Source organism: Trachypithecus francoisi, unplaced genomic scaffold (genome assembly GCF_009764315.1).
Source record: "Trachypithecus francoisi isolate TF-2019V2 unplaced genomic scaffold, Tfra_2.0 Lachesis_group2, whole genome shotgun sequence".
In the NCBI taxonomy this organism is placed as follows: domain Eukaryota; kingdom Metazoa; phylum Chordata; class Mammalia; order Primates; family Cercopithecidae; genus Trachypithecus; species Trachypithecus francoisi.
The window spans coordinates 87,795,182-88,083,539 of record NW_022681465.1 but is presented as its reverse complement, the minus strand read 5'-3'; the positions used below and the strand labels follow the sequence as shown (position 1 = coordinate 88,083,539).

The 288,358-nt window shown below is 41.5% G+C and overlaps 2 long non-coding RNA genes across 3 annotated transcripts; both read left to right on the top strand.

Annotated features, from left to right (window-relative positions):
- The first annotated feature begins 67,367 nt into the window (after positions 1 to 67,367).
- Positions 67,368 to 224,448, top strand: LOC117065146. The gene is made up of 4 exons (XR_004429836.1): positions 67,368 to 67,615; positions 148,344 to 148,493; positions 221,352 to 221,508; positions 224,004 to 224,448. It is a non-coding gene; the product is annotated as an uncharacterized LOC117065146 (long non-coding RNA).
- Positions 224,449 to 259,314: 34,866 nt separating this feature from the next.
- Positions 259,315 to 276,925, top strand: LOC117065145. 2 transcript variants are annotated; one of them, XR_004429835.1, is made up of 7 exons: positions 259,315 to 259,648; positions 261,400 to 263,575; positions 264,370 to 264,490; positions 267,481 to 267,541; positions 267,921 to 268,022; positions 272,276 to 275,308; positions 276,709 to 276,925. It is a non-coding gene; the product is annotated as an uncharacterized LOC117065145 (long non-coding RNA). The 2 variants fall into 2 exon arrangements; XR_004429834.1 differs by lacking the exon at positions 276,709 to 276,925 and having other exon boundaries at positions 272,276 to 275,877.
- The last annotated feature ends 11,433 nt before the right edge of the window (positions 276,926 to 288,358 follow it).

Here is a 288,358-nt window from a genome sequence, read left to right as displayed (position 1 = left end):
TGGCCAAGGGTCAAAACTGACTTATGTATCTGTAATGCCCAGTCCCTCAGCACTGAGAGAGAAAACAAAAGCCTCATACCCCTTGTCTTTTCTGCAAAGTGGCAGGATTGTTTCCTGTGATTCCAGGTCAAACCTCAACTAGGAGTATCTAATCAACTCTCTGTTTCCCCTCCCCTCTTTGCAAAGCCCACTATCTCTGGATCTTTCTTCGCCACACTAGCTTTCTGTTCAAAATCTGAGGATAGTACTTCTGAGGATAAGGTTTTCCAGAGAAACAGAACCAATAGGAATTATATATGTATATGTGTACACACACACACACACACACACACACACACACACACACAAAGTAAAGAATTGGCCCACATGGTTATGGAGGCCAGGAAGTTCCAGGATCTGCAGTGGGTACGCTGGAGACCCAGGAGAGCTGATGGTATAGTTTCAGTCCAAAGCTGAAGGCCTGAGAACCAAGAGAGTTTATAGTATAACTTCCAGTCTGAGTCAGAAGACAGGACAAAACTAATGTCCCAGTTAAAAGTCAAGCAGAGTGAATTCTCTCTTACCACATCTTTTTGTTCTATTCAGGCCTTTGATGGATTGGATGAGACCCACTCATCCTGGGGAGGGCAATCTGCTTTACTCTGTCTACTGATTTGAAAGTTAATCTTATCCAGAAATGCCCTCACAGACACACCCAGAATAACATTTGACTAAGTATCTGGGCACCTGTCATTCAGTCAGGTTGACACACAATTAGCCATTGCAGTGGAGTTTAGGCCATATGCCCAAATTCTAGCTGCAAGGGAAGCTGGGAGAAATAAGTATCTGGCCATTTAAGCTTATACAATGAAAGATGGATTCTATGTTTTAAGATGAGGGATTCTTCAAACCAGTAAAGAAAGGGTCAGATGCTGGGATACTAAAGTGAATAACAAATGTTTCTTACAGACTAGGATCCAGTTTTCCTGGTTCCAAGTTTAATGCTTTCTTCATTACATTGCAGTTGCCACATTATTGGAAAACATTTTTTTTGTTGTTTACTTTCAGAAAACAGGCTGATGGGGTGAGAGAGCACTGAGAATTCCATTCTTCAGTGTGTATTTAATTATTTCTACACTGGAGCAAATGCCGTGGACTGATTTTTTTTTTCATGGGAATTCAAGCCCCACTCTCTTTGGCAGAGAGTCCTAACTATTTTTGGAAGTTGGAAAAAAATTCAGAGAATCTGGTTCACTTTTGGTCATGTACAGTAATGTTATTTTTGTGTATCTAGGACAGTGACATGGTCAATGCTTATTTTTAATTGGCTTTCTGGGGACACAAGGTCAGGAACAAGGCAGAAGAGTCACTCACAATTGATTAGGATCCTGTCCTGTTGGTCTGTATTCACTGGCAGGAGCCCTCCTCTCCCTGAGTGCCTGAAGTGACTTCTCCTCAGAGCCTGCCAGGCCTCTTTCTGGTCTTATTACTGTCTTTTTATTGCAGCTAGAATATTCTATAAGGGTTGGTGGAAAGTGCTTCAGTGCAAGAATCAGGACACTAGCATTTGAGTTGTAGCTCTGATACTTAATCAGTGTAGAGCAAGTTATTTACTCTGTATCTGTGAAACACAGATACTAGATTAGATAATCCCTAAGATAGCAGCTTTTGGCTGCAAATCAGAATATCCATATAAAAAGTGACTTTAAAAGTAAGGGAATGTTATATAAAAAAAAAAAATTCTGGACTGATGGTTGTTTGAGAGATTAGTTCAGAAACAGCTCAATGATGTAACAAAGGACACAGACCCTTTTGTTTTACTGTGTAGTATCATGTTCATGATGTCTCTCTTCATGGTTGCATGTGGCTACCATAGTTCTAGGTATCAAGAATAGACAATGTGACATCAAAAAGATCACAGAAGATGAGGGGTTACTTTCTTGTGAATCTTTTTATTGGGGAGGAAACCTTTCTGGAAAAGGTCCCATGCCATAATCCCAGAGGAAGGCAGGAAAACAATGATCAAGCATTTGAAGGCTCCACTGTGTGCATCAAACTCTACCAGTGAGAGCAAAGACCTGCAAAGTCTTTCCCATGTCCAATATGCTATGATTCTATGGTTCCTTGATGATCTTCATCAGTGAATATAAAAATCAGGCTTTGGCACTGGTACTTGAGTGTTGAGTCTTACCTGACTTTGGAAAGGTAAAGAACAGTGGCTTCCTCCTATGAAAAGCACATGGAGTGGATATTGACAGTATACTTCAGAACATTTTTCACGGGGAGATAATGAGTAGCCTGCTAGTGAGGGTAATTGCCCTTCTTAAAATAACATCATGTAGATAGACCCAATGTATGCTTCCTATCAAGTTTTTATTTTTACCCAATTTCTTTCTGTATTGCATTTTAGTCATGTGCAATGTTGGAAGAATTCCATGTACCCCAATCACAGGTTGGGTTGTCTGGAGGTAGACACTGAGACAGAGGGATTAACACCTGTAGTGCTCTGTAGTGTAATTCTTCCGCTGAGACTTGCCGTAAATTCTACATGGCATCTTTTCCCATTACTGATGGCTATGGTTTAAATATATCCCTTCCAAAATTCAAGTGTTGAAACTCAATGACTTGTGTGATGGTATTAAGAGGTAGGGCCTTTAAGGGATGATTATGTAGGCTCCTCCCTCAGGAATGGGATTACAGACTTTATAAAAGAGGCTTCTTTATGTGGTGTTTGGCCAGCTTGCCCTTCTACCATGTGAGGAAACGATATTCCTCCCCTTCAGTGGATGCGGCAACAAGGCACCATCTTGAAAGGAGAGAGCAGCCTTCACCAGACAACTGAACCTGCTGGCACCTTGATCTTAGATTCCCAGCCACCAGAACTGTGAGAAAATAAACTTCTGCTCTTTATGAATTACCAAGCCTGTGTTATTCTATTATAGCAGCACAAATGGCCTGAGACGCTGATACTTCAACACCATCGTGACTGCCAGATAATACGGCCCAAGTGGCAGGGATACTTATACTATAGTCTGAATATGCTGTAGAGTCCTTTTATTTTCTGGACCACACAAAAGTCTTGTAACCTTTTTAATCACCCAGTATATGGGCTGGCAGAGTAACCCTAGATGTGGGATATGCTGTCACTAGAACTTCAAGAGACTCACCAGGTATTGCGCTTTCTTCTTAATGGTGTAGCATGGTCCTTACTCCTGGGGACTCATCACATCTTCAATGAGTGGGTTCTGGATCTGAAAACTGACTCAGGTCCAGAAACTGGGCAAGAAGTGTTCCTCTTTACTGGGATGAGTGCCCTTAGCCTCTTAACCATCTGTCTTGACTTTTTCTGTCTGTACAGAAAAAGTAATATTTTTTTTTCCTGTAGTGCACTTCTCTGCTATCTATTATTTTCAACCTTTTGGATGCTGTTTTCTGAGCTAGACACTCTAGATTCTCACTCAGCCTTGCTGGTTCCTGTATTAATTGTAAACCTCTGGCTTCTGGCAGTTAAAAGCTACAACCTGGACTTTATGGTTTGGAGTCCTATTATTCCCTTTGCTATCAGTAAGCCCAGTTCTATGATGGTATCTCCTGCCATCAGTCCTGGCCCACAGAGGGGAGCCACCACCAAGTATTTTATTCTTCTTGGTAGTGCATTCCTTATGGCTTGAAAAATGGTGTGTCCTCTGGGCTTTGCTATAGAACAATTATCTTCTGGTCATATATATCATAGTAGATCCATTCAAGCATTCCTACTTCCCCGAGACTCTTAATCCCTTTGTCCAACATCTATCATGGAAATGCTGGCATGTCTACTTCATACTTAGTATGCCCAGTGTATTTTCCATACTTTTGGGAGCCATGATAGTAGTCAGTTTGCACATCCTCCCCTGGATCCTGCTGGTACATGCCAGGTTGGTCTTGGTGCTCCTCTGTGGTATAGCCTCTTTCCTCCTTTTGAACTTAGCATCAAAGGGTACTTGGGTGGCAAATCTCTGTGTCTCCCACAGTCCCAGGTGCTTATTATTCTAAGTGTCAAAGACAGACAATGGAAAAAAAATGGTTGCTGAAATTTGCTAAGAGTCCTGGAGCTTCTACTAAGGGACCTTATCAGTCAGGATGGGTGGGACTCCCGCTCTTTTAATGTCTAGTTCTAACTCTTTATGTTCCATCAAGTCTCAGTGAGGTGCCTCCTGAGGTCTATCGCCCATAGAGTGATTTGCAAGCTCATATGAAACTGCCTCCCTTTATGGATTCTCAAAATGACTGGAAAGGGGTGCACACTTCAGAGGGAGACACCTTATGGGTGCAGGTAAAACAAAAACAGGATTTGTGCATTACTATGTTTCTGTGACTTTTCTTGTATTAATGTACTGGGAAAGCGTAAGAACTTTTGAATATATTAATTTTTATCTTTTTTGTTTTACCATTTTTTTTTTTTTTTTTTTTTTTTGAGGCGGAGTCTCGCTCTGTCGCCCAGGCTGGAGTGCAATGGCCGGATCTCAGCTCACTGCAAGCTCTGCCTCCCGGGTTTACGCCATTCTCCTGCCTCAGCCTCCCGAGTAGCTGGGACTACAGGCGCCCGCCATCTCGCCCGGCTAATTTTTTATATTTTTTTAGTAGAGACGGGGTTTCACTGTATTAGCCAGGAGGGTCTCGATCTCCTGACCTCGTGATCCGCCCGTCTCGGCCTCCCAAAGTGCTGGGATTACAGGCTTGAGCCACCGCGCCCGGCCATGTTTTACCATTTTAAGTCTTTATAGAAATTCAGTGAAGTGTTAACATGTTTAGAGTCAAAGGCATGAATTTGAGTCATAGCGTAAATATCTTTTGATAAATTAGTCCCTTTTGGTAAATAATTTACTCTTCTTCAGCTTGTTTCTTTGTTAGTAAAATGGAGATAATATAATAATAATGTTTTAGAGAAAATAAGACAATATAACAATATCTTTAACATAATAAGGCTCAGTAATGTCATACACATTATAATTATTATTATCTTCCCACCTCTATTTTAGGCGTCCATGAGGTAGAGACAGGGCCATATTCATTTGTATATCCCCCACAGTGGTGAGCACAATGTCATGAGCGTTATAGGCACTGAATAAATGTTGGTTAAGATAATTTAAGATAGCTTTAGTAGTACTTGAATTTCTTTCTTTCTTTTTTTTTTTTTTGAGGCAGAATCTCACTCTGTCGCCCAGGCTGGAGTGCAGTGGCATGATCTCCGCTCACTGCAAGCTCCGCCTCCCGAGTTCACGCCATTCTCCTGCCTCAGCCTCCCGAGTAGCTGGGACTACAAGCACCTGCCACCACACCTGGCTAATTTTTTTTTGTATTTTTTTAGTAGAGACAGGGTTTCATCGTGTTAGTCAGGATGGTCTCGATCTTCCAACCCGTGATCTGCCTGCCTCGGCCTCCCAAAGTGCTGGGATTACAGGCGTGAGTTTAGTGAAAACACCCTGTACAAATTCAGGACATAATAAGAATTACATGCACTTTAGATCATACTTTTGATTTTTCTATCAATAGTAAATGTTTTGGGAGTTGGCAAAGCAGGGTTGGATTCTTATCAAGTCAATTTTGCTTGCTGAGGACTCTGTGAGTCTGTGGAAAGCTTAATGCAAGATGGTAAGCTGGGGCTGGTGATTAGTGGAGTGAAACCAATGAGATGTCAGCCATACATCTGAAATCTTGACCTCATTATCACAATGCTGTGATGAGGGGCTCATCAGTTATCAATAATTCAAATATACATAATGAGGTAAACACCTGGACAAGAAATGGAGGGTTCAGTAACAATGATGGCAGTAAGCAATGGCAGAAATATTAGTGTTCCAATAAAACATTTCACCCAACAGAAATGTTCTCTGCACTACAAGAAGCTTCTTAATATCATTTATACCTTTAATTGAATTAGGCCTTAAGAACATTGGGGCTTGGGCTATGGTTCTGTCAGAGTATATTTAGTACTGTAAATCAGGAGCCAAGAGAAACTCTTCTTACAGAACAAAGACAGGGAAAAGAAGGCAACTGAGGTCACAGACCAATTCAAAATAGCAATTCTTTTCTATAAGTATTAAATTAGAGAGTAGTTTCTGTAATACTAATGTAGGGTCAACAATCAAATTGGAAGAAATTAGAAGCTGTGCTTCCAGGCATTTATTAAAGGTGGTATCTACAGACTGCTGTGTAGGGTAGGATGAGTCAACTAATACTTAATATTTATAAAAAGAACACGGTGCATATTTAGAATATACTCCTGTAACTAAAAGGCACCATGGAAAAGCTTTCCTGGTAAACTTTCACTTATTTTCTTTCTTTTTTGTTGCTGACTGATAATTTATTCATCATTCACTGTCACGATCACTCCTTAACTAACATCCCAGATGTTATCAGCAATATGACTAAAAAAATTAGACTGATTTTTATTTGTGGGGGCTGTGGCGGGAGGTGGCGTTAGATAGGAAGGTAGGATATGAGCCTCGGTCCTCAAATTCCCCAGACTTGCTGGCCTAGGAAAAAACACATTGGGCAGAGAGTATTAAAATCTTATATTTGTCCACTGATTTTAGCTGTTACCTAAACCTTAGGTGCCTCAATTTCTTCATCTATAAAGTGGAATTACTTACAAATATGAATAATATTACATTACAGATAAAATCATGTAGGGTATGCAGGAGAATTTTTTCACAGAGTCCCTTAAGTATTTTTTGTACACAACACAAAAGACTTTGGATAACCCCTACCCCAGCTGTTGCTTCTTGTTACCAAAATAGCAACAAAGATCTCATCAGAATCAATGGAAAGAGAGATGTCACTTCTCAATAATAAGAGTTATGAAAAATATAAAATAAGTGATTCACACCAAAAATAAAGATTGTAAGGTTATACTATGAACATGAATTCTTGGAGCCAAATTATGAGATGTTTCTTTGAGATCTGGGAGTCCGATTTTGGGATGGAAAGGGATGAGCTGCTACTTTGTGCCTCTCTTGAAACCCCATGGTCAGTATGGGACTGGGGCATGGAGGTATGTGCTGAAAGGGATCTGGGGGAAAGAGAAAGATGCTGACAAAGAAGTCCTGCCAACTAAGCCACAGAGACAGGGAGGGGCCTTCAGTGGCCTCTGGCATAACAATGTCCTCATTGGAAATACCCAACTCACAGATGCCAACAACCTCTGCTTAAGCTCCCTCTTGCCTCAGGCCACCTAAAATGCCAGATACCAGGCCCTTCTTTCCTCCCAGTGGCTCCTGGCATTTCTAATGCCTGCCAGGTATAGGGATTGGGCACTGGCTCCCAATCAACTAAGTCAGTTCTGTCATGGAAACTTGCTGGGTCCTTCCAATCATATCTGCCTGAGCTCCTGCTGCAGCTCCCCTCTCCTCACACCAATGGTTAGTATCATCTACCATGTGATGACATACATGAGGAACAATACAATTTTTCAAGTGAAAATGGCATTTCAACACATAACATTTGATCCTTAGTCAAGAGTCTTCCTTCTTGTAGGCCATCTGCTCGGCTACATCATACTACAGAATTACAGAGTTATTGTCTCAAAAAGAACTCATTTTAGATGCAATCAGTTTTATGTGAACTATAACCTGTTCCAATGGTTCTCAAAGTGTGACCCACTAACCCCGGGCCATCTCTAAATCTCTGAGACCACTTCCAGGAGTCTACAACATGAAAGACCATGTTTCTAATAATACTGAGACTCAACTCACCTTTTAAACTGTATAGTCATTTGCACTACTGATACAAAAGCAATGATGAGTATGACTGCTAATGCTTTCATACAGATCAAGGCGGGGTGCCAAACTGTCCTAGTTGTCATTGTATTTTTCACCATCACACAGTTGGTGCAATTTTTAAATATTCTGTGCAATGATATGGGAAGTCTGCTTCATGAAGCACTTCTGCTGTCAATCAAAGTATATTGTCTTGAAAAAAAGAATGTAAGCAAATTGTTTGAATTAGAACTTTATTTTTGGAACAGCACTTGTATTTGAAGGAATAACTGACAAAGCATAGATATTCAAATTTGGGTATTGGCAGACATTTCTCCAAAATGAACAAAGGAAGGCTGTCACTTTAGGAAAAACAACTCACAGTGTTCTTATTAGTGTTAAAACCTGAGATTTCAAGCAAAAATTAGAATTTTAAAAACCTCACATCCATCACCATGAGTTCGACAGCTTCCCAATATTTAAAGGTTTTTCTGAGGTCAACGTTATATTAACAAGTTTTATATGGTAGCATTATTTTTATATATCAACAAATGTAACTTTTTGTAATTGTTAATGTATCAACATTTGGAAGATTTTCGTAACTAGTGAACTAAACACTTTCCAAATGACAGGGTGTATAGCATTACATGGACAACATGGGTAAAAGATTCATTAGAAGTGCATAAGACTGATGGATTTTAATGGGACCATAAAAAGTTCGTCAATACGGTTTTAGATTCCACATTGCAGCTAATCTTAAGGAAACTACTATCTATTGAGTTTTGCTATAGTATCAAAAAAGCTCACTTTTCTGTACCTTTAGGAAGCCTCTGATCATCTTTCTCAAGTTAAATCTATCTTTAGTGCCTTCAGGTCCTGATGGAAATGTGCTATGCAAATCCAGAGGTACAAGATAGCAATTTGGCCTTTGGCAAGCAAATTGTGTCTGAATTACAGTTTATTGAGAAATGTCTTTTTGAAATAGAGACGTTGTCAGTAAAAATTGTAATTTAAGACTGCAGATGGGATTGAAATAAACTGGGCTGTTTCCTGACTCAATATGGTCAATATCCTTCAGCCTCTTCCTCCTTTGACCCACCCAGAGTATGAGCTCTCCCAACATTGCCACAGCAAATTGATAGATGAGTCTTGAGTCCATGTGAAAATAGCTCCTTTTGGGCTGTTAATATTTTGTACATACATAGAGCCTTTTTACTCGTTAATGAAGTATCAGGCCTAGAAGGAGCCTAATTTTCATTGAGGGATGTAAGTAATTTGGAAGGGAATTCAACAGCCTTGGAAATAAAAAATGAGCCGATATTATTCAAGTCCTAGCTTTTTATAATCAAGCCTGCATTCCAACGAGCTAATCTTCAGAAAGAAACCTCAGCATAGCCCTAGATTGTAGTCCTCCTGATATAAACTCCCCTAAGTAGCTAAAATGAACTGAAGGATTCAATAGAGGCATTAGTGTTCTTCCACTTGAATATTGCAGATTCTCTGCCAAATATAAAGTCTTTTTTCTTGACAGTAATTAACTAGCTGGCTCATATGTTTCTAATGACTACTCCAAGTGAGAGTGAATAAAGACATATTATAGAGGAGGATGCTTGCTAAGAAAAGGACATGCTTCCTAATTTACTGTAGCTCTATCAAGCAGTTAAGAGTAGCCCTGTTTGACCCCATTTATGACTGGAATTAGCAATTATAATTAAAATTAGCAATTGAGCTTCATGGCAAAGAACAGGGCACTAGAGTCAGAAACTGCCACTTTGTGGCTTTGGATGTGTTTAATTTTCTGAGTCTTCATTTTTTTTTTTTTTACTGTGAGTTGGAGATGATAATACTACCTATCTCACAGGGCTGTTGTAAGGATTCGATGAGATAATCCATTTAAAATGTGTAGGACAGGGCTTAGCACAGAGTTAGGGCACCATAAGGTTTAGTTGTATGTATTATTATAACTATGATTCTGTTTGGAAAAACAGGGTACAGATTCCAAAGAACCATTGACCTGGGACATATGTCAAAATTTTCTTTCTTTTTTTTTTTGTTATACTTTAAGTTCTGGGATACATGTGTGGACATGCAGGTTTGTTACATAGGTATACATGTACCATGGTGGTTTGCTGGACCCGTCAACCGTCATCTACCTTAGGTATTTCTCCTAATGCTATCCCTCCCCCAGGCCCCTACTCACCGACAGGCCCTGGTGTGTGATGATCCCCTCCCTGTGTCCATGTGTTCTCATTGTTCATCTCCCACTTATGAGTGAGAACATGCGGTGTTTGGTTTTCTGTTTCTGTGTTAGTTTGCTGAGAATGATTGTTTCTAGCTTCATCCATGTCCCTGCAAAGGACATGAACTCATCCTTTTTTATGGCTGCATAGTATTCCACGGTGTATATGTGTCACATTTTTTAATCGAGTCTGTCATTGATGGGCATTTGGGTCAGCTCTAGGTCTTTGCTATTGTGAACAGTGCCGCAATAAACATACCTGTCCATATGTCTTTATAGTAGAATGATTTATAATCCTTTGGGTATATATCCAGTAACGGGATTGTTGGGTCAAATGGTATTTCTGGTTCTAGATCCTTGAGGAATAGCCACACTCTCTTCCACAATGGTTGAACTAATTTACACTCCCACAAACAGTGCAAAAGCATTCCTATTTCTCCACATCCTCTCCAGCATCTGTTGTTTCCTGACTTTTTAATGATCACCATTCGAACTGGCATGAGATGGTATCTCATTGGGGTTTTGATTTGCATTTGTCTAATGACCAGTGATGATGAGCTTTTTTTCATATAAAATTTCAGTTTGGCTTAAAGACAATTCATGCCTCTGAAATCAAAGGCTGATGAAAGATTAATGAATGTTACAAATAGCCTCATGCTGTTTAAAACTTTCATGGATGTTGGAGTAAAACAAGTTCAGCAGTGGAATAATTATGGGGTTGAAATCCGCTTACTCTTAATCAACTATAGTCATTTGGAGAACTCTACCGTTCAATTCTGAAGAGAGGTCTGGTGGACTGGTGGCTAACTGGGGGATACAAAAGATTTCTCCTTTTGTGGCAATTAGGTGAGTCATATTTAGCTAATTATATGAACATTAGACCTCCTGAAATCTTTAATTCAGGGAACTAGATTGGCACTTTGGGGGCCCATCAGACAGAACAGATTCTAAACAATTCTGACAAGAAATCTTCTCCCAGGAGCTTTTTCAATTTTAAGCAATTAATCAGTCACATTACAGTAGATGAAATTATTAGCTCCCGAGCTCGGATTATTCTAGAATTAAGGAGGGGGTGAGGGGGAGGGGTGGGGGAGAGAGAAAAAGAGAAAGAAAGGAAGAAGCAGAAGCAGAAGCAGAAGCAGAAGCAGAAGGAGAAGGAGAAGGAGAAGGAGAAGGAGAAGAAGAAGAGGAGGAGGAGGAGAAAGAGCAGGAGGAGGAGGAGAAGAAGAAGGGGGAGAGGAGGAGAAAGGGGGAGGGGAGGCGAGGGGAGGGGAGGGGAGTGGAGATCCTGTTCAAGGACCATATAATTAATTAAATAAAGTAACTTTTCCTCAGCGGAAATTTGTGCTATGGCAATTCTTATATCAAAATTCATTTGGGGGAGTGGAATTAGTATGTCCCAAACTGTGCATTTATTATGGATTATTATGGACAGCTGAATCCAAAGTTTCCATTAGAATTTTTAAAAGAGATGCAGTCATTGTGAAATATTTTCAACAATCATTAGGGATTGTTTGTAATTTTGCCTTGTAGTCTTCATCAAACAAGTTATAAAATGATAGATTTTTCATTGGAGGGTAATCAAGGCTGGTTTCAGCCCTTTATCATCCAGTGATACGTAACTGAGAAGAAATTTCAGATGAAAGATGATATATGTGGATCTTTAGCTCCTCGATACTCACAGTGCATCTGTGAGCCAGTAGCATCTGCATCACCTAGGTTTCAGAGAACCTCAGGCCCCTCCCCAGACCAACGAAATCAGAATCTTCATTTTAGCAAGATGTGAGAAGCACTGTTTTAGGCCACAAGAAATGAATCTTTTCATTAAAGAGACAACCTTCAGCCTTCAGTACCTTATCCCATGTTCTTACCATTCTACCTGACAGAGAAGGTCTGATGATTTTAAGAAAAACTTTCCTTCAAACCTTGTAACAATTAATAAAGAGTGTGCGGAGACATGTCAAACACAGAAAAGTATAGAACTGATAAACCATCAGTAAACCTACTACTGAGTTTAAAAACATTTTAATTTTAACATTTTATCATATTTGATATATTTGATTATCTTTCCCTTTACTGATTGAAAAAATATTTTTATTGTAAAAAATACATAACAAAAATGACCATTTTTAGTCTCTTTGAGTATACAATTCAGTACTATCAAGTATATTGAGATTGTTGTGCAACATCATCACTATTTTTTTTTTTTTTTGAAACGGAGTCTTACTCTGTCACCCAGGCTGGAGTGCAATGGTCTGATCTTGGCTCATTGCAACCTCTGCCTCCTAAATTCAAGCGATTCTCATGCCTCAGCCTCCCTAGTAGCTGGAATTACAGGCATCTGCCACCATGCCCAGCTAATTTTTATATTTTTAGTAGAGATGGGATTTCACCATGTTAGCCAGGCTGGTCTCGAACTCCTGACCTCAAATGGTTCACCCACCTCGACTTCCCAAAGTTCTAGGATTACAGGCATGAGCCACTGCACCCAGCCACCACTATTTATTTCCACAGTATTTAAAATCATCCCAGACTGAAACTCTGTAGCTGTTAGACAATTGCTTTTCATCCTCCTTCCAGCAACCCTTGGTAACCACTATTTTACTTTCTTGATAAATTTGTCTGTTCTAGGTACCCCATATAAGTGGAATAATGCAATATTTGTTCTTTTGTGTCTCAGTTATTTCACTTAGCATAATGTTTTCAAGGTTTATCTGTGATATAGCATGCATCAAAATATTTCCTTCCTTTTAAAGGCTGAATACAATTCTAAAGCATGCATGCATATACCACATTTTGTTTATCCATTCATCCATTGATGGGCATTTGTGTTGTCTTCACACTTTGGCTGTCGTCAGTAATGTTGCTATGAACGCTGGTGTACAAACATCTGTTTGAGTCCTTGATTTCAACTTTTGGGTATAAACCTAGAACTGGAGTTGCAGAATCGTACAGCAATCATGTGCTTAACTTTTTGAGGAAACATCATACTGGCTTCCATAGTGGGGCACCATTTTACATTCCTACCAGCAATTCACAAGATTTCTAATTTTTCTACATCATCATCAACATTTGTTTTCTTCTCTCTCTCTCTTGTTCTTTCTCTCTCAGAACCTAGTGGGTGTGAAATGGTATCTGATTTGTATTTCCTGAATTATTAGTGATGTTGAGCATCTTTTTCTGTGCTTCTTGCTCATATGTAAATCTTCTTTGGAGGATATGTATTCAAATTGTTTGCCCTGTTTTAAATTATGGAGTTATTTTGGTTTATTTATTTATTTATTTTTTATTTTTGCTGTTGAGCCGTAATAGTTCTTTATATATTCTGGATAGTAATCCTTTATCAGATATATGATTTACAAATATTCTCCCATTCTGAGGCGTGTTTTTTTTAATATGCTGATTCACAGTATTCAAATCCATTTCTCCAATGAGGGGCAGTTAGGTTGTCTACTTAAGAAGTTAATTGTTTCTAAGGTTTAAAAAATAAACAGCATGGCCACAAGTGTTTTTGTGCATGTCTCTCTCTCACACACACATTTTTCTAGGATAGAAAACTAGAGGTGGAATTGCTGGTGTCATAGAATGGATTGGAAAATGATAATGTTTAACAGTGTAACCTAGACATGACTGAGGTGTATAAGCAGCAAGGAGCTTACTATTGGAACTATCACTAGTTACTTGGTTACACTGTATGTCTCATTTCCACTAGATAAATTCTAAGGGCTGCTGTTTTTATTGTAAAAAAATATTGTGATGATGAATGAGTTTGACTGTCTAGTGTCATCATTTGGTCACATGACTGAATTTCTAGGAAACAGGCCTTCTGATGGATCATTGCCAGCTTTAGCCTTAAAATGTTCTCCAATTGTTTTGCCAGTGAAACTATTACATTCTGGAGCCAATCAAATTGGTTTCAGGTACCTACAATGACAAATAGGAAGGTATTTTTAATTTTTAAAAATAGTTTTTCATTTTTATTCAGGAATCTGAATTAGGATTGAGAGAGATAGGTTGTTATAGAAGCAGATATCTCAGAGGCTATTATTAACTGAAATCAGTTAATGTCTTATTTCTCCAAAATGTATGTGACAGAGCACTGCATGAATAAGGACCTTATTCTTAGCCTCTAACGTGCAAGTTATTGATCTAGAAGGGGAGCCAACACACTAGGCTGTCCTGTCACCTAGATGTTGGTGCTCAAACAAGTAAGAACTGATCAACTATAGATGCACCTTTAGAACTGGCCTAGACCATAAGTACTCTGCAAGATCTGCTTCAAACTTAAGTGTTTTCACATTAAAATGAACATCATACTTTCTAACATTCCTAAATCAGCCAAAGACAACCAAAATAAAATCACAAAAAAACCTGTTCTGTTTAAAACATAATTTTTAGGGAACACTTACACACTGTTGATGAGAATGTAAATTAGCTCCACTCCTATGGAAAATAGTATGGAGATTTCTGAAAGAACTGAAAATAGAACTGAATAGTAATTCAACCCAGCAATCCCATTACTAGGTACCTAGCCAGAGGAAAAGAAATCATTTCTTCAAAAAGACACCTGCGTTCTTATGTTTATCATAGCACTATTCAAAATATCAAAGGCTTGGAATCAATGTAAGTGTTCACCAGTGGTGGATTGGATTTTAAAAATGTGGTACATAGACCAAGTGTAGTGGCTCATGTCTGTAATCCCAGCACTTTGGGAGGCTGAGGCGGGCGGATCTCTGAGGTCAGGAGTTTGAGACCAGCCTGCCCAACACGGTAAAAACCCCATCTCTTCTAAAATACAAAAATTAGCCAGGCATGGTGATGGGCTCCTATAATCCCAGCTACTCAGGAGGCTGAGGCAGGTGAATCACTTGAACCTGGGAGGCTGAGGTTGCAGTGAGCTGAGATAGTGCCACGGCACTCCAGCCTGGGCGACAGAGTGAGACTCCCTCTCAAAAAGAAAAAAAAGTGGTATATATACATCGTGGAATACTATGCAGCCATAAAAAAGAGTGAAATCATGTCCTTTGCAGCAACATAGGTACAAATGGAGGACATTATCCTAAGTGAATTAATGCAGAAATAGAAAACCAAGTATTATGTGTTCTCGCTAATAAGTGGGAGCTAAACAATGAGTACACATGGCCATAAAGAGGTAAACAATAAACACTGGGGACTCCAAAAGGGGAGAGTGAGGAAGGGGAGAAGGGCTGGGGAAACTACCTATTTGGTACTAGGTTTACTATTTGTGTTCACCAGAGCCCAACCCCAGAACTATGCAATACACCTATGTAACAAACCTGTACATAGAACCCCTGAATCTATCATTTAAATAAAACATGATTTTTGATACTGTTGCTATTGGCTTTTATAATTCCATGAACTTGATCAAATTTTTAAGATTATTATTATGCTCTGGGTCAATTGCAACAGAGAGTATAGTTTTATAGACCAAAATCTTTAGAGTGGTAAACTAGATATTCAAAAGCTAAGTCATTGAGGTTGTCAGAATAGGTCATTGCTCATCCTCTCACCAGTCTGGGTGAATACTTGTCATCCCAGAAGCAGATAAACCTGTCTCTGATGCAAAAGGCTCTGAGATGTCTCCGTTTGAACCAGAGGGCTATTATATTAGCAAGATCACTGATTTGAGCCAGAAGGCCTGGGATGAAGTTCTCGTTCTGTCACCCACTGCTTGGACAGTCTCAGATGATCTCTGAGCTTGTCTAAATTCTCAATTTCCTCTTCTACCATAGGGTGATGACAAAACCATACTTACTTCAAAGGGCAATTCTGAGAATGTAATGAAACGGTCCACGTCACAGTTGTTGAGGAACTGTAAAATCTGTAAATTGTCACGTAAACAGTGATAGAATGAAGGCCCACACCCTGAGCAAGAGCATGGTTAATAACGACAGCCACTGGCAGAGCCAGTGTGGGGAGATTTAGTTAAAACAAACAAACAAACAAACAAAAAACCCCAAACAAACTTCAGAGTACTTAGTGGGGTTTTCTATTCAGCCATTACCAGAGAACTTCCAATTTAATATGCAATAAAAGGTACTTAACACACAATTAATATTTCATCACCTTTAGTTTTGCCAGGGGAAGTTTTAACCCCAAATAGTTTTAATATTTGCATGCCACAAATTTAATATATATGTGTTGTTTGCATATCAATTTTGCCAACCGTGATATGAATCATAGACCTAACCTGAATAGATCGGTAAGGGTTTATAGTACAATTGAAGCTATGACCTTGGAAAAACAACCTGTCTCAATGATGGGGGTTATTATCTTTTTTCTTTTGGCTAAAGTTTAACCAGTTGTTTCAGTAAAACATTCAAGAATTTTGAGATAAAAGCAGTTAAGAATCTCCAACTGTTCATCATATGAAGCTCAGATGTTCTTGTGTCTTAGTCAAGGGCTGCACCCAGAGTATAATGAGTCAGAGCAGTTTGTATCTAGGCACAGATCTTGATCCCGACAAATAAATATAAATTGTAATAATCCTGAGAGTTATTCATTGGATATTAATATGATTAACATACAGTTCTTTTGAAATGAGCATTACATTCATCCTATGAAATATGACAAAGATAAACTGCTCAACTGGATAGCTACTTTGGAGAAACCAATTTTGCTAACTATCCTGCCCCGCCCCCCATCCACTAGCAAAGCTCTGTGATTCAAACAGGATTTCCTGTATGCTACCAGAAGCATCCGTGACTTTTTTTTTTTTTTTTCTCCTGCCAGTACTTCTAAAGTTCCCCATTTGGGCCTTTCAATATCTTACCCACATTTTTTCCTGGGCCCCCACATATGGTATCATGCAGGTTGTGCCTTCTAGAAGATTACCTGGCTGAAGGGAAGAGCACAGGCTGAAATCTAGCCATGCACTCTTGCATGGGTTTGTGTGTGCTCAGAGGAAGTGGTGCCTTTTTCTAACTTGTACGAAGGTGCTGTATGGGCTGGAAGAGGCCCTGCCCTGTCTTCCTCAATGTCTTTCTTATCTCCTTTATCCTTCGTCTCCTCTTTTCCATTATTTGGACCTCAAATTGCCTCATCACCACCCATCAACTGGTCCCTTTCCTGTAACCCTTCTTGCCCTCTGCCCCTCTCTAGCCACCCCATAGGCCATTCCAAAGGTCTATCACCCTTTTGTTTCCAAAGAACCTGTCCTAACTTGGACATATCCAAATGCATGTTTTTGTAGCGTCATTTAAGGCACACGAGATAAAATAAACTTTATTGGTTTGTCGCAGTTTCCTGAGTATTGAAAAAGGGATGAAGGCTAGGTTGGGTTGAAACATAAAATTATTAAAAGCAAAACAGGAAATGAATGTTTTCTCAGTCGATCATTTCCTATCGAGGGTTCTCTGTGCAATGTGGTCTATGAAGAGTTCACTGTTCAGCTTTAAACAGATTGAAATGATCCGTGGGGAGAAATAACACTAAACCCAAGGACTGTGTGGAAGCGATGCTCAATGCCGGCCCTCAGGCTGCTGTGGAAAGGCCGGCTGTGCAGGCGTACGTGTTCATGTTGAAGGAAGCCTTTGAAAGCTATCTTTTTAACAGGATGAATGTGAAAAACTACTGGGGAGGAAGAAAAAGGCAGCACAGAACTGCCACTTGAGCATTGTTTCCTGTCCATGTGGCTCTAGCTCTTTGCTGACAGTTATTCTTAGGCCTTCTTTGGCTTCAAAGGTTTCCTCTTTTCTATTTTTGGTAGCAGAATATGGATTTAGATCTGCATAACCCCTCTTGACTACTAATCTGTGCCCCAAAGAGAGTAGGGCTGTTGTTTTCTGTAGCTATCAGTTCTCTGTCTTTTCAGCACCTCCAAATGATTTTTAATATTAAGGACACAGATTTATGGGAAGGAGTCATTGAGTTTTCAAACTGATTTGTAGTCTCTTAATTTGCACATTCCTTTCTCCAGCCGGGGCATCTCAGAGATCATCTCAAGTACTGGGGTCTGACTTGTGTGATGAGTGAAAGAATCCAGGTTGGTAAAACAGATGGCCGTCAAATGACCAAAAAGTAAGCAAGGAAGATTTGCATTGGAGTAACATGTAATTGATTAAGCACAATTATATTTCGGAAAGAAATAATTGATGCCTATGTCATCTAAAATTAGCTTAATCTATACAAATTGCATCACAAAGCTACAAGCCAGTCCAGACTGGAATGCTGAGGACCCAGGCCCTAGCAGAGGAAAACACACTGCCCAAAGTGAAGTGTCTGTGAAGGCTGTTTCATTCCATGTCTTCTAATTCTAGTTTTTAAATCACTTCTGTTTTTTCTGATCTCATGGCCTGACTTTACTGGACCATTAGTAACAATAACCTTTCACAGATTCTTTTTCATCCAGGTACCTTAACCCTTTTTTTTTTTTTTTTTTTAAAGAAATGCAAAGCCCTTGAGTCCTGTCAAAAAAATATGGGGCCGCCTACTTGGCTGACTGCAGAAACAGGGATCAGGAATGCTGCCCGCTCAGCTCAGCTGCCTCTGCCACGTGGTCTTAATCAGGGTCTCCCTCTGTGGCTTTAAAAGGGTGACAATCTTATTCTTGAGAAGGCTTACTGTGGGAATGTGTAAGCTGAAGCATCAAGACTTGTGCCATCTTCCCAAGGCCACTCAGCCAATTTCTGTCTGCCATAGCATCTGGGTTGACCTTCACAATCCTCTAGAAACCATGAGCCCATACTCCATAAATATTCCACGTGTGCCATATTTTATTTTATTTGGCAAAGAACAAAATGAACAGAAGCATATTGGGAGAGGAACTTTGAGCATTAATCTAGGCAGTTTGCAAATGGATGATTGATTGGCAAGAAGAAACTCAAACTAGGTCATATATTGGGTTTCCGACACTGAGAAGGTGTCTTTTAATATATTTTACATAATGGTTTTAAGCAGCAGGCTGCATTATCTGTTCAGTGTTGACAGTGAGCTAAAAAGCTGCATAATCAAGTTCAAAAGAAAGCCCCCCTTAAGTCTTCTCAGGAGCATTTTGACCCTGCTGAATTTTTCAGAGGTTGTTTTAAATGTGTCCCAATGTCAGACTTGTTCAGAAAGAGAGCATTGTGTCTCCCAAGAGAATGATAATTTGCTCTTTCTTTTTAAAGTGGAGCAAAATGCTAACTTTTAATAGACGATCTAGCCTTTTCTGCACTGAAAAAGTCCTCCTTCAGAATTCCTATGCAAATATTCAAACTCCCGGGTTGGGAAAAGGTTAAAAGGAACTGAAAAAGTCTATAGTGGCTCTTTCTGAGATGCACTGCAACACTTGGCAGGATGAGGTGTTCATAGCAGGTGCTGGATTTGCTATAAATGGACAATTTATAAACAGAGCTGACAACTGGGAAAACAGAGCAGTGGGGAATGCTGGCATTCCAGGGGCCAGTGGTTGATTTCCTATCAGATGGTCCTCAGCATGGAATTATTGATAGCTGCTGCTCTGAAAGAAAGCCAGTTGGCTGACGCATAAAAGGGCTGTACCTCAATTCATGCATGATCTGCTGCTAGATATTTTAAATAGGTCAGTGCAAATTAGCTTCTTCAGGTTGGTACTTCCTTAATTAGCAATTTAATTGCAAAGTCTTTTCCTCCCTCCTCAACCTTGACTGAATTTAACACTCTTCCCTCCATGTAATGCCAGAGGAATGGGACCTGGGAGAAATCTAGCTTAATAAACAAATGAGGACCTTGTGGGAGTGGGGGAGGAATCAGAGCAGCCTTCAGTGACTAAAGCCAATACAGAACCTGGCCCATAAGACAAGTCGTGTGTGAGCAAGGGCAGCATTTTTGGCTGTGTCCTGGGGGAGAAAGGAGCAGGGCCTTTGTGCATGGAGCCCAGGGGAGAAACAGAAATGTGTGGCAAAGGCATCTCATTTCTCTTTTGTTGTTTGTCAGGAGCTGCCAGTACACTAAGACATTCCTGAGGTCCCCTCAGGAAGGTTCTGTTTTCAGAGTATTCCCATGGGTGCACTCTAATGATCACATTCAAAGTTTCCATCGTTTTTATTTATTTTTGGACAAGTTTTTCTCCTGTAGAGATGTTCGATGGTGGTCCCTGGATGGACGGCATTGGATAGCATTCCAATGTCTCTATCTGCAGCCTTGAGTCAGTGCAGAGTTCTGCCCAGAGCTAGTGGAGTGACCATACCTGTTTGTTCTAGATGCATGAGTGGTTTTTCCAGGACACATTTGTTTGGCTGTGACTCTATTTTTCTCCTGACCACACCCTATTGTTTTTCTCTTCAGAGGAACAGACTGAAAACCTGATTCTGGAAGGACTTTGACTTCCTTACAGGAAGTGAAAATTGCACAGGTCTGAAGACTAGGGTGTTGAATTATATGCACGTTCAGCACAAGGGATTGTCTAGGCATGAGGGCTGTTGGAGGCAAAAACATAGGACTTTGAGGGAATCCAGAACGGGGACTTCTGGGTGCCACATAAGGGCAAAACACACCCAGAGTAGAGAGGGACCTAAGGCTTTGAGGGGGTGGGGACATTTTGGTGAGAAGTCACGTCTGTGAGTACAAACTCCTAAGAACCTCTCTTTCCTATGGTAATCTCAGGTTCATTAATTGTGGTGAGCTCTTTGATAAATATGTGACAAATCTTACTGAGCATCTGTTATGTGCAAAGAACCACACTAGGTATAGGAGATACAAGGAAGTATAAGTTACAGTTCTACCACCAGAAGTTTATGATGGGATTAGGGAGAGACACCATATTCTCATGAAAAGGTGCTAAGTTGGGAGAAACATGGCATGTTGAAGCCATAGACAATGAGGAAATGCCCTAGAAGTGCCCAGGAAGAATGGCAGCAGGTGGGCCAGGAATGGCTTGAGGGAAAAGACCAGACTGGAGCTGAGCCTGGGAGGATGGGAGAATTTCAGTAATTGGAAATGTGAACGACAGACTATTCCAGACAAGGGGATGCTGGGCTGAAGGCCCTGGTGAGGAGCTGACCCTGGTGCTTCGGAGGAGAGAAAAGAGGGTCCTGGAAGGTAAAGCTGAGGGATCACACAGATCCACAGATCTGATGGCCGCACAGAGTGTAGAGTTCATCTTGCAGGACATCTCTGATCAGGGCAGGGAGATGAGGAAAGCAACATCTCAAGAAGATAAAAGAAAACAAGAGTGGCAGTCACTGCAGGAGGACCTCACAGTCCAATATCAAAGCGGCCAAGGCTTTAGGTCTGAAAAGGTTTTATTTAGAGCGAAGGGTGTGTTCTGCACCAGTCTGCGTGTAAGGAGCCTTCCTTCCCCAGCCTCCCTCTTCCTCACTCACAGCCCCTATTTACTCTAGAAAACAGGGCTGTCTACTCGTTGGAGTTTCCCCACAAACACAGAGCCAAAGCAAAACAAACACTGATTTAAAAAAAAAAAAAAAAAGAACTTCATTGCTTGACTCTTACTCACTCACTCTTGTATTCCCATTGGTGTCACCCTGATTTATGTGAGGCCTTACTGGACTATTTGGACTATTGCTTATTTCCATAGCTAACTCGTAAGGCCATCTTTGAGCTCTGGAAGTATCTGCTCAACTTGATGGAAGGCTAAGGCAGAGCCACAGCTCTGGGGTGGGTGGGGTCTCCCCTGGCAAGGGAGGGCTCACCTTCTGAGAGTTCTGACACTTGTCCCATTCCCTAATACCTCGACATACGGCCTGCAGACAAATAACTTGGGTATCATCTGGAGCTAGTTTAAAATACAAAAAATCTCCACCCAGACCTACTAGATCAGGATCTGCATGTTATGCCAGATTTGGAGGGATTCATATGCATGTTAGAGTTTGAGAGGCATTGCTTTTAACCTACCTGGATGGAAGAATGACCTGTGGAGCAATAAAAACATTTTCCGACATATTCCTCACTCCAGACAAGTTAAGCCAGAATCTCTAAGGGTGGAGCCCTGGCACTAGTATTTTTTAAAATTATTATTATTATACTTTGAGTTCTAGGGTACATGTGCACAACATTCAGGTTTGTTACATGGGTATACGTGTGCCATGTTGGTTTGCTGTACCCATCAACTCATCATTTACATTGGGTATTTCTCCGAATGCTATCCCTCCCCCAGCCCCCCAGCCCCCGACAGGCCCCAGTGTGTGATGTTCCCCGCCCTGTGTCCAAGTGTTCTCACTGTTCAATTCCCACTTATGAGTGAGAACATGCAGTGTCTGGTTTTCTGTCCTTGTGATAGTTTGCTGAGAATGATGGTTTCCAGTTTCATCCATGTCCCTGCAAAGAATATGAACTCATCCTTTTTTATGGCTGCATAGTATTCCATGGTATAAATGTGCCACATTTTCTTAATCCAGTCTATCATTGATGGACATTTGGGTTGATTCCAAGTCTTTGCTATGGTAAATAGTGCTGCAGTAAACATACGTGTGCATGTGTCTGTATAGTAGCATGATTTATCATCCTTTGGGTATATACCCAGTAATGGAATTGTTGGGTCAAATGGTAATTCTAGTTCTAGGTCCTTGAGGAATAGCCACACTGTCTTCCACAATGGTTGAACTAATTTACATTACCACCAACCATGTAAAAGCATTTCTATTTCTCCACATCCTCTCCAACATCAGTTGCTTCCTGACTTTTTAATGATTGCCATTCTAACTGGCATGAAATGGAATCTCATTGTGGTTTTGATTTGCATTTCTCTGATGACCAGTGATGATGAGCATTTTTTCATGTGTCTGTTGGCTGCATAAATGTCTTCTTTGAGAAAAATTCTCTCCCATTCTGTAGGTTGCCTGTTCGCTCTGATGGTAGTTTCTTTTGCTGAGGCACTGGTATTTTTATAAAGAGTTTCCAGATGATTCTATGTGCAGACTGAGTTGAAAACCACTGACCTATGGTCTGGATTAGCCACTTAGTTTCCAAGGCACTGAATTCCCCTCACATTGTAAAACAGAACACCATGAACCATTTAGCCACAGACTCAGATGGAGTTGGAGTAATGTTAATTAAGCATTTATCCAGGAACTGGTTAGGAAACTCCTGGTCAGAAGCAGATGCAACCACTGGCTTCACCTGAAAGTGTCAAGATGGCCACTTGCTACAATTTCTAGTCTTGAGTATTCTCTTCTGGCTTTGGAAGGCACCTTCACATAGAACCAGGCCCCTAATATTCTTTATGCCTAAGGAGACAATATCTAGTCCTGGCCCCCAGGAAGTTATGTTCTCTACCTATTGACAGCAAAGACATACTGAGGGATTGAGTGTTGATTTTCACACAAGTGCTCACTTTCAGAAAACACAAAAGTGTTTAAAAGCAGTTTTCAACTGGTCCTTGGGCTGGGATAGATGCCAAGGTTCAATAACTCTCATAGTTATTTCAATACATTTTCTTTCCCACTGGGCCTTTCAGTTACTGAATGTCAGCATACTGAGATTCTTCCCCAATCAATACATCTCAAGCCAGTCCCTGATTTCTCTCAGTATCTCCAGCTCTACGAAAATATTGAGGAGATTTCCACCAATAGACTGGGTGCCTGAACCGATCTTGGTCAAGGCTTGGAGGTATTAGCAACTCTGTTTCTTCTTCCTGCCTTAGACCTGGCTTTCCAGGTCTATTGCTGTGGCCCTGAGCATGGCTGCATGAGCCATGGTCTTTCTACTCTTTCCTTGTTATTTATTATCCTCTTTGAATTAGATTTAAAGCATACCTGAGACTCCTGCTTACCTGGAGTCTACGTGAGCTCCTTAATTCTTCCTAGATACTTTTATTTTTTAGGTTATGATCCTGCTTAGACCCCAGACCTCCTAGAAGTAGTGTGCTGAACCTCATCTATTTGGGGTCCCCAGATGTTCTGTGCACTCAGCAAATCAGACCACAATATACACTGGACTGCATTGAGGTTAGGCCACACTGTAGTTTGGACTGCTGGTCTCTCCTCTTAGGCGCTGCCTTCTTATGCAGCCACCTTGGCTCCTTCCTGTCTTGTTTTCTCTCCTTTTTCCTTGGCTTGGCATTAAGGTCTCAGATCACTGCTCCTACCCCCACCCAAAATAATACAGTGGCAGCATCTGCTCAAATGTAACCATGGGGACTATGCCATCATGACTGCTTTTCTCGATAACAATGGTATCACTAGTTTTTGCTGATGAGGAAACAGATTTGGAGATAAACCAGACAGTGGTGGTGAGAAGACCCCAACTTTCTCACTTCTGGTTTAGAATACCCAAGGCTTCTTCAGTTCCATGTCATCACATTGCAAGAAGACCATTAAGAAGAAATCTGAAAACCCAGATTGAAATCCAGAAATGAGGCTAAACCAAAGTGACATTTGTGTTTGGCATATACTGAAAATGTAACCAGGGTGTTTCTGTAATAAGCACCCAGTCCAGAAATAAAGAGCCTTCCTTTCACAGAAGGTGAGATTGTCCTAGGAGGTTTCTGGGCTGCTGGTCATGGTGGCTCCTTCAGGAATAACAGAACACTCACTACTCTGTGGAAGCAGATTCATGAGGAAGATCAGAGGATTTCAGTTGTTGTTGCTGTCTGTAAAAGAATTTATAATTTGCATCTTCCTGTGCCCAACTTGCTCCTGGGCACCTTCCTCTGGTGCTTGAAGTTGGTATGCCTTCTGTCCAGACAAGTAGCTTCTTGGCCTATTAATTATGTAATTGAAAGTCTAAACCTTCTCATTTTAAATGATAATAAAATGTTTAAAGGTGTGTTGCTTGTAAACCTATTTTTTTTTTTTTTTTTTGCCTTTCCATTTATTGCCATTCATTGCTTTTTATCATGGGCTGGCTGGCTGGCCAAGCCAAGCTAATTACTGCCCTATTGTTTTTGGAAGACTAGGTGATACCCAAGACTATTAATGAGTCTATAAATTAGGGCTACAGAGGAGCCTGGCTGCTTTCCTCTTACCCCTTCTCTCATTAGGCATGTTGTTCTGCTTTAGACAAATCTGAGAAGATGGGCAAAGTGGAATTGGCTGCTGATAAGACTGAGAGCATGGGTTGATCAAGAAAACAGCAATAAGTGGCAGAGACTCCAGGGTCCAGGAGAATGAGAGAACCAGGGGGACCAATATAATGGGAAAAAGGAAAGGAGAATTCTAAACTGAGAATTGCCACCCTGTATTACTAGAAAAGTGTCTACCATGTGATCAAGACCCATGGCTTACATGTTAATAATGTTATGTTGATTCTTACATGAATACACTCCCCTGAACTGGAATGAAACCCAGCAGTTATATGATGTCTATGGGGACAAGATACATGTTAAAGTGTCAGAGCAGGTGGCTATGTATCTCTTCTTTGTATGTTACCATTAAATCTAATCCATTCTTATAGTGACATAAAATCTAACAAAACTTTTTATTCAGGACTCCCACTGTTTTTAAACTTTATAAAATAAAGATTATTATCTTTTTTGGAGGAATAATGCCTATCACATAATGTAACGTAATAAACTATGGAACAAATGAACTGTTACTTTCTCGATAAAACTCTATTTGCCCTAAAAGTTATATGGAGTATACCTTTATTTTGTTTTTAAACATTTTTTTAAGACAAAGTGTATTTTTTTTCCATTGCAAAAGTATTATGGTAACTACAAAAGAGTAAAAAGAAAAAAAATCATCCCTGATTCCAAAGACCACCTCTATTAGTATTTTTGTGTATTTTCATGCAGACTTTTCTATCAGTTCTTTTGTTTGTCTATTTTTGTCAGGGGGATGAAGTGGAATGTGGAATATAAATAGTTATTTAAAATTTTTAATTCAATTAAAATTGGTTTGGAGGCTTCTGCCATTCTTTAGAGTCATTGGGGATTTTTTGGCATATTAGAAATATCTGCTGTAAGAACTTAGAACAGAGCTGGCACATTACTGATAAAGAAGCTGAGATGTAGAACAATGCAACAGCATTGTTCTTAGTTACCCAGTTAGCTGGGTTTAGAACTACATCTACGACTTCCACCCCAGGCATCCTTTTTGTGTCTTTCAAGTAAGCATCCTCGTAATGTAATCACAGCAAGGAAAATAACCAGAGAAATTAAGGATAGCCTGGAATTCCTGCAAAATATCTTAATGTGAAATAAGCCAATTTCTTAGAAAGAGAAAATGAATAGCCTAAGTGCAATGGACTGAAGTTTTTGTGTCTCCCCCAAATGTATATGTTGAAGTCCTAGCCCCCAAAGTGCTAGTATTAGTAAGTGGAGCATTTGGAGGTACATAGGCCATGAGGGTAGAGCCCTTATGAATGGGACTAGTGCTTATAACAGAGGCCCCAGAGAGACTGCTCATCCCTTCTATCATCAAGAAGCAAGAAGACACCATCTATGAACCAGAAAGGAGGCCCTCATTAGTCACCTGATCTGCCACTGCCTTGATCATGGACTTTCCAGCTTCCAGAACTGTAAGAAGTAAATGTCTGTTGTTTATAAGTCACCCAGTCCATGGTATCTTGTATAGCAACCCAAATGGACTAAGACGCTAAGTGACCTCACGTAACCAAAATGTCTGGTTTGAGGGCAACAGTCCAGCTGCAAATACTGTGTCCACCAATTACAAGCTGGCCTTGGGCAAGTTTCTTTAATAATTTCTTTATTCAGCAAATATTTACTGAGCACCAACTATATGCCAGGTACTCTCTGTGCTGGGAAAATAGCAGTGGGCAAAGCAAAATCAGTTTCCCCATGAAGCTTATATGCTAGAAGGGTGAGATAACAATATAAAAGTGAATATATGTGTGTCAAATAGAAACTAGTGGCAAGAAGAAAAACAAAGCCAGATGAGAGGAAGAGGGAGTGCCAGGGTGGTGCTGCTATTTCATAAAGGGAATACTTCCCAGATAAGGTTACATTTGAGTAGACATTCAGAGAAATTTCTTAATATGTTCCAGCCTCAGTTTCCTCATCTCTAAATGGGATAATGATAGTACCTCCCTCACAAAGTAGCACTAAGAATTCAATGAGAAAATACATTAAAGCAAAATGCTCCATTGATGGTTACTATAGTTGTTATCATTTATTTTCTCTTCTGTCAAATGGAAAAATTCAGCAGATTTATAAAAACCTTTGCAGCAATAACATCCCAGTTATTCTTACTCTTTGACTTGTATGATGACACGTGGTCTTAATGGAATGCTGGACCTAATTCTCAATCCTTGTTTATGCTTAGTCTTACCTGCGAAAACTGCCAACCCATCTGGCATCGGGTGGAGCTATTAATGCACAGCTGAAAACAACTAAGCTATATTGAATAAATGAGAACTCAAGGTTTAACTCCCTATGCAATGCAACTTTTCACTGCAACTTTTAAACCAAGATTTTACCCAGTAGGGGAAAGTAAATGAGTCTCCTATGCTTAGATTCATAAGGATGTTTCTATGGATATAAGACACTCCCTTGCTTGAAGGGATAATATTAAAACTCATTAAACTTTGAGTAGACAAATGTACAATGGTGCTATTATAAGGAAGCTCAAAAACAGCTAAGGGCTCCACCCAGTTGGCATTTCTAAAGTTAATGTATCTTACCTAAAAAACAGCTCTCATTTCCACAATCCTACAAGGTTCTGGAGTCTTTGTATTTTTCACCCAATGTCTGAGAAATGACTTGCTGTATTTGCAAATTGAATAAAATGATGAAATCTGTATGCAAATGTTCATGTACCAGGAAATGTGTTTTTGAAAAAGTGATGGGAAATTGATTTCTAAAGTAAGCATTTGGAGAATTCCTCTCCTGAGTTCTGATGGTGTTTCTTCTTTTTAAATAAAAAGTGCCTACTTTAAACCCTGTGTTTTTGTTTTGGAATCTCCCTCAGCAACATGGGTCTGGACCTCACTGACCAGGCACTGATAGCCATGAGTGTTTTGACTTCCTCATTGCCATTATGATACAATTATTTTGTTTTGTTTTACTTTTTAGATGATTTGATTCAAAATGAGAAGTGGTTCTCCATGACATTTTGTCTGACAGACGAGACTCTTGCATACCCCTGAGGCCTCTTGATACTCTGAAGAGAATGCCGGTTTGAGGAACATTCCTGAGAGTCAAGTTGTCTCAATTCCTTTGGCTTAGCATTGTAGAACTCCTTTTTTTTCTGGCTAATTCCAGATCTATGAATGGGTTCTTGCTTATGGAAGAATGTGATCTCTCTATTTTAAAGACATTTCCTTTTTTTTTTCTTTTTTAAGTATACTTTAAGTTTTTAAATTTTTTTAAGTTATACTTTAAGTTTTAAAATTATACTTAAGAACATTTGCACACAGATTTCATCATTTTATTCAATTTGCAAATACAGCAAGTCATTTCTCAGACATTGGGTGAAAAATACAAAGACTCCAGAACCTTGTAGAATTGTGGAAATGTGAGAGCTGTTTTTGGTAAGATACATTAACTTTAGAAATGTCAACTGGGTGGAACCCTTAGCTGTTTTTGAGCTTTTCTGCACATACATGTGCAGAAAGTGCAAGTTTGTTACATAGGTATACATGTGCCATGGTGGTTTGCTGCACCCATCAACCTGTCACCCACATTAGGTATTTCTCCTAATGCTATCCCTCCCCTACCACCCTACCCACCGACAGGCCCTGGTGTGTGATGTTCCCCTCCCTGTGTCCATGTGTTCTCATTGTTCAACTCCCACTTATGAGTGAGAACATGCGGTGTTTGGTTTTCTGTTCCTGTGTTAGTTTGCTGAGAGTGATGGTTTCCAGCTTCATCCACGTCCCTGCAAAGGACATGAACTCATCCTTTTTTTATGGCTGCATAGTATTCCATGGTATATATGTGCCACATTTTCTTTATTTTGATATTTTCCAAGTCTGGATTAAAGACTTAAACGTAAGACCTAAAACTATAAAAACCCTAGAAGGAAACCTAGGCAATACCATTCAGGACACAGGCATGGGCAAAGACTTCATGACTAAAACACCAAAAGCAATGGCAACAAAAGTCAGAATTGACAAGTGAGATCTAATTAAACTAAAGAACATCTGTACAGCAAAATAAATGATCATCAGAGTGAACAGGCAACCTACAGAATGGGAGAAAATTTTTGCAATCTATCCATCTGACAAAGGGCTGATATCCAGAATCTACAAGGAACTTAAATAAATTTACAAGAAAAAAAACAACCCCATCAAAATGTGGGCGAAGGATATGAACAGACATTTCTCAAAAGAAGACATGTATGTGGCCAACAAACATATGAAAAAAGTTCATCATCAGTTCATGTCCTTTGCAGGGACATGGATGAAGCTGGAAACCATCATTCTCAGCAAACTATCACAAGGACAGAAAACCAAACACTGCATGTTCTCACTCATAGGTGGGAATTGAATAATGAGATCACTTGGACACAGCGGGGGGAACATCACACACCAGGGCCTGTCAGGTGGTGGGGGCCTAGGGGAGGGATAGCATTAGAAGAAATACCCTAATGTGAATGATGAGTTGATGGGTGCAGCAAACCAATATGGTACATATATACCTATGTATCAAACCTGCACGTTGTGCACATGTATCCTAGAACTTAAGTATAATTAAGAAAAAAAAGAAAGAAAAGCTCATCATCACTGGTCATTAGACAAATGCAAATCAAAACTACAATGAGATACTATCTCACGCCAGTTAGAATGGTGATCATTAAAAAGTCAGGAAACAACAGATGCTGGAGAGGATGTGGAGAAATAGGAACACTTTTATACTATTTGTGGGAGTGTAAATTAGTTCAACCATTGTGGAAGACAGTGTGGCGATACCTCAAGGATCTAGAACCAGAAATACCATTTGACCCAGCAATCCCATTACTGGTTATATACCCAAAGAGTTATAAATCATTCTACTATAAAGACACATGTACACGTATGTTTATTGCAGCACTGTTCACAATGACATTTCCCGTTTTAAAGGTACACGTTGGCTGTTGTTCCTTTTCCACTTCTGGCAAAGCTGCATTCTTGGTGATGTAAAGGATGAGTTGGATTGAAGGGGGCTGAGCCACTTAGCAGCAGTGTGTATAGGCTGTTCCATGGTCATCTTGCAGTTCACATATGATTGTTTTAAGCTGCTAATTCTCCTTATTATCTCTTCTTGAGCCTCTTCACCATAAAAATAAGCCTTCCTAGAACACCACAGGGTCTAAGGTAGGTAGCTAAAATGTTTTAAATCTAAAAGTCCTTCACTCTATATTTGTAGAAATTCCTACCAGGAGATGTAGGTCTCAATATGTTTGGATTAACTTTTTTTAAAAAAAACAAAAATCAGAGAATCTAAGAGGGAAACAAGATAAGCATTAAATTTTAGTGGTAATAGGAATATCCAGCACGCCGCTGTGTAAGTGTACCACATACTAAGTAAGAATCTCCAAAGACAGGCAATCCTGTGTGACAGATATCAAAGAAAGAGGTAAGGTGGCTTTTCTTGGTTATTTGATCTTTCCATTTGGTCCATTTTATAGATCAAAGTGCAGGTAAAGTAGCTTTCACAGTGAGGGCCTCTGAAATGTTGTCTTTCTTACATTCACTTTTGTGGCAGCACCAGGTCCATAAGATACTTTCCTACTCAATATACCTTAGTGTGGTCTCCTAGCCTTGGTCATGGTCTTCATACATACTGGATTTACAGATTCATAATAATGCGAGATTATTTTTCTAGCCCCACAAGCATAGCCATTAATTGCATAAACAGGCACGTGGCCAAGGACAGCGATCATTAGGAATGTCATTGTGAGGCCCATTGTGCCTCAACAATTTTCATGAATTCACATGACTTTTTAGTATTTGTTGATTGAGAAATTACATAAGGTGAAAAAGAAGCTAGTGTGAATTCAGTTACATGACCTCTGTTTAAATATAACCATTGACTTTTAGTTATATAACTAATATACATCTACATTTTCATTGACTAAATTAGATGCAATCCATAAAGCTGTAGCCTCTTCTCATTTCTTGACCTGAGTTCCAATTCTAAGCTCAACCTATAGTACTACTACTATAGCATGTATCTATCCATACCTTTTCTCTGCTCTCATATATGTATATATGCATCTATAAAAATATTTGGTACTGCTTCTTATACGTATATATACACGTATACATCATACTATATGTATTCTGCTGCAACTTCAAACTATGTCTTGGAAGTCATTATTATTTTTTAACCCCTGTGTAATATAACATGGTTTATTGACCATTCTCCTACTGTATTTACTTCCATAAATGCAAAACCCAGAGCCAGGAATGCCTGCTCCTTCAGTAAAAGAGAAATTTGAAAACTGCCCACTGGCCCAGGGAAGCTCTCAGGAAATGCATGACTACCCTGGGTTTCAATGGAAAAAATACTTCCCATTATAAATGGAAACTTCACAAGTGTGCCATGCATGGGTGTTGAATTCACATTTACCCTACAGGTATGTTGCGGAATCCCAAGCTGAGAAATTAATGTAGAAACTGACTATGGCCTGATGAAAACATGGGGGCTTCCTTTATATGAAGTCTCAAAATCACTCTCTAAGTCCTTTTTTACAATTCCCAACATGCAAAATATACCCCACCCCATGCCATAGAACAAAATGATAGAAAAGGCAGAAAAGTTTATACCACAAAACTTAAGCAATATGAAATGTAGAATGCTATAAAATAAACATGTTTAAAGTAAGAAAATAAGGGAAAATCATAATAATGGAACAGAACGCTAAAAAAGAGAACAGGTTCAGGTGTAAAATATTAACATAAAACTTTAGCGGCTGGGCATGGTGGCTCACGCCTATAATCCTGGCACTTTAGGCGGCTGAGGTGGGCAGATCATGAGGTCAGGAGATTAAGACCATTCTGGCCAACATGGTGAAACCCTGTCTCTACTAAAATGCATACAATTAGCTGGGGGTAGTGGTGCACACCTATAGTCCCAGCTACTGGGGAGGCTAAGGCAGGGGAATCGCTTGAACCTGGGAGGCAGAGGTTGCAGTGAGCCGAGATTGCACCACTGCACTCCAGCCTGGTGACAGAGCAAGACTCCATCTCAAAACAACAACAACAACAACAACAACAAATTGCTTTAGAAAGGAAAACTACAGCTATTGAAAATAATTGTGCCTTGTAAATAAACACTGATGAAAGGTAAAGGTTTATCATTTCAAGATCTAATTATTAGTGATTAAATAGTGAAAGTGAAGCAATAGTGCATATTCCATGCCAGTATTCTATAAATGTATTGATTTGTCAAGATTTCCCATTCATCTAATTTTAAGCACAAGTCCTCTTTATCCAAAATAGCATAAGCCACATAAATAATTACCCAAGGCAGAGAAAATATAAATGAAATCCAAGGTCTTCAGACGTCTCTGGACTGAAGTCTTTTAGTCTTCTTTGACTTTTGACTTCTGTTTTAGGAATTAAATTGCCTGTGGAAATTGAAGGACCGTACCATGTAAGTATAAAATAGTTCTGAAGGCAAAAGGAAAGTGCCTGTAAAAGTCAAACTTTAAACCTCAGGAACATCTTGCATCCCATCAGAGTAATGAAGAAAATCTTGTTTTGCTTCTGGGATTTGGCATTGCAATAGCCTGGGGAAATGGACACTGCTTCCCTTCAGCAATAAAGTTGTCCAATATGTTTAGACTGCAAAGAACTTCTAATTGATGGTAGTGCTAATGAAGCAGTTGTGTATATGCTATGCTGAGGGGACAACTGAGCACAGGAAGAGGCCCAAATAATTTTTGCTTTATAAGTAGGTGAGGTGTTTTTGTTTTTGTTTTGTTTTTTGCTGCCTTTGCTGCTGTTAGGAAATGCATCCTCCTCCCAATTCACTGTTGAGAGTCTGGATCTTTCGTGTACAGTTGTCAAGGGTTTTCTTACGCTTTCAAAATAACACTATCCCAAGAATACTCATATTTTTGTTTCTACAACATTTGGGATGCCAGCTTATAAACTGAGCAATAAAATGTAATCTGCTAAATATGAAGGAATCTTTATTAAGATACCAATTCTTGTCTGAACTTCTAATCCACCTCTTCTGCTTAGGAATTTTTTTAAATGAATATTCTTTGTCAAAGAGAATATCAAGTGCTAAATGATTTATTAAAATAAGACAGTACAACTCTTAAGTTAATCGCCATAGAAAATACAACTTTTCAAGAGATCAGCGTCTACAACTTAGATTTATTGGAAGGCTTTAGAGTACATAAACTTGAACCATTTGAAAAACTGATATAAACAGCTAAAGGAAAAAGAAAGAAGCTATGAAATTTACAATTGGGTGATCCTGAAAGAAGAACAAAAAAATTCCTGTTAAGTTTACATAAAAACAACAGAAAGTAAGACATGGCACTATTCCTTTTGGGAATAATAGGATTCATGTTGAAATCCTGACTTGTTTCTAGACTGTAGGCTTCAGTGGGATCCTGGAACCAAATTCAGAGCTTTACAGTGAAGTCTGGAGAAGGAGTGGCTGCCTGGTTGGAAAGATTTAGTTATAAAGACCTTCTTCTGAGCTTCTTTTGTTTTGGTAAAAACTAAAACATGCCCTGGTGGTGTGTGTATGATGCCAAAACATCTGAATAAAAATCAAATCTCAGCCCCGATTTACAGATGCATGCCTTACATCCATTCCAAATGCAGGGGCAGTCTTTGGAACGGAAGCTTATTTTACTCAGGATCAGGGACGGGCAGTCAGGAAACAGGGCTACACTCCCCTCGCAGCTGACACTCTTTGGGACTTCCTTCTGTCCTCCAATTGGTTATTGGCTTTGTTCCTGCGAAGAATGGCATCCTCGCACTGCTCCACTTTTGTCCTTGTTTCTTACTTAACCTCCCTGAGTCCCATTTTCTCTTTTATAAGAGCTCAATTCCTGATCCATGACAAGAACTTGGGAAATGTTCATTCCCTTCTTAATGTACCTTCATTTTCATCCAGATGGTGGTGGCGATTATAATAGCAAAAGGGAGGAAAAGAAGACAGGAAGTTGATTCTTCCATTGGTTTTCTCCCTTTGCTACCTGTGAGGTACTTAGGAGAAATTCCTAGTCTCTGTCTTTAGGGTCTGGCTCTTCTTTCCTTTTTTTCTGGGGCTCCATGTTCAGAGGGGTCATTGACATGGAATGTTCCTCTGAAATGCAGATGCATGTTTTTCTTTAGACCTCTGTGTGCTGTAAGACCTGCCTTATTTCCTACTGTCATCCTTGTCTTTCCCTGCAGAATATTACAATTATGAATTGACTCAGGAGGGAGCTTTGAATTTTCTTTTCCCAGTTTCCTAGCAAGGTGCTTTTTTGAAAGCCTAAAAAAATATTTTGAACTTGCTTTAAGAAAAAGATGGCTTAAGAGAATTGGGAAGTGCGTCAGGGTAGAGTGTGAAGCATGAGGCATGTGAAAAGGTGATGATGGCAGAAAGTCGAAGCAAGTAGAGCCACCCTGAGGTGCTCAGAGAACAGTGTCTGGAAGCTGATGGACACCAAGAGGGTCCCGAGGAGGAGGCAGATTTCCCTGGAACCTTCCTTTCCTAATTCTGCTTCTAGAGTTTTTCAAGATTGTCCTCTGGAATCCTCATTCCTGCTGCTAGCCAGCTGGGGTGAAAGGTGAGAAAGAGTCATTGATCCTATCAAAGTGTTCAGAATTCATTTTCTTCCAGTGTCATCACTGCACTGTTGGATGGAACCCCTTGCATGGCATGTGATGCCTCAAGGTCCTTGTCAGCTGCCCACCTCTTAGAGCTCGTTTCTTTAGGAGAAAGTTTCCTGAGACCTCCAAACAAGCTTGAAAGCAGATATTGGGAATAGTACCTGTTCAAAAGTTAAGTCCTACTGATAATGCAGTCAATTATCTAGATTTTTCTAAATGGCAAATGGTCTAATATTAAACGCCATCTGTTGGGTTAAAAGGTTTCTGAATGTTTGGGAAGACACAGTGCCATCACCAGAAAATGAAACCAGCCTACTGTAGCACCTAAAATCATAAGAAACAAGCAATCTCTTATTTATAGGAGGTGGACTTTGACTGTAGATAGATACACCTGTTTTGCGAAATAACAGCTGGCTTATGTTTCTTTAGTGGCTTATACCATCGGTAAATCTTTCCTGATGTGCTTAGTGTTTTCAGTTTAATTGGTTGCACTTAAAAGTGTCTAAACTTGCAAAAACAATAGAGAAATACATTAAATGAATACAATCAAACACAAATGGCTCAAAGTTACATTAAAATGGAAAATATCCATATATTATTTAATGTACTGCACTCAGACTGTTAAAGCTTGAAAAAGAATAGTAATTGTGTAGTCATTTAAAAAAGGGGGTTTTCAAAGAATATTTAATGGCTTGAGAATGTTTCCATTATAGTAAGTAGAAAAAAGCAGATCACAAAATGATATTTTGGAAAATCCCAATTTTGTAAAATAACGATAAATATATATATGTGTGTGTGCGTGTGTGCATACACACACATATGAACATATACAAACATAATGAAAACTTAAAGGACTTGAAAATAATAAAGAAAACTTAAAATATTAACAGTGATCATCCAAATGGTAGAATTAAGTGTGATTTGAATTCTCTTTTTTGTATTTTTCTATGTTTTCTATAATGAGCAACTGTTAATTTTCATATGTTTTTAAAAACAAAAAACACGGAAGAAAAAATTAAAGTGAACATAACCTAACTTTAAAATCAAAATCCCACTGCAAAGGAAACATTTCTTTCAAGTAAGGAAAGAGATACACTCCTGAACCAGCAGGAAAAAAGAGAAAGGAAGATTGTAACTGGGTCAAGTACATGTCCAGCTTTCTCTGCAAAGCTCAGGCATTTTTCTTTTTACAGCTGCATCCAAGCTCTCCAAAGCTGCTTTCTTTTAATCTCTGGAAGGCAAGTTTCTGAACTAATTGCAAGAAGAATCACATTTACTCCTGGCTAAGGAGTCCAATTGGCATTGCATTGGCGAGGAGCGTTTGTTTCAGGGTTGCTGACTGTACAAGCTGCTTTCTGTGCTGCTGCTCGGACCGCCCTCCTGAGCTGGGTTGGTGTGGAGCTGCTGTTGGCTCTCCTGGTTTTCCCTGGTGCACCAACAGGCACCCAGAAAACCCAGGTCTAACTCTGTCATGACCCATGGCTGTCATATTAGGAGGATGGGTCTGTCTCCAGCCTGAACGGGCTTCCAAAGCTGACAATTGCTCCGCATTAACCAGTTGTCAGAGTCTCCATTTTTTTTTTTTTTTTTGTTCTCATATTGTCTGATTCAACTTACTCAGAACCTCAGCTTTCTTCCTGAGATCCAGGACTCCAGCCACATGGTGACAGTGCTCTAAGTTTGCCCCAAATGCTGATTCCCAAACAGAAATGTTTACATCTCCTGTCTGGGCATGCCAGCCACACCCAGTGAGGTCCGTGTCTTATGTAAAGGCTGGGTTTGCAAACAACAGTGTAAAATTGAGACAAGGACAACTTTAAGGTTGGGTTTAGAGGACTGTGTTGTGTTCTTTTGGCTTGTTTCTGAGCCAAGAATTTTTTCTTTTTTTAATCAGGGCTTACGAAGTAGCTGGTGAAGTAGCTATAATTATTTCAGTGAAATAGTTTCTCCAAAAATAATAATCTCTATCATGGATTCTGTGCTGTAGGCATGAAAGTAACAAATCTTTGTTCCAAAAAGCTTTTCAAAAGAGATAATGTGCATAAGTGCTCAGTCTGCACCGGCAAACACTCAGCAAAGGTTAACTCCTGGTGGTTGTGTCAAGTCCTAGGGCTGTAAGCTGGGGGCGCTGGGCCGGTGTCCCCTGTGGTAGAGAACAATTTTCATTATGATGGTGGCGCTTTTGTTTCCAAACTAGAAATTTGTCTCAACTCTAGTGTTTTTCTTTCACTCACATTTTGAACTTTCTACAAAGCACATTTTCTCTTGGAGCAATGGGGGATGGGAAAGGATAGGAAGCAAGTTGTAGTACATAAAGATCTCTCATCCTGCTATTTCTGCATTTTTTTTTAACTTCAAAGAATGAATCAACTATACAACTACCTGGAGAAAATTTCTCTTAATTAAGAGATGGGCTTGGCCCGGCACGGTGGCTCACCCCTGTAATCCCATCACCTTGGGAGCTGAGGCGGGCGGATCACGAGGTCAGGAGATCGAGACCATCCTGACCAACATGGTGTAACCCCATCTCTACTAAAAATACAAAAATTAGCCGGGTGTGGTGGCAGGTGCCTGTAATCCCAGCTACTCAGGAGGCTGAGGCAGGAGAATCACTTGAACCCGGGAGTCGGAGGTTGCAGTGAGCTGAGACCACACCATTGCACTCCAGCCTGGCGACAGAGCGAGACTCCTTCTCAAAAAAAAAAAAAAAAAAAAAAAAAAAAAGAGATTGGGCTTACTTAAGAGATCTTTTCTAGATGGCCAGAGGAGTGTGGCCAGTGGCCTGAGGAGACGGACGTTTTGTTCCAAAAACAATCCTCTTTCCCACTCAGTAGGTTCTTTAGTTTTCTGTGTTTGTTTTTTGCATATGAGACTTGGAGATGATCCACTGCAGACAAGAATCTGAGCACTGGAAGGACTGGAGGATGCCTGTCTTTCTTGGAAAGAAGACACTTATTCCATTCTGGGTGGAGGGGATTAGTATGATTAAGTTGGTAAACTCCTTCATTCATGAGGCTGTTATCTAGCAGTTTAAAAGCCAAATTCAAAAACCCTTACATGTTGGCCAACTTGCTTCTCTGAGGCGCTCCACAAAGGCAGGAGGAACCTGCTTGGGGAGGCTCTTCCAAATCCCTGAGATGTGAAGAAATGAACAGACTCTCTTAAAGCTCTACCGTGATATCCTGCTTGGTCTTGAAATCCATTCCTTTTCCTCCTTTCCTCTCTCACAACAGTTTCTTCCAACTAATGGAATTAGGGGCTCCTTCCTCCCTTTCTCTCCTCTTCCTTTTGTTCCTTTCTCCATACCTTTTTTGTTTTGTTTTTTTCTTTTGAAGGAACACATTTTGCATTCATTCGTTCTTTGCCTTTTTTGTTTGTTTGTTTGTTTCAACATCTACTCTGTGATAGCAGCATATTTCTAATCACACAGAACAAAAAAATTCTGTCCTTTAAATCCCTTTAGTTCTGTGAATCAGAACATGCCCACCCACTGCTGGAAAAGGCACATGCAGAGCAGTGACTCTTCCACAGTGAACCTTTCTTTGGGGAAGATCTTCCCATAAGATTCTTTCACAGTTCACTGAGGCCTCCCGTGCTCTCTCTGTCATTGGAACAGGATATTCTCCAGGAAAATAATCCATTGTACCTGAATGGCACCATTATTATGATAGCCACAATATTTTTTGTTTTCAGCAAAAAGCTTACTTTCACCAATAACTCAGAGCATTTGTGTGATCACTGGTCACTCATCCTTTTTTTTGAGACAGACTCTTGCTCTGTTGCCCAGCCTGGGGTGCAGTGGCACAATCTCGGCTCACTACAACCTCCGCCTCCTGGGTTCAAGCGATTCTTGTGCCTCAGCCTCCTGAGTAGCTGGCATTACAGGTGTGCACCACCACGCCCATGTAATTTTTGTATTTTTAGTAGAGACAGGGTTTCACCATGTTGGCGAGGCTGGTCTCAAACTCCTGACCTCAAGTGATCCACCTGTCTCGGCCTCCTAAAGTGTTGGAATTACAGGTATGAACCACTGCGCCCACCCTCAAAAATCTTTAAAAACACTCATGTTTTCAGATTGTACACATATTGTAATTATAGTCAGCAAATGTTAGATAAGTGCCCAAGGGTCTTATCCTCCATATTATCAAAGCATAGCTTTTAGTAATAGTTGCCTGATTGCTTCCTGTGAATTTCTAGAATGATGATGATTTTGATAATTTTCTTACAGCAATAGCATTCAAAATTTGGATTGAGGATTTGACATCAATCTATTCATTTCAAAGCCTCAATCCTGGGCCCTTGCTGGGTTAGTATCTGACTTTGCATTCATGTCAAGTGGTAGGAGACAGAAAGAAACTCTCCCTGCTAATTACAGAACAATGGGATGCAATTAGTATCATAATAGGAGGAGCTGTAAAGAGCATGGGAAACGAGGTGAGGGAGCAAGTTTTTTGACCTGACAAGAACCTTAAGAGACAATTTTCTAGTCTATCAAAAACTTGTCTCACAAGGAGAAAGTTGGGACTCAGAAATAGGAAGACTTCATTATCTTTATTTTCATGAAATGCCTTAAAAATCTACATTATGATTTCTGTCACCAACACAAGGACTTTGCAAATGATACTCTTTTTGTGTTGTTGTTGTTTTTGTGTATATATGTGTTTGTGTGTATTTTGGTATTCGAATGAAAAAAAACTGTAAACATTATGACATTGTTTTATTTAATTGTTCATTTTACACAGTTCTTTAGTTCATCTGAAATACCTTGGCCACTAGGACAATCCTTCATCTTGTGTTAACTTGGTGAGTTGTTTACACAGTTGTGTTGATGAGCACACATGCTTCTCAAAAACACAATTTCTCAGCCACTGGGGACCAGCCTGGCAGAGCTATTGATTGAGTATAATAACTCAGATATATGGTTTTACTTTCTGCAACCTCACTCCTTGCAGGAAAATAAATGCATTTTGGGAAAGAATTTGGTCAGAGTTTGGCCCATGGTATGTTTAAAATCTAGGTACCTAAAGCCAAGCAACGATAGCAAATAAACAAAATAAAGAATGGACACAAGAAAGAAATGTCTCTTCACACCTTCCACTTCTAAGTGTCTAGCAGTGCTGGCAACAGGCAAGAAAAAAATGTCTCTCCATGCACACACTTCTAAGTCTCTAGCAGTGCTGAATACAAGAAGGAAAGATTTTTTTGAACGGCATTATTCCTACAGACAGGTCTCAGTTGATTTCTGAGTAGGAGGCTACAAGAACAAGGCTACACAAGAGAGATAAGCAGGAATGGAAGCCTTCCTTCAGGGATAACGTTTAAACAGTTACCAGTTATTAAATTGCTCTCCTGGCAAGCTCTAATCTAGGACTGACAGAAAATAAAAGGTTTTAATGGTTTATAGTAGAGCCCTTGGCCATATGATTTCTAAAACACAGACCAGGTAACAAAATTTAGCCTGGGTATGATGGACAACTACATGATTTTGCTTAATCCATGTGTTAATGTTTAATTTGTGGTCAAAAATAAGGCAACTCAATCTAATAATTTTTATATGTTATTATAAGTCATTCTATTATATTCGGGTAGTCTAACATAGTGATAAAGAGCACAGATGATGGAACCATACGCCTAGACATAAATGCCAACTCTTTAAATATTATCTCTGAGACACTGGACAAGTTAACATCTTTGTGCCTCCATTTCCTCAGATGTAAAATAGATGATTATCATCGTCATCATCATTCTCTTAGGATTGTTGTGAAGACTGAATGAACCAGTCCACGTGAAGCACTTGGAAAGCTCTCAGCACACAATACAAACTATAAGTGCTATTCTTTACTTCTTTTACCAGGGTTAACTTGTAATTAACAGTGGCTTAAGCCATAAGAACACATGCTGGTCTTAAATTCATTTACCTTTTTTTCTGAGCTGATGAGGTGGGGATAGAATCACTGAGAAATGGATAATCAGGGTCTATCAACAAAGAAATGGGAGAGGGGTTGTTGACTGAAAATGAATAGTGCCAGTACAATTGTGTTTAATGTTCTTGGGAAGTAAACCTTTTAAAATGCTTTATTGATTGAGGTATATTGACTGTCTTAGGTCTATGGAAACCAATAAGACTAGTAGGAAATTAACTTAAGGTGCTGACCCACCTCCCAAAACTGGAAGTATCAGAGAGCTCAGAAGGACTATGAATCCATGGTCAGAAGAGTAGCTGGTGGGAAACAACACGCCCTTTTATTTTATTGTTTATTTATTTTGAGACAGAGCCTCCCTACGTGGCCCAGGTTGGAGTGCAGTGGCACGATCTTGGCTCACTGCAACCTCTGTCTTCCAGGTTAAAGTAATTCTCCTGCCTTAGCCCCCAGAGTAACCAGGATTACAGGTGTGCACCAACACATTTGGCTAATTGTTGTGTTTTTAGTAGAGATGGGGTTTCACCATGTTGGCCAGGCTGGTCTCGAACTCCTGACCTCAGGTGATCCACCCACCTCGGCCTCCCAAAGTGCTAGGATTACAGGCGTGAGCCACCATGCTCGGCCTGAGAACATGCCCTTTTATAGTCACATATTAGGCTCTGCTCCTTTCTTTCTCTTGGTTGCAACTACCAGGGCAAGTCTAAAGCTGTATGGGGTAAGTAAGTGGGTGGAGAAAACTCACCATTCAAAACACCCACCTTTCTTTAAAAAAATAATTTTGACTTTTATTTTAGATTCAGGGGGTACATGTGCAGATTTATTACATAGGTATATTGCATGATGCTGAGGTTTGGGATACAAATGACCCTGCCGTTCAGGTAGTGAGCATAGTACCCAAGTGTTAGGTTTTCAACCCTTGCCCTCTTCCGTCTTCCCCGCTCTGTATTAATCCCTAGTATCTATTGTTTCAAACATTATATCCATGAGTAATCAATGTTTGGCTCCCACTTATAAGTGAGAACATGTGGCATTTGGTTTTCTGTTCCTGTGTTAATTTGCTTATTATGATAATGGCCTCCAGCTGTATCCATGTTGCTGCAAAGGATATGATTTTGTTCTTTTTTATAGCTGAGTGGTACATAGTGTATATGTACCACATTTTCTTTATCCAATCCACTGTTGATGGAAACCTAGGTTGATTCCATGTCTCTGCTATTGTGAATAGTGCTGCGAGGAACATACAAGTGCATGTTTTTTGTTTGTTTGTTTGTGTGTTTTTTGTTTGTTTGTTTGTTTTGGTAGAAAAACATATTTTCTTTTGGATATTATACCCAGTAATGGAATTGCTAGGTTGAATGGCAGTTCTGTTTTAAGTTCTTTGGGAAATCTCCAGATCTCACTGCTTTCCACAGTGACTGAACTAAATTACATTCCCACCAACATTGTATAAAAATTCCCTTTTCCCTGCAGCTTCACCAGCATCTGTTCTTTTCTGAGTTTTCAATAACAGCCATTCTGACTGGTGTGAGGTGGTATCTCATGTGGTTTTGATTTGCATTTCTCTGATGATTCATGATGTGGAGCATTTTTTCATACAAGCAAGTCTTCTTTTGAGAAGGGTCTGTTCATGTCCTTTGCCCACTTTTTAATGAGGTTTTTTTTTGCTTGTTGAGTTATTTAAGTTTCTTATAAATTCTGCATATTAGGTCTTCATTGGATGCATAGTTTGAGAATATTTTCTTTCCTTCTATGGGTTGGTTGTCTGTTTACTCTATTGATGGGTTCTTTGGCAGTGCAGAAGCTCTTTGGTTTAATTAGATCCCACTTGTCAATTTTTGTTTTTATTGCATTAGCTTTTGAGGACTTAGTTATAAATTCTTTCCTAAGACTGATGTCCAGAATGGTGTTTCCTAGATTTTCTTCTAGGATCCTTATAGTTTGAGGTCTTACATTAAAATCTTTAATTCATGTTGATTTACTTTTTGTATATGGTGAAAGGTAGGGATCCAGTTTCATCCTTCTGCATGTAGCTAGCCAGTTTTCCCAGCACCATTAATTGAATAGGGAGTTATTGCCCCATTTTTTATGTTTGTTGACTTTGTTAAGAACAGACAGTTGTAGGCATGCAGCTGTATTTCTGGGTTCTCTATTCTGTCCCATTGGCCTATGTGTCTGTTTTTGTACTGGTACCATGCTGTTTTGGTTACTGTAGCTTTATAGTATAGTTTGATGTCCGGTACTGTGATACCTTGGGCTTTGTTCTTTTTGCTTAGGATTGCTTTGGCTAGTCGAGCTCTTTTTTGGTTCCATATGAATTTTAAAATAGTTTTTCCTAAATCTGTGAAAAATGACATTGGCAGTTTGATAAGAATAGTGTTGAACCTGTCGATTGCTTTAGACAGTATAGCCATTTTAACAATGTTGATTCTTCTAATCCATGAGCACAGAGTGATTTTCCATTTGTTTGTGTCATCTATGATTTATTTCAGCAGTGTTTTATAGTTCTTTTTATAGACATCTTTCACCTCCCTGGTTGGACATATTCCTAGGTATTTTCTTTTTAGTGTGGCTATTGTAAATGGGATTGTGTTCTTGATTTGTCTGTCAGCTTGAATATTATCGGTGTATAGAAATGCTACTAATTTGTGTGCATTGATTTTGTATCCTGCAACATTACTGAAGTTATTTACTGGTTCCAGGAGTCTTTTGCCAGAGTCCTTAGTTTTCTAGGTATAGAATCATATTGCCAGCAAAGAAAGGTAGTTTGACTACTTATTTTCCTATTTGGATGATTTTTATTTCTTTCTCTTGCCCAACTGCTTTGGTTAGGACTTCCAGTACTATCTTGAATAGGAGTGGTGACAGTGGGTATCCTTTTCTTGTTTCAGTTTTCAAGAGGAATGCTTCCAATATTTGCCCATTCAGTATGATGTTGTCTGTGGTCATAGATGGCTCTTATTATTTTGAGGTGTTTTACTTCGATGCCTACTTTGGTGAGGGCTTTTTATCATGAAGAGATGTTGGATTTTAGTGAAGGCTTTTTCTGCATCCATTGAGATGATCATATGCTTTTTGTTTTTAATTCTGTTTATGTAATGAATCACATTTATTGATTTGCATATGTTGAATCAATTTTTCATCTCAGGAATGAAGCCTATTTGATTGTGGTGAATTATCTTTTTGATATGCTGTGGAGTTTGGTTTGCTAGTATTTTGTTGAGGATTTTTGCATCTGTGTTTATCAGAGATATTGGCCTGTAGTTTTCTTTTTTCATTATGTGTTTCCCAGGTTTTCATATCAGGGTATGCTGGCTTCATAGAATGACTTAGGGAAGAGTCCCTCCTCGATTTTCTTGGGATAATTTCAGTTGACTTGGTACCAGCTCTTCTTGTATGTCTAGTAGAATTTGACTGTGAATCCATCTTTTTTTTGGTTGGTAGGTTTTATTTATTTATTTTTTTTCATTACTGATTCAATTTTGGAACTTGATATTGGACTGTTCAGGGTTTCAATTTCTTTATGATTAAATCTTGGGAGCTTGTGTGTTTTCAGAAATTAATTCATTTTCTCTAGATTTTTTAGTTTGTATGCATAGAGGTTTTCATAATAGTCTTTGAGGATCTTTTGTATTTCTGTGGGATTGGTTGTAACGTCACCTTTGTCATTTCCAACTATGCTTATTTGAGTCTTCTCTTTTTTTTCTTTGCTAATCTAGCTAGTGGTCTATTGATTTTGATTATCATTTCAGTGAACCAACTTTTTGTTTCATTGGTTCTTTGTATGGATTTGGGGGTCTCAATTTCATTTAGTTCTGCTCTGATTATAGTTATTTCTTTACTCCTGCTAACTTTGGGGTTAGTTTGTTATTGTTTTTCTAGTTCCTCTAGGCGGGATAGTAGATCATTACTTTGAGATCTTTCTAACTTTTTGAGGTAGGCATTTAGCACTATAAACTTTCCTCTTAACATAGCTTTTGCTGCATCCTAGAGATTTCGCTGCGTTGTGTTCGTTATTTGTGGTTGTTTAAAAGAATTTGCTGATTTCTACCTTAATTTTATTGTTACCCAAAAGTCATTCAGGAGCAAGTTGTTTAATTTCCATGTAACTGTGTGGTTTTGGGAGATATTGGTATTAATTTCTACTTTTATTCCACTGGTCAGATAATATGATTGATGATTGATGTGACTTTGATTTTTTAAAATTTATTGAGACTTGCTTTGTGGCTGAGCATGTGGATCTTGGAGTATGTTCTATGTGCAGATGAAAAAGAATGTATATTCTGTGACTTATGGGTGGAGTATTGTGTAGATGTTTGTTAGGTTCAATTGGTCAGGTATCAAATTTAAGCCAGAATTTCTTTGTTAGTTTTTGGCCTCAGTGATCTGTCTAATGTCATCCGTGGGGTGTTGAAGTCCACCACTATTATTATGTGGCTAAGTCTTTTCATAGGTCTAGAAGTAGTAGCTTTATGAATCTGGGTGCTCCAATGTTGGGTGTATAATACTTGGGATAGTTAAAGTCTTCTTGTTGAACCCTTTATCGTTATGTAATGCTTTTCTTTGTCCTTCTTCACTGTTAAAGTCTGTTTTCTCTGTTATAAGAATAGTAACCCGTGTTCCTTTTTGTTTTCTGTTAATGTGATAGATCTTTCTTCAACTCTACTTTGAGCCTGTGGGTATAATTCCATGTGAGATGAGTCTCTTGAAGACAGCAGACAGCAGATGGGCCTCTTGAAGACTGTCAGACATTTCTACTATCAAGGGCCTGCTTCTAAACTTGCTAAAGGACTTAGAGAGGACTATCGGCCTCTTTACCCCATACAACATTCTCCAACCACAACTGCTTTTTGGCTAAACTTAGTCTCCTACTTCATTCATGCTGATTCAGTTCTTCATGCTAATTCCAATGGCCATTCTTATTATTCCATTATCTGACATCCATTTAAAAAAAGTAGTTGTTTAGCTTAGTAGCAACAAGAGGGAAGAGTCTTCTATTCAGGACTTTTGGTTATAGGAAGAGATACATACTTAAACTAGCCCAAGTAAATGTGTTAAGGGATATTACTTTAAAAATACAAATAAGCGACTGGGCACAGTTGCTGACGTCTGTAATCCCAGCACTTTGGGAGGCTGAGGTGGGCAGATCACGAGGTTAGGAGATCGAGACCATCCTGGCTAACACGATGAAACCCCATCTCCATTAAAAATACAAAAAATTAGCCGGACTTGGTGGCAGGTGCCTGTGGTCCCAGCTACTTGGGAGGCTGAGGCAGGAGAATGATGTGAACCTGGGAGGCAGATCTTGCAGTGAGCCAAGATCATGCCACTGTACTCCAGTCTGGGAGACAGAGCGAGACTCCGTCTCAAAACAAACAAACAAACAAACAAATAAGCTTCATGAAGTATAAATATTAACATGTCTCAGAACTGGTCTGGGAAAGTGAGGCTCAGGCTATTCTCTGTTTCTTGGGGGCTCTGTGATGTCACTTACATTGATTTTATTGCATAGACCCGATATGGTACCCAAAATTTACTATTTAGTATGACATCTCAATTCAAGCACCATCCACTGGCTCGGTCCCTCATTGGTTCAGTTCCTCATTGTCCTTAATTCTAAATTTCTGTGACATACATTTAATTAGTTTCATGTATTACTTCAAACCAGGTATTGGTCATCATGGGAGATGAATTAGTGACTTGGTATGCAAAGATACTCTATTGTCATTGGAATGAAAAATGAATTATTCAGAATTTGTAACAGGTTGTAGTAAGTGGACTAAGCACTTAATTAAGAGCTAAGAAATCTGGGTTCTATTTCTGATTATGTCACTACCTAGTTGTAAGATCTTGAATTCTGTAAAAGATGAAATTGAAATAGTTCTCAAGAGTTTCACTTGCCATAATATTCTTTTTTTTTTTTTTTTTTTTTTTTTTTGAGACTGAGTCTCTCTCTGTCGCCCAGACTGGTGTGCAGTGGTGCAATCTTGGCTCGCTGCAACCTATACCTCCCAGGTTCAAGTGATTCTCCTGCCTCAACCTCCTGAGTATCTGAGATTACAGGCGTGTGCCCCCACACCCGGCTAATTCTTGTATTTTTAGTAGAAATGGATTTTCCCCATGTTGGCCAGGCTGGTTGCAAACTCCTGACCTCAAGTGATCCACCCTTGATCGGCCTTCCAAAGTGCTGAGATTACAGGCATGAGCCACCATGCCCGGCCTCTTGCCATAACATTCTGTGACTCTTCATCTTAGGATCTGTTTATGACATGTTACAATTCCTAAATTTATTATTTTACTTTGACTATGTTGTATGTAGACTGATTCCAGATAGCAGTTCAAGAACCTTGAATTCATCAACAATATGTTTTGTTCATCCCACTGTGGTGCTTACTTCTGGGAATGCTTTCTATATACAGCTAATCTATGATGCCTGACTTTTTGTTTATGGCTGACATAGATGATAGAGAAGGAAGCAAGACAAAGATAAATTCAGGACCTCTGGATGAGGGTGCAATTCACTAAAATACACGGAAGACATCAGAGTGTTGGTTGTTGCTGTTAATAAATACATAATAAATACATCAATATTCATATCTTGCTACATGTATAAGACCTTATTAATGTAAGCATTACTTATATTAGTAAGATTCATTGTAACCAATTCAACATTTTATTTGCATGGATGCTATTTTGAACATAGAACTAGTTCTAGGAATCTTTTTTTTTGTATTAAAATAGGATTAAAATTGAATAGTCTACCATACCATATTGTGGATTCTGTACTTCTTTAATGGCACAGGAATAAAAAACAAATGGATGAAATATGTAAGATAAAAAGCAGAAAAAAATTCATGTGTTTAATTTTAAGTAGAAAATTTGTACAGGGGAGAGGTTGCCTCACGAGGGGATGATTGGTATGGAAACCATGTTTATAACAATCATGGCAGAAGGAATCGGAGAGTCTTCAGCTGTCTTCACATATTTGGGCATAGAGGAAGGAAATGATGGCTGTTTGTTTTTATAGCGGGAAAACCTGGATGAGTTAGCAGTACAGGGTAGTGGATACGAGTGTGGGCCCTAGAGTGAGACATCATCTTGGGCAAGTCCCTGGATCTTTTCTGTGCCTTGGCCCCATTATCTTTGTTAGGTTCCTCCAGAAGTAGATCTAGACACCAGGTTTCAAAATGCAAATACTGGGAGATATTCCAGGAAACATTGGTAAGAGAGAGGGTAAGTGAGCAGGAGGAGGTAAGGCAGCCAATAACAGGTGAATTATCAAGCGTGATACCATTGCAGACAACCAGAGCTTAACCCCCCTAGGGAACTCTGAGAGCCAGTGTAGACCACTTAACTCAGAGCCAACCCACTTGAGGAGCAATCCTCTCAGTCATTGACTGAGGGATGCTTCTAGGAGGTGTTAATTCTCTGGTACTTCTGGCCAAACATACTGCAGGAAAGTGGGCTCTTCTACTAGAGAATGATCTCTGGCCAAGAGATGCAGGTGCAGGCACTGGAGAGTTCTGCTTACCTACACTAAAATGGGGAGGCTTGAGGGGAGATGGATAGGACACAGGCAGCATATGCTACACTCTACCTAGAAAATGGGGGTGATAATGAATGTATTTACCACATATGGTGCTTATGAAAATCAAATGGTACATGCAAAGCTCTTAGGACAGTACTTGGCATAAAATAAGCACTTGATATTATTATTATTATTAAGATAAATTAATTATGTTTGGCAAAAATGCCCATCAATGAGCTGTCTGGTAATACGATTTGCTCATGTCAAAGGAGGGAGAACAGTGGAAGCTCCCCATTGAAGCAATCTGTAAAAGCATTCCTATGCTGCATGGGCAGCTGGGTTGGGGGCCTGTGACATGCCCTCCTACCCTGCGTTTCCATGCTTATTCAAATCAACATGCCTGTGGCAGACATATTTTGTGCTAATGCCTTCTGCTCACCTGATTTCAGCTGCAGCTATGGTGAACAGGTCCAGTTTTGCCACCAGGAGCCTAACTCAAGCACCTGCTGCAGCATCTCTCAGCTTCTTTCCTTGAGATTTTTTTTCAAAGCAGGGCAGATTGGATGTTCATAGGAGTCACTGCCCCTGGGGGGCATTATAGATAATGAAAACCTAGTCCTTATCCTCTGAGAGCAGGTGGGGCTGAGTAGAGATGGTAAAAGAAAATTAGTAAAATATATATGCTAAATGAGAAATGTATTGGAGGTATCCTGAGTGGAGCTGGGAAACCTTGAGAGAAGAAGACATATGAGCTAAATCCTGGAGGTTGAGTAGAAGTCAAACCAGCGGACAAAAGGGAAAGGCTTTTCATTCTGAGAGGCCAACAGGCAAAAGGGTACGGCACCAAAGGGAGAGCAGATGAGCAGTCTACTGAGGCTGGGCCAGGACTACATGGGGCATGGAGCTCCTGAGACGAGGGAGAAAGGTGAGCGGGGTGGAACAGGAAGGACTTTGTGTGTTACGTTAGTGCATGTGGACTTTCCCTGCAGGCAGTGGGAGCCTCTGAGACTTTTAATCACAAGAGGGACATGACCAGATCTGTCCTTTACCAAGTTTTCTCTGGGGCAGTGGGAAGGGTAGACTGGGGTGGGGAGAAGGCAGAGGTGGGCAGATGAATAAGGAGGCCATTCCAGCAAGGGAGGAGAACAATAATGACAGCCTAAACTAGGACAACTGGGCAAGTGGGGACTGTAGCGATTTGCACAATCAAGTTTTTTAAAGAACATGAATTAGAAGATGGAAAAAGAGATGGGAGGGAAACGGAGCTTTTCTCTTGTTAGAGGCCAAAGCAAAGCATTTGGAGAGAACTGCCCATCAGTTTTTTTCTCAAATGGCTTACAAATAGTCTTTTTTTCCCCTCTCTTGAAATAGGCCCCAGAAGGACAATGCCCCCTGCCTTTTTTAAATCCACTACTGACTCATATCCAGATTCATTTCTAGAAGGCTTGATTCAAATGACCCAATATCAGCATCTCCTTCACAGGTCTTGGGCAGAATATTAGATTCCTTGGCTGCTTTTTGTTTCTTGATGTATGGAGCTCTTGCCTAAATGGTACATCAAAAGATGCCTTAAAAACATGCATTGGAATGCGGGGGAAATAATGTGGACTCATGCCAGCCATTTGCAAGCGTGATAAATGAAGAAAGATGCTTGCCAGGTTCATCTTCCTACTCAGAGGTTGGGTAAAATATCAGGTGTAATATAAATATAGCCCTTTAGGGGAAAGTCGGAAAGAAGAGTATCTCTGTTAGAGATGGGCCAAAAACTAAGTTAAAAAAAAAAAACAAAACTTGCGATTATAAAAGAATGAGAGATAGGGCAAGGGAGAATGATTTTCATCCTGTGACCTACAAAACTCTGGAAATCCATCTGTAACAGTTTATGATTAGAAGAGTGCAGAGATACCAATATCTAGTTGATACATTCCAGAACAGTAATGTTATACTTTTCCCTTAATGAAGAATGAGTTATTATACAGTAAAGGAAAATTGTCTCAGAAAAGCACTTATTTGCACTCAATGACAATGACTTTATTCTTGGATTTTTACCACCTCCAGCTTTCTTGGACTGTGTTATTTTATTTCCAGACATACCCAACATCTTACAAATTAAATTACAAGAAAGAAACAAAGGTTTGACACTTGAATACCATTTGTTCATACATGCTTGCTTATACTTGAAGTGTAGAGACTATTTTATTCAATTTGATACATCTTAATAATTATGCATTTGATAGAGAATATTATGTTCTGTAGCATTTCTGGGTCAATTCCCTATTGGCTCTTGTTCTGCTAGTCTGCTTGTGACATTCTGTAGACCCTTAGCACCATTTTCAAAACTGAGGTCCTGAGTGCATTTGGGGGATTGGCAAGCAAAGTTGGGTAGTAAACATGGTACACCTTCCTGTAATGTGTTTCTTTATTTGATTGAAATGAACAAGTATAGATATATTATGGAATAAATGCAAAATGTAGATGCATTTCCAAGATCATATGAAATCGTGAAGAAATTCCATATCTAGAGCTGGTTGCTCTGAAGCACTTCCTGGACCTCTCTGCATCTGTCCTCCTTACCTCCTCTCCCTAGGTTTGCTGTCACTGTATTCTTGTTCTGGTGCTTTGGAGGAAGTTATTGAAGCATAACCTTGGAAAGATGCTGGACTGGAGTGAGGATAATCTTGTCTCTACTACTTAGTAACCACGTTATTGCAAGCAGAGACATTGGACGATCTGATCTGAGCCTTATTTCTCCATCTGAAGCATGGAGATGTTCTTACCTATCTCACACAGTCACAAAGATTGAAATGTAATTAGATTGCTAATATTAAACTTGACTTTGGTCTCCCATGCAGTAAAATGACTATACAAATTCAAACTTTTTTTTTTTTTTTTTTTATTGCAAAAGCAGGATTCTTGAAGATGGGACCCCAATCTTTCTGTGTGCTATTCCATGGTTTTTTTTTAAACCTTAATTTATTTACTAATAGCCTTAAATTCTTTTGACTCAAATGCTCGTTGCATCTTAGATACATTGCAATTTTTTTTTCTTCTACAAGGAAATAAACCTGTCAGCACTCACCCATCTAGTCACTCAGGTTTCTGTTCAGACATCACTTGTCAGAGAGGCCTTCCCTGACCAATGAAACATCTGCCCCTTTCACCCAATCCTAACTAATCCTCTTCTCTCACCCTACCCCTACCTTTTCCTCTCATATTTCATACCACTGCCTGAGAATATGTGATGTATTTGTTTATTGTCTATCTCTCACAAATAAAAAATAGCTCTTCAAGTGGGGGGTAGAGGAGAGCATTGTCTTTTTTTTCCTCATTGCTATATTCCCAGTGTTTAAAACAGTACCTGACTCATAGTAGGCCCTCAATAAATATTTGTAAAATGAAGGAAATAATGATTTTTGCTTCTTGAAAGATATGCCATCCCTCAGGACTTTTATGTCCCCATATTTGATAGCAACAGGGGAAAAGGATATTTCTTTACACTAAAATACCAACATTGTAATTTTCATGAGAAATGGCAACTGACGGTTGACTTCAGAGTAGGGCAGACCTATGGGAGTTGTGGGGACCGGGTGTGTGGGTGCATGGCCCATCTACCCAGGAGGGTGGGGTCAGTGGAGACTTCTGCTCTGGCCTCCTCTGACACTGCAGTAGTGTGGGCCCAGTGTTGCCATAGCTTCTGATCTCTATTAAACATGCTGGAAAGCTGCGTTACAAAACAGAAATCTTTTGATTTTTAAATATTGGCTCAAAAATTTTTTTTTCAAATAATTTGCATGCTGAACAAAATACTTCTTTGATGGCTTTGTAACCTCTTCAGTACACAATTTTCAGCCCCCAAGAAGCCTGAAGGATAGGGAGGGACACATACACATGCTTAAAATGTCCCGCTAACCCTTATGCCCTACCTCTAGCCACTTGGGCTACAGAATGGGTGGGCTCCGAAGCCCCATGAATGGCCTGATTAGGTCCAGCAGAAATTTACAGGTTGTGGCAAGGGACATGGAGTGAAGAGCCCTAAACTCCAAATTCAAAGTTAGCCCAGTCCAGATCCCTCTCCCTGTGTGGGCCTCACTTTACCATGCTCCCTTCTGCAGCTCCTCCCAGCTTCTGATAATTTGGTTTTGCTCTTTCATGTGTATTAGGCTCAGAGCACTTCCTACCCATACACACCCTTCTTTGAGCCCTGACAGTGTCCTGTATAAGATCTTAAAATGGCATTGGTATCTCCCTCATAAGCTTGTAAGAAATCTGAGGATTTCTGATGGTTGTGCATTACTGATTTTTGTACCCTAACCATGCCTAGTACAGAAATTTGCCTGTACATCTTGCACAAGAAACATTGGTTGAACTTGAGCTTCACAAGGGCAGAGATCTGGTCTGTCTAGTTCCTAGAATGATGACTAACACTAGAATAGGGTCAAACAGTGGTATACAGCTGGCACTCAATAAGTACTTGTTGAATGAACGAATGACTGCTTTCCTCACTTCACCTTTTCTATGTCTTCTATTCACTGAGCCGCCTGGACTGGGACTGAATTTCTACCATTCACTGCCTCTTCCACACAGTTCTGACCCCGCTATGGTGATGCGGAGGGAGTCATTACTGTGAATAGATCAGAACCATGCCCTTGAAATCCTTCCACTGGCAGATGCTCAGCTTGAAGAATGATTTTCCTTTAGGATTTTTTAAAATTGATATCTATTAGATAGAATATCATTATATGCAAGGCTCATGTGTTATGAAAAAAAATTAAAAGAACGTCTTCAGAGCTGAAAACAGTTCCTGATTTACTAATATTCATTCTTATCACAGGAAAGCACAAGTGATGGTGATCAGCAGCTTCTAAACTCTGTTGATGCGGTGACTTGATCAAGATAGCCAAACACCTGAGTTTCTGTCTGCTCCAGCAAGTCACATGCAGCATCTAAAGGAATTGCAGAACAGTTTCATTCCCGACGTGGTTCACCCAACACTTTACTCTGCCTGTGGACACTGTCCCCTGACCCCTACAAGATTTCCTCCTTCGCCGCCCATCCCCGATACATCCTCACACAAATCACTTTGCAGTGACTTTCAATATCAGTTGAACTGGGGGTGGAGAAAAAAGAAAAAAAGGAAAAAAAGAACCTTAAAGAAAAAAAATCTACTTTGCACAGGTGCAATGACACCCCTTGATGAAGAAGGGCTCCCTGGATGCCTACAACAGAACCCAGTTTTGCACAATAACCCCGGCTGCAATGTGAGGCTTTGGAGTAATGTGATCTGTTTTCACACAGCCTAGTGTTAGGGTGCTGCTGCCACTCACTCTAAAGGTTACTATCTCTCTTTTATTGTAATTACAAAAGCTAACTGCAAAACCCAAACCCTTGCTGGGAAATTGCCTGCCTACACAAAGAACACAGAGACCCTATCGTTTCAGAGTTTAGTTCTGTCCGAGCTTCTTTATAAAGGAGTTTTTGTCTGCCTCCGAGGCTCCAACCATGGAGGAGCTGCGGATCCAGGTTAGCTGATGGCTTGGAGCGTTTCAATGGAGAAGGCTCTCTTTGGAGGTTGGCATATAGGTGCTTTACAATTTAGCTTGCAAAAGTTAAGTAAAACTGCAGCTGTGATACAGTGTAGATGGTGGGAAGAGGGAAGACAGAAAGAGAGAGAGATTCCTACTAAATGATGTCTTCTGTTATTTCAGATCCCATCAGCTTTCCTTGAAGGAGGTGTTATAGTGTGTTCATTCTCCCACTGTTTGCTTTCATCACCCTCTTGCTCAAGGTTTGAATACTATAATCACAATGCAGAGAGTGTTGGGAGGTATTTATTTTTATCCCAACTGCCAGCATCATCACAGTGTGTGTGATCCAAATTTACACTCTGCATATACACAGCATGTGGTCCTGCTGCCGAGCCAACTGCTTTCCCTAAGGCTGAGGCATGGTTAAATTTCAAGTTTTGCCTTATCAAAAATGTGATAGCAAAAATGTGCGAGTGAAACTCACACTCATGGCAGCTTACTTAGCAAATATTGAAACGTGTGATTTGTTGTTCATTGGGAGTCAAGAAAGATGACTCTGTGTGTGTGTGTGTGTGTGTGTGTGTGTGTGTGTATGCTAGTTATTGCAGACTGGGCAAATTCTCTAAACCAAAATCCATTATCCCCAGTCTCCTTACTAACAGAAGCTTGATTTCTCTGGCCAGCAACGTGCTCAGTTCAAAGATCGCCTTTCCCTTGAGATAGGGTGTGACTGTGTGGCCAGGCTCTGGCTGACTAGATTTATTCTGTGAGACTTACAGGAAGGCTTCTTAAAAGGGAGGGAGGAGGCTTTTGCCCTGAATCCTTTCCTTTTCCTCCTGGCTGGAAAGCTGATAGGAAGCTAATGCCCTTTTCAGCCATCCTGGACTCTGAGGTGAATTCGAAGAAAGGCTGTGCGTGTCAGTGGCTGGAGCAGAAAGACAGAAGGTCTCAGTCCTTGGAGACTCTGCTGCGCCATTGCACGGCCCTGACCTGCCTACCTTAAAATGTATTTCTATGTGAGAGAAAACACCTTTGCGTGTTTGAGCCACTATTTTGGGGTCCTCTGTAGCCAAATGCAATTTCTAACTGATAGATCAACTTGAGGTTTAACACTAACTGAGGCCAGATTCTATGGGTTAATTTGCCCAGAGTGCAGAGAACAATGCTGGCACTGAGTGCCTAAAGGCTAGCTGTTAATACCTGCTTGGGGAATTATTACATTTACTAATCATCTCTGAGTTTACACTTTAATGCAGAAATATCCATTTTAATTGGCTTTATGCTATGACTAAAAGGTCTCTATAAAAATGTAGACTGAACTTGGTTGTCCCTATTCAACATTCAATCCATGAAATTTGAGGGTGTATTAGTTTGTTTCTTTAATTATTCACTCAGGAAGTATTTATTTAGTGTTTGCTTTGTGTGAGGCAGAGCTTTAGATATTGGCGGGGCTCCTAAGGGGTAGTTACACAAAGAAAAACTAGAGGTAGACCCTGACTTCAAACTAACGGACTAGGAAAGGAGAGAATTAAAAACAATAATAACCATGTTTACTTAGCACTAACTATACCAGATGCAGTATTTTTATATATATTTTCTCACTGAATATTAATAACAATCCTTTGAAATACATGAGTTCTATTATTTTCTTCATTATGCAGGTAAAGAGAGATGTACAAAGAGATTAAATAGTTTGTGCAAAGATAGAGTAAGCAGTGAAATGGGAATTTACCGAAGGCATTTGTGCACCCTTAATCTCTGCAATACCTATAACAATTTGACAATTTATTTGCAAGGCCCTGCACTGTGTTGTAGGGGAGAAAATTTCCAAGTGTTGTCCTAGGGCCTGCAGCATTGCCTGGAAAATGCCAGAAATGCATATCATTGGCCTCCCCAAGTCCTACTGAATCAGAAACTCTGGGGTGGACCCAACCATCTGGTTGTTTTGTTTTGGTTTTGTTTTTTCGAGATGGAGTCTTGCTTTGTCACCCAGACTGGAGTGCAGTGGCATGATCTCTACTCACTGCAACCTCTGCCTCCCAGATTCAAGCAGTTCTCCTCCCTCAGCCTTCTGAGTAGCTGGGACTACAGGCACTTGCCACCATGCCCAGCTAATATTTTTGTGTGTGTGTGTATTTTAAGTAGAGATGGGGGTGTCACCATGTTGGTTAGGCTGGTCTCGAACTCCTGAACTCAGGTGATCTGCCTGCCTTGGCCTCCCAAAGTGCTGGGATTACAGGCATGAGCCACCACACCTGGCCCCATCTGGGTTTTAACAAGTCCTCCAGGTGATTCCGATGCCCCTGGAAGTTTGAGAACCACTATAGTAGGGAATAAGTAGATAAGTGAAACTTATTTAAGTTAGTAAGAGGGAAGAGCAAGTATAAAAATAACTATAACTCAAGGCAGATGAGGTCATGTGCACAAAGGAGGCCTGGAATCCTGCCAAGTTTGAGTTTGCTGCCAGATTTTCTGACTTTTCAAGAGAAACTGGGAGTCCAGATTTTAAGAGGGAATTTCCCAACTTTAAATGTGAAGATGAAATCAAGTTTTCTAAAAATAAAAAAAAAAACAGCCAAATAAAACCTGTCTTCAAGGCCAGTGCCAGCCTGAGAGCCCCTGCTGAGGACAGTGGAGAGGCAGTCAAGGTAAATTTCGGCACACACAAGCAGGAAAGAGTCTACTTCTCTGTGTAATGTGTATCCAAAAACTAGTAGGAAAATCAGACAGAAGGGTCAAAAGATACGTTTGTATGTTCTGAGACAGTTCCTATTCATTCCTCAAGAGCTAGAAAATTTTAATTTTACCTCCCTTTTAAGATATAATCTTCAATCGTATATATCTAGATTTTCCCATGTTTTTTCTCATCTTTTTTCTTTTTATGTTTTGTATAATTGAATCCAAAGTCAACCAGCTTAATCTGATGTCTGAATTGGGATTAAGGGTTCATTGCTTATGGCTTTTCTGAGGATTCCAATTTTTCTTTTAATTGTATTAAATTTAGCAACCTGTACTTTTTTTTTCTTTTTTCTTTTTTTATTATACTTTAAGTTCTAGGGCACATGTGCACAACGTGCAGGTTTGTTACATATGCATACATGTGCCATGTTGGTGTGCTGCACCCATTAACTTCTCATTTACATTAGGTATATCTCCTAATGCTATCCCTACCCCCTCCCCCCTCCCCACAATACGACCCGGTGTGTGATGTTCCCCTTCCTGTGTCCAAGAGATCTCATTGTTCAGTTCCCACCTATGAGTGAGAACATGCGGTATTTGGTTTTCTGTTCTTGCGATAGTTTGCTGAGAATGATGGTTTCCAGCTGCATCCATGTCCCTACAAAGGACACAAACTCATCCTTTTTTATGGCTGCATAGTATTCCATGGTGTATATGTGCCACATTTTCTTAATCCAGTCTGTCATTGATGGACATTTGGGTTGATTCCAAGTCTTTGCTATTGTAAATAGTACCGCAATAAACATACATGTACATGTGTCTTTATAGCAGCATGACTTACAATCCTTTGGGTATATCCCCAGTAATGGGACGGCTGGGTTAAATGGTATTTCTAGTTCTAGATCCTTGAGGAATCGCCACACTGTTTTCCACAATGGTTGAACTAGTTTACAGTCCCACCAACAGTGTAAAAGTGTTCCTATTTCTCCATATCCTCTCCAGCACCTGTTGTTTCCTGATTTTTTAATGATTGCCATTCTAACTGGTGTGAGATGGTATCTCATTGTGGTTTTGATTTGCATTTCTCTGATGGCCAGTGATGATGAGCATTTTTTCATGTGTCTGTTGGCTGTATGAATGTCCTCTTTTAAGAAATGTCTGTTCTTATCCTTTGTCCACTTTTTGATGGGGTTGTTTTTTTCTTGTAAATTTGATTGAGTTCTTTGTGGATTCTGGATATTAGCCCTTTGTCAGATGAGTAGGTTGCAAAAATTTTCTCCCATTCTGTAGGTTGCCTGTTCACTCTGATGGTAGCTTCTTTTGTGGTGCAGATGCTCTTTAGTTTAATTAGATCCCATTTGTCAATTTTGGCTTTTGTTGCCATTGCTTTTGGTGTTTTAGACATGAAGTCCTTGCCCATGCCTATGTCCTGAATGGTATTACTGAGGTTTTCTTCTAGGGTTTTTATGGTTTTAGGCCTAACATTTAAGTCTCTAATCCATCTTGAATTAATTTTTGTATAAGGAGTAAGGAAAGAATCCAGTTTCAGCTTTCTACTTATGGCTAGCCAATTTTCCCAGCACCATTTATTAAATAGGGAATCCTTTCCCCATTTCTTGTTTTTGTCAGGTTTGTCAAAGATCAGATGGCTGTAGATGTGTGATATTATTTCTGAGGGCTCTGTTCTGTTCCATTGGTCTATATCTCTGTTTTGGTACCAGTACCACACTGTTTTGGTTACTGTAGCCTTGTAGTATAGTTTGAAGTCAGGTAGCGTGATGCCTCCAGCTTTGCTCTTTTGGCTGAGGATGGTCTTGGCAATGCAGGGTCTTTTTGGTTCCATATGAACTTTAAAGCAGTTTTTTCCAATTCTGTGAAGAAAGTCATTGGTAGCTTAATGGGGATGGCATTGAATCTATAAATTACCTTGGGCAGTATGGCCATTTTCACAATATTGATTCTTCCTATCCATGAGCATGGAATGTTCTTCCATTTGTTTGTGTCTTCTTCTATTTCACTGAGCAGTGGTTTGTAGTTCTCATTGAAGAGGTCTTTTACATCCCTTGTAAGTTGGATTCCTAGGTATTTTATTCTCTTTGAAGCAATTGTGAATGGGAGTTCATTCATGATTTGGCTCTCTGTTTGTCTGTTACTGGTGTATAAGAATGCTTGTGATTTTTGCATATTGATTTTATATCCTGAGACTTTGCTGAAGTTGCTTCTCAGCTTAAGGAGATTTTGGGCTGAAACAATGGGGTTTTCTAAATATACAATCATGTCATCTGCAAAGAGGGACAGTTTGACTTCTTCTTTTCCTAACTGAACACCCCTTATTTCTTTCTCTTGCCTGATTGCCCTGGCCAGAACTTCCAACACTATGTTGAATAGGCATGGTGAGAGAGGGCATCCCTGTCTTGTGCCAGTTTTCAAAGGGAATGCTTCCAGTTTTTGCCCATTCAGTATGATATTAGCTGTGGGTTTCTCATAAATAGCTCTTATTATTTTGAGATACGTTCCATCAATACCAAATTTATTGAGAGTTTTTAGCATGAAGGACTGTTGAATTTTGTCAAAGGCCTTTTCTGCATCTATTGAGGTAATCATGTGGTTTTTGTCTTTGATTCTGTTTATATGCTGGATTACGTTTATTGATTTGCATATGTTGAACCAGCCTTGCATCCCAGGGATGAAGCCCACTTGATCATGTTGGATAAGCTTTTTGATGTGCTGCTGGATCTGGTTTGCCAGTATTTTATTGAGGATTTTTGCATCGATGTTCATCAGGGATATTGGTCTAAAATTCTCTTTGTTTGTTGTATCTCTGCCAGGCTTTGGTATCAGGATGATGTTGGCCTCATAAAATGAGTTAGGGAGGATTCCCTCTTTTTCTATTGATTGGAATAGTTTCAGAAGGAATGGTACCAACTCCTCCTTGTACCTCTGGTAGAATTCGGCTGTGAATCCATCTGGTCCTGGACTTTTTTTGGTTGGTAGGCTATTAATTATTGCCTCAATTTCAGAGCCTGCTATTGGTCTATTCAGGGATTCAACTTCTTCCTGGTTTAGTCTTGGGAGAGTGTAAGTGTCTGGGAAATTATCCATTTCTTCTAGGTTTTCTAGTTTATTTGCATAGAGGTGTTTATAGTATTCTCTGATGGTAGTTTGTATTTCTGTGGGGTCGGTGGTGATATCCCCTTTATCATTTTTTATTGCGTCTATTTGATTCTTCTCTCTTTTCTTCTTTATTAGTCTTGCTAGCATTCTATCAATTTTGTTGATCTTATCAAAAAACCAGCTACTGGATTCATTGATTTTTTTGGAGGGTTTTTTGTGTCTCTATCTCCTTCAGTTCTGCGCTGATCTTAGTTTTTTCTTGCCTTCTGCTAACTTTTGAATGTGTTTGCTCTTGCTTCTCTAGTTCTTTTAATTGTGATGTTAGGGTGTAAATTTTAGATCTTTCCTGCTCTCTCTTGTGTGTATTTAGTGCTATAAATTTCCCTCTACACACTGCTTTAAATATGTCCCAGAGATTCTGGTATGTTGTATCTTTGTTCTCATCGGTTTCAAAGAACATCTTTATTTCTGCCTTCTTTTCGTTATGTACCCAGTAGTCGTTCAGGAGCAGGTTCTTCAGTTTCCATATAGTTGAGCAGTTTTGATTGAGTTTCTTAGTCCTGAGTTCTAATTTGATTGCACTGTGGTCTGAGAGACAGTTTGTTATAATTTCTATTCTTTTGCATTTGCTGAGGAGTGCTTTACTTCCAACTATGTGGTTAATTTTGCAATAAGTGCAATGTGGTGCTGAGAATAATGTATATTCTGTTGCTTTGGGGTGGAGAGTTCTGTAGATGTCTATTAGGTCCACTTGGTGCAGAGTTGAATTCAATTCCTCGATATCCTTATTAACTTTCTGTCTCGTTGATCTGTCTAACGTTGACAGTGGGGCGTTAAAGTCTCCCATTATTATTGTAAGGGAGTCTAAATCTCTTTGTAAGTCTCTAAGGACATGCTTTATGAATCTGGGTGCTCCTGTATTGGGTGCATATATATTTATGATAGTTAGCTCTTCCTGATGAATTGATCCCTTTACCATTATGTAATGGCCTTCTTTGTCTCTTTTGATCTTTGATGGTTTAAAGTCTGTTTTGTCAGAGACTAGGATTGCAACCCCTGCTTTTTTTTGTTTTCCATTTGTTTGGTAGGTCTTCCTCCATCCCTTTATTTTGAGCCTATGTGTGTCTCTGCATGTGAGATGGGTCTCCTGAATACAGCAAACTGATGGGTCTTGACTCTTTATCCAGTTTGCCAGTGTGTGTCTTTTAATTGGACCATTTAGTCCATTTACATTTAAGTGTGAACTTGATCCTGTCATTATGATATTAGCTGGTTATTTTGCTCGTTAGTTGATGCAGTGTTTTCCTAGCCTCGATGGACTTTACATTTTGGCATGTTTTTGCAATGGCTGGTACCTGTTGTTCCTTTCCATGTTTAGTGCTTCCTTCAGGAGCTCTTGTAGGGCAGGCCTGGTGGTGACAAAATCTCTAAGCATTTGCTTGTCTGTAAAGGATTTTATTTCTCCTTCACTTACGAAACTTAGTTTGGCTGGATATGAAATTCTGGGTTGAAAATTCTTTTCTTTAAGAATGTTGAATATTGGCCCCCACTCTCTTCTGGCTTGTAGAGTTTCTGCCAAGAGATCTGCTGTTAGTCTGATGAGTTTCCCTTTGTGGGTAACCCAACCTTTCTCTCTGGCTGCCCTTAACATTTTTTCCTTCATTTCAACTTTGGTGAATCTGACAATTATGTGTCTTGGAGTTGCTCTTCTCAAGGAGTATCTTTGTGGTGTTCTTTGTATTTCCTGAATTTGAATGTTGGCCTGCCTTACTAGGTTGGGGAAGTTCTCCTGGAGGATATCCTGCAGAGTGTTTTCCAAGTTGGTTCCGTTTTCCCCATCACTTTCAGGCACACCAATCAGATGTAGATTTGGTCTTTTCACATAGTCCCATATTTCTTGGAGACTTTATTCATTTCTTTTTACTCTTTTTTCTCTACACTTCTCTTCTCGCTTCATTTCATTCATTTGATCTTCAATCGCTGATACTCTTTCTTCCAATTGATCGAGTCCGTTACTGAAGCTTGTACATTTGTCACGTAGTTCTCGTGTTATGGTTTTCATCTCTATCAGTTCTTTTAAGGACTTCTCTACATTGGTTATTCTAGTTAGCCATTTGTTGAATCTTTTTTCCAGGTTTTTAGTTTCTTTGCACTGGTTACATAGTTCCTCCTTTGGCTCTCGGAAGTTTGATCAACTGAAGCCTTCTTCTCTCAACTCGTCAAAGTCTTTCTCCATCCAGCTTTGTTCCGTTGCTGGTGATGAGCTGCGTTCCTTTGGAGGGAGAGATGCACTCTGATTTTTTTAATTTCCAGCTTTTCTGCACTGCTTTTTCCCCATCTTTGTGGTTTTATCTGCCTTTGGTCTTTGATGATGGTGGCGTACTGATGGGTTTTTGTTGTGGGTGTCCTTTCTGCTTGTTAGTTTTCCTTCTAACAGTCAGGACCCTCAGCTGCAGGTCTATTGGAGTTTGCTTGAGGTCCACTCCAGACCCTGTTTGCCTGGGTATCAGCAGCAGAGGCTGCGAAAGATAGAATATTGCTGAACAGTGAGTGTTGTCTGATTCTTGCTCTGGAAGCTTCATCTCAGGGGTGTACCCAGCCATTTGAGGTGTGAGGTGTCAGTCTGCACCTAGTGGGGGATGTCTCCCAGTTAGGCTACTCAGGGGTCAGGGACCCACTTGAGCAGGCAGTCTGTCCATTCTCAGTTCTCAACCTCCGTGCTGGGAGATCCACTGCTCTCTTCAAAGCTGTCAGACAGGGACATTTACCTCTGCCGAGGTTTCTGATGCTTTTTGTTTAGCTATGCCCTGTACCCAGAGGAGGAGTCTACAGAGGTAGGCAGGCCTCCTTGAGTTGTGGTGGGCTCCACCCAATTCGAGCTTTCCAGCAGCATTATTTACCTACTTAAGCCTCAGCAATGGCAGGTGCCCCTCCCCCAGCCTCAGTGCCTCCTTGCAGTTAGATCTCAGATTGCTGTGCTAGCAATGAGGGAGGCTCCGTGGGCGTGGGACCCTCCAGGCCAGGTGTGGGATATAATCTCCTGGTGTGCCGTTTGCTAAGACCCTTGGTAAAGCGCAGTATTAGGGTGGGAGTTATCTGATTTTCCAGGTGTTGTATGTCTCACTTTCCTTTGGCTAGGAAAAGGAATTCCCTTCCTCTTTGTGCTTCCCAGGTGAGGCGATGCCTTGCCCTGCTTCAGCTCTTGCTGGTCGGGCTGCACCTGCAGACCAGCATCAACTGTCCGACATGCCCCAGTGAGATGAACCCGGTACCTCAGTTGAAAATGCAAAAATCACCTGTCTTCTGTGTTGCTCACGCTGGGAGCTAGAAGCTGGAACTGTTCCTACTTGGCCATCATGGGCATGCCCCAACCTGTACGTTTTAACACTATCCACAGTTTTCATTTATTTATTTTCTCATGTTTTCATTTAAAATAGCATAGGCAAATGCAATAAGAAAGTTTCAATTAATTTTTTTTTGCAAAAGAATTGTTTTTTCTTTTTTTTTTAAGGGAATCCCAATATATAAAAATAGATGTCAGAGGAGTTTCTCTGACTCAACCAGGAAGAAGTGAAGCGATACCTACTGGGGGCTCCACTTGGGACATGTTGGAGCTATGTTTGAAAATCACTCTAACAAAATATCCAAATATTAGGCTGGTGCAAAAGTAATTGCGGTTTTTGCTATTATGTTTATGGCAAAAACCACAGTTACTTTTGCACCAACTGACAATTGCAGAAAGAAAAGCTGGAAACCTAATAAAATAGTTATGCTGCCAACTTTTTGCTGGAAGATAGCAGCCTGGCACAATGGTTTGAAATATTCGTTCTTCAACTTCTTTATTTGATAAATATTTATCAAGTGCCCTTGGCACTGTAGCTACGTTAAAGTTTCATAAAGGCATATGAAATAAAAGTTAGAGGGTTGATGTCTGGCAGATGTTGCCAGTTGCCTTCTGTGGTGTCTGGACTCCAAGACAGCTCCAGAGATGCCCAACTCTTGGTATTCACACCCTTATGTAATGGGGTCCGGGTGCCCAACAGAATACAGCAGAAGTGATGGAGTGTCACATCAGAGATTAGGTTATAAAGGCTGTGACATCCATCCAAAAGTCTTTTCTTCCCTTCATCCTTGCTAATAAGTCTCTAATTTCTTTAAAAGCAACAATGTGCCCAAAAACAAAAACCAGAAAGACAACTGCAACAAAATCACATCTCCTCTCCTTTTTTGAGGCCCAGGGTATGCGTGTAACACAGTTTCTGGTCAGTGTTGTACTTGGAAGGTTTCTAGGAAAGCTTTGGTTTCCCTGCTACAGGCACCACCCTCTTCCTGTGTGTCTTGTATCCTGTCATATAAATGTGATGGTGGTGGTGGAGCAGCCATCTTGTGACCATGAAGCAACTATGAGAATGAAAGCCACATGGTTAGGAGAATGCAGCAAGAAGCCAGAAGAAATCTCCATCCCTAATGACTCTGTGAATCTGTTATACCTTCTCTCCACTATCTACCTCTAGAGCAGAGCTGCTTTGTATGTATATTGTAGCATGAATGGTGTCTCCTGGCGCTGTGAGTGCCAAACTTTGCCTGAGGCAAAACTGGATGATGTCTCCCTAAGAGGAACGAACTTCTCAGTTTGATTGTTGATACTTCTCACTTTTGGGAATGTGCTCACATGCTAAGAACTACAGAAAATTGTGTTCTGATGGATGGTAGATGGGAGGGTAGGGTGAGAGAGAGCATGAGAAAATAAATAAGCACTTCACTCGAAGTGTTGTGTTTTCACGGCAGTGTGCCATTTTGTAAGGTCGTGTCCTCTCCGTAAACACCTCTGATTATCTTCCCAGGTTGGTTTTTGTGTCTGCCTCTGTGCTATACTTTATTCCAGTCCTACCCACCTTGAAACTGTTCTTTAAGGGCAGGGGTCATATACTGTTTTATTTCATATTTTTTATAAATTTTTCCAGCTTGGTGTTTCACAAACAAATATGTAAAATAATTTTTAATGGTTATGTGTTTGCTTTATTTAATCTAATTAGGGAGAGTAATGTAAGTTTCTGTCCATAGTAGGGATAAGCTTTCTTTTAAAAATACGTTTCTTTACTTTTTAAGAGATGAATTGATTTAAATACAAATAGTGATAGCCCAGATCATGTGTAGAAAAGGTACAATGTAAAAATTGTGAAGGTGGCACTAGAGATTGCCAAGCACTGACGCAGATGCTCAGTTAATGTCGTTGGAACTGAACTGTGAGGAGAAAGCAGATGTGCTTGGGTCTGTTTTGGTAGGGTGAGGGAGGAGAAGCCTGTACTGGGTGTTTTATATACATTATTTAATTTTGACACACATTATTAAATTTTACACATTATTTAATTTTTCCCTATTTGATATAGGGTAAAAAGATTGGGGACCATGTGGGGAGTATAAAAGATAATGAGCCCTAAAACTGGAGACAGGAGATGAAAAATGTAGGAGATGCCTTACATTTATCTAGAGGGAATCTTATTTAGGGTATGGGTGGATGGATGGTGTGTATGGAAGTGTTTTGTTGTGCAGCTGCAGGACAGGCACTTTGCCCTGAGATTTATGAAGAACATTCCCCTTGTTTTCCCACAATGCACTCCTCATAAAGGGGCTTCCTTCCCAGAGGATGTGTAAACTGAGGTCAGAGTGTTGATTAACCATTGAGGTGTCCACTGTCAATCCTGTGTTGTATGTGGCAGTGCAGGGGACAAAAGGAAAGATTGCTCATTTATTTATTTGTTTATTTTATTCATTTATTTTTTTGAGACAAGATCTCGCTCTGTCACCCAGGCTGAAGTACAGTGGCACGATCATGGCTTACTGCAACCTCAACCTCCTAGGCTCAAGTGATCTTGCTGCCTCAGCTTCCTGAGTGGCTGGGACCACAGGCATGTACTACCATGCCTGGCTAATTTTTTTTTAAGTGTTTTGTAGAGATGAGGTCTCACTATATTGACCAAGCTGGTCTCAAACTCCTGGGCTCCACCTCCCAAAGTGTTGGGATTACAGTCATGAGCCGCTGTCCCCAGCCTAGATTTTTCGTTATAGTTTAGATTTTCCCTCTGATAATTCTTCACTTGCTGTTTTTCCAATGTAATGGCAGCCTGGGGACTGGTGGGCGAGCAGTGGGGGTGCAGGATGACTCATCCAGGAGTCAAACCGAAGATCTCAGAATGTCTTTCTTATTTGTACTCTGATAAAGGTAAGTTCAGTTCATATTTATGAGAGAGTACCATAATAAAAGCAAAAACAAAACAAAACAAAACAAAAACCCCAAAGCCAAAAAAACATTAAATGAACCTTTAAGTTCCTGCGTGGTGCAGCAGTTCTAATTTGCCCTTTGTGATTTCTTTTATGTCGTGCTTCCAAATGGCAATGAACATGTCTTTCCACCACTATGGGGAGGACACTTGACTTCAATAAGTTACTCCCAAAGAAAGGTGGGGCTCAATCTGCAGAGCCAGGACACCTTGGACCTTGGCTGTTAAAACACAAAATACTTTTTTAGTTGTGTTTTAGATCTATACTTGTTTAAAAGTTGTTTTTATCTCATTCTCTGGGGAGCTTGGGTGATGAGGAAATCACTATTTCAACAGTTTGACCCTCTCCCATGCCCGTCTTGGGAACCAGACTGCTGAGCTTGGCCAAGAATAAATGGAACTTGAGTTTCAAAACCTTCCTACCCAGTAAAGTTTCAAATTTGTAGCTTTTGAAGACAGAGAAGATGTGAAATGTAGCAAACTGCATTGGACATTAACCAACAATTGTTTGGAGAATTCTCTTGCTTTTTTGGGCAAGAAACTCTTCACAGGCATGATTTAAAGATAACCCTTCTTTATAATCTTCTCGGTAACTGGGACTGTACAACCTCTGAAGCCCTCTTATCTGCCTAAACATTCTTTGATCCACCCACCTTAAGCAGAACAGGAAACGGTTTTGTTTGGTTTTGTTTTTAGGCATTGTCACACCCTAATGGAAACTTTTTAGGTTGTGTATTAGACCGGCCAAATTAAAAACATCTAAATATAACACCTCACAAAGTATTGTTTATAATTAAATGTGGAAATGAATGAAAAGTAAATTCAGCTTTGGGTTAAAAAAAAGTTTTAACAAAAGTTATCTGGAGTGAGGAAACTCCTTTCTGGTAATTTGATGTTCTTGTCCTTTCCAATCTCCTCACTCCCTTTTTGCTGTCATTTGAAATCATAATCCATTGAAATCAACTAAATCTATTAAAATCTATCAAATCAACTTCTGGTAACTGTTAAAAGTCTTTTGTCATGTTAGGACTTCAAAAATGGCATCAGTTCAGTTACTTTGCTATTATAACACCTTTGCGGGTAGGGAGATTAAGAAGTAATGTGTAGAACAAAAGAAAAAACTACACAAGAGATTATGAAACTTAATTTCCAGCTGTGTTGCAATCTTACGAGAAAGCAAAATATACCTCCTAAATGAGTATCTATCTATGTATTCTGTATATATATATACACACATACACACACACACACTCAATTTCCTTGGAATAGAAAATTATCAAGGGAATCTGAACTTTTAGTCAATTTGTTATCATTTCCGCAACATATGGACATCTTGTGATATATTCTTAAATAGAGATGCTATTAGAATTTTTGGAGCTAAATTATACTGAAAATATGACCAGGCCAGGCGCGGTGGCTCAAGCCTGTAATCCCAGCACTTTGGGAAGCCGAGGCAGGTGGATCACGAGGTCAGGAGATCAAGACCATCCTGGCTAACACGGTGAAACCCCGTCTCTACTAAAAATACAAAAAATTAGCCAGGTGTGGTGGCAGGCGCCTGTAGTCCCAGCTACTCGGAGGCTGAGGCAGGAGAATGGCATGAACCCGGGAGGTGGAGCTTGCAGTGAGCCGAGATCGCGCCACTGCACTCCAGCCTGGGCGACACAGCAAGACTCCGTCTCAAAAAAAAAAAAAAAAAAAAAAAAAAAAAAGAAAATATGACCAAACTTAAAAAAATACATAAGAATGAAGGAATTGAAACTGAATGCTTACTAGGACTTCTGAAGCCTACTCTGTATTGAAATGAGGTGGAAAAAATACACTCTACTTGCCAGGTGAGGACTCACATTGTCTCACTTGGAAATGTGGACATGAGCCCTTGGTACAATCATCTTTTTATCACTGGAAGAAGTAAAGGACTTCCCACATCAGTTACTCTTTGATTGTTCCAAAACCCAATTCCAAGTTCCTGTAATGCCTGGCAGTAACTTCTTCTGACCCAAAGTAAAGGTTAGTAGAACATAGCATTTCCAGGCTGTGATGTTAGAGGCACAAATATGACATGCTAATGTTACTTTTTTAATGTTGCTCAAAGAAAAGATTTAATCTCTGCACTATTACTTGTGTTATGATTTACTGATGTAAAGAAAGCCATGACTTCTAGATAGGTGGATGGATTTTGGTGTCAATCTTGAATTAGAATCTTGGCTTTACTACATTTTCATTTTGTGACCATAGGCGAGTTAACTTTTCCGAGACATAGTTTCTTGTCTGTAAAATAGGTATGATAATAACCTCTAGTTAACCCTCTAGGGGTTTTGTGAGGATTGAGTGAGAAAATAGGTAAATCACCTGCTTAGTAGAGGTCATTCCCCCATTGTCCTTTTCTGTGACTCACAGGTTTTTAAATCGCTAACATTAAGGATTCTCACGCTTTACCATTGAAAGTACTTTTTAGATTTCTTGGAAGTGTTTTTATCTCTCCTGATCTTTAATATCCTTCCTCTGTATGTTTCATTTTTCATTCCTATGTTTCCCTCCTCGATCTGATATTCACCCCAATACTTATTTAAACCTCCCATCTTGGTTTTCTCTATCCAACTTTACTTTCTTCCTTTTTTCTTCCCTGCAACCAAATAACTTCTTTGATCCTTAGTACTTTATCACTCTCCAAGAACAATTCAGCTATGCATATTGCCTGTAAAAACATTATGGCATTACAAATAATTTTCAAGGAAAAAATTCTACCAATGTATCCTCTTTCTGTCTCTGATCATATGCTTATATTTTAAAAATGCGTTTTGTAAATAGTGTTTATAAATAGTGTGGTGCAATGGAAAAAGTACAGAAAGAGGGAGGTCAGTTCCTGTCCAGCTCTTGTGAGCCTTGGTGGTTCCATTTATTTCTTAAAACCTCAGTTTCTTCATCTGCTTAAAAAAAAAAAAAAAAAAAGCAGTTGGGGAGATTATCCCTGGGTTCCCTTTCAGCTTTAAAAATGGTCTATGAATTGGTATCTCTATAAAAAGGCAATGTTCTTCCTATACTGGCTAACCCAGTAATACAACTGATCACATATCATTATTTGTTTTTTTCACTTGGTTCCTTTGTGTGAGTGCAGAGAATAAGCAGAAGACAACATTCTGTAGCACAGGTAGTAGGTAGGACATGCTGCCTGATGAGTCAGTACCCTCTTGGCCACCTTCTACCACTTGGGCCTGTTGATCTTTAGCCACACCGATGCTCTCGAATGGTTCTCTTGCTTGGTCCCCTGTAGGACAGGTCTATTACCAAGTTTGTGAAATGGCTGGACGAAATTAGAAGTTCAAGCTTTGGCCATGGAAAACAACACATCTATTGGTCTGTGCCAGAAACAGATCACAAATATCTCTGCTCTCATGAGCAGCAGCAGCAGCAACATTTCACCAAGAGTGCAGGTCCAATCTGATGGGGGCATCAGCTTCATGGGAGGCTGGCGGAGGACAGCAAGGAAGATCAGAAACAAACATATTTAGAAAAATGTCCCCATTTTTCCACCTCAGGAATTGGTTCTCAGAGTGTGGTAAAATGCTTCCCTCCCCCTGAATGACAGTGAACCAAAAAGCCAGGACAGAGGTTTCTGTGTTAAAATGTTAATGTGAAGTCTTACTGTATTTTCAGTGCTTAAGGGAAAGCTAATGGGAACTTTCCAGGGAAGATGGTGGGTGTTGCTAACATGAAAATATGTATGAGAATTCCTAAATGGAGGCTTTATATGGTTCAGTTGGAGGATAATGAGATCCTAGCTTGTCAGGGATGGGTGGGTAGGGCAGAGGATGGGTCTGGGTGAGAGTGGGGAGAAAGGATAGAGAAGAAAGCCTGCTTTTGGACTCTGTGGGCTGGGGAGCTGCCTGTGTGAAGGGTCTAGAATGAAGGCTGATGGGGAACAGAGCAAAACAGGGGCAGTGCCAGAAGGAGAAATTCAAATGGCTGCAGAGCTAGACAGAAGGGAGACCCCTGCCCAGAACATGGACATGGAAAATACTAGGGGTTAGTTGAAAAAAGAAAAAAAGAAATAATTCTTAAAGGACCACACTGGGAAGGACCTGTGGATTAAAAGGCAAGTGACCTTTCAAAATCTCAGGGAGTGATCACCAGCTTTGAACCTGTGCCAAGACAGTCAGGGTAATGGTTGCTTGGCTCTTTCTAACCTTTGTAGCTAAGGCCACGGCTGCCCAATTTGTCCAGAACTTGGGGGACAATCTTGTTTTTGCAAAGAAACTGGAACCCAAAGTTCTAGTCTACAGTCATCATGGTGACCTGGGTTTTCAACTCCACTGCAGGGCCTGCTCCATCTTGTAACTGGCCTTTTGCTTTATTTCCTTTTGACTAAAACTCCGTCTTGGGCCTTAGGAACTGTCCCTCTGTTTTATAGTTATATTTGATTGAGTACCGGCTACTGTGCTGGCACTCACCCTTTACTATCTCATCTATTCCTCATAATAACCCTATGAGTAAAGCAATTATTCCCACTTGATAGATAAGAAAACTGAGGCTTACAGAGTTTTTGTTTTCTTGCTTGCCACAAATTATGGGTCAGAGCCAGGGTTCAATCCAGGCATTTTACCACCAGAGCCCAGTGCTCTGGTCAGTGTCTCTCCAGCCTGCATCCACTTCAACATTCAATTTCCGCCCTAGTTCTTTGCAGCCCTGATTACACTGGGATGATCCTCTTGTATGTTCTGCTTTCAGTCCAGCCATTTAATATTTTCTACATTGTCTGCCTCCCTCATCTTTTGATGATGATACTCAGGGGTCTACCTGCTCCCTGGGTCATGGTCATCTCACATGGACTGGTCCTGCTGCTTAGAGAGAACTCTGCTGGTGGCCCCTGAGCTCTCCTGTAGAGCCCCAGCCATAGTAAGGTTCTCTCTGACTTACTCTGCAGTGAAGTGGAGTTATGTGGGCTTAGTCATAGGACAGGCTGGAAGCAGTGTTCAGCCAGATAAGATGTGCACACAGGATGTGACGTTGGCTGGAGTATAAGATTAGGCCTTCAGTGACCCCAGGTAGAAATGAGTCCTGTAGGTTTTATTTCTAGATGAGCTGAGGAAGGACATTTTCCCCTTTAATGGTGTATTGGGGTCACTTCTTATGGGAATTTTGGTATGCCTTGAAGGATTCTGCAGCAATTCATCTTGTAAATGGCCTGCCCTTGGAGTGCGGGGCCTGGGGCTGTACACTGACATCCTGTTTTGGTGGGACAGAGGTTCTCAGCCCTCGCCATTCATCACAATCACCCGGGTAGTTCCTAGGAACAGCTGAACCCTGCATGGCATCCTCAGAGTTTCAGCTTCAGATGGCCTGAAGTGATGTCTAGACATCCATAGTTTTATAGAGAAGTGCTCCAGGTGATTTTAATGCCCAGCCTGTGTTGCTAACCCCTCATGTGCTGAGTGGTTCTTGGGCAGGAACAGGAGCAAGGCAGAGTGACCTGATATTTTGCACTCTTTTATGAGATGCTTCATTAGCTGTGGCCACAAAAGGAGACAGAGGAGAAGCTCAGGAAAACCAAGTTTATGCTCACAGGTCCTAGCAACAGGTGGCATGGTCATGCCATGCAGGGGCACATGGAAAAACAATAGGGTGGTAGGAAGCAGAAGATAGGAACTGGGGGAAAGTTTGACCAGAGCCCCCAGTAAATGGGTTTTCATGAGAAAGGCAGGGCAGAGTAGACAGTTTAGGATTGGCTAGTTCGAATTATTTGGGTCAGGCTCTAAGATATAGGGGTGGCCCCTAGTTGCCTGATACCTGGCCCTGGGTTAATTGATGCAGAGGAATATTGCCTCCTTGGGTGCACAGGCAAGATTAGGTAGTTTTCATATGAAAGGCTGGATTGGGTAGTTTTCATGTGAAAGGCTGAGCCGTTCTCCATCTCTAAGAACTGACTAGGCTCAAGAGAAACAGCCTCTTTCCAGCTAGAAAATAAAATAAAATTACACACACATGCGCGTGCACACACACACACACGCACAATATCTGAGAAGAAAATAAATCGTTAATGTTGCTTTGCATTGTGAACCTTGAATACTGAAGAATGTAAATCTGATCAAAAAAAGAAGGCTAGGCTCAGTGGCTCATGCCTATAATCCCAATACTTTGGGAGGCTAAGGCAGGAGGATTGCTTGAACCCAGAAGTTTGAGGCTGCAATGAGCTGTGATCCTGCCACTGCACCCCAGCCTGGATGACAGAGTGAGACCCTGGCTTAAAAAATAACAATAGTAATAAATAATAATTTTTTAAAAATTTAAAAATGAAAAAGAAGAGCCAGGTAGATTTCTTAAATTGTCCCAGAATGCTAGAGGAAGCTCACTATGTACTTGAAAGGTACTATGAGCCAGAGATTTAGAGAGGACTCTGGAGCTGGGAGGCTATTTTATGGGACTGGGAGTTGCTCAGCAGCAGCGTGCATGAGGGAGCATGCTTGGCTGGCAGGCTGCAAACTCTGAATTCTATGGGAATGTGGCCCCCAAGTTGCCCTGAAGCTTTGGACTGTTGTCTAACGAATTGCCCAAATGTGTTCAACTCTAGTAAATCAGAGCTGCAAAGGCAGAAATGTGCAGGAGGTAGGGGGGCAGCGGGGAGAGAAATTTGGTAATTTGGTCCAGCCTGTGGAAAGGCCAAGTAAAAGCGTGGATCATTATTTAAAGTGCATTGGTCTTTGGATGATGGTTATGATGGTCCACATTGGATGCAAAAGAAAGCCAAATGTGTTTTAAACAGGATTTAAGAAATACAAAGTTAAAGATTTTCTTAGCAGAAAAGTAAAAAAGTGTGCATGCTGTTTACTTACTTTTGCTCATATTTTTTTTTTAAACTTTTTCAGTTCCTGTTTTTTAGCTTTTGTTTTTAAACCCGTGGGCTCTCAGGATCAAACTTAGGTTAATTGATGTGTTTTTTTAATCAAAGTTTTGAGATAAACCAAACTTTCATAGCTAAATAGTAAAGGGTTTTAAAATCAAACAGGGAGTCTTTGCGCACACGGAGCTCTGTGGCTTTGTGTCTGCATATGCATATGGCTATGTGTGAAGGCAGGAGTAAATGTTCCTTCAACTTGCTGAGCCTCATCTGTAAATCGAGGGATTTGGAATGGTGACCTGTAACTACAGAATACGGGCTAACAGTTGCTGGGTGCTTACTGTATGCCAGACACTAAATTCTTAATATGGATTATTTTATTTACTCCTCACCATGTTCCTAGATGTTCATACTATTACGATCACTGCCTCTGTTTAGAGATTAGGAATTGAGGTTTAGGGAGGTCAAGTAACTTTCTCAAGGTCACACAGCTGGTGAGGGCTGGAGCGGGGATTTTGATCCCAGATCTCACAATGATAATCACTCTGCTTACATGACTTCCCAAAATAACTTTCCACTTTGTTTCCACTTTGTTAAGATGAGTTCTCCAAGAGCAGCCCTCCACTGAGCCTATTTCCTCCTAGGTACATTGCATTTTTTCATCTGTGCTGAGACATGAGTGGCTACACTGGGTCATGACTGTTAGGCCAACAGGTTAAGCTAATTCTAAATGTAGATAACTGAGTAAGAAGGACTTTAAGTTAGCTTTTCTTGACAACAGGAATGTAAGACTGTGAGCTTGAAGGAACACTACAGAATGTAATCATTTTCATTAAAAGCAACTTGCTGGTGCACCCATGTTCATAGCAGCGCTATTCACAGTAGTCAAGAAGTGGAAGCCACACAAAGTGTATATGGATGGATGACTGAATAAACAAAATGCGGTATTTGCATGGAGTGGAATTATTCAGCCTTAAAAAGGAAGTTACTACATGGATGAACTTCAAGGACATTGTGCTAAGTGAAACAAGCCAGTCACAGAAGGACAAATACTGTATGACTTCACTTCTATGAAATATCTACAGTATTTAAAGTCATAAAAATAGAAGGTAGAAGGTAATTGCCAAGGGCTGGGGAGGGGAGAAACAGGGAGTTGTTTAGTGGATAGAGAATTTTAGTTTTGCAAGATGAAAAGGTTCTGGGGACTCATTGTACAACAATGCAAATATACTTAACACTATTGAACTGTACAGTGAAAATGGCTAACATGACTAATTTTATGTATATTTCACCACAATTAAAACACAAACAAACAAAAGAATAAGTAACATTCTTGATCTGTGCACTGAAAATTGGTCTTAAGCCAAAATAGCATTACTGTCACGTAACTTTAAGGAGATGCTTACAGTCTTTCTTTATGGGGGAAATTGTGAACATGAATTTTATTATTTGTCTTGAATGTTAATTTATTACTTTGAGTTTATTGTACATCTATAGTGGTTAAAGGGCATGATAATTGTGCCTACAGTATAGGGAATGTACAATGCATTTGGATCATTCAGCATAGTGAAAAATAAAATATTTGGAGGAATGAAAAATTTTAAAAAGCAATTTTCCAGTTTTAAAATAGAAATATATAGTTTCTCCAAATTAATGCACTGGCAGATTGCTTTTTCACCTTACAGAATCTCTAAACACATCCACATGATTATATGAGGACCAGAGCTGTCTTTCTGGATAACTGAGTACAGAACTATGTCAAGCCTTCTGTATAGACTAGTGAGCAGAACAAGTCTTCCTGGATGAATAGCCACTTCTCTGCAAACTAGGTGGAAATGCAGATTCAGCAACTCACAGCCTGGAATCTTTAGGTAAATTTTAACACATGAGAATTGTCTCATGTACTGGCAGTAGCACCTTCTGGCATGTATGCCCTGATGGACTTCATTCAGCGCTAACTAATGGCAGGCAGGTTGCTGAAAATTTGTGTAGGATGTAAAAGTCTGAATAACAGATTAGGAAGCAGCCACAAGAAACTGTGTGGTTCATCAAGCTGCAAACGCAGGATATCTAAGTTTGGTTCCCCAAAACCAAGCCCGAGAGTAGATCTCAGGTGCAGGTAGTTTATTTAGGAGTCGAACCCAAGAAGCAGGAATGAGGGGATGGAGAGAATGTGGCAGAAAGGAAAATATTAGGGTATGTTGTCAAGGCTGATGCTGTGGACAACAGGAACATGGTTACACTGGCGTTCTGAGAAGTGCATGGAAAGTCTCCAGATTGTCCTTTGTTATGCTGGAGCCTGGGGCACTTCTCCACCGTTCTCACGCCCCATTGCTTGAGGATTTCCAAGCTGACTTGCATGTGGCCTGCCTGGGCTCCTGCACCTTCACAGGAGGTCCTGAGGGAGAAAGCAAGAAATCAACCTGAGATTTCTAGAACTCAATGCCAAAACTGGGGCTGAAATCAGAGGTGGGCTGAGGAGATGTGATGTGAGCACAAAAAGGTGGGTTGAGGGGATGTGATGTGAACACAAAGTGTTGACTGGGAAGTCACTTAATATGAGTCCTTGTAAGCCACTCATATTAAGTCCTTGTGGCATACATGGAGAAAGGCAGTGTGGTATAATGCTTAAGCCTGTGGGCCTGTATCAGACAGCCTAGGTTTGAATCCTGATTTCATCAACTTTATCAGGCACATGTTCTTGAGCAAGCCACTTTTCTTAGTCCATTTGAGCTGCTGTAATGAAGTACCTTAGACTCAGTAATTTGTAAACAAATTTATTGCTTACAGTTCTGGAGGCTGCAAAGTCCAAGATCAAGGAACCAGCTGATTCAGTGTCTGGTGAGGGCTGCTCTCTCTGCTTCAAAATGGTTCCTTCTTGCTGTGTCTTCACATGGCAGAAGGGGCAAGGGAGCTTCCTTTAGTCTCTTTTGTAGGGGCACAAATCCCATTCATAGGGCAGAACCTCATAACTTAGCACTTTCCAAAATGCTCCACCTCTTAATACCATCACACTGGATATTAGATTCCAGTATAAGAATTTTGGGGGTACACAAACATTCAGATCATAGCAATACTTAACCTCCCTATGCCTTGGTTTTCTCTTCTGTGAGATGGTGCTATAAAAGTCTCCTGGAAATGTCACATAGATGGTCTAGATCATCCAGGTGGCACAACTTAGCATTGTGGCAATTATAATGATACAGCAGGTTGACTTTCCCAGGGCCTCAGAATTACTTAGAATGACTCAATCAGAAAACCTGCTGTGTAAGCTTTTTAGTCAAAATCCTGAATAAGCCCAGACCAATATGTCAGTGCTGGAAAGGATTAATGGCCTTAATTGATGCCATGGAAATAAGACTTTTCATCCACTCATCCAGGATGGATTTGGCAAATTCTGTAGAAGACGAATGAGATGCCTTGTTTTTTAAACTAGATTTCCACTCTCACCTTTTTAAGGGCCCTGCTAGTTTTCCCTCTTGACAATATTCCTTTAAAACACCAAATCCCCATGATCCATGTGACATAAGAATTGCCCTGAAGGTACAGCCACAGGCACCTTCAGCCTTACCCCTAGAATCATTCTTTCTCTGGAGGGTGCCTATACCTTAGGGAGACGCCTCTGGTCCTTTCTACTAGGTTTTATGTTTTTAAAAAATTGTAAAATGAACATTTTCCTGCATCTTGGAGGGAAACAATCTGGAGAGGCTGCTCAGGAATGGGCAAGACTAATATCTCTATGGCCGTAGACTCCTGATGGAAACATCGCTGATGTGGCCCCAGGAAGTCAGTGACTGTTACAAAAATCCCAAATTGAATTTTAAGCCTGGAGTTTAGCCATTTTCCCTCTATTGGGAGTTTTCATAATGGAAAATAATACTAGTTATTCTATTAATTCAGGAGCATTTTTGCATTATACAACTTCTCTTGGTTATAATGGGTGACTGAGGAACTGGAACCCCAAGCGGGAGGAGAAAATTAGGGCCCTGCAAAGCCTAGCAAGATACTCTTGCGTGTTTCCTTGTGAGCTGCTCTGAAGTTTTGCTTGTATTCTTCTCTCTTTGGTTTAAGATTGGGGGTTCAAATCAGCAGAATCACAAAATAAAAGCCAAAGAAGATGGAGAAGATTGTTATTACTGTGTGTGTGTGGTTTGAAACATTTGTGTTTATTCTGTCAACCTTGACCAATGGAGTATGTACATTTTAGGTTATGATAGTAACATATAACTATGAAAATCCTCTATTGTTATCATGTCTGAAACTCTCCAGTCCTAACCCTAATCATCTTCCCCTTCCACTGAAACAACTATCTTAATATCCCAATTTTTGATAAAACATAATATTTAAGAATCTACTATCACATTACAGCAGAAAGAATGGTCCTGTTGGATGCTTTAGGAACCTAGTTCCAAATACTGTGAAAACTTCTACCTGTCCCCTGCAATTGTTTGGTCTTCAGTGATCCTGACATTGTTTTTTGCTCAGGGTGGTTATGACCTTTGTTACCATCATGCTATGGTAACATTCACTGGTGACCTGACCTGTATTCTAGTGTTGAGAGCCACCGTTTTGCGTTAAATGGACACTCATTGACCTGCAGGTGTTTTTAGTTTCTGTCCACTGTTTGTCTAAAAAGCAAACCAGAGAAAGGGAAGACACTGAAGCAATAGAAGGGAAGCTGCGACCACCCTGATGGTGGTGCCTTCGCGCTGTAAGGGTATTTATTTCTGGGTGATGATCCAGAGCGGTGGTGGGGAAGGCAGCATGGAGCATAGTAGGTCTGAGCATCTACTATGAGCTCAGCACTGTGGTAGGGGATGGATAAGGAAGTAGAAGGAAGGTCTCTGTTTTCCGTGATCTTAGAATCTGGTTGGGGAAACAAACCACCAACTCTTGGAGGAGGGGGACGCTCTTCGGTCCCTAAGCAGTGCTCCATGCGTTGGGTCAGAATGAGTGATGTGCACAGCTAATGCCTTAAGAATCCAAAGGCAAGGGAGGCACTGTGTGGGCTGCTGGGCTCAAGCAGTGCTGGGAAGGATGGGTAGAGGACAGCAAGGTACAGAAAAGAGAACCAGAGAGCAAAGTCCCTAGGGATGATTTTTTAAAGAAGTGATATGATCTGGAATTTTAACTACATGAGTTCATCTCGTTGAAGGTGCACAGCAGGAGGCAAATCAAATCTTTGCACATGGGGTTGTTTTGAAGAGAAAAATAAATAATCACCCCTCTTGTTTTGCTTTATCTGGTACTGGCATCGTGCCCACATGACAAATAGAGGATTTTGGCTTCTTCAGATGTTTTTGGTTGCATTAGCCTTCTGCGGAGAAGGTGGGAGATTGGAAATTTTGCTGTTCTTCTGACAATAACATTTTGTCTCATGGCCAGCTCTTCTTGAAATGACACTTCTTTCTTGTTTGTCCATGGCTGGAAAACTTCTGCATGCATATGAGCTTCTTTGAGAGTGACAGCAAGTTTATTTGGAGAGAGTTGTTCATGGAGCTAAAGAATCTATCGCTTTATTTGGATTTTCATACATAATATTTTTCTTTCACTGCCTACATTTTTATTTGCCATTTTCTTTTGTGTTTTTGCTGTGCTTGGTGGTGTGGACTACACTGGATTTTGAGGTTCCCTCTGTAATTCCATTTTTCAGAGACTTATCATAGAGTTTCTCACTTATGGGACATAGCTTTACTTTTCTACCTTTACTTTGTCAAGTCTGAAATTTCTGGTCCTGGAATGAAGATTCCTTGAAGATTTTTGTAATCAAGCCACCATGCTTCAGGACAATGACATGAATACTGAGAGGCAGCAGAAATTCCATTACTCTGAACTCTCAGGGATGATACAGTTTCTTTAAGTCCAAATGTGCTAACTGTAATGAGTATTGCTCTGGCAGCGAGAACATACACTGGGCTTGGTGATCTTCCTAGTGGCCTGTGTAGAGATTTCTGTTGGAGGGTCAAGCTCCGCCCTGCGATTTCTTGCTTGTGTAACTGCCTAAAACAGACAAACACAATTACCAGCACTTCTAAATTTTTGTTGTTACCATTTCATTTACTTCTCTAGGTTCTGTCTTCTGTTTTTCTTAAATTTCTTTTAGATTCTTAAAATCCAAGAATGCCACTGACTTGGAGAAATCTAGTAAATAGAGTCCTGTATAAGCTGTGAAAATCGTGTTATTATTTATATCATGTTATTATTTACAAATGCCTCATGTGGAAGTTCTTAACACACAATTTTACCTCTAAACAATGTTCTGGCTAGATGTTACCTCAGCAACTGATTTTTTTTAGAGGAAGGAGATAATGAAATATTTTTAAAACCTTACTATAAAGGCAATATATGCTGGACAGCTCAAGCAGTAGGAGTTTAGAATGAGACCCCTCCAGTGACCAAAGTACATGTCTGTAACTTACCCTGCTGCTTTCAATTGTTTATTTGAAGGATGATTGAAAAGTATCTAAAGAAGCATTGAGTTTAACATGTAGGGCTAACATTTTAGTTTTAAACATCCGTGAAATGCAAAGTATAGGTTTTAGGGTATACTTTATGCATTCAATATGGTCTACATAGGACTGTACGTCAGGGAGACATGGAATCAAGACAGGGTCTGAGTGGTGGTATGCATGTATATGAGGATGCTTGTGTAGTACCTGTGTCTGTCCAGTTTGGATCCACAGAGTTGAGAGAGGTTGAGGGCTGCCTGCGAGGAAGAGGGGCTGTGGAGGAGGAAGAGGAGTGGGGCAGTTTCCATGCTGGATGGAAGAGCCCAGTGGGATAATGACAGGTCTTTGACCCCCTAAAACCCACTGGAGAAGAAAGGTTATCCATTAACAACTCCTTTCCAAGTAGAAAAAATCCTTACTTTGAAGGGAGAGAAAGGAAAGGCAAAGAAGCTTGGGCTGGGCAAAGTGCTTGGGGAACCAGCAGAGTAAAATATTGGGAAGGACATTAATTCCAGATGGCCTGGCCTCTCCAGGTCCCCAGGTTCTGAGAAGAGAAGAGGCTCCATAACAAGCCCCACATCTGAGAGCCCACATCAGGGCAACAGGAGAAATGGCAACTGACTTAATCTTCCTGGCCTCCAGTTCCTTATTGAACATGAAGAAATTGAACTGAAACAGTGATTTTTTCAAACTTTTTTTCTTTAGGTGGTGCTTTTCATGTTTGTTAATTTTTGCAGTTGTGAGGTAAATGATAAAATATTCACATGGAAAGATTTTATTTTTAAGGGTGAGAAATAAGACATTGCCAGCACCCCAGAAGTCTCCCCTACTTCTCATCCTGAGTCTGAATCACAACTTCCTCTCACCTGCTTTCCCTCCAAAGAAAATCTTCTTTAGACTTTTATGATAATCATTTCCTTGCTTTTCTTCCTGGCTTTATGACTCATATATGCATCTCTACACAATGTAGGTTAGTATTTGCCTCCTTTCCGACTTTATATAGGTGGAATGATTCTATGTTTTCTTTCACGTCTTGCCTTTTTTAATTCAACATTGTGTTTGTAAGATTCATTCATGTTGTGGCACAAACCTCTGGTTATTACTTTTCCTGCTGTATAGTTTTCTATTGTACAACTTCACTACAATGTATTTATCCATTGTACTATGGGATGATTCTGGTTTGCAGCCATCATGAACAACAATGCTGTGAGCATTCACATACATGCATTCTAGGGCACATATGTACTAACTACTCCAGGACACATACCTAGAAGTGGAATTGCTGGTTGCAGGATTTGCACACCTCAAACTGTTTTCTAAAATGGTTGTAGTGGCTCTTTACTTCCTAAACATAAACCTGATACATAAGGCCAGGAAATAAAATAGATGACAGCAGAGTTGCTGTGTTTAGAGCTGAGATGACATTCTCAGGGCTTTGTTTTCTTTATACTGTGTTCTGTTGATGTTTTCTTGTGGTCCTTAGACATCTTGTTCTCCCACATTCTATATTCTCTGTGATGCTTTGGAGGACAATGGATTTCTCATGCTAAGGGCAAGAGGAGATCCTGGCCTTCAGACCCTCAAAGAGCATCCCTACTCAGGATTATTTTAATTTGGAAACCCAAGATTCTACTTTTAAAAACAGACCCTTTCTAAGGAAATTCCTACTATGTAAAGAACTAGAAGATTTTTTTTTTTTTTTTTTTAAATGTGCAAGCCACTGCCTCTTGGACCTGTCTGTCCTTTTCATGATCTTTAATTAGCTTGACTTGGTTCTTGGTTGGAAGCAGAAAAATTGTATTCAACAGTTATGTAAGAGAGTAGCTGGAAGCAATTGGATTAAAATATCCAAGCGGCTTAAGCCCAGAGAGGATGAATCAAAATATTGAGTACTGTTTGAGGTGCAAGGAGAATATTTGTACAGCATCTGATGTGCTTAGACATTGATTGTCTTGTGGTCATGAAGCCATGGTGGTAGTTTAAGGTTCAGAGGGAAATTCATGCTTTAGGAGTGATCCCTCTCAAAATGGCAAAACATCACAATGAAGACTTTTCCCAATGCTGTTCTTTGCCAAAAGCATAAGACTAAAGCAGGATTGATGCTGGAACAGTCTGGGCAGTAGACAGGCCAATGCATGTAATGCATATCATTAAAAATAGTTAGCACAAAGAAATGGTTGTTATTGTGCTTCGTCCAAGTTGGACTTAGTAGCTAATTAAGTACAAGCTCCTTTTTTTTTTTTTCCATGGCCATATGCAGTTTTTGAATTCTTATAACACAAATTGTTTTAAAGAAGTTAAATACAGAATGCATTGAGTTTGGTAGAGAAAGTTTAAAGGTCTGCATTTTCCCACCAGAGCTATTTAATATCAGCTGCAGAGTGGGTGTGTGTGTGTGTGGAAGGGTTGTGACCTCCCTTATTTTTACAACCATTGCCATGATTTCATAATACTGGCAGCAGTCACCCAGAGTGCAGAAGTAGACTTTATTACAGTAATTATATGCCAGAATGTGGGTATTAAAACAGAAAAACTTTTCTACTGATAATAAATGTCAAGGGAAAAATGACTTTACCCAACAAATAGCCCTTCATGCATGTTTTAAATGTGTTAATGGCCTCAATGAAGACTGAGATGCGTACATTGGTTAGAAGTTCAGACTCCATATAGACTTTTTGCCTTATTTGTAGATAGTAAGCAGGGAAGTTGAAGGGTAGAGGCATGTCTTGGCAAGTTAGATTTATTTTTCTCCATGGCATAAAGTCGGGTGTATAGTCACTTGGGCAGATATAGCTATTGTTTTTTTGCAAATGGGTCAGGACCATAATTGAATTAAGCTATGATTTCTGGATTACCACATTGATTTTCTCAAATGTATTTTGATGGGTTTCTGAGAGCTGGGAGAAGTAATGTGGCATGGAAATTTATCTTGAAATGTAGTTTTCTGACTACCAAAAGGCTCAAATAAGAACAATAAAAGGCCTGAATAAGTACCAAGAAGTGTATCTTTTTGAAAATAGCCACATTCTGAAAAATAAGCTTGTGGTTGCTAAATTATACTTATTAAGCATTAATTGTGCCATTCATTAATATATCGCTGAAATAATAAATATGGTCTAAATGTAGAAAGTCTACCCCAGGAAACATTTTTTGTACTCTGTAATTGAATTTGGTGACAGGTTGATTAGTCCCAAGAAATTCTAAAATTATAGTCCTTTTATCTCTGATTTCAATGGACTTTGAAGTGGGTAGTTGGACCTTTCTCTGAAGTACTCTATTAGTTTGAATATACAGAATAGATGCAGAAACTCAGTGGCAAAACTCAGAGCAGGATGTAGGTTTCCAGCCTCCATTGTATAAGAGTCTAGACATCACATCTTTCTTAGATTTCTGGTCAATTGCTGAAGCCATGCAGACTATTTGAAGGTGCCAGCAGACTTTTCTCTGAATAGCAATGTTTAATCCTGCATAGTTTGTACTTAACAAATACTTGAGGATGATGATTTTCATTTTGGGCCCTGCTTTAGTAGCCCTCTGCTTAGGACTTGGGTTAGAAACCTCCAGATGTGAGTTGATTATTGATTATGAACTTAGCTGTATCTCAGGGGAGTCCTGGGCTGGGAGGCATTGATAGCTGTGACTCATAGCAACCTTAGATGATGGCCATAGCCGTGTAGTTTCATTACTCAAAGTCCAGATCAGTCTGCAGAACATGATACTAATTCCTCTTCTGTGTCTTCTCTGTTCTCTGCAGTGGGTTTGTCTTGAACAATGAGCCATTCACAGGCACCCAGGGAGCTACCCAGGACCAGGGAGATGACTGCAGGCCCTGCAGGCAGTTGGCCACACTCCAGTCTAGATATTCTTGGGAATGTGGAATTATTTGAATCAAAGGGAAATAAATCTTTTGCAAATGTTAATACAAATGACTGTGGGAAGGACTTGGTGCTAAAAGAGAAGCTGTGAATTCTTGGTGCCTACTGAGTTAGATTTTGACGGAATAATACTAGGTTGCTATGGGAATGATGAAGACAAAATAATAGTCATATTTTAATGGTTGCTCTTACTGTGTCATCTTCAACTGCTCTAGGCTGAAAAAAACTTGCTATTTGAATGGTTTTATTACTCTTACTTCATGTTTTGTTTCTTTTTCTCCTGTATTTGAGCTTGCAAAATGTGTCTCTAAATAAGTTCATGAGTCCAGCTTACCACGTTTTCTTTAAGCCTAAAGGAATCAGCACATTTGATGTTGATCCCACTGATTATATGCTTTCTGTGTCATAAGTTTAAATTAGAAAAGGGCTACCCTGGGGATCTGAAATTCCGTGTACTTTTCTGATCGGATGGAGAAAGAAGGAGAGAGAAACTGTGCAGTGTGGGACAAAGGCCAGCTGACCTGGGCCAAGCCTTCCCTTTGGCGCTTCTAGTTGTGTCACTGGGCAGAGGTTAGTACACCTCTCTGACCTGGGTCTCTGCATCAGTAAAATGGGGCTAATTATATCACGACTCTGGTGTTGTGAGCTCCTTAGATGATATACATGAAATCTTAGTACAATGTCCACAAACACGTGGCAATAGTGATGCCAATTCCTTATGGTATACATAGCAGATATCACAGTTCAATCCTTTTCCTTTGAGCAAAGAGGCGGCCTCAGAATCCCTCTCAGCACAATGCTCCAGGTAGCCACTACCAACCCATCACCGTTGACATGTGATATTTACTGAAGCACAATCCTTGGGGCATGATAGACATTCAACAGATGATAGTTATTTATTCTTACTATTCCTTTTTTTTGAGATGAAACTTTGCTCTTGTTGCCCAGGCTGGAGTGCAGCGGCACGATCTCAGCTCACTGCAACCTCTGCCTCCCGGGTTCAAGCAATTCTCCTGCCTTAGCCTCCTAAGTAGCTGGGATTACAGGTGCCCGCCGCCACACTTGGCTAAATTTGTTTTTGTATTTTTAGTAGAGACAGGGTTTCACCATGTTGGCCAGGCTTGTCTCGAACTCCTGACCTCAAGCGATCTGCCCACCTTGGCCTCCCAAAGTGCTAGGATTACAGGCGTGAGCCACCACGCCCGGCCTATTCTTACTGTTCTTGCTATTATTGTTGTAACAGGAGGCTGTAGATATGATAGCAGGAGATGCAGGTGGCTATTTTTTGCTTTTCCCCTTATAATTCAGCTGGCCTCTAGAATCAGCAGAATTAGGCACAGCTGACCACACCTGACTCGTGAATACTGCTCTCTTATCTTTGTCTGCCTCCCTAGTACCTTCCTCTGCCTTCTTTGCTGCTTTTTCCTCATCTCAATGACCTGCAAATAATTGTGTACTTGGTCCTTCCTTGTCTTTTTTATCCACCCTCACTAGGTGATCTCATTTGGTCTCAGGGGTCTCGATATTATCCCTATGCTAATGACACCAACATTTATGTCTCTAGGCTAGAGATAAATCTCCATTGTGTTTCTAACTGCATTCTTGAGATATATCTCTAATAAAATGTGCCATTACTTGTATCAGTCAGTTCTGTTAATTGGATATCTAACAGGCATCTCCAGCCTAGCATTCGTGTTGAAGTCCTGATTCATAACCCATGAGCACTCCTCTCCCCTCTGGCAACCCGAATCTACTCCAGCCTTCCTCTTTCTAGCAAAAGGCAATTCTGTCCAAGAGTTGCTCCATATTATTCTGTTCTCGGACCGCTATAAAGAAATACCTGAGACTGGTTAATTTATGAAGAAAAGAGGTTTAATTGGCTCATGGTTCTGCAGGCTATGCAGAAAGCATAGTGACTTCTGCTTCTGGGGAGGCCTCAGGAAACGTCCTATCATGTTGGAAGACAAAGGGGAAATCAGCACATCTTCCACGGCTGGAACCAGAGAAAGAAGGAGAGAGGGTGGGAAGTGCTACACACTTTCTTTTTCTTTCTTTCTTTCTTTTTTTTTTTTTTTGAGATGGAGTTTCACTCTTGTTGGCCAGGCTGGAGTGCAATGGCACCATCTCAACTCACCTCAACCTCCGTCTCCCAGGTTCAAGCAATTCTCTTGCTTCAGCCTCCCAACTAGCTGTGATTACAGGCATCCGTCACCATGCCTGGCTAATTTTGTATTTTTAGTCGAGACGGGGTTTCTCCTTGTTGGTCAGGCTGGTCTTGAACTCCCAACCTCAGGTGATCTGCCCACCTCAGCCTCCCAAAGTGCTGGGATTACAGGTGTGAGCCACCATGCCCGGCCAGTGCTATATACTTTTTGATTTTTTTTTTTTTTTTTTTGAGACGGAGTCTTTTTTTTTTTCTTTTTTTTGAGACGGAGTCTTGCTCTGCCGCCCAGGCTGGAGTGCAGTGGCCGGCTCTCAGCTCACTGCAAGCTCCGCCTCCCGGGTTCACGCCATTCTCCTGTCTCAGCCTCCCAAGTAGCTGGGACTACAGGCGCCTGCCTCGTCGCCCGGCTAGTTTTTTGTATTTTTTAGTAGAGACGGGGTTTCACCGTATTAGCCAGGATGGTCTCGATCTCCTGACCTCGTGATCCGCCTGTCTCGGCCTCCCAAAGTGCTGGGATTACAGGCTTGAGCCACCGCGCCCGGCCACTTTTTGATTTTTTAAATTTTTAAATTTTATTTATCTATCTATCTATCTATCTATCTATCTATCTATCTATCTTTTTGAGATGGAGTCTCACTCTGTCACCCAGGCTGGAGTGCAGTTGTGTGATCTCGGCTCACTGCAAGCTCCGCCTCTCGGGTTCACGCCATTCTCCTGCCTCAGCCTCCCAAGTAGCTGGGACTGACTACAGGCGCCCGTCACTATGCCCAGCTAATTTTTTGTATTTTTAGCAGAGACAGGGTTTCACCGTGTTAGCCAGGATGGTCTTGATCTACTGACTTCGTGATCCGCCCACCTCAACCTCCCCAAGTGCTGGATTATAGGCGTGAGCCACTGCGCCCGGCCTTTACACGCTATTAAACAACCAGATGTCATGGGAACTCTACCACTATACAATACCCAAGGGGGGATGGTACTAAACCATTCATGAGAATTCTGCCTCATGATCCAATCACCTCCCACCCAGCCCTGCCTCCAACACTGGGGATTAAATTCAATGAGAGATTTGGGTGAGATCCAAACTATATCATTGCTCCAGTGTAAAACCTTGAAAGTCATTCTTGATTCTCTTTTCCTCATTCTTCTAATCCACCAATAAATCCTGTCAACTCTACCTCCAAGAATCTTACTACTTCTCACCACCTCCACTGCTACCATCACTGGTCCAAGCCACCATTATCCCTGGATTCTTGTAGTGGCCAACAATAGCTGCAGTTGTTTCTCAATACACAGGCAAACTGATTCTTTTAAATGGAAATCAGATCATGTCACTCCAGGGTTCCACAGTTTTTAATGCCTTTCCATCTCACTTTGAGAACAAACTGAAGCCCTTGCAATGCCCTACAAGGCCCCACACAATTGGGCCTCAAGACAGCATCTCCTTCCACTGTCCCCTCGCTCACTCTGCTCCGGACACCCTGGCCTTCTCACTGTTCCAAGAATATGCTACTCCTACTTCAGGCCTTTACTTTTGTTCCCCCTCTGCTTGGAAACGGCTTCCTCCAGATGTACACAACACTTGCTTCCTCCTTTCTTTCAAGTCTGTTTATCAGTGAGTCCATCTTATATATGACACTAGCAACCACCCTTCCCTGCTGCTGCAGCCTGGTACCCACTCACCTACTTCCTCACTTTTTTTTCTCCATGGCGCATATCAACATCTGACATATTATGACTATACTTGTTTATTGCTTGTCTGTTTCTTGCACTAGATATGAGATCCAAGAGTGCAGGAACTTTGCTCCCTGCTGCATCTCCATCACCTAGAAAGTACCGGACACGTAGTAGGCATTCACATTTTGTCAGACTATTAAGTGAATGAAATGAATGGCTCAGCATAATCACTGCTAAGAACAAGAGCTCTTGCAAAGCCTCTGTAATCACAAGGAAAAATATTTGTGTTTACTAAAGTCTTTCAGTACCCTTAATTTGTTTGCTTTGGTAAATAGAGACAGAATTTAACATGGAAAAACTCTGAACTCTTCCAGTTGATTTCCTTGGGGCTGACCAGCTTTGAGTGGTAATAAAACACAGACAGGTATTTAAAATTGCCTGGATGTAGCTGGATGCAGTGGCTCACGCCTGTAATCCCAACACTTTGGGAGGCTGAGGCGGGCAGATCACTTGAGGTCAGGAGTTCGAGACCAGCCTGGCCAACATGGTGAAACCCTGTCTCTACTAAAAATACAAAAGTTAGCCGGGCGTGGTGGTGCACGCCTGTAATCCCAGCTACTCGGGAGGCTGAGGCAGGAGAATCACTGGAACCCGGGAGGCAGAGGTTGTAGTGAGCTGAGATTGTGCACTCCAGCCTGAGCGACAGAGGGAGACTTGGTGCCTGAATTTCCGTAAGGGATACTAACCTGCTTGGAAAGGAGATGTCAGTCTCTAAGCCGAATTAAGGTGGTTGTTTGTATAAGAACATGAGAAAAATATCTACTGCTCATTTTAAAGAATGAAAGAGTGATAAAGGCTGCCAGTAGGATTTGGACAGGAAAGGAAGGTACTGAAGCTGTCTGCCTCGGAAGCGTAAACATATATGGGAGTTAGTCCTACTGAGTAACAGTGTGGACTCAAAGTCATCACTGAAATTTCTTTGAACCTCAGTTACCTCATCAGTGAACTGAGGGGCTTAGAATATATTATTTATAAGGTCAATTCCAACCCTGTTTTCTGGTGGTGAGATCAGATCTCAGATTCTCAGATATAATTTCATTAAATTGGAAACTTCAGATCCAGTTTCTTTTTCTGCAAAATGAAAAGTTTGACTACAATGTACTCTAAGGTTTTTATTTATTTTTTTAACAGGTCTAACATTCTTTGTTTTCATTGTGTTTTTGGAATTTTTTTTCCTCTGCACAATTGGCTCTGGTAAAATTTAACCTCTTTATTATGATGATTGCTTGCTTCTTTTGTTTGTTTCTTTGAAGCTGTGGTCACAAACATACACACACACTTTGCCTTGAGACAGGGTGTGGAGCAGAGATACATCCTTGAGGTTTGTTTTATTCTCTAAACTTGACAGTGAGAGGACAGGAAATGGTCCATTGAGAAACTGGTGACCAAAAATTGCTGAAATTCTTCTTTAACTTCAGTTCCAGTCAATTCACACTGGAAACCGTAGTACTTTTGAACTATGCGTTCCTAAGTCTCTGATTTCTCAGCCCTGTGGCTTGTTTTAGGGTCTCTAGGTATATATTCAGTCAGATGAACCACTCAAAAGGCCTGGTCACACCTGTGTCTTACCTTGGTGCCTCCATTTGTACAAGTGCAAAGAAATGGAGGAAACAGAAATTTTGCTACCTCCTTTCAGTGTTAAGTTTGACATATCCTGAGAAAAACCTTCACAAAGGGGACTGAATATTATTAATATTTTAAAAAATAAAGACAAGAGATTTATGTCTTACAGTTCTGGAGTCTGGGAAGTCCGAGGTTGAGGGTGCTGCATCTCTGAATGTTAATTTTTAACAAATATGTTGGGGCTGGAGGGTTGGGGTGAGTTGGAATGGGGACAGGGCTCTTGAAAGATGCGTATCAAACCTGCAGTCCTTTCTAACAGACTTTTACAGGTAGGAACTCTTTCTTTGAGAAAGATGCCCTGAGCTTGTCCTCTTCCCTTGAAAGCCATGGGCAATGAATGATAAAGTAGTTAGTCATCACAGAGCACTGGTGACTTAACTGCTCAAATCAATAAATATTCCCATTTCCATTGACTCATTTAATGGGAAAAGAAGATTACATGTCAAGAAAGAGGGAGGGAATGGAGGAAAGCAGGGAATGAATGAGACAGGAATTTTGAAATGTATTACAATGTGTTTCTTCTAACATTTTAGTATGAAGATTCCCAAATTACAGGAAAGTTGAAGGAATTAAACAGTGTACACCCATTTACTCACAACTTGGATCCTGCAATTAAAATTTTGCTATCATTGCTTTATTACCTCTATTGATCCTCTCAAGAGTAGCAGTCTATGAGTTTTGACAAAGGCTTACTTGTGTGACCCAGTCCTAACCAGACATAAAATATAACCTTCATCTCAGAAAATTCTTTCTTGCCCCTTCCCAGGTAATCCCTGCTCCTACATCACTGCCAGAGGCAACCACTATTCTAATTTTTTAAAACCGTAAATTAGTTTTGCCTATTTTTAATTCCATGTTACTAATACCATACAGTATGAGCTCTTTTGTATATAAGCTTCTTTCATTTACCATAATATTTTTGAGATACATTCAGGTTGTTGTGTGTAGCCATTTATTTTTTAAACCAAAATAATCTCTATTCATTTTTAGAGATTCTCAGGTTAAGAGTTTCTTTTAAAAGCACCAGGAAAAATAAACTTTTTTTTTTTTTTTTCAAGGTAGGGGAGAGAGAGTTGAAAGTAACCTGAGTGAAAGGTACTTTGGCCTCTTAATTTTCACGATAAAGAAGTTGAGTCCGTCATTGCTCCGGGGCATGCAGACTGGGCTGAAACTGGAACCCAGGTCTCCTGATTCACAGCTTGAAAGGGTTAGGAAGGTAGCTGAGTGGGGTGGTTGTCTGAGCCGAAGTCATGTGAGAATAGAGAGTTTCGACAGAGCTTTGCTTTAGCGGATGTGAAACTACACTAACCTCATGTGACAAAATATCCTCGGAGGCCTTGGTATGGAGCCAGAGGAGGAAGTTTGACATGGCCTCTGGTTACCAGCTCCACCTCTGAACCCACTGGCCCAGGATGACTTATGGTGAGCTTTTTGGTTTGCAATAAAACTAGACATGGGGCAGAGAAAGCTTTTCTACACCATGCACAAGGCAGGGCAATGCTAAAGGAGGGAAAACAACAACAACAACAACAACAACAACAACAACCACCAAGAAAGACACCTTCAGCCACATGGCCCTCCCATAGCAGGGGACCTAGAGCTGAAAATAAAACACCCAGGGAGGGAGGGATGCTGTGGTTACAGACAGAGCCTTTGTCTCCCGAGTGCACGTTCCAATTCAGCCCAGGATGACAATGACCTGGAGGTTCCTGCCTGCCAGCTGTTGGCTGGCCTTTGTGAAAGTCCCCGAGCTCCGGGCCAATGCTTAGCGGGCAGGTATCCATATCGTGAAGCCAACTGGCACTGCTGGTACCTTTGTTGATGAAGTGAGCACAGCCACTGGGAACCAAGGCTGCTGGTGCAGTGTTGCTACCAGCTGGCAGGTGCAAACCCATGGGCAGGTGCCCTGGGGAGAGACAGTTTGTGCTGCCATGGTAACCGATAAAAAAAAGGAGGTTTCTTCAAGGTCAGTTTGCCCTCTTTTCTGCTAGAGGATATTGTGAGAGGAAGAAATGAATTTGTGGCAGCCCTGACTTGTGTGTAAATGTGTCCTTCATCTGTTTTGAATTGACACTTCTAATCGGATCTAATATTAGTGTCACCACTGGGCAAATCTGGGTATTGGTGGGTCTCCTGGGGTATGTCATTGTGGACAAAGATCAAGTCACCAGAGAAGTCCCAGAAGAGACGTTCCAGTGTAAACCAAGCAGGGTTGAACAAAGAATTCCAAAGGTGATTTTGAAAAGGCTGACAGTCAGGTTGGACAGGTTCTTTGGGCTATTCCGGGATGTGAAATTAATGCGGACTGTCTGAGGCATGTCACCCTAGATGTCCTTTGGCCAAAGTGTCTGGGGTGCAAGGACGAAGGGACACTTGTCAGCTTGCTTGGCGGCCTCACAAGTTTGCCACGATGCATTCATTGTAAAGAAGCAAGCTTTCCTTATTACCATTGTCCTTCTCTCTGTAAACCTGCTCATGCCTTTACTTTGGGCAAATACATTTTCTGGCTTTGATTTAAAAGTTCAGCTTCTTGATATTAATATTTCTGTACTTCACTCTGATAAAAGCTGTTCTGACTCAGGTCATTGGCTTGGGTGTCAGTAATTTTCCCACTTACCTCTCTTGCGTGCTTTTCTTATTCTGAGATTTCCGTTGGCAGAAATAATTGCATCATATTAATTAATTAGTAGCATTGTATTATTGCAGGGCCTTCGTGAACCCCTGGGAGAATTTTACTCTGTTCTGCTTACTGGGATGCTACCAAAATTATTTAGTACCTTGACAATCAGAAATATTAATTTTTTTGGATAAACTCTAAGCAAGTTGCCTGCAAGTGTAACCATGGAGGTTGGCCTCAGCTTCCCAGTGTACAAAATGAAAAGATCAGATTAAATGATGTCTTCAGGTCCTTGCCAGCTAGTTTTCTAAGATGTTTGATTTTAACATAAAAAGCAAACCTTTGAATATATTCAACAAATAGCAGATGGAATTTACAAAGCTCTGCACTGGATCCTTGTATTCAGTAAATATTTATAATTCATCTACCAAGGCTGAGTGCTGAGGCTATGCAAGCAGATGCAGCATCATCTTCTATTCTGAAGGATCTCATAGCCTAACGAGGGAGGGATCACAAGAAACAAATTCTTCTCAAAATTGGCAGGAGTTTGAAGACAAAATTCTGCTTGGGAAAAGAACTTATCTTTTGGTTTGGAAGAGCATCTAAACTGACATATTTAATGTAGAAAGATAAGTCTTTTTCCCTGAGCCCCCTCAACTGGCAGGGCCAGAACTAAGGTGATACTGAGTGAGGCACTTGCCTGGGATACAAAAAAAAAAAAAAAAAAAATGGTCGAGGGGTGATGTCAAAAAACCTAGTGATTAAGATAAACAGCACCATAAAGTAGTCTTTTAAAAGTCAAAATTAATGAAAACAAAATCCCTAATGAACAAAGGATGAAAATTTAAAATAAAGAGAGGAGCTGATCCTGCATGTGTATATGCCCTTGCCTCACTTTCCTCCCCCGATCTTGGCCCTGGTTCTAGTAAAACTTTATACAGCTTGTAATTTGATTTTTAAAAGCATAGCATTAAAATATTAGAATATTTTAATATTAATATAATTTAGCATTTTATATTAAAATATAAAATATTAAAATAATAATAATTAGTATCATAATTAATATTAATTAATAATATTTTATTACAAATCTGGAGGCATCACATTACCTGACTTCAAACTGTACTATAAGGCCATTGTCACCAAAGGATGGGGGGGTGGCAAAAGATAAAAGACTCACATTGGGTACACTGTACACTGCTCGGGTGATGGGTGTACCGAAATCTCAGAAATCACTGCTAAAGAACTTATTCATGTAACCAAACACCACCTATTCTCCAAAAACCTATTGAAATAAAGAAGTTTTTAAAAAAGAACATTAAAAAAAACTTACCAATTTGATTTTAAAAACAATTGCATTAAAATAGTAAACTATTTTAACATTAATATTAATTTAATATCTTATATTAAAATATAAATATTAAAATAATATTAAGGTTTAGACAAAAAACAGTAGAACAGAATTTAGAGTTTTAGAAGGCTGTCAATAGAGAGAAAAAAGAAGGTCCTGGAAGGGGCCTGGGTTTCTGGAAGATGATGGTGCATAGCTGAGAAATTCTTCATAGTGGAGAATGGTTTGTGATTATTTATGAAAGAGATATCTAATAAGGGTTTTGAAGTTGTTCCTCACTCTGTGTTGTCTTTTATCCCTCTTTACCCACTATCCTTCAGCTAGAAATCTGATACATACAATAACCCTTGAATTTATGCTGATTTGAGAAATAGGACGGAAGAAGGGTGTTGTCCAGGAAGTGGGCTAATGAGAGAGTAGGAAAGATGTAGAAACCAGGAAGGACTGCCTCAGGAGAAGGGAGAGGACTGTGAGGGTGGGTGGCTCTGGATGTTCTGAAGTACAGAGGATGCAGCCTTGAGCTCTAGCGTTTTGTAAAATTAAAGGGAATCTCTTAGGCAGCAGACACTTGGCATGCCTGTGAATCAATCATGACAATATGTTGTTGTGGCCCATCTTTGGTTTGTCCCTCCAGGTCCACTTTCTTCCCTTGAAGGCTGCCCTGTATGGACCACAGGAAAGGGCTCCCTTGACCCTGGATTCTAGCTGGAGTTCCCTCCAGCACCAGCAGATAATTGGAAGGAGGGAGGAAGAGCCAAACTCAGGGCTTTTTTAGTGGCTCCTTTCCTGAGGGTTTGCTCCAGACCTGCTGCATTCCTCTACTCAAGGTTGCAGTTCCTGCGAAGCATCCCTCTCCTTCTCCCTCCAGGCTCTGAGAACTACTTCTTCCTCTTACCTTTCCAGGCTAGGGATAGTAACAGAGCTCCTCTTAATTTGCCCAGGGGTGTGCACTAACTTTGGTGGTCTCCTTATACTCTGCTTCTTTGTAAAGAGTCTCTGTTTTAAACACTCTTCAGTATGAGGTTGCTGAGACCTGACTGATACAGATGTGAGAAGGACTAAAAAGGTTTGTACAAAGCATTATAGGCTGGAGGTGGAGAACGCAATCAACAGCACAGTGGGAGGGGAACATGGGGTAGGGGCATAGAGGGTTACATGAATGAGGTTTGAGGTGAATCATGTGCAAGGGGATATTTCCCTGGGATTAGGGTAAACCCCAGCCTGAAAATAGACTTGCATCAGCCAGGCCAGTGTCTATGTAAGTAAATCTTAATGATTTGCATGGTCATAAAAGACAATGATTACCCAGTGGGCTTTAAAAGACAGAGGCAAATACTATCCAAAGCAATCTACAGATTCAATGCTATTCCTATCACACTACCAATGTCATTTTCACAAAACTAGACAAAACTATTCTAAAACTCATATGGAACCAAAAAAGAGCCCAAACAGCCAAAGCAATCCTAAACCCCCAAAACAACAAAGCCAGAGGCATCACATTCCCCAACTTTCAGCTATACTATAAGGTTACATTAATCAAAATAGCATGGTACTGGGTACAAAAACAGACAAAAAGACCAATGGAACAGAATAGAGAACCCAGAAATAAAGGCATACACCTATAACCTTCTGATCTTTGACAAAGTCAACAAAAATAAACAAGGACTCCTTATTCAATAATTGGTACTGGAATAGCTTCATATGCAAAAAATTGAAACTGGACTCCTATATGCAAAAATTAATTTGTGATGGGTTAAAGATTTAAATATAAGACCTCAAACTACAAAAATCCCAGAAGAAATCCCAGGAAACACCATTCTAGACATCAGTCTTGGGAAATAATTTATGACTAAGTCATAAGCAATTGCGACCAAAACAAAATTGACAAGTGAGACCTAGTTAAACTAAAGAGCTTCTGCACAGCAAAAGAAACTATCAGAAGAGTAAACTGGCACCCTAAAGAATGGAAGAAAGTGTTTGTAAACGATGTATCTGACAAAGGTCTGATATACAGAATTTATAAGGAACTTAAACAACTCAACAAGCAAAAGAAAAACCCATAAAAAAGTGGGCAAAGGACATGAACAGACACTTCTCAAAAGAAGACATACAAGCAGCCAACAAACATATGCAAAGATGCTCCACATCATGAATCATCAGAGAAATGCAAATCAAAACCACAATGAAATACCATCTCACAACAGTCAGAATGGCCGTTATTGAAAAGTCAAAAAACAGATGTTAGTGAGCCTGCAGAGAAAAGGGAATGCTTATAGGTTGTTGGTGGAAATGTAAATTAGTTCAGTCACTGGGGAAAGCAGTGTGGACGTTTCACAAAGAACTTAAAACGGAAGTACCATTCAACCCAGCAATTGTATTATGGGTATACACCCAAAGGAAAATAAATTATACTACAAAAAAGGCACATGTACTCACATATTCATTGCACTACTCACAATTCCAAAGACATGGAATCAACCCAGGTGCCCATCAATAGTGAACTGGATAAAGAAAATATGGTACATATATGCCATGAAATAGTACACAGCCATGAAAAAGAGTGAAATCATGTCTTTTGCCACAACATGGATGCAACTGGAAGCCATTATACTAAGAGAATTAGCATAGGAACAGAAAACCAAATACTGCATGTTCTTACTTACAAGTGGGAGCTAAACATTGGATACTCATGCACATAAAGATGGGAACAATAGACACTGGGAACTACTAGAGGGGAGAGACAGGAAGCAGGGCAAGGGCTGAAAAAAATACTTATGGGTAGCATGCTCACTACTTGGGTGACAGGATCATTTCTATCCCAAACCTCAGCATCATGCCATAAATGTATGTAACAAACCTGCACAAGTAACCCCTGAATCTAAAATAAAAGTTGGAATTATTTTTTAAAAATTAAAAAAAAAACAAACCAGGGAAACTCAAACAATAAAATAGCCATCACCCCTACTCCTTTAATCCTGTTGATAATCTGGCATGCTTTCCTCCAGATTTTTTATGGAGTTGAAGTCACACTTCATACAATTTCGGATCCTAATTTTCCTAAGCATTATATAATAAGTAATTTTCCTGCCATTGAAAGAAACTGCAAATAACTGCTTGGAGGCTGCACCTTATACAGGAAGCCAAATAACCTTAAATAACCAAATGCTATTACATCATGTAGATGTACTATGAGTTTTTAAAATGCTGTAGTGACTTTGCACATTTATATCATAAATTTTTTTGCTTGTTAAATTTTTTGCTTGCTAGCTAAACATTTTTAATTGCTACTAAAAAAAAAAAACCCACAAAAACAAAACCTGACTATAGACATATCTGTATTTCAGGATTGCTGGGTTATTAAAGATTTTGGTCATTTGTTTATTTCGTTTTCTTTCTTCTTCTTCTTTCTTATTGTTAAAGAAGATTGAGTTTTCCCTTGGTGAGTGAGGCAGAGAGGAAGGGTGCCAGAGACCCCATTCTGAGGGTAGGCCCAGTAACTTGACCAGGAAGGGGCTCCTTATGGATAGACATTAGCTACAGTGATGCTGAGTCCAATTTTGTGTAGTGCCTTCCCAAAATTTCCAAACCTTCAGTGTCCTGTATAATACAGCTGTATGTTAGTGGTGCCTTGTGGAATTAAGGGGAACAGTGTACCTGCAAAGAAAGGAGGGCTGTGAGGGTGAGCAAGAGGGTTGAGAAGCTCAGCAGGAGCCAGGAGCAGGGGTTGGGAAAAGAGTGACTGGCACCCACCCAGCAGGAGCCTCCTATGGCAGAGCCTATGGAAGCTTGAGATGGACACCAGACTTCCTGCAGTTCAAATAATTACATTTGAATACTGAAGAAAAGAGAGGCCCCCAAGGCTGAAGGATTCAGTTGTTATGTCATATAACAGCAAATAAGGGAAAAAAATAGAGGAAGGGTTGAGTGGGGACATATTACGAGGGAAAGATTTGGTCACTTACTGTGTCGGAAGGTGACAGGCATTAGACCTGGAGGAGGGAAATATTATTTTATCAGAACAATTCCTGCAAAATGATCGAGAAGGGTACATGAAAATTTGTTCACGGTTTTTGGAAAGAGAGAGGCTAATCCTTTCTGCAAGTCTTCTTTTATAAGGTTGAAATGTGGCAAGGTGAGCTATGATCCAACTTATTTGTAATAGGATCTTATAGGAAAGAAATTAATGTTCTGATGGGCTTGAACTCCAAAAGAAATAGAATTACTTGGGTTTTTCTTGTTCATCCCATGATGAAGCTAATTCAAATCTAAACTTAGTTGTGACTTTTACTTAGTGACTTTTTTCCCCATTAGAATCCCCAAATAAGTGACTTATTTATTCTCATGTTATTATTCAAACTATTCTTCAGCTCACACTCAGCCTCTGTTAGACATGAAGCTGGGAAATGGCTGGGAAAACATTCGAGACATGTTCGCATTTTTCACATGACTTTGCCAAAAGGGGTTTCTGTATTCAAACTGAGAGCTTCTACCTTGAAAGCTGTCTTAACTTAGCATTCAAATCTGCTTTGCAAGATCTTGAATTTAGAATTTCAGCTAGGTTTTGCAAGTAATTCATAGAATGTTTCTATTTTTCTTGGGAAATGAAAACAGCACCTCTTTGAACAGAATTTAGAGAACCCTAGGAAAGTACAGGGCTAAGGTTTTGATGTGTCTTTTATTGTCATATTGATTGGATAAGCTGTAATCTGGGAATCTCTCTTAGAAAGGAGCACATAGGACTTTGGCAAGAAGGCTGTTTTAATAAAAAACAATCTTCTTTAAAGGGCAGAGGCCGGTTATGTAATGTGTAAGGTAGGATCTTACACACAAAGAACAGTGTAAAGGCTGTTCTTTCTGCATCAATAGAATCCTATGTGTGCATAGTATGAAAAGCAATACTGAACATCCCTATCCAATATTAACTTAAGGAAAACATTAGAATACTTTCTTCTGTCCAAAAATGTATTCCTTTATGCAAAGTGTCTCTGGACTGGGAAGCAGGACTGAACTCTCCAGCATCAGGCATCTGCTTTTGTTGTATCAACGTGGTTCTCAACAGGACATGGTGATGTCTCTGATATTTGGTCTCGAATATCTGAGCTTTTTGGTCTTGTCTTCACTTTCATCAACAAATTGAACGAAAATAGAGAAGACATATTTGGATGTTTGTAGATTACATAAATTTGAGAGGTTTTACTGACTGAATCAGTATTTCTAAAAGAGCTCCACATGTTAGATCAATGGACTGAAACTAAGGGAATAAAGTTAAATGAGAAATGAATATGAGATCTTCGGTTAAAAAACCAAATTGACTGGAGGTGACTGGCTCAACAGAATTTCATGTGAAAAGTCTCATGCGTTTTATCACCGAGGAAGTCCAGTGGGAATTGGTTGCCATGTGGTGAGCACTGAGTCTTAGAGTGCATTCACGGGAGTAGGATCCTCCGATAGAGGATGGCAATGGCTTGTCTGCATTTTAACCCTAGTCAAACTGCAGCTGAGTTCCATATACTTAATAGGGTCCAAGACAAATAACAAAAAACAAACAAACAAACAAACAAAACCAGAATTTGTCTGGAGACAGTCAACCAGATGGTTAAAAATCAGGCAACTGTGTCATATCTGGAACTGTTGCAGAAATTGCAGAAATCATGATTTAGCTCAAAATGGAAAAGCTCAGGAGGAGGCATGAGTGATTTCTCTATGGAAATATTCATCTGAAGGGTTGAAGGTTTTATGGAATTAGAATGCATGTAGTAGTGGGGCAAGACCAGGATGAACGTCTGCACGTTTAAGGGAAATCAGATGCAAATTGATGCAAGAAAGGATTCTCCAATGATCTAATGAGTAAGATTTGTTCAAAAGTAGAATGGACTGGCATGGGAACAAGTCCCCTGACCCTGAAGAATGCGGCTAGGTCCCAACCTTCTGGCAAAAATTTGTGGGGGAAACAAAGTTTAAGTTGTACCAGATCCCCCTACAGATTCTGTTCATTGCGAAGTAGGTACAGGTTTTTCCTGGGGCTGTTCCTTCTCTCCTTTATCCCAGCTATCACTCTGGGAAGGACAGGATCAACTATATAGCACCCTAATGTTAATCACCTGTAAAGCTTGATGTCTGGAGCCCATGGGTATTTACACTTTAGCAAATTTCCACCAAAACAGACATACATCTATTCATGCAGAGTACACTTGCTTCCACCAACAAACATGAAATATCACGATAATGGGATTTTCATGTGCAACAATAAGCTCCTGGAAGGAGACATTTGGGCAGGGGGTCAACTTACATCTCTTAAGTGAAAAGACACAAGCAAGCCTTTATATCCTGTAGAAGTAGAAAGTCAGGGATGATTCTTCCTCACCTGTCTGTTCTAGACAGTATGCTGGTCTGTTTCCTCAAGGCAATTAATAATCATTACCTAATGGGCTCGGGAGAAATAGAATACAAGGAACTGTTACTATTCCTTTTTTCTTTTTTTGAGATGGAGTTTTGCTCTTGTTGCCTAGGCTGGAGTGCAGTGGCACGGTCTCGGCTCACTGTAACCTCCGCCTCCCGAGTTCAAGCGATTCTCCTGCCTCAGCCTACCTGAGTAGCTGGGATTACAGGCATTCACCACCACGCTCGGCTAATTTTTTGTATTTTTAGTAGAGACGGGGTTTCACTATGTTGGCCAGGCTGGCCTCGAACTCCTGGCCTCAGGTGATCTGCCCACCTCGGCCTCCCAAAGTGCTGGAATTACATGCGTGAGCCACTGCACCCGGCCTGTTACTGCTCCTTTGTGTTGTTGTGGGATTGAAAGATCAATGGGAACAGTAGCTGTGATCTTAGTTTGTGATGAGAATGTTTTAGCTACCACTTTCCACTCTAGGTCACTTTATCTCAGTAGAGGAAGTGGACAATGAAGATGAAATATTTGGACATGGCTGCAATCATAAACTCTCAGCTTTAGAAGAAGAAGATTATTTCTCCTTTTTCTTCTTTCTCCCAGCCAGGAAGGAGGGTAGAACAGGGAGGGTATCCAAGCTGCAGTAAGGCAGGCTACCAAATATTTTTGAGGTGAAGAGTTGCTATCCCAGGAGACGGCAGAAAGGGCTGGGAGGAAGGAAAGAACTGAGGAGTATTTTTTTCCCTCATCCAGGAGGCGCCTGGAGACCCCTTTCTGAATCCGGCATCCTCCGGTTGGTGTCTTTGCAGGGATGTGCAGGAGCCCTGTGGAGTTCCTGCGGAATCCTGCAGCTGTTGGGGCCTCGGAGGAGATGGGCAGTGTGTCTCCCAGTCCTTGTTAGTCCCACAAATAGCCCATTGAGGGGAGCAGGAGAAGGGAGAGGCATCCAGAGCTGCCCCTGGGGTCCCTCAATGGGGGCACTGTTTAGGGTTGGGTGGAGGCCAGCCCTGACACCATGCTGGTTGTTAAGGCCTCATTCTTCCCAAGGAGGCGGCTGGAAAGGCAGCAGAGCAGCTGAGGCTCCAGAAAAGGTACCGCTCTTGTTCCTCACAAGGCCCGACAGACAAACGAGAGGAAGCCACTTCCTTTTTAATTATTTTCTGTTGTTCATTCCATTTACATCCCAAGCGTTTTCCCCCCTTCCCTCTCACTCTCGTTTTACTACTCAAGACCCGAAACTGATGGGTTTTTCCTTTCTCTCCCCAGTCTCAACTGAAAGTTAGAAATGATGTCAAATTTTTCTGTTTTGTACCAATCTCATTGGGCATCCCATCCAAGAAGCACTCTGAGAATGGCTGCAGTTTTGCTGTTGCTCTTGAGTAGTTGAAAGACTCTTTCAAAATGAAGAATGAGGCTTTGGAGATAGCAAAATACTAGTTAACCACTGCGGGAAACAGCTGTTGTTTTTTCATGTCTATCATTTATACGCCTCTTTCTGTTAACACCACCTCTTTCCATACTCAGCCCATGGGCTTTGATGGGGTTGATCTGACCCATGGATCCCCCATTTCAGGGGTGAACATAGCACCTGCCAGTGGAAGCCTGCACCTTTTATTCTTCTGGCTTGGGTGAGGGGTACTTGGAACCAGACTGGTCCAAGTCAGAGTCAATCCTGAAATGTTTTGCTGGAAGTATTAAGAAAGAGATTCCATTTCTACTGAGATTGATGAATGGGTACAGTGTAAGTTGAGAAAAGTAAAAGAAAAAGTAATCACTTTTACTACCACGTAGGGAGAGTCAGTGTGTGAATACAGGTTATAGAGGAAAACTGAGCCAAAGTGACAGACCCTGATGACCTAGGGTACAGACTGGACCCAGGTATGTCTGAAGCTAGCACACTGACCTTTCGGTTATGCTGGTCAGTATATTCTTTTTTTCTTCATTTGTCTTATTTGAGCTGTGTTTCTGTTAGATGCAACTGAAACTACCTGGTATCTCTGAGTCATGCAGAGATATTAAACTTCCTTCTGCTTCCTAATCCCTGCTCAGGCTACTCTTATTTAATTATTTACTATAGTGTTTTGCTCCAAACAGTACCAGAGCTAAGATGCCTTAACACTGTTTGAGATTTTAGCCTTGATGAAAACAGGGCTTATCCACTCGGCTCCTATATGACTGGACTGGGTAACAGGCTATATTGGAATCCCTACCTGCATCTTGGATCTGTGGTAAGAGCCTCAGCCTTTCCCATTCATCCAAGGGTCATTTATTCTGTGTCTACTGCATGCCATGGAATGGCTTGAAGTATCTCATGGTCAAGCAGAGAGACACTGGTGTAAGAGCAAAGAAGTATGGCGGGCACTGCGATGAGAGTCTACCTCTGCTTTCAAGGGGAGGATTGAGGAGGGAGTGGCCAGTTCTTAGCAGGAAGAAGAAAGGCCTCATAAAGGAGGCAATGCTTGAGCTGTATCTTCAAAGAAGAGTAGAGAGTTTTCAGCTGAAAAAAAGTGTGGGACAGACAGATCAGTCCAGCCTAGAATAGAAATGTTAGCTGGACAACCTTCTGGCATAAAAATATATCAGCTGTAGGACAGAGAGGCAGTTCAGTCTTGTGCGTTTATCACATGTTTCATTTGTGTGTTATACTGTATAGAACATAGCAGTTGTCCCCTCCCTCCTGTACTTGCAAAACTCAGAAATACATATAATGTTCTCTTACTGCTAAGCAAGGTTATATAGATGGTTGAGTCCATTGTGGAAGGTGGACCAGCATTCCATGTCTAGTCCCCAGCTTTGTGGGGATGTCACTCTTGAGGGGACAGCAGTATTGGTAGCAGCAGCATCTTTACTACTTCCAGATCCAAGTTAGAACTGTATGCCCTTAAAATAAATTATCCATTGGTGGACTCTAATTCCTCTTCAGCCCTTTCAGTAACTTTGTAAGCACTATGTTGCTACACTAAATCCCTTTTGTTTCAAATATCTAGGGCATGTTCTGTTGTCCATTCTGAGCCCTGATGGATACAGTGTATTAATAATGTTTTTAAAAACGTTTTGAATTTTACGATATTTTGACATCTTGAAAATTTTGCTGTTCAGGGAGAGACTGACCCTCCTAGGGCCTGTCTTACAGATAACAAAGGCCTCACCTTTCATAGGCAAACAAACCAATAGAACAACGGAGTCTATACCTTCAGTAACCCCCTTCAACTCTCATATACCAGTCCAGTATTTATCTGTCCTAATTCATTCCAGGGCGAGGTATCAGACAACTAGAGACCACTCATAGAGCCCAAAGCCTGCCAGAATGATTCAAACTAGCCAATCTGAAACTGTTTCTCTATTCAGTTTTAGTTCTCCTGAGGAAACTGCAATGAAAGCTCCAGTCTAGGCTTTCCCCTCCTTGCTCCTGCTTCTGCCTCCTGACCAAAACCCGGTGCTCCCTAGGTGGCCTTGCATGGTGTTGTATGCCTTCTCTGGGGGAAATGCAAGTGATAAATATCTTCTTTCAATAGCATCAGGCTCTTTGTGTCATCACTTGGTCACCTCCATAAATTAAAATCCTGTGGGTACAATCATCGAGCCATACAGTTCCCCACTGTGAGGTCTGGAAGGGTCAAGACCTTGCTTACCTTGTTCTCCAACATGTCCCTAGTACGCAGCTCAGTGTCTGGCAACAGTAGGTTATCAGTAAACAGTTTTTGAGTAAGTGCATGAAACAATTGTAATATGCACATGCATGTATATGTGTATAAATACACATAGTTTAAAAATTTCAAAAGATGCCATAAGGCTGCACATGTCAAGAGATATCTTTCTAGCAACAAGTGTTATGTTGTTATAGGCTAGTAGTTACTGTGAGCTAGACTTGATGCAGAAGTCCTGGTAAAAATAAACTGGATTCCGGTGGATCAGAAGAAATTGGATAGGAAAAAAAAGCGGGGGGCATTCTAGGTATGAGTCCCCAGTGCTACTATCACTGTACACTGATGACTAATGTGTACTCACTCCTGAAATGAGGACTAAGTTCCCTTTCAAAGGCATATGGGCTTAAAAGTGAAGGGAAAAGGTCTTGGCTTAGTGTTCTTGGGTTTTGCCAAGCCCTCATGTTGGGTTTGGAGGCCTCCTCTGCTCCCAGGCCACAAGAATTCCCCGTCCCTATCCCATACCCACATCAAGCATGTTTCCAAATCTTCTGGGAAGCCACACAGTCAGCAGTCGGATCTCTGATCCTGCTTCAGAACAAGCAAGGCAAGATCTAAGTTCAGTTAGCAGAAATTTCCATGGGGAGCATTTGTCCAGAACATTGGCTGACAGCCTCTCATCCTCCTGAGCTCCAGGAGTGGGTGAAAGGTTTGGTGGACAAAGCTCTCTTCATCGTACAGGGATTACAAGGGACGGGATGTGATTGAAGACATCTTTACCCACCAGTCCCAGGTGGATCAGTGTTACCAGAAAGCCACTAGCCTTATGAGCACTCTTTTACCTGGCAACCAATCTAACCCAATGCCAGTTTCTCATTTCATGGTTTAGCTATAAAAAGAAGTTATTACTGGCTTTAAAAATGGAATATAAGGAACTCTTAGAATTGTGTTAAATAAATAAATAAGGTTTTACCACAGTTTGAAGTTCTGACACCAGATTGACTGGCGGTCATCAAATTAATTAATCAGAGATGAGCCTTGTTATGTAAAAGTAAGAGAGACAGCAAATGTTTACAGAAGCTTTGCAAGGCTACAATATCTGTTCTCATACCACATTCAGGGTTAGAAACAAGGTGAGTGGATGAGGCAAAAGCTCTGGGACTTCTGAACGTTTTGTAAGGAGGGGCCTGTCCATGCCTAGGAGAACATTTGAGAGGACTGTGCCCTGAGGGCTGTGCTCGTTCTCTGTACCTCCAGACTTCACTTGATTGATGTGAGTTATCTTCCTTTGTGTTTAATTGAAATCAAGTCTGGTCACGGGAGCGGGGGGGGCTTAAATTAGGAAATTCCTAATTTTAGAAAAGAAATGTGAGAGTTCACAGCTGTCATATTTAATATGCTCTGAGACCTTATTGCTTTGATGTCTAACCTAAGCCTTCATTCTATTAAGCTAGTGGATTACATTTCTTAATCTCCCTAAACTTTAGTTTCCTCATCTGTAAAATTCCTAACGACTTGTTGTGAGGCTTAAATGAGAAAACTCATATATATTTCTTAGCCTATCCTGGCACAGAGTAAACCTTCAATATGCATTAGCCATACTTATTATTATTATTAACATATAAGTCCATCAGCTCAAAGAATTGTGGACAAATGAATTGCTAAACCATGCTAGACTAGAGATTATAAATCTCGAGCATCTCCTAGTCTCTGCCCTTGGCTTGTTGTGTAACCTTTAGGCACTTGCATGAGCCTGGGAGTGGGGAGAGATTGTACTTGGCACTACAGCAGGTCATATGCTAAGGGCTTAGAGGGGGCATGGCTGACCAGAAGCTCACAGGACCTAGGCAGGGTGGCTTACCTGGATAAAAAAGTCCCTCAGTCTGAGGCTGCATAGGTCTGTAGGATCCATAATGAGGGAAGTGGTGGTTGGACTCACCCAGGAGTGCCAGGGTTTGAGAAGAATACTGACAAATTAAAGAATATCACAGGATGATAGATGTTCACTGGACCACCTCTCTTGAGGTCCAGTAAAAGGAATGGAAAGATAGATTAGGGGTAGTAAGATTCAAGCTCCAAGTAATTCGAAGCCTGTTCTAGGATAAAATCTAAGATCATTAGGTGAAAATTATGGAGAGGCATTTTTGGCTCTATTTCCAGTTAGGATGGGAGTGGTAGAACCTTCTAGGAGATAGCAGTGGACCGGACTGCCTTGCAAAGCAGAGTTTCTGAGGCCATTCTCACTGTCTAGGCTGGTTCTCAGGAACATTGAGGAGGGTTCTAACCAGGAGCATCTGGAAGAGACTCAGTACAGCATTGTGGATGGAAGCAATGGCCAAAGAAGATCTTCCTGAGTAAATAGACCCCAGGAAGGGGTAGACATTAGGCAGACAAGGTTGGAGAGTCAGTGGGGGAAAAAGGAACAGGGAAGGAGAGAGGGCATAAGGGGTGCTGGGAATGGTAAGTCGTTTCCATGGCAGGGGCGCAGAAGTGGTGGGGAATGAGTGGAAAGGAGGGCAGAGAGTGCTTTCAGGGCTTTTTATGTTATCTTGAGGAGCTAGGACTTTATGCTGAGGGATATGAGGGGCCCCAGAAGGGTTTTAAGCAAGGGATTGGCATGGCCACACGGTGTTATAGAAGGATCACTCTCATGGCATCAAGGACCTATGTAAAGGAAGAAGAGAATCAAGATTTCCTGAGAACCCACCACAAACTTCAGGTAAGAGGGAGAGCGTGCCACACCCATGACCACCCTGTGAATGGCAGCCGTCTCTACTTCATACATGAGGACATTGAGGACCACAGGGGTTAAGTGGCTTTCTCAACACTGCCCAGTTATTATTAAGTGACGAAACAGAGATTCAAAACCAAATGGATTTGATTTTAAAGTCTGTGCTTTGCTTCCCTTCAATGAAGACAAAACAAAACAAATCCCCTTTTTGAAACTATACCCAAATATCAAATCTTCAGAGGAATTTTACTTAGCCATCTGCAAGATTGTGATCATGCCTGAGCGTGCCTAGCTGTGGATCGTCCCCCTTTCACATGACCCATTGCTCTAAGACCCCTTTCCTCCTGGTTGAGATTGTTAGACAAGGACCAGTCTGATACTCCTGTCCAGGAACTCAGGGTTAGGGTTCTGAGGAGTCAGTTTTCTTTCTGTGTAGCTGGACACTTGAGTGCTAAGGGACAGCTACAGCCCACTGCATGGAGAAGCAGAGAAAGACAACTGCAGAGAGAAAAACACTGCAGATGGAGGAGCTAGGACTTTATGCTGAGGGAACTGAGGAGCCACAGAAGGGTTTTAAGCCGGGAAGTGGCATGGCCACATGGTGTTGTAGAAAGATCACTCTCATGGGGTCAAAGGCCTACGTAAGGGAAGAAGAGAATCAATGTTTCCTGAGAACCCACTGCAAACTGGACGCTTCAGGTGAAAAGAGCATCACCCACCCAGAGCCATCCTGTGGATGGCAGCCATCTCCATTTCATAGAGAGGAGAGGCCCAGAGATGCCAGGGCTCTATGGATCTTCTTATGGTCCATCTGGATTTCCTGAGACCTTCTCATCCTAACGTATTTCCCCTTTTGGTTTAAGTTAGCTAGAGTTAGCTTCTGTTACTTTGGAAGAAGTATCTCATGGGAGTGAGTCCTGTGCTGAGGACCAGCCACCTTGGTGTTCATGTGATGGTTCTTGGGGATGGTTCTTGAGGTTGAACTGCAATGCACTTCCATGCCACATAGTCTTGCTGGGTAAGTCTCCTCATAAAATGTTCAAGAAAGGAAGGAGACATTTGCACAATATAGATGCTACGAGAATGAGCCATTTGGATCCCTGAAAAAAGCCTGCATTTGACCCTGGCCCACTCCTATTCAGAGGTTGGCTTCCCAGTTTGGGCATCACTCAGGCTCTTTATTTCTTGTTTGCTTTTTTTCTGAAGTATCTGGTGGTTGGGTGTTTTACAGCTCAGGCTCACTTTTACTAATGGAAAGAGAAAAGACACATTACAAACCAAGCAAGCTTGCCACTTGTTAACCACTAAAGATTTGGCATGGCAACAAGCTAATGCTAATGTCTCAATTCAAGGTTTGGGATTGTATTAGGAATCTGCAGAGAAACAGAACTCACAGGATATATGGAAAGAGATTTATTATGGAACTTGGCTGTCATAACTATGGAGGCTGAGAAGTCCCACAGTCTGCTATATGCAAGCTAGAGAGTCAGGAAAGTTGGGGGAGTAGTTCCGGTCCAAGCCCAAAAGTCTGAGAAGCAAGGGAGGGTGCAGCACTAATGTAAATCCCTGTCCAAATTCAAAGGCAGAACCAGGAGTGCTGATGTCTGAGGGCAAAGATGGATGTCCCAACTCGAGCAGAGAGATTGACTTCTCCCTTCCTCAGCCTTTTTGTTCTATTCAGCCCTCAATGGATTAGGTGATGACTGGCCATATTGGTGAGGATGATCTTCTTTACTCAGCCTACCAATTAAAATATTAATCTCTTTCAAAAATACTCCAGCAGACACAACCAGAAACAGTGTTTTACCAGCTATCTGAACATCCTTTAGCCCAATCAAGTTGACACATAAAATTAACCATCGCAGAGATTATGTGTGAATTGGAGGTCAAGCTAACAACTGAGAATATATGTTCTCAGAAGAGGGAGGCGAGGAAGCAGGTGGAGCAGGGGGTGATGGGAGATGATGGGTGGCAAAATGAAGAGAGGAGGCTTGGAGGTAGAAGCCTGCCCTCCCCAAGCTGCTGGAGTTATGCCTACCACAGATGCAGTAAACGTCCTCCGGAGAGAAGAGGAGCATTAGTGTTAACTTGTGGGGTAGCTCGTTATTCATGTTGGAAATAGGGTTTAAAAAGAAAGGGAGAAGTAAATGAGAAAAATCCCTGCCCTGCTGCAGAGGGTGGGAGGCCTCAGTGAGTCCTGGGATGTGTTGTCAATGTGGAGTTTCTCCAGGCTGATTAAGTGGAATTAACTCCGTGGTCTGGGATCTTACAACCTCCTGTTGCTCTCATCTCTCCAAACCCTTGTTTTACCTCTACAGAGCCTCCTGGAACCCTGAGGAATTTATTAATGAGGTCCAATTATGAAAAATTTCAGGATTTTAATCAACTTTGGATGCAGAGCTGAAGGTCTATCTCCTACCCCATTCCCCTGAAACTGTACATGAAACAAGACCTAAGAGGAGCTGCATGCTTGATTTCCCCCTGTTCCCCACCTCAGCCCTCTCAACCTTTCCGTCTACAGCCTATCCACCCCAACTTCGTCGCATTTCCCACCCCTGGCCTTCACACAGAGCAGAAGACTTCAGTTACTCCCTTAGTTTAAAAACTGCAGGACAGGCAGGCCAGTAGTCCTGGCTGGCTTCTGTCCAAGCTCTCCCCACCCTCATTTGTGGCTTTCATCTAGGTGTTCTGAAGAGACTTTTCCTGGCCATTTCCACCCTTGTCTTCTGCAGCAAACAATCTTCATTTCCTCCTCCAGGATATTTTTGAGGACAGATTAGAGGCTTGAAAAAACACTTGGAATAACTCTTTAAAAAGGTTTACAACACACTGGTGGAAGGAAACAAAGGCAGTGTGGGAGAATCAGACCCAAATTATGCTCTCTTTATCAGCCTGTGTTGCCTCAGGCCCCGGGTAGCTTGGGTTCTCCTTGCCCTGTGGAAACTGCAAACTTCTGGGGCTCAGTCTCTGCGGTTGCTCTTCATGCTGGGAGATACGGCCCCTCCACCAGCTGCTGTGGGAATGCCACATCTGGCATTCCTGCAGCTACTTCCTCTCCAGGGAGAAGCCAGGGCTCCACCCTGTGCAGTTTCACAGAATGATGCCGAGACTCCTGGGAGCAGAACTGTGAGTTGCTAACATCCTCCCGGGTTCTGCAGGGCTTGGAGGCTCCATTCAGCGGATTAAACATTCTTCATCTGGGAAGACATTTAAATGGATCATGGCACAGCATGGCCAGGTTTTCCAGAGCTGAAAATTCCTTTTATCAAACTGGGAGGCATGGTTATTTCTTCAGTTTTTTCAAAAAAATGAAACGAAGTCATCTGGAAAATTGGCCTTCAGAGGTAGGCCCTTTAGCCCTGCTTCTTTGATGAAGCCTTCCCTGTCCACTTTAGCCAAGAGGAACTTCTTAAATTAGCTAAGATTCTTTTGGTTGCAAGCAACTGAAAAGCCACTTTATCTCCAAGCTGAACAAATTAGAGCATTTGTAGGCTCCTGAAATCAGGGTGGGAATAAATTTATTCTCAGGAATAAATGGAACCTGTGGGGTGCTGATTCTGGCTCGTGCTAGTTCTTGAGAGCCAACTGCTTGATTTTGAGGGATTTTGTAAGCCAGTTGTTAAATACAACATTATTAAAAAATAAATGATATAAACTCATGAGTAAAAATTATATTAAATACAAAAGTAATAAATTCTAAAACCTCATTACTTCTCAATTATTTTACCACATTTTGCTATTATCTACACCTTTGAGATTCTTCATATCTGTGCTGTTGGTATGGTGGAAACCCTGTCCAGTGTTGCTGTACTGTGCTAATAGGTGTGCTATTATGCATCTCTTTCCAACTCCATATATATTGATGTCATGTTGGAAGTTTGAAAATGGCCATAGTGGAGGCATTTAAACCATAGAAATGAACAAATGCTTAAAACCAGGGTTTAATGTATTGTTTTGTTGATTGTCCAGATTCTAGACTTAAGAAAGTGATGAAGAAAATGTTGACAATGCAAATTGAACTTGGAAGTGTGTTGTATCTGCAGTTCTTACATTGTGAATAACATCGAAAATTGCTAAGATCTTTCAGATTTTGAGAACAATTATTTGACTTGACAAAGCAATCAGTCATATCATTGAAAAGTGAGTCAAGCTCCAGTATGTGTCTATGTTGATTTACTTTCATTTTACTCACATAAAGAGAATTACCAGCCACCCTTTGTGTCAACTACATTTGGAGAACTAGTTGTTAAACAATGACCAGCACACTGCTGTCTTTGATGTCTCTTATTTCATATTTCTAGTTATATCTTGGTATTGGCTTTCTTTCCTCAGACCAGCGTCTTCCAACAGGCTAGAACTGTGTGTTTTGACAACCCCAAAGTTCATGTGCCCAAGCTTCATTTCACAAGAGGGTCAGAAAGAAAGAACTCTCTCACCTTAGTTCCAATTTGAAGACACCAAAGAACTCTGATTGGTTTGATTTATATCACACGACCAGGAATGCACAGTTCTATGACTGGCCCAATAGAAGCATATTGTCTGTGTGTGTGTGGGCGTGTGTGCATGTGTGCACGCGCACATTAGGGACAGGGCGATCTTGAAGACCATATCCTCAGAAGAAAGAGATTGGGATTGAAAGAAAAAAAAACAGGAGATGTAGACAGATGAAATAATAGATGTCCTTTTTACCATGTGACCATGTGAATTTAGGCAAGTTATTCAATCTTTCTGAACTTCAGTAAAATTGAGATAATTGAATCTCTTTCATAGGGTTATTGTGAGGATTAAGTAAACAATGTGCACAAGCATTTTGCATATAGCAAATACTCAGATTATAGTTGTAGCATTATTTGAGGTTGTGTCATTTTTCCTAGAATGTACACTCTGAGAGAGTAGGTTTTTTGCTAATATTTTATCCCCTTTTAGCATCCTACACAGCACTTTTCTTACACAGTGTAAGTGAATATTTTTAGGAAATTTTAATAAATACTTCTAGCAATAACATCTTCACTGAGATAGACTCTACTGCAAATCTGCTATGCCTATTATATACTTACCGTTTAATAGATAATGGAAATCATATCCTAGGCCTCACATCCCATCTAAAAGTTCTAATGGATTGAGTGTTTCTTTGAGCAGCAAGTAAGTGTGCATGCCTGGGAAACCCCAATTTTTCCTGCCTGTTTTCAGACCAAAAAAAAAAAGAGAGAGAATTCTTTGATCTAGGACAGATCTGCAGATAACCACTTACCTGGAACATATATCATTAGTTTATATCTGGCTGGTGGAACTTTTTGTTTTCATTGTCTGTGTTTTACTTTGGGGAGAAACAACCATTAGTGGCTGGCTTTTATTTTGTATTTACATGCAAAAAAAGAGACAGAGAAAGCTTTCAAACTGAGGCCCCAGGTCCTGGGGACTAGAGTATGCTTTATCTCTAGTATTCCTATCCAAGTTCCTGAAGCTCTGGGTGAGGCAGCCTGGGCCCTGAGCCCTGGGCCTTGCTTTGCCTGTTTTTTCCATTCTCTGCTCTAGACTCTTCCCCTGTCTTATCTCTTTCTAAATCAGGGTAGTTCCTACAGTTAATTTGCCCAACTTACTTTGCATAATTTTTCCTCTGAGTTACCCCAGAAATCTCTAAGCAGGTTCACTGATTCCCACTCCAATCCTAGCCTCTGTCACTTATATTTCCGGGCAGTGGCATTCAGTCAAGTGGTTTGGTTTGTTTCAGTTTGTGCCCATCTTCTCCACTGAGTAGTCCTGGTGCTCTCGCCTCCCTGTGGAACCACAGGGCCCTGCTTACCCAGTGTGGCATTCATTCCCAACAGCTCCATTTGGATCCAGAGGCCAGCTCCTTCTACCAAGTAGAGCTGATTGGGCAGCAGACAATGGCAAGGAAAACTAAAGAATGTCACTGACCACAGGCCTGCCGAGAGTGAGACTCCTGTGCTCCCACTGTGTCATTTGTGATTTCCCTTTCTTGTGTCTTCTATGCCAGCATGGATTCAAACCTGTGGTTTCATCTGAAAGTGTCCAACTGAACAATTGTTATTCTTAAAATATTCTTCGATGTATGTGCAAAACCTCTGAATTCCATTATATGGAGAAATAAAAACATCCATTTTCTCCAGTGCTTCATTTTATACCTCAAATTCTGCTGAAGTGATTTAATTTTCTCAGAACCACCCTCTTTTATGCTTTCCTGGTCAACTTCCTTTCCTAGGTTGACAAAGCAAGCTGAGAATTTTCCTATGAAGATTTTTAGTTCCAAGCAACAGAAGTTAACTTACCTGTGTATTTATCTATGGGTGTGCAGGGCAACTCCTTGCTATACTTTCACTTATAGAGGGCAATAGTGACAACCTAACAATGGTTAGGCCAAAAGCAGGTCCCTGCTGTTGCAGAATAGAAGCTACCACAGAATGAGCATGTACTGTGTGGCTCCTATTGTACCAGGTACTTAATGCATGATCTCATTTAGTCCTCAGAACAACTTGGTATATTATTATAACATTATCCCATTTTATCGATGAGGAAACTGAGTCCCAGAAAGGTGAAGTAACTAGATCAAGATAACATGGAACTAAGATTTGGACTCGGGCCTCCCCAGGCCTAGCACAGTCCTCTCTTCATTATACTGCATTGCTTGTTTTTCTTGTTAATGGGAAGGAGATTTAGGGAATTATCTTGGTGTCCCTTAAATCGCACCAAGCCAGCATCTGTCTGTGTCCAAGGAGTCAGGCAGTGAGTCTTGTGTGTGTACATTTTCCCACCTTCAGAACTTTTGGCTCATGCCTTTGCCATCACTGTTTCCCGCTGATTCTAGCAGACAGATGGGCCTCTTTCCCAACCTGGGTCATGAGCAAAGTGGTTCATGAAGGATTTGTTCAGAATCCTGATTCCAGGTATAATCTGCATGAGCCCCATTGAGAAGGAGCCCCTTCTTGGAGGGTATCAGTGCTCTTGTGGATTGGCAGGGCTGGTGGGGTGGGGTGGGGTGGGGGAGTGGGCCTTACACAGGTCATTCAGCCCGGGGCTACTGAATGTGTCACTGAACCCATGACTCGGCTTCCATGCTATTTCACAGAACCATTTAAAGAGCAGCATATGAAAGAAAACATTAAAAAAACATAATTTTATTCAAGAATACATTCCAAATGCCTTGGTATCAAAATCGCTCCTTCTACACCTTAAATTGATTACCCCTAATTTGGTTTTCCAGGTATATGCAAAAAAATCATCCCTGTGTTTCAGGTATTTGAGGTTTCCTAAAACTTCCTGTTCATCTCTTCTAAGCAAACCTTTGCTTTTTCCCCGAGTATTTTAGGTATTTCCTAGTCCATTTGAGCTCTTAGCCGGTTTTGCGTTTTTCTCTGCATCTCATCTAAATGTACCACCTGTTTAGGTTTTACTGTGATAGTTAACAGAGTATATTAATATGCCCTGCCTTGGAAATTCAATTTGACAAATATTTACAAGTGGTTTTTCTGTACACAGCACAGCTATGTGCTCTGCAGGGTAAAAGAATGCGCGCTGTCAGTTCCCCACTCTTAACTGCCTTACCACCTGGTAAAATAAAAATGTAATTGTCTCAAAATTGGTCTTAGGGTCAAAGGGAAATATCTCTCACAATGATCTCAAGGTATCACTTTTCAGATTTTCTTTTGTCTTTAAGACAGACAGCTTGCTGTAATTGAGAATTTTTCAGACGATTTGGCCTCAGTGAAATCTCTTGTACTATCTTCCGTGCTGATGTCTCCCTTCTCTGAGTTATTTTAGTGCATATGGCCAGTACTGCACAATTTATTTGTTTTCTACTTGTTTCCTGTGTGTATCCCTTTTCTACTCCCAACCAACGTGTAAGGTGGGGAAGGCAAGGACAATCACTATTATTTTTCTCTCCCTTAACATCTGCTAAAATGCCAAATAGTTTTGCAAAAACCGACTGGTTTCTTGGCTTATGGGCTGACATCCAGAAGAACTCTTCTTCTCTCTGATGTCTACACACTTCTGATTTGTTGCTTTTCATCCACCAACAATGGGCAAAATCGAATGAAAAACTTGTTAGCATTGTGGATAAAATGAGAGTACTTAGCTCTGAGTGATATTCTAAAAGATCCCTTATCAAATGAAATTTACAACCATGAAATACAGATGTTTAACATATTACTGTCTATTTTGCCTGCTCAGAAGCTTCCCTTTTCCAACCTCATGCTTACTTTTTGGTTATTTCAATATTTTGAACTGGCTGAGGTTAGACAAGTAAGTTCTGAGTAAATGTTGTGTCATTATGGCCTTCCAAATAAGTTTATAAATTGCTTTTTAATAATTTTCAGATCCAGAAAATGGGGGCTTCTTGTGACTTTATAGCTTTTGATTGATGAATGGCGTGGCTGGATTTTTGGTAGAGTTATGAAAAATCTAATAAAAATGTGATATTTATAATCCAAAGTATATTATTTTGTTTTCAACTCTCTGAAAGGACTAAACCATTTACATCCTAAAAATAATTCAAACAAATCCACAAAGTATAATTATACATTAAAGTTTATACAAGATAATTCTACATAAGAAATCATTTCAACAAATTTCTGTAACTAATAATTTTTTTTTTTTTTGAGACACAGTTTTTCTCTTATTGCCCAGGCTGGAGTGCAATGGCACAACCTTGGCTCACTGCAACCTCCCCCTTCCAGGTGGAAGTGATTCTCCTGCCTCAGTCTCCCAAGTAGCTGGGATTACAGGTGTGCACCACCACAGCCAGCTAATTTTGTATTTTTAGTAGGAACGGATTTTCCCCATGTTGGTCAGGCTGGTGTCAAACTCCGGATCTCAGATGATCCGCCCACCTCGACCTCCCAAAGTGCTGGGATTACAGGCGTGAGCCACCACACCTGGTTGTAACTGATAATTTTTTATTGGTATTTAACAAAGTGATACAATTCGTAACAGTATTCTCCATTGGTTATGAATGCAGAACAGGAAGGGATTTGGAAAATCAACCCAGGTATACAGAAGAGGGAGGATTACAATTGCACTTAAAAAAAAACTTTCAAACTCAGGGATTGGAATTTACATGAGATAATACTGGATTTGTTCTTATGGAAAACTCAAGTTGGTTTGGGTGGCACGGACATTGGAAATAGACTTCTTCCAATGCAAGACAGCTCCATTAGGATTTACTGAGTGCCTACTATGAGCATTATTCCCACGCAGACCCTCAACCAAGTATTAACCAGACACAACATTGCTTACTTTCAAAGATAACAATGAAATTGAGGATATGAAGGCTGATATGGCCTTATACCCCAAGCAAGTATTTATTGAGTGCCTAATGTGGGTCAAGAACCATACTATTATACTACATCCTTTTTTCGTTTTATTATTATTATTTTTTCAACAGTCTCACTTATTGCCCAGGCTAGAGTGCAGTGACATGATCATAGTTCACTGTAATCTTGAACTCCTGGGCACAAGGGATCTTACTGCCTCAGCCTCCTGAGTAGCTGGAACTACAGGTGTGCCCCACCACACCCAGATAACTTAAAACAAATTTTTTTTGGTAGAGATGGGATCACGTTGCCTGGTCTAGTCTCAAATTCCTGGCCTCAAGCAATCCTTGTGCCTCAGCCTCCCAAATGCTGGGATTACAGGCATAAACCACTGTACCCAGCCCCATTCTTGATTATAGATGAGAAAACTGAAGCTCAGAGAGGGTAGCTAATTTGCTGAAATATAGGAGCCAGGGTTTGCAGTCAGCCTAACTCCAATGATGAAGCTTCCTTTCTGTCCCATTGTCTCCCATGTGACTACAAACAGAATTTCCTGCCTTGATAGGATCCTTTCTCTCCTTCATTGCCCTGGGGGTACCACAGTCACCTGGGGCAGGAGCACCACCTACAACTACATAAAATGGAGACCTTAGGGCTTAAATGTCAGGAATAGTCAGTACACCTTATGAATGGGAATTCTAGTTCCCTGACTTAAAGAAATTTTGAAAGAATTGGCACTTGTACTAGCAAGAAGTACTTTGAGCATCTCAGATAAAAGGCTCTACATGAATACAGAGGGTGGCTATTAGAGACTGGCATGGAATTTTATATGAAGGAGAGTGCTTACTAATTATAAGATAGCTACTCATTTGTAGATTTATTTTCTAGCTTAATCTCTCATTGTTGCTATTACAAGGACTTAGAAAAAAATGCCCAAAGGTTTATGACCAAGACTCAAAAGCTAAGCTTGCATGTCCTGAATAGACCTATCTGATTAAAATAATAAAAATAATAATAGTAATTAGAATAAATTCTCTTTATACGTTGTCTTTGCCTGAATGGCTTTAGAGTCCTGTAAAACTTTGCCTTTAGTATCTACGTTCGTTCATTGGTCTGTGCTTGCCTGAGCATCTGAAAACATTTTAGAAGTGTTAGAAACTGACAGGACCAGAGAATTAATGAGGCATCATCTTTGGAGCACACCTGTTGGGAGGAGAAGAAGGGAAAGCTGAACTTTTTCCTCCTGTAGCCTGGATGGCCACAAATCTTCCAATTCCTTTCATGTTCTTAGCCAATCCTGGTTCAGCCCTAGATTGTTATTATAAAGTCCCCTCAAGTTAATGTTTCCCTTTGTCTATTGTTTAATTTAAATGACCCAGGCAGTGGCTCAGAAAGGAATGCAATTCTCATAAAACATTTTCCCACATTAAACAATCAAAAATTATTTGGGGGGAAAAAAGAGAGAAAAAGCAGGAGCAGGAACTTGGAGTTTTGGGAAACCTTTTACAGAAATTCGATTGGTATTTTTCTTTTCTGGCTATAAATAGAAAGCCAAGGAAAGGTTAAGTGTTAGGGCCGAGGTCACAGAGTAGATGGGAGCTGCCAAGCAGGAGTGGACATGGACTGCTTAGGTCATGAGGTGCACATTCTTTGTGTAAAAGGTTTCAATATTCTTTATTTTGGAGTCCTGTCTTCAAAAATCATCCATAGATACCATCTACTAGCCTCTTCTTTCTCCTACCTGTTTCCCCTTCCTCTCTTATATAATTTACACTTGATTGATTATTTAAAAACGCAGCCAGTGGTCTCCTCAGTCACCTCCCTAACCTCATTGTGCTATACTAATTAAGGTAATGATAGTTGCTCTAATAAACTCACCCCTAATTGTACATTGGATTGAACAATATAATTTTTTTTTCTTGCTGATATAGAATCTAAAATGGTTGTCATGACTGATAGGGCTCTATCCTCCAAGCAGTGGTCTGGGAACCTGATCCTTTTGAAGTCTTGTGGTTCTACCATCTTCAACATTTGGCTTCCAAAGTCACCCCGAGTGCGAGCACCCAAGGATGGAGAACAGCACAAAGAAAGACAGACAGAAGGTCGGTATGTGCCTGGTCTAGAAGTGACCCATATCATTCTGTTCACATTACTTTGGCTAGAACTCATTCAGATGGCTACACCTAGCTACAAAGGAGTCTGAGAATTGTAGTTGGCTGCATGTCCAGGAAGAAGAAATGGGATTGTGATCTGACCAGACTGCCTGGCTTGATCACTTTCTCCAGCATTGGCTTCTGTGGTTCCTCTTCCTTTCATTGGATGCTTTTACTGATCCTCTTATGTCCTTTCAGTAGCAAGTACAGCAGACTCTCCTTGGAGAGACTTTGGTCTTCCTTCGTCACCTCTTCTTCTCCAGACTCACTTTCTGTGGGAGCCCCTTGGCACTCAGCCTGCTCCTAGACCTGAGTGATGCTTCTACAGGGTCCTGCTTCCCCTTTTCAAGCTTCTCTGTTTTGTGTACCTCATACATTGCAGGAGAACAAGCTCCCCGTCCTCTCCCTTCAGCCTCCTCAGTGCCCAGCTCCCCTATTTCCTTGTGTGCCCACACCTTGTCTTCTAAACTAGAAGCTCTGGGCTGCTATTTAGGTAATCCCATTTGCATAACCCTTTTGAGTTGACAGAGAAATTTATCAGAAAATATACTAATCCCATATACAATCTGAAAGACAGGCATCATCCATGTCAACCCACCCATCAGAAAACAGATCTGGGGAGAAAAGTGACTTTCCCAAGGCTATGCTGCGTACACAGGGTGAACACTTAAGCTCAAAGCCTATTACTGCTTTGAATTTATTAGGGCTCTTAATTTAATTCACCTAAACCACCTGTTGCAAGGACTTGCTCTTGCTACCTCTATTTTTCCACTGCCCCAGCCTCTTGCCTCTTCTGCTGTCTATGGTCAAAAACATAGAGCACCTTCATGCCCTGACTTCGTATCTATATTAGTCTGTTTTCACACTGCTATAAAGAAATATCTGAGACTGGGTGATTTATAAAGGAAGGAGGTTTAATTGACTCACAGTTCAGCGTGACTGGGAGGCCTCAGGAAACTTACAATCATGATGGGGAAGGGGAAGCAAGGCATGTCTTACATGGTGGCAGGAGAGAGACAGAGCACACGCAGGGGAAACTGCCACTTTTAAACCATCAGATCTCATTAAGAACTCCCTCAGTATCACGAGAACAGCATGGGGGAAACCTCCCCATGATCCAATCACCTCCTACCAGATCCTTCCTTGACATGTGAGGATTACAATTCGAGATGAGGTTTGGATGGGAACACAGGGCCAAACCATGTCAATGTCTTTAAACTCAAGACTGCAGACTGGAGTGGAATGCCCCTGGAAGGAGCATATGCTGTATGGCTGAGACTCTGAAATGATAAGATTTGTAGACTGGTGAAAATTCTTTAAAATGTTATTTTAGTATAGAAGAAGTAGTGTGTGGAGGATGTAGGACTGTGTGCAGAATGTAGGACTATAGATATCAAATGAATGACTGACTGAATAAATAAATAACCCACTACTCGGCTGACAGTTTTTGACTCCCATCTACATAAAATTTTGTGTTTGGAGTTGTGAGCCACACAAGCAATGAAAGTGAGTCCCTGCTCTCAAGGAGACTTAGAGAAGCACGAGAGATAAGACTAAGCCCAGATACTGATAATAAAACAGGGAAATGATAGTGCCAGGGAAGCACAAAATTCCCTTGTTACTTCAGGTGGACTAATAAGAATAAATCCAACTGGAGAGGCTGAAGATTGAGCTCACCAAGGAAGTGGAAATTTGAACTTGTCTTTACATGTATTCATATGGTTGTTAACTTGACAATTGATTTAAGCACATACTAGAGACCCTCTTTTAGAGAGGTATCACAGAGCACAGTATGTGCAGTTTTTGTCTTCAGGAACTTACTGTCTAGGAAGGGAGAGAGTCACCCCACTGATAACTGCACAAATCACTGACAGGAGGGATAAGTGTTATGAAGGAAAAGCACACAGGATGTGAGAGTGCATAATAGGGAGACTCTATGGAGTCTGCACCTGAGGGATCAGATTTGAATATACTGAGAGAGAGTGGGTAGCAGGGAGACCTTCTAGGTGGAAAGAAGGAGGCATAGAGCTCCACAGTAAAGCAGTCTAAGCTGGGCTGGAAGGGAAGACAGGAAAGGTAGATTAGTACCAGCCCCAGGAGGGCCTCATCAGGTGTCAAGACTCTAAAACTGATTGGTTAGGAAATGGAAAACCACAAAGGTTGAGGTAATCAAGAAGAACACTTATGACCCAAACAAGAACAAGGCCACGTGAGAATTACGTAGCTCTTGTTTTTGCACATAAAACTATGCTGGTCCATGTGAGAGGCAAGACAAGACAAGATCAGCAGGAGAGGGGCTGGATGCATGGTACATTTCAATGGAAATCCTCTCTGTGGTTCATGACCCAGAGTCTTGCTCTGTTTGCTTGTCTCACAGTGCACAAGAGGCAACAGCTTAGAAAGCAGATCAGAGAAGAAAGTATTTGTGCATGCCTGTGGGAGAAAGGTGGGCACTTCCCAGCACAGCCCAGGACACTGCAAGGAATAGCACAGAGGAACACACTGCTTTTTGGTTCACAGTATGGCCAGGGCAGAAATGAGACCTTTCTCTACATCCTGAGGTTTTATTTTCTTCGTCTTTCTCAGGTGGAGTGGTTAGGTCAGGCCGAGCCTGGCTCTGTTCTGACACAGTTAACCTAGCAGATTTGAAGTGAGACTATTTACAACAAGAAGAAGGCATGCCCTGCCATGGCAAAACCTCACCACGTCTCCCTCTATGATTCTTGAATGTCTTCTTTAGCAAGGTTACACCTGGCATACAGACCCTATCAGCCACTGACTGCATTCCTTACAAACCCAAACCCATTGGTGGGCAGAGCAAGAAGGTGGCTGGCCACCATCCAGACAGTAAACAATAGAGGCAATTATTATGCAGCCATTAATCTTGTCAATTACACATTAACCCAGGCTGTGTGTAAACAGGAGCACAATCCTCATGCATTTTTTCCCTTCTCTTTCTCTGCCTTTCTCAATGGCTCCCCACCCCACCTCCTCGGAAAATAAAAAGGGACTGCATTCTACCACATTCTCAATATCATCCTTCATTCCGCTTTTTCACTTATGGAAACAATCATACCAATCTGGAAATTCCTTTAACTTGTATATAGATTTTATCTTTTTGTGTGTGTGTGTGTGATTTCTATTACATATGACACTCTGCTGAGTACTTGGGAAGCTAAGTTTGCTGTTTTCTACAAATCTATGGTTCCTTTTTCACTTTGAGCTCCCCAGTTGAAAAAGGCTATATTCATATATATTACCTCATTAGGTAATATGATGATTGATAGCACAAATTTATTACATGTTTTGAAGTCGCTTTCTAATATACCTGGATAAGGATCTATTTCCTATCCATCTTCGTCTGGGTAGATGCCGCCCAAAGACATCCTTGTCCACTTAAAAACCTGTAGCAGTTGGCTTTGTTGTCAAAGGAGATTTTTGTTTTTTAAAGTGAGGAGCAGTTCTGGAAGCAATTAGATCTGGCATTGTTCAGGGCAGATGGTGAAGTGGGCAGAGATTCTCTTCAAAGCCTCCAGCCTTTCATTTTCCTGTGCTCACTCTTCCTTTAGTACACTTGACCTCTCCTTTCCCTCCTCCTTCTCCAAAGCCATCTCTAAGAAATGGCCCACATCAGTCATTTATCTTTTCCTGGGCATTTAATGAGTCTAGGGAATGCTCATTCCTGCTGTGTTTTCACTGAAAGCCTTATCTTTAATTGTGGAATGAAAGGAATTTCAGGTATTGGATCACAGCTCAAAGTTCAAGTTTTTAACGTTCTATTCACATAGTGGTCAGGAGAAAAAATCCTTTTTGCTTGGAAGGGGGGCATTTTTCACAGGCCCTCTTCTCAGGCTCTGGTGGTGATTCGTCTCTGTTCTCTCCTCTTTGTGGAACCATTCTGGAGGACAGGACTTGAGGTTGGGGTGGGCAGGACAAGTAGCACAAAGATTTCTAAAACGTTGCTTGGTAAGGTGTTTGAGACTGATTTCAGTAGAACCCTAATACATGTTAGGTAAGATTTCTGAATCAGGAATGTGAGAAAGGTCTGTTGAAACTGGGCATCGACACCCTTTTTCCTTGGGATATGCCAGGGAATTCCCCAGGAGGCTTCCACATTCAGGGCAGCCCTGCTACCCTATTTTTTGGGTGGTGGGGTGGGAACTTGGAATGAGGTCTTGCTGGCTGAAATTAAATTAGCATGTTGTTTCAAGGGAGTTGGGAACATTTTCCTGTTGCTGTGCATAAACCTGCAAGCTCATTTTCTCAGATTTGGTTCATGCATATAGGGTGGTACTACGTATTCATTAGAAAGGGTTCAGACTTGTTGCATCTTGGTTCTGTCTCTAGATCTAGGATAATGCATTTATTCCAAACCTTAATTTTGGTAAAATGAAAGAATCGACTAGGCAATCACTGAGGTTCCTTCTAGCTTCAAAAATCCCGATGATCTCTGAGATCCATGAAGTAAAATTAATTGGTGCAATTTGTGAGATGTTATTTAAGTGAAAATTCTTAGAGTCAGGGCACTGGTGAAAGGTAAGAGCCAGGAATGCAGGGGATACTGGTCATTTTCCACAGCTTCTTCCCTCCCAAATTGTAGCAATTCTGGGGTCGTGGGAAGAAGTAGAGATATGGGTGGCAAATCAATATGAACTGTGTCACCAATAAGGTTGTTCACAAAGAGTGGAAAGGAACAGGCTAAGTCTGAGAGAGTTAAGGGAAGCGCCAATTTCTACCAATGACAGTGGGTTTTGTTTGTTTTTTTACAAAAAGCGTGTATCTCATTTGATGAAATGATTACATTGAGCTATGGGAAAGTTCCTGGGAGGAAAAAAAAACAAAAAACAAATTGAAAGTCAGCAGCCATCAGACGATCAAAGTGTTTATTTCACAAATGATCAGCTATTGAAAAAGTGCTCTCAGCCACCAGATCTTCAGGTTAGAGGTGTCCAGTGAGCGTCATACCTCACAAATCAATGGAAAGACAATAGAAAGAAATTTAGAGGAAGCCGAAGATTTCAGAGTTTATTAGGATTTCTATTTTGGCAGAGTGTTTCTGTCTTCGATGCCACTGTGGGTACTTTCTTCAGTAACACATTTGATTAGAGAAGGGTGTTAGCAGAGCCAGGGTCCGGGGGTGATTCCCATGGGCCTGTCAGCTCTAATTCAGTAATAATTGAGCAGATCCCTTTTGTCCTTAATACTTTGCCAAGAAAGACAGGACAAAAGAAAGGCAAGATACATTCACAGCCTTGGAAGAATTTAGAATTTAGCAGAGAATGCAAAAACACACAATGAGTAACAAACTTGGAAAACTTTTAACCTTGCAGCGAGACTGTGTCATCTGGCCAGGTGTCGGGGCTCACACCTGTAATCCCAGCTATTTGGGAGGATTGCTTGAGCCCAAGGGTATAAGCCTGCAGTAAGCTATGATTGTGCCACTACACTTCAGCCTGGGTAACAAAGCAGAACACTGTTTCAAAAAAAACTCCAAAAATAAAAAAACGGTGTCATCAACCCTGATGAGCCATTTCCAGAATGGGGGTCTCAAGAGAGACCAAATAAATTAGTTGGATAAAGGTATTTCTCATAGTGTTAACTCACCGTCACTCTAGAGCTTATGTGTTTGTTTGGTTTTGGGTACTTATTCCATACACAAAAATTCATGTATTTTCTAGTTAGAATATTGAGAGCTATTTCTTTCCTTTGTAATAAAAATACAGATTTGGTGATAAAAGCACTATGGTTTTAGAGTTTAAGTTCCTCCAACTTCTAATATGCACAAAGTAAAGATGAGGAAAGCAGTCTATGATAAATAGGTGATAAAAATCTGTTAATAGGCTAATATTTTTTGAAAATCTAGTCTATGAAAGGCCCTGTGCCAGTTTGCAAATTCCTTTTGTACTCCCTACTCACATAATCCTATGGGATTGATTAGCCCTGTGTTTTGATCCTCTGAAGGACTCTACCTAAGGGCTGAAGCATAAAGTTTTACTGCTCCTTCAAGCGAAAGCTGGTGTTAGAAGCCAAAAGATTGACAGGTACTTGCAGACCCTCTCATTCCACCCTTACCTGTGGACAGTCCTGTTCCTTTTGTAAGCCTGATAGAGGACAAATTCATTGAGTATGAAATGGCTGGAGTTGTTCTTGTGGTTAGCAGCTTTGGAAGGTTTAAATGTATTTGGGATTTCTCCTGCTGGTTCCTGCTTAGTCTTGAAAAGTATTAAGATTAAAATTAAAAGAAAATTGACTAAGTTGCACTTATTCCAAGAATTCTAGGTTGATTTTGTATGTTGCCATGTTACCAAAATAAAGGGGAAAAAAAGCATATGATCATAAGAATAAATGTGGAAATTTTTTTTTTACAAAAATATCTTCCATTCTTGATATATACTCTTTAAGAAACTGGGAACAGAAGGGAATTTCTTAACTGGATTCACAGCATGATGCATAGCACAGAAACCTATGGCAAACATCATGCTTTGTGGTGAAATGTAGAGTGCCTTGGGTCAGGTTCCCCAGAAGCAGAGATTGAGAAAGGGAATGTTGAGGGACAGCTCTCAGGTGAAACCTGTGCCAAAGGGAAGGAAGCAGGATAGGGCAGGGGAAAAGGCCAGTCAAAGATGGGGATTCAGATGAAGCCAGCTTCTGCTGATCCCATAGGGAACCCTACAACAGGAATGGCACCACAGAATTATCCCACCTTCAGGCAAAAGGGCAGGCCTTTTTGGTGCCTCATATCTGTTAGTCATTGGCTACTGGACACCCCTGGGAACCAGGCATAGCTTTCTACATACTCAGTTTCCAAGTGGCTCAGTTTCCACAGCTTTCTACATACTCAGTTTCCAACTGGTCAAGGGCAGTTCTCAGAAGAAGAATATAGCTGTGAACTGATAGCAGCTCTTCACCTCTTCTGCAAATGGGAGAAGAGTATTTCAACCCAGTGAAGGAGATGTAGTGGGCAACAACAGTGTCTGCTAATTGACACTTTATGTTAAAAATAATTTAATTGGCTGGGCGTGGTGTCTCACGCCTGTAATCCCAGCACTTTGGGTGGTGGAGGCGGGCTAATCACGAGGTCAGGAGATCGAGACCAGCCTGGCCAACATTGCGAAACCCTGTCTCTACTAAAAATACAAAAATTAGCTGGGAGTGGTGGTGCATGCCTATAATCCCAGCTACTCGGGAGATTGAGGCAGGAGAATAGCTTGAATCAGGGAGTCAGAGGTTGCAATGAGCTGAGATCGCGCCACCACACTCCAGCCTGGTGATAGAGCAAGACTCTGTCTCAAAATAACAATAATAATAATAATAATTCAATTCAATTCACCTACAGCTAAAAAACCTTCATTTTGACCATTTCTGGAGATCTGACTGGTTCCATATTCCAAGTTTTGATCAGTAACATCTTCCTTCTACCTGTAGAACTTCCTTTTACAATTTTTGTAGTGTAGGTCTTCTGATAATAAGTTCTCTCAGTTTCTGTTTGTCTGAAAAAGTCTTGATTTATCTTGAATTTTTAGGACATTTTTTTCCACTGGGCATACATTCTGGGTTACTAGTATTTTTCTTTCAGCATTTTAAAGGGATCATTTTACTGTTTTCTGACCTGCATAGTTTCAGATGAGACGCCTGCTGTCACTCTTAGCTTTGTTCCTTTGTATAAAATGTTTTCTTTTTCAACTTTCCTCAAGATTTTCTCTTTATCTTTAGTTTTAAGTCACTCGACTATGATGGATCTAGATGGGTGTGGGAGTGTATGGGTTTCATTTTTCTCCTCCCTCCTCCTCCTCCTTTTTCTTTACCTTGTTGTTTAATCTCTTTGGGCTTCTCTGAACTCCTTGGACCTGTGGATTAGTGTATTTCATTATTTTTTGGAAAATTTTCAGCTGTCATCTCTTCAAATATTTCTCCTAACCTAAACGTATATTAGACCCACAGCTCTTATATGCTCTGTGTATTTTTTATTTTTTGTCATTTATCATTCATCCCTTTTTTTCCTTTGTGTTTCTGTTTGAGGAATTTCTGTTTATTTTCAAGTTCACTGATTTTGTTCTTGGCTTGTTGAGTCTCTCAATCAGCTAGTTGAAGGCATTCTTCATCTCTGTTATGATGTGTGTCATTTTTAGCATTTTTAATTTTTTTCTATAGCGCTAAATTTCTCATCTATTTTTATGTACTACTCGCCTTTTCCACTAGAGCCTTTAATATATTATATTAAACAGTTATTTAAAATTCCCTCTATGATAGTTCTAACATCTGGATTATCTCTGAGTCTGGCTCTATTGCCTGCTATGTCTTTTTTACAATGAGTTATTTTTCTTTGATTTTTGTGTGTTTTCTAATTTTTGATTGATTGCCTGATACAACATGTAGAAAGGTAGAGACTGAGGTGAATAATTCTTTATGCCTAGAAATGGACATGTCCCTTCTGCTGGGCTATTAATCTGGAAGGAGGGGGGTGAGGTTGAATCAATCTAATCAGAAGCTGAATTGTGTTTGGCTTTGTTGTTGCCATAGTTGCCCTCAGTGTGTCACTGAGTTCAATTCATCTAATTTTACGTTGCCCTTGGGGTGGAGGTTGGATTACTGGAGGATTTTTTCAATGCTTCTACTCCATCTTCCTCTTTAAGACTGCTTTATGCCCTGTGCTTCAGAGACAGTTTCTGTTTGTGTTCTTGACAGTCATCCAGTCATAACTCCTGTTTCAAGTATATAGCCTGGTGGTGGAAGCAGAGGGTTTCTCTGTTGCCCTGGTTCAGAGTTTGTCTCAGAGAAGCTTTGAGTCTCTATATCTTTTGAAAGGCTTTCTGCATGGAAAATATATTCAAATATATTTTGACAAGTGAATTAACAAGTAGAGCCTTGGGACTAAAGCCAAAAGAGACTTCAGCATTAGCACTGAGGTAAGATCAACACAAGGCTTTTTTTTAGGTAGCCAGAAAGTTCTCCTCTTCATTTTTACTCTTGTATAAATGTAGGGAAACAGCCTGGGGCAATGCTGTACTACTCCAGGGGAAACCTTCACACAGAATATAACACAAATGGTATACCTGGAGTTGTGCAACCCAGCAGTCCTGGGTGAGGGCATATTCTAGACAATTGTTGGGACTTTGGGGAAGTTGATTGAACACTGTGATGTACATGGATATTTCTGGGTATTTGAAATACCTCTGAGCAGTTGACTTCCAATGTCTTGGAGTGGAGAGACATGGTAGCTGATAGTGAGATGGGAAAAAAAAGTACTGGGCAGCTTTCATGTCTCTGCTGAGGTCTGCTACCCTGTCAATCAATACGCCATACCTAGAGAAGAACCCTCTAGTCTGTTTTTCAATCAATTTCTTTATGACCCAGATTGAGGAAGGAAAATGTAGGGGGAAAATACCACTTCCATTTGCCTATTCATGGAATATAAACTCTTTTACTCTTTTCAAAATTGTACTGGGATGTCATTAATATTACATTTTTGAACAGGTGAGTAGCTAGATCCCCTGGGTCCATTTTCCTGCCTCTCCCTATGCCTGGGGTAAGGCTTGATGATCTCCCTGAAGATGACCTCTGTGCTTGCCCTCCTACAATCCATTCTCTACACAGAAGCCAGAGTGAGGTTTAAGAAATAGAATGAATCGATTGGTTGATTAATTTTGCAGCAATTTTTATAAAGAATTATTCTAATCATTACAATAAAGTCATTCACAATGTAATGCAAAAATTCTAGTCATTACAACCATTGTAGAGTTTTTATAATAGAAAAACATTAGAAGCAACATAAATGTTAGAAATACAGAGGCTCGGAAATATAATATTTTGTACCTATCAAAAGAACATTTATGAAGAAGTTTTAATGACATGGGAAAATGCTTGTAGTATTAAAAAAGCAAGTTTTAAAATGTGTATGTATCTTCTCATCACCACATGGCACATACTCTCAAATCAACCACATAATTGGACGTAAAACAATCCTCAACAAATGCAAAAGAACCCAAACCGTACCAAACACACTCTCGGACCACAGCACAATAAAAATAGAAGTCAAGACTACAAAAATTGAATTGCTCAAAACCATGCAATTACATGGAAATTAAATTACATGCTCCTGAATGACTTTTGGGTAAATAATGAAATTAAGGCAGAAATCAAGAAGTTCTTTGAAAATAATAAAAACAAAGCTATAACATACAAGAATCTCTGAGACACAGCTAAGGCAGTGTTAAAAGGGAAATTCATAGTACTAAATGCCCACATAAAACATTAGAAAGATATCAGATTAACAACCTAACTCCACAACTGAAAGAATTAGAGAAGCAAGAACAAATCAACCCCAAAGTTAGCAGAATACAAGAAATAACAAAAATCAGAGCTGAACTAAAGGAAGTCAGGTCATGAAAAATCATTCAAAAGACAAATACCATTTGACCCAGCAATCCCATTACTGGGTATATACCCAAAGGATTATAAATAATTTACTAAAAATATGCATGCACATGTATGTTTATTGTGGCACTGTTCACAATAGCAAAGACTTGGAACCAACCCAAATGCCCATCAATGATAGACTGGATAAAGAAAATGTGACACATATGCACCATGGAATACTATGCAGCCATAAAAAAGGATGAGTTCATGTCCTTAGCAGGGACATGGATGAAGCTAGAAACCATCATTCTCAGCAAACTAACACAAGAACAGAAAACCAAACACTACATGTTCTCACTTATAAGTGGGAGTTGAACAATGAGAATGCATGGGCACAGGGAAGGGAACATCACACACTGGAGTCTGTTGGCAGATTGGGGGCTAGGGAAGGGATAGCATTAGGAGAAGTATCTAATGTAGATTACGGGTTGATGGGTACAGCAAACCACCATGGCACATGTATACTTATGTAACAAACCTGCACGTTCTGCACATGTACCCAGAACTTAAAGTGTGTGTGTATATATATATATATATATATATATATATATACCAACAAATCCAGGAGTTGGTTTTTTGAAAAAATTAACAAAATAGGCCACTAGCTAGACTAATTAAAAAGAAAAGAGGTAAGATCCAAAGAGACACAATTAGAAATGACAAAGGGAATGTTACCACTGACCCCAGAGAAATAAAAACAACCATCGGAAACTACTATGAACACCTTTATGCACACAAACCAGAAAACTTGAAGAGGTGAATAAATTCCTGGACACACGCAGTCTCCCAAGATTGAGCCAAGAAGGAATTGATTCCCTGAACAGACCAATAACAAATGCCGAAATTGAATCAGTAATAAATAGCCTACCAACAAAATAGTCCAAGACCTGATGGGTTAATGGCCAAATTCTACCAGATGTACAAAGAAGAGCTGGTACCATTCTTACAGAAACTATTCCAAAAAATTGAGGAGGAGGAACTCTTCCCCAACTCAATCAATGAGGCCAGCATCATCTTGATATCAAAATCTGGTGCAGACGCAGTAAAAAAAGAAAACTTCAAGCCAATATCCTTGATAAACATCAGTGGAAAAATGCTCACCAAAATACTTGCAAACAGAATCCCACAGCACATCAAAAAGCTAATCAACCATGATTAAGTAGGCTTCATCCCTGGGATGCAAGGTTGGTTCAACATATGCAAAGCAATAAATGTGATTCATCACATAAACAGAGCTAAAGAAAAAACCACATGATTATCTCAATAGATGCCAAAAAGGCTTTCAATAAAATTCAACATCACTTCATGTCAAAAACTCTCAATAAACTAGGTATTGAAGGAGCATAATAATAATAGCTCAAAATAATAAGGGCCATCTATGACAAACCCACAGCCAACATTATCCTGGATAAGCAAAAGCTGGAAGCACTCTCTTTGAAAACTGGTACAGGACAAGGATGTCCTCTCTCACTACTTCTATTCATCATAGTATTGGAAGTCCCAGCTAGAGCAACCAGACAAGAGAAAGAAAAAAAGGAACCCAAATAGAGAGAGAGGACATCAAACTATTTCTGTTTGCAGACAACATAATTCTATATCTAGAAAACCCCATAGTCTCAGCCCAAAAGCTCCTCCAGCTGATAAACAACTTCAACAAAGTTGCAGGATACAAAATCATGTACAAAAATCACTAGCATTCCTATACACCAACAACAGCCAAATTGAGAGACAAATCAGAAAGGCAATTCCATTCACAATTGCCACTAACAAAATATAATACCCAATAAAACAGCTAACCAGCAAGGTGAAAGATCTCTATGAGTTACAAAACAGTGCTCAAAGAAATCAGAGAAGACATAAACAAATGGAAAAACATCCCATGCTCATGGATAGTGTATTAGTTTGTTTTCATGCTGCTGATAAAGACATACCTGAGACTGGACAATTTACAAAAGAAAGAGGTTTAACTGGACTTATAGTTCCACATGACTGGGGAAGTCTCACTATCATGGCGGAAGGCAAAGAGCAGCAAGTCTCATCTTACATGGATGGCAGCAGGCAAAGAGAGAAATGAGAAAGACGTGACAGCAGAAATCCCTGATAAAATGATCATATGTCATGAGACTTACTTACTTCCAGGAGAACAGTATGAGGGAAACTGCCCCCATGATTCAATTATCCCCCACCAGGTCCCTCCCAAAACATGTGGGAATGATGGGAGTTCAATTCAAGGTGAGATTTGGGTGGGGACACGGAACCAAACCATATCATTCTGCCTCTGGCCCCTGCCAAATCTCATGTCCTCACATTTCAAAACCAATCACACCTTCCCAACAGTGCCCCAAAGTCTTAACTCATTGGAGCATTAACTCAAAAGTCTGCAGTCCAAAGTCTCATTTGAGACAAAGCAAGTCCCTTCCACCTATGAGCCTGTAAAATCAAAAGCAAGCTAGTTACTTCCTAGATACAATGGGGGTACAGCCAGTGGGTAAATACAACCATTTCAAATGGGAGAAATTGGCCAAAACAAAGGGGCTACAGGGCCCATGCAAGTCTGAAATCCAGTGGGACAGTCAAATCTTAAAGCTCCAAAATGATCTCTTTTGACTCCATGTCTCACATCCAGGTCACGCTGATGCAACAGGTGAGTTCCCATGGTCTTGGACAGCTCCGCCCCTGTGACTTTGCACAGTACAGTCTTCCTTCCAGCTGCTTTCACAGGCTGGTGCTGAGTGTCTGCAGCTTTTCCAGGTTCACGGTGCAAGCTGTTGGTGGATCTACCATTCTGGGGTCTAGAGGATGGTAGCCCTCTTCTCACAGTTCCACTAGGCAGTGCCCCAGTAGGGACTCTGTGTGGGGACTCTGACCCCACATTTCCCTTCCATATTGCCTTAGCAGAGGTTCTCCATGACAGCCCAAGCCCTGCAGCAAACTTCTGCCTGGGCATCCAGGCGTTCCATACAAAATCTAGGGAGAGGATCCCAAACCTCAATTTTTGATTTCTGTGCACCCGCAGCCTCAACATTACGTGGAAGCTGCCAAGGCTTGGGGCTTGCACAATCTGAAGCCATGACCTGAGCTCTATGTTGGCCCCTTTCAGCCATGGCTGGAGCAGCTGGAATGCAGGGCACCAAGTCCCTAGGTGGCACACAGCAAGGGGACCCTGGGCTTGGCCCACAAAACCACGTTTTCCCCCTAGGCCTCCAGGCCTGTGATGGGAGGGGCTGCTGTGAAGACCTCTGACATGCCCTGGAGACATTTTCCCCATTGTCTTGGGGATTAACATTTAACTCCTTGTGACTTATGCAAACTTTTGTAGCCTGCTTGAATTTCTCCTCAGAAAATGGGATTTTCTTTTCTACTGCGTTGTCAAGCTGCAAACTTTTCACACTTTTATGCTCTGTTTCCCTTTTAAAACTGAATGTTTTAAATAGCACCCAAGTCACCTCTTGAATGCTTTACTGCTTAGAAATTTCTTCCTCCAGATACCCTAAATAATCTCTCTAAAGTTCAAAGTTCCACAGATTTCTAGGGCAGGGGCAAAATGCTGCCAGTTTCTTTGCTAAAACATAACAAGAGTCACCTTTGCTCAAGTTCCCAACAAGTTCCTCATTTCCGTCTGAGACCACCTCAGCCTGGACATTATTGCCCATATTGCTATTAGCATTTTGGTCAAAGCCATTCAACAAGTCTCTAGGAAGTTCCAAACTTTCCCACATTTTCCTGTTTTCTGAGCCCTCCAAACTGTTCCAACCCCTGCCTATTACCCAGTTCCAAAGTTGCTTCCGCATTTTCAGCTACCTTCTTAGTAGCGCCACACTCATTGGTACCAATTTACTGTGTTAGTTCATTTTCATGCTGCTGATAAAGACACGCCCTAGACTGGGCAATTTGCAAACGAAAGAGGTTTAATTGGACTTACAGTTCCACATGGCTGGGGAAGCCTCAAAATCATGGTGAAAGGCAAGGAGGAACAAGTCCCGTCTTAATGGATGGCAGCAGGCAAAGAGACACAACAGCAGAAACTCCTGATAAAACCATCAGATTTTGTGAGACTTACTCACTACCAGGAGAACAGTATGAAGGAAATTGCCCCCATGACTGAATTATCTCCCACTAAATCCTTCCCACAACATATGGGAATTATGAAAGTTCAATTCAAGATGAGATTTGGCTTGGGACACAGAGCCAAACTATATCAGATAGTAAGAATCAATATCATTAAAATGACTATTTACAGATTCAATGCTATTCCTATCAAACTACCAATGATATTCGTCACAGAATGAGAAAAACTATTTAAAAAATAAAATGGAACTACCATGTGACCCAGCAATCCCATTACTGGGTGTATAGCTAGAGGAATATAAGTCATTCTACCATAAAGATGCATGCCAGCAAATGTTCATTGCAGCACCATTCACAATAGCAAAGACATAAAATCAACCTAAATGACATCAATGAGAGATTGGATAAAGAAACTGTGGTACACATACACCATGGAATACTATGCAGTCATAAAAAAGAATGAGATCATGTCTTTTGTGAGAACATGAATGGAGCTGGAGGCTATTATCCTTAGCAAGCTAAAGCAGGAACAGAAAACCAAATACCATGTGTTCTCACTTATAAGTGGGATCTAAATGATAAGAACTTATGAACACAAAGAAGAAAACAACAGACACTTGGTCTGTTATTGATGGGGGAGGGTGGCAGGAGGGACAGGAGCAGAAAAAATAACTATTGGGTACTGGACTTAATCCCTGGGTGATGAAATAATATGTAGAACAAATCCCTATGACGTGTTTACTTACGTAACAAACCTTCATATGTACCCCCAAAGCTAAAATAAAAGTTTTAAAAAGCATGTATGATTTTTTCTTTTTTCTTTTTTTTTGAGATGGAGTCTCACTCTGTTGCCCAGGCTGGAGTGCAGTGGCGCGATCTCGGCTCACTGCAAGCTCCATCTCCAGGGTTCACGCCATTCTCCTGCCTCAGCCTCCTGAGTAGCTGGGGCTACAGGTGCCCGCCACCTTGCCCGGCTAGTTTTTTTGTATTTTTTAGTAGAGACGGGGTTTCACCTTGTCTGCCAGGATGGTCTCGATTTCCTGACCTCGTGATCTGCCCATCTCGGCCTCCCAAAGTGCTGGGATTACAGGCTTGAGCCACCGCGCCCGGCCTGATTGTTTCTTAACTGTGTAAAAATATAAGGTTCATATAAGAAAAAGGCTGAATGAAACTTACCCAAAATATTAGCCATTAATTCTGGGTGGGATTATGGGAAATTTTCCTTTAAAAAGTGGGACAAATTCTTTATAATCTTCCTGATTTTCCAGCTTTTCTTTAGTGAGGAAATATTACTTTTAAAATCAGAAAAAGTGAATAGGTAACAATGTGAATGCGATATTTAGCAATTACTAAGGACTAGAACAAGTGTCATTTTTTCATCAGTGATTATCTTTATGTGAAAGCCCTCAATTTTTGTATAAGTATTGAAAGAAACCATACTATTTTTGATTCAAGTATTTTATGGATATCTTACATACTAATATTAGCCATGATTCATTGATTCTGGATTCTTGCTGTTATGGTCCAAGTACACTATTTATGTATATATGGAAGGAATGCAATGCTTTCTGTGTTAATATTTCCCCCTCTCTTTTTTGGTTAGAGGCCAAATCTGTGTGACTTAAGTAACGTATGTGGTTTGTTTGTTTGTTTTCAGTATTAGGAAACTCTTCCAGATGAAACCCATTCAACTCTTTCTTGGATAAATGAGCAGAACAGTCAATCAGCATTTTTGTTTAAGAAGTTTCCCAAATGGGAAATGTTTCTCATGAGTCCCAAAGCATGTTGCAGAAATTTATCTCAATTTTGGAGACATAGGTCACCAGTAGTTCTGTAAATATTTTCCATCCTCAGGAAAAGATCTCACAGTACTCAACACAATATCTGACCTAGAGGAGATCTTTAATAAATATTATTATTATTGATATGGTTAATTTTTGTATTAGTACTACATCATTGTGTCTGTAGACTATAATGATGTCCTGTAATGGATGACGTCATTTGAGTAGCATATTTGTTTCAAGAAACAGATCAAGAGTGCCTAGATTACTTTCATTTAATCACTGAAGTTCAAGGTTTTACTTTTGTTTTTCCAGTATCTGTTTCACATATTGAACACAGACATTGGACATCATTTATTTGACTTGAGAATATTATAGAAGGAGAATGAGAGATGCATGTAGATGATTTTGTGATGGACACATCAATGTTCAAGATTCCTCTGATCTTTTCTCCCCATTATGGGACTGATCTCATATGCCACATTATTAATTCCCCCTTATCCAGCAAAATCTGGAGGATATCTACCTCAAAACCTTTTTTTTTCCCCCTTTAGTGATATTGGCAGGCTGAGTTTCTCCAATGTCATGAGAAGTTCCTTCATCGCATCTGGATCTTGATTCTTCTGGAATATACTATTAGAAAGACAGGAAAGAAATTCTTTGGGTAGAGTCATCCTTATATTACAGATAACAGTTGACCCAAGTCAGACACATTTCATTCTAAGGCATTTCCATGTAACTAAAGACAGTGTAAAATGATTTTTTTCCCCCATTACCTGTGTGTGTGTGTGTGTGCCCGTGTGTGTGTGTGTGTGTACGTGTGTAGGAACTGGGTCATGTTGGGAGGTAGGTCAACTGCTGCCACAACTTTAAACAAATAAACAAAAAGTTTAAACAAATAAACAAAAAGACAATACTTAACCACATGGGCAATTGATAGCAAATCGGGGCTCTAATCAGCACTGGTCAACCACTATATAGTGGGAGAATGTAGTATGCTCTAGCTGTGGCTGAACTACAGAGCAGGTCAGTGGCTCAGCCTCCTGGTTCCACCTTCCTAGGGGAGGCCTCCTTGCTCCAGAGGAAAGGCTTGATGACTTTCTTGCAGATGACCTCTGTGCTTGCCATCCTACAATCCATTCTCTACACAGAAGCCTGAATGATGTTTAAAACATATAATGAATTGATTGATTGATTGATTTTGATTGATTTTGTAGCAAATTTTTATACAGAATTATTCTAGTCATTACAATTAGGTATTTTTTTTTGTTTTTTGAGATGGAGTCTCGCTCTGTCGCCCAGGATGGAGTGCAGTGGCCGAATCTCAGCTCACTGCAAGCTCTGCCTCCCAGGTTTATGTCATTCTCCTGCCTCAGCCTCCCGAGTAGCTGGGACTACAGGCACCTGCCACCAAGCCCGGCTAGTTTTTTGTATTTTTTTAGTAGAGACGGGGTTTCACCGTGTTAGCCTGGATGGTCTCGAACTCCTTGTGATCCGCCCATCTTGGCCTCCCAAAGTGCTGGGATTACAGACTTGAGCCACCGCGCCCAGCCACAATTGGGCATTTTTAAAAGAAATAGGCTGGGCACAGTGGCTCATGCCTGTAATCCCAGTACACTGGGAGGCTCAAGTGGGAGGATCACTTGAGGTCAGAGGTTCGAGACCAGCCTGGCTAACATGGTGAAACCCCTGTTTCTACCAAAAAATACAAAATGTAGCCAGGCATGGTGGCCCACACCTGTAGTCCCAGCTACTTGGGAGGCTGAGGTGGGAGAACTGCTTGAACCCGAGAGGCAGAGGTTGCAGTGAGCTGAGATTGCACCACTGCACTCTCCCTGTAGACAAGGGGAAATGGCACAGGGTGAAGACCAAAGAGAGGTCAAAGAACAGGTTATGGTGCTTTACAAAGTTAGGGTAAAGTCTTTGGATGGTATTTAAGTGTTACGGGACTTCCTGGTAGACATTTCCCCTTGTCTACCATGCCCTGGCACAGAGGGCTTCTTTTGGCCTCTGGAAGTGGTTAAATTTGTTGCTGCGTTAGTGCCTTGCCTCCACCTGCTCTCTGCCAGCAATAGTCTTCCATTTCCCCACACATGTTGTCTCCGTCTTGTCAATCAGAATTCACCTCATCAGAGATACTTCTCTGATTGCCTAGTTCATTGATGATTATCATAACCCTCTATTTTCAATTCTCTGCATAATAGTTTTCACTCTAAGTTATTTTTCTTATTTCTTTGTTCATTGTCAACCTCCCTCATCTGCCAACGCCTGAATAAAAGCTTCATGGGTACAGAGACTTTGTCCAGTCTTATGAATCTCTAATCCTACTGTCTATAACAGTGCCTGGTACATAGTAGGCCTTCAAAAATAATTGTTAAATGAACAAATAAATGTGAAATTGAAGCAACAATGCTGACCATAAAACATTATTATGAAGATTAAATGAGATAATGTCTATAAAGTGCTTAAAATGGAAATGGCACATAATATATTCAATAAATCATACTTATTTATGAGTGTTGTCATTATTATTTTCTTATTTCCCTGGCTTTTTCCCCCCAGTCTTTATAACTGGGAAGTTCTTTCTATGATGTTAACCAATTCCCGCTGCAATTATCTAGTTTTCCTTTCTGTGAGTCACACAAAGTTGTAATTCTTCTGAGCTATTTGAAAATAGCAAGTTTAGCTTTTGGTATTCTTTCTTCCAAGTCGAATAATTCTAATTCTATTCATCTTTTCCTACAGGTATTATGCTTGAAGAAGTTTAAGAATACTTATGCTATCCTAATCTGAGTCCTGAGGTAGGGCTACTGAACTGAGCCATCAACACATACTAATTAGCAAATTCCTGCACAGCTCTAATTTGTCCAGACATAAAGGAAGCTACCCACACACTATTCACTTGAAAATGACAACTCTGCAATAATAGTTCTACCTACTCCTAATGAGCAGGAGAATCCTTGCACAGACATTCTCATATACACTTAAAAAAATAACATTGGCTGCTAAGGCGTTCTGGTCTGTTCAACTCTTGGTTCCTTAGATATTTTTAAATATCTCCCCTCACTACACCTTAGATTTCTCCATTGATAAAAATGACATGATCACTAAAATTAGGATCTGTGAAATCATTTCATATCTGAAGTAAATACTATATTCCAACATAATCAGAGAAGTCATTTGTTCTGAGTTTTTCAACACAGAGGGCATTTATGTTCTGGGGGTTTAATGTTTAATTTAGATCTTAAGAATTGAAAACACTATGATTGCTATACTTTTCTTTTGTTACTTTGGACAGGATTTTATTTAGGGACCCTTGATTTTGATAGAGGACAGTTGCTATTTCATTAAAAAAGAAAAAATAATGTACAAATCTTAAGGTATCAGAGAAGTTGACGGAACTTTTTAACAGTCTGAGAAACAATTACCGTTTACATATTATAGAACTGTAGATTTGGAAGGGAATTCATCAGCTCACTCTGGGTGTGGCCAAACTTACTCATGTCTGGCTACTTTCCTAAGTTTCTTCTCAAAATGGAATGTACATTTAGAGAAAAGAGACAAAACAAGAGCATGTAAAAACATCACAAATGCCAAATTCATATATTTTTATATATGTTATATATCATAAATATACTTTTTTCTCCACAATGAAGTCAATTATCCTTTTTATTTTCACTCTTCATACTAAAACACTGTGAGACTGAGGCCAGTTTAAATCCAAAACACTATGGAATATTCATGACTGCATCCTGACTAGCCATTTTGTTAAAGCAATTTAAATGGCATTAGAAGTAGTAAAAACAACATTGATACTATGAAGCATCAAAATTAGTGAGATAAAAGATAGAACTGAGAAAAATCCAAAAATAACTGAGGAAAAGAACTGAATTGCAAGAGATTAGAAATGACATTATGGCTATGAAGAATAGTCAATGGAGATTTAATAAAGAGAAAATAGCAATTCATGGACAAGAAAAGAGAAAAAATAAAACATTTAATGATATAATATAAGAAAACTTTCCTAGAATGAAGGACAATCTGAATCTGCAGATTGAAAGGGATTATTGTAACCTGGAAAAACTTAATAAACAACAACCCATATCAAAGTATATTCTGGTGATGTTAAATAATATAAAAAAAGAAAAGGAAATGAATAAAAGAAATTTCTGTAATCATCCCACAATAGAAAGAGAAGCAGATCACTATTACTTTATTTCTCCCCCTACCTCCATAAAAATCAGCCCACAAAAACAAAAACAGGCCAACAGTTTAGCCTGATCTCAAGCACTTCAGGAACATTTTCTGATGAAGACAATGGAATAACGTCTAAAGAATGCAGAGGGGAAAGAGTGTCACTCAGCCAAGATGTCTTTCTCATGTAAGGGAAATACTAAATATTCACAGGAATGGAATTATTCATGTACCCTTCCTGGAAAATTTTTTGAGAAACATAACTCAGCTAACCAGATTAAATGTAATAACAATAATGTAAAAAGAAAGAAAGAATCCTAACTTTGTAAGTGAAATAAAGAGAACTGGAAATAGCATCAAATTGACTTAGATTTTAAATTAAGGGCAATAATTTTAATTGAAAGTAAAGAGAAATGTCTTCTTATACTGACACCTGAAATTAATATTTATAAAGGCAGGACTGAGCTGGTGGTAAAGTGGAAAAACAGTTGGAGGCCAGAAACAGAAGAAAGGGTGATACCACAGGTAGAAGTGAACTCTGATCTGTGTTTGCCTTGTGCAATATCCCCTTATACTCTCTTAAATCCCTGGAGGATTTTCTCTAAATTTTGATGGGCCAAATATTCTCAAGGGACAGGAGCAAAAACTGGAGCTTAATCCAGGGGAGGGTGGATTGAATACCTTCGCATAAATTTAGAACTCCTAAAAGATGTCATCTTCAGTGAGTAAAAAATCAATGAGGCAAAAAAGGACTATTCAATTAGAAGTAACGGGGGAAAACTGGTTGTGCTTATAAAGGATAAAAAAATTAAAAATTCCTTTCTCTTTACACCTTACACAAAAATCATTTCCAGACGCATTCATGACTTAAAAATGGAAAGGCCAAATTTAAGCCTTTTAGAAAAAAATAGGAAATATCTTCATGATTTCAAGGTAGGGAAAGACTTCCTACACAAGACATCAAAAGCATCTAAACATAAAGGGAAAAATTATTATATTTGACTATATTAAAATCAAGAACTTCAGGTTATCAGAAGAAACCTCATTTTCTCTGAGAGAGAAAATAAGAGTTATAAAGAGGGAGAAGATATTTGCCACACATGTGACCAAAGAGTTAGTCTCAGAATGCAAAAAGAACTCCTTTGAATCATTAAGAAAGAGATGAATAAACTAATAGAAAAATGGGCAATTTTCATGAACAGTCATTTTCTAGAGGAGGAAATACAAACAGCCAATAAATACATAAAATATTATTGCTCTTATTATATGTCAAGACAATGTAAATAAATACTACAATAGTATCCTTTCATATCAGATTAATAAAAGTTAAAAAGTCAGTTAATACCAAGTGTTGGCAAGAAAGCAACAGGAGCTTTCAAAGGCTGCTTGTGGGAGTGTAACTTGTTGCAATCACTTTATTAAACAATCCAGCACTAACTGGTAAAGATGAATATGTGCATACTCTATGACCCAGGAATTTATGTTCTATGTATAAATCTTAGAGAAACTTTTACAGGTGAACCAGGGCATGTTCAGAAAAACGTTATTCCTATTGGCAAGAATCTTAAAGTAAAACAAATATCCATCAACAATGAATTGGATTGAAAAACTTAAGGATATACATATACTGTGCTACTATGTAGCAGTAAAAATAAATGAACATGCTGTGTACTATCTGTATATGTAAACACATATGATGCTAAACCACAGAAGGAAGTTACAAAAATATAGGATGATTTTGTTAAGCAAAGTTGAAACAAGGCAAATGAAATGATATATTGTTTGGAGGAACACACATGTGGTAAAACTATGAAGAAAAGCAAGGGAATGCTCAGTGCTATTTCAGTGTAGGATACCACTGAAGGCACAGAAATGGACCAATCAGAAAGCAGCACATGGGTCCTCTGCATGGATCAGAGCAGTGTGAGGGACATGGGTGTCATTTTTATTCTTTATTAAGTGGTGAAAATATACTGTATGCACTTTTAGTACATATAATTTTTAAGTAATAAACATTTTAAGACGTTAAATGGAAAACTATAATAAATATGGTGAAAAGTGATTTTATTGTAATAGATTGACCAAAGTACAGGTGTACATCAAGAAAAGTAATTTAGGGTAAAAAGTATTAATAAAAGCAAAGCAAATGATTTGTTGCTTTTATATGAAGCCAAATATATGTTGGCTCAAATACAAAATTAAGACAACAATTATAAGGAGGACACCTAGGAGCCAAAAAGAGGCAGCTTTTAACAAAATAGGATGCAAAACCCAGAAACAGACCCAAGCACATATAGAAATCCAACATGATTGTAAATATTTTGATCATATTTACTAGGTACATTGCTACTTGAACTTAAATTAACTCCTGATTTAAATGTAGAATGAAGCCATAAATAGATGACTCAGAATGCAGCTTAAATGTCACTTCCTACAGGAAGGTTTCTTTGACATCCCTGGAAGTTCATAAATGCCCCTGCTATGGGCTTCCATAGCAGCCTACATGTTACCCATTACTACAAGTAACATTCTTCATAGCAGTTCTGTGTTCAAATCCATCCCATTCTAACCCCCTAAAAGACTATGAGCTCGATGAAGGTATGATATTGTTCTTGTTTTTGTGTTTTGAGACAGGGTCTCAACCCTGTAGCCCAGGCTGGAGTACAGTGGTGTGATCACAGCTTCCTGTGGCCTCCAACTCCTGGGTTCTAGAAATCCTCATGCCTCAGCCTTTTAAATAGCTAGGGCTACAGGTACATATCACCATGGCCAGCTAATTTTTCTTTTTTCATTTTTTCAGAGACAGAGTCTCACTATTTAGCCCATGCTGGTCTCAGACTCCTGGGCCTTAAGCAATCCTCCTGCCTATGCCTCCTGAATTGCTGGGATTACTTGTATGAGGCATTGCACCCAGCCCCCTATTTTATCTTATTCACTCTGTGCCTGGCACAGAGTAGGCGTTCAATAAACATCTGTTAAATTCACACATAAATAATCAAAGAAATGGATATTGATTTGATGTGGGGCAGGCCTATGAAAGCAGAAGCCATAGCAGCAAATAATTGAATAATTGACTACATCAGACACAAAAACACAGTAATTCTATACCCAGCGAAAAGGCAAATGGCAAAGTCAAGAAATGTATGGTATTGAGATAGAAGAATAGGGAATTAGGGTAACCAAGGGTTGAGGCAGAAGCAAGAGAACAGCAGGTGCAGCCAGTTCTAGGCAAGATCAGGCAGTAAACAGACCACATTTTCACTCCTGTGATGACAAGACAAAAGTCTCCACTTCAGTCTCAGACTGGTCATAGGGCAATCCTTCATAGGGTGTAACCAATTGGAGGCCTCTAAAGGGGACCTAGGAGTGTTACCAAGTTTTTTTAGCTTAATAAAAACCCTAAAGAACATTGCAATGGGGTGGGGGTGGCTCTTGAGTTGCTTGCGAGAGCCCGCTCCCTCTCTGTGGAGTGTACTTTTGCTTCAATAAACTGGTGCTTTTGTTATTCTGTTCTTTTGTTGCTTTGTTTGTGTGTTTTGTTCAACTCTTTGTTCAACAAGCCAAAAACCTGGACAACTTCCAGTCAAGACCTTTCATTCAGTAACAGTATTAAAATGTTAGGCAAAGAGTTACTATCCCTCACTTAAAAAAGCTCTTATAAGTCAATAAGGAAAAAAATGAGCAAAGGAATTTCATACCCACTTCATATATATGCACAAATTTATTATGTCTCATGGATCTGTGAATTAATGGGTCTCAACTGGACAACTCTTGCTTGGCATCTTTCATGAAGTTGCAGACAGGTGTTGGCTGAGGCTGCACAACCAATATGGCTGACTGGCATGGTCAGCAGCTCCTGATGGCTGATAGTTGAGAGCCCAGATGAGGCTGTTGACCAGAGTGCCTATGTGTGGCTTCTCATGAGCTTCTCACAGTGAGATGCTAGGTCCATCCTACCAGTGAGTATTCCAACAGATCCAGGGGAAACTGCACAGCCCAGTAACTAGCCTCAAAAGTTATTCAGCCTCATTTCTGCCATATTTGCTTTCCAGCTAGGCACTAAGGATAGCTCAGATTTCCAGATGGAATTAGATTCCCATCTAAATGGGGGAAGCAGCCCATGTGTCTAGGCAGTGCAGGCATCCATGTGTCTAGATGGATGGCAGCCATCTTTGGAGGCTATCTACCACACCAGCCTATCTGTTGCCTGCTTATTGAGCTATCCTGGACAGAAGCACTCAGATTTCTGTCCCAGGAAAGATGTACATCTGTTCTACTGGATCTTGGTTTGAAACTGCTTGGTGTTCAGTGGCCCTATAATTTGTGCTCTGCTCATGGTTTTATTATTTTTCTTTAAATCGTAATTTCTTTTTCAAAACCAGCTTACTTCTAGAAATCTGTAGTGACTTTTATTTTATTTTATTTTTTTTTAATTTTTTGCAAATGACTAACTTTGGTAGTCATCCTTAAGGTCATCTAGACAGTGAAGGTGGCTTTTGAAAAATGATGACCAGGTCTGCTTCCTCCCACCTTTTTGAATTGTCCCTTGCAGTTCTCAAGTTACAGGAAATTTTGTCATGTTTGCTTGCAGTGTGTGTGTGTGTGTGTGTGTGTGTGTGTGTGTGTTGGGGGAGTGTCACTTCACTGGGAAAGCTCTTTGAATCTGAAAGACAGTTTTGCATTTATTTGAAAGCTTTTATTTGTGAGCTTGAGTAGTCCAAAGTGTCCTTGTCTACAAGCCCCGCCTTTGCTAACTCCTATTATTATCTTGCTACAGAAGGTCATGCCAACTGCTTAATTACATGGAAAGTTATGAAACAGCTAGGGCACCAGAACATTGTTCAACTGTGGGCTCCTAAAGGAAAATAAACTCTTCTTACACTGAGAATGGCTGCCAATAACCAGGCAAGTTTGTCTGTTTGTGGCCACATGTATAGCTCGCTTGTATAAAGGGATTCTGTGGTTGGACAAAAATCCTGGATTCACCTTTGCTAACAGCACCAACATCTTAGTACAATAGAACCCTTTTAATTCAGAGAGAGATTAAATCTGACTACTTCAAGTCAGACTTTTCCTTTCATTGAATGTAAACAATAAACCTCTCTGTGAAAGCTTTCCTGCTTCACTCAGAAATAGGCTAGTATGTTTCGTGGTATATCCCTAATCAACCGTTGGTGTGGTAAAAATGTGCATTTATTAGAGATGATTATGTAGTTTAGGTTACTATAATCCTCCTGCCCCTCAATGATCTGCTTTCAGGAAAAAACAATTTGTGTGAAGAAAATTCATGTTCAGAGAAGTGAGGGCTTTTCATTTGGTTCAACCTGTCAGATTCTTGTTTTGGTCTAATTGTCACCTTGAAAACAAACAGACTTCAGCATTTCATGCGTCGCCTTTGCTTTATCTGCCTTTATACGAAGACCACGCTAATTCTAAGTAAACTCCTTGGAGAGTCAGGCACTGAAAGAGAAACAGAAACAGACCCTTTGAGAAAAAGTTTCTCTCCTGAAGAAGTATTTTTCACAAGGAATAACTGGGATAGCCACTAACTCTTGCTTCTACAGGAAACAGCTTGCCCTGCTGCAGAGGGTGGGGCGCTCTCTTATTTCTCTAAACACTTTTGGAGGAAAAAAAGAATCAGGCTCCAATGCCAAAAGACAACTTTAACCCTCAAATCCCAGAACCTAAGGTCAACCAAAAGTTACACATGCAGTGCTTAAACCAGAAGGTTGGCAAACTCTCCAGGCAGTGTCTGTCCCTGCTGAAATCTATAGCTGAAATCAAGGCCATGGTAACAGGGCTTGCGCATTCTGAGTCCAAGATACCTATGATTTATGAAGTGGTGTGAGGCACTGGTCAGGACATAAAGTTAAATACTGAAAAAGACTCCTGCTCCCACGGCTGCCCTTCCTTCTTGAAACCTAATTTAGACCATATCAAAGTTTTTATAAAGACATTCCTGATACCATTGTGCTGTAAATCCTGTCTGATCCAACCTTCAAATATTTATGTAAACTGAAATATGTCTGGAAAGAAGTCAAAACAAAACAAATATGCCACACCATCTCATTCCAGCAGGTCCTTCCTTCCTCATTTACATTCAAGCGTAAACCTCTCCAACTGGCTTCCAACTGTTAGGGCTGGTTAATTAGTGATAATTGCAGAGACTATTTCTTTGAATGCCCTGATGGCCTTATGTCTTGCAACCAATTTAGCCTGGAGTTTTTAGCACGTGTGAAATGCGTTGGTAGCATTAAAAAAAAATCATTACAGATAAGTGCAGTTGGTTTAGTCTTCCTATGACCAGCTGTAGCAATAATTAGTGCTTTTGAAATATCTACAGGTTGGTCCCAATGTATTCCTTAAGCTCTGCACTCAGCCTTTGCTTTTACTCTGTCATTAGAGTGGGTTATTTTTTCTTGGGATCCTTATGGGTGAAGTGCTCTCAGTTTCAGATGCAGTTTGCTAATGATAATTTGCGTCACTCGTAAGTTGTAGCAACATGAAGATCTCATGGTCTATCTTTCAGTCCATGATATCATGTAATTAGAGAGAGTGGAAAATAGGAAAGACTTTAAAAGTGGCTGTGTACTCATATTACAGCTTTGAAACCCAAGGGAAGAAAAGAGGAGGCAGCCATTTGTGTTAAGAATGGAATGCTCTTATACCCTTTGGAAGGTATGTTGTACTCTTTTGACACTGGAATTAAAAATGGAAGTAAATGATCTTTGTCCACACACAATTTGCTTCTTTAGGTTATAGTAGTTTGGGGGTTTTATTCATTCATCCACACTTATTGCACACTAAAACTGTGCTATGTTTAGAGAGACGAGAATGAATGAGTGAATGGGTCACTGAACCTGCATGGGGGAGTTCACTTTCACATACCATATCTTATTTGAGATTTACTACAGTTCTGGGAGGTAATGAAAGGCAGGTGTTAATTACCCAATTTCTGTCCCTTGTAGGTGAGGAAACTGAAGTGCAAAGAGATTAAGTGACTTGCTCTTTGTCATACTAGTGGGAGCCAAGATTAGGAACCAAGGCTCTGACTCCAAGTTTAGTCTTTTTTCCTGACATCTTGAGGTCTCAACGTTGGGAAATGGGACAAATACAAATAGGCTTGTAAAAAAAAAATGGCAGCCATGGTCACATTCCATTGACTAATTCAGTGATATATACCAGAGCTAGGTCTTCTGGCCAGTGAGAGATGCAAATATATAGGGAGAACACAGGAGTGATGAGAGTCCCTACAGACATGGACTGTGCTCCTGTGTGAAGCTTATGGGGCCTTTATTTTGAATTAAATAAACATTGCTTCAAGTTTGTAAATTTTCTTAGGGAAAGGTGGTGATAATGATGATGACGGTGAAGAAGAAGACACAAATAACAGTGACTGAAACAATAGCCAGGGGTTTTATTTAGTGAGTGTTTACTATGTGTTAGGTGCTCATCTAAGCACTTTAAAAAATATTAACTCTTTTTTTCTTTTTTCTTTCTTTTTTTTTTTTTGAGACAGAGTATTGCTCTGTCACCCAGGCTGGAGTGCAGTGGTGCCATCCTGGCTCACTGCAAGCTCCACCTCCCAGGTCCATGCCATTCTCCTGCCTCAGCCTCCCAAGTAGCTGGGACCAGAGGCATCTGCCACCATGCCCGGCTAATTTTTTTTTTTTTTTTAAGTAGAGACCGGGTTTCACCATGTTAGCCAGGATGGTCTGGATTTCCTAACCTCGTGATCTGCCCACCTTGGCCTCCCAAAGTGCTAGGATTATAGGCGTGAGCCACGGCGCCTGGTCCAAAAGTATTAACTCTTTTAATCCTCTCAACAACCCTATGAGGTAAATATTATCATCCTAATTTGACAAAGGAGGAAAAGGAGGCATGTAGAGTCGAAGAACTTTGCCCCAGGATGTCCTGTTGCAGGTATAGGATTTGAACCGGCAATCTGTCTCTAGCACCTTCTGAGCTGTTTTGCCTCTCAATCTTCTTCAGCCGATGCTTCTCCCAATAGATGAAAATATATGTAAAACCTTTCCCCATGGCTTCAACTCTTGGAACTGAAGTCTTTCTCAAAACTTGCCTGACCACTACTTCTAATCCACATGGTGCAGAGAAGGGGCCAATAAAAGAAAATTTGGGTATTTACTGATGTGGGCTCATAGTGGTGAGTAGCTTAGGAGAAGGAGGCTCAGACTAAATGGAGAATTGTGAGAGGCTGTCACCATGTGTCTCCCTATAAAGCGACCAGTTGTCACACTGCCCTTTGTGCAAAGTGAGAAGACAATCATGGCTGACTGTCCTAGGCCATCAAGAGGGAGCCTACTGGGGGTTCTTTGTGGCTCATGAGTGTGCTCCAAATGGGGAAGAAGCAGTTGCATCCAAATTGGTGCAACCCTTCCAAGAATTAGAGCCTCCACTTGTAGATTTCTAAGGAGCTGCCATCTCTCTGTCTGTTTCAAAACTAAAAGCTCTGTGGCATAGGTCTTTTTTATAGGCTAAAGTCCTTTAAATGGGTACATAATGTACCTCTATTGATTTTTCTGTTAACTATTGCTTTATTATATGGTTCAATCAACTTATCTTTACACCATTCCATATAAAGAAATAGGTATTGAATTTCACTAAGAGTTTCATTTCAGGCATATTTTGACTCTTATCTGTATGGTCTCTTAACTTTCAATAGATACTCAGTATGCCTGCTTTTAAGTGGACTGTTTCTTCATTCTCTTCAGATACTAAAGGAGACTGGCAGTCAAAATAGATTTTAAAACAAGGGGGAAGAGTGAAAACAAATTTGAATAAATGTTTGTTTGTGACTAATGTCCTTATATTTATAAAGAGTGCTTAAGAAGTCACTGCTCGAGAGGTGTAGTATTTTGAGATTGGGGGGTGCCTTATGGGGAGATTATATTCCAGCTCACCAAGCTACTCATGCCTGGGACCTGCATTCTTGTCCTCTTTGAGTGCTGCTTAGAGACCAGTTAGTTTTATAGCACAAAGTTAGAAAGTGAGCCAGTGTGGTAAAGCTGAGTAGGTCTAATAACTTGTTTTAGGTCGGGTTGCTAGAATCACACCCATTATACGAGTTATTTAGTAATAAAGTGTTCTAAGAAAAAAACAGGAAGGAAGTGGGAAAGCAAACAAGCAAGAAGGGAAACCAAACAATGGTGTGATTTCAGGTGAACTCCCATCTCTTAGCAGAAGGATGCAAAGCTGAGGGACTAACACACAGATCTGGGTGGAACATGGCAGAATTGCTACATAGCCTATTCCTGCAGGTGCAAACCCTGGAGGAAGAGTCCAGATGTGTCTCTGAGGGCTCACAGAGGGGAGAAATTGTGGCATAATTTTGGAAGGGGAGGAATAGACAGCTCTACCTGGAGGCATGGAAGTAGGTGGCAATTCCCTCAAACTGTGAATGGGACAGGGCTTGGGGTGCATCCCCAAAGGATGGACCACTGCTATGCTCTTTCCTGGAGGATAAGAGAGATGAGAAGCCTGCTTAGGAACAGAGTGCTCCCAGACTCGGCATGGAACAACCACTTGTTTTCAGTGATTAATGAGCATCTCAGGTCTGACTACTGTGGAGAAAATCTTGAGGCTCTTGTAGCATTTTCTGGTTACAAATCAAACCCTGAGTTGACCTAGATGGAGACCCTTGATGGAGAGGAAGGGATCCAAAGTAGGGTTTCCTAATCCATTTTGGGACTTTTTTTTGTTTTTTCTTTTTAGTTTTTAATTTTTGTGAGTATACAGTAGGTGTGTATTTTTATGGATTATGTGAGATGTTTTGATACATGCTTACAGTGAATAATAATCACATCATGGAGAATGGAATATCCATCCCCTCAGGCATTTATCCTTTGTGTTACCAACAATCCAGTTATACTCTTTTAGTTATTTTTAAATGTACAATTAAACTTTTATTGACTATAGTCACCCTGTTGTGCTATCAAATAGTAGGTCTTATTCATTCTTTCCAAATATTTTCTGTAGCCATTAACCATCCCATCCCCACCTCCTCCTCAGCCATTTACTACATTTCCCAGCCTCTGGTAACCATCCTTCTACTCTCTATCTCCATGAGTTCAATTGTCTGATTATGAGATCCCACAAATAAGTGAGAACATGCACTATTGTCGTTCTGTGCCTGACTTATTTCACTTAACATAATGACCTCCAGTTACATCCACATTGTTGCAAATGGCTAGATCTTGTTCTTTTTTTTATGGCTGAATAGTACTCATTGTGTATATGTGCCTCTGTAGGAAATGAGTTCACTTTAGGTGTGTGGACTTGTTTCTTGGTCCTCGTTCTGTTCCATTGGTCTATGTGTCTGTTTTTATACCAGTACCATGCTGTTTTGGTTACTATAGCTCTGTGGTATAATTTGAATCAGATAATGTGATTCCTCCAGCTTTGTTCTTTTTGCTTAGGACAGCTTTGACTATTCTGGGTCTTTTGTGGTTCCATATAAATTTTAGGGTAGTTTCTTCTATTTCTGTGAAGAATGTCATTGGTATTTTGATTAGGGTTGCATTGAATATGTAGATTGCTTTGTTTAGTATGGACAGTCTAACAATATTGATTCTTCTAATCCATGAACATGGAATATCTTTTCATTTTTTGGTGATATGATTTGGCTGTGTTCCCACTCAAATCTCAGCTTGAATTGTATCTCCCAAAGTTCCCATGTGTTGTGGGAGGGACCCAGGGGAGGTAATTGAATCACGGGGGCCAGTCTTTCCTGTGCTTTTCCCATGATAGTGAATAAGTCTCACGAGATCTGATGGTTTATGAGGGGTTTCTGCTTTTGCTTCCTCCTCATTTTTCTCTTGCCACCCCCATGTAAGAAGTGCTTTTCACCTCCCACCATGCTTCTGAGGCCTCCCCAGTCATATGGAACTGTAAGTCCAATTAAACCTCTTTTTGTTCCCAGTTTCAGGTGTGTCTATCAGCAGCGTGAAAATGAACGGATACATTTGGTGTCTTTTTCAAGTTGTTTCACCAGTGTTTTATAGTTTTCATTATAAATGGGTCTGAAAATTTTTTATGTGCCCACTGTACATTTGTAGCACTGTACCTTAATTCTTACAGGATCTCAGTTGAGACCCTATAACTGTCACTCTCAGCCAGTGGGACTCACAGAGTTTAAGCAGAACACAGCTACTTTCCCTTCCCAAACTGCCTCTTCAAATTCATCCTGGTGGCTCACGCCTTTCAGGCAATAGATAGTGGTCTCTCACTCCTAGTCAGAAAAACAGTTTCAGTTTAGTTATTATTATGTCCAGGCAAATGTAATAATAAAAATGTACACTTATTTCAAAGTTAAAGTTTCTATCACTGTTACCCCACCCCAAGCCCAGACCTGCAGTGGAAGAAAGAGGACTGGCTTCTCCATCTTACTGCCTTGATTTTTTCTGCCTTCTCATTCACTCTCTAGGTTGCCTTGGGCCCCTCCTGGGTTGAAGCAAAGGAAGGGGAGGAGTGCAGAGGCAGGACCATCCCGACTTGACAAAACCTATTGTGTGTCATCTCAGATCCTACGGGTGTTTAAGGCTGGCTCTACCAGAGAATTTGGCAAGTTCTTCAGGTATAGTCTGCCCATATGGGGATAGCTCATGTGGTTCTCCTCCTGGTGGCATAAAGTTTCTCAGCTTGCGGGGGCTGGTGGTTTGCCACTAAAGGCATGTGGCATCCATTTGCCTCTCCAGACAATCCTCTTGTTTAGGATTCAAGGTGATCTCAGCCTGCCCTCTCTTCTCTGTGGCTGATATCTGATCCATGGGAAGCACTCAAGCTTCCTCTACTCTGACTATCTCTGGGTACACTGTCTGATCACAGTGCAGTCATCCCTCTTTTATTCCACTGGAGAGGTAGCCTGCTAGCCCTTACTACTCACCCTTTACGTGGTTTATGCATGAGACAGACATCTGACCACTGTGACCCCATTTTCAGTCCACACCTATCAGTCTCTTAGAGTGAAACATTTATGCCACCTTCCCTCGATTTCAGATAAAGGAAAAGCACCCACAACCCTTACCCCATGGGTGGGAGTGGGACTCACAGCACTCCCATAGTTCTCTCCAAAAATATTATTCTATTTAGTGCCCGTTCACCTTTTAATTTAGTAGGGTGTACTCTGAGTGTGGCGAAGGGCTAATGATGACTAAAGCCTGGTTTGTAGACACTGCCTTTGCAAACCCTACCTTGTAGTCTCACATTTCCCTTCAGAGTGTGGTGTCTATTGTCTGGTCACTAAATCCAAGTGGTTATCGATGAATTATTGCATGTATTGATTCATTAACTCAATGAACATTGAGTACATTCAGCATGCTAATACCTAGAATATAGCTATGGTATATGCAAGAATACATATTTTAGAATTGTGAAATCCCTTCTATATATAAAAGCTGTAAGTTATTGTCAATGGTATAGTTTTCATGTTGAGTGGTAGTTTTGTGGATATTTAGCATAAAATGAATACATTAATTAATAAGAAGGACTACTCATGGATCAATAACAAGAATACTTCATAAATCAAAGATTATAATTAATCTAATTCTGTATAGCCAAGTTTTTTTTAAAAAACCTTCTTGGGGATCTCTGAGTCTAGACACTAAAAGCGACAATCATAAACATTTATCAAGCATGACTGTGTGCCAGGCATTGTGCTAAGTGTTTTACAAACAACACCTCATTTATTCTTTTTAACAACCTTAAGATATAGGTAGTAATAGTCTCTTTCCCATTTTATATATGAGGAAACTGAGTCTCAAAAGGGCTAAATAACTTGCCCAAATTCCCATGGCAGAGTGTGGAACAAAATTCAGGTCTGGCTGACAGCCAACCTCACCACTGCTTTCCACACATAAACGTCTGAATATTTAATGGGTTGTGCTCCCAGTCAGGAAGAGATGGTATGTTGACCTGGAAAGAAGAAAGGCTGCATAGTCAGTCACAGCTCAGTTCAGAGATGGCTTCAGTACTATTAGCTGTATGATTAGGGATGAATTCAAAGTGATAGAAACTTTAACAAATCAATCTTGACCGCTGAGCCCAACTATAAACTGGAGGATGACAAGACTTACTTTTCAGTGTTGTTGTGAGAGGAGATTATGACTCTGCATCAGCAGGCACATTTGAAGCCTCAACAAATCACGTGTATTATTGTTTCATTCCTGCTCTTACCCATAAAATGCCTTGCAAGCAGAGAAAAGGAGACAGGCTAGGCTGGGATCTCAAACTCCAGTGATCTGGAACCTTTCTGCTTGGAAGATCAAGTTCCATTGATCTAGAACTTGTCTCTATGATGGTTAATCTGTGTGGTTGTTAAGCCATGCTAGGCAGTGGAGTCACAGAGCAACCTTGGGTGAAGGGCTCAAGATTCGTATTTCTTCTCGAGTTGGACTTCTGAATACATTCTTTTCCCCACCGGAAAACACACACTTCTTCCCAGGGCCTTGGTGCTCCTGGCCAGCATGTGATTCGTATCTGGCAAAATCTCCCTTCTGGCAGGAGAGCAGTTGGGTTTTGGCTGGGGTAGACACTGTAACGCTGTGGAGTCACTCTGCAGGGGACAAAACGAGAGAAGCCCAAGGGCTTCCATTCCTCACTCCCTGCCCCTGCAGAATTCTCAGCTGAGTGCAGTAACAGTGTGACTGGGCACTTTAAGTCTACCATTGTGCCTTAACGTCCTCCTTGTTGTTGCCCATTAGCATCTCCTTTCTGAGAGGGTGGCAGAGGCAGGGCCACATATGAACTTGAATGGTGACGTGGGGTGCTGTTGCTATTTCTCGCCAATTCCCAAACTTCCAGCTGCATATCCAAGTCTCTGGCTTGGAGCCAGGCAGCCAGAGAGGCAGGAGAGAAGGACCTAGGCAAGAAGAACAAGAAGGCATGGCTCCATCCTCATCCTCTCTGTTCGTATCCCTCCAGTGTGGAGCTCAGGTGTGGGGTCCCCAGCACCTCCTCAGCAGACAGCTTCCTAAAGCCCAGGATGCTTTCACTCCCAGCCCTGCTTCCTCTCCACACCTTTCCCGCTCCTCCCTGCATCTCAAATTGGTTCTTAGAACTGCTGCCACATTCAAGGAACTACTTGTGAGATACCTTTGTGATTACAGTTTATATGTTTAATTAGAAGCTGGGCATTAAGCTTCCAAACACCACAAAATGAAAGCTTGAGATTCTTCCAACAAACCCCGGCTTTCCACGAACATGGGCTGACTCATCCATCTGTCTCCTTCTCTCCCTCATTGCCCCAGCCCTGTCTTTCATGCTGAAGTCATTCACTTTCTTCACCTGGATTTGGAAAACTGCTGATGTCTCATTCAGCTTCATTCCTAGGTTGTCCTTCAAAAGCAGGGACATGCAAAGTGGCTGCCTGTGGCAGAGGCAGCAGGAGAGGGGCACACTTGTTGAGTCTGAGAACCTCACAAAGACTGTTAATTAATTGCTCATTTCAACAAATAAGAACAGATTTCAAATGCATAGTTGAATGTGGAGCAGGAAGAACATCTTGCTCTTGTGACTTGGTTTTAAACGTTGCATCTAGAAGATGGGGTGATACTGAAAGATGTCACTTATTTCCTTTTATGAATTGAGATAAAATGGTTCTAATTCTTTCACTGTATTCTGGCTTTAGAACCCTGTGAAAGAATGTTTATTCTTTTGCTTTTGGTGGGAATTGGATGTCTGTCGATTTAGCATATGTTTAAAATATTTTAGCTTTGGAAAACTGCCCTGATAGCCTTCTCCCTCTAGTCAAAATTAATCTCATCTTCCCGCAGCTCTCACAGCCAGTGATTCATGGTTCTAATACAGCCCTTCTCATATTCTACTTTATTCTATAAAGACTTACTTTTCTGTAAAGACTTTTATTTCTGTTTGTCTCTTACATCCAATTGAAAGCTGTATGTGGAGAACAACTCTGTCTTACACATCTTCATGATTACCTGAGTCTAGTCTGGCACATTATATTTGGCAGCCTTCAGTACATATTACATTGAACCTGGAAGATCACAGAGAGAGGGGGATTCTGACAGTGGCAACAACCACTTTTGTAGCAGACGCTGTTGGTGTCCACCCTATGTCCCCTTGGCCACCCCAGAGTTTGGCTGTAGTCACTTGCTGTGTAGACGGACAACCTCCTGCTTCTCTCTGTCTGTGGGCATTCTTCAGCCATAGAAATGAGCTTGGAAGCGGCCAGGCATAGTGGCTCACACCTGTAATCCCAGTACTTTGGGAGGCCGAGATCAGCGGATCACAAGGTCAGGAGTTCAAGACCAGCCTGGCCAACATAGTGAAACCCTGTCTCTACTAAAAATACAAAAAATTAGCTACGTGTGGTGGCAGGCGCCTATAATCCCAGCTACTCAGGAGGCTGAGGCAGGAGAATCCCTTGAACTCGGGAGGTAGAGGTTGCAGTAAGCTGAGATTGTGCCATTGTACTCCAACCCCTGCGATAGTGTGAGACTCTGAAAAAAAAAAAAAAGAAAGAAAGAAAGAAAAGAAAAAAGAAAAGAGCTTGGAAGCACACAGGTTAGTCTGCAAGTGCCAGGGAATTATTGCCCAAGGAATAACCCTTGGCCAAAGAGGGAAAGGCTTGGCTGGATAAATAACCCAACGTCCTTGCCCTTATTCCGAGGAATGTTCTGCAGTCTCCTAAGGGTTTCCTGCTGGAGTAAGCCCTGCCTGCCCAAAGCTTCTTAACACATTCTTTACTAGCTTTCCTCCCTTCCCTGTTTCATATTCCCTGTACTCCCCTGGGATCAACAGCCAAAAGAACAACTTCACCCGAGCCCTTACCTCCAAGGAAGTGCCACAGGGGAACCCAAAGGCCCTTAATCATTTAAAAAAACTTTAGAGATGCTGGCTGAGCCATCAATGAGAACATGGATGCATACACAGAACCTATACCTTGTTATCTCTGCTCTTCAAGCAATGGAGCTGGAGAGACACAGAAGCAATGAAGCCGAATACTGTGAGTGGGGCTTCTGCGCAGCGGGAGAGGGAATTTCTACTTCTGGCCAGGAAACAGAGCTGGTGCCTTGTAGAAAGGCTCGAGGTAATGCAGTCAAAGGGCAAGCTTAGAGCAGTACATGAAGGAACTCACTAAGGATTAGAACCAGCCAAGGGTCAGACAAACCAAATGAGATCAGAGGAGGAAAGTGGTGTCTTGGCAGAAAGCACTTTCAGACCCGTAGTCACAGGAATCTTCAGGAGAGGGGCGAAGAAGAGGGCATGGATTGCCAGGCGCAGGAGAGTCTAAAGCTGGTTTGGTGGGGAAGAGTTTGGCTGCGTCTGTGCAGGATTCAAGAGAGGGGGACAGAGGAGCTGGGTGTCTGCTGTCAATGTGGCCAATTAGGAACACAGTCTCAGGCTTGGTTCTCAAGCCCCAGTGATTCAGAACTTGTCTGGTTTTAGCTACTCTATATTCATTTCTTAGGAAGAGAGAGAGAGAGTGTGTGTGTGTCTGTGTCTGTGTATATGTGTGAAATTTCTCTCAACTGAAACACAGGGCAGAACCCTGGAGGAAACCAGTGCTGTACTTTTCTGCTTTTCTGTCAACACAGTCTTAGTGCACGAAGTCTTGGTCTCAGTGGCTGGGCGTGGCAGTTTCCCAGAGGTGGGGGGCTGTAATAAAGAGAGAGAAAGGGAGACCTGATAGAAGATGGAGACCAGATAGAAGGCATCTGCTACGTGCATAGGTGCCCCTTTCTGAACGGGCTGTTTTTTGATTAAGAGATGCATTCCTGAAATTGATTTTAAGATATTCTGTGTTGGGTGATGTAACAGAAGCACTGTTGGTGCACAGATTTGAAAAATAATGGTGCATCCCTCCTCAGGGTTTGACAGCTTGGTAACTTGCAACGACGTTTCTTTTAATAATGAAGCCAAGTCCTTTGTCAGACAAAAATAGAACAAAACATCCACTAATTTTTGCATGCAGGAGTAAGACAACAGTATTGGGAGATCTCAGCTGTAAATGTGCCAGCTTTGGGAAGTTTGGTTAAGTCATTTCACCATTTTCCTGTTTCCTCACCTATAACCAAGGAGGCAGCCAAGCCATCCCTAGTATTTCCTGGAATTCTGAGATCCTAAGTGAGATTGTTGAGTCTAGAGAGGCTGGATTCAGTGATTGACTAGGAGGGGACTGTTTGTGTGACTGTTCTATACGGCAAAGCTTGGGTTCAGCACTTTGGCCAACTTGGATTCCATAGAATTGAGAATGTAAGAGCCTTTCCAAAAGTCATATTAATTGGAACTATGTGCAGTCTGACTTAACTTCCATCTATATGCCTCCTTTCCCTTCTTCTAAGTCGTTTTTTTCCCAGTATTTCCCCAAACAACCACCTTTGTTCAAGTCTAAATCAATGTCTTTGGTTTCAAGATAATTCTCCCTTTTCAAGCAATTTCTGAACACCCTGTCCTGCAGAGAGTGGCCTGGGGCGGGGGGAAGAGTGAAAGCTTGGCTTGAGGAAGGAGACTGAGGGGACTGTGTAGGTCACATGTTTGACTAGATCTGCCCCAGCCCCCAGCTTTCTGCACTTTGGGAGTTTTGCTTAGTGTTGTCATAAATTTTAGTACTAAAATGGCCAGCAGAGACCAAGTAGCTCATGGCTGGTCCTCTCACACATATAACTGGGCTTCTCTGTTGGCACAACAGAGTGTGCAGACTTATTATAAGAATGCTTGGTTATCCTGAACTCAGTCCCTGAAGGACAGGTGTATGTTTTACAGCTGCACGCAGGGAATTTTATTCCTGGGCCAGCTTCCAATTGCCCTTCGCTAGGCTCTTGTACCATTGTGCCATTTCTCTAGCTTGGCTCCCCACCCTTCCCCCTGCTCAATTTTGGTATTGGCCTGAATGAACAAATATGATCTAAAAAAACAAAAAAGCACCCTCATGGCTTCTAGGGGTATTTATTTTTGTTATTGTTGTTGTTGTTTTTGTGTGTAAGTGTATGCAAGAAAGGTGGCACATATGTTTTATAGATTTGGGAAATGTAGATGAATGAATTTAAACTATTTGCCTAAAGGTCAAAAAGTGGGAGCATGTTAACTAAAACTGCACTCATCATTGCCTCCTTCAAAAAGTAATGCTCCACAGTTGATGTGTGTCCGGAGCCTTTGTGTTGGGCCCTGCCCGGTCTAGAATCTGATATTGAGTTCTTTTATGCAGACTTTATACCTTTGAAATTGGCTTCCAATTATTCAAAAAATCAAGATTCCATAGTCTCCTCAGACACTTTTTTTTTTTTTTTTTTGAGACAGAGTTTCTCTCTGTCACCCAGGCTGGAGTGCAGTGGCACAACCTTGACTTGCTGCAGCCTCTGCCTCCTGAATTGCAGTGATTTTCCTGCCTCAGCCTCCCAGGTAGCTAAATAATTTTTGTATTTTTAGTAGAGATGGGGTTTCACCATGTTGGGCAGGCTGGTCTCAAATTCTGACCTCAGGTGATCCTCCCACCTTGGCCTCCCAAAGTGCTGGGATTACAGGCGTGAGCCACTGTGCCCAATCTCTTCAAACACTTTCTACAGGATACCTACTATGACTTCTGCAGTCAAAGTGAAACTTGATCAACAATAAAAGCTACTAGGGAAAAATCTTGTGGTGATAGTGGGCAGGGAGAGGGGGTAGAGGAACCCCTTATGATTGTGGTCTATGGTAAATCATTGCAACATTTACCCTTACTACTGACATATTTACATTATTACATTAAAAACAAATGGACTAATTTGTGACCACTAAGATGTATGGTTTGACCCCTGACTTTCAGAGTAGCCCCTTTGGTTCTGTTTTCTCTAGTCTGACTGTGGAGTCTCAGACTAACTCCAATTTTTCAGCATTTATTGAGTACTTGCTATGCTCTTGGTGCTAGGCCACACAAATGTTCATTATAACACACTCCTACCTTTGAAAGAAAGCCAACCTGCCTTTCTCAGGTGCTGATTTTTAGGGGATTTAGAAGATAGGAGTTGCTGGGCAAGGTTATCGTTTATGCAGAAGGTATCATTGTTAGGAATCTAATCGCTCTTTTGCTATGACCCATAATTATAATGATCACACTCGCATGATGCGCTGCCATTTAGAAAGAGGTTTTGCATGTTCAATTTCATTTGGTCTTTACAACAATCTTTTGAGTTAGGTTACTGAAGTACCCTTATCCTCAGTTTATATAGAGAGAAACTGAGGCATGGAGAGGCTAGTGACCTGCCCAAAGTCAAAAACCAGCAAGCGGAGAAGCCAAATCTCAAACTTTGATCCCATGACTCTTCTGATTCAGAAGTCTCATTATCATTCTGTCTCTTTTAGAAAAAACGGAAGAGCCACACCGTGAATTCATCTGAAGGCAGAGACCTTGTCTTTGTTACCTCAGGATCCTCCCTGTTCCCATAATCTCTAGCATAATGTCTAGTATACATCAGGCTATCATACAGGTTTGTTGGTTGAAATCAAATCAAATCTCTCTCAGTGAGAGAGAAAAAAGAGATGGCCACCTTTCTCCCTTCATATTACCAGACATTAAAGATTATGATGATGACCTACTCTACTTTATTCCTGCCCACCACCCTGTACAGAATTGCACATAAATATTTGTTAGTGTGGAACATTTCATTTCCCATCACCGTAGGGCTTTGTTGGGTAGATAGTAGGCTGAAAGGTGACACTACTGAATTCGCAGCACGCTTCACTCACGTTATAGCTTATTTATCTTCAGTCTCATGACAGCTTTGAGGAGTGCACTGGAAAATTTGGACTCTGTGACTGCTCCAGAGATGGGCCAAGTGGACAATTTAATAACCTCCCTGTGAATGTCATAAAGGCAGGCAGGACGAGAGGGGTCATGAGCAGTCTTTTCACATCTACCACTATAGAGATAAGCCAGGTACTTGTCTCAGAGTTCAGGCTCCAGAAAACACTCCTCTTGTTTCTATCCTCTAGAATCATCCTCAGCAGAGGACAATTTATTTCAGGCTAAAATAAATGCTTATTCCAGTCTGAAACCACAGTTGCTCAACTCCAAGAAATCTGTATAACCTCAAGCAGGTGACATTTCATGGTTTTCTCTTTTGTATCAGATGAATTTTAATTTTTCTCTGAGGTCAACAGGCACGATGCTGAAATACTTCAGTGGATGCTCATTGACCTGAGCTATCCAACTTGCATTCAGCAAGTACAAAATCTATTTCAGATGAGTCTCTGTTCCCATTCTGCCCTGTCAGCAGGGAAGAAAGGGAACAATTATTTGGTGATAATCACTCTGACGGCAGTAATCTCTGGCAGCTGCTAGAGAAGAGACATAATTGCCTCCTACACCCCTAACCTTTAGAATAGAGCTCTGAAAGCTTGATAAGAGGAGCTGAAGATGTGTGAACAGCCTCGAAATAACTTTCTGTCCACTTCCATCACTTGGGCTTTAATTAAACACAATGTATACCTCTTCAGAAACTTGAGATGATGAATATGAAGGAGCTTTATAAGGGTGGGGCCATACGAATGTCACACATTGTCATACATTGTTCAGTTCCTCTTAGCCAAGTCAGGGGTCTTTCAAGGCTGCTGCCCTCAACCCTGCCTTTCTGCCTGGAAGGAAGGGGGTGGCCTTGGAGAAGAATCATATTTTCTCCTGGAAATTTTGAAAGAGGATTTTGAAGTGGAAGGTCTGTGAGTAAATATGGAAGATAAAATTTTTGTAAGTACTATGGATTGGCAGTCTTATGCCATGAAGCTCTTTCCCCATGTAAATGGACTCCTTGAAAAGTAAGAAACCACATCAGGCCTTTCCACAAGGGCATTATCTAGTCTTTTTGCAGCTGTCTATAGAACTTAACCATCCTCCTTACTACAGGATTTGGAAGTAGAAGGATGCTAATTCAGTTGAATGTTGTGATTTTTCTGGCTGGTCTCTGAAAGGCAGAGAAGAATGAGGGCAAAGAAGCATCATTGGAGGCAGGATCTTGGTGGCACATTTGGGTTGGTTCACTTTCACATTAAACCCAAATAAGCCTATTTTTATATGTTTCATAGAGACTTTGGGTGCATTTTAAAAATCTGATAAAAATGTTCTGGTATGGAAGTTTTTCTGTTCAGTTTAAACCATTTCATCAAATAGTCTAACCATAAATTGTCAGAGATGTTCTGAAGTTCAAAGGTCCTTAAGAACACATGTGAATTTACTTAATGAAAGCCACAGATTAGCATTTGTTGTTAACCCCTCTCTACTTTTTGCCATCCCTATCTTAAGCTTAAACTCTGTGCATCATACAGGTCACGATTCCTGGTAAGTTGTAAAACATCCCTTCCTCTTCTTGCCTCTTCCTTTGTCCTTGGCTCCACTTCACTGATGTTGTACAACCTATTGTCATTACACCTTCCAGTGTCTCTGTGTTATGATCTGGCTGCTGGTTGAAAGTTTATGAGCATAGCCAGAAAGACCAAGACCAACTTGCTACTTTACAGGCCTTGTGAGCCTGAAAGCACAATTCTGGGCTTCCTGTGGGAGTCCTGCAGCTCCATGGGTACACTAGCATGTTAATTTTTTACTCCTACCTCAAGAGTTCACCACCACGTTGGGGCCATTAATTTATGTGAGTAGGAGTGTGTCATGGGGCCTTTGAACAAAGGTGCTGTTCTCCTGCCCTGGTGAGTAACGCCACAAATGAGCACTGTCCCTTTAGAGTTGCTTCATGGATGTGACAGAATAAATCTGCCTTTCCCGACCACCCCCAGAGAATAACCTGGCGCAGTAACTGCTTTGGTTTCTAATGTTCTAAAACAGCCCTTGTCGAATCATAATGAGCGCACAGATCCCCTGCAGGCCTGGCTGGCTAAAGTTCGGATTCAGATTCCATAGATCTGGGGCAGGGCCTAGGACTATGCATTTCTAACAAGCTCTCAACCTTTCTGGTCCACGGGCCATGTTTTGAGTAGCTCTGTGAGATGGAGCTCTGGGCAGGTCCTCTCTGCAGGGAAAGGTGGGCATCTGGAGCAAATGTTAAATTCTTTGGTGGCCCATCCTCAGCCCTGGATATAAAAATGGTGCCCTCTTCAAATACTTTAGAAAACTGAGGACTGTTGCTGAATTTTAAAAATCGTTTATTATTATTTGTGGAGCATTTATTTTAGAAAAGGGTCTTATTGTACACTTTTGGTGGTCAATGCATTTTGGCAGGCACAGCTTGTTTCATGGTTCTTTATTGAAAATGGCAGATGTTATGCTTTTTACAAATTGAAGGTTTGTGGCAAGTTTATTAGCACCGTTTTTCTAACATATGCTCACTTCGTGTCTCTGTGACATATTTTGGTAATTCTCACAATATTTTGAACTTTTCCGTGATCATTATATCTGTTATCATGATCTGTGATCAGTGATCTTTGATGTTGCCATTGTAATTGTGTTGGGGCACCACAAAACACACCGAGTAAGACACTTACTTGACAATTGTTGTGTGTGTTCTGCTGCTCCACTGACCCATCCCTCTTCCTCCCCTCGAGTCTCCCTATTCCCTGAGACTCAATAATATTGAGATTAGGCTAACTAAGAATCCTACAATGGCCTCTAAGTGTTCAAGTAAAAGGAAGAGTCACACATCTGTCACTTTAAATCAAAAGCTAGAAATGATTCAGCTTAGCAAGGAAGGCATATTGAAAGCTGAGATATGCTGAAAATTAGGTCTCTTGGTCTCTTATTCCAAACAGCCAAATTGTGGGGGAAAAAAAAAAAACTCTTGAAGGAGATTAGAAGTGCTACTCCAGTGAACACAAAAATGAGAAGGAAAAAAAAAAAGCAAAACAGAATTATTACTGATATGGAGAAAGTTTCAGTGGTCTGGATAGAAGATCAAACTAGCCACAACATTCCTTTAAGCCAAAGCCTACTCCAGAGCAAGGCCCTAACTCTCTTCATTTCACTGAAGGGTAAGAGAGGTGAGGAAGCTGCAGAAGAAAAGCTTGAAGCTAGCAGAGATTGGTTCATGAGGTTTAAGGAAAGAAGCCCTCTTTATAACATAGAAGTAGAAAATGGGCCAGGCACAGTGGCTCATGACTCTAATCCCAGCACTTTGGGAGGCCAGTGTGGGTGGATCACTTGAGGTCAGGAGTTCGAGACCAGCCTGGCCAACATGGTGAAACCCCATCCCTATTAAAAGCACCAAAAATAGCTGGGGGTGATGGCACATACCTATGACCCCAGCTACTTGGGAGGCTGAGGTAGGAGAATCGCTTGAACCCTGGAGGTGGAGGTTGCAGTGAGCCAAGATTGTGCCATTGCCCTCCAGCCTGGGCAACAGAGCAAGTCTCCATCTCAAACAAACAAGCAAACAAAAGAAGTAAAAATTGAAGCAGCAAGTGCTAGTGTAGAAGCTGCAGCAAGTTATCCAGAAGATCTGGCTAAGATCATTGATGAAGGTGGCTACACTAAACAACAGATTCTCAATGTAGTTGAAACGACCTTCCATTGGAAGAAGATGCCATCTAGGACTTTCATAGCTACAGAGAAGTCAATTCCTGGCTTCAAAGCTTCAAAGGATAGACTGACTCTCTTGTTAGGAGGTAATGTAGCTGGTGACCTAAAGTTAAAGCCAAAACTTGTTTGCCATTCAAAAACATTCTAGGGCTTTAAGAATTATGCTAAATCTCCTCTGCCTGTGCTTTCTAGGTGGAAAAACAAAGCCTGGATGATAGCAAATCTCTTAACAACATAGTGTCTTGAATATTTTAAACCCTTTATTAAGACCTATTAATCGGAAAAAAAGATTCCTTTCAAAATATTACTGTTCATTGACAATGTATCTGGTCACCCAAGAGCTCTGATGGAGAGGTACAAGGAGGTTAATGTTACTTTTATGCCTGCTAATAATATTCATTCTGTAACCCATGGATCAAGGAGTAATTTTGACTTTCAAGTCTTATTAATAAACATATTTTGCAACGCTACAGCTACCATAGAGAGTGATTCCTTTGATGGATCTGGGCAAAGTACACTGAAAACCTTCAGAAAAGAATTCACCATTCTAGATGCCAGTGAAAACATTCGTGATTCATGGGAGGAGGTCAAAATATCAACATTAACAGGTGTTTGGAAAAAGTTGATTACCACCTTCATGGATGACGTTAAGGAATTTAAGTCTTCAGTGGAAGAAGTAACTGCAAATGTCGTGGAAATAGCAAGAAAACTAGAATTAGAAGTAGAGCCTGAAGATGTGACTGAATTGCTGTAATCTCATGATAGAACTTGAACAGATGAGCAAAGAAACTGGTTTCTTGAGATGGAATCTTCTCCTGGTGAAGATGCATTGAACACTATCGAAATGATAACAAAGGATTTAGAGTATTCCATAAACTTAGTTGATAAATCTGCAGCAGGGTTTGAGAGGATTGACTTCAGTTTTGAAAGAAGTTCTACCTTGGGCTTCAGAGAAATATTTTATGAGCTGGGCGTGGTGACTCACGCCTATAATCCCAGCATTCTGGGAGGCTGAGGCGGGTGGATCACCTGAGGTCAGGAGTTTGAGACCAGCCTGGCAAACATGGTGAAACGCTGTCTCTACTAAAAATACAAAAATTAGCCGGGTGTGGTGGCGATTGCCTGTAATCCCAGCTACTCAGGAAGCTGAAACATGAGAGTTGCTTGAACCCGGGAAGCGGAGGTTGCAGTGAGCCAAGATCACACCACTGCCTTCTAGCCTCGGCAATAGACCGAGATCCTGTCTCAAACAACAGCAACAACAACAACAACAAAAATGGAAATATTTTGTGAAAGGAAGAGTCAACTGATGCAGCAAACTTCATTGTCGTCCATGAAGAAATTGCCACAGCTACCCCAGCCTTCAGCAACCACCACCCTGATCAGTCAGCAGCCATCAACATCTAGGCAGGACTCTTCACGAGCAAAAAGATTATGACTTGCTGGAGGCTCCATATTGTCTGCATTTTTTTTTTTTTTTGCAATAAAGTACTTTTAAATTAAAGTATGTGGATTACTCTTTAAAACATAATGCTATTGCACACAATGGACTATGGTGTAGTGGAAACGTAACAGTTACATGCAGTAGGAAACCAAGCAATGAATGTGGCTTGCTTTATTGTGATGCTCACTTTATTGTGATAGTCTGGAAGCAAGCCTGCCATCTCTGAGGCCTGCCTGTATATCACTTGCTGTTTGTTCACACTGATCATCTTCATCTTCACCTTGTGGGTGTTGCTAATGTGCACACTCTCAGTCCATAGAACATTATCTCATCTGGAAAACACTCATAGCTGTGAGGATTAGCAACAATGTTCCCTTGGTACTAACAATGAGCCACAAGTGATTGGAGCAATCATCAATCGGTGGCTCGTGATCTTGTTCTGTCTCAGTTCACGTGTCATTGGGAGTCTGGTTACTCAGTGGTTATACCTCTGTCTCTTCCCTTTAAGGGAATGATGACTGACCAATGATAGCCGTGCTTTCCCTCCATGAAGATTCTTCCTCAGTATCCCTGCATGAGAGTTGGTTAGTAGAATCAACTTCTACCAGCTCCAAGTTTAAATAGAAGAAAACAGGTTCATTTATTTACCTTATTTCAATGGCTTAAGAGGAAAATATACCAAATTTTCCTTTTTCTTTATTTCTTCTCAGAAGCAGAAGGTATAGACCCCAGACTGTAGGTCTGTGGAGAAAGGACTCCCCCAGCCCTGCCTCTCCCATTTCCTCCCAAGCTCTCCTCCTTTGCCTCCTTCCCCAAGCGTGTCACAGGTTAGGAGTGGTCCCACAGGGCTGTCAGGGAGGCGGAGAAAGAAATTTGGTCGCTCTTCAGGCTGCCTCTAGAGCTGTGGTCTGTGGTAATTGGGAAGGCAGAGGCTAGGTGACCACAGTGATTGAAGAGTGAAGGAGGATCCAGGCTGTCATTTCCACAGCCACAGGCCTTGGAGGGTGGTCACCTTAGGATGGAAGCCTACAGGAAGGGAATTCCTGAGCTTACACTTGGGGAGTGGGCTGGGAATGGCAGGACGGAGGGGAGTATCTAATGTGGTTGAAGCTCTTGGCACCAGAAAGGCACTGAGCTGGTGCTTCCCACACCTCACCTGATGGAGTCCTCATTACAACAGCTCTGTGAAGCCAATCTTCATAGCCCTGTTTTACAGGGAAGAACCCACAGCTAAGAGAGATAAAGCAAAACGGTTGGCTCTACTGGATTGATAAGAGGCAGAACCAGTATTTGAACCTGGGTTTGTTTGATTTGAAATCCCTTCACATCCAACTCTACAAAGCAGGGCATTATAGGAACCTTTTGTAACCTAAGGCAGGTGAACAGGGTGGCAGGCTGGCTGAGGTCCAGTACCAGCATTGCTTTGGGTTATAGTTCACGTTGTTTTAAAATCCACTGCATTTGGTAAATACACATGCTGGTGGCTGAGAGACTAGTTTTGCAGAAATTGAATTAAGTGTCCTTTTAGAATTCCATTTGTACTCTGTGCAGAATTGGATTTCTAAGTGCTACCTGGCTGTGGCTTCTTACAACAGTACCTCCCAGGTGTTCCAGTGATAGTGCTGATGGCACATCCCTCAATGCTGGAGGCCAGAGGTTCCCCACAGGATGTTTCATAGAAGATCATAGAAGTCAGCTCAGCTTCTTTGTGGTCAAACCACAAAATGCTAAGGTTTCCTTAAACTCCCAGAATTTCAAAGGGTGTGGGCCCACCCTGAAAAAGAATGCTGAGCTCTGTAAAACCCTCAAGGGAGGAACAAATTCTACTTATGGAAACTTGGGCATGAGTTGAACTCCTTACACGTTCATTATGGGGAATTGGAGATTTTAGGTGCAGGAGTTATCTATGCCAGTATGGGTGAGACTTTACTGTGCATAGGAATAAACTTGCTAAAATGCAGATTCTGGTTTCCTGGGTCTGGGGTGGGACCTGAGATGCTACATTTCCCAAGCTCCTCAGTGATGGTAATGGTGATGCTTCTGGTCTGTGGACCGCACTTTGAGTAGCAAGGGTCTACAGTATGGCACCTTTCCTCATCATCCCTGTTCTCCTTCTCCAAGCTGAGCAGAGATTCATTTCCTTGGGGATAGTTTTATCAGGAAGAAGGGAACATGAAGAATCTTCTAAGTATCTTAAGAAGCTTTATTGCAGCATGCTTTGGATGTGAAAAAGTGTTATAAAGACAACAACAAAAAATGTGGGGAAGGTTTGTAGTCAAATACGCTTTGGAAGTGTTGGGTTTAAAAATTAAATAGGCTTCTGTATTTCATGACTTTCCAGACCTTTAATTACCTAATGTGCATTGTGGCTCTCACAGGGAAACTTTTCTTAAATTCATTTGACCAAAGAATATTACTTTTTGAGGACCCTCTTAAGAGCATAATGTTCACTGAAGCTGGCTGTTTCAGACATTGACTTGGGTGGGCACATGAGAGAAGGAACTCTTCCCTAACATATTGTGTAATTGTGAATTTGCTCCCATTCTAAATAGGTTAAGAGTAATTCTGAAATAAACTGAACTTTAGAAATAAGAAAGAGTTGAGCTGTGGGATGGACTGACTGTGGAGTTACATGCACGTAGAATCCTGGGCACATATGACTTTGGAGGAAGAAAACTGATATAAATGGATGAAAAAGAAGTAAAGAAAATGCAACTATTGGAACAAGGATATAGGGCAGGGAGGAGTCACCTAGAACATGCTTGCATGTGGAGAGCAGTCAATTAGGGAGCTTAGTCTATGAGGCTAGCAGGGGTGGAGTGAGGAAAGACTTGGGAAATAGGAGCCAGGCCCATTCCAGGGGATGGCGGGCAATTGTCAGTGTTTTGGATGCCCAGTGACCGAATCCCTTTCCTTTTGGGGAGGAATTCCTGAGCTGATAAGGCAGAGTCTTCCCTCATAGAAAAGTTGAACGTGGCAGACCTGTGTTTCCTCAGCCTACTTTGCAGCGAGTTTATGGGCACATTAACCCGGGTGCCACCAGTCAGAAGTGCCTTTCCTAGTTTTTTTTATGTTTTATTTTTATTATTCATTTATTTAGTTTGTTGAGATGGAGTTTCACTCTTGTTGCCCAGGCTGGAGTGCAATGGCACGATCTTGGCTCACCACAACCTCTGCCTCCTGAGTTCAAGCAATTCTCCTGCCTTGGCCTCCCAAGTAGCTGGGATTACAGGCGTGTGCCACCACATCCAGCTAATTTTTTGTATTTTTAGTAGAGACGGGGTTTCTCCATGTTGGCCAGGATGGTCTCGATCTTCCGATCTCAGGTGATCTGCCTGCCTCAGCCTCCCAAAGTGCTGGGATTACAGGCGTGAGCCACCACGCCCAGCCCCTTTCCTAGACTTTGAAGCAGAACTAAAACAGACACTATGGACAGACTTCCATTCTGGTGAGGGCAAGACACCAGTGACTATGCTTAGTTTCCAGAGGCAACAAGACTGTGGTTCCATAGCCAGCATCCAGCATCCAGGGCCGACCACACACAGTACCTGGAGTTGGCCTGTGCCCAGTAGCAATTGCAGCAGCGTCTTTTGTGGCCTAGCTCTGTGGCCTGATGTGGGGCATCATTCTTGAGGGAGAGTCCTTGTACCTGGTTCTGCATCATTCTAGAAACTCTGAGCAGTCTATTTACTTTTGAGGACTTCCTTTTCATCTTAGACAAAAGAGTTGGTTCCTGTTTCTTGCAGCTTACAGACACAGAGGATAATGAAACCTCTCAACTCAGCTTCAGAGAGCTCCAGAAAGCATTTTCAATCTTGAATTAAAATTGTCGGGCAGACTTTGGCATTTATGAAGGAAGGTCTGAGCGGCCTGAGAGTCAAGGTTCCCTGAGAACCATGGTGAGCCAATTCAGGTAATAAAGGAAGTAAAGCAACTAATATTACTGCATGAGCACTCACAAAATGCCAGCTAGATGTTCTTATCTATATGTTTCTCATAACAATCTTGTGAAATAAACATGATTATCCTCATTTTGTAATAGGGGAAGCCGAGACACAGGGTGTGTAATCAGTTGTCCAAATAGGTCTTGGAGCTGGCATTCCAGCTAAGGTCTGTCTGACTCCAATTACTGCTACATCAGGCTGCCTCCCAATGGTTTGGTCCATATGTGGGGCACCTTCCACGTGTCAGACATGTGGATAATCGTTGCCCATACACGCCTTTGTGGAAGTTAAGATCTGCTGCAGGAGGTAGAAACTAACATGTCGCCACAAACTATGAAGGAGTGGTATAATGGGAATACATAGTAGAGAAACCTGCCCTAAATATGAGTGTGTGTGAAAGGAATTGGTTTCTCTGAAGGGATGCTCTTTGAGCTGAGTTTTGAGGGCTGAGTAAGAGAAAACTACTTTGGATGGGAGAAAGACAGAAGAGCTTTCCTAGCAGGGAGAACTAAGTACAAAATCAGACATACCCCATGCTTGGTTTGTACCCTGAGAGCTCCCTCAAGTACAGCATGCTGGCTTTGTGATTTAAATGGTCATCTGCTCTATTAAAGACAGGTACAGAAGAATAATGAAAGGAAAAGGCTCAGAGTTCCAAAGTCACAGAAGATGGAGGATAAACATTGTTCTTGGGTAAAATGGTTCTGGAGCCACCTGTCTGCCCCAAGTCTTATCCTGTCTTGGGAAACGAGCCCCCTCCTGATTTCTGAATAAAGAATGAGATATCGGCCGGGTGTGATGGCTCACACCTGTAATCCCAGCACTTTGGGAGGCCAAGGGGAGTGGATCACCTGAGGTCAGGAATTTGAGACCAACCTGGACAACATGGCAAAACCCCGTCTCTACAAAAAATACAAAAATTAGCCAGGTGTGATGGTGTGCTTCTGCAATCCCAGCTACTTGGAGGCTGAGGCAGGAGACTTGGCTGAACCCAGGAGGCAAAATTGCAGTGAGCTGAGATCCCGCCACTGCACTCCAGCCTGGGTGGCAGAGAAAGACTCTGTCAAAACAAACAAACAAACAAACAAACAAAACGAGAAATTAGGCTGATGACAGCGTCACAACAGTGTCAAACGTTTTGCTGGCTGCTGCAGGCACGTGGCTACCAGTGAGGGAAGGGGAGCGCATAGCACACATCTATTTTATATGGGCTTAAGAGAGACTCAGGTGCAGCAGACTGCTGGGTTCTATTTCTCTGGACATTGCCCTTTTTCTTTCTTGGTCTCCTTGGAGATGCGCCTCATCAAGGTACATGTAGCAGGATGATGTTGTAAATATTATTCCTATTTTTATATAGAAATTTTAGGGGTAAAAATCCAAATATAAGGTCCAAATATATGGTTTTAAAAGCCAACATCCCAGATCTTTGTCTATTAAAATCCCATGTGACATTAAGGTCAAGCCTTGGAGTCACCCCCTCCAGGAAGTCTTCCTTGATTATGCCAAATAGAAGTGATGTCTCATCCTGTGGACTTCCTGGTACTCTACAGGGCACCATTGTTAGGGCATAGAGCATGTCTGCTTTGTATGGTAGTTATTTGGGTCTGTGTCTTCTTATCGTCATAGCTCTAGTGAAAGTTTAATGAGTAGAGGCACTATGTACCACATGGCATTGTAATGATCAAAGGGTTTTGTACATAAGAAATGCTTTCTGAAAAAAAATTGCTAACAGAATGGCAGCTGAAAATCAATTTTTTCGCCAGGTACAGTGGCTCATGCCTGTAGTCTCAGCAATTTGGGAGGCTGAGGTGAGAGAATTCCTTGAGCACAGGAGTTCAAGACCAGCTCCTGGGCAACATGATGAAACCCCATCTCTACAAAAAATACAAAAATTAGCAAAATTAGTTGAGCATGGTAGTATGCACTTATAGTCCCAACTACTTAGGAGGCTGAAGTGGGAGTATCCCTGGAGCCTGGGAGGCAGAGGTGGCAGTGAGCTGAGATTACACCACTGTGCTTCAGCCTGGGCAACAAGCAAGATCGTGTCTCAAAAAATAAAAATCAAAAGAAGAAAGACAATTAATTTTTAGTAAAAGCCTTCTTTTTTCATGATCATTTGAATGCCTACCATATTTATTTATATTTAGAATATTGTTATGATATTTTGTTACTGAGGAGCTAAACCAGGCATTGAAAAGACAGGGCTTGGTATGTGTTATGGAGTGAATTGTATCTTCCCCCTCCAAATTCCTATGTCCTCATCTCTGATACCTCAGAATGTGGCTGCATTTGAAGAGAGAGTCTTTAAAGAGGTAATTATGGTTAAATTGGGTCACTGGAATGGTCCCGCTGGGATTACCAACGTGACTGGTGTCTTCATAAGAAGAGAGTAGGACATACACATGTACACAGGGAAGAGCATGTGGAGACCCAGGGAGGAGGCGATGGCCACTACAAGCCAAGGAGAGAGGCCTCAGAAGTAGCCAACCCTGCCCACTCCTTGATCTTGGCCTTCTAGCCTCCAGAATTGTGAGCCAATAAACTCCTGTTGGTAGCCTCCCAGACTGTGACACTGTGTTATGGCAGCTCTGGCAAACTAATAGAGTACCTATGATTTTGTGTATTGTGTGGGATAATCAAGGAAATGAGCCCTTTATTAAAGACTTTAAATATGCCTCTGCAGTATAATGTGAGATAGGAAATATGGATTCAAATCCTGATCCTGCTGCTTGCTCACTGTGCAATCTCAGACAAGTCACTTAACCTCACTGAACTTTGATTTTCTCAGTTGTACACGTGTGGAAAACGCTATATTTAACTTGTGGGGTTGTGGAAATAACTAAACAAAACAGCATAGAAGTGCCCTCTTCCCTCACCCTCAAGGATTACTCCTGTGGTGGATACTCACAGAATGGGGGTAAGGACCCTGGTGTCCTGTTTCCCAGCTCAGCACATGGAATTCTCTGATTGCAACTTGAACAGCAACCTGAGAGATGAAATGTGAGCCAGCCCAGCACCCTACAGTTTGAGGCAGGGCGATATGGGTGCTTGCTTCAGAGCAAGGGCATCTCTGGTCCTGGATGTCCATTTGTAAGTTTACGGGCAGGGCAATTTGCCCATTTCCCAGTCATTTTCACAGCAGCTGGTGTCATAAATTACCACAATCACAAGTCCTCTCAAAGCGGGGCACTCCTGACATGGAATGAAGACCTACAGCCCCAGAGCATCTGATGAGATAGGATTTGTCAATAAGGGCAGTAGTCAGGCCCACGGGTGTTTGAGTACAAACTCTGGGGTCAGCAGCTGGGGCCACACCTTGGGAAACTGCCCACTGTACTTAGGTTGTTTGGAGTAAAGTAGCTTCCGCAGTCGTTCTGAGGAGGAGGCTCCCGGCGCTCTCCCTAGGCGACATTCTGCTCCATGCCTGGATCTGGGCGTCCCACCCTCTCCCTGGGGTGCTGACAGGCAGAAACCCAGGCGTGTCAGGAAGAGCTCAGAGTTGGGCAAGCTGTGAGAACCGTTTCAGCTCAGGGAGAGAGGCCGGCTAAATTTTTGGTTTCAGAGGAGATACTTTCAGGGGGGTGAGAGAAAAGGGAAGAGGCTAAGATGCAAGGTCTGGCTGCCATTGGTCAGGGTCAGCCTGGGCTGTGGTGTTAAGGGGGTTTCGGCAGCCACTGTTGTTTCTGTTGCTCTGGCAACCAGAGGAGAAATACACAACGCCCAGTGCAGGTGCACAAGTGTTGAATGCAGGCCCATTTCCTCCAATCGGCCCCAGCCAGCCCAGAGGCAGCGACCTCAGGGCTCCTCCCAGGATGGCTAGCTGAAAGTTTTGGTGTGTGGAGGCTGAAATGTGGAAACGAAATTTGGAGGGTGTTGACTACAGGGGCGGTGGGCAGCACCTGGTGGCACCCTCCCTCTGACGCAGGAAAGCCGGGCCTGGGGCTTGGATGGGTCACCTGGATCTCTTGCCTGTCCCCATTTGGCTTTCCTGCTTCTGGTGGCTGCAGCCCCAGCAGCTACATCCTGGATCCTGTTGAGGAAGCTTGGTGCTAGGTCAAACCCGTGACTTGCAGCTCCACCCTGGAGCTCTAGTGTGAATCTGCCACTGCCTGCGAGGGTGTGAGGGTTCCCTTATTCTGGCGCCTCCCTTTGCTGAGCTTGCAGCTACCACTGAGCCTCTCTGCTAGGCTCTCCCTCTGTAAGGGGCTCCGATGAACAGCCCTGGGGACTGGTAGACACAGGTTCAGATCTCTGTCCCTGACTGATTGACCTTCTTTGAGATTCTGGTTTCCTTACTCATGAAGTGGAAGTAGTCAAATCTGTCTCAAAGATTTGCAAGGAAGAAGTTTCTGTGAAAATACCTAAGGCAGCACCTGACACATAGTAGGTGCTAAATAAATGGGGTCTTCACTTCTTGCCTAAGAGCCAGAATCCAAGAGGCCTTGATTTCTAATGCATTTGCACCCTCTGAGCTGACAGCTGGGCCTATTGCCTTGCCAGGAGTTTCAGGACCAAGGCCATCCCGCAAGCCCAGTCCATCAGCATGTCCTGAAGCTCTCCTCAATATATCCAGAAACTCTCCACTCCCACCTCCCTCACTGCTACCTTATCCCAGCTCCGTCACCTCTTACCTGGATTACTGCAGCTGCCTCCAAACTAGGCTCCCTGCTTCTGTCGCTGACTGCTTAACCTCTTCCTACTCAGCAGGCAAAGTGATCCGGCTATGCCAGTAGACGGTGCCTCTCCTCTGTTCAGAGCTTGCCAGAGTCTGCCTTTCTCATTCTGGGCCCCTCTTCTATTACCTCATTTCCTACTGCTCCCCTTTACTCTTTCTACTCCTGGCCTCTTTGCTGCTTCTTGAGAGTAAGAAGCATGCTCCCAAACAGGACATTTGCAAGTGCTTTTTCCTCTCCTAGGTGTCCGCTCTGTTGGCCTTATGGCTCGTGCTTGCTTCCTTCAGCTTTCCACTCAGCCGTCCCCTTCTGAGCAAGGGCCTCCCTGACCACCCATCTAAAACATCACCCTCAATCCCCATCAATTCCTACCTCCCTTCTTGCTTTTACTTCATATCCCCTATCATAACTGGAAATATACATTTATGTGTTTATTTTTGTCTTACTCTACCAAATGTAGGATTACCGACATTTCCTATCAAAGTGCAGGAAATGTGGTTTCTTCCTGTTGAGTCTTCACTGCCTAGCCAGTCTTCACCTGGCTCTTTCTTCCTGTTGAGTCTTCACTACCTAGAACAGTGCTTGGCATACAGCAAACACTAAATGAATTTAAGTTGAATAAATGAATGAATGGATGGGATAGGGGAAAGAATATATATACATGTATCTACATGTATTTAAATCTACATTAAGCGAAAGTTTTCATATATTTAGTTATATACATATATTTCTCTTGGGATATCTCCTTTGAAGAGGATACATGGATACACACACACACACACACACACACACACACACACACATGTATCCCGAGTTGTTGCTTCTGTCAGTACAGTACAGTCACTACTGTATTTGGGTGGCCTGTCCTAGCCCTTCTCTCAGATGATGATAACATTCTTGGGGCACTGGCTTGGGTGTGGGGGTTGGTTGGTGTGGGGTCTGTGCAGCCCCTTTGTGAGAGACCTGTGGAGAGCTGCATTTGTGTTTGTTGTGGTGGGTGACTGCATTTGTGTTTGTTGTGGTGGGTGACTTGTCGGGGGAGGAATAGGGACATCGAGGCTATTGGAGGAGGCAGGAAGATGGAAGGGAAGTCACTGAAATAATCTTAAGGCCATGGGTTTGAAATTAGTATCTGCCCACGGAGAGGTAAATCAGAGGCATCCAACAGGGAGGAGAACATCTCCGATCAGGACGTGCTTGCACAGGTTAGCGGCTTCCGGTCAGGTGCTCCCAGTGACACTCGGGTCCTTTCTCCTCTCCTCCGGAATTTTCTTTAAAACACAGTGTAAAGATAAGGGTAAGAGTCACTTCAAGTAAGGTGAGAAAACTGTAAGGAAAGAGGAAAAATGAAAATGCTGCCAATGGCAGGAAACAGCACATTTTAATCTTCTCAAACTAAATGGACTCCACGTTGCATCTGGAATTGTGTGCACTTGATAAACCTAACATGGAACCCTTTGCTAAACATCTGACAGGAATCAGCCTCTTCATGAAATGTGAAAAGCTGCTCCCACCCAGTTGTTAAGAGGCTACATAAGAGAACAGAAAAAGTTTGCGCAGCTAACACAACACGGGGCTTGCCAAAATCATCCTGCCCTAATTCTCTTGTCAGCAGAGCCACTTTTCTGAAGAGCTAGTGACTCGTGACTTGGTTGCTGGATTCTGCCTGCCCCTCCTGCTGTGTATCCTCCACCCCACCCAAGACCCCTGTCCAGAGCACACCCTTTCTCTGTATTTTCACTTGTTGGGTATTCTTCAGGGCTTGAAGCCTCAGAAATTCCCTTGAAAACACAATGCTCTACGTTCAGGATGTGAATGGCTACAAATGGCGTATTGCTTATCTCGCTCTGTGCAACACCCAGCAGCTGCTGGCCTTTAACGAGGAGGCGGCACAGGGCTCAGAGAATCATCCTGTGTGTGCTTTGTTCGTGCATTTTGCAGCTGATTTAAGAGCAAGAAAGGAACAAACCCCATCTGATGTCTTTACTCCAGAGATCATCTCACATCCTTCCTAGGGCAGGAAGAGCAGGTGACTGGGACACCGGACATTTGGCAAGCTGGTGGCTTTCCTGCGTTGGCATGCTTTGCCAGGGTTTTCATGAAAAGACAATGACCTTTACAAAAAACAATGACCTTTGCAGAGATCTCCAAACCCTGGCAACTCAGCAGCAAGCTCAGTTCCAAAAACACTCCTATTGCCTTTCCCAGCAGAGTTGAATAATTGGAAAGTAAAGAAGGACTTTTTAAAAATCACCAAAGTTTTTGGCAAACTTTAGGAGCTCTTTCCCCCACCCTGTAATTAAAGCAGAAGTAAACAGTAAAAGAATATCAAATTGCAGCTCGCTTCAGGAATAGATGCCCAAATGGAGCTGCTGCTTGTCCTAACCTGTGCTTTGAGACAGAAGGACAACCTCCCTGGGGAGCACTCTAATGGGTCCCCAGATCTGACACATCAAGATTAAGACCTGAAGATTTGGAGCTGAGAGAGGAGAAAGGGTGAGTCATGGAGTTCATCTCCTGCGTGGTACTGCCTCACCTTGAAGGGGTTCTTAGGTCCAAGGGGCTCAAAGTAGTCCTGCTCCCTGCTACACAGTGTGTGTGAAGACTCTGTGTCAGACTGACTTGGTCTGTGTCTCACTCACTCATCAGCTGGGTAACCCCAGACAAATTACTGACCTTCTCCAATCTTCAGTTTTCTCAAGTCTACAAAGAGGAGAACAATAGTATTTACCTTACAGGGCAGACATGGGACTTAAATGAAACAGTGTAAAGTCCTTGAGGCATAAGAAACACTCAACCATTGATTTACATGTATCAATAATTAATTTCTTTGTACTGTTGTCCCATTGTATGGACATATCACAATTTGTTTATTCATTCACCTGTTGATGGATGTTTGGATTGCTTCCAGTTTTTGGCTATTACAAATAAAGTTGCTACTATTTGTCTACAAGTGTGGTATAGACACATTTTCCCTTTTTTCTTTTTTTTGAGGGGGACAGAGTCTGGCTGTGTCGCCCAGGCTGGAGTGTAGTGGCACAATCTTGGCTCAGTGTGACCTCTGCCTCCCTAGTTCAAGTGATTCTCCTGCCTCAGCCTCCTGAGAAGCTGGGATTACAGGCGCACACCACCATGCCTGGCTAATTTTTGTATTTTTAGTAGAGACAGGGTTTCTCCACATTGGTCAGGCTAGTCTCAAACTCCTGACCTCATGATCCACCCGCCTCAACCTTCCAAAGTGCTAGGATTACAGGCATAAGCCACCACACCTGGCCATTTTCCCTTTTTTCTTGGGTAAGTACTTAGGGGTAGAATGGCTAGGTCAGATGGTAGCGGTGTGTGTAACTTTTAAGGAAACTGTCAATTTTCCGAAGTAGTCACATCATCTGGTGTTTCCATGAGTGGCTTATAAGAGTTCCAGTTCCTCCACATCCTTATCAGCACTTGGTATGGTCAGTCTTTTTATTTTATCCATTCACATAGGCAAGTAGTGGTAGGTGATTCACATTTACTGTAGCTTGTCGTGAAACTATTTAGGTGAGCATTCTGTGCAACTATATCATTCATTCATTGCATAGTGCACAGGCCTCAAAGCTCAAATATTATCTGAAGACAACCTGTTGTGAACTTAAATCTTTGATGGACAGTTGGGTGCATCTGACTCTGAAGATTGAGTGAATTTCAAGTAGGAACAGCCTAAAGATTCAAGGCCATAGACTGTTACAGGTAATTAGGCATGAGCTGAGCAGGAAAGGGTTCTCCCCCCACCCAGTAGAAATGTTGGGTGATGGTTTGGCAATTATTGCATTGCCTCTCTAAAAATATGTATTTGGCAGCTCCAGGGAGAGGCCATTTCCTGATGGTCCGCACCTGTTAACATCAAAATGTTAATTGAATGCAGGCCCCAGGGAGAAGCAACTTCCTGGGTACGCGTGTTAAGAGACAAAAATGGTGAAGTATGATCTTCCGGGGGCACACTCCACCGGAAAAAGGAAGAAAGCCTCAGATGGGCATGTGTATGACTTCCTAAATACATTGTGCATGCTCAATTCCAAAGGGTAAGGAAAGCACTGGGCATGTGGAAAGCCCACCCTAAGGGAAGAATCTTGGGAAAGAGGCGAGCCTATAAAGTCCTAGGATCAAGGTTAAAGGCCCCACTTTTTTGCCGTCTTCTTTTGCTCTCTTTTCTTTCTTGGACCTTCAAGCGCCTGCTTGGGTCTCCTTCAAATGAATTTTCCTCTCTTTCCTGTTCTAAAGCCTTTTAAATAAACTTCTACTCCTGCCCGGAAACTTGCCTTGGTCTCTTCTTCTGCTATATGCCCCTCAGTCAAATTCTTTCTTCTGGGGCGGCAAGGACTGAAGTTGCTGTGGATCCGTATGGATTCACTGCCGGTAACTCAGGTCTCTTCCACTGGTAACAAGACCACTTAATTTTCTTCTCATTACTTCTACTAAAGCCAAATAACTGCCGCGATTTTATTGATTCACCTACAAAGCCAATAATGAGCCCTGGTTCATATCACCTTTAGCTCCTGTTACTAACAATAACAAACATCATAAGATTGGCAACGCTATTAGTTTTGCCCTATGTTTATAATAATGAGGTTAGGAAGGTATTCTTCACTACTTTTGGGGACTCAAAAGAGAGAATCCATAGGAGAAATTTAACTCTGGTTTTAGTTCTAGAAGTAGCTTTGCTTGTCCTGAGCAAATGCTTTGTTTTTCCTGATGAACACTGGAAATTGTGCTGTTTCTTTCTTCACGCTGGTGACCAGAGACCTTTAGAGCCAAATTTGCCTTCTACTCCATAGCAAGTTTATCAGACTTTATGTTATGTGTTTAGTAAACTAACCTATGCCTGGCTCCACATTACTTTCCTATTTTAATTTTCTATTTGCTTTACTTTCCATACTAGTTAAAAGATTTTGAATTTAAATGATTTTTTTAAAACTATGTGTTTATAATCAGAATCCAAAAGGCATAATTTAAGCTATCTCTCACTCTTGCTCCAAAAACATCTGTTCCCCTTTCCCAGGGGAAACTGCTTTTATCAGTTTGTACTGTGTCTTTGCAGAGAATCTAGGTGACTATAAGTATCCATGAGAATAGAAGTATAATATATGTATGGGTGTGTGTAGTACATATTTGTAAGCAGTCTGTTGAACAAGTTGAAGTCGGTAGGGTATAAATAGAAAGCAACTTTATTCCTGCTCATTGTTGACTCTTGAAATACACTCTGTTGTTTCCTTGCTTGCCTGTGGATCAGTTCTGTGGCAGATACCTTGGCTTTTCTAGTTACTTTCAGATATAAATCGGTAGTCTAACTTTCCCTTAAAAAGTCTAGACTGCTGGTAAGGATATGGAGAAAAGGGAACACTTATACATTGTTGGTGGGAATGTAAATTAGTTCAACCATTGTGGAAAGCAGTATGGCAATTCCTCAAAGAGCTAAAAGCAGGACGACAATTTGACCCAGCAATCCTATACTGGGTATATACCCAGAGGAATGGAAATCATTCTACCATAAAGACATATGCATGCAAATGTTCACTGCAGCACTTTTCGTAGTAGCAAAGACATGGAATCAACCTAAATGCCCATCAGTGAAAGACTAGATAAAGAAAATGTGGTATAAACCATGAAATACTATGCAGCCATACAAAAGATAGAAATCAGGCTAGGCAAGGTGGGTCACACCTGTAATCCCAGCACTTTGGGAGACTGTGACGTGTGGATCACTTGAGGTCAGGAGTTCGAGACCAGCCTGACCAACATGGTGAAACACCATCTCTACTAAAAATACAAAAATTAGCTGGGTGTGGTGGCAGGTGCCTTTCTTGGAGGTTGGTGGAAGGTGAGTAGAGGGGAAAATTGGGCAGGGAATGAGGACTCTACTGAAAAGAATAGGCCATGTTATGTATCAAAATATTTTTCCATTGGAAAAATGGGGCAAGTATTGTCTGACTGAGTTCTTGCAGAAATTTCTATAAATACCCAGAGATTTAATGTTGTGCTTGAAACGAACTACAGAAAAGCAACACACTATTTTAACTCATTGTTTAGCGTGAGCAGACTTTAAATTGCTCTAGAATGAGTTTTGTACTTTGACAGTTTTTTGGTGCACATATCATACACAAACAAAGCCAAAATGAAAAAGTGCAGAATCTGAAAAACTATATCATTTGGGTTTCTCCAGACTAAACAAACATTTCAAGTATGGCCAGATAAAAAGATTTTTCTAACTCTCCCTGTCCCTTACCCCACCTTCCTATGGGAGGACCAAATTTGCAACACAGTTCAAGAATGTTGAATTAAGAGCTTTGAATGGTTTCTATTCATGGTAAATCTCTTGGCTTTGGGCAGAGTGCAAGAACTCAACCATACCATTGGACAGGTTTGTTGGAATTCAGTCAGTGAGTGTTTCCTCTAGATTACAATTCTTTCCACAAAAATATTTTTCTAGGCAAGTAGTTCCATAATTTATTAGCTTCAAGAACCTACAAAGTCAAATGGAGATAAACTTTGATTGGGAGAAAATAAATAGTAGATTTTAGAAGATGCAGACCACAGCCATTTGGGAAAATATCCTTTGCCATCATTGCTATCAATGCAGTGTTAGTGCGCTGTGAACCAGAACTGCTATTCTCTTTCCTTGCCACCTCACAATCTTACCTCCTGCAAGCCAGTGCACCAGTGTGACATGTAATCACAATCACGTGATCATCTACTGCTATCAAATCTTTAGTGACTTCTTTTCAGTATTCGGTCAACTGAGTCCTCAAGATCTATTTTAATTCCTTGTCTTTAAGCAGTCTGAAAAACTGATGAAGGTATCTTCACATCAGAAGCCTTGACCTTACTGAAGTTATTATCAATTTCTTCTGTGGGTCTAGAAACAACACTGCACACTCTTTGTTTCTACTCTGCAGGCTAGTTTCCTGAGGTTGGCCTTCAGTTCCCCCAAGCTTCTTGGCAATGTCTCTTCTTGTTCAGAGATTGACTTAGCCACTAAAGTTCTAGGTTTCTAGCAAGCAGGCTGGACAGAGGATCCTTGTGGAATATCACCTCTCCAGCTGATTTCTTCCTGCCTGTCTTCCCTGTTCCCACTCTGTGTTTTCTATTTTCTTGCTTTTCTCTGCTTCTACCCTCTCCTTCTTCTGCCCCTGTAGACATCAATTAAGCATTTGTAGGTACTAAGGAAGACCCAAAGATAAACAAGACAAAGTTCCTGCCAGTGAGATGCTCAATATAAAGGAGACAGTTTTATAACAGATAATGATCACATATAGAATGCTTTCACCATGTGGGTGTCATTGTGCATGCCCTGTTTCTTGTTTCTAAATCCTATGAACAACCATGCCATGTCAGACTTCAAGGGTTCCTCAAATCTCCATCTTTGTCTTTTCCTCTTCTTACTCTACATGTTCTGTCTCGGAGGCATTATTCCATCAATTACTATAGCCTTCACTACATCCTCGTATCTCCTAAGTCTCCCTGTCGACCCAGATTCCACCCTTCTCTGCCTCAGATTCATAAAGTCAGTACCCAACTCAGTGACTGAGACACAGGGAACAGACATCAGCATGGCCAAAGGAATGCAAGAAGGTGGTAAAGAGAAATGCCGTTTCAATGAGTTTCATATGGATTTCCAGCAATATAGCTGGAGGAATTCAGATTCTGTGTACCTCGATTGGCTTACAAGTGCAATGGTTAGTGAATAAACTTAAGATTTAGACTTTAGGACTATGGCAGGTATTTGTCAAGAATGTTTTCTTTCTTACCTTGGTCCTCACAGGTAAACCTTGGGAAGAGTGAAGCTCTTTTTTTCAGGAACGATTGATGGCAAGATGGCAAAGATGGCAAGATTGCTTGGCTTTGGCCATGACCATGGCTATTGGATGAAAGGTTGCAGTGGCCCCCATTCTATAATCCAGAAGGGAAAGTTAATGGGTATCACCTCTTTTTTTGTTTCACTCTTGCCAACTTCTGGAAACACAAGTAACTTTTGGCTTGCTTTGCTTTGTGGGACATAGCTTTCTGAGCTGGAGAAGGCACTACTTTTTAAATGATATGCTTAAGAATCCCTAATGCCAAAGCCACTCATATATTTGGAAGTCTGACTTATAGACAGAATACTGTAACTTGATTTTTACCCTCAGTATTCAGTTTCTACAAAACAAATATCATGACTTCATTAATGATCTTTCACGTTTTTCTAAATGTAATATCTCAACCAGCATGGCCATCTCAGCTTTATTCTAATCATTTTTAAGGTAATATACAAAACCCACCTTTAAAATGATTAATCTCTTGCAGTGGAATAATAGATGATCATATTTTCTTCTGTGTTTTCTGAACTTTTTAATTAATTTATAGCAATTTATTAATGGGAAAAAATTACAAAATGATTTTTAAAAAATAAAAAGGGATCATTCATATTAAAAAATAAAAAGAGATCAAGAACAATGGCATGATACACAGTATGCACTTACCTGCAAAAGGAATGAACAACGCAGTGAGATTCAGTGAGTTTTTCTTGTTTTTTTATTTTATTTCACAAAAGAGTCTTGTTATCAAAAATGACTACTGTCTCCTTCAAAGGACAAGCTTGAGAGAAAAGTTTGGGAGACTTGTCACTTGTTTTTGTAATCCTCCATCACTTGCCACAGTTTTTTAAAAAATCACACTTTTGAACTGCATGTTTTACAATTGCCTCAATGATGGCCAGTCATCCTTGTTAAGGGTGGTTTTGATTTTGATTGTAAGCTAGGCCAACATCTTTTTAAATTAAAGACAGTTGTAATTATAAAATAATGAGTTTCATTTTATCTGTTATTGTGTCACATGCAGCTGTGAACTAGCTCTAGGGGCAATTGCAAAAGAGGAGTTTCTGTTGGATTAAGTACCTTCCTAGGTATTATTTTAAAGGAAATGATATTCACTTAAGGTTGGTATGTGTTTTTAATCACTTTTAAAATAAACTCTTGAGTATTCTATGTACATTTGTTTAAGATTTTACTTTGTAACTCAAAACAATTTTTTGTGTTTGCCCCTGAAAGCCTTAAATATTTGCAAAGTACCTAATTATAAAAATGGCATAAGTAAATAATTTTTTAAAAGTTGATATTTCTTGGTGTAAGATTACAAATATTTAAGGCAAGCGAGGATAACAGCATTCTTAGAAGTTGAGGATAACGAGACAGGGTACAACGAACAGTAGAATGGGATTCACGCAAGTTGTATACATAACATGGCTTCTCTGCATTGGAGCCTGGAATTGCAGCAAAAAAACATTGGCTGCTGTATCTTTAGAAACAATGAATACAATTCTTGGTGAACACCAACAAGATGTGATAGCACCTGGGTCTTATTCCCTTTTATAGAATAGAGAATGTGGAAAATATTTAGGAGAATTTCTCTGGAGAATGTGCTACCAGATGCTCTCAGCCAGCACAGACCCTGGAAATACATCAAGCCCCCTACCCACCCCATGTTCCCATGTGCATGAGAAACCTGTTTTCCTAACCTTCCTCCCTTACTCCAAAGCTGGCTCTGACACTGCCCTCAGTTAGTCAACTACCGTACATCATTCCTTTAGTACTCCACAGAGAAGAAATGATTCCCATCAAATTATCGCAACTCCTTTGAACGTGATTTGTCAGCCTTTTGTCTGTCAAGGTGAGCCTCCTCCCCAGCCCCCACCACACATTCTGTCAAGCAAGTCCATGAGAAAAAGGACAAGGGATTAAGCCAAGTCAAGGCTCTCCCACCTCCCCACTCATGCTCCTGTCTCTGTGTGAGTCACCTACCCCCGAATTTCTAGTTGAATCAGGAGTTTGGTTGTATGGTTGGGAGTTAGCTCCTCCTATGTTCCACTCAGGAGCCCAGGCTGCCAGCCCTGACCCAATTATGGGGCAGATATGCTCTAGGGATAAAGTGGTTGGCCTCCATCTGTGGCTCCACAAATTCAATTCCACTCTGTGAAATATATGGTGGATGCTTTCCAAGCTATTGGATAAGTGAATTATTCAGTAATCTCAACAAAGAACGATTAGAGGATGTACTTCTCCAAACAGGACATAGAATGTTGAAGGTTTTCTGGTGGGGATTCAGAGGAAGTGGAGTGGGGGTTTCTGACTAGAAAAAGGAATTTCTAATACTATTTTGACTTTTTCAGTGTTTATTGACATACAATTTTTATATTATACAATGCAGAAATTTGAAGTATACAGCTCAAATACTTTTTATGTATTTATATATTCATGTGACCATCACCCAGATCCAGACCTAAAACGTATTTCCATCATTGCTGAAAGTTAGCTCGTGACCTTCTTCAGTCAGTAACACCCCACTTTCCTAGCCCAGGGTAACATTTATTCTTACTTCTATCTCCGATACTAGTTTTGCCTAGTCTTGAAATTCAAATATAATTTAAAAGTTGTCCTCCATAGTGGTTGATTTCTTTCAGTTAAAGTAATTTTTAAAAATTGGATCCATATTGTTATAGGCCAATGAGTTCATTTCTTTTTATTGCTGTATGGTATACCACAAATGGTAGGTAGTTCCATTGTATATACTACAATTTGCTTATCCATTCTCCTATTGATAAACATTTGTGCTATTTCTACCTTTTTACTATTATAAATATAGTTTTCATGAGCATTGTTATACAAGTTTTTTGTGGGCATATGTATTCATGTATCATGATTATACACCTAATAGTAGAATTGTCAGGTCAAGGAGTTGATGATGTTTAACTCACTTAATTAGAAATCACCAGACATGTTTCCAAAGTAATTGCAACATTCTCATTCCCACCAGCAATGTATTTGATTTCCACTTGCTTCACATCCTTGACAATAGTTGATATTGTCCTTTTTCCTTGACCATTCTGGAGTGTGTATTGTGATATCTCGTTGTGGTTTTAATGTGCATTACGATGATGACTAATAATGTCGAGCATTTTTTTATACCTTTATTGGCTACTTATATACTATTTTTTGTGAAGTGCTTATTTGGGCATTTTACTCATATTCAAGTTAGGTTGCTTGTCTTTTTATTATTAATTTAAAAAATATATTCCTGATATATATCATGGAGAACTTAAACTACTGAATTTCAGATATCATATCTGGAATAATATGATAGATTTCAGATAGAAATGTGATCGATATAATAGAATAGATAAACCTTTTTTAGATATTTTATTGCACGTTTTCTTAGTCAATGGCTTATCTTTTCATTTGTATCTTTTGATAAGCAGAAGTTGTGAATTTGTTTTAAGTACTATTTATCAATTTTTCTTTTGTAATTAATGTTTTAGTATCTAAGAACTCTGCCTGTTTCAAGTTAGTGAAGATATTTTCATGTTTTCTTTTAGAAGTTTTATTGTTTTAGCTTTCATGTTTATGTCTATCTCAAATTAATTTTTGATGTGATGTGAAAAAGAGGTCAAGGTTCATTGTTTTCCATTTGAATATCCAGCTGTTCCCACAATCATTTATTTAGGTTAGTGCAAAAGTAATTGCAATTTTTGCCATTACTTTCAATCACAAAAACCACAATTACTTTTGCACCAACCTAATATAAAGACCTTCTTTTCTTCATTGATTTTTATTAGTGACTTTGTTGAAAATCAATATCTGTATACAGTCATGCATGACTTGACAGGGATACGTCCTGAGAAATGTATTGTTAGGTGATTTCATCCTTGTGCGAACATCATAGAGTGTACTTACACAAACCTAGCCTACCACACACCTAGGCTATATGGAACAGCCTATTGCTCTTAGGCCACACACTTGTACAGCATGGTACTCTACTGAATACTATAGGCAGTTATAACACAATGGTAAATATTTGTGCATCTAAACATAGAAAATTTACAGTAAAAATACAGTATAAAGATAAAAAATGGCACACTTGTACAGGGCACTTACAGGAATGGAGCTTGCAGAACTGAAAGTTGCTGTGAGTGAGTCAGTGAGTGAGTGGTGAGTGAATGTGCAGGCCCAGCTCATTACTGTACATTATTATAGACTTTATAAATACTGTACACTTAGGCTATACTAAATTTCTTTAAACAATTTCTATCAAAACTAAATTAACCTTAGCTTACTGTAACTTTTTACTTTATAAACTTTTGAATTTTTAGAAACTTTTTGACTCTTTTGTGAAAACCCTTAGCTTAAAACGCAACACATTGTATAGCTCTACAAAAATGTTTTCTTTCTTTATATCCTTATTCTATAAGCTTTTTTCTGTTTAAAAAAAAAGCCTTTTTTTTTTTTTTTTTTTTTGCTTTATAAACTTTTTTGTTACAAACGCAGATCCGAACACACACATTAGCCTAGGTCTACACAGGGTCAGGATCATCAGTATCCCTGTCTTCCACCTCCACGTCTTGTCCCACTGGAAGGCCTTCAGGAGCAATAACATGCATGGAGCTGTCATCTCCCATTATAACAATATCTTCTGGAATACCTCCTGAAGGGCCTGCCTGAGGCTATCTTACAGTTAACTTTTTTAAATAAGTAGGAGTACACTCTGAATTAAAGATTAAAAATTTAGTATAGTAAAAACGTATACCTGTAACACAGCCATTTATTATCATTATCAAGTATTATAAAGTGTACATAATTGCATGTACTATACTATTTTTCTTTTTAGAGATAGGATCTCACTCTGCTGCCCAGGCTGTAGTGCAGGGGTGCAATCACAGTTCACTGCATCCTCTACCTCCTGGGCTCAAGTGATCCTCCCACCTCAGCCTCCTGAATAGCTGGGACCACAGGTGTGTGTCAGCACACTTGGCTACTTTAAAAAATTTTTGTAGACAGGGTCTCACTATGTTTCCCAAGTTGGATTTGGACTGGGCTCAAGCAGTCCTCCTGTCTCAGCCTCCCAAAGTTCTGGGATTACAGGTGTGAGCTGCCTTGCCTGGCCTGTGCTATACTTTTGTAGGACTGGCAGTACAGTAGGTTTGTTTACACCAGCATCCCCACAAATCGGTGAGTGCTGCACTATGATGTTTCTAGGCAATAGGAATTTTTCAACTCCATTATAAACGTATGAGATCACTGTCACATATCCAGTCTGTCATTGACAAAAATGTTCTTATGAGTGCATGACTGTACATGTGTTTCTATTCCTCTTTGATTTCTCTTTCTCTTTCTCTCTTCTTTTCCTCAGATCTTTTAGTCTACCTTGGTGACAACACCGCAGCACCTTGATTACTATGGATTAGTTTACAATAAGTTTGGAAATCTGGTAGTTTAAATTCTCCAACTTTGTTTCTTTTATAAAGATTACTGTGGCCATTCTAGTTTTTATATTTCCATATAAATTTAGAAGCATCTGATATAGTTTGGATATTTGTCCCTGCCCAAATCTCATGTTGAATCGTAATCCCCAGTGCTAGAGGTGGGGCCTGGTGGGAGGTGTTTGGATCATGGGGGTGAATTCCTCATGGCCTGATGCTTTCTTCATGATGGTGAATTCTCATGAGATCTAGTCATTTAAGAGTGTGTGGCACCTCCCCCTCACTCTCACTGTCTCTCTCTCTCTTGCTCCTGCTTTTGCCATGTGATGTGCCTGTTCCCCCTTTGCCTTATGTCATTATTGGAAGCTTCCTGAGGCCTCCTCAGAGGCAGCTGCTGCTATGCTTCCTGTACAGCCTGCAGAACTATCACCCAATTAAACCTCTTTTTAAAATAAATTATGCCATCTCGGGTATTTCTTTATAGCAATGCAAGAATGACCTAATACAGAAAATTGGTACTGAGGAGTGGGGCATTGCTATAAAGATATCTGAAAATGTGTAAGCAGCCTTGGAACTGGGTAACAGGCAGAGGCTGAAGAATTTGGATGTCTCAGCAGAAGACAGGAAGATGAGGAAAAGTTTGGAACTTCTTAGAGACTGGTTAAACAGTTGTGACCAAACTTCTGATAGTTATATGGACAATGAAGTCCAGGGTGAGGAGGTCTCAGATGGAAATGAGGAACTTATTGGGAACTGGAGCAAAGGTCACACCCGTTATGCTTGAGTAAAGGGTTTGGCTGCATTCTGTTCATGCCCTAGGGGCCTATGGAAGTTTGAGCTTGAGAATGATGACCTAGGGTATCAGGTAGAGTAAATTTCTTAGTAGCAAGTGTTCAATATGTGGCCTGGCTGCTTCTTACAGCCTATGCCCGGATGTGGGAGTAAAGGAATGACTTAAAGTGGGAACTTATATTTACATAGGAAACAGAGTGTATAAGGTTGGAAAATTTGTAGACTGGCCATATGGCAGAAAAAGAAAAAGCTTTTCTGGGGAGAGGGATTCAAGTGGGCTGTAGAACAACCACTTGCTAGAGAAATTTGCATTACTAAAAGAGAACCAAGTGCTTCTAGCCAAGACAGTATGGAAAATAACCTCGAAAGCATTTCAGAGACCATGTGTCAGCCCCTCCCATCACAAGTCTGAAGGTGTAGGAGGGAAGAATGGTTTTGTGGTCCAGACCCAGGACCCCACTGCCCTGTGCAGCCTCAGGATATTGCTCCCTACATCCTAGCCACTCCAGCTTGAGCCTTGGCTCCAAGCACCCCAGACACAGCTCAGGCTGCTGCTTCAGAGGGCACAACCATACATTTTGGTGGCTTCCATGTGGTGTTAAGCCTGCAGGTGCACAGAATGCAAAAGTGAAGGAGGCTTGGGAGCTTCTGCCCAGATGTCAGAGGATGTATGGAAAAGCCTGGGTGTTCTGATCAGAAGCCTGTTGCGGGGCAGAGCCCTCATAGAAAATCTCTACTAGGTCAATGCCAAGGGGGAATATGGGATTGGAGCCCCCACACAGAGTCCCCTCTGGGGTACTGCCTGGTGGAGCTGTGGGAAAGGGGCCACTGTCCTCTAGAACCAAGAATGATAAATCCACCAGTAACTTGCACACTCTACCTGGAAAAGCTGCAAACACTCAATAACTGTGAGAACAGCTACCAGAGCTGAACCTTGCAGAGCCACAGGGATGGAGCTTCCCAAGGACTTGGGAGCTGACTTCTTGCACCAGTGTGCCCTGTACGTGAGACATGGAGTCAAAGGAGATTATTTTGGAGCTTTAAAATTTAACAACTCTCCTGCTGGATTTTGAACTTGCATGGGGCCTGTAGCCCCTTTCTTTTGGCCAGTTTCTTCCTTTTGGAACGAGAATGTTTACCCAATGCCTATATCCCATTGTATCTTGGAAGTAACTCACTTGTTTTTGATTTTAAAGGCTCATAGGTAGAAGGAATTTCCCTTGTCTCAGATGAGACTTTGGACTTTTGAGTTAATGCTGGAATTGTGTTAAGATTTGGGGGGACTGTTGAGAAGGTATGATTTTATTTTGCAATGTGAGAAGGGCATGAGATTTGGGGCCAGGAATGGAATGATATAGTTAGGATATTTGTCCCTTCCCAAATCTCACATTGAAATATAATTCGCAATGCTGGAGTTGGGGCCTGGTGGGAGGTGTTTGGATCATGAGTGTGAATTCCTCATGACTCAGATACTGTCTTTATGATAGTGAGTTCTCATGAGATATGGTCATTTAAAAGTGTGTGGTACCCCCTGACACACACCTCTCTTTCTCTCTTGCTCCTGCTTTTGCTATGTGATGTACCTACTCCCCCTTTTCCTTCTGCCATGATTGGAAGCTTCCTGAGGCTTCCCCAGAAGCAGATGCTACTATGCCTGCAAAACTGTGAGCCAATTAAAGTTTTTAAAATAAATTACCCAGACTCAGGTATTTCTTTATAGCAATTCAAGAATGGCCTACTACATTATCTTACCAACTTGTAGTTTTAAAAAGCTTGCAGGAATTTAGATTTGCACTGCACTGAATCTAATAAATCAATTAGGAGAGAAATTATCTTTTTTTTCACTCCATGAACACTTTTAATTTAGGTCATTGGAAAGGAAGAATAATATTTAATATTAAGTAGAATTTGTATGATTAGAAACAACATCACACAATTTTTAAAGCTGACTGCCTCTCTCAGATTATGGAAGAATTTCTTTTAGGGAGAAATTTGCTTTCTTTCTTTTTTTCTTTTTTTTTTTTGGTAGTATAAGGTGTGATCTGGAAAGAGAATTGAGAGACTCAGGAAGAATCAAATTGCTTTCTGAAATCAAATAACAGAAAGTCTCTCTGGTACTTTGATGAGCGAAGAAAATAGGGGTACTCAAAACCTGGAGTGAATTGAAGATAAAACAGCCCTGGGCCATTTAGGAACCAGAAGACAGCAAGAGACCAACTATGCCTTGGATGAACCCTACATGTGGGGTTACATTTCTTTGTGCTAAGAGGAAGGTGACTCTGAGAGCTTGATGGCATCTAATTCCTTCAAGAGTTGGCTGAGACATGTATTCAAGGGCACAGAGTTGGATTATATTTGGAAAACAAATGAAAAACCCTATTGCTTTTGTAATATAAGTACCAGACAAGATTTCCATAGCAGCAATCCCCAACTTTTTTGGCGCCAGGGACAGGGTTTCATGGATGACAGTTTTTCCACGGACTAGAGTGGGGGATGGTTTCAGGATGATTCAAGTGTATTACATTTATTGAGCACTTTATTTATATTGTTATTACACTGTAATATATAATGAAATAATTATACAATTCACTGTAATGTAGAATCAGTGGGAGCCCTGAGCTTGTTTTCCTGCAACTAGACAATCCCATCCGGGGACGATGGGAGACAGTGACAGATGTTCAGGCATTGGTTTCTCATAAGGAGCATGCACCCTAGATCCCTTGCATGCACAGTTCACAATATGGTTCACACTCTTATGAGAATTCAGTGCCACTGCTGATCTGAGAGGAGGTGGAACTCAGGCAGTAATGTGAGTGGTCATCTTGTGAGTGACCAGTATCAGTCCATGGCCTGGGGTTTGGGGACCCCTATTCTATAGCACCCACGAACTACTTATCACCATATTGACATACATAATAATTCAGATAAAATGACCCATTAGATCCCACTGGACACTTTGCAATTTGTTTGGATTTATAAAAGTCTACAAAATCATGCAACATAGTTCTCAAAATTTAGTATTTTCCTGTAAAACTTGGACAATGATGTGGTAGGGCATTTCTAAAATGGGTCCTGATGATTCCTACCCTCTTGGGTTCACTCCCTTGTGTAATCCCTTCCCATTATGTGTAGGCTGGGCTCAGTGACTTATTTCTAAGGAGTCAGATATGGCAAGTGTGATGTGTAGCCACATCCAAGATTTGATTATAAAAGCTGTAATTTCTACTTTGTTTTTGTGCTCTTAACTCCTGGCTCACTTTGATGAAGCAGGCTTCCAAGATGTGAGCTGCCATATGGAGAGGCCCACAAGGCAAGGAACTGAGACCTCAGTCCAGCAGCCCAAAATGAACTGAGTCTTGCCAACACCTCTTGACTGAGCTTGGAAGTTACCCATGATATGACTAGTCTAAGCTGATACCTTGATTGCAGCCTTGTGAGTGAACCAGAGCCAGAATACCCAGCTAAACCACCCCCAGATTTCTGATCTACAGAAACTAGAATAATTACACAATGGGTAATTAAAACAAATGATAATATTAATGACTAGCATTCTTCAGAGTCGACTAAGTGTCAGGCACTGCGCTAAGTGCTTTACGTATGATTTCTCTTGTGATCTTCACAATAATCCTATGAAGAGGACAGTATATGCTGATTTGATAGATGGGGAAACTGAGGCTTAAAGTAATTGGCTAAAGTTAACATTGCAAGTTAACTGGTAAGTAAAATTGGAATTTAAATCCGTGCAGTCTTGCTCTAGAACCTAGATGCTTCAACAGTATGCTCTGTTTTCTCTGCTATATTAAGTAATCTCTGTAGGACTGAACAGATTTTTTACTGAATTGACTGATTTTTTAAAACAGCAATTTTTCTAAAACTGCTGTTTTTGAACAAGGTGACCCCAGGCCTGGACCCTTGGTTGCTTCAGAGAAAGGCAGGCAAAAGCTAGAGAAGAGACTAGCAGCCTTGTGCAAAAAGCCTATTCCATGCAGTTAGGGTATTTGATTTAGAGCTGAAATTTGTCCTAGCAGTAGAAAAGTATTTGAAAAGGAAGCAAAAATTCCTAGGGAAGGATTAGGGGGAGGATGATTCATTAAGTTTTTGTTTCAGCTTTTATGTCAGCACGTCAGACTGTGAGGATGAAAACAAATCAAGCTCTCCCCAAGAGAATATTGTGTTGGAATAGTCTTGAATATGTCTCAATTGGAATCTACTAAGAAAAAAGGAAGTCATACTTAAAATGTTGTGATGTAAAACAATCTTTGTGAGAAACAATATTGCTTTAAAAAAACAATTTTAGAAATACATTTTATTTCTTTTAATGTAAAAGTAGTTATTATGATATACTTGCTATAATCAAAGCTTTAATAAACCAATTGAGAAAATTACAGAGAATAGCACCCCAAATCCCACCCACTAGCAATAACCAGATGGATATTTTTTTACTGTATAGTGATTTTTGTTTTGTTTTCTGATTAAGGATATCTCTTCATTTCAGTAACTATGTCTACATCATTATTTTTAATGTCTCACTGTGTATACATTCTATCACTTATGCAATTAATCCCCTGGATATTTAAGGTGTTTGCAATTTCCTGTCATAAACAACTCCGTAATAAATAAGTTCGTAGAGACATCTTGCACATTTGTCTCATTTCTTTAGAATAAATTTCTAAATTGGAGTGGTTGGGTCAAAGGGTTTGCATATTTTAGATTTTTGTAGGTCTTGCCAAATTGCCCTCCAGAAAGGTTGTACGAAAATTAATTCCCACCACAGTTTATGAGAGTGCCCACTTCCTACAGCCTTGCCAACAATGGGTATTAGCATTCTTTTAAACCTTTGCCCATCTGATAAATGGAAAATAGCATCTTATTATTTTAGTTTGCTCTCCTTTAATCACTGGGGAGATTAGGTATTCTTTTCTTATTGGTCACTTGTGTTTCTTCTCTGATATACATAATTTTTTCCATTGGATTGTTCATAATTTTTTATTTAAAAATTTATAAATTAAGGAATGTAACACTTCCTCTTTCCCACATGCTACATTTTATCCCAGTTTGTAATCTGTCTTTCTACTCTGCTTTAATTTATTTGCTTGGTTCTTGCTCTGTTGACATTCAGAATTTTCATGTCATCAAATCTATCCATCTTTATATTTATAGTTTCTGATCTTGTTATGCCCTAAAAGGGCTTTTTTTTTTTTTTTTTTTTTTTTGGCTAGATGATTTTACCAAGTCTAGATGGCCATTATTAAAAACCCAACATTTTGAGGCAGCATTTGGAAAGCAAAATGTGAAAGACAATAAATTATTTTAAAAATGTGATTTATAGGTTTCCCCCCGGGACTTCTGTATTTGCCTTAACTCTGATGCATGACATTAAAGAAAATCCTTTAGCAATTTTTATATATGTTGATTAGAATACACATCCCTGTATAAAGTTCAGTGAGTTGAACTTGACTACATTTTTTAGTAACAACAATACAGTAAATAAGTTATAAACATATTGCTGATTCCATTGTGGTTCTAATAACAGAAATGTGTTATTAAATTATTTCTATTCATGTCATGTTCTATACAAAGTTATTTACATATTTCATTTCATTTAATTCTCGCAGCAACATTGTAAGTTAGCTATCATTATCTGCCTATTAAGGGAAGATATTGAGGTTCAGAGTGGTGAAGTGACTTGCCAGTCACACAATCAAATGATGGCACAGCCAGGGACTCACACTTGTGTCTTTTAAACAAAAACATAGTGTTCCTTTCAGTTATCAAACTAGTAATTTTGATCTTTTGGCTGCTGCATGAAGTCAGGGGGAAGTTCGAAGTTTAGTTGCCTTTTTGAAATTTCAACAGGTTTGGTCTTACTCAAGGAACTTCTTTGGTTTTAATTTAAATTTGGTCATAAGAAGCAATCGATTACCGTTTGTTACACTATAATAGCTTTCTTTTTCCTGAGCAAAGACTGCAATGCAGGACAGCTCCTTTATTTAACGTATCTCATTCGATGGAAGCACGCATCCTTTAGTGGGTGATTATCCATCTGCAGGTGGCTGTTCACATCTGTTTTCTCTGTGTCTTCCTTATTGCTAGAGCACCCCTCCCAGCAATGCTCACCTCAGGACAGCAGAAACTGTGCTCCTTTTACCAATTCACTTTAAGCAGGAACATAACTGTCACACAAACCCAGATGCATGATTGCTTCCTGGGTCAGCTTCCTGCCTAATCGCAGTGGCCAGAGTCAATTCAGCTTGATCCAGACATGCCTGAGTGTCTAGCCAATGTCTCCCAGCCCCTAACATTCCTTTCCCACTCTGGTGTGCTTCTTCCTTCCCCAGAAGTTACCTGCTCTCCGATGAATGACACTAGGAGCGTTTATTCCCTTCGGAGTGGCCTACCTCTTCTACCACAGGGGTGTGATATCCCCTTGACCTTAACAAAAAGCCTTTTTTAGGAATTGGCACATTTTTACCCAAGTCTTCATTATTTATTCTTATCCAGAGTCACCTGTCTATACTTCAATGCAGTGTGACACATGTTAGCAGAAATACCGTACATCCTTCACAGAGGAGATACTATTTAAGCTGACTCTTTAAGGATGGGTGGGTGTTTCCTCAGGCATACAAGGCAGAAAATGTCACTCTAGGCAGAAGAATGAGCACATTCCAGGAAAGGAGGAATAACACGGTCGGGGAAGATGTATAATTCACTGTGACGGGAGCCTCAGGTGTACTTGGGAGCAGCAGGCAAGGAAAGCAGGGAGGCACACAAGAGCTGTGCAGGGCAAGGAGGGACCTGCAGCCAGTCGGGTACAGATATGATGTCTTTCTGTTGTCTCTCTACATCCTAACAGTGGGAACTGGGCCCTTCTGAAAAGAGGAGGCAGAGAAAACGATATTGGATCACAGAATGCTCCTGGTCTTGCAGTCATACCTGAGCTTTGATCATTGGAATTGTGGTCATTATGACTTGTCATACTCTGCTCTGGTGGTCTATTCTCCAGTTTGAACTTTGGCTCTCAGTCTTATTCTGTGGGTAGGACCACTGACAGTCACAAAGTTTTGCAATAGAGATGATATCTCGACCATGTTCAAATGGCTTCCCATCCTCCTAGAATAAAATGCAAAGTCCATACCAGAGTCCCACATGATCAGGCACTTGCCTACTTCTCTGATACTATCTTTTATTATTTTCCCCATGGCTTCTCATGAGGACTGGTCTTGCTGTTCCTCCTGAATGCCAAGCATGTTCCCACCTGTTAGCCTTTGCATGTGCTATTTCCATTACCTGAGACATTCTTCTCCCACGTGTCCACATGGCTTGCTCACATCATTAGGTCTGGCTTCTAATGTCATCTCCTTAGAGGGATTATCTCAGACCAGTTTATCTAACAAGAACTCTCTGTCCCTTCAGCTTACTTTATTTTTCTGCATACACTTATCACTGCCCAATATTAAACTATGCACTTCCTTATTTGTCTTTGTCCTTCTCTCTTGTTAGAATGTAAGCTTCATGAAGGGAACAATTTTGTGTGTCTTGTGCATTGCACCTAAATCAGTGCCTAACATGTAGCAAATAAAAATATTTGCTGAGTGAATGAGTGAATGAATGGTCTAGCCCCTAATCCCTTGAAGAAAAGAGCAGGGTGCAGGGCAGAGTGATCTTGGCAGAAGGAAGTGAAACCCAAGAGAACACATATTTGCAGCACCATCCCTCAGCCACAGAGTCAGAAACGATCGTTTTGCTGGCTCTGAGACCTTTCCAACCACTATTACCAGGGCTCCAGAGAGCAGGTCATTGCACAGACCTTTGCTTTCTACAAAGTGGCCTTGGGTGTGCTCCACATAGTTTAAAGCCTAAGCATCAGTCTTTGCACTGTGTTTGTCAAGGAACAAGACCTGAGTGGAAAGATTGCCAGGTCCCACTGAATTCAACCTGAAGTCATGGTGAGAAAAAAAAATGAGAGGAAAGGATTTAGATGTCTAGACTTTTTCCATTTGGAAGTGGGGCTTTTCTCTTGCTCAGTCTTTTCATCATAGAGTCAGAACTTCCTGAGCTATGCAGATTCCCCATTCAGGCCTCGCTGCTCCTCACTGGCCCTGCAAAGCTCCTAGGAGTCTGCCTGTCGCTCATTTACAGGAAAAGACCTGAGGCCACGCTTGCAGTTCATTACACACTAGCTGTGCTCTCTGGACTTGGGTTTCCCTGCAAGCCCTTTGCACAGCTCCACTCAGCTTTCCATGATTAGAAGTCCTGTTTGCTGCTTACACCCTTTTACTGTTTACAATAAATGGACAGAGGCACTTAAGGCTTCTTATGCTTCATTAGCTATGCAGATTTGACACAAGGATGGGTGAGACTGGTTGCATAGCATGGAGTTGGGTAATAGGAGAAAATGCACCCCTTCTCCTCCCCTGAGATGCAATTTCAGTTGTTCCCACAGTATGTTTTCATTGTACAGTAGATGCAAGAGCTCCAGCTAGTGTGAGAACCGAGCTCAGATAAGAGAAGCACAGTGATGGCACGGTTCCTGCAGGGCTCCCATGCTATTTTCTCAGCATTACAGAAACCCAACAATGTCTCAACAGCTGACCTTGTGGTGTGTTGGTAGGTTTGCACAATTCCCAGGGGTCATATTAGCATATGCATTTCAAGGGAGAGATCAAGTCAACTTTGGAAAAAGCAAGACGTCGGTACATTTAAAACTCAACTTCCATCTACATTCTCCCTGAACCACAAGAGAGCAGTTACTAGAGTCTCCCCAGCCATAAGGCACCACTGGGTCACACTGATGCAAGCAACTCAATTCGCAGTAGCCCATAGAAGTCTTTTTTTTTTACTGTCATTAGTCTATTTGCTTTTGTTTCTCCCAGAATTTGTTTGGAAATACCGCCTGGATGCTTCACTATCTTGCATCAGCCTCTTTATTACCCTGGAAAATTTTAGTTAGAGTGGCTCAGTTGCTTGTCAGCAGGGAGCAATCATTCCTCATTAGCTGGGGTGGAGTTCCCTGGTGGTCTTTTTTATTTTTTTCCTATTCATGCAGTATCCCCACATCTCCCATCTCATGTTGTAATCTCTCTGGTTACATTAAGCTTGTAGACTTTTCCTAAGTTATTGCTTATAAAGACAGTATTCAGAAATTGTTTATAAAATTTTTAGTGGAATGTCATGCAATTAGCTCTAATTGTCACCTTTCCAAAATTCCAGGAGACTCAAAGGACATTCTGCTAAAATTCTAGAGACCAGAGCCAGGGCAGCTCTTCTCTAGAGTGCCAGCACCGCTGTCGGCACCATCACTAAGGCTGTTGACCACCACTATTATGGCTGTCAGCCACCACCAAGATCACTGAGTAGTCTTCTACTCTCTAAGCCACCTATTAGTTGATAAACTGGACCAAGTCTTAAGAGCGTTATAGAGGAGGAGCTCTGTTTGTTTTAATTAATGTTGAATAGCCAGTGCTTAGCACAATGCTTGTCACAGAGTAGATACTCAATGAATATGTATCAAATGAATGAGTAGTTCTCTAGTCTACAGATTGCCTGTTTTTACTACTGATTTATTTGAGACCACCAAATGTGTTTGTTTCTTCTCTTGATTATAGGAATGTGATCTTCTAATACTGTCTTTAGGGATCTACAACATAGTGGTTAAAGTATAAGTTCTGCTAACCTATGGTGTTAGCAATCAGCATAGTGGTTATCCTTAGTTGGGATGGGGTGAGCAGTAACTGAATAGGGTCCTAATGAGGGCTTCTGGGATGCTGGTAATATTCTGGAAAAGGTATGGGCACATTTACTTTATGAAAAGTAATCAAGCTGCACATTTTTGACTTGAACACTGCTCTATATGTGTCCTTTTATTCATTAAGATTTTTACAAAATAAGATGTGGAGCTCATTGTCTACGTTCGTATCCTGGTTCATCCACTTTCTAGCTGGGTGGCCTGAGACAAGTTATTTAACATTTCCTTTCCTCACTTTCTTCATTCATAAATCAAGAATAATAATATACTTATGTTATTTGGTTTTTGTGAAATAAGTCAGTTAATCTAGAGTAAGTACTCAAAAAATGTCAGTTTTTATTAGCTATTATTTTTCAGAAGTTGAGATAGTTCAAACCTCATTCATGTAAAGACTTAAAAAATACCACTGAAGGTCATTAGAGTGCTCATCAGCCTCCAGGTAGCACACTCCTATTTCCTCAAGATCCATGTTCTTCTTAAGGGTCTCTACAAATGTGCTTTTAGTTGTCTTCCAAAGTACACAGATCCTAAAAATCAGATAAGCTCTTAAGATCCATTGTAACAATACTGGTTTTCCTAGAGAAGTTCTGTCAAGCACAGAATGCTAGAATCAGAAAAGATCTTAGAAAATACTGTCTGTGCTGGGCCGGGCGCAGTGGCTCAAGCCTGTAATCCCAGCACTTTGGGAGGCTGAGGCAGGCGGAGCACGAGGTCAGTAGATCCAGACCATCCTGGCTAACAGGGTGAAACTCCGTCTCTACTAAAAATACAAAAAAAAAAAAAAAATTAGCCGGGCATGGTGGTGAGCGCCTATAGTCCCAGCTGCTCCGGAGGCTGAGGCAGGAGAATGGTGTGAACCCGGGAGGCGGAGCTTGCAGTGAGCCAAGATTGAGCCACTGCACTCCTCCACTTGGGTGACAGAGCAAGACTGTCTCAAAAAAGAAAATATTGTCTGTACTGTCCCAGTATAGCAGCCACTTGTTACATGTGGCTATGTAAGTTTACATCTAAATCAGTTAAAAATAAAAATTAAATTAAAAATACAGTTCTTCAGGCCTGGCACGGTGGCTCAAGCCTGTAATCCCAGCACTTTGGGAGGCCGAGAGGGGCGGATCACGAGGTCAGGAGATCGAGACCATCCTGCCTAACACGGTGAAACCCCGTCTCTACTAAAAATACAAAAACTAGCCGGGCGAGGTGGCGGGCGCCTGTAGTCCCAGCTACTAGGGAGGCTGAGGCAGGAGAATGGCGTAAACCCAGGAGGCGGAGCTTGCAGTGAGCTGAGATCGGGCCACTGCACTCCAGTCCGGGCGACAGAGTGAGACTCCGCCTCAAAAAAAAAAAAAAAAATACAGTTCTTCAGTTGTATTCATCACACTTTAAGTGCTCATATATCCCCATGTGGCTAGTGGCTGCCATACGCAACAGTGCAGAGACAGAACATTTTCATCACAGTAGAAAGTCCTATTGGATAGCACTGCTAGATCAACCTGCTCACTCTATGTATGAAAACATTGAGGTCCAGAAGTCCAGAGAGGTAAAATGATTATACCAAAATTGCATAGCTAGTTAAAGAAAGAACTAGACTACAGTTTAGGTGTTTTGATTTCTACGTCAAGATATTTTCCACTTGGTGACAAAGACACCTATGGATCCACAGGCTCTCTCCTGTCGTCACTAGTATGCCACATCTACAATGTATATTAGCTTGGAGAAATAATTTTGATGCCTCCATATTATCTATGTTCTAATACCATTTTACTAACTGGAAACTGCATTTCCATTTCCATTCTAGGGTCCTTTTTCCTCTAAATTAAAGCGCCATTTTGTCACTCACACACATAGGGTAGCCAAGTTAGCCAAGTCGCAGTTAGTTAACAGTAATTGCCAATGTTTATTAAGCATTTACTATGCACCAGTCATCTCCTTTAAGTGATTTATTAGTTTGGTGCCAAAGTGATTGCCACTTTCAGTGGCAAAAACTGGGATCACTTTGGCACCAACCTAATACATTCAACCGATGAATGTGAGGCACAGAAATGTTTTGGGGTGTGCTCAAGGAAATGGGGGGTTGGAATTTGAACTCACTCAGTCTCCTCCAGGGCCTTTGCTCTTATTCACTATTCTATAATGTGTAGAGCATTATACAAAGTTGGTGAAAGCTAGAGCGTGAGAGCAACGAATGAGAATGCAATGTCCTCACTCGGGAAATAAATAATCCAGTTATGGGCTAAGAAGAAAGTAGCAGATCCATGTGGACAGTTTCTGTATACTTTTTAGTATTTATAATCATACAGATACTTATGAATTTGGCAGTCTGCATCTCTAAATCTACTCTCTTTCTTCTCTTCCTTTTTTTTTTTTTTGCTAAAAAACAAAACCCAAAAAGCAAAATCCTTTAATAACAAATGTCCTTCAAATAGTTGGTGATTTATCCCTAAGCAGACTACCTTTATGTAGGTCTCCTATCAGGCCCTGGATTCATCTGGGTGTGCTCCTGAGAATCCATTTGTTGACTGGCTAGGGCTGTTGATGAATGGAGGAAGGGGAGTGGAGAGATCACTTACTGCTTTGATTATAGGTCTGAGCCCCCCCAACAGAAGTTTCTCACTAAGGCCATGGAGTTAAGTATGTTTGTGACAAGATTTTTGCACAGATTCACTAAGTATAAATAGAGGATTTTAAAAAAAAAAACAGTAGATAGATTTAGCAGTTGATTTCATGCTTTGGAAGCAATCCTTTTCAGTTTTAAAAAAATATCCTTGCCTACACTTGCTGGTGAAACCACATTGGCACCCAGCTAGCAACAGTGATGTTTAAACATGCTGTGGCTGGCACCATTCAAACAACAACAGAAATGGCTTTAGGCTCTCAAAGCCTCCTTACTGTGCTGTGTAGAGTCCCTTCCAAGATTTCAAATAGATGAACAAATAATGTACCAAGATGCAATTATCACTCTGAATTGTTTCAATCATAAGATGCTATTATTGAATTATTAGTAGACTATGATTTCTATTATTCATGTTCCATCTGCTTTGGGATTTGAATTTGAGTTTTTGTGCTTAACATCTTCTGCATTTCACAAAAAGCCTCAGCCAAGGGCACTGATCATTTTTATAAGGTGTTCTGGGTCATGATCGAGTGGAATATAGCTTCTGAAGAGGCCACTTACCTGAACTTACCATTCTAGAGAATGTCACAATGTTAAGTTTACTGCTTAACACAAATCTTACTTTTTTTCTTTTCTGTTTTAGGCTAGACGGTAAATTTTGCTGAGTGTTATAAAGAAACTGAGGATTAGAATAGAGGCTTCATTAATTGACTTCCACTTTACCAACTCACCAGCTAAAGTGGTAGTACCCCATGCACAGGGTACTATCTCTCACCTTCTTGCTTGTTGCAAGAAAACTGCTCTCTGGTGGGTTCAGTACTTCAGCTCCCACAGAGTTTTAATTAGCTGACCAATTACCTGATCCTGATTGCACTAAAGAAGATAGCCCCAGCTGTTCTTTTATAAGTTCATAATCTTTTACTCTGAGTTTCATTTACAAGGTCAGGAAGAAATCTGTTGGCTGTGGAAGATGGCACTGACCTAATAAGATCTTAAGCTACCAGGAGATGCAAGACAGGCATTACTTAAGCAGTATGGCTATGGAAGAAGCAGCCTAATTGACAGGCTGAACCAATGTGGCACCCAGGAAGATGGTGCTGTGCATCAATTCTGAACAGTAGACAGAGGATGGGAACAGAGCATAGGTAGAAAAAGATGAGAGTTGCAAGAATCAAGAGATGATGAAATTGAGTATCAAAACGTAGTCAAGGCAAGTGATTTGGAGCTGGAATATCTGAGTTGGAATGCCATTTGGAAGTCATGTTCCACATAGGAAAACCTAAACAGAGTGAACTAGTACATTGGTCAAAAGGCCCATGTCAGACTGCCCTTCAGGGCTGCCATTCAGGGTGTGCTGGTCAAGATGCCTCCATTACATGAATAAGTAGGCCTGAAGTAGCAGGCTGATGGTTTGGGGTTGTGTTCACTGTTTTTGGATTTAGGCTACAGAAAATACCATGGTGGGATATAGTGTTATAGTCCCACAGATGTTCAGGTGAGAGAGAATCTTGAAGAACATGGAGAACAGGAGTCATTGTTTCCAGAGAAGGAAATAGAGGGCAAGGAAAATGATTATGCAGAGATAAAGGGAATCAAAGTTGGGTCCTTCATCTTTACTAAGGTTTTAGATTTCATAATAAACCCAACACATAACTGAGAAGCCCAACACATAACTGAGAAATTGCCTCAGGAAGAAAATCTGCATGAGGGTCTTGAAAAGACATAAGTTGAAATCCCATAGATAAGTCCCCAGGAGATCAGAGAGCCAGAGGTACCTCTGGAAAGAGCATAAAGGAGACATCAGAAGGAATCCAAACCAGGAGTATTTGCTACTTCTTTAGCTTCTCCAGATGAGATAAGGATAATTAAAAAATTGGTACTGCATGGTGATTACAGCTTCCTTATAATCAGTTCCTCATGTTAGAATGACTAACTAGATATTGAGAGGACCGTATTAGTTGTATAGTTTTGTGATTCCTCATAATTTTGGAAATAGATGACTATGCTAGAAAAATCACTATTGTTTAGAACTAAATATCCAGGAAATGTACAGAAGAAAGGAGTGATACCCATATAAATCTATATTCCCTTCTGATCAAATTCTGCACCAGCCACTACCAAACTGACAAACCGGTCTCATTTGTATTTCTTTTGCTAAAGTTAAGCATTAGATAATCAAGCTTTATTACAATCACTAGTTTCTCAAGTAAATATTAGGGTGTGAATTTCTACCTGAAAATATTTGAATTCATTTCTACTTCTAACACAATTCCCTGAATATGAGAAGAGTTGGGTATAATTTTATTGATGATAATTTCACACTAGGGACTCAGGTTCAAACAATGCCTTTTCCCTACTGGTATCGGTAATAAAGTGTAATTTAAGTCAGTGATTAGTTTTTTCCAATAGAAATTGGAATCGAATTATTCTTATTTTATTAACTGTTTTTCTTTGAGATATTAATTGGGTTTAAATGGTTTTACTGGAAGCCTAGAAAATATTAAAAGCTCACTTTAGACTTAACCATTAATAATGTAATTTTAAAATGTTGAAAACCTATGTGTATAAGTGATTCCAGTTCTTTGCTAGTTTCTTCTGATAGCATCCAAAAAGTTTTTGCGAACTGTGTGCTTCTATGTACTTATCACCTTATCTCATATCTTATGAAAGGGCAACCTATGGGAACTATTAGGGACTCATGTTTTGCCTTCCAGTCCTCATTGAGATAATGGAATTTTTCTGGGGAAGAGAGCCCCATAGGACATTAAGCACTTATCTTTCTCCACAGAGTAGAAAGCAGGCCTTCAAGATTGCAAGGGTAACTCATCATAGAAAAGAACAGTCGTAACTGCAGTGAGAATGGAAGAAACTGGAGAGAAGTATCAAACAGCCATGGAGGAGAATGGACATGCTTTCCTTGCTCAGATGGAAGGTGTGATAAGGAAAAGTCACAGGTGAAGGAAGAAGGCATGGGAGGGGGATCCTGGGCCAGAAGTAAAGCTCATATAAAGCTGTTACAGAGGGTGACACCTGTGCTGGTTCCCTGGCGAGATGGGAAAATCTCTGGCCCCTTCTGATTTAGAGTGATGCTCAAGTGTGATTGCTTCTATATGCACAATGCAGGCTCATGCTTGGCTCAGTGGGGCTTTCTGTTCATTAAACCCCCTTCCACAATGCTGTTAGCTCCTGGGCTCACCAGGTAGCGGTGCTTTGGCAAATGAAGCCCCACCTAAAGACAAGGTCTGGAGGAAGGAGAGAGTAGCTTCAGCTCCTATGGCTTGATGGCTTTCTGAGAACTGTGGCTTCATCAAACACTCTGTTAAGTTATTTGGAGTCTTTCACATGACCTTTCTAAGGGGATGATTTTAACTAGACATGAGACTAAAACTAATTGGACTGTTTTAAAGTAATTACTCTGCAGTATCACTAAGGTTTATCTGGTAATTATGTCATTCAGACAACATGGCTGGTGAGCAACTGCTCAGAGTCCTGAGAAACGGAAGAGAGACTGTGCCTTCACAGAGGCTATTTTATGAGCTCAGACCACCCAGATACTCAAACACTCAGAGAATTAAAATATTTAGGGCAGATTTTGACTTAGTGAACCATGTTCAAGCATCACAATCTTGTGTTTATACTGACCAAAGACCTCATTTTACTCCATTTTCCCCCTATTTCCTAAAATGCATCATTAAAATAACAAAATTTGGCTTAGCTTGAAACCAAGGCTAGACCATTAGAATCTGATTTTGAATCAAACTTGAATAAAGCATTTTTAACTTCCACTTAATGTAAACATGATGTTTTGCCTCTGCTCAAACTCAGATCTGTCTTGTCTTTCAAAAGTCTTCACAGACTAACTCTCACTAGCCCTATTCACAAATATTTAACACTTGAGCATCTGAGAACACCAAGTCCTACCATGTGTATGGATACAAGTTTACTATAAGGCTTCATTACACAAACTTAGATTTGTCTTATTACAATGCCAATTCCTTAAGAGACTGGAGTCTTTCCTTTCCTTTGTGTCTACCCTAAAAATTACTTAATGGGGAAGGAGGGAGCAAGTGAGAAAAGAAGGCAAGTCAGTGTGATACTCTGGGTTTTTGACAGCTATCATCATTCTTCCCCTGCTCCCTAGAAAGATAAAAACCAGCACTCCTGAAACACCTTCATTATTCCCAAGGCTAAAGACTGTCCAGGAACAGAGTGTCAGGGTTTCAAGGTAGAGGGAGAGTTGGTTGAAATAGCCTTCTGGTTCCTCCTCACAGAGCCACCTTGTAATTTTTTTTAAAAAAATCAAGACTCCATTGTTCCTTTATATGTTTTACAGACTAACCTCTTCAGTAGGAACTTTCTTGAACAAAAAGTGTCCAAACGAATCAGGGCTCCAATCCTGGCTCAGAAACTATTGCCATCTCCACGTTCCAGATAGGAATACACAGCAGCAAAAGAAAAAATGACTCAGCAGAACCCTTGTCTTCGTCTCCTTGTTCCTGAAGTGATGAAGCATTAAGTAATGATGATGAGGTCGGTTCTCATTCTTATTAAACTAAATCTGAAGAGGATAAACTAAATCTGAATAGGTAAATATTTAGGTAAAATACGTTTTTTAGAACCTAGAAAGATGTCATAAAAATATCATAGAACACTGTAAAAGAAAAATATTCTCATGGGTACAGAATATTACAGTATCCAGGGATTGGACAAAAATATTTCCCTGCATAAAATGAATCTTTTTTTTTTTTTTTTTTGGCAGAGTCTCGCTGTCACCCAGGCTAGAGTGCAGTGGCGTGATCTCAGCTCACTGCAACCTCAGCCACCCAAGTAGCTGGGATTACAGGCAAGCACCTCCACACCCAGCTAATTTTTGTATTTTTAGTAGAGATGGGGTTTCTCCATGTTGGCCAGCCTGGATCCACCCATAGAGATGGGGTTTCTCCACGTTACCAGGCTGGTCTCGAACTCCAGACCTCAAGTGATCCACCCGCCTCTGCCTCCCAAAGTGCTGGGATTACAGGTGTTGAGCCACCGTGCCCAAAAAAGTGAATTGTTTTTGTCTACATATCTAGACACAAACAAAAAACACCCCCTCTAAGGGTGTCTGATTTCATTGCTAACTTTTCTGCACTCCCACATCATCTCCCCAGTCCCTTCACCAGCATCCTTAGCCCACTCATGTTGAATTACGGTTGCACATGTAGCTCTGTCTCAGCTACAGAATCAATATTCCTTAAGGGCTAGCATCTCATCTGTGAAAAGTGAGTGTTTCTATAGTCTCAATAGCAGCTAGTGCAGTCTAACGTATGCATAGTGGATGATGTCAAATTTTACTGAACTAAAGTAATAACTTCCTTGTTAATGCTGTGGCTCATTGGCAGCATGGTCTCCTTCTGATGTTGGACAATCAGATTGTCTATTCTAGGCATGTAGGTAGTTGCCATCACTGTATATGAAAAATACCCTATTTGTTGACAACTTCTATAATCCCCTGAGGACAGCTTCAAGTGAATTCTGAAGATTAAGCACACATATTCTTTCACTCATACATTTATTTATCCATTCACTAAAATAAACGCAGAATCAAAAAGAAGTAACAGCTGTGACTTACCTTTGTGTATTTTTATCATTCAAGCTTACTATTTTCTTTGATCATTTAACCTAAAGTTTTTTTTTTTCATAGGAGTAGTATATACTCTGATGAAGAGGATATTTTACAAACATAGAAAATCGTAAAAATAGATACTAAAGGAATGATACCAAAGATAAATATTGTTTACAGTTCATTATATTTCTTTCCTTCGAGTATCTTTATGTGGACATACAACATTTGAATGTTATACACACACATAAACACACACACACAATTTTTACATCCTGATCTTTTTTTTTTTTTTTTTGAGATGGAGTCTTGCACTCTCGCCCAGGCTGGAGTGCAATAGCAAGATCTTGGTTCACTGCAACCTCCGCCTCCCAGGTTCAAGCGATTCTCCTGCCTCAGCCTCCTGAGTAGCTGGGATTACAGGTGTGCGTCACCACACCTGGCTAATTTTTTGTATTTTTAGTAGACACAGGGTTTCACTATGTTGGCCAGGCTGGTCTTGAACTCCTGACCTCGTGATCCGTCTGCCTCAGTCTCCCAAAGTGCTGGGATTACAGGCATGAGCCACCATGCCTGGCCCCTAATCTTTTTACTTAATGTTTCATCAGAAATATTTTTACATGTCATTAAAAATCTTATAAACATCACATTTAGTGCTGACCACTAAACATTTGTACCATAATTTGTTAGCTTTCTTCTTTTAGTGGATATTGAGATTGTTTCTAACTTCTGCCTACTATTAATTATGCTGCCAATAATATCTTTGGGCTTAAAACTTTGTTCAAATTTTGCTTAATTTCCTAAGATGGGATTCTCAGAAAGTGAAATTGCTGAATCAAGTTGCCTGAATTTTTTAGGGTTCTTGATATCTACTTCTAAATTGTTTTCTAAAATATATGTCAATTTATAGTGTTGTTAAGCAGAATATACTCTAAAACTACCCTCATACTATCAAACTTAAAAATTTTTTAAAGGTTACACTTGACTCCTATTATGGAACTGTGGGGTTCAGTTTCACATGTAGGAACTGTGTCCTGAATTCTTTCAATACGAGTCACTCCTGAAGCCCATTAGTTAGCTATTTAGTTAATCGATCTACTTGTTTTCATCCGTTATGTTGAACTGAAAAGGGAGGAATTTCCATGTTGGTTGACAGGTTCACCAAATACCCAAGTTTACAAGGAAAACAGTTCTTAATGAAGATGTGTTTGGACCACTGTACAGAACTAGGCACATTGTAGGCATGTTTGTTTGTTCCCCTCCAATCATGGTAGAGATGCTGTTAACTCCCAGATTAAAAGCACAGAAAAAAAAATTCTCTCTTAATAACATTCCACTTTGAGATCCTTGGAAGAACAATCCATCCTTACAAGTAATGAGTTTTATTTATTGTTGTTTTGATCCAATGAAGTCTTGAAACTATCCCTCAGGGCATGGAAAAGGGCCTAGAATTTTTTTCACTTCCACATTTTTGCCAAAGTAGTTAAGTTTATCAAAGGTGAATAGCCCTTTTCAAGCACTCTCTCTGGAACTGGAGATATTATTCAAGTTCCTTTGAGAAAGACTTCAGTGTCTAAAAGATGAGAGTGATGGACCAACTGAATATTTAGCTTCTTCCTAACTATAGTAATATTCTGGATCTTTGAAATTTTTTCTGAAGAGAGAGTTTCTGGAGGTTTAAGATTTGAGATTTAGATATGTGATTTTAGAGAGAACAAAGCAACCCAATTCTGGAAAACTCTTTGTTTACCTGCATCTTGACCTTCAAGAAAAACCTGGGCTCTGAGCAGGGACCAAGTATTAAAATAGGCAGAAGAACTAGACTATCTTCTCTGGAGTTAGAAAGGTGAATTCATCTCCTGAATCTAGTTGGAGTTGGAGGATAGCCATGCCAAAAGTAAATGACAAGAGAAGACATCATGTGGTCAATGGCAGTTTGAATAGGACTGCAAAACCACCAACATTTATTTCTATGCAATGTAGAGGCAGCTAAGAATACTTTCAGGATGTGTAGAAGGGGCTCAGTGTCAATGGTTTCATCAGGGTTGTTGAACAAAAATCAGCCTTTGATACTCAAAATGTTAGTCGGAGAAAAGAGCACACCCTGGAATACCTGGCGACAGAACCAAATGTGAAAATCTGATTGCTTCTGACAGTGTGTACACAGACAGCTTCACCAAGGCACTCTTTTGAAACTTGAAAGAGAATGGACTTTGAGCAATTAAAGACAGTGCTGCTTTATCTGTGAAACTCTCTATTGCTGAGATGCAGCACGGCAAAATTACTAGAATCAAAACAGGACAATAAAAGCATGGGCTATTCTAGGGAGGAATGAAGACACTGTGGTTTACAGCTTTTCCTTTGAGAATGATGTCTTTAGGGTCATCCTGCACTGCCTCCCTTTTCAAGCCCCATTCTTCCCCACCTGTGTTCTTTGGCCCGTTGAGGGACAAAGCATTAAAAACAGAGCCCTGATAAAGACGAACAGTCAGATCCAAAAGGATATATTCTTGTTTTCAAAACTCTTAAGCAAAAGGCCTCACACATAGTAAGTGCCTAACTGATGTAATCTGGGGAAGAAAAACACAAGGAAGGTAATCTATCATGGCTGAGATTCAACATACAACAAAACTACTTATCAAAAATGAACGTAAGTACAAGCTTCTACAAGAACTTAAAGTCTACTATTTAAAGAGTTTAGTCTCAGATCCAAAATAATCAGACTTCTCTTCAAGTTATGAAAATTCCGTTAACTAAAAGAACCACTTCCTTCCATTCAAGATATAGCTCTTTCTTATCCACCAAAGGACCCCACTGTGGAAGGAGAACATGATTTGCACAAACTGACTTTTCACCACATGATTCTGAGTGGACCCTAGAAAGATTTGATGGGTGAGTATGCTGTAATTGGATACCAAGACATAAAGTTCACAAGTGAAGGACTGATTCAAGGTCAATGCCAACTTTACTGGGTGTGTTATGGATCTTGCAACATGAATGGATTCTTGCTGCAAAGTTTGACAGCTGTGGCGCCAGAAGATAAACAAAATTACAAGATCATTCATGAAAGCTGATCTTGCTGGAAAAACAGGAGAACACATGGCTGGCCAAGATCTTTCAAGATCAGGCAGGTACTGACAATGGCTTCATCTTGGAGGTTCTAAGATCCCTATCCCAAGTCACAGCAGCCTGCCACAGTCACAGCAGCAGCTTGGGCCAGCCAACTCTGTGACTGTAGGCTTGGCTTGCAGGTGTTCCAGGTCCAGTTCACCAGAAGGCTGATGGTTCAAGGCACCACACTCCTGAGAAAAAAACACCATTAAGGAGAGTGAGGACCTACTATTAGTCCACTCCTCAAGAGAGGGGAGTGTTGGCCATGAACTAACTTGAGAAATATGTTAGCTAATAGAAGGAAATTTTTTAGAATAAGACTCACAAAGGATTGGCATGGATTACCAAGGAAGGCTATTCTGGGACAACCTGAAATAGATTTAAATTGGACAAAATTTCATAATGAAAAGATTTAAGTATTTGAAGTTTAAGGAAAGGAATCTTTCTTTTCTTCTGAATAATCTATACAGCTCTTGCTTTTTCAGGTCCATGAAGTTATTAATTTCAGATTTTCACATGAGTAACTCATATGAAACTCATGGTCCTCTTTTTTTCTTTTCTTGCTATCAAGCTGTAAAGACGACTAATTATATGTGTGTTGGCATCATAAATGTCTTTTTCTGATTAATTTGAGAAGGCCAGAATTTGAAAACTACTAATTTCACTCTAGATTTGTTTATATGAAAATGGGAGGGCTCTAATTTATCAAAATTTGGATTCTTAGGTTTCCTTGATAGCTTACTGCATCCTTAGAGTAGCTAATAAAGCCAAGGTCATGTAATCACAACCACCTGTTTGAAATTTCAGTGACCAATTGAATGGCGTTTGACCTGACTTCCCTTGTGCGAGGAAAATCATAGCCCTAAGAGAGTCAGACTGGATCAACTTGTGGAGCTTCCTTGACAAGCCTGCACTTGGCTTCCAGGTCTACACCGCCCTTGGTCAGCACCTTAACTCTTCCCAGCATTGCACACTAGTGTGTAGTCTCTTCCCTTACTCACTATGTAAAGGGACAGCCTAGGAAAGTCAACAGAGCAGAGGATTGGGAGCCAGGAACCAGGGCTCAAGTTCTCACCCTGGCACTAGTTGATTATGTAACCATGAGCACATCAATTCTTGATTTGCCTTCTTCGTTCACTTGCCTGTGAAATCAGGACGCTTGACTGCATCATTTCCAGGGATTTTTCAAGTGTAAATTTTCTTCAACCCAATGATTTCAAGTTTGTCTATACTGGTGGATTGTAGCCTGCTTCCTCCCTCTTCCCATCCCTTTCACTATTTTAGAACTGACTTAACCTCACAGAAGAATTGCAGGAGCAGTAAAAAAGAAGGTGGAGGATCTGCCAAGGGGTTTTCTAGGTGTACTAAAGAGACTGGACGTTTGGATGTGGAATCAACACAAATATCTATCACCTAACTCAGAGGCTGGGAGGGCCGCTCTACATTTTCGTGGTCATGCCTCATGTGCCATTTTGTGACTTCTTTTCCTTTTCTTGTCTGCCCTGAATGACCAATCTAATTTGATTCCACATGGATAAAAATTTGAGGGAAGGCCAAGTTCACAGCAGGATATTAACCAAGCCTTGAACCCTTCCCAGGGATGACCCAAATTTCTGCTGAGGCTTGTGGGACAGTGTGAGAAGTATTATGTATGATTCCATTCTCAGGGGCTTACAGTTGAGTTGGGGCCATAAGACAGGTGCACGTGTAAGTTTTACCTTCATGTTTTACATAAAATTATAAATCATGATGTCTGGCTTTTTCAGGTTGATTTTGTTTTTAATGTATAGCAACCTTGGAGAGACCCTGCTGCTCCTCAGTTAGATATATTCCAGAGTTGGCTCAGAAGAAATCGGTAAGGACAAGTGTGGATTATAAGGATAGTATAGACGCTGACTTTCAGTTCTTTCACTTTTCTTCTGGAAAAAAACAAACAAACAAACAAAAAACAACTTCCTTCATTCATCAAATCTTGGTGCAAACTACACACCAGGTTTTTCTTTTTTCTTTTTCTGTTTTTTACAATCAAGCATTGAATATCTCATGTAATTTATTGAATACCATACTGAAAGTGAAAAACAGAATGGTTGTATGAGTACCCAAAGTAGTTTTTACTTAATATGTATTACTTTTGTGCCATTATAATGTTAATTTTTTTAACTTTTTGGGCGATTTTTAAAATTTCTTTTATTTCCATGGGTTATTTGGAAACAGGTGGTGTCAGGTTTTTCTTTTTAAGGCCTGAGATATAAAATTTTTAGAGCCAGACACAAACCTGGGCTCAAACCTGACCATTCTCATGGTCTATGTGGACTTGGGCAAGTTATTTGTGTTCCTAAGCCTTAGGTATCATCTCTTCACAGTGTGGGAAATAGCAGTGCCTTCCTTAAACGCTGTGAATTTTAAATGAGATAAATTACATATATGCTTGGTACTTGGAAAGCATTTACTAAAAGGGTTGTTGTTAGGAAGCATGTCCTTGGCTCCCAGGCAGCCTACGGTATAGTGATGGAGGCAGACATACAAATTTATAATCTCATGGAAAAACTGACCTGTTGACAGGTAATGTCAGGTGAGCATTGGTCCTTGTTTTTCTGTATCTTTCATGTTAGGGGTCAACACTATTGGTGTTTACTGCCTGTGGGCGTTTGTGACAGGCTGGCCAGTGTCCACAGCAGGGTGTGGTAGCCCTTTCATCATCTTCCTGTATGCCTGCCAACAGGGAGAAGAGATGGAGAAGTACTTTCCCCTCCCCCTTAATGTGGAATCCACTCTAACAGACTCATTTTAAGTGGCTATTTCAGGACACTTGCTTTCTTCCAGGAATGTACAAGTTCGATTGACAGGCAAGATAAGAGAAAGTGGCACCTTCTCTTTCTAATGAATTTCCCAGCCCTCCACTGCACCTGCCAGTTCTTTCTGTCACTACAAACCTCACTTTGCAGGGGAATGGAGTGAACAGTCCCATGCAGAGGGTTTGGACTTGACATGAACTAGTGAGTTTTAGGCTCATTTCTTTATATGCATCATATCATTTAATCTGTCATACGATTGTAATCCCCAGTCTGCAGACATGGAAACTGAGGCATAGAGAGAAAATACCATGTCCACGGTTGTATAGTTTAGAAGCTGGGAAGCTACGAATTAATACTGGGCCTAATTCAGTAAATTCTCACCCCTAGACTCAGCTGGAAAGCTTAGAAAACTCATATACACACAGACAAATATCTACCTATTTATATATGCTTAGACCCAATCCCAGAGATTCTGATTTAATTGGTAGCCTGGGGTAGCCTGGTGTCAGCACTTTACACAAACTTCTTGTATGATTCTAAAGTATAGCTGGGGTGAGAACCTTTGGCTTCACTCCAGAGTCACACTTTACCACATTGCTACACAAATGGCTGATTTCGCTCCCCATCCCATCCCTATTAAAGTACCAGGAAGTGCTTCACAAACCACATGTTAGAAACAGGAAGTTTCTGGACAGGGTTGAACTCTTGGGAAATTTTTAATCATTTCCCTTACTTCTTTCAATGTACAAGCATTTCTATGTGTCTGTGGCCCAAAGAGCTCAGAGAGAATAGTTACTACAAATTCCAGGGGAAGAAAAATATCTGTAAAGACTTTCCTGAATCCTCATGTTTTTGGATCTTGTTCATCAGTCAGAAACACTCTGACTGCCCATAATTTCTGGAGGAAACTTTAGCTGATAATTGGCCTTTCTTTTCATCCCTGCTTGGTGATTTCCTCTTGGATCACCTGAACTTTGGTTGAATTTCTGTGGTTCACTTGGTTACCACAGGGAATAGTGCATGGTCCTTAGAGACCAGAACTGCAGCCTAAGTCCTAATGGTCATTTGATTTAGGGTTACATGCCCTTGGAAACAGATCAAGTGTTTGCCACTGTCCCATACAGTGAATGCCACTCTGCTTCTGTAGATACTATAAAATTTAGTTCCAACAAAAATGTTGTATTGATGTGGTCAGGCCCTGTCTCTCTTAGGAACTAGCCCTTAATGTGCATTAGGGCAGTCTATGTTGGTTATTTATGTCCTTTAACATTTCTTAGCACTTTTTTCTACATTTAAAAGAAGAATTTTGAAAATCCAAATGTTTCAATTGTAAGACAACATTTTCAAATCTTTGGAAGATTATTAAGTGATACACACTCTTGGGAATTAGAGGTAATTTCCAACTAGCTTGGCAAGTTACCATGGGCATCAACATTTCTACTAGGAAACATCTTGGAATTGAAAAACAATGTGTATAGTATTTTACTTCTATTTTTAAAAATTGATATAAGGCGACCAAGACACTGTTAAAAGTTTTTGTCAATAAAGAATAGGATATGTGATTATTTTTGGCATATTTTCTCCTATAATAATAACAACTGCAACACTATGGACAGCTACTATTTATTGAAGAGTTTCTTTATGCTTGATTGTGTACTATTTCTCTTACTGCATTTATCATTTACTATTCACAATAACCGTATATAGTACTACTGTACCACTTTGGATGCATTCAGCTTTAAGGAGCTTAAGATTTGCTTAAACAGCAAATAAGTTTATTGCCTTACATTATGAGACATTCCATAGTAACGTGGCTACAGGGGTGCCCAATTCAGTGGCATCAGGATCTGATATTTCTATATTTTTTCTCTGCCATCATCAAAATGGTAGGTGGTTCTTAACCAAGCTCCCATCATGACCTCAAGCTCGCTGCTAAATCACATCCACAGGGGGCAACATCCACTCTCTTCCCTGATATGTCTCTTGTTATAAGCCTTTCCTAGAAGTCCCTTACTCCCCCAAACAGTACACACAATTGCCTCACATGCCCATGCCCAAAGCAGCCATCACAAGAAGAAAGGAACCAACATGGTTGACTTCCAGATGAATTAAGGTTCATGGCCTCTCTGAGGCATACAGAGGAAGAAGGTTTTGAAAAAAGTCAGAGCCAGAGGGAAAACATTTTCAATCCCCTATCTAGTCAGGGCTATCAGTTAAAAGTATTTATAGGGAATCTGTACTAATATACATCAAAATTTCCCTAGGCTGCCTTAAGGACCATAGGCCAGGTAATCTGTCCCCTCATCCTTGTCACTAGGATCAGAGTTCTGTTACAAATAAGGAAGGAGAGGTTAGATCACTGTCTGTTCTATTATTATCATCCACATGTCTACAGATGAGGAAACTGAGGGCCAGAGTGGTCTAAACAAAGGGCATATGGTTAATAGGTGGTAGAGCTGAGCCTTGAACTCAGGTCAGCTTGTCCTAAAGCTTATACTTTAGCCACTATATTATCCTATTGCATGCTCTATACCACCTTTCTCTCTCTCTGTTGTTTTACTAATAATTAAATAATGTGGATTTTTTTGTTGTTGTCATTCTTCTTAAAGAACTGTCTTGCAGGATTCAATTTGTTCTAACCATGGCTTGTCTACTCTGAGAGCCTGGGGAAAACACTGAACCTTTTTGGACTTTGTTTTCCTTATCATTAAAATGGAAGCCTCAATTAGATGAGAGCTGAGATCTTTTTCAACCCTAAAATTCCATTAGTGCATGGTTTTCATGTGAATGATTATTTAAAGCAGATATTTTTTAAAAGCTTTAAGCATACAAATAATAACTTCCTCCACGAAAACAAATGTTACTCTTTCTATAAAATGCACCTGTTTACTTACTTCTGGTGCAGACGGTGGTGTGCAAGCCTTCCCCATTGGGGCTTTGGCCCTAATCTCCTAGGGTGGTGTGTCTTCTCTCTTCTCTCCATCCTGGTACTATCTGTCCCAAGGACTCAGCTCACCCAGGCATGAATATGCCAAGAGGCCCATCTGCTAAGGGCTGAGACCTAACAACTGCTTCACAAGGCTCACCAGTACCTGGGTTTCCACAGTGTGGAAGGAAGGACAACCCAGGTGAGCAGAGGAAGGAACTATTATCTGGGAAATTTGCCCTCTAGAACCAGTACAGACTGCTTACCTTCCTGTGACCTCCCACTGTGATCAACCTTCTCAAACCTAAGGGTTCGAAATCATGAGAGTGAGAACAACTTGGCCACCAGCACTAACGGGACTAGTGAAGGCCAAGGCAGTAGGAGAGGCAAAGGGAAGAGGGGTGAGATATGTGTATGTGGGTGTTTTATTTTTTCTCGTTTCTAGAGAAATAAAAGGACTATTTAGATAAAAGGAGGGCATGGAAGAAACAAGGTCTGCACCACATTGTCACCAGATCCTGTTTAAAAGTTGTCCCCATCCTGATGGATGGATCGAGACTTTGGATTCTGGCAGTCTTTGAAACTCACGTTGCATGATGCATGCAAAGTCCTCCTTCAGTCGAAGGATGATTCTTCAAAGGGTGATCCTTCAGAGACGCTGAGAAGGCAGCTGCCCCCCACAGAAGGCCCTTTTGGATTGTAGAATTCCAGGCGCTCGCACCTCTGAATACAGCACGGAAGACAGCTTGGCTGCCTCCCCGCCTCTCCTGTGCTGGTACAGCTGCAGAAGGGCTAACTTTGGCAGCCATAGATCACCGAGGCTTTGTCTCAGCTTCTCTCAGAATAGGTTTTCATCAGGAGACTCACAGCATCTCTCAAAACACATGTAGGAAGAAGAAGTAAAGCAAAGACCAATGGTTTCTTTCAAGAAAGAGACTACTTGGAATTTTTGGGTTTTGGTTTATGATTACAGTGTGTGGAACGGATCATTTCTGGTTTATGAGCAGCTTGATGTGGTAGAAAGAGATGTGAATTTGGACTTGGAGCAATTTGGATTCTTGTTCCAGCTTTTTTCCAGCTACAGTTCGCGAGTAACTTAGTTTAGCTTCTTTGACCTCGGTTTCCTCATCTGTAAAATGAGAGGGTTTGCTCAGATGATCTTTGACCTAATGAGTCTATGAAAAGTGAATGTCGGAAGCACATGTTCACCTTCTCCAATTACCAGCTGTGATTGTGTGACTGGACCAAATGGCACTAACTGTCGAAACCTTTTAGGCTGAAGGGGAAGCACTAACTGTTGAAACCTTTTAGGCTGAAGGGGAAGCATTCTGAAATGGGACAAGGGGCACCTTGTGTTGAAACCTGGAGCTGGTCAACCCTCTGAGGCCGATGTCGACCTTTGCGTCTGCCTCCCATGCCCTGCTTGTTTTAGCTGGACCGGGAGAAACTAATATCAAGGCAAAAAAAATCTGAAATCCATAACATTTTGATAGGTAGCTTTATGAACAGTTACAAATCAGATGTTTGCCCCCAAAATTTTAACTTTATTCTCTGAAACAGATCTAAAATTCCCATCTAGCTCACAGTTTCACAGATAACCCAGTCTCTTCCAGTTTATAACTGCCTCTTTGGGGTAAGTATTGGGTTAAGTATTTCAATATCAGGGCCATATCTCTGGTCTCAAAGAAAATCATTTCTACCTTCTCCTCCTCGAAATGGCTTCTAGGAGGGGAAAGCTTACTCTTCTTGAACAGGGAAGCTGGGAGGGGGGGTCTTCGGTGTGAGCTGTCCTGTGGATCTTCTGTTACCTCTTCCGGGATGTCCCTTGTCCTACCTTGTCCCTGGATAACTTGCATCAGTTTCCACCAGAGGTGGCTGATTCCACCTGGCCTTTGGGACCTCATGTTTGCATCTGACACTTTAATTCTGCCCCTCAATTCTGGATTTGAGATTCTGGCACTTTCTGAGTTTATTTGTTTGGACTCCAGGCCTTGTTGGGTCTACAAATCTTTCAGCCCATGTTCCCCAGCTTGGATAATAGGAAATTCTTAATCTCCAACAGGCCCCCGAAGACCGTGGGGAATTAGTGACACTATCTATATCAGGCTCTCACTTTCTGCCAAATTCTCCACATTGCAATTTCTAAATCTAATTCAGCCTTTCCCCACCCAACTCCACATTAGTGCAGGACACCTGGTGAGATTTTCTCCTGCTGGATGGCCAAAGGCGCTGCTACCCTGACTCATTTTGAAAGATTGCAGTGATGGATTAGTGGCGACAGGCATGTATACGGAAGATGGAAGTGGTTGCATTCCTGCCCTATATTTGCCATCATAACTTCTGCCCTTACAAGACAGTAGCTCTTGTCTTGGAATAGGCATCATTTCCCAAGTGAGGCTGGTGTGTGTGTGTGTGTGTGTGTGTGTGTGTGTGTGTGTATCATGACCTAGAGTAGTAGTTCTCAAATGTTAACATACAAATAATTATCTGGAGGGCTTGTTAAAACAGACTTGTGGGCCCCACACCCAGTTTCTGATTCTGTAATCCTAGGGTGGAGCGTAAGAGTTTGTATTTCTACCAACTTCTCAGGTAATGCTGATGTTGCTGGTCCTGGAATCGCACTGACCCGGAAACTCCAGGCTCTGGTGCTGTATGCAGATTGTGGTAAAAGCAATGCAATGTCTGAACACAATTTTGTGCCTGGAAACCTGAGGACGTATAGTTTTTCAATGTAAGAGATATTACTGGGGTCTGAATAAAGAATAGGCATGTAAAAATGCATGCATGAGTCACCTATTCAGATGATTACACCATATATTTTCTGATGATTCATTCTTTTCCCCTCATGCCTTTCCAGGTTGCTAACCTGACCAATCCTGCAGTGGAGGTAGTTATACCCAAGGTGTGATTTGGGATCACTAAAAGGAATTTCTCTAACTATTGAGTGTCTACAATACCTAGGTTAGCTCTGAACTCAGATCCCAGTCCCTCATACTTGCTGTTTTCAAGAGCAGGAAGCAAGGGAGAACAAAAGCTAGCCTGTCGATGGCACAGGCTTAACAGATGAATTTCTTCTTGTATTGTTTCCTTTCTGTAATCTCCTATGTTTCAAACACAAACTTGTATTGAATGTTTTTTTAAATTAACAATTTTATTTACCATAAAATTAACTTATTATAAATATACAATTCAACTATTTTTAGTATGTTTATAAAATTGTATAACAATCCCCATAATCTAATCTCAGAACATTTTTCTCACCCCCTAAAAAACATCATGCCCACACACAGTCACTTCTCTTTCCACTCTCTATCCTAAGCAACCACTCATCTGCTTACTGACTCAATATTTTTGCCTTTTGCCTTTTCTGGACATTTCATATAAGCAGAACCATACACTATGTGCTCTTTTGTGCCTAGCTTCTTTCACTGAGCATATGTTTTGGAGGTTCACCTTCATCCACGTTGCAGGATGTCTCAGTACTTCATCAAAGGCTAACTTCTACTGGGTCTTCCTTTGATGCATGCATCTCTGTCTCTCCATTTCTGCTGTAACTCTTAGTCTTGGTCCTTGTTACTCAAGTGTAGTCCCCGATCAGTAGCATCAGCATCACCTGGTAGATACTCCTGGCAGAGACTTAATCAGGATCTGCATTTCAGCAAGGTCTCAGGGGATTTGTGTGCACCCTGCAGTTTGAGAAGCACTTCCCTAGAGAAGCTCTTCACCTCTGTCAGAAGCATTGTACAGCAGCCTCTGCACTGGCCTCTCTGTCTCCTGCAGTCTCTCCACTAGGCCACCCAGCCTACGTACCACTGCCCATGTGGATGAGGAAACTGAAACTCAAAAGAGTTGTTCAGATTACCCATGAATAGCCCTCAAGTGACAATCTCCACATGCCCTCCATTTCTTAAACAATCTATGTGACTTCTTATTAGCTGTTCTGAGTGCCAAGTCCCCATCACTCAAGTGTGATGCTCACAGCTTGATAAAATAGCATTTTCTCTACTGATAACGAGCTTCTCACTTGCAATGTTCTAACACAAACTTTCAGTTCCTAACATGCCAGACCTTTAAATCCTGACCACACTTTAGTCAGCCTCAAGTTCAAGTATCCTGTTGAGCTGTCCTTCCATGCATCTAGTGACTTCCACCCACCCCTCCATGGCTTCAGCCCCATTGCTGCCTGCCCACCCCACATAGGACCTTTCCCAACCTACAAGTTCACATTGAAGTTTGCTTATTCTAAAGTCTAAAAATGTGTTTTTATTTGTTTGTTTGTTTTTGAGATGGAGTCTCGCTCTTGTTGCCCAGATTGGAGTGCAGTGGTGTGATCTCAGCTCACTGTAACCTCAGCCTCCCAGATTCAAGCAATTCTCCTGCCTCAGCCTCCTGAGTAGCTGGGATTACAGGCACCCACCACCATACCCAGCTAATTTTTTTGTACTTTTAATAGAGATGGGGTTTCTGCATGTTGGCCAGGCTGGTTTTGAACTCATGACCTCAGGTGATCCGCCTGCCTCAGCCTCCCAAAGTGCTGGGATTACAGGCATGAGCCACCACACCCGGCCAAGAATGTACTTTTTTAAGAGACAGGGTCTCTCTCTGTCACCCAGGCTGGAGAACAGTGGCTTGATCACAGTTCACTGCAGCCTTGACCTCCTGGGCTCAGGCAATTCTCCCATCTCAGCCTCCCCAGTGGCAGGGACTACAGGCACATGCCACCATGCCTGGCTAATATTTTGTAGAGATAGGATCTCACTTTGTTGCCCAGGCTGATCTCAATCTCCTGGCTTCAAGTGATCCTCCTGCCTCGACCTTCCAAAGTACTGGGATTGCAGGCGCGATTCACTGCACCTGGCCTAAGAATGCATATTAAACACTGAATTCTGTGGTTATTCTTCAGCTACTTATAGTAATAATAATAATTATGATGATGATAAATGATACCAAAGATTGTTGCAGCAATTTATGGTTGATTGATACTTTAACTTATTCCATTGTGATTATATAATTGGCATATCTTTTTTATATGAAAATATAAGCTCCTAGAGAAGACGGGTTATTTCTTATAGGTCATTTATAATATTTTGATTACCAGGAGAGCCCTGGCTATCCCAGTAGACACTCCGTAAATTCTTCAGGAATGAAGACCAGGTCAGAGGCAGAATGATAAAGTTCCCCTAGAATGGAAGAACTGTTTCCAATACGGAAACTGTTAAAGGGCAAATATGATAAAAATATAACTTCTACTACTATGATTGACATTTGTTGAATACTGTCTGAGATCTTTTATGCATGTGATCTTAGGCAATTTTCACTAGATCTCTATGAAGTGAGCACTATTATTCCTATTTAGGAAGGCATTCTTAGTCATCCCTGTGGATGAGGAAACTGAGGCTCAAAGAAGTTATACAACTAACCTAAGGCATACAGCTAGTGAGTGGCAGGGATAAGATGCAAATCCAAGTTTCTGACTATCACGCTGTTTTTCCCTACTCGGAAGTAGTTCCACCAACGAGTGTTGGGACCTGCCTGGGATAATTACTGTCTTGGATAATTAGGGTCTTGGTCTTAATGATTTTTCTGAGTCAGGAAGTGTTTCCATGGGCAGTATTCCTATTTTCACTGAAACACTGGTGGCATTTAAAGTCACCATGAATTTCCTCCTTTGCATCAGAGGACACTCAAAGAGAACAACACAATGAATGCAGACGGACTCCACCAGGTTCCTTGGCCAAATTCTTCTTATTCTTTCCTTGGTGTAAGTGGCCTAGGTGGGCTGACTATTCTCTGAACATAATGCTTTGCCATAATTTCATCTTGGGGTGGCCAGAACAAAGGAGACCCTGACATTCTGAGATTAGAGCTTTAATTAGAGGGTAAACTGCCTCATTCAGTCAGCTGCCTACCCAAGGGTGACATGTAACTTGGTTCTACTGACTACCAATACATTTTGCATATTCTCTGACCAACCAAACCCTGAAAAATGTTTATTACCCTGTTCCTTGTTATACAATTATTACTTAGCAATTCACACTTCTTTCTAATGGCCCACAGGTCACTAGACAAGAAAACAAACAAAAAGTGGAGACTTTCTACAGTTCACATCTTCAAATATGATTTCCATCAAGCTATTCTCAGAACGACATGAAATGTTGGGGGGAATGTAGAAACTTGCAGCCATGAAAGATGGCAGAGACAATCCAAGGAGTCTTTATGGGGATCCTCAGAGGTTGGCATTTTGTGGAGGTCCTTGCCAGCCACCATGCGATATGGGGAGTATATTGATGTTCTGTTGCTGTGAAACATATTATCATAAGTTTAGCAGCTTAAAACAGCCTCCATTTAGTGTCTCACTGTCCTACAGGTCAGAAGTCTGGCACAGCATGGTTGAGTTCTCTGTTCAGGGTCTCACAAGGCTGAGTTCTTGTCTAGAGGCTCTGGGGAAAAGCTGACTTCTGAGTTTCTTCTTGTTGCACCCATAGGACTGAGGTCCTTGTTCTGGCTGGCTGCTGTGGGATGGGGGCTGCTCTCAGCTCCTCGAAACTACCACATTCCTTGCCACTTGGGCCCCTAAATCTTCAAGCCATCAATGATGTGTCAAATCCTTCTTGTGCTTCCAATCTCTGCCTTTCTGTTTGGTCATCAGCCAGAGTAAACTCTCTACTATAAAATGATTTGTATAATCAGGTCAGACCCACCTGGAAAAATATCCCCATCTTAAGCCCAATGAATTTGGACTTTTAAATACACCTCCAAAATTCCTCCATAGCAGTACTTAGATTAGTGTTTGAAAAAGTGAGAGGAAGGAGGTACACAGTGGGGCTGGGGCTCTTAGGGGCCATCTGAGGATTCCGGCTGTCATGGGAGAAATCAAAGTGGGGTCCCAGACACCCCCACTTCGCCTCATTTTGATGGGTTTTTGTACCTTCTGGTCAATTTTTCAATGAACAGTTATTTGGCTTAAATAATTATCTGACCACACCCTCTTCCTTCTCCACCCCATGACCTATACTGACTTCTTCATTTCACAGATGAGGACACTGAAGCCCAGAGAGGCTATGGTGTGTCCAGGAGGTCAGGTGGTTAGTGGTAGACTTGCTCCTGCACACCAGGCCTTCTGGCTCCCAGTCCATTGCTCTTTCCACATCGTCTCGCCAGGAAGGCTGCCTTCATCCTTTCTCATCATCAAATGGCTCCGAATTTCACATTAATTACTCTTTTTTATGGTCCCTGAAAGATGAGCATTATTTATTATTCCCGTAGTTTCTGTCTAATGCAAATCAGTATGCATACTGATCTCTGAGTGGAGGTGCTGTGAGGAATTACCATTGGCGCCATTGGGAGAGCCCATTGCTTTTCTGCCAGGAGGGGAAGTCACAGGATGCTGCGTGCTCCTGTGCTCCTCCACAAGGTTCTTTTCCTACCCTGAGTCTTTCCTTCTATAAAGGAAGCGCTCAACACACAGCTCAGAAATGAGAGACTGAACAGAGATGTGGTTTGCAGGGCAAGGAGTAAGCGGACATTGTGTTCTGTGATATTTCTCTGAAGTCCAGCCTGCACCATACATCTGGGCAGCGGAAGCACCCACAAGCAGTCACTGACATACCCCCACCAATGTAAACTCCCAAGCATCACTCACTCAATGGCTCCATTGCTTAAAATGTACCATTAACTCTGCTCCCTGAAGAAACAGGGGGTGACCTAGGCAGGCAGCTTGAGAACATAAGTCTTCCCCAAACCCTAGATTCTCATATTCACTCTCAGTGTTGCTCTGTTAAAACACACAGTCCAAAAATAGTCACAAGGTGGACAATTAACAGTAATTATTGTTCTATGAAAATTGGGCAAAGGCAATGTCTATACCAAGAACAGCATCTTTGAAAATTTTTGGATTATAACCCGAAGTAGGAAATATATAGTACATTAAATTCAGTATGCTATACTCATGTATACATATAAATACACAAACATAAATACAAATAAGTATAAATAAAATAATACATATAAGTATGTTTGTGTATTTATATGTATACATGAGTACAGCATAGTGAATTTAATTTACTATAAATTAATTCATATACATTTATAGTAAATTACATTTTACTATATTTTAATTTCATATAAAAAAGCTTAAAAAATACACTTACTATTGGTATTTTCTATTCCAGCCTATTTTTTTTTAATGCTGTTTGAGACCTGTTAATGGTTGTAGCCTGGTCAGAAAAAGGACTCCTGGAACCTCCTGGAGGCTTCATGATTTGTAACTGCTAATTCACATTCACCCACAATGAGCATCCATACATGGGTTCTGAAGATTGAAGTATCCCTGAGAAGGGAGAGTAGAATGCCAAAACTTGACTTGGATTCCAGAGCTCTGGTTCATGTCTGCAACACTGATGCAATGACATATCCTTATTTTCTGTATAATCCATTCAATTGTTGATCAAAGACTGTATTCAAGATGGTAGGCACAGCGAACTCAATGATAACTCTAGTTTATTGAGAAACTACTCAGAATCATACATTATCTTAATAATTCCTCTTTACCATCCCAGAAATGTGGGTATTCTTATTACTTCAGTTGTACAGATGAGAATATTAAGGCTCCAAAAGTTTGTGACCTGGCCAAGATAGTATGGGGGTTAGAGACCATTGGTCAGAGAGCAGAGCCCATGTCCTCCTCTAAGATTTGGTCATTAGAAATAAACAAATAAGCAATAAAACATGCATACATAACACCTGGCTACTGGCCTGAGCCTAAAACTTTATATTCTGGTGCCCCTGCAAATGTTTTAGGAAGATCTGTCCATTGAAAACTCTGGAAGAAGTGCCTCTGTTCCTGCCCTCCAACTTCTGGCATTCCAAGAATGACCTGGGCAAAGTTAATCAACTGCTTGTAGAAGGGCTATGAGGGTGGGTGGGGCACAGAGAGGAGATGGTTTCTGGCTCCCTTCTCCCCTTCCCATCTGCCACTGGCCTCAGCTGCTGTCTCCTGACATCTGGGCCAGAGTGTAGAGTTGGAGGGAGAAGCAGAAAAATTGCAGGAAAAGGGATGAATGGTGCAGGGTACATATGGGCTGAAAGGAGCAGGTCAGGTAGGCTAGGGTTCCCCAGAAGTAGCTCTTACCCTCTGGTCTCACCAAGCTGAACTCTACAGTGGTATATCATATATCATATATATGATTGTGTCCAGTTTTTTATCAGCAGCCAATTTGTGCTGCTTATCATTTTGCAGACTTCTCTGTTGCTTTGTCTTTTCACAAGGTACCTTATCCTTTATCTTCAAGTACCCTAAGGTGCAAAGCACAAAAGGAGGGTTGCTTTAGAAAGACTGGGCTGTAGTCTTGGAACTTATCATTTAAAAGTTGTTTGTCTTCCTTTTTCTGAGACTGTCTCCCCATCTGTAAAGTAAGGATAATATTAACCATCCTCCTTGCCACACAAGGAGCAATTTTGCAAAATATATTAGCCCTTGAAGGAAGAAGTCATTCTAATAGTCCCTAGCTAGAACTTGAGTGACCTAAAGGTATTGGTTTAGTCAGTTTAATGCTTTTTTTGTTGTGGGCTTTAAAAAAATCCATAAGGGGGTTAGGTTGCTTAGATAACATTTCTGTTTTCAAAGACAGCCTAAGCATTGTGGAAAGCAAGACTAACATATGTGGATTCATTAAGCCACTGCACATATGTCTTCTCAGCAAGCAGTACCAGGAAAAAACAATGGCTGGTTCTGCTGAAATTGTGAGCATTCTCTTGTGTGCTGAAATTGTGAGCATGCTTGTGTGGCTAGAACATAGGGAGGAAGAAGGCATTGGCATGGGTAAAGGTGGGAAATGTGGCCAGGAGGCTCATCTTGCAGGGCCTTGTGAAGACCATGGGAGGAAACTGAACATGTTTCCAATGCAATGGGTCACAAAATACATACGTAAAGCAAATAGGTGCTCTTTTTTCTGGCCATTGTAGGGGGGCAGCTTATAGGAAATGGGGGCCTCCTCCATATGAGAAAGGAGGTTGAAAGAGCTAATGTATCAGCCCCTAGGCCGCTGACCTCTCACTCTCCTGCCTCCACCCACACAGAAAAGAAGAGTGCACAGGAGCAAGGAGCGGCATGGGTGCATGTGCCCAGCGCCTCTGTGTGGGGTCTTCTCCTTCTACCATCTCATGACCCCTGGGTCTCTGCAGACCTGCTTTCCACCCAAGGGGAAGAGAAAAGGACTGAGCAGAGGTGAAGGAGGTAACTCAAATGCATTTTCAACAACTATTTCTGTTTCTCAAGGTGAATGAGAAATCCCCTGTGGGAGGCTGAATAAATGCCTTCCAGAGCTATCCATTCCCTAATCCCCAGAACCTGTAACTATGTTACCTTATATGGCAAAAGGGCCTTTGGAGACATGACTAAGGAATGCAGACAGCCTGTAGAAGATAGAAAGGCGAGAAAATGGATTCTCCCCTAGAACCTCCAGAAGGAATGAGCCCTGCTGGCACCTTGACTTTAGCCCACTGAAATTTATTTTGAACTTCCAGCCTCCAAAACTCTAAAAGAATAAATCTGTGTTATTTAAAGCCACTAAATTTGTGGCAAATTCTTACAGCAGCAATAGGAAACAAATACATTTCCCTTCCTAGACTTTTCTTCAAATTTAATGGCTGAACCTTAAACTCATTTATTCTGAGGGCTCCAGTCTTCGGAGAACCAGAGTATGGGTACCAAAGCCTCCCAGAGCTAGTTCTGGTCCCAGCTCAGCCATTTGTCTGCTTGGGTGACTATATTGGGGAGTCATGCTTCCCACTCTTCTCATTGGTAAAGTAGGAAAGATAATAATACCTACCTTGTGGGGTGACCATGAGGCTCAGAGACCATGTGGTGAGGCATGAAATGGCCCCTGACACATAACTAGCCCTCATGCATGGTATTGGAAAACACCAGGTTCAGGCAGGCAAGGTGAACAGTTTCTATTGCCAGGGGCTGGAGCATCTTGGTCTTAAGAGAGGCTAGCATCCCCCAGAGGTGGAGGGCGGGGGCACAGGCAGAAGGTCCTGTGTTCAGTCTGTGAGCAGAGTGAACTACCCTCACTGTACAGGGTCATGCTGACCCAGTCTCCCCTCTGGGAATATGATTGTACCCTCATTGTCCTTGTCCAGCCAGCATGGACACACCAAGCCTTTCTGCACTGCAGCAGCCCATGTGCCATAAGAAGAGAGAGAAGAAAGGGATGACCATATGCAGGGCATCTCCACACCACCCTGGCAGAGCCACTGGCTACAGCAGGGCTCCAGTTATCTAGGCTCCTACCCTCATGGTGCCTTCTTCTCAGAGAACATGGGACTATTTGTGGGAGGAAGCAGGGCACACTATGCCCCTTGCCTTGGGCCCTGAATCTGAACTATTTCTGTGGCAGCTGAACATGTCCAGGGGGAAACTTCCTGGTGAAAAGGTTGTTAGCCTTGAGACAACATTTTGTGAAACAAAACACAGCAAATGTTCTCCAAATGTCACCTGAAGACCTGACTTAAGCTTCATTTCCAAGAACATATTGCCTGTCAGAAAAACAAGTGCCATATAAGGAATTCCATTAATCAGCCGAGGCAGTCAGGCGCCCGGACACACCTTTTCTGCTGAGTGAGTCATCTGCAGGAGGGAGCTTGATTAGAAACAAGGGCAGCTTGCACTGTACTACCTAGTCTAGGGCTTTGGGAAGGGGAATACCCCTGTTCTATGAGACCTTCCTCATCACTCTAGAGATAATCTTGCTAATCCCTTCATGGCCAATGCAAACTGGCCAGTGCAATGGAAAACCTAATGCTACAATCTAGATTCTTGGAGTTGGGGATGACCTTGAAGTCCTTAGACTTATATAATGTTACATATGAAGAAATTGTGCCCCAGCAGGTGACTTATCCAAAGTTACCAGCTGCATGGTGACAGGTCAAGGTCTAGCTCTGAGCTCTGCTAAATCCTGCCTTGTGCTTTTGCCCTGCAGCATGCTAAGCTATAATTTGAACCCTTTGGGCATCAACGCTAAAATGTAGTGGTACTTAGTTGATCAGTTTAGCCAACTAGCAGAGAGTAGGCTTGAAGAGTTGAATATATTTTTTTAGGCTGGGGAAGGGTTTGGGAGGTGGTGTATAAGTGTGGGGGTGGGGAGAGACAAGATATGACTTTAATATAGTCAGAGCCTGCAAAGCACTAGGTCAAAGCAAACTTCCCTTTCTCCAACTGTTGCACCAAGCTTGTTGCTAAACTTCTGTTGTCATTATTCTCTGACCATTTTCTATTCTAATTATTCATCAACCAGTCATATTCTAGTGCTCTGAAGAGAATAGGTATGGATTCCAGACTTCCCAAAATTTTTAGAGAAAAGAACCTTGGGTACCATCTAATCCAACTGACAAATGAGTAAACTGAGACTTCAAAGATGCTAAGTGATTTGTCTATGGCAGTGCTTGTCCAATAGAACTTTCAGCAATGTTGGAAATGTTCTATATATGTGCTGTCCAGTGTGGAAGCAATTAGCCTTATGTGGCCAATGAGCACTGAAAATGTGGTTAGTGCTACTGAGGAACTAGGCTTCTAATTGTATCTAATTGTATTTGATTTAGATTTAAATAGCCACGTGTGGCTAGTGGCTACCATATTGGACAGCATAAGTCTAAGGTCACAGAGCTTAGATGCAACACAAGGTCTCTGATTTTAAAGCACTTTTTCTTTCCCCCACTACCCTCATACAGAACTCCAGGTCCAGGTGGGCTTTTTCCATGGAGCCTGAGACTTATGATGCCAGGTGCCTGGACAAAGCTTCCAGGTAAGCAATAGTGGTTGCTGGTGTCCTGTGAGCTGTCCCAGAAGGCCAGGTAAGAAGGTACTTCATCCTAATATTTGGAAGTACGAGCTTCCCCATGGTGGGAGGGGAATAGAGAAGCCCATGCATTTATTCTTTCTTTAATGAAACACTGAGTGTCCACTATGGGTCGGGTATGTGCTAGCCACTGGGGACTAAAATGGTTACTTGATGTGTTTACTGATTTGGTTTCCTAAAGATGAGTGGTAAAAAGTGTCACATGAGCTCAGAGATGAGAGAGCCATTTGTCACTGGTTAAGAAGTCCCCAACTTCCTTTGGTAAATACTCTATGTTGTGCCACAGAAACAGATGCCTATGACAGGCTCACTGTGATCAGTACTGACAGAGCCTGTGCTCACTCAGCTCCTGCATCCAGCCTCTCAGACAACAGCTTGATTTCCTCTAGGTCCAGACTGGTTTCTTTCCATGAGGGAGTGTAGTTAAATCATTGCTGGGAGGATGATTATATGGGTTGTTTTCATTTAATTTAGAGGTCCAAGCTCCACAGAGAGTAAGCCACAACATTATTCTGACATCTGTGTAATGTAAACTTGCTCCATCCTTTCATGGGTGTCAATGATTTCTCCATAGAGTGCCTTGAGGAAAATTACTTACAGTCCTTGTTAAAGACTTTTAACTGCCTCTGTATGTGTGTGTGTATGTGTCTGCACATACGCACACACATGTGGGCATGGGGGCATTCATGCATTGAAGGAGTAACAATGGTTATGACATAGTTTTTAAAAAATCCTCATAGAACTTGAATATGGTCTAAAAGAGACACAAGTATAGAAATAACTGAAATTCAAAGAAAAGTGAGATAAAAGAGAGGCATGGCATTCAGTCATTCGTGTTGGACAGAATCAAGGGAAAATGTATGAAACAAGGAGCCTTGGGAGTTCTTGATATATTGTCAGACAAAGATGGAGGAGGGCATTTCAGATGAAGAAAATGGCAGAAGCAAAGAATCAGAGGTAGGAAGGCTCAGAGGGGAATGACGAATATTGGATTAGAACATGGAGACTACAGATGGGGCAATAATAGAGGGCCAACCAGAAACGTAACTTGGGGCCTGATTGTCAGGCTAAGGAATTTGGACTTTACTTTGTTGCCAAGAGGGAGCCACTATAGGTGTTTGAGCATTAGAAGAATACAAGTAATCTGAGTAATGTCAACTAATATAGTGACAGAAGGATGGAGCATGGTGGGGAGAAGCTGAGGTCAGGAAATCAGTTAAGCAGCTATTTGCATAATCCAGGAAAGAGGGGCTATGGTTCTGAAGAAGACCTGTGGCAGAGGATAATGCGTAGCTAATATGTAGCTTTTAACCTGATTGAATGAAGGAAGAGGATTGGAGTAAAAAATGGTGCTGAGATTCCAAGCCTAAATGACTGAAGAAAGATACTATCAAGAGAAATATGGAAATCAGGAGGAAAAGCTGGCTTAGGGGAAAATGACCTTCCTGATGGAAATGTCCAACAAGCACAATAAAATAGAAGATGGGCATTGAAGGCTGGATGTTGGGCCCTAGGGAGTAGTTGGGTAGAGATGTAGCTCTCAGCCTTCAACAGGAGGCTGCTGAGTTCACAGGAGTTCATGAACAAACCAAACAAGAAGAGGCAGGGTCAAGGTAAACCTTAAGAAATGGTGGAGGAGGCCAGTAAAGGAAAGAAGAAGTGGGGGGAGAGCAGAAGAGCAAAACACTGCAGAGCCAAGGGAGGAGAACTTATATGGGGGCCAGTCAATTCAGTCTATGTATTCAGCTCCTGTCGCTGGAGATTTATTGATGAACAAGACAAATCTGGTCCTTCTCTCTGAGAAGCTTGCTGTCCAGTGGAAAAGACAGATGAGTCAAGTAAGAAACTAACAAATAATTACAAATGACAATAATGGTTATGAGGGAAATAAGCTGGCTGCTGTGATAGAGGGTATTAAGAATGGGTGACACACGTCCTTTTAGAGAGGTGGCCAGGGGAGACCTCTTTCAGCAGGTGCTGTTCCAGCTCAGATGTGCAGGTGAAGAAGCACCTGGCCAAGGAAGAAGAGTGGATGAGTTTTCCAGCAGAGGGAAAAGCAGGGCAAAGCTGCTGAGACAAGAAAGAGCTTGACACATGAGAGGGCAGCAGATGGCCAGGGTGATAGTCGCACAGAGACGGGAGAGGAAGGGGACATGTGATAGAACTGGAAGGGTAAGATGGGGGCAGATGACACAGTCCATAGTAATAAAATTTGGACTTTATATTAAGAGTGAATTTCAACAGTATGAAACTGAAAACAAAACTTAAGGAGAGTGAAGACAGGGAGAATACCATTGGATTCAGCATTGAGGTGATCTTCAAGAAAGCACAGGAGAGAGATGGTGGCTGAAGTTAGTTTGCAGTGTTGAGAGACTTAAAGCATCTGTACAGCCCTTCCTGGAGAAGTTTGGCAGTCAGAGAGGGCAGGGAGACAGATATTCTTGGGAATCCCACCAAAGATCATACTCATCTGGGACATCTAGGTGACCAGGCTGATAGGCACATGCCAGGGCTTGTTTGTATTGCTGTAGCTGAAATTGTAAAGGAAAATGGGACACCCAGCCACTGCTCAAAGCCATTCCTTAAGTCCCTGGAAAGGCGTAGTAGAAAACCAGCATCCTGCATCGTACAAAGATAAGGCCAGAAGCCACCAGTAGGGTTGGCCCCTGTCTGGCCAAGTGGCTGGCTTTTGCCCTTCAGAGCTGATGGCAAGGACCAGGCCATGGAGACGGATTAGGAAAGCCCCAGGCCTGGGCAGCCAGTGGGGGAAGAAACTATGCCATCTTGACTGTCACTTCACACAGTATGCTTGACTCATGGGTGTCGACAATTGCACTGTAATTGTAATTATACTAGGCAGTGTTTCATAATACCTCCTGTCGACTGAGATTTCGTAAAAGGCCATGAAGTTTTAATAGTTGGCCGCTTCAAGAGAGCACTTAGCTTTTAAACCCGAGCTGAAGGAGGCTGAGTGGGATCCAGGTTATAATTATAAGGGTTGAGAAGTGACTGGGAATACTATAAATGCCAAATAAAAAGGAAACTCACTAATATCCAGGGCCTGCTTGGGGAGAAGGGCTGATTCAACCCTCTGCCTGCTGCCCTAGCTCCGTGAACTCCTGGGACAAAAAGCAGAACCAGGTCCCTAGCTGCAACGGCCTCCCAAGCAGGCAGAAAGACCAACATTTGCCTCCTTGACTCTCTTGTGAGGCCTCAGTTTGTGTGCTGGGGTTTTTGAGTGGAAGTCCAGGGAGGAATCAGTGGAAGGGGCGGAGGGAGACCCTGTGCCAGTGTGCGCTGGCCTAGGGGGAGCAGCGTTTCTCAAGCCGCCTGTGCATAGTGCTGTCCTCAGCCCAGAGCCTCTGATAATACCTGGGCCTGGCCTTGCCCTAGACCAAACACACCGGGGTCTTTACCAAGGAACCTGAGTTTCAGAATTTAAAAAAAAAAAAAAAAAATCCTGTGGTAGGCTGAAGAATGCATGCACCACCAACAAAAATGTTCTAATTCCTGGAGCCTGTGATTTTTTTTTTTTTCTTCTAATTTCCATAGGTTTGGGGGGAACAGGTGGTGTTTGGTCACATGAGTAGGTTCTTTAGTGGTGATTTGTGAGATTTTGGTGCATCCATCTAAATGCAGTTTGGTGCAGTATACACTGAATCCAGTTTGTAGCCTTTTGCCCCTCACCCGCTTCCCAACCTTTCCCTCCAAGTCACCAAAGTCCATTGTGTCATTCTTATGCCTTTGCATCCTCATAGCTTAGCTCCCACTTATGAGTGAGAACATACAATGTTTGGTTTTCCATTCCTGTGTCACTTCACTTAGAATAATAGTCTCCACTTCCATCCAGGTTGCTGCAAATGCCATTATTTCGTTCCTTTTTATGGCTGAGTAGTATTCCATCATCTATCTATCTATCTATATGAATTATGATGTATTCCATCATATATCTATATGAATATATGATAAAGAAATTGTGGTATACGTATATACACTATATATATACACAAAAATACAAAAATATAATTATATATATATATACACACACCACAATTTCTTCATCCACTCATTGATAGACATTTGGGCTGATTCCATATTTTCTCAATAGCGAATCTTGCTGCTATAAACATGTTGTTATATGGTGAAAGGGACTTTGCAGGTGTGATTACATTAAGGGTGTTGAGATGAGGGGATCACCCTGGATTATCTAGGTGAGCCTGATGTAACCCTTACTGGGGAGGAGTCAGAGGCCAGGCACAAGGGAAGCAGAGATGGGAGTGATGATGCCCTTTGCAAATGGAGGAAGGGTCCATGAGCAGCCAAGGACAGTAAGTGCCCTCCAGAAACTAGAAAGGGCAAGGAAATGGATTTCTCCCACAGCCTTTAGAAGGAAGGCAGCCTTGCCGACAACTTGACTTTGGCCTAGTGGAACTGATTTTGGACTTTTGACTTCCAAAACTGTAAGAGAATAAATGTGTGCTATTTGAAGCCAGCAAGTTTGTGGTATTTGTTTCAGCAGCCGTAAGAAACCAATGCAATCTGCACAGGTGATCCTAGTGATCCGCCAAGGTTAAGGATCTACAATGGAGAATGTTGCCACTCAAAGCAGGACCAGCAGCATTTGCTGCACCACAGAGATTATTAGAAATGCAGAGTCACAGGACCTGCCCCAGACATACGGGATCAATATCTGCGTTTAACAAGATTTCCAGACGTTTTGAATGCACACTTGTTTGAGAAGCACTGAATTCTAGAAAAATGGTTTTCCACACTAGCTTTACTTTAGAATCTCCCTGGAGGTGGACAGGAATGGGTGGGACAGAGAACTTTAAAAATACAGGTTTCCGGGTCAGGACACGCTGCTTTTGGAAGTTTCTCAGGGGCAGGGTGGGGGGGCGGCATGGTGGCTCACTCCTGTAATCCTAGCACTTTGGGAGGCTGAGGCAGGCAGATCTCCTGAGCCCACGAGTTCGAGACCAGCCAGGGCAACGTGGCTCTACAAAAAAAATACAAAAATTAGCCAGGAGTGGTGGCGTGCGCCTGTAGTCTCAGCTACTTGAGAGACTGATGTAGGAGGATTGTTGAGCCTGGGAAGTCGAGGCTGCAGTAAGCCAAGTTTGTGTCACTGCACACCAGGCTGGGTGACAGAGTGAAATCCTGTTTCAAAAAAAAAAAAAAAAAGAAGTTTCTCAGGTGGTTTTAATTTTTACTGTGAAATCAGGGGTAAGAACTAGTGATCTGGGACAAAAGGTTTTCAGATTGAATCACCAACAGAGGTAGTTAAAAATTGAGGATTTCTGAGTTTTATCCCTGAGTGTCTGATTCAGTAAGTCTGGGTTGGGGCCTGGGAGGATACATTTTTTTGACAAATATCCAAGGGAACTCTAATATCAGAAGTGACCTCTGGGATGGGGGATGGGTGTGGTGGCTCCCTGACTGCCTGTAGCCTTGTTCTGCTGTGAGAAAGACTGCCCTCCCCCTCTGCAATCTGCCCCACCCCAGCTAATGGCTCATCTGTTAGGACTTCCCTTTACCTACCTTAAGCAGAAAAGTTGTATGATAGGCCCTCAGGAGGATGTAGTCCTGAGGAGGTGGCTGGGGAGCGGCCAGGAAGTACTTCTTGGGAAGGTGGCATCATTCTTGATTAGATTATTCATCCCAGGTCCTGAGAAATAGCTTTCGTGGTAGCAGAGGAAGTGAACCAGCCATGCAGCCCAGGTGCCAAGGAGCAGCCGGAGGTGGGGAGTGTGAGCCGACCCTGCCTTGCCCAGCCCTGCCCAGCCCTGCCCTCACTGCGCTCCTGTGGTTCCAGGCCCTAAAATTGCAGCCTGGAATGCCGCAGTGTCTGTCCCATAGCAAACTGCTCCCTCATTGCCTCCCCACTCTTTTTCAATCAAGTATTATTCTGTTTTTAATATAGGTTCTGAAAACAATGCTCTCATCCAAAGGACCTGCAAATGTTAAGCACTGTGAAAAAAAATCTTACAAATCACACTGATCCCAAACCCAACCCATTCTTGTTTAACATTAAGGCCTCACATTCATTTGCTAACTACTTATTGTTTTCATAATAATATTACTGTGTTGAATCCTGGCTGTGCCAATAGTTGCATGGTTTTGGGCAACTCATCTAACCTGCCTGAGATTATTTCTTCAACTGTCAAGGAGGAATAGTTGTACTTACTTCAAAGGCTGATGTGAAGACTGAGAGAGACAATGTACCTAAAACACTGATTGAGGTAGTCTAGTACCTCAATCAATGACAGATGCTATTACTAATAATCATTTCATCTGGGAATGAGATCCAATCAGGTAAATTAGGAAGGTTCAGTTCCTAAAGTACCTTTAGAGCTAGTTGAAGTGAGGGGGGATCTTCTCCCATCTTGCAATAATTTTCTGAAGGCTTTGTGTGAAATCAGAAAATTTATCTGAAACTTGAAAATAAGTGAAAGAGGTCACCAGGGATTTAGTGCTAGGCTGACTTTCTATTGTTTGAGCTACCTTACAGCTCTAGAGATCCAGTTCTTAACATGTAGGTTTTATCTGCTGGAGATGCAAATAATTTCTGTTCCTTAGAAAAGATAACCCAAAAGTTATCTTACAGTTTATGGCTCTGTTGGACATTGACCGGCTTTGTGTTTGACCTGGCAATCTTATCCTAACATTGCCTCTAAATACGTAGTTTCTCAAATGCTCTTCCATCAGTGTTAATTGGATAAAGTATTTGGTACACATTCATTTTATATTTACATGAGAATCATGATTTCACCTTTTTGAAAGCATCTGCTTATATGCAGTTTGTACAGAGCTTGACTTCTTGGAAATATCAGTTTTGAGAGAGGTCTGAGCTGGGTTCCACGTTACAGGTGTTTTTCATGTTGGAGCATGCACAGGATAAAAAAAGGGCAGAGGTAGGTAGAGATAGGAGCATTTGTACATTGATTATAAGTTATAATTTTATCTCTCACTTCTTTCTTTGGTGCCAAAGGACTGTATTCATATTGTAATGATAGCAATTATCATGTATACCGTAGCTAAATATTTATGTGTCTACCTCTTCATTAAATAGTGAACTCTTCGAGGAAAGCGATTGTCTCATGCATCTTTGTATTCCCAGCACCTAGCACAGAAGTCAGCACTTGGAAGTAAATAAACATCTAATTGAAATGAACAAAGTTGTCTAGGTCCTTGCTACTCCAAATGCAATTGTGGACCATAAGCACCCACATCAGCTGGGAGTAGTCAGAAGGCAGAATCGTAGGCCCACTCCCAGCTCATTGAGTCGGGATTATCATTTCACCAAGATCCCTAGGTGATTCTGCACAGTGTTCTAGCTGATTGTTAGTTTGGGGGCAGTGGCTCTGCTATTATGGAGAAATGAGATTTGAGTAAAGAAGGCTGTAAAGTGATTGTCCCCAGTTTTACATCAATTCAGCTATGATTGCAAAATTGAGATCATTGCCTCTAGCATATTGTTGCTGAGATCAAAGTGGGATAGATTGTGCGTCTCACAGTAGAATACCAGTTCGTTGATAAAAGCTGTGACTTTTGGATGGCAGAGCCAGTAAGTTTGGTTTGGCAGGAGGAGTGTTATGTTCTTTGAGTACAGCTCTACAACCGAGGGCCCCTCTGCCCTGCTCAATTCTAAGTTGAGCCCGTGAGCCTTGACTCACTAGGAGTGTCTGACTCAATTTCTGTTGGCTCCAAGCCCAAACCAAATGAAGTCTCAGGTTGTCCCTTTGTGGAATCATGATGGTTTAATCATAAATGTGAAATCTCTATTTGTCACATCAAGGTTTAAGTTGTCAGGGATATTTGCCCAATATCCCTAAGGAAAGCCAAAGACAAAGGAAGAAAACCCAGCAGACAGTTTTGGGAGTGTCTCAGATATAACATCTTTACAAGGAGAGGTGGTTATTAACTGGCTGAAATCAGTGACACCTTGCAGATAAGAATATAGAGTTACAGAACAGGGATCTTCCAAAACATCTGCAAAGAAATTAAAAAATTGAAGAATAATAAGAAATTGACTTTTTTTTTCCTTTTTGTCTGAGCATGCTTCATTTCTTCCTAATAAATCTGCAAGCCTATCTGTAAAAGAATGAGAGTTTTACTTACTCTCCCAGCAAAGAGATTCAACAACTCAGCAACTCAGTAAGAATCAGAAGAGCAGAGTCTGGAAATTAGAGGAAGCCTAAATCATCTCATGCAGGCTCTGCAAGCCCAAATGCTTCCAGGGACCAAGAAGAGAAGGAAATGTGAGAAGCAGGCAGCTGGGTGACATTAGGGAACTAGGAAGTGAGTGCTTAGAAAAGTCACTGACATTCACATTTTTAAAACACCACTAGATGAATAAAATAATCTGTAAGCATAATTAGGTGCATTTATTTATATTTCAAAAGCCCAGGACCCAGGGAAGGAAACTTTTCTGCCTACATACAATTCTAACTTACCCATAGTAATGAACATGCCAACTGTTTCAGCTCCTGTTTACCTATTGAGGGGACATTTAGATTGTATTTGTGTACACAACTCCATATGTGTGTACGTGTGATAAACCAAACAGCTTCGATTCTTATAACTGGTTGGAAATTATCTAGTTGCTAAAAACCAAATGCAGTAACTCTAAACCACACAGTGCTACAGTGAGAGAGTAAAAACAAATGAACAAAACCAGCCATCTTTTCTATTCATCTGGCCCATATTTTTACAAGGCTATAAATAATTGCATTTAGGCTATAAATAATTGTCTTAGATGTTTTTGAAGTTGTAATAAAAATCTGTATGTTTTAAGAGAAAGATTCCTGAGTTTAAAATTTTAATTGGTTGATTATTTTAAAAAGGGTGGGCGTTCCTAAGAGGAGGTGATAATTGGTGGCTGGATCATGATCTTGGCCAGTTGCTCTTCCCTAGTCCAAGCCAGAATGCACCACCAGACTTCCCTCAAACTTGAGTTTAGCAGAATGTGCAGGGATTGCTGTTTCTAGTAGCTTCCTGCTCAGTTATATCTGGAAGCTGTCCCCTGTCAGCTTTTTTCAAGCCATGTCAGATATTAGGAATTGCTCTTCTGTAAGAAGGTGGAGAAGGAGGCAAGCAAGCCAGCCACTTGAGAGGCCATTTGAGTCTGCCTCGTACAGTAGCACCTGCATTCAGCAGACACAAGAATCCTCTGTTTAGCATGGTTCTGTGTCTATACAATATGATTTTATTATTTCCCCTATGTCAGGTGTTTTGTGTGAATTTTTAAAAATGTAATCCTCATAACAAATATATGTTAGTACAATTGACATCTTCATTTTACAGATGGGAAACTAAGGTTTATAAAGTTTAAATAACTTGCCCATGTGGTTGGGATTGAAACCCAGACCTGTCTCTCTTCACAGTCCAAGTTTTTAGGTGCTAAGTTATACTCCCTATTCTAGGCCAAGCATCTAAAGGCAAGCTTGATTTGCATGGTCTTTGTTTGTTTGTTTGCTTCTGTATCTTCTATCAAATTGGCCATTATCCATGGGTGAATCAAAACAGCATCTTTGACCAGGACTTTGACCTTCAAATGTGGAGGATGCAGACCTTTTTTTTCTAGTTATTGGGGAGAGACTGGGTGTGTTATTCACCCAAGAACTGGGTGTTTTAAAAAAGTTTTAAGAGCTCTGCTGGTGAACCAGTAGAAATAGGTGTTTTGCGGTACTGGTGTCTGAAAAGCAATTTATCAAAAGGCAAATCCCATTGTTCTGTGGACTTCAGTTATAAAATCAGAGCCACATTCCCACAGGCTAGAATGGAAAAGTCCAGTTCCTGAGTCACTGAGTTGAAAAGTTTTGGCAAGAATTGGCCAAGTGACCTGGCCTGGCCCAGGGACGGCAGAACTCAGAAAATTACACAATTTTCTCCTGTCCCTGGAATCTCCTTTCCAGGGCAAACCCCATTCTTTTTCTTCCCCTTTCCCCTGCATTTTATCAAACTTGTAAAGGCCTCCAACTACCCTTTAGTAACTGTCAGCACTGCTTCCTGTGATTCCATCTACCCTATTTACAAAGTTGAATAATGGAGCAAGGGCTGCAATAGCAGTTTCATGTAGGAATAGTCATCGAATGCAGGTTTATTCTATAGGGAAAATCCCAGATTCCAGACTTAATGCCTCGTTTTGTGACTCCTGGTCATTTCAGATGCCTATATATCAAATCTGCCTGAAATATGTCTTTGAAGTAATGGAGAATTTAGAATGATGAATTAAAATTTGCCATTTTATTAATTGCATTCTGAGGCCATTTTCCTAAATGCAAGATTTGGGGATTAATTCTAAACATGTTTTGGAGTTCCAGCCAATTCAATAATAATCCAAGCAAAATAAAATAATGAAAATCCAAAGACTTTGATTATCTTTCAATTGGCCTATCATATCCTTATAATTCAATTTGAATGCTTTCACTCTCTTCCCCATCCCTTATCCCAGAACAACTAAATATACTTCTTTTTAAAAAGGTAGGCAGTATACATTTTGTCCCTGTCTATTCTACCTGAGATAAGAGACATTATAATGAAGGGACCACAAACAGAACTGAATCTCTCTGTTGTGGCTAAGGTCTGCAGCATAAAATTGAGAGGACTATTGTGCAGTGTATAAGGCACAGATTTCAAAGCCAAGAGACCTGGCTCGGAGCTACCTCTTACTAGTGTGTGCTCTTGGGGAACTGTTTTAAGGTCTGTGGGCCATTGTGTCCACATCCGTAAAGTGAGGGCCACAGTGCCTGCTCATATAGTGATTATGTAGGTTAGGAACTGCTGGGACAAAGCAATTGCTCAATAATTACTAGTTTTAGGAGGATTTAAACAAATATAATGGTAATTCTCAAAGTTGAGGTGGGGGCACAATACAGGGAGACTCTTTTTTTTTTTTTTTTTTTGAGATGGAGTTTTGCTCTGTCACCCAGGCTGAAGTACAGTGGTATGATCTTGGCTCACTGCAATCTCCGCCTTCCGGTTTCAAGTGATTCTCCTGCCTCAGCCTCCTGAGTAGCTGGGATTACAGGCGTCCACCACCACGCCCGGCTAATTTTTGTATTTTTAGTAGAGATGAGGGTTCACTGTGTTGGCCAGGCTGGTCTTGAACTCCTGACCTCCTGATCTGCCTGCCTTGACCTCCAAAAATGCTGGGATTACAGGCGTGAGCCGCCACGCCCTGCCCTATAGGGAGACTTTATTTATTTTTTTTTTTATTTTTTTATTTTATTTATTTATTTATTTTTTTGAGACGGAGTCTTGCTCTGCCGCCCAGGCTGGAGTGCAGTGGCCGGATCTCTGCTCACTGCAAGCTCCACCTCCCGGGTTCACGCCATTCTCCTGCCTCAGCCTCCCGAGTAGCTGGGACTACAGGCGCCCGCCTCGTCGCCCGGCTAGTTTTTTGTATTTTTTAGTAGAGACGGGGTTTCACCATATCAGCCAGGATGGTCTCGATCTCCTGACCTCGTGATCCGCCCGTCTCGGCCTCCCAAAGTGCTGGGATTACAGGCTTGAGCCACCGCGCCCGGCCAGGGAGACTTTAAAGAGTATATTTGAGCCCCTCAGTGGACACTTTTGTACCCGCTCCTCCATTCTCTCTGTCATGTATACACGGTAACTTGGTCCTGGCTTCTTTCTCCCTTTCTCCCTACTTCTAGGAGGTTCATATGGTGGGCTAGCTCAAGGCCATACATGATGGTGAAATAAAAGAACTGAAGGGAATTTCCTTTAAATGGCAATACATTATCAAATGCCAGAATAAATGTGTTCACACTCTAAGGCACACACCCACAGATTCTCTCGTAATGATGCAAATGACTAAGAATCATGTTAACTCAATATGCTTTCTGAAAGCAGAAAGAAGTTTTTATTTCCATTGCCAGTCTATGGGAAGTCAGCATTCTGACACTTGAACCCCCTCATAAGGGCTTGATTCTGAGGGGTACAGGAAGTTGTGGGTGTGACCAGAGGCAAGAGAAAGCTCTTCAGGTGTCAGAGTGGGAGCCAGCCAGGGCTGCTGAGCCTGCCTTGCCTCATCTCAGAATTGGCATGATCTCTTGTAGGGAGGGCAAATGGTGGTTACTGAGACAGGGTGGGTGGGGTGTTATAAACCAATGCCAAGAGTTTCTAAAACCCCAAACAGTTGTCAAATAAGAATGTCGAGCACCGCAAAATGCCGCCACCTCTCCCACCCACACGGAGCACGGCTGCCATGTCCCTGCAGAGCTCCTGGCAGAGCAGCCAACAGCCACTCTGCGCCTCAGGCATGGCAGGCAGTGAAGCACTGTTCTCCCTTCTCTTAGTGCTTCCCTAGGTGAACCATAACAACAGAGCGGGCTGATGAGAACAAACTAAAATTACAAGTGACGTCTCTACAGCTGAAGGCAACATAGCCACAGTCCATAGAGGAGACAGATGAAGAAGAAAACTTATTTCTTGGGCTCACTGTTGAGTCCCCCCAGTGACCAATGCTATCTGGGTTATGGGTTGAATGACCACACATTTAGTTAACTCTTATTGTGCCCTTTCAGTCTCAAAAAGTAATGATTTAGATAATGAATTACATCACCACCTTAGTTATGGTCATAAGCCATATGACTTATTGTACAGTGTATAAGGCACAGATTTCAAAGCCATCCTTTGCTGGCTGATGGGAAGATGCGAATAAGGTGGGAAAAGGCAGAACTTGGGCTTAGGAGCTAGGACAACTTCATAGGTGAGGAGCAATCAAATCAAAATTACATCCAGACAATGCAATGAGCTTGGATCCATGGGTATCAGCATTCATCTCCAGCAGGGGCTGACATGGTGGTGGAGAGGGGCTGGAGTGTGGGCAAACGGCAGCATCGTGGCCTCCAGGGATCTCCTGGGTTTGCAGCAGGGCACCAGGCAGTGGCTGGGGCTTGGGGAGCAGGGCCTTCCTCGGCGTGAAGAATGTGGCAGGAACCAGGCTGGGTTAGAGCAAGGAACTAAGGCAGATTCCAGATATACATAGTGGGAAGCGCAGCAGGGGTCCGCTGTGGGGAAAGCTGCAGTCCAGCGGGCTTGTGGGTCCAGCAGGCTCACTCCAGGTGCCGTCTGCTGTGTTCATGCCACACGCTTACCTCTGTTATTGCATTTAATCCTCACAGTAGCCTCGAAAAGTGGGTGTTACGTCCCTTAGGGAGGTTTGGCAGCCAAAGCTCAGAGTTTCAGTGGCCTGCTGAACATTACAGAGCCAGGAAGTGGCAGAACGAGGACTATACCCCTGATCAATCTGGATGTAAAATCTGTGCTCTTTTCTCTCCACCATACTGCCTGAAAGATAAGGACTTATTCAGGCTGGCAATTTGGAGAAGAGCATTTGTGCAGAGTAATCCGAAAGTGTGGTGTATTTGGGGTGGGGCCAGTGATGGGGTATGTCTGCAACAGCAGAAGCACATGGCAGAGACTGAGCAGGCAGGAGAGGGGCTGCACAGAAAGGGAGTGGAAACTGGGCTCTCACATGGAGGCAATGGGAAGAAGCAGAAAAGAGACAGCATCCAATGTGGGTTTCAGAAGGATCATTTTGGCGGCAGGGTGAGGACTGGACTCTCAGGGAGGGGTGCAGATGCTGTAGAAGAGGAAACCCCTTAAGAGGCTAGTCCAGAGAAATCTTTCAAACATGTGGCTAATACCAAGTGAGTCCCCAACTTTAAATGCATAAAACCTTTGGGATGAAGTAGAAGCTCCCCAGCAAACCCCATAAGCCCCTTCATGACAGTCCTGCTGCCTCTCCAGACACCTCTCCCAGAGCTTCCAGCCCACTCAGCCACCCCTGGTTCTGTGAATGTTTGCTGTTTTCTTTGCTGACAGTGGCTTTCTCAGGTTTGGCAAACTTACTCTCAAGCTTCAAATTTCAGGTCAAATATTCTCCCTTGCGGGAAGCCTTTCCCTGTTATCTGGCAGGGATTGACCCTGCCACCCCATACTGCTCTTCAAACATGCCTTTATGAAAATGGCTTTCATCTCATTTTATAATGGCTCCCCTTCTTGTCTGTTTCTGAGCTTCTGGAGGGCAATGAGTATGTCTGGTTCATCTTTAATTCCTATTATTTAGCTTTGTACTTGGTATATAAAAGATGCTTCATAACCAGAACCCTCTTCCCAGCATTCATGGGGCTGGGAGAAAGACTAAAATTAGTCACAGCTTATCCCTGTTTTCCTTCTGCCTGACACCCCAGCTCCATCTAGAACCACAAGAAATTCTGCACACATATGCATATAAACTATCTGACGCCTCTGTCCAGCCTCTGTCCCTCCCCACTGCAAACAGCCACCTGTTGCTACCTTCACGCCTACAGGCAGGCACTCCAGCAATGCAGCATACACGTGGGGGCATGGATCTGTGGGAGAGTCCCACATCAGCCCTGGAAGCAGGCTCAGGCCATTTGGACAGGGAATCCACAGTTCTAGTTATGGAAACATGGCCTGGAATTGGGGTGTGTGGGCCCACGGTGGCAATGTCCTGTAGGTCCTATGGACTTCTTGACTTGTGGTTAGCAGTGTAACCAGAGAAAGGACAGAGCCAAGCCCTCCACAGTGTGGAGCACAGATCACTCGGCTTTAAATGCTGTTTATTATGCTATAAAATATGTAAGACAGTGAAGATCCGAGATGAAATATTAAGGTGGGAGAAGTAGGGCTACTTTGAGAGAATACACTATTTAAGAGGATGATACCACAATCCCTAGTGACCAGTTGGCTGAGTTGAGAAAAACAGAGAGAGAGAGCGTGGTGGAGGAGGTGGGGTTGGGGTGGGAAATTGAAGATCACTGCAGGTTCTGTTGGTGGGAAGAATGTATTGTGTTATTAGCTCAGAAGGGAGGAACATGTGTGAGGATGAATTCAGTATTAGACAAGATAAAACATTTAGAGAGAAATGTTCAATAGTTGGCAATACAGCATTCAGATCCCAGGACAGAGGTTGAGTTAGAAATAAGGATTTGGTAGCCTTTAAGCACATAGGTGATCTTTGAAATTACAGATGTGGCCAAATAGCCCAAGGAGAGTGTGGAGTAGAAAGAGGCTGACAAAGGGAGCTACTGAACAGCTGACAAAGGGAGTCCATGAAGAAGACTGAAGGAAAACAGCCAGGGAGATATATGGGAATCCAGTGCAGAGGGGGTGATGGAGGCTATTGGAGCCAGACAACAATTTCATAAAAGCGAAAGAAAATCACATTGCCAATCACCAAGTCAAGTATGGAAAGGCTGAAGAGTGTCATGGGATATTAATAAATAAGAGGTTGCTGGTGACCTTCTTGAGAACAATTTCAGGGAGTGATGGCAGCTGAGGAAAGTCATACTGTACTGAGGAGTAAGTGGAAGGCAAAGATGAGACAGTGTCTGGTTCCTCAAGAAGTTGGGATATGGAAAAAACAAACAAACAAACAAACAAAAAACAGCCACAACTTGAGGATGACACAATTTAGGAATGGTTATTATGTTTCCTGGTTGTGTTTCTTTTTAATATGGGAGAGCCTAGAGCATTTACATGTGGTGAGGAGAAAGAGATGAATGAGAAGGGAAAGTCAAAGATGCAGGAAATAGATGGAAATGCAGTGGAGCAAGGTTCCTGGTACAGATGGGGTTTCCCAGGGAGCAGATGAGGATTCGTGGGCAGGCGGTTTATCAGGCAGTGCTCTGGGAATCAACGCCTGGGTAAGAAGGGAAGGAAGGAGGGTGGGGTGAAGGGAGCAGTGGGGCTGTGATGCAGCCACAATAAAGGCCTCAGCCAAGTTCATGGGGAGCTCTAAAGCTGAGGCAGTCCTCAGGTTTACCCAGAGTTGGGGCCAGGGGCCCAGCCTTTCTATCCCAACATCAGCCGGTCATTGGAGCTTTGCTGCCCTGGGAAGGGAATGTGACCTGGGGCAAGGAGACTCTGCTCAGTCAAAGCACTCGCTAAGGACAGCTGGCAGCTGAGGGCCTCTGCCACAGCCAGGCTTCCAGCAGCTGAAGCCACAAATTCTCATGTCTGGAAGGGGACTCCAGGCTGCAAATGTGCATCAGTCAAGTTTTAACCAGTAAAACCGCATCAGAAGGAGACAGATATTAAGAGATTTATTGCACAGAATTGGTTCACGTGATTATGGGGACTGGCTAGGCAAGTCTGAAATCCACAGGGCAGGCTGTCAGAAAAACAGACTTCAACTCTTGGGCACAGGCCAAAGTTGCTCTGCACAGTCAGAATTTCTTCATCAGGAAGCCTCGGTTCTGCTCTGAAGGTCATTCAGTGGAGTGAACCAGGCCCCCAGATGATCTGGAACAATCTCCCTTACTTAAAGTAAGCTTTAAAGCCTCAACATCCATGGCTTCCTCATTCATGTTTTCTCTTCAGGAGCACGGGAAACGTTTCATTGCCTTTACACCCTCTCTTTCCAATCTTCCCAACTTCCCCATCTCCACCTGTTGGAGCTCCCTGGACTTCCCTCACCTTACTCCCTACCCCCTCTCTCTGCCACTACCTATCACGCACCTCGACTAGCCATGACAGACAGCCCTCCACTAAACTGCTGTCTCTACAGCTCCAGCTCCACTTCCTTCTGCCCTCAGTCCACCCTCAGAGCTGAGTGGAGGTGAGACAGGAGGTGTAGAGCTGTGGGTTGGCCTCTACCCAGAGTCCCAGATGGCTGCCCCTCCATGAGGATTCAGCTTCCACTGGAGCCTCATGAGGAGCAGAGCATTGTCACTTCTGGGGAAATGAAGAGCCTATTGAGTGTCTGTTTCAGGCTTCAGTTTAAGAGCATTAAAATTTGTCAAATGCGATCTGCTGTAGGCTGTCATTTGGAGTATAAATAAGGTCACTGTATAGCAAAGCTTGTGTTGTTTAATCACCGAGTGTGAGACTCACCTATTTTGCTTCTTTTAGATCAGAAAGTAGGCCTCTGGTAATGCACAATGAAGAAGAAAGTGCCCCCTCAACCCTCAAAATAATTAAAATGGCAAGTAAGGCAGATTGTGAATGACTTAGTTATTTTGGGCAGTTTTCCAAGATCAAAGGTAAAACTACTGTGATGCCAAACTCTTAAATGTCGTCATCTTCATAAGCAACTTCCCATACAGATGATTATTCTGCATGTAGAAGCAAGTTTGCATCATACATGCTATTACTGGCATAAACCTATTTTTGGCAGTTTAATGAAATCAGTCCCTTTCTCCCTCCCCATAACCCGTTTCTTGACTCTCCCTCCATCTAAGAGAAACCCATCGAAGTCCAGAGCATACAGAAAAGGAATCAGGCAAAATTAGCTCTAATGGATTAGGATCAAGATTTGAGAAGCAAAGAACAAAACCTAATCTTGGTCATCTCTGGCTTGTTCTTGGTTTTAAAACAATGTCTCCTTAGAGAGCCAAGTTCCCCAGAGTGGTAGAGGAGTTTAATTTTTCTCCCTACCTTGGATTTTCCTCGAGTCACATATTAACAGGACTTCACGACTTCAAAACTCCTCTTTTAACAGCTGAATTATCACAGTACAATTTGAAAAGGACCAGTAGGATGAAACAAGTCAAGGATCTGGAGGTTAGGTGGGAAGAGAAAAAAACATAAAGTTAATATGGTTTTGATCACTTTGTTTTTTTGAACATGTGCTTTTGTCTACAAGTATTTTTTGCTTAGAGTAATTACATTTTTTTTTTCAATTAAAGTACAAGTTCAGCTACCTTGTTTTTCTATCATCCCCTTTATCTCTCTTTCCCCATTTTTTGAAGATGAGTTCTGGGGTAGATAAAATATAAGATAAACACAGAATTTGAAAAGTTGATGGTTCCTTGTTTAACCTGCCAATTTGGCAGTGCTTGAAGTTAATGCGGATGGCCGTGTCAAGGGCACCAGCAGAGCTAGCAGCTTCTCTCTGGCAGCCTACTCTGGAGGAGAAGCATGTGAAGGCTGGGCCTCCAAAGAACAAGCCCTAGAGGCCAGAGGTGGTGGCAAAGGGATCCATCTAATTCCAGTACAGACCACTGAGTCAAACACTTGCACAAAGAGGGTGATCTCCAGGAACTATCCGTGCTACTGAAGCCAGGAACAAGTGGGCCAGAAAGCTTCATCCTGCTGGAGCAGTCAGCTTAATGACTTAATTACACCCCCGCCTACACTGCTCTGCCTTCGAATCTAGGCTACTTAGAAGGGCTCAGCAGGGAGGTGCTCAGGCCTGGGGTGGCCAGAATGCTGCTATGGCCACAGGTAAAGTGGAATCTAGAGGCACATGCCACCCCTGCTTCTGTTCTGTCCTGCTGTGTGACCTGGAGCAGGTTCTGGACCCACTCTGGGCCTAGTTTCCCCCAGTGAAACGGGCTGTTCTGAGGATAAATGAAATAATGCATGTACAGTGCCTTTCTTGATGCCATTCCTCTTCCTCTGTCATGCTGTCCTCCAAAATCGTTCTGGGTTTTGAGGGGCCTGGAGACACAAGAATATTCCAGGGACCATGGAGGAGAACATCGCTGTAGAAAGACAGGCAAAGAGCAGGGAATGCCAACTCTCACATCCTACCACAGGCCCCAAACACAACTCATAAGTATGCTCAGATAGTGTTTCCATTCACCTGTGTTGCTGGCAAGGAATACCAGAGGCTGGGGAATTTATAAAGAAAAGAGGCTAATTGGCTCCTGGTTCTGCAGGCTGCACAAAAAGCATGGCACCAGCACCTGCTTTTGGTGAAGGCCTCAGGCTGCTTCCACTCATGGGGGAAGGGGAAGAGGAGCCAGCGTGCGCAGAGATCACAGGGCGAGACAGGAAGCCAGAGACAGGGGAAGGTGCCAGGATTTTTCTAACAACCAGTTCTAGCTAGCTAGGATCTAATAGAGCGAGAACTCACTTACCTCCAAGGGAGGGCATTAATCTCCTCATGAGGGATCTGCCTTCCTGACACAAATGCCCTCCATTTGCCCCTCCTCTCACATTGGGAATCAGATTTCAACACGTGGTGTGGAGAGGTCAAGTATCCAAACCATAGCAAACAGTCTTAATCTGTGTCCTTTTACATATTCGACGAACGACCAAGCTATTAAAAAACTCATCTAGAGAAGCGTGTCAGAGCCAACATAGCCAAAAGAGGGCTGGGAAATGCAGTTTTCCTAGGATATTGAGTTTTCCAAAAATATTTCAGAACTTTTACTCTTGGAATTGTTTCCAGAACTGGTTTACCAGCCACCTAAAAACATTAATCATACCTTCATTTTAGCCCAAAACAGTATTACCCAATTGAGTTATTCATCCTGACAATAAATGACTTTTTAAAAATGCTGATAATGTATTTTTGAAAAGAAGAAGGTTTGCCAGTGCTCAGAAAATCCTAAACACAATCATCAAGTTCTGAAGGAAATTCCCAAAGAATTTTGACGATTTCAAGTGATGGTAGCAGTGTCCCAGAGGAGGGAAAGCATGGCATTGTGGGAGCACAGGGCCAGGAGCACCTGGGTTTGAATGTCAGCTCCCCATTTTCCAGCCCTTGGACATGTTACTTGTCTGGACATCAGCCTCAGAATAACAATAGCCCTGAGCTTCAGGTTAAGGTAAGGATTCAATAAAGTCATGTATATAGAAGACACAGCACACAAAACATTTGCACAATCCATTTTTCCTCTTCTTATTGATGCTTTGAACACAACTGCACTCAATTAGATGTATGAAAATAATATTAAAAATTATAATAGCTAATGTTATTGAGTAATGACTGCGTGCTGGGTCCTACCTTAAGCGCTTTATGTGTATCAACCCACGTAGTCCTCACAACGTCCTATGTAGTAGATACTATTATTGTCCTACTGAGGGACTGAGAGGTTGAGGAATGTGTCTAAGGTTATACAGTGAGCAAACTGCAGAGTCAGGATTTCCAAACCTGGGAGTCTAGGTCCACTACTGGCACAACATTTTACGTACTGCCTTTGTTAGGCATTAGTCATTACTTCATTATTACACTTTATGCATTTCTCAGGGGTGTGTGGATGGGAGTGTGAGTGTATGTGTGTCTGTGTGTGTGTGTGTGTGCATGCATGCACACATGATATGGGAAAGAGAGAATCCAAGCAGGTGGTGGGGTGGATGACCAGGCTGGATGAGAGCTCCTCTCGATGCCTGTGTTCTGATTACACCAACCAATCTGAACACAGAAGAATTTTTCTTTAAGAACCTTCTTGGATGCAAACAAAGCCAAGAGCCACAGCAGAAGATAATCGGCTGTCCTCACCAGCAGCTTGAGTTGCAATCACTCCTAAGTATCACTTAGGACTGAAGAACATAGTTTTTGAACTAACCTAGTTGTAGGTAGTTGTTCTTTTTAGTATGCTATAATTTCATACGAGTTGTCTCACATCATCCCATTTTACTGACGATGATCTGAAGGGAAAAATCACTTGCCAAAGATCACCCGGATAATAGCTAGAGAAAGCTATTGAATCGGTTTCCTTTCTACCATATTGCACAATCCCTTTCCTTCTTGGAGGAGTGAAGCTCTCCCCTAATTCCTTCCCCCTAGTTTTGTTTTCACTTTCACCCTCTTTCTGGAGGCCATATTGACACTTAGAAAGGTGGAGAATGTGATGCAGAGAGCTGCATGGCGTGAAAGAGAAAGGTGGAGGAGCAGCAAGGCCCTGGGACTGGATGGCTGTTATGGGTGGAGGCCCTGGCTGCTGGCCTTCTATATCCCATAACCAGCCAAGTGACCCATTTTTTCCCAGCTCTGCCCACACAGCATTCACTGTTAATCCTGAGTGGCCATTGGCTGACTGCAGGAGCGGAGCTCCCAAATGCCCTGTGCAGCAGTGACCTTGACACAGCATAGGAAAAGCACTCAACTCTTGGCTCTGCATAGGCCTTTACCCCGGCGTGGCTTAGCACTGCCCTTCCCTAGGGACATAAGTGACCACACAATGCAGAAGAGTGATGATGGATTTCCCAGAACTCCAGGCTCATTCTCTTTCCCTCTGACTCCAGGTCAAAACCTATACCCAATTACCATGTTCATGCCATTGTTTCTAATTCTTCAGACTTAATATCTGTCTCATATATATATATTTATTATTATTATTTTAATTACAGATGGCTCAGTCCTGAGTACAATGCATCTTGTTGGGCAATCAAGGAGCTTGCCTTCATGCAAATCAGCTTGGAAAACGAAGCTGGGTGGATGTGTGGAAATATTCTAGGTGCAAACAAGACTTGTTTACATAAATTTCGCCCTAGGAAAACATCTGTTGGAAAAGCAATGGCTTGGAGCTGTAACATATAAATATACTTTCTCTAATTCTGTTGATTATGTTCAACATAATGTTAGTATCTTTTAATTAAGCAATTCTTATTTATTACATTATTATTATTATATGTTATCTTATTTTTAAATCATCTCATCTGTTTATCTTGTCTACTTAGCTAGACTGTAAACTCCTTTGGGGGCATTAAAAAATGTCTTTCTTTCTCTTGTGTTTCTCAATAATCCATGACATAACAATATAGACAACTGTCATTCTTTTTGACCACTCATCATCTGAAACTTCTTCCTCTCTTTAGGAAATCCTTTTATGTGACAGAGCCTAGCTCCTCCTGTAGAAGCTGAAATTCCAGACACTGGACTTCTCAGTCTCCCTTTTCATTAGATATGGACATGTGATCAAAGTTCCACCAATCAGATGGTCTTTGAATCTGCTAGTGACATAAAGAAAGGAACATGCAGAATCCATTCTGGTGGATTTGAGACACAATGGCAGCTACATCCAGTTTCCAGAGGCAGCAGGGCCAGTGGTTCTAGCATCGGCATCCAAGAACACTTGCTGATGGTGCAGATGGTTTGAGCTGCAGTGTCCAGGCGCAGTTTGGCTGCTATGGTGTCCTCAATGAATGAATTCTGCAGCAGAATTTACAGTGTTGTTCCTGGCTGCACAGTCTTCAAGCCTTTTTCTCTGGACACTCTAGGAATTCTTTGAGTTTCCCAGTGTCCTTTCAATAAGTAGAGCCTATTTCTGTTGCTTGCAACAAAGCATCCCAAGAGATACAATGTTAAATGACTAAGAACTTCTGACACTTCTTGTCTTTATGAAATTTCAGAAGCCCCTCCCCCAAAGAATATGTATGCAAATAGGGAGGCAGAAATGGACACAGACTATTTAGGGAACAAGGAATAGGAGAGTTTTGTTGAAGCAGAAAGTTCATATAGAAGAATAATGGGAAATGAGGCTTCCAAACTAGACTGTAGACACTGTGGAGGACCTTAAAAAGCCCGACTAAAGAATTTGGGGTTAGCCTACAGGATTGGGGAAATGTGTGCAAAATTAGAGAATTTGGAGTTGTGGCTATGATCAGTCACTTCAGAGTATCTTTAGCTCAATATTCCCCCCCAAATGATGGGTAGAACCTGCATATACAGAATATTAACATGGAATAAAGGATTGGAAGTCATATATGTTTGGGAAATAGTGGCTTGGTTGAGATTTAAACGATTTCTCTATCCTGATGAACAAAGTGAATTTCCTAGAGGGCACATTCAGTAGGCAACCCTTCTCTAACTTATTGGATCCTGGGATTTATACTCTTTGAGCACATGGGCCCAAGAGGCCAAAGAAGCCATCCTTGGAAAGGCTGTTTTTTCCTCGGGGACTGCTGGTTGAAAGAACGAAAGGGGCCGGGCGCGGTGGCTCAAGCCTGTAATCCCAGCACTTTGGGAGGCCGAGACGGGCGGATCACGAGATCAGGAGATCGAGACCATCCTGAAACACCGTGAAACCCCGTCTCTACTAAAAACTACAAAAAACTAGCCGGGGGAGGTGGTGGCGCCTGTAGTCCCAGCTACCCGGGAGGCTGAGGCAGGAGAATGGCGTGAACCCGGGAGGCGGAGCTTGCAGTGAGCTGAGATCCGGCCACAGCACTCCAACCGGGGTGATAGAGCGAGACTCCGTTTCAAAAAAAAAAGAACGAAAGGGATGCAGAATGAGCAAGGAGGGCAGGGAAAGGTTCAGAACTTGAAGAGGCCTTAAAAGAGTAGATGCGCTGAGACACAGGCAGTTAGGAGAAGGGGAAACCGGAGGAAACAAGTTTGAAGGAGAGAGGACAAGCTACCAAAGACCCTCTTAATTTTACAGAGAATCAGCCTGGTTTCCAGCTCCCGGCTTAATTTTAACAATTCAGCCTAATGCTTTGTCAGCCTCATGTGAGTAGGTCAGATACTTAGGGATTCTGTCAGAGATACTCTTGGGGCATGAAAAATGTAGATAATAGACCCTCTGCCTTGAGCCACTAGGCAGCTTCCAGGAAATAAAGGCAAGGGGGCAAAGTTAAACTAGACGCAACCTGTGCCATCCAGCAAACTTTCTTACACCCTGGTCACTCCCCAAAGCTACCTGAAGGTTCCATGAAATACTTCCACCAACTGCCTGCTATTGCCAGGGTTTGCAGGATCTAGGTATATTTGAACAAAGTTAAAATGGTGACTGCAAAGACCACAACAGTTAGGAAAGCTTTTCGTTGTAAGAAACAGAATACTTGACTGAGGCTTATACCATAAGGACATTTCTTAGTTGCAAAACGAAAAGTCCAGAGGTGGGAGGTCCTGGGGTTAGTCTAAACACTTTCTAACATTTACATCTGCCATCCCTAGCATCTTGACATTTGGTCTGCACACTTATCTCCTCATGACTACAATATGGCTGCCAAAACTCCAGGCATGATGACCCAATTCAAGGCACAAAGAAAGGAAAAGAAGAGTTATTTCAGCATCTCTCCTTCTCTTTTGTCTGTCCCTTTCATCTGGAAAATAAAATCCTTCTCTAAAGTCTCTCAGTAGATGTCTCTTCATGTTTCCTTGGCCTTTTAGTACGTGAGCACTCCTGGCACCAGGGCAGTTAGAAACACTGGGGTTTTTGTTTTAATCTATAATGGAAGATAAGCAAGGGAGCAGGGGAGTAGAAATGGCTGCCTGATCAGCCAAATAATAACAGTCACTATGAAGGCTACGTGGAAAACAACTATAACAAAAAAGCCCATGATAAGCCACTAAGTAAATAAAAAGCAGGGTTAAACCATTGTATATACATTATGGTTACAATCAAGCAATAGTATAGATGAATGAAGGGAAAAGACTAGAAGAAATTAGTTTAAAAAAACACATGAAATTTTACCCTTCTAAAAATGTTGATGGAAAGAGGCCAGAGGCCCCATGCAGGGGAATTAATCCTAATTTCCGTGATCAATCCAATGGCTTACTTGAGTGAACTTTGAGTAAGTCAGCCCAAATGCAGAGCATGTGAGCTGCAGGAATACAACTGCAAGAGCTGATCATTGCTGCTGCTTGTGGCTGCTTCCTGACCTCATGCTGAGCCCCCCTTTTGGCTTTTATGTAACTGTTCCCATGCACTGTATGACCTCAAGGTGAACACCGGTCATAGCAACTGTCTCAGGGGTGTGCAGTGGTCAGCTTCAATACAGGAAGAAGTTTGACAAGTCTCTGAGCATTATTTTTTTATTAGTCTGATAGTACAAAACTTGGAAACACAAATAGATTGGACCAGAGAACCAGCGAAGGGGTGCCAACCTTTTCTCAGTTAGCAAAATATGTGAGAAAAAAAAAAACAGACGCATATTACCCATGGTAGTAATTTTTCAATGTACTGTTTTAAGTGGTCACTTCTCTGGGATTTATTTTGGATGGCCAAAGTTATCCTTAAGAAATAACCGGATAGTAGCCTGGACAATTCAAGGCCCAGTGGTGACTGGATACCTAAAAAGAAAGGGGAGAGTCTCAAAGAGTCTCAAAAGGGAAATGACCTTTGGCCCAGCGCCATGCCCTTGCCCTGAAATCCTGCTTGGAGCAGGGTCCAGGACTGAACACACTTCCAGATGTAGCTGACCTGCTAAGACAAGTGTGGGACGAAGGCACTAAACAATGCATTAGAGGACATCTAATTTCAGCAAGTCTCTAGAAAAGGGCTTGTAGCATGTTATTGTGGCTCAACTGGGTGGCATCCGAATTCAGGAGAGAAAGTTCTTCAAGTTAGGAGATCAGGGTCACATTCTGATGTTGCCAACTGTATGACCTGAACATGGCTGAATCTCAGTTTCATTAACCAACCACATATAGGATGTGTAGTACACACCTCACAGGCTGGTCTTAAGTATGAAGTTTGATCGCTGACAAGAGTGAAAAGAAAATGATTACTACCTCAGTTTACTTATCTGTAAAACGGGGATAATAATGTTATAATACTTACATTAGAAGGTTGCTATGAGGACTATATGAGTTAATACGTGAAAAGTGCTTAGAATAGGGAAAGAATATAAGTAGACAGGATGTAAATACCTAGAATGTAAGTACTCAGAAATGTTAGCTGTCATTCTTCTTTTATTTCTATCATCATATATTAACTTTTAACTATTTTTTCTTAAGCAGGAAACAAGTTTATCTAACAATCTTTCTTATTATTCCCTCCAAATCTCCTTAAAATCTAAAACCCAACTTTCAAAACAACATTATTTTTCTATTTAGTTGTTGAGGTTTACATTGGTCTAGTAGCAGGTTGCTTGATCCTTATAAACCCATTTGTTAAGTCTTTCTCAGAACATACATTTGGAAAACTATTAAATGAAAACATATACCTTTTTCCCCCACTGCAACTATACATCTATTTTTTTCATAATTACTCAAACCTGGAATTAGCCATCCAGTTTCAATAGTCTAGTGTATTTAAATCCTGAGACAGATTTTGATCCTTCCTGTATAAGCACTAGCACCTGCTGGCTATAACTACACCCCCTGTGAACTCTCCAGAACTACCTCTGTAAGTGAATCACTGAAAGAGTGCTCTACTGCCCTTGCGTCTCTGTTACGCCTGTGTTTCTAACCAGCCTTTTATGTATTACTGAGTTTTCTTTTATCTTCACTTTTTTTGTGTGTGATTTAGCCAAGACCAATTCTGATACCTCTATTCCAGGTATCAGAAAATAAGTGACAGAGAGGTGGAGGCCTTAAGTGACTCGCCCAAGGTGCCATGTGTTGGTTCAGTAGTGGAGTTTCAACTCAAGCTGATCCTAGGGGTGGGTCCTCTGAAGTACACCAGTCAATCAGAAGGGACTCCTCTGTGAGTTTTGTTCTTTAAGTTTTAGGAAGTAAGGGCCGGGAGTGGTGGCTCAAGCCTGTAATCCCAGCACTTTGGAAGGCTGAGGCGGGTGGATCACGAGGTCAGGAGTTCAAGACCAGCCTGACCAACATGGTGAAACCCTGTCTCTACTAAAAGTACAAAAAAAAAAAAATTAGCCGGGCATGGTGGTGCGCGCCTGTAATCCCAGCTACTCAGGAGGCTGAGGCAGGAGAATCGCTTGAACCCGGGAGGTGGAGGTTGCAGTGAGCCGAGATCACTCCATTGCACTCCAGCCTGGGCGACAGAGCGAGACTCCGTCTAAAAAAAAAAAAAAATTAGGAAGTAAGGCTATAGTCTGGGTTCGAGCTGGCCCAAGGAAAGGGTCAAACTCTGTCTTGAAACAGGAGGTCACAGGAGCTGTGTACAAGTGACACAGGCCATTCACACACACTTGGCTCATAGTGTAATACTACAGACTTTCAGAAGAGTGGAAGAGCTGTTCAGATAAAAATCTTGGAAGGAATGACACATAACATATTAGAAGATTCCTCAGTATTTGACATATGTGAGTTTCATCTGAAATGATTTGGCAACCGTCATTAATTTTCTTTCCCATCAGTAAATGGTAACCTCATAGGGATGGCATTTTTCTTTGCTGCTGCTAGGAAGGGCCAAGGTCACATTCCAGGGAAGGATGCTTGCCTTGCAAAGCATGCCATTCTTGAGGCAAGATAAAGAGAGAGTTAATATTTGAAGACATTGTCAACTTCATTGACAACTAATAAACTTACCTGTCTTTTATTGTTGCTGTAACTTGTCCCCTTACCTAGAAAAGTGTGATAAGAAGAGGAGTAAGACTGCTCAGACTAATGAAGGAACACCAGTTTGACAGAATTCAACTTAGTTTTTCACAACTACTGTTTGTATTCTGGGGCTGTATGAGTTTTATATGGCATCTATTGAGTGTCTATTTTTGAAATGCAGTGTGATTTATTCAAATTTTGGACATTCTTTCCGCTTGACAATGCTGGGGGGTAAGGGAGATGGCAAAAAAGAATCAGGAAGGATGTCACTTGTGGTTCCTTCTAGTTTTGCTCACACTGCTTAAGTTAAGGAATCCTTGCTTAAGTCAAGGAATCCTTGACTTTTAGAGCCAAATGGAAGTTGAAGTGCCATAACCCAACTCACTCCATTCTTTATCCAGCTCAGAAACTAATTGCACCACAACCCTAACAGATAGCTCTACAACTCTGCTTGGTGTCTGCAGTGACAGGGAGATGAATATTAGAAGTGACTATTAATTCAATTTTTGGAACCATCCTACCGTTAAAAAAAAAAGTTATTTTCTTTTTTTGACCCAATTTGACTCTTTGCAATATGCCCCCATTAACTCTAGTACTGCCCCTAGAGTGAGAGAGAGCAGTATAGCAGAATGGCAATGATCATTCTGGCTCTGGAGCCAGATGGCCTGGGTTCAAATCCAAGTTCTTCCACTTCTTTGCTGGGCGCCTGTGCCTCATTGTCCCCACCAGCAAAATGTTAATTCTGTTGGTGCCTACTTGATAGGGTGGTCATGAAGAAGAAATGGGTTCATATATGTAAAGAATTTAAACAATGTATGGAACTTGGTAGGCACATAATTAATGCTAGCTATTGGCAACATTATTTCATCTCATATACCTTTTTTTGTTTTGAGACGGAGTCTCGCACTGTCGCCAGGCTGGAGGCTGGAGTGCAGTGGCGCGATCTCGGCTCACTGTAATCTCTGCCTCCTGGGTTCAAGCAATTCTCCTGCTTCAGTCTCCCAAGTAGCTGGGACTACAGGCAAATGCCACCACACCCAGCTAATTTTTGTATTTTTAATAGAGACAGGGTTTCACCATGTTGGCCAGGATGGTCTCAATTTCTTGACCTCATGATCCGCCTGCCTCAGCCTCCCAAAGTCATATACCCTTTCTTTAAAAAAAAAAAAATGCTATTTGAGGCACTGCACTGAGTGTATTCTGAAGCTCTGTTCAGTGAATGCCATGATTGGTAAGTAATGTCTGCCACTGGTAGAAGGTAAAATGATGTCGCATATGTCACATACTTGCCATCTGTCATCCAATCCTGTTTTCTCATGAGAGTTTTAAAAAATGTTAAATAAAATAGGAAAATTTCCTGTCTCAGCCTTTTCTCATCCAGGCTAAATCACCTAGTAGAAATACTGAAGTCTGTAACTTCTGGCTGATATCAAAAGATAACCCCTCAAGGCATCCTTGAAGTGGGCTTAAAATCAGAGCAAGAGAGAGCACTTTATTTTTTCATTTATTACCTTCTATTAAATACCTCTCAATACCCAAGAATGCCATAATTATTTGAAATCTCTCTAAAAACACTGATTTTTCACAACTTAATAATGAAATTAGTTTTCTCCTACCACCCATTGCACACACATTGCTGTTGGCATGTAGTGTGTTGCTGTGGAGAGAACATTAGATGGGGAGTTAGGGAGTGTTATGGCCTGAATTATGTCTCACCAAAGTTCATATGTTGAAGCCCTAACCCCTAGTCGGACTCTATTTAGAGACAGGGTCTTTAAGGAGGTAATTAAGCTTGAATGAGGTGATAAGGATGGCACTTTTCTTCAAGAAAACTGAATTCCTTATCAAACGGGAAGAAGCCTCATGAGGGCATGCATGCAGAGGAAAGACCAGGTGAGAACACAGCAATAAGGTGGGAATTAACAAGCCAAGGGGAAAGCCTCACCAGAAACCAACCCTGCTGACACCTTGATCTTGGACTTCTAGCCTCCACAACTATGTGAAAAGTACTCTCTTGTGTAAGCTGCCTACCTGTGGTGTTTTGCTGTGGCAGCCCTAGCAGACTAATAACAAGATGAGATCTAGAGCTCATTTTGCCACCAAGAAAGTACGTGACCTTCAAGTATTCAAGCTTTCCAAATTTCAATACTGGAAAGTGTTTTATCCCTTGAGAATTAATATCATATGCTTCATCTGAGTTCCTGCCTTGAGGTGGGTGGTGTGCTTTGGATGGTGGGAAAATAAAAGTTTTGTAGCAGATTATCTTGTAGCCTCAATTCTGAATCCTGTGCAGCTCCTCCAGCCTAGAAACAGTCCAGGGGAAAATACGTCCTTGATCCTTGAATCCACAACTTCAGTCCTTTCCACATTAAACAAGTCATCTCACTTTCTTCCATGGAATTAGGAGATCTCGGCCCCCATCACAAAAGCTCTGCCCGGACTCCTCATTTTTCCTCTTGCCCCATACCAATCCCCAAAACAACCTAATTTTCTAAAACAAGGAGAGAAGGATATGAAAGAGAAGTAAAGACAGATACCTTTTTCCTAAAGACCCTGATCTTAACTTATTTAAAGTTTGTCCAAAAAGAATCTTAGGATCATGAGAAATCCTTGGTTAAAAAGAGCCTCAGAGGTGTTCTGGTCCAACAACTCAGCCAATTTAACACCCCTAATGTTGACTGAGGCCTTATGGGTAACAGTCATAATTATTATGTATTTATACCCACTGGAAAGTCAAGAAGGATTTCGGGTAGCTGGAATCACAATAACAATGGCTCCCAACTAGCAATCTGATGTTTTCTACAACATCTCAACCCAGCAGTCTAATAGTACAAACACAAATACCCAAGCATTAAATGTCCTTCCATCTGTGGACCTGTCTGACTACAGTCAGAACCTCAGGACCTTCCCAAATCATATGATTTCAGTCCTACTTTGAAAGCAAAGGAAATGAAGTCTAGAACAATACAGTGATTGTCTTAGGTGTTGCTACTAGTGAGTGGCAGCGTTTGTGTTCAGATTCTCGTCTCGCCCCCACCCTAGGGCTCCGTGGGACCCTCCAGTCTATAAGGTCATCCAGTCTGTGATCATCCCTGGGTCGCATCTGCACATTCCCATCCGGTGTTTCAGGTCATGCCTTTGTAGCCATATTTAGGCAGCATGGACCAGCCACCTCACTCAGAGCCAACCCAATTTGACTGTCTCACCAGGACAAATGGTGAAGAGTGGGTCTAGCTCATAGCTTTGGACTCTGTTTTTGATACAGAAGGTATTTTTATCTTCTTTTCCCTGATTTTGTTCCCAGTTTCAGGATACTAGAAAGTCCCCCCGCCACCCCACCCCAATCTAGCAGTCTTTTCAATTAATAGGACTTGGTCACTCCTAAGTCTAGTATTTAGATCTCTATTTTAATACACTCTTCACCTGTATATTCTCATAAGCCATTCAAGTACCACAAATTTTAGGATTACTCAGAGATTGTTTGACTTAACTAATTTATAGAAATATTTTCCCAAATAAACAAGAGTGAGTTTCTTCCAAAATAAAAACAGACTTTACTTAGAAGTCAACCAGAGTTCCTAGAACAGGATTAAAGTCAAATGATGCTTTTGGTTTTGGGACCTGGTTGCTTTCTTGTCTCTCTGACCCTTTCCCACCCCTGCTCCCTCACTGAACACTCCCATTGGCTCTTCCTGCTGATAGTGACTTTAAAAGAATCAACCACAGTATTGTTATCAGCCCTGTGGTTTCAGTTCTCATTTGTGCCTATATTTAGACTGGAGGAAAATAATCTCTTTCCATTGCCCTGGAAATAAGAGACTGTTTTTAAGGAAGTTAATGGATCACCTACATTTGGAAATCCCCTGTAAATGACGTCTTTTTGCTATGAAGGAAGACATGCTAAAGCTTATGAAGTGAGGAAGTTGCTATCTGGTGGAGTGATTATGACTTTGATAGTCAGATCATAGGTCTATGACCACTTAGTCTCCATATGCATTGGGCCAGGCCATAGGGCAAGGGCAGGAGCTTGGGTGCACGACCGTATGTGGGAACAAGCATCCCATTTGTACCCTAATAAGAACACAGGTCCATGCTGCTCGAGAAGAGTGTTGATAAGCACAGTTCTAAAGAACAAGCACCAAAGGATGTCTCCCCTAAATAAGAACCAAAGTCTGATATTGGACTTAGAAAAAAAAAAACCATGAATTAGAAAGAATCATGGGTTGTAACAGATACCTAACCCAAACGTATCATTTTCGTATTTTCCTTTACTGGCTTTGAAGAATTATTTTTTTTCTTCCTTTATACCATTTTCGCTGAACAAAATTCTTCCAACAATTGGAATTGGAACAGTTGGAGTTTTTCTCTAAGAAAATTCTCCCCATTCTCAACCATTCTTGAGTGGAAAGGAGAGAGGGTGTCTATCTTTTTACCTTATGAATGGGAAAATCCGTGTAATAACTCAGAGTAGAATAAATCTGAGTATGTGGTGGGGAGAAAGCATCATAAGGTGTTTTCAGGGTCAGCCTTCAGTGAACACGCAAAGAATGCAATTTGTCCTTTCTTTCTTATACTCTATGCTCTTAATTCACTTAAAGGCTGTCCAGGACTCCATATGGAAAACCTCATTATCCCTCCATTCTGCTTCCAGGAGCCCCTGGTGTGATTGGAGGGAATCTGGAGAAGACACAATGTCCCCAACTCCAAAAATCTTCACTCCTCTCAATATTGGTGACACTGAAAATCACTTCTTTGGGAAGGGTTCCTTAATTGGCTTACCTTTTATTCAAAATGTAAGTCCTTAGAGGCCTGGGGCATTAGGCCATTAGCAGTAAAAAAAAAAAAAAAAAAAAAATTGGAGGGAAGGGGAAGTGGAAAAAAACTAGTGCTGACTTTTAAAAAAATTGTAAATATTGGATCTTGCCTGAAACTTTAGGTACTGATGGCTGGTTTCTTGACCTGATTCACGTTCCAGATATTTTGGCTCTATCTATCTCCAACACAGTCTGACTCTCAAATTTAATGAATCTTACACTTCAGGGCCACTCACTCACAGAGGTGCCTTCCCAAGACCTTGGGAGAAGCCCTAGCTATGTGTTCATGTGGTTGTGCGTTTTTGTCGAATTTGCAAATACAGTATATTTTTACTTTACTTGGCTCATACTGCTGTCTGTTTCCACTCCAGTGTCCCCTCCCTTATACTTGATGTCCTGTGAGGGATTGATGTGGAGGGAAAGATGAGGAATTATAAACACATATTCACTTGTAATTGAATTAATGTCTAAACAAATCTTTATTTTGATGCCTGTCTACCTTCTTGCAATTTTAAATTATTTTTCTTACTGAGGTCCCCAAATTCTTCAGGCTCCACAAAACCTGAAGGCAGATGTCCCTGAATTCTAGGCTTCCTGCCATCACATAGTTATTGGTCTCATTTCATCTTCGCCTTCTATGCTGATATTCAATAACTTCTACCTGTTAAACAAATAATGTTTGGTTTTCCTGGTCCCCCACTATGGCCCGACAAAAGTACATCATAGAAAAGAGACAGCAAATGAGGGCGATGCTGAGAAAATAGTTAACTGAGTGAAGAGGAAGAGAAAAGAGAATCCAGAACATAAATTGACAAGTTTTCTCATACATCCTGGTGTTGGTGGCGGTGGTCAAAGGAGAGGGTTTTCATGCGTGGAGGATCAGAGGAGAAGACTCATCAACTTCTGTTTGTTTGGAAGGCCGAAATGAAACATTGCCACGCTGGTTGAGAACTGAGTGATATTCCAGCCTGAGATGGAGGTGGGGGGAAAAAGGGAGGAGGCAGGATAGGGAGCTAAAATGAATTAAGGAAAACACATGGTCATCCGGAAAGGAAATGGAGTTATGAAAAGAGATGGAAAAAACAGTTCTTCCAGGATAATGTCTTTTGTTGGTCCCCAACGGGAAGCTCAGTTGAGACATGAGGAAGCTGGAAGAATACGATGGAAGCCCAGGTTACCTGACACAAGGAAAGAGGGCCGAAGGGAAAGGCGAACAGTAGGGAACAGGGACCAGGGGTCACGTTTTTCTTGGCATTGAAATATTTTCAAACAAGTTATTTTTCAAAAGTTTCCAAGGAGGATTCTCTACCAGTTTCCAACCTCCATTTGGGATTTGAAACCTACAGGAAACAAAGACCCTTCCCATGACCTCTTTTCTTCCTCTCTAAATTAAATTTGGATGCAGAGAGCTGGTTAAGCGGAGGCTGGAGCCTTCTGCTGTGCCTGAAAGGGTGGCCTCTCCCTGATACAGTCTTAGGGGCTGCTTCTGCTCCCAATTAGCAGTTGTTTTGGCAAGTTTGGGGACATCGTTTTGATTTTTGGCAAGTCATTTAAAGATCTGGCTTTCAAGTTCTTCCATCTGTAAAATAAGGAATTTGGACTAAAATCATTGGTTCTTAACATTGTGAGGGGTGGGGAAGGAATGGTTAATGACTCTTTTTGGAAGAGGCTGAAAGCTACAGAATTACTCCCCTGAAGCAGGCACATATGTCTGCTCACATATAATTCTGCCTACAATTTTAAGGGTTTGTGGACCTTACGGTAAACAGTTCTCCAATGTAGTTATCCTCCTGGCAGAAGGGCTATACTTCTTTACCCCCACTGAACTCAGGCATTAGCCAATGGGATGCAAAGGGCCCCCCTTCTGTGTTGAAGAATTAAGAGCTTAGCTCTCTTTTCCTTCTGCTTTGAGGCCAGCAATATTCCTGATATTGCATTTCTATCACGTCCAGGAGTGAGTATGTTGATGGTGCTCAACTCTGTATTATCATGTGATATGAGTAAAAAATGACGCTTTGTTGCTTTGAAGCCACTGAGATTCTCGAAGTGTTTGTTACCACAGCATATCCTAGCCCACCAGGACTGAGAGAATCCTTGAGTCCATTCGTGCACTCTAGAGCTTTTATGAGCCTCAGGTTATCAATTCTGAGTCTAAATCATTTCTAACATCTTTTTATTTCTGAAAATGTTTGAGTCTGCGAGACAAAACTTAAACATGCAATTTCAGGTTTTTGAATTACCTGAACTCCCACTCTGCCTGGTTCATAAGGAATGTCCATTTGGTTGAATGGAATGTCTCATTTTGGAGTCAAGCGATCAAATTCGCAATTCAAATGGAAGACTCACCTGGCTCATCTTCACAAGGCAGTGAGATATTAAGGGGTGGCCCAAGGTCTCACAGGGGATCTCCTAGTGACAGATAATGGAGGGGATCCTTTCAGCCCCAGGCCTGCTGTGGGTGCTCCCTAACTGTAGTCTCATTTGCAGTAGAAGGAAAGAGAAAGATCAAGAAAACAAATAAAAGCATACTTCTGAAAGCTTCAGATGACAAAAGAAGCCAAGTTAAGAGGCAGGATGTCTGCACTTTGTTTCTATTTATGGAAGACAAAGTTTAAACAGACCTCTCCATTCAGAATCCGTCTGGCTATTAAAATTGCCTTCCAAGTTATTATCAGCAAGGAAACGGACGGCATTTAAATCTTTCCCTGTAGTGGGTTTGTATTTGGAGATGTTTCACATGTGTTTAATTCGCTGATCAATTTTACCTTGTCAAAACAGAGAATGGTCTGTCAAAAACAGGATGAAGCTCATTAGTGAGATGCAGGAGATAGCACAATGGAGGGAGAATAAACAGACTACCCAGAAAGGAGGAAACAAGAGCCTATTCAGGAAGCAAGTGGGAATAGTAGAAAATGATACAGTAGCCAAGGCAGACCAAAGGCTAATGGACTGTACTGCTACTTACTAAGTGATACTGAACAGGGGAGAAAAATGTCCATGATTTGCCATGTGATGGTAGTTCATAGTGTGGGGCCTGATAAGTCAGCAAAGCAGATTAACGGATTTTCTCCATTCTAGATGGCATGTGATTTTCCTAGTTAAACATTTCTGAAGTCAGGTCTTATCATAATTGATGTGTAGATCTTATAAGGTTGAATTTTCCCTACTCTTCACAAATGTAATTGACGATGGGATGGTTTATGACAAAGTGTATGAGAGAGAGAGAAATATGAAAGTGAAGTTCAAATAATAATTAAGAAGTCAATATACTACATAGCACAGAAAATCCAGGCTTAAGATTTTAAATGTCATTTATTTTTGGACTGGATTATACCTTCGTGTCATTCAAAATTTAAGTTTCAAAAGAAATATGGCAAAAGTCTCCCTCCCAATCTTGTCCCCCAAATGTTCAGTTCTCCCACCTGAAAGCTATGTTACCAGTTTCTTGTATATTCTTCCAGAGATGGTTTATTTATATGTCAGTGAGGATATATATAATTCTCCCTTTACCTATTCAAATGACAGAATACTACATACACTTTTCTTTCTATACTTTGCTTTTCTTTCAATGCAACAATATATCTTGGAGATTATTCTGCAGAACATCAAGAGTTTCCAGTTCCTCTTTTACAGTCGTATAGTGTTCCATTTTATAGAACTACAAGGATTTATTTAACCTGCCTCCTTAAAATGGGCATCTAGATTGTTTCTCATCTTTTGCTATTACCAACACTGCATTACAGAATGACATTGTATTCATATCATTTTGTACATGTGTGAGTAGGAGAAATTTTAGAAGCGGAATTGCTATGTCAAAAGGTATGTGCATTGGTATATTTGATAGATATTGTCTATTTGCCCTCCACAGAAACTGTACCATTTATATTCCTGTTAACAATGTGTGAGAGTGTGTATTTCTTCACATCCTTTTCAATATTGTGTCATAATTTTTATCTATGAGAGTATCTATTTTTCTACATCCATTCAGTGTCATGGGTTATCATGTTTATCTTTGACACTCTCTCAGGTAAAAAATGGAATTCCAAGGTACTTTAAAAAATGTTTAAATTGAAATATATTTACAAAGGTATATTGGTCCTAAGTGTGTAGCTCAATGTCTTCACAAATAAATGTGACCAGCACCCAGGACAAGAAACAGGACAGGACTGAGAGCCCAGTAACCTCCCTTTTATACTTCTTTCCAGTTCAGGTAGTTTTTGCTTTTCTTTCATTATGAGTGAAAGTAGCCACCTTTTAAAAATCATCTATTTTGAAATACCTGTAAATTGATTTCACAGGAGTCAAACATCTTTTCTTGTTTTTAATGGCCATTTATATTTCCTTTTCTATGAATTGTATGTTCCTATCTTTTGGGCATTCTTTGATTTTTCTCCTTAATTTGTAGAGGTTATTTTAGAGATAAGGACATTTCAGTCCTCAGTAGGAAAGATCTGAGCATTATGCTAAAATTCATCAATCGTGGTTGACCCCTTAGAATGGATATTAAGCATTTGGAATTTTAGAAAGTCAGTACTGGGTAAAGCAGCTCAGTGATCACTATAATCAGCCCAGACAGCCTTTCCCTGCAGTTGCCCAGAGCCTATGCAGCCACTGCCACTCTCTCTTTTAACTTATAAGTGTGACCCTCTCCACCTCCATCCCCAGCCCTTCCCTCTGTCACCTCCCACCCCAAAAGCCTTGCATAAGTGGGTTCTTCTGTCAAGTGAGTGATGGCTCAAGTATCAAGCAAATATTTTTCAGGTTACCAATAGAAAACATGAACAGATTAAAGGAAAAACCCCATTAAACAGGAGTATCTGAGAAGACTCTGGGGAAACATTTGGAAAAGAGACTCTTCTAGGAGACAGTTGCCTGCTCCTAGATCACTGGTGTCTTTCCAGGCTGTCCCATCCAGCTCAGTCCCCCACATAAAACCACAGCATTCCTCCTCGCCTGGTTCAGAAAGGGCCTCCCAGGACTGTCCTCACAGGAGGGGAGTTTCCCTTAAAAACAAAAGCAAGTAGGAGTTTTCTGCTGCATGTTTGTGCCTTTTTTCCCCCACTCCCTCCGACTGGACAGTCACCTCACGCCACATGCTTTCCAGCAAACACTCGTCACCCGATAAATCATGTGACCCCTTCTGTTTATTTAGAGGTGCTGGCTGACTGGGGCCTCTCATCCAGCCCCTGCTCTGTAACCAATTTCAGAGTGGTTTTCATCAGAAAGGGGAACTTCTGAGGACCAGATAAGGCAAACTATTCATTTGCATGGAAGAGCTCCCTAGGCCATTCCCTGGGATGCCAGGAGAATTAGGGAAACCTCAACACAGTTTATGAAGCTGCCAAAAAGCGTGTGCTAGAGAACACCAGCTCCGATTAGTTCCTACACAGGATGGAGTAACTGTAGGAAGTCTTCTTTCAAATGTAATTTGAGGTTCATTTTTGACCCTCATTTAGCATTTTAGATTCTGGAATCAACAAACGTTTTTGCTGAGTGCTTTGGCAAAACCTCAGGCTGAACTATTTTAACTCTGTTTTTTTTTCTTTTCTTTTCTTTTTTCTTTTATTAAGAGGCTACTTATAATGAGAAGAAGGTGGAGTCTGCTTTTGACCAAATGAAATGCCTGGCTCCAAGGGCAGGACAGCATATCTCAGAGTGGGCTCGGGAACTACTCAGTCAGTATGGCCATAAAGCAAGTTCTCCAGGCCCCGTCCCAGGCCTGAGGAATTAGAATCGCAAGAAGTTAGGCTCCAGAAACATGCTTTTAAACCAAAAAAGTTCTTCAGGTGAATGTTATGCTTATTGACATGTAACAGCTCTGCTTCTAAAAGCACCGTTCTGATGAACCAGAAGTGGCTCATAGCTTCTTGAGCCATGGACCATCAACTGTAATACGAAAAAGTTACCGTGTGGAGAGGAAAGAATCCTTCACCTTTGATTTGCCTTTCTAGGTCTTTCAATCTCCCTTTAATCCACTCGATGGCTAGTTTTTCAAGATAAATGGAAACTTTATTCAGTTTGTTGTTGCTTTTAAGTCCTTGGCCACTAGGAGAGTCCATGAAGGGCAGATATCTTGTGATAGAACGAGTGAGCACTGAAAATGCGTCCGCATAACAGATTCGTGACGTGCAGATCCTGAATGGAGTAGGGTGGGTGGGGTAAGTAGAGGGAGAGAACCAAGTGTTTTTCTAGGCAGTTATTCAACCAAACCATTACTTCAAATATCCAGACGTCATTTTAAAGCCTGGTCTGACTGTTGCCTCAGGACCCAGTTTCTTAGCTTTGAGTGAATGAATTGAGGACAGAGAATCTGTTACGAGTGACAGCTGCCTATTACTAAAAGCCTTAGGAAGACCTGACAGCATCAAAACCTCTTCATCCGAGCTGATCTTGGAGGCAAGGTCACCGCAGCATTACTGCCGCACAGGAGCTTTCCTGTGGGCTCCTGAATGCAGCCCAGGACGGTGACTGAGCAGTGGCTGTGTGGTGCCCCAGGGACACTGAACACTAGGCTTTGGGGATACAATCTTCAGCAGAGGTCCCCCACCTTGTTCACTTTTGGCACCAAAACAGTGAAGCACATTTGCACAGGGACGATGAGGTCTCAGACACTATCAGTAGGGACCAGCATGGATGGAAGACCACAGGGTGGACCACAGGAAGACCACACTGTCCTCAGTGTTCAGGACTTCAAAGATTGTATAATGGAAGCTGCTTTTAGTTAGTGAGAAACAGAATACCCAATTAAAACAGCCTTGAATATCAAGGGTTCATCGTGGTACACATCAAGAGGTTCCAGAGAGGTAACCTCAGCAACATAACGCTGTCAGAAGGCCACGGCTCTTGGTGATGCTCTCTTTTCCCCTCATAACAACAAGACGGCTGCCGCTGCAGGTCCAAGCATCGTGCCTCACATGGATGTGCTCAAGAGGCAGGAAAGAATGGAGTTTTGCCTCACATGCCTTTGTTTTAATTAAATAGGAAATTCCCTTCTCACACTCTCCTCCTGAGGTAGGAGATGAGGCTTGGACACTGGACCAAATTGAGGACGAGCTAAAACAAGGACAAGGCAGAAGCAGCTTTCCATAAGACAGCCCACCAGCCTGCCATCTAAGTTTACCATCACCATGGCAACAACAGGGAATTACCACTTCTTTCCATGCCAATGGCCTGATGGTCCAAAAGTTAGCACCCCTTCCCTGGAAATTTCTGCATAAACCACCCCTTAGTCTACATGTAATTAAAAGCAAGTATAAATATGACTGTAAGACTGCACTGAGCTGCTACTCTGGACACACTGCCTATAGGATAACCCTGCTCTGCAGGGGCAGTCACATAGCTATGACGCCACCACTTCAACAAAGCTGTTTTCTTCTACCCTACCACCGGCTCACCCTTGACTTCTCTCCTGAGCAAAGCCAAGAACTCTTGTAGGTTAAGCTCCACTTGGGGACTCACTTGCCCTGCGTCACTCTCGCCCTATGGAAGATCCCAGAAATCCACAGTCACATACCCATCCCACACTCCAGGTGAAAGGAAGGGTAGGTTTGCTGAACAGTCTCAGCTTAAACTAACCACCTTCCATTTGCCTGGGCTGGGGGAAGGACCCACCTTCCCTGAGTATGTTGCTGTCCCACAGTTGAATAAAATCAGGATTTCAGCAGCAAAACAGAAAAGTTCAATGACTTCTAAACAGGCCATGGAAGATGGACAAGAACCTGCCAAAAGGATCTAGCATTATCTTTGGTAAGGAGTTCCTTCCTAATGACCAAGAATAAATTTCCTGCTCTGGAGAAAAGGGGATGCAAAGTAAGGTTTAATTTGATTTTAGAAAACTGAGAAGTGGCATTTTTCATCTGAGTGTTTTGTTTGGTTTGGTTTTCCGGGGGTAAAATTTGGTTTATGTCTCAGAACTTGGGATGTCTGAGTAAACTCTTAGGCTTGTCAAGAGGTCCTGTCCCTTCAGCTCCCCAACAGGCCTTCCCTGCTCATGTTTCTCCATCAGCCCTTGTGCTGAAAGAAGTGTGGGTCTGGGTCAGATGTGTGCATGCACTGGCATTTTCCACTGAGGGGTTTCTAGTAATTTCTTAATGAGTTTCTGAAACCTCCAAGCTGGACTTTTTTGTTGTTCTTTTTCTTTTTTTAAGTTAATAAAGCCTGAATAGTGAATGAGGCCATCTTTAAAGAGTCATGTGTACTCAGCAACTTTGGTGTGTTAGTTTGTCTTCCAATCTGTCTCACTCGGGGTGCTTATCTCTTAGAAAGGGAGATTATTACCACAGAGACTGGGCTGGAAACCGCTTCGCTGACAGGTTTAAGAGTCTTAGCAAAATAAACAGCCGAAAAGGCAAAACTGTGTGCAAAATGGCAGGCTTCATTCTCTCTATGTGGCTCAGCTGGGTAGAGAGGGAGCTGGAATCAAAACAAAACAGAAAGCATCTCAGCAACACTCTGAGAGGTTGAGCTTCATGTGGGAGGGCGGTGGGGTGGGGGCGAGCGTTGGCATTTCCTTCTGACCAAGTAGTTCTCTCCTTTTACAGAGACAATTGCTAAACTGGCAAGCCCGTCACCATACCTGTTGATCTGGTTTATGATTCATGCCTTAAAAAACCCTAGAGTTGTGATGGTTCCTCTTCCTGTTTTTCATACCCAGAAAGCTATGTAAGTAATGGAATTCTGCTGTTGAGTTTCTCTGGAGCTTGCTTTGCAGGACCAGCTGAAGATCCTTTTCCTTGGATTTGGCAAAATCCAAACTAGGACCAATGCATGCAAATTTGCAAGCAACTTGAGAACAAAAGAGTATCATTTATTTTTCTCTCTCTCTTCCCAGCACCTCCAGCACAGTATTGGGAAAATACTAGGCACTCCACAAATGTTAATTAAATGATCAGATGAATAAACGGATAAATTTGCTGTCTCCTTGTAACAGTACTCTAGAGTATTGGGAAGTAAAAGTGTTTCCACATATAAATTTATTCTTCTTGTTTTAATGCTGGTGGCAAAATTTCCAGCTAACTCAGAACAAAAGAGCAAATTAGAAAGCTTAACTCTTACCCCAGGATCTATTAGGAAGGAGAGAACCTATTTAGGTGGGACTTTGTTGATTGACGAGCATTCAAGAACAATTAGAACATTTGTCAGTAATTGAGGTTTTGCTATAATTCTTCCACTTTTAAAAGTGTTTGGGAGATTCAGGTAGAACCTGCCATCTCTCCCAAAGTTCAAGAATTCAAGGCAGAACTCAAGTGACTTTTGCAATTGAGGGAATAGATGGCTCCATCTCTTTTTGGGACATCTAGAGTTTGTGTGTTTCTTTTTGACTCAGGTCAAGAAAGACCCTTTTCAAAGAGTGCATAGACCATGTAACCTTAGGAGTTTAGGGTAGGAGTTCAGCAGGAATTTGAATCCTGACTCCACATGTCACTATGCAACCTAAACGAGGGACTGTCCTTCTCTAAGTCTTCATTTCATCATCTATAAAAGGGGGCTCTAAAAGACAGTTGTGAGAATTAAATGGGATAATATGTGTAAAGCATGTAGCACAGTGCCTGGCCCTCCATAAGCTCTCATAAGGGAGCCATCTGTCATTTTTATTATTGCCATCACTATCATCATCGCCAGTTTCCTGTACCAGAACATTGTACAACAAAGAGGTTTGGATCAAGATCATTTTAAACCTCTTTTCTGAGAGCATGGATCCTGAATCCATGAAGATGTATTTAACTTGGTCATGAACCTCAATTTGCTTGGTTACTGTACATGTGAGCTGAGGTTAAATCAGTCCAGGATAGATTCCCAGAAAGCAGATGCACAGCCCAGCATGGACACTGTCTGGCCTCAGCAGCAACTACTAAATGACAATGCTCCTCCACCTATTAATTTTGTTTTCAAAGGGGCAAATTAGAGAACATCTGATTACAGTCATACTGCTTACTTTTTTTTTTTTTTTTTTTTGAAACAGAGTATTACTCTGTCACCCAGGCTGGAGTGCAGTGGCACGAACTAGGCTCACTGCAAGCTCCACCTCCCGGGTTCATGCCATTCTCCTGCCTCAGCCTCCAGAGTAGCTGGGACTACAGGTGCCCTCCACCATGCCTGGTTAATTTATTTTTGTATTTTTAGTAGAGACGGGGTTTCACCGTGGTCTCAATCTCCTGACCTCGTGATCTGCCCGCCTCAGCCTCCCAAAGTGCTGGAATTACAAGAGTGAGTCACCATGCCCGGCCACACACTGCTTACTTTTTAACTACCAGTCCCACCCATTTCTACCAAAAAATAAAAAAATACAATGAAAGCTAATAAAAGACATTATGTTTAAAGATGGCTTTTGCTGGAAACCACCAACCCAGCATTGGAGAAGTAGCTGAGCCAGAGGAGAGACCCTGTAGCCTGACTGATGTAGATTCAGACACCAGCTTGGCATCTTCTGGTCATGTGAGCTGGTGCAAGTCACTTGACTTTTCGATGCCTCCATTTCCTTATTTGTAGAATGGAGATAATAATGCTTATGTAACATCTCTAAGGGTTAGAGATGGTACATATAAAGCATTCCTAATAAAGAGATTAGGTGCTCAATAAAAGTGGTAGCTGGTTCCAGGATTCTGGTTATTATTCAGTCCCTGGTTGTTATTAAATCCAAGACTTAGGGAAAATGGCTCCTGGAAGCATATTAATAATGATGCTCAAATCTACTTATGGTAAGCCAGGCAATCCTCTACACCCTTTACATATATTAACTGGTTAAATTCTCTCAACAATCCTATGAGGCAGGTAATATTATTACCCCATTTTACAGATAAGGGAAATAAGGCACAGAAAGTCCAAATGCCTTATCCAAGACCCCAAAACTGGTAAACAATAGCAGGTATCATCTCAGGCAGTGTGATGCCAGAGTTCCTGCTCTTGGCCACTCCTCCAGGCTACCTCTCTTAGGTGACCCAGAAAGTGATGGGGTAGAGGACAAGCCTGCATCTTCCCCTCCACTTGGTCTGTTGAATGGCCTAGAGGCAGAGACATTCCCCTAGCATGTCTTAAGCAAGGTCAGAGGAAGAGTCACACCCTCCCATAGGAATTTTCCAACTTCCCACTAGACCTACTGGGACTAAATCTAAGAAAAATGGATAATATATCAATAGCAACTTAAAAAAAATTTTTGGAAGGAAAACTCCCTGGCAGAAGTCCAGACTTCTGAGATAAGAGACCTCAGTCTTATTTTGGGCCATGTGGCTTAATGAAGAGCCTCCTAACTTTAAAGTCAAATGAACTCATAATCATATGTTGGTCCTGATATTTTTTGGCCATGAGACCTCCCTCACCCTTAGTCTCCTCAGCTGTGAAAAGAGTTTAATAAACCTTACACTATGGAGTTGCTCTGGGAATTAAATGAGATAATACACTGAAACTCCCTGCACAATACCAGAAATTTAGTTGGCTCTCAGTGAAGGAGCATCATACACTCTAATATGATTCGGCTGTGTCCCCACCCAAATCTCATCTTGAGTTGTAGTTCCCATAATCATAATCCCCATGTGTCATGGGAGGGATCCAGTGGGATCATGAGGGTGGTTACCCTCATGCTGTTCTTGTGATACTGAATGAGTGTCTCATGAGATCTGATGGTTTTATAAGTGGCTTTCCCCTCTTTTGCTCAGCACTTCTCCTTGCTGCCACCATGTGAAGAAGAACATATTTGTTTCCCCTCCCTCCATGACTGTAAGTTTCCCGAGGCTTCCCCAACCATGCTGAACTGTGAGTCAATTAAATCTCTTTCCTTTATAAATTACCCAGTTTCGGGTAAGTCTTTATAAGCAGTGTGAGAATGGACTAATACACTCCCCCATTTCAGCCACCTTGCATGATGACTTTCAGAGCAATGATTCTCTTAAGAAGCAATTGAGATTTTTGAACTACTCCACCTATCTCTGAAATTGGGACCCATCAATTCAGAGACTAGACATTCTGCTGTATGACCACAGCCTTAAACTTTGTCCTGGCCCTTCTGGCTTCTACCACCTCTGACACCTACTATCAGCCTGATCTCTGCCAGGCCTGGCATCCATTGACTCCTCTAACAGTGCTCTACTTCTTTCAGGGGCAGTGGAGAGGAAGGGTCTATGGCAGGGAAAAACTTCTGAATATAGAACTTGGAGACTGGCCAGGGCTTAAGTTCTGCATCTACTACTGACCTAGGAAGGTAACCGTCTCTTTGCCATTTGGGACTGAATTCCTTTATCTGTAAAATGGGAAGGGGAAAGTATTAGACTGGGTATCACTGAAGCCATGCCTAGGTCCTCTTCAGACTAGTAACTTCTTCCCTATTTAGGTCCCTAGCACCCCAAATTCACTGACTGGGAAGCTTCGTGGCTTTATAGCCTAGCGTTACTGGGTTTTCTGGAGAATGAAGGAGAAAGAGAGATGCAAAACAGCATTGCAAGATGAATATCCCAGGCTTCTGTGAACTCGCTAATAAAATAAAATCATGAATCGGTCTCCCTCACCCACTCCCCCAAAAAAAGAACAAATTTCTTTTGAACTTTCTTCAGTGGCAAAGAAAAGCCTTTACCTTCAGAGCCAAGGCTATTTGTATACTGTCCCAGTGTCTTTTCACCCAGAGCTCATCGCACAGACAATAGCAAAGGCAAGCGAAAAGACAAGCTATTGTTTTGTTGTATTTATATCCTGATGTAGGAAACAGCATGAAGATACCGTCAAGGAAATTCAGTAAGTCTCGGCTCTAGGGTATGTATACAGTTTTGGTGCCAAAGGCAGCAGGGCCAGATGTTGGAGGACATGCTCTCCCTGAAGGAACAAAAGAGAAGTATGTTGGGATTCTACAAGGGAGGAGAAAAGCCAGGAGTAATCACGCAGGTACCCACCAAGTAAGCTCTTGCAGAGGCCTGGTGGCAGCCTTCTCTCTGGGTGTCAATCCAGATACTGCTGCCTGACAGCTATAAGATCTTGGACACGACTGTAATCTCTCTGTTCCTCAGTTTCTTCATGAAATGAGACTAATAACAATGCCTAGTTCACAAGGCTTCAGTGGGAATTAACAACTTAGTATATATAAATCACGTAGAACAGTGCCAGATATACACTAAGCACTCATTGTTAGTGAATGTTCTCATTATATATATATATGTACATATATATATATCTATGTCTAAGAAGTTCTGTGATGCCAGAGCTATAATTATAAACCTTTACTTCCATTTTAGGGAGACTGAGGTTCAGTTGAATTATTGTTGGCTCTGATACTGGACAAACTTGGATTCTGTTACTTACCAGCCCTGATCTGGGCAAGGCTGCATCAACAGTGGGGTCAAAGTGGCTCAAGGCTTAGGATTGCTCAGAAATATGGTCCTGCTCCAGGGAATCTAGGGATGCTGTATTGTCTAGATTTGTGGGACCCCCTTTAAGCCTCTTTCTTCCATCATCATAGTCATCTTCACCATCATAAGTTATCATTCTCATTATCATCATCATTATTGTAATCAACTAGTTAGCCTCTTCCACTTACCTTAATGTTGTGTGGGTTCATTTATGTTGTATTTTATATATAATACATGTTGGATTATAGTTTGTATCAATACTTCATTCCTCTTCATGACTGAATACTATTCCATTGTATATACATACCACATTTTATGAATCCATTCACTCACTGATGGACAACTGGGCTGTTTCCACTTTTTGGCTACTGTGAACAGTGCTGTTATGAATATTGATGTACAGATTTTTGTTTAAATATGTTTTCAATTCTTTTAGGCATATACCTAGGAGTGGAATTTCAGGGTCATATGGTAATTCAAAGTTCAGCATTTTGAGGAACCATAAAACTGTTTTCCATAGTAACGGTACTATTTTACATTCAGCAGGACTTTGATGTTAAAAGAAGTAGTCCTGGTGGTTAGAATTTTCTCCTTCCTGACTCAGTGGTGTGGAGGAACTGCCCAGTGGATGGGAGGGACAGTAAGTGGGGGCCTGGACCTCTCTGCTGCCTCATTAATCCTTAGTTGTAGGAAGGCACTAACTGGGCCCTTTGCAAAGCACATTTTACTAAAACAGTGGGGAAGCAGGAGGGGGATGGGAGAGAAGTGGACAGAAGACTCTGAACGTGACCAAGTCTAAGCAAGAGGCCATTATATAGACCATTATGTGTGGACGGTTTTGAATCCTAATCACTTTATTCAAAGAGAACCTTGGTATTCTTCTGCTTTTATTTATGGTAGTAATTGCCCACAATCTCGAGGTCTCCAAGATATTTGGTGTCCGATGTCCTATAGCAACTTGAAGGGGAGCATGTGTCAGAACCCCCTTAGAGGAGCAAGGGCAGATCAGGTTTTCCAGGAGCACTTGCCATAGAAGCCAACAGGCTGGGCAAGGAAGTTACTGGAGCGTCTGGAAGAGCAGGACATTGAGGGAAAGCATAGAGGGTTGGAGCCAGGGAGGCTCTGCCATTAGATGGGGAGAGGCAGAGTGCAAGCAGGAGATAGAGCAAGCCATTAGGAGTCAGAGGCCAGGTCTGCAATCCTATAAGGCAAAGACAATGGGGTTCCACAAGAGGCATTGACCATGGATGGGACTGGGTGGCCAGGGCTCATTATTCTCAGGGGTTGTCCCATTAGCTGTGAGGACAGTCAGAGTGGAAGAAGCAGAGTCTGGGCAGGCAAAGAACAGCCTTTCTCAATAGGTTTCTGAGACAGCTTATTAAATGTGTGTTCAGGGGATTTTTAAACTTCACCCAGATATTTTTAAAAGATATTGATAACAAGAATATATTATAAAACCTGAACCCTGTAAAATGCAAAGTGTTCCTCCTTTGAAAATAGTCACCACAGTTCATGTTCTCTTCTGTTCTGTTCTTTTTTAAATATATAATTTCAACTTTTATTTTAGATTCAGGGGTACATGTGCAGATTTGTTACATGGGTATATTGTGTGATATACATGTGATGCTGAGCTCTGAGGTCAAATGATCCTGTTACCCAGGCAGTGAGCATAGTAGCCAATAGTTAGTTTTTCAACCCTTGCTTCCCTCTAGTATCTCCCAGTGTCTATTGTTGCCATCTTTATGTCTATGTTACCTAATATGTAGCTCCCACTTATAAGTGAGAACATGTACTATTTGGTTTTCTGCTCCTGCATTAATTTGCTTAGAATAATGGCTTCCAGCTGCATCCATGTTGCTGCAAAGGACATGATTTCCTTCTTTTTCATTGCTGCATAGTATTCCATGGTGTTTATATACCAGTCTTACATCGACAGACACCTAGGCCGATTCAGTGTCTTTGCTATTGTGAATAATGCTGTGAAGCACATAAAAATGAATGTGTCTTTTTGGTAGAACAATTTATTTACATTTGGATATATACCAGTAATGGGATTGCTGCTGGATCGAATGGTAGTTTTATTTTCTTTGAGAAATCTCCAAACTACTTTCCACAGTGGCTGAATTAATTTACATTCCCACCAGCAATGTATTTGTGTTCCCTTTTCTCTACAGCCTTGCCAGCATCTGTTTTTTGTTTTTTGTTTTTGTTTTTTTCTTTTGACTTTTTAATGACAGCCATTCTGAGTGGCGTGAGATGTCATCGTGGTTTTGATTTGCATTTCTATGATAATTAGCAATGCTGAGCATCTTTTCACATTTGTTGGCTGCTTGCATGTCTTCTTTTAAGAAGTGTCTGTTCATGTCTTCTGCCCACTTTTTAACAGGGTTGTTTGTGTTTTGCTTGCATAGCTGCCTTCCATGTTCTTTTCTATGTTATCTAGAACTATAATAAAAGTAACTGCCCAGCACTTTGGGAGGCTGAGGCAGGCGAATCACTTGAGGTCAGGAGTTCAAGAGTAGCCTGGCCAATATGGTAAAACCCTGTCTCTATGAAAAATACAAAAATTAGCCGAGTGTGGTGGTGCACACCTGGATTCCCAGCTAGTCAGGAGGCTGAGGCAGGAGAATTACTTGAACCCCCAAGGTGGAGGTTGCAGTGAGCCCAGATCGCACCACTGTACTCCAGCCTGGGAGACAGAATGAGACTGCGTCCTCCCACCCTCCAAAAAAAAAACTGGGTCTGAGACAGGGTACCCAATCTATTTCTAAGAAGATGCTACTTCTCATTTTCTGGAAACACTGTAGCAGAGAGGAAAGGACAATAATGTTCCATAGTGGGTGGGTAGATATAAAAACCCCAAGATGCTCATTTCAGACCCAAAGTGACTACTGCTTGCTGCCCTCACCTTTCTCTGCTGGTAACACTACCAGCCCCTCCAAGATGTGGGTGATCTCATGAGTGTTTGGAAGAATCCCAGGACCAGGCTGGGGGATCGTCAAAGCTGACTGGATCAGTACTGGTAGATCAGGAAGCCTTACTGAGTAAGGCTAATGCCAGGTCTCCAAACTGCCACTGAACATCAGGGGTCCTTCCCACAATATCTTTCTTTCTCTAGGTCAAGAAATGATTCTGTCCCTAGAAACAAGAGCAATGTTTATAGAAGAGTCAACTCAGAGACCTTGTGCCGGTCCAAGAGGACTATCTCATCCTGCTCCCCTGCAGGCACTAAATGAGACAAAATTCCTTCTGGAGTTCAAGTCCAGAAGGCTGACTATGCTGTTAATGGCGGTATACTGAGTTAAGAGAAGTCGGGGAGATGGGAATATTGGGTTCACGATTCTGCCTGGAGGGAAGAATTGTGGTCTCCTCCGTCCCGTGGGGTAGGGGTCCGGGCTGATGATAGCGCCTCCTGGTGCAGAGTATACAAACAGCTGAAGATCTGCCTAGATCCCGTATCCCTCTATTTTTTCCCTGTGGGAACTCTGTATAACTTGGAAAGAGCGAGGACATCCTGGCTCGCAGCTGGCCAGCTCCACCTGCGACCTGGACACCCCCGCCCCTCCCTGCGGAGCCCGGCGAGTTCACAGGGCTGCCTCCGCTTCTCCCAGCGTGTCTGCTCTCCTGGCCTGGCCTCCAGACCTTTTCTCCACGGGCAGCGATTTCCAAGGCTCTCTCAAGACTCCAAATCACGTTGTTTGGGAGTGAAAAAGTGAAAGCACACATCGTGTCATTAGAGCAGCAGGGACCAGCTGCTGGGTCAACACTTCCGAAAACAGCACTTCCTGGGGAGCGACCGGGGCATCTCAGAATCTACGGTTTGACCTCCTGCCAATTCTCATGGTGTCTTTATACATTTTAACACAAAAATAAGATGTTTTCACTTGAGAGCGAGAGGGAAATGAACTGTTAAGGTGCTCTGTCGCCAGAGAAGTGAAGCTGGGGGGTAAATTTTAGGAACTCCCGACCCCCTACCGAGGGAGGATGCGAAGTCTGCGCCTGAAACGCGAGCGAAATCCCCGCGCGCTTCCCGGGGTGACGCACATGTCTGTGTTTCTTTTTGCTTTTGACCAAAAGTCCTAGGAAGGGGCCTCCTCAGGGAACAGTCGGGGGCGCTGTGCCAATCGTTCCTGTCCCCCGACCCAAGTCAACCGCAGGCCCAGGCCAAGGCCGCCCCGGCCGGAAGGGCCAGCTGGTGGGGGCCGTGGGGGGCTTGGGACGGTGGGTCCGCCCACCCCGCCTTCCTGAAGTGGAGAGTTTCGGCCCCAGCCTAGCTGGCGTGGACTCTGCCTGAACCACGCCTGGGATGCTTTTGCCAAAGGAAACTTGGGGGGTGGGGGGCCGGGCGGGCGACGATCCCCCTGCCCGTCCTCCCCCCCCCCCCCCCCCCCGCCCCTGTCCTCCTCAGCCGGGAGCCGCGCTGGGCCGGGGTCAGCTGGCTGCCTTTGTGGCCGCTTCCCAGGAAGGAAGAAGCGTTGTCTGCAGATCAGTTGATCCGCGGGCTTTCCTGTGCCGGAGCGCCGCCGTTTTCCGGGGACTGCTGCCACCCCCGTGATTCCCAGCCGGGGTTGCCGGCGGTGCGTGAGAGCCGGATAAATAGGCCATTGTGAGGCCGCTCAGTTCCAGGTTTCTTATCACAGTATCCACCAGTGAGAAGCAGATTCCGCCCCTGATGGAGCTCATCCCAGCTTCTCTTTTCTTTCTCTGCACAGTTACAGTCATTTCTATTTTTTGCAGTTGTAAAGGGAATATTCAGAAAGTAATTTATTGTGTACGACAGGGACTTAGGGGGGCGTGTCTGCAGACCGTGTTCCCACCGGGGTTGGGGTTTGCAACCTTGAATTTAGCTCCGTGGGCTTTGGTGTGTGAGGTTTCTACCCGCCCACCGCCCAAGGCAGGCACGTCCTTAAACCCCAGCTGCAGGTATCAGGAGGGCAAGTTCGTAGGTCTCTAGATCCAGTGGTTTGGCCTTTTGGTGTTTGTTTTGTTTTGTGATAGCCTTGATCTGCTTAATGGACACTGAACATTTGAAGGTCGAGGGAACACGAGTGAAAACAGGTCAAATGAGGGAGTCTCTGAGGAAGACTGGTGGTTTGGGAAGAGCTGATGCTGATGGTGTTGAGTGTCGGTTTTGTTTTTGTTTTTCTGCTGCAGCAGTCGCAGGGCTGTGGAGGGGTTGGGGTTTCCTGGTGTTTGACTTACTGGATAGTCATTGCTAGGCAGAGCTAGGTTTATGAACCTGTGACCTGTGTTCAGAAGCCGACTAGTTGGATGTTCTACTGACACCATCTTGACATGCTCAATAATTTTTGAAAAGGACTCTACGTTTTCATTTTGAACTGCGCCCCGCAAATTATGTAGCCAGGGCTGTTAGTAGGCTCTCAAATTCATTTGAATAAGCTTGAATAACGGTTTGAGTAAGTTCCCATTTGAGATAAGGGCCTGCGGTTAGTTGATAAGCTGCTGAAGGTGATTCTCTTAGTTTTCAGAATATCTACTGTGGCTGTGCTGACGGATTAGAGCAGGTTCCACAAACTAAACCGGGCTGCCTGGCATCGTGGGCATCTGCAGGGAGCGGCCCCAGCCCCCTGCCAGATCAGAAGGGTGCAGCCAGGCAAGATTAGCTTCGTTCTGCCTGCTCAGACTTCATCCTTGAGAAAGCATAGAATGTGCACCCCTCAAAGACGTAGCGATTTCCTTAATAAGATGCTTATTTGTGCTGTTGTTGCTTCTCTTTTCTTTTCCACTCTGAAATGCCTGGCTTCCAGGGTTGAAAGTGGATTCATCCTGTCGAAAATATTCTATCGTTTTGGGGCACTGTGTTAATACTTCCAGCACCTGCTGGGGACTGAGTGTTTGCATCCTCCCGAGATTCAGATATTGAAGATCTAACCTTCAATGTGATGAAATTTGGAGCGGGATCTTTGGGGAGTTATTAGATTTAGATGATGGCATGAGGGTGGTGCTCCGTGATGGGATTAGTCTCTATAAGAAGAGAAATGGAAACTAGAGCCTTTTCTCCCTTCACTTGTATGAGGACCCAGCAAGAAGGTCGCTATCTGCAAGCCAGGATGAAGGCCTTCATCAAGAACAGAATCTGCTGACACCTTGCTCTTGGACTTCCCAGCCTGCAGAACTGTAAGAAATAAAGGTCTGTTGTTGAAACCATCCAGCCTACGATATTCTGTTATAGCAGCCTGAGCTGACTAAGACAACCCCTAAACAACTCTTGAGAAATTACTCTAAATCAGGGACTTTGCATTTCTCAGAGACAGGGGAAGGGAAGTTGGCAATAATTCATAATAAATAAGGAAAATGCTATCTTTTTAGAAATAGTTTGTATAAGAAACAATTATTTTGGTTTAATGCAAAAAATATTCCCTTCAAATGAGTATGTGTTTACTTTCCTTCACTCATTAATTTCTGGCTTCACTTTTCATTTACTCAACAACATTCATATAGGACAGGTAATAGAGGAGACGTTGTGACATTACAATAAAAGAGAGAATTCCCTGCCCTGGAGAGTCTTTGGAATAGTGGAGGTGTAAAGAAATAAAGAATACAATGTAATGTTACACGTGCTGAAATAGATATCTATCAGGATATTTTAGGGCCACAAAAGGGTTATTTGAATCACTTCCATTTGCTCATCATTAATGAATTCCCTAGGTTATTTTTTTGTGAGCCTTATTATTATTATTATTATTAAGGTGTTTTGGAGACAGAGTTTCACTCTGTGGAGCTGGAGTGCAGTGGTATGATCTTGGGTCACTGTGACCTCCGCCTTCTGGGTTTAAGCAATTCTCGTGCTCAGCCTCTCAAGTAGGTGGGACTACAGGTGTGCAACACCATGCCCAGCTAGTTTGTGTATTTTTAGTAAAGATGGGGTTTTGCCGTGTTGGCCAGACTGGTCTCAAACTCATAGCCTCAAGTGATCTACTCACCTCGGCCTCCTAAAGTGCTGGGATTACAGGCATGAGCCACCATGCTTGGCTGGACTATTATTAATATTATGTGTAATGTTATCTATTAGTATTAATATTAATAATGTGTGTTAATTTTAATTATTAATTAAAATATTTGATTTTAATATGAATTAAAGTGCTATTTATTAATATCTATTAATAGTATTTATTATTGGTAATAGCTAGCATTCATACAGCAATTGACATGTTCACTGTGCTAAGAGTGTACATGCATTTTCTCAGTTTAAGCTCATGTTTAATTAGGTCCATTTAGAAACTGTATTGTATACAAGAAACTGAAACTGGGACATTAAATAAATTGCTTAAGGCCACACAGTACCTAGTGTAGAGTCAGAATTTTATCCAGCTGGTCTCTTCCAAAGTTTGCCCTCTCCAGGCTATACTGTTTCCAGCAACACAGCTGCAGCACCATATGAAATCAAGGTTTGTACAAAGTATCAGAAAAATGCCATCTACAATTTCACATGATCGTTGCCCTTTGCACAAAGTGCACTAAGACTGATAACTCCAAAAGAGAGAAGTTTGCTCCCTCCTCACTAGAAGCTTCATGTTTTTGCATCAACAGGTTGCGGATGCCAGTACCACACATGGTTCTCAGAGGATGCAAGTAAATTTCTAGAATGTGGGGTAGGACGCAGAACAGTGTTCCATGGCTTCTCAGAGGAGATTTTTATGGGCATGCCATTGCTTCCAGGTAACTGGTAAATTCTACACCCTGTGGAAGATTCTGTATCTCCATGTCTACTACTTAGGAGGCAGATTTAGTCTGCCTACGAAGTCCTGCCACATCACAAGGCAGGAAACCAGCATTTATTTATTTATTTATTATGAGATGGAGTCTTGCTCTGTCTCCCAGGCTGGAGTGCAGAGGTGCGATCTCTGCTCACTGCAACCTCCGCCTCCCGGGTTCAAGCGATTCTCCTGCCTCAGCCTCCTGAGTAGCTGGGACTACAGGCACGTGCAGCCACTCCTGGCTAATTTTTTGTATTTTTAGTAGAGCTGGGGTTTCGCCATGTTAGCCAGGATGGTCTCTATCTCCTGACCTCATGATCCGCCCGCCTATTCCCAGGAACCCCTCTAGGCTGGTTGGCACTTGTGGCCCCAAGTAATAAAGATCACATGAGTTTGAGCTTTTGGAGAATTTCCTTGAGTCTTAACACACTTACACACAAAGTTGCAATAAGAAGAGGATGGCAGAGGGCGGGTATGGGGGCAGAACAAAGTTCTTCAAGTAGCCGGGGATAAGATCACAGAACATCAGAATCAGTGTCAGAAATAGAATTCAGGTCTTCTGATGTGTTCTGTAGCACGTTCCCTTCTGCAAGGAGTAACCTCCTTGGAACCTGAAACAGGGTTGGCTTAGAGCAGAAGCAAAGCAAACCCTGGCTTTTTTCTTAAGGGAGATTTTTTTTCCCTTTTTTCTATTTTGGAATCTAAAGATAGATAGATTCCTTGGCTGGGTGCTAAATGCTTTCATTAGGGAGAGGCCCTATGTGGCTAAATTCAGTTCCTCCCACCTTGAGATAGTCCCTTTGCTCTGACCTTGACCTGAAGGTTTAGCAAAGCTGTGAAATGGAAAGCAAGTCTGGAAAAGACCAAGCAAAGAAAGAACGGAAAGAAAAGACTCATTCAGGGTGACATTGTGGGGCAAAAGGTGTCTGATTACCAGGCTTTCTGTTGCTGCTTGGGTCCCAGCACGCGGAAGAGCCACCTAGGTTGGCCTTCTAAAAATTCATCTTATTATTATTTAAGTAGAAAACATAACCAGTGATACCACTGGAATCTGATAAGGGTTTTCATACTACATGGCTAATAAATATTAACCCTAGTTGTAGATAAAAGATGACAGATTTATAGAGCTCAGAAACAAGGTAACATGTAAATAAAACCTCTACTTGTATAACTTTTTGGAAACAATGTGGCAGCTTTCTGCTATCTGGCCTGGAATCACTAGGTCACCAAGGAAACTGTGTAGATGGGTGTCTTTGCTCCTTTATTCATCATTGTTAGTCAGTGAAAAACTGTGGTACTTACTCTGCTGTGGATAAATAAGATACAAGCTCATCTGTCCTCGGAGAGCTTATGATGTTGAAGGAAGATCAAAAGAAAAAAGTATATGAACTTGAGACTCAGACATGGCAGGGGCGGTATGAGGGACTGATGGGGCTGGGACCATAGGCAGCTGTCTGCCTGGGTTGCTTTGCTTTGGGGGAAAAGAGCTAGTGAAGGGGAGGTTTGTGCTTAGTACTCAGATGGAGCTCAGGGTGAGGGAGGGACAAAGAGGTCAAACTGGTGCAGACTGGCAGAATATGCCATCCCAAAATATGCCACTTTGACATAGGGCTTACATCAAGTGAAAGGCACTTGAAAAACAGCAGAGGCAAGATGAACATTCTAATTTTCCCCTTTTCTTCCTGAAAATAGGAGATAAAACCTCCCGTGAAAAAGATTCCCTCCCTGTGCCAGGAGAAAATAAACATTCTTTGATGGGGAGTCATAGCCAAGAGAATTTTGTACAAACAAACCTTGTTAAGATAATTCATATCTTCCTTTAGCTTCTATACATAATGAAGTTACTTTTACATGATTGCCTCCCTTTGTTTGACCTAATACATGCAGGTTTTGCTAATTCTGTGGGTCTTTATTTTCTTATGAGGGCTCTTGTATCATGCAAAACTGAGGGGAAATTTGCATGCTTTTGTCCTGTTCATCTGTCCTCTGTCAATTTAATTATCAGGCCTAGCTTGAACCCTAAGTGGGTGGAGGTAAAGCTTTGCTTCACCTCCATGGCAACTGTTCTCAAGGCCCTCCCCAAGGGTTAGGGATGCATCCTATGGAGAGAGCTGGAGAGCTTCCGGGAGTGTGGATGGGATTCCTCTGCATTTCTGCTTAAGTCATGAAAGGCACTGCCTCAGTGCGAGCTGCAAGACAGCTCCTCCTGCATCACTAGCTAGGGTCACAGCGTGGGAAAGCCCTCACCTCCCTATTATCCCCTGAGTGATGGCCCTCATGGCATGGGCCTCAGCATTGTTTGGGGGACTACGTTCAGAAAAGCCCACCTTTTCTAGAACAGTGAGCCCGTGGGAGATACATCTAGAACTCCGTGGGTTTAAAGTTGAGAGTGGTGAAAGAGGTGTGTTTGATGGGTGGGCAACTTTTGGCACCATTATGGGCTAGAAATCTACCACCATGAGACACCCGGACATTACATAGTTTACCTAATGAGCCCAGTGATGTACAAGAGTCCTGAAAGTTGTCGATAGAGAAGATTCTAATTCGAGATAATTATAATGTGTGATATCTAGGTGAGCTGTCATTTTGCTTACCAGTCATTGCTGAATGATTGACTTCTCTGCCTTGACTAGATGCTGAATCGCTCCCATAACTGAACTCAACACAGACATACTCCCCTCCCACCCCATCACCCCTGTGCTTGGGCCTCAATTAAGTTGTGTTTGTATAAAAATTTAAAAATTGTATCACAGTTACATAATAACAGATGTTATTATGAAGCATCTACTAACATCACACTGAACACTGATGTTCAGTAGACACCATTTGAAAGTGTTAGCCTAGTATTTTACATGTTATACCTAAACTATGACCAGGGAAAGGACCGTGCACTGTTTTTATGTACCAGAACTTCAACTGAATAGAATACAAAATAGGTACTTATAAGTAACTTACTGAGGAATTAACTCTGAGAGTAATTAGTGCAACTTCAAACCCCTTAACTTGGACAATGTCCCATATTCATTCAAAAAATTATCATTTTAGGAGATGAAATTTAAGAGATACTTTCATTACAGAAGAACTTGTCCTATGGGAGTAAAGAAAATGGTACAATCAAGTCTTAGGTTCAATTATTAGTTGTCTGTGAGTAGGAAGAAGGTGACAAGAGCATGAACGTGCACACACACACACACACACCAGTGAGTGTGTTGTTCATTGTGATTCTCCATCTTCAGAACTTACCTTAATTACGGCTGCCCTTGCATTACTCATAATAGCCAAAAGGTAGAAGCAACCGAAGTGTCTATCACTGGGTGGGTGAACAAACAAAATGTAGTATATACATACAATAGAATATTACTCAGCCTTAAAAAGGAAGGAAATTCTCACACATTCTACAGCATGGATGAACCTCGAGGACATTATGGTAAGTGAAATAAGCCACTTATAAAAAGACACCTACCATATAATCTTGCTTATATAAGTTACCTAGAGTAGTCAAATTAGTAGAGACAGAAAGTAGAATTGTGGTTTCCAGGTGCTGGGGGAAGAAAGAATTGTTTAATGGATAAAGAGTTTCAGTTTTTCCAGATGAAAAAGTCTTAGAGATTGTTGCCCAGATATGTGACTACAGATAACACTACTGAACTGTACACTTAAAAATGGTTAAGATGGAAAATTATGTATGTTTTACCACAGTTAAAAAACAAAATAATAAATAACATTGCTTGATAATGATCAATTTACTGAAAATCAAGCTTAAGGCAAAATAACATTATTGTCCCTCTAAAGAAATGTTTATGATCTTTATGTGGGAAGTGTAAACCTAGATTTTATTCCTGTTCTTGACTGTTAAGTAAATACTCTGAGTTTATGGAAAGAGTACTGGAGATTGGTTGCACAACCATGTCATGTACTCTATACTACTAAATTGTACACTTACACATGATTAAGATGGGAAATTTTATGTGTATTTTACCACAATTAAAAGGGAAAAAAAGACCTACAGGCTCAGAAGTTTTACAATTTCTAAAGAGTCAGAGAGAGTAAAAGACACCTAAATATACTTCACTTAAAATTTCTTCAATATTTATTATTTGGAATAAGCAGTGTAGTAGTGTTTTTTAAATTGCTCTCCTTATACATATCATATTCTTTGAGTTTCTTCCCCTTCTTTTTTTTTTTTTTTAAGATGGTGTCTCACTCTGTTGCCCAGGCTGAAGTACAATGGTGCAATCTCAGCTTACTACAACCTCCGCCTCCTGGGTTCAAGCAATTCTCCTGCCTTAGCCTCCCAAGTAGCTGGGATTACAGGAATGCACCACCATGCCCAGCTAATTTTTTTTTTTTTGAGATGGAGTCTCACTCTGTTGCCCAGGTTGGAGTGCAGTCGTGTAATCTTGACTCAGTGCAAGCTCCACCTCCTGGTTTCATGCCATTCTTCCACCTCAGCCTCCCAAGTAGCTGGGACTACAGGCACCCGCCACCACACCCGGCTAATTTTGTTTTTGTATTTTTTAGTAGAGACTGGGTTTCACCATGTTAGCCAGGATAGTCTCAATCTCCTGACCTTGTGATCCATCCTCCTCAGCCTCCCAAAGTGCTGAGATTACAGACATGAGCCACCACACCTGGCCTAATTTTTGTATTTTTAGTAGATATGGGGTTTCACCACGTTGGCCAGGCTGGTCTCAAACTCCCGACCTCAAGTGATCCATTCCCCTCGGCCTCTCAAAGTGCTGGGATCACAGGCATGAGCCACCGTGCCCAGCCTTTTTGAATTTCTTCTTTTTTTTTTTTTTTTTTTTGAGACAGAGTCTTGCTCTGCCACCCAGGCTGGAGTGCAGTGGCCGGATCTCAGCTCACTGCAAGCTCCGCCTCCCGGGTTTACGCCATTCTCCTGCCTCAGCCTCCCCAGTAGCTGGGACTACAGGCGCCCGCCTCGTCGCCCGGCTAGTTTTTTGTATTTTTAAGTAGAGACAGGGTTTCACCGTATTAGCCAGGATGGTCTTGATCTCCTGACCTCATGATCCGCCCGTCTCGGCCTCCCAAAGTGCTGGGATTACAGGCTTGAGCCACCGCGCCCGGCCTTGAATTTCTTCTAAGCACTGGAGATAGGAATGCGTACTCTACATTGTTTCTACATGCACTTTAGGAACCAAGCATACACCCCTGACTCCCCTTTACGTGATAAAGCATATTTGCAGCTTCCATACTTTTCTTGGAAGGTTAATAGTGCTTTGTTTTCCTCTACCACTGTGGTAGGGGCTGCTGGTGCTCACAACACTCAAGGTCCCCTTTTCTTGGGATCCCAATAGATTACACTTCTCAATCCCTATGCACCTGGGTGAGCTGTAAGACTAGTTCCCATCAGAGTGGATGTGCCTCACCTGAGAGCAGTGGCGCCTTTTCCACATGTGCTCTTTGCTCTTATACTGGCCAAATGGAAGATTCCAAAATCTTAGAAGAGGATAGAGCTGTAAGAAGGAATGAGCCTGGATCCCTAAATGACTGCATGGAATAGAACTTTGGAGTAGCCCTGTATGGGAATGTGACCGGAATGAAAAATAAATTTTGCTGTGTTAAGCCACTGGAATTTGGGACTTGTTAAGCAGCCTGCTCTAACACAACCACCAAAGGTATTACAGAGACAGGATGTGTATTGATGTACCTGTGAGCTAAGGGAAGGCCAGATAGGCAAGGAGCATGGAAATTACATGTTTCATGATTCCCAGGTGTAAGCATTTTATGTTGCTCATTAATCATGTGGCAAATATGTTTAAATAAACGTAGGCAATTCCTGTTCAACAAATATCTCAAGGGTAAGGGGTTTTGTTGAGGCTTGGACCAGAATGTTAATGCCTCCTTTTGGGCCCCAGCACAGCAGATGCAGGAGAAATCGAAGTGAAAGACTTCTCAGGGGAAGATAAAACTGAAGCTCAAGTGGGGAGACTCAGGAGCTCCCAGTACAAGAGACCCTTTCAGAGTTCTAATACCCCAAGTCTTAGAGATTTGAGACCTTTCTTTAAAAGCAGTGATCAATGCTGACACCAAAGAATATGTAAGGTGGCTCAGGCCTGTAATCCCAACACTTTGGGAGGCCAAGGTGGGCGGACGAGGTCAGGAGTTCGAGACCAGCCTGGCCAATATGGTGAAATCCCGACTCTACTAAAAATACAAAAATTAGCCAGGCGTGGTGGTGCGTGCCTGTAGTCCCAGCTACTCAGAAGGCTGAGGCAGAAGAATTGCTTAAATCTGGGAGGTGGAGGTTGCAGTGAGCTGAGATCGCGCCACTGCACTCCAACCTCAGCAACAGAGGGGGATTCTGTCTCAAAAAAAAAAAGGAGAAAAGAAAAGAAAATGTAAGACACCCTGACTCTTAGAAGTTCTCCAAATATTAATCCATCCAGTCCCGACCCTCATCCCATCCCAGCCTTGGTTCTCAGTTGTTCTTACCAACAATTTCTGTGTCAGAGACTGAGGCTATGGACTGGCTCCCTGAACTCAGCAGTCCACAACAAACTTTTGGCCCTGTTGACTTGGAGGGAAACCCTTCTTCTTGGCCCCGATATGGACCTTTGGCCAATGGAACTATCAACCAGTTTGTCCTTTCTTGCGTAGAATGACCTCTCAGCTTCAAACCTATGGTTCTTTTTCAGCTCTGAAACTCTTGTGATCCCTTGTTTGGAGGTTAATAGAGTACATTTTTATGACCCTTCAATGAGTTTGTATTCACTAGAAATGAAATCTTTATCATGCCCTCCAAGCCTCTGTGTGACCTGACACTGCCCCTCTGTGACATCCTGGGCTGCTTCTCACCCTTCCTTATCATAGCTACCCTGGGGTGTCAGTTCCTGAAAGATGCTACCTCGTTCTGAGGGCCTTTCAGTGGCTGGTTCCTATGCCTGGAAATGCTCTTGTCTCAGCTCTCACCATGCTTAGCTCTTTGTCCTCCTGAAATCTCATCACAAAAGCCACCTCCACAAGGAAACTTTCTCTGACACAGCCCCCTAATGCAGGTCTCTGTATTGGTCACCTTGTGTGCCCTCACAGCCCACTCAGTGCACCTCTTGGCCAGCCATCGCAGCAACAAACTTTGTCTGGGTGACAGCACCTGGCAGCCCCTGGCCTCAGCTGTACCTGGCCTCAGCTATACCTGGCTTCTTTCAGTTTCTGCCCCAGGATTTCTCTGGTGTTGCAGTGAGAGCTTTGCATGCACAGCCTAGGAAAGGGAGGAAATGAACAACCCATGACCACTGGGAGCTGGTGGACCTGTGTTTATCTCTTCCTTCTGTGGGCTGGACAGTTCTGAGGTGTGTCCTCCTCTACTCTTTGGTGTCCCGACAGAATTGTTCCCATGGCCCACAGCAGTGACTAACTTAAGAATACACCCTAGTTTCAGCTTTTCCTCTTTCTTTTTTTTTCCCCAGTCCCCACTTCTCTTCCCTGTGATCACTTCCCAAAAGAAACCACCTACATGCAATTCTTTGCCAAGCTTTCCACAGATAACTTATGCTAAGAGAGTCATCCTCCCTTATTTAATATATCAGGATCTTTGTCTTTCTCATAGCACTTACTACAGCTTACATTAATTTTATTTTTTTCTATCTTTATATTTTTTTGTTCTGTCTAGATTAGAATGTAAATGCCAGAGGGCAGGAACCTAGTCCGTTTTCAACTGTATCTTCAGCTCCTCATGTGTAGTTCCTGGCACAGAAACACCATCACTAAACATATATAAAACGAATGAATAAATCTCAAAAATTCATGTGTCTTATTTTTTTAATTACCCTTATATTCTAGGTATTGAGAGGCAATATAACATACTTGTTAAAAGCCTACATGTTGGAGTTAGACATTCCTGACTCTGCCATCTAAGTAGCTCAGTGACCTTGAGCCAGTTACCAAACCTTGCTGAACACCAATTTCCCCAACTGTAAAGTGGGATTAATAATAGTACATAGTCCATGGGATTTTTATGATGCTGAAATAAAATATGTAGAAAGCATTCAGGACAGTGTCTGGCACACAGAAACCACCTAATATACTTTGCTTTTAAAATACTCATGTAGCTAAAATCTGAAATTGCACAAATGTAATCTCCACTTTAGACCTTCCAAATTTGTCAGTCCTTTACCTGCATTTCCCAAGTGTGCTTGAGGTTAATAATATGAGCCTAATGACTTGTAGCTGGGAATCAAATGATTTGGGTGTATCATGCTCTTTAAACATTCCACGTGTCTTTGGTTTCCCCATGAAGTGCTTTGGGAACATGCTTAATAAAAAACAAAGACCAATGCAGATGTGTAGCATGTTAATTTCCTCCATTTCTTGTCTTTTGAGGGATCTAATTTCATGTGATTACATTTTTACGTTGTAAGCTAGAACCACAACCAGATAATAATCATGATCATATACTCCTGGTGTTTTCTGAAGTTGTAATAATAATTTAAGCAATGATCAAATATTACATTAAGTAATGCTGCTGGAGTGAGAGTTGGGAACGGGTGCTGTCACCAACATAATGTTGTGTCTCGGACTTTGCACACTCCTGCCCTCTCCCCACCAGCTCAATCAGGAGTAAGGTCTTTATTTTCCAGACAGAAGGAAATCATGTCCCATCAATACTGGCTTTCTATAGGTCTCTCTGATGAGAGAATTTGTGCCTACTTAGAGATTGAAGAATGTTAGTACCTTGGTTCCGGTGAGTTTCTCTTCTTTAGAGTCACCTCAAAGAAAGAGCAAAACCCAGAGAACTTACATCTGCCTTGGTTCACAAGCCTACTCTCAGGTGACTTTTAGAAATGCTTATTAAATCCATTCACCCCTTGAGAGAAAGAAAACATAGAAATTGGGTTTTGAAGTGCTTAAAGATTCAACACAAGACAAAGAGACTCTGTGTCAGCATGTGGGAGGCAGAGGTGTTGACTCCTGCATGTTATTCTTGGGCTGCAGAAGGGAGACAGTGCTGGAATTTTTCTTCTGTCATTGTTAATTGAGCCTCTCCGCTTGCAAAGAGAATCTCACCCCTCTCCTCTCCTGACTTCCCTCTTCACTTTCCCTTCTGACTAACCCTTACCTGCATTAGAGCCAAGACAGAGGGTCAGGACCTGTGGCCAGGGTTGGGTAGGGCAAGTGGCTGGGTGGCGTGACTCTAGGAAATAGGGTGATGAAGAGGAGGAATTGTAAGTCTCAGGAGTTTCCCTCAATGTCGTGTTGCAGTGCACTGTGACAAATTAAGAACACTGAACGACAGAAGCTGTGAAGTGTTGTGCAGAGTTGAAGATAGGAGAGCTGACTTTTAGCCCTAACCCTGCCACTGAATAGCTCCATGAGCTTCTCCTTTTTGAGCCTTTGTTTCCTGGAGATTGGACAAGCAGTTTTCTAAGGTTCTTCTCTTGTCATTCAATTTAGGCAACTGATGCTACGTAAGCCGATTTTTAGCCCCTCACTTCATATCGCCTGGTTTTACCCACATCCCGCTATCAAATGGTTCCTGGCCCCATAAAAATAATCAAGAAAGCTCATGTGGTGGCTTTTGCCATAGGAGTCTGATTTTTGATGCTATTATTTTTCATGCATATAAAACTAATATTTTAAGTCTTCTGTGCTTTGTTCTGTTCTTTCGGTCTGGAAGAACATGCTTCAGAGTTACACTTAGCCTGGAACATGGCCTGACCTCTATGGTATGACTAAGTGAGCTCCATGAAGACAATAAGATCTCCTGAAATTATACAGATATGTGCATACATATACATATATGTGTGTCTATGCATGTGTAGATATATGTGTGTAATATTATATTTAAATAATATTCTACTTTTTCAAAAGTTCCCTTAAGCTACTCCATGTGATTTTATGATAATTTTGTTTGGTTATATTCTATTTATCCTCATTGCTTTCTGGCTTCATTGCCATTCTGTCCATATTGCTGCTCAAAGCAGAATTTTAAGAACACCTCGAGGTGTTTTTAAATTAAGCCAGTAAACAGCTTTAGCCGACACCTCCAGCATGGCACAGTGACAAAAGCCAACACAAACAGGGAGTGGGAGGTTTGCTGACAGCTCTGTGCACTGAGACCTCAGGACTGGTTTGGTGAGGCAGGCTCAAGCAATGACTTGTGGAAGAGCCAAAGAAGAGTCAATCATGTTGTCTCTTGTATCAGGTCCCTCCACAAGGAACAGGAAATCTACAAGAGGTTGAGTCCTCCTTTAGTCAAAGCAAGAGAAGAAGCACTCAGGGCGGGGTGGGATGCGGGTCCTCAGCCCCTCCTGTTTAAGGTCTCACTGCTGCAGCAGGGCCGGGTCCACATATTTCCTTCTGTGTTTGGTGTCCCAGAGCCGTACTTAGAACTCCAACATTACCCTGTGTGTTTGTGGTGATGACAAGGTTCCCAAGCACAGTGACTTAAATAAGAGAACTGTACTTCCTTCTGTATAAGCTCAGGTGTATTGTCCAGGGGTGGCTGGTACCCTATGTTGTTGGGGATCCTGCTCATATAAAGAACCTAGCACCAACAAATGCTTTTCAGTTATCATAAGCCTTAAAAATCTATGAGAGTTTGTGGGAAAACAAAGGAAAGGGAGAAGATAAAAGCATGTATGGCAGAGGGCATTGCCAATGTGCTATAACCCATATGCTAAGGCTCCATAGAGCCTGTGAGCCTGGGCAAGTGACTTAACCTCTCTGTGCCACATCAATAAAATGGTGATAACAAGACCTAGCTTGTGGCCGGGCGCGGTGGCTCAAGCCTGTAATCCCAGCACTTTGGGAGGCCGAGACGGGCGGATCACGAGGTCAGGAGATCGGGACCATTCTGGCTAACACGGTGAAACCCCGTCTCTACTAAAAAATACAAAAAAAAACTAGCCGGGCGAGGTAGCAGGCGCCTGTAGTCCCAGCTACTCCGGGAGGCTGAGGCAGGAGAATGGCGTGAACCCGGGAGGCTGAGCCTGCAGTGAGCTGAGATCCGGCCACTGCACTCCAGCCTGGGGGACAGAGCGAGACTCCGTCTCAAAAAAAAAAAAAAAAAAGAAGACCTAGCTTGTAGGCTTGTTGTGAGCATCTCACACGTTAACACGTGCAAAGTACTTACAGCAGTGCCTGGACCACAGTCAGAATCTAATCGCAGGCCCTGTTGGTGCCCTACCAGTACCTGTGGCTACTCCCCATTTCGTGCACTCCAGATGGCCTTGTACTGTAAGAATTTCTGAGTCTGCCTCTAGGCTCCCCCTGGCCTCCTGAGAGTGTGCTCTGCATGCAGGGCTGGCCACAAAGGCTGAAAAGGCAATAGACAGCAAGTAGCCCTCAACCAGGATGGAATTTGGTGTGTAAATACCTCGGCTTTCTCATCCCTTGGGTGAGACAACTTGGCAGCATGTTTCGAATCGCCACACAGAGGTCTCCAGGGTGACTGAGCCCCAAGTATCCGCATTCATAACCTGCCCCTGTCATATCCTGTCTTGCTTCCCTGTCGTCCTTGG